At 45.0% G+C, this 288,358-nt stretch overlaps 9 protein-coding genes across 9 annotated transcripts; 2 read left to right on the top strand and 7 right to left on the bottom strand.

The window, feature by feature from the left end:
• Nucleotides 1-5,990: 5,990 nt before the first annotated feature.
• Nucleotides 5,991-10,841, bottom strand: LOC306946415 (cytochrome P450 2C9-like; the record flags this gene model as incomplete). The annotated part of the gene is made up of 9 exons (XM_079535443.1): nucleotides 5,991-6,172; nucleotides 6,786-6,927; nucleotides 7,402-7,589; nucleotides 7,981-8,122; nucleotides 8,310-8,486; nucleotides 8,937-9,097; nucleotides 9,520-9,669; nucleotides 10,168-10,330; nucleotides 10,662-10,841. The coding sequence occupies 9 exons, from the start codon at nucleotides 10,839-10,841 to the stop codon at nucleotides 5,991-5,993; spliced, it is 1,485 nt and encodes a 494-aa protein (XP_079391569.1).
• A 12,140-nt stretch (nucleotides 10,842-22,981) lies between these two features.
• LOC306946351 (cytochrome P450 2C9-like) lies at nucleotides 22,982-29,105 on the bottom strand (the record flags this gene model as incomplete). The annotated part of the gene is made up of 9 exons (XM_079535354.1): nucleotides 22,982-23,163; nucleotides 23,777-23,918; nucleotides 24,393-24,580; nucleotides 25,012-25,153; nucleotides 25,595-25,771; nucleotides 26,165-26,325; nucleotides 27,784-27,933; nucleotides 28,432-28,594; nucleotides 28,926-29,105. 9 exons carry the CDS (start codon nucleotides 29,103-29,105, stop codon nucleotides 22,982-22,984), a joined length of 1,485 nt encoding a protein of 494 aa, XP_079391480.1.
• Nucleotides 29,106-40,263: 11,158 nt separating this feature from the next.
• On the bottom strand, nucleotides 40,264-45,114 carry LOC306946352 (cytochrome P450 2C9-like; the record flags this gene model as incomplete). The annotated part of the gene is made up of 9 exons (XM_079535355.1): nucleotides 40,264-40,445; nucleotides 41,059-41,200; nucleotides 41,675-41,862; nucleotides 42,254-42,395; nucleotides 42,583-42,759; nucleotides 43,210-43,370; nucleotides 43,793-43,942; nucleotides 44,441-44,603; nucleotides 44,935-45,114. The coding sequence occupies 9 exons, from the start codon at nucleotides 45,112-45,114 to the stop codon at nucleotides 40,264-40,266; spliced, it is 1,485 nt and encodes a 494-aa protein (XP_079391481.1).
• Nucleotides 45,115-52,020: 6,906 nt separating this feature from the next.
• On the bottom strand, nucleotides 52,021-56,859 carry LOC306946353 (cytochrome P450 2C9-like; the record flags this gene model as incomplete). The annotated part of the gene is made up of 9 exons (XM_079535356.1): nucleotides 52,021-52,202; nucleotides 52,816-52,957; nucleotides 53,432-53,619; nucleotides 54,004-54,145; nucleotides 54,333-54,509; nucleotides 54,960-55,120; nucleotides 55,538-55,687; nucleotides 56,186-56,348; nucleotides 56,680-56,859. 9 exons carry the CDS (start codon nucleotides 56,857-56,859, stop codon nucleotides 52,021-52,023), a joined length of 1,485 nt encoding a protein of 494 aa, XP_079391482.1.
• A 5,793-nt stretch (nucleotides 56,860-62,652) lies between these two features.
• LOC306947066 (cytochrome P450 2C9-like) lies at nucleotides 62,653-67,493 on the bottom strand (the record flags this gene model as incomplete). Its single annotated transcript, XM_079536261.1, has 9 exons — nucleotides 62,653-62,834; nucleotides 63,448-63,589; nucleotides 64,057-64,244; nucleotides 64,636-64,777; nucleotides 64,965-65,141; nucleotides 65,592-65,752; nucleotides 66,172-66,321; nucleotides 66,820-66,982; nucleotides 67,314-67,493. The coding sequence occupies 9 exons, from the start codon at nucleotides 67,491-67,493 to the stop codon at nucleotides 62,653-62,655; spliced, it is 1,485 nt and encodes a 494-aa protein (XP_079392387.1).
• A 3,453-nt stretch (nucleotides 67,494-70,946) lies between these two features.
• On the top strand, nucleotides 70,947-75,370 carry LOC306946602 (zona pellucida sperm-binding protein 4-like; the record flags this gene model as incomplete). Its single annotated transcript, XM_079535676.1, has 12 exons — nucleotides 70,947-71,145; nucleotides 71,501-71,622; nucleotides 71,701-71,803; nucleotides 72,130-72,285; nucleotides 72,639-72,826; nucleotides 72,982-73,079; nucleotides 73,399-73,529; nucleotides 73,720-73,909; nucleotides 73,982-74,129; nucleotides 74,710-74,788; nucleotides 75,076-75,192; nucleotides 75,270-75,370. The coding sequence occupies 12 exons, from the start codon at nucleotides 70,947-70,949 to the stop codon at nucleotides 75,368-75,370; spliced, it is 1,632 nt and encodes a 543-aa protein (XP_079391802.1).
• A 52,250-nt stretch (nucleotides 75,371-127,620) lies between these two features.
• Nucleotides 127,621-147,708, top strand: HELLS (helicase, lymphoid specific; the record flags this gene model as incomplete). Its single annotated transcript, XM_079535779.1, has 22 exons — nucleotides 127,621-127,651; nucleotides 127,727-127,842; nucleotides 129,722-129,844; nucleotides 131,177-131,236; nucleotides 132,240-132,276; nucleotides 132,367-132,431; nucleotides 132,876-132,917; nucleotides 133,298-133,522; nucleotides 134,755-134,937; nucleotides 135,236-135,379; nucleotides 135,927-136,123; nucleotides 136,806-136,902; nucleotides 137,560-137,721; nucleotides 138,184-138,326; nucleotides 139,438-139,576; nucleotides 140,819-140,902; nucleotides 141,000-141,119; nucleotides 142,466-142,582; nucleotides 143,204-143,363; nucleotides 146,406-146,502; nucleotides 146,706-146,782; nucleotides 147,611-147,708. The coding sequence occupies 22 exons, from the start codon at nucleotides 127,621-127,623 to the stop codon at nucleotides 147,706-147,708; spliced, it is 2,517 nt and encodes an 838-aa protein (XP_079391905.1).
• Nucleotides 147,709-151,891: 4,183 nt separating this feature from the next.
• On the bottom strand, nucleotides 151,892-187,751 carry PDLIM1 (PDZ and LIM domain 1; the record flags this gene model as incomplete). The annotated part of the gene is made up of 7 exons (XM_079536492.1): nucleotides 151,892-152,078; nucleotides 153,545-153,662; nucleotides 156,590-156,744; nucleotides 160,879-161,069; nucleotides 169,769-169,853; nucleotides 178,044-178,195; nucleotides 187,656-187,751. The coding sequence occupies 7 exons, from the start codon at nucleotides 187,749-187,751 to the stop codon at nucleotides 151,892-151,894; spliced, it is 984 nt and encodes a 327-aa protein (XP_079392618.1).
• Nucleotides 187,752-192,080: 4,329 nt separating this feature from the next.
• Nucleotides 192,081-264,219, bottom strand: SORBS1 (sorbin and SH3 domain containing 1; the record flags this gene model as incomplete). The annotated part of the gene is made up of 35 exons (XM_079536349.1): nucleotides 192,081-192,148; nucleotides 192,954-193,066; nucleotides 194,265-194,455; nucleotides 195,077-195,136; nucleotides 199,568-199,684; nucleotides 200,993-201,703; nucleotides 203,545-203,739; nucleotides 204,771-204,896; nucleotides 205,004-205,118; nucleotides 206,198-206,244; nucleotides 207,673-207,840; nucleotides 209,236-209,321; nucleotides 210,035-211,552; nucleotides 213,108-213,283; nucleotides 215,710-215,759; nucleotides 217,148-217,249; nucleotides 217,802-217,867; nucleotides 218,381-218,395; nucleotides 221,301-221,384; nucleotides 224,057-224,171; nucleotides 225,770-225,899; nucleotides 226,015-226,062; nucleotides 229,882-229,944; nucleotides 230,240-230,314; nucleotides 231,388-231,451; nucleotides 231,994-232,166; nucleotides 234,407-234,436; nucleotides 239,015-239,162; nucleotides 241,977-242,345; nucleotides 246,043-246,158; nucleotides 247,913-248,032; nucleotides 251,673-251,768; nucleotides 253,921-253,986; nucleotides 255,650-255,705; nucleotides 264,188-264,219. 35 exons carry the CDS (start codon nucleotides 264,217-264,219, stop codon nucleotides 192,081-192,083), a joined length of 5,709 nt encoding a protein of 1,902 aa, XP_079392475.1.
• Between the last annotated feature and the right edge of the window lie 24,139 nt (nucleotides 264,220-288,358).

Here is a 288,358-nt window from a genome sequence, read left to right as displayed (position 1 = left end):
GACTGAAATCCAAGGTTCAAGAAAGGAGTTTACACGGCGCCCGAATGAAACTCTTGTTTCCTGGTTGGTTCGCTGTTGGGACAGTGGGGCCCATAGCTTATCTCTGGATGGTAATGAAGCTCGCCAACTAGGCGCCATTGCCAGAGATCCAGCTATTGATAGAGGAATTAGTCAATGTTTGGATGAGGCTGCCTCCCTCTGGGAACGAGTGTTAACAGCCGTGAAGGAAAAGTATCCCTTCAAAAATGGCTTGAAGATTGCGATGAAGAAATGGGATACAGTTGAAAAGGGTATCCAGTATTTGAGGGAAATAGGCGTGGTGGAAATGTTGTATGACCCTAACTTTGTTCCTAACCACCCACACCAAAACCGCGACCCTGAAAAAGTGAGGACGACACCTGAGATATGGCAGAAAATCGTGACAACAGCGCCGGACAAATATGCCGCTACACTAACGTCAGCATGTGACAGATACAACGAACAACAGAGAACGCCCTTAGTTTATGAATTAATTGTTACGCTCCAAAACTACGAACAACTGCTGTCCCCAATTCATGCTGCTGTTGCTGCTATATCAAAAATGACGGAGCAAGTGTCTCAACTGATTAACCGTGACAAACCTGTAGCAGTATCAGAGACACTGGATGAAGATCAGGATAATCAAATGAGTCTAGCGAAGGAGGTGGAGGAGATGATGAAATTTTTGCGAGTCCACCTAACTAAAGACGATGAACCTTCCTTCTCACGTGCACCATCAAAAATCTCAGCTGTTAGAGGCAAACGCTCTCCGGCTCAAGTAAGGGATAATACACCGCGAATTGCCTTATGGTATTACCTACGTGACCATGGAGAAGACATGAGGAAGTGGCACGGTCAACCTACTCCTGTACTACGAGCCCGGGTGAAAGAATTACAAGGCAGATCAACCACCAGTGCAGTTGCTCCAGTTACCACAGGTAATGAATAGAGGGGCCCTGCCCTCAGTCAGTGGGGGGGAAGGGATAATAGAGTATATTGGACTGTGTGGATTTGATGGCCTGGCACATCAGAACCACTGAAGTATAAGGCACTGGTGGACACTGGTGCACAGTGCACTCTGATGCCCTCGAGTCATGAAGGGACAGAATCAATCCATATTTCTGGAGTGACCGGGGGCTCTCAAGAATTGACTGTGTTGGAGGCTGAGATAAGCCTCACTGGTAAGGACTGGCAAAAACATCCTATTGTGATGGGCCCAGGGGCTCCATGTATACTAGGTATGGATTATCTCAGAAGGGGGCATTTCAAGGATCCTAAGGGGTATCGATGGGCCTTTGGAATAGCTGCTGTGGACACAGACAACGTTAAGCAGTTGTCTGTTTTGCCTGGCCTGTCAGGAGATCCGTCTGTTGTGGGTCTGCTGCGAGTAAAAGAGCAACAGGTACCGATTGCTACAAAAACGGTGCACAGGCGGCAGTACCGCACCAACAGGGATTCTTTGCTCCCCATTCATAAGTTAATTCGTCAGCTAGAGAGCCAGGGAGTGATCAGCAAAACTCACTCGCCTTTTAACAGCCCCATATGGCCAGCGCGTAAAGCCAGTGGAGAATGGAGGCTGACGGTGGACTACCGTGGCCTGAATGAAGTCACTCCCCCACTGAGTGCTGCTGTGCCGGACATGTTAGAACTCCAGTATGAACTGGAGTCAAAAGCGGCCAAATGGTATGCCACCATTGACATTGCTAATGCCTTCTTTTCCATTCCTTTGGCCAAAGAATGTAAGCCACAGTTTGTTTTCACGTGGAGGGGCGTTCAGTGTACCTGGAACCGTTTGCCCCAGGGGTGGAAACACAGCCCAACCATTTGCCATGGGTTGATCCAAACTGTATTGGAACAGGGCAATGCTCCTGAGCACCTGCAGCACATTGATGACATCACTGTGTGGGGCGATACAGCAGAAGAAGTCTTCGCGAAAGGAGAGTGAATGATCCAAGTTCTTCTGAGTGCTGGTTTTGCTATTAAGCGAAGCAAAGTGAAAGGACCTGCCCAGGAGATTCAGTTCCTAGGTATAAAGTGGCAAGATGGCCGTCGTCACATCCCGACAGATGTGATCGACAAAATCACTGCTATGTCTCCACCCACTAGCAAAAGAGAGACACAATCTTTTCTGGGTGCAGTGGGCTTTTGGAGAATGCACGTTCCAAACTACAGCCTCATTGTAAGCCCCCTTTATTATGTGACGCGAATGAGAAATGAGTTTACATGGGGCCCTGAGCAGCAGCAGGCTTTTGAACAGATTAAACAGGAGATAGCCCGTGCCGTGGCCCTAGGGCCAGTACGGACGGGACAGGGTATAAAGAACATCCTCTATACTGCTGCTGGAGAGAACGGTCCCACTTGGAGTTTGTGGCAAAGAGCCTCAGGAGAGACCCGAGGCCGACCCCTGGGATTCTGGAGTCGAGCCTACAGGGGGTCGGAAGAGGGCTACACTCCAACTGAGAAGGAGATCTTAGCCGCGTATGAGGGGGTTCGGGCTGCTTCTGAAGTAGTTGGTACTGACACACAGCTCCTTCTGGCACCTCGACTGCCAGTGCTGAACTGGATGTTCAAGGGAAAGGTTCCCTCCACCCATCATGCTACTGATGCCACTTGGAGTAAGTGGATTGCACTGATTACACAACGAGCACGGATGGGGAACCTCAGCCGTCCAGGAATCCTAGAGGTCATCATGGACTGGCCTGAAGGTAAAAAGTTTGGAACACCACCAGGAGAAGAGGTAGCTCGTGCTAAAGAGGCCCCACCATACAATGAACTATCAGAGAATGAAAAGAAATATGCCCTGTTCACAGATGGATCGTGTCGTATTGTGGGAAAGCATTGCAGATGGAAATCTGCTGTGTGGAGCCCCACACGACAAGTTGCAGAGGCCACTGAAGGGAAAGGCGAATCAAGCCAATTTGCAGAGGTAAAGGCTGTCCAACTGGCCTTAGATGTCGCTGAATCGGTTAGATGTTCGCTGAATCCAGATGTCGCTGGAGAGGTGGCCAGCGCTCTATCTCTACACTGACTCATGGATGGTAGCAAATGCCTTATGGGGGTGGTTACAGCAGTGGGAGCAAAATAACTGGCAAAGAAGGGGTAAACCTATTTGGGCTGCTGAACTGTGGAAAGACATTGCTGCTCGAACAAAGAATATGGTTGTGAAGGTGCGCCATGTAGATGCTCATGTGCCCAAGAGTCAGGCTACTGAAGAACAGCAAAACAACTATCAGGTAGACCGAGCTGCCAAAATTGAGGTGGCTCAGATAGACCTGGACTGGCAGAACAAGGGTGAATTATTTCTAGCTCGATGGGCCCATGAGACCTCAGGTCATCAAGGGAGAGATGCAACATACAAATGGGCCAGAGACCGAGGGGTGGACTTAACTATGGATGCCATTGCATAGGTTATTCATAACTGTGAAACATGTGCCATCGTCAAACAAGCCAAGAGGATGAAACCTCTCTGGGAGGAAGGGCAATGGCAAAAGTATAAATATGGGGAGGCATGGCAGGTTGATTACATCACCTTGCCACGATCTCGCAATGGTAAGCATTATGAGCTTACTATGGTGGAGGCAACCACTGGGTGGCTCGAAACATATGCAGTACCCCATGCTACCGCCCGAAGCACCATACTGGGTCTCGAGAAACAAGTCCTGTGGCGACACGGCACCCCGGAAAGAATTGAGTCAGATAATGGGACTCATTTCAAAAAATCTCTTGTAAATACTTGGGCCATAGATCATGGCATTGAGTGGATTTACCATATTCCCTATCATGCACCAGCCTCTGGTAAAATAGAACGATACAATGGATTGTTAAAAACGATGCTAAAAGCACTGGGTGGTGGAACATTTAAGCACTGGGAGAAGCATTTGGCAGAAGCTACCGGGTTAGTCAATACCAGAGGATCTATCAATCGTGATGGTCCTAACCAATCCAATTCCCTACATACCGTAGAGGGAGATAAAGTCCCCGTTGTACATGTAAAGAACATGTTAGGAAAGGCAGTTTGGGTTCCTCCAGCTTCTGGAAAGGGCAAACCTCTCCGTGGTACAGTTTTTGCCCAGGGACCAGGATCCACTTGGTGGGTAATGCAGAAGAATGGGGATGTCCAATGTGTACCACAAGGAAACTTGATGCTGGGGGAGTGCAGTTACTAATTCTATGTATACGCATATAACCATGTGTGTGTAATGCATTTTAATCATTTCGTTTGTTTGTTTGTATATATGTATATATATTTTAAGCATGATGTAACGATGTAGAATAAGGGGTGGAATGTCATGGTTCTATGTTTTTTTGTTTTTTTGTTTTTGGGTTTCAGTATTCCACATCAAAACATCATGTAGTGTACGGGGCATTAAAGTGTCACTGCCCCAATTCTAAGTACCTATCCCTGTACATTACAGAAATCACGGGATCTGGCCCTTCGGGGTGGGGGGGGGGCGCTCTCCTGCTGCCTGGCAGTGGGTGCTGGAGGGTGCTTTTCTAGCCGTTCCAAGCTTTTCAGGTTTGACTCGGTCCCGGGAACTCTCTCTCTCTCATCTTGTCTGATTTATTAATCTCAATTTCAATTAAATTGTATTTATTGTGTTATCTTGTATTCCAATATTATAGTAAAATAAGTTTTCCTCCATAGATTGTTGCCGCTGCTCTTTTCCTCCCTTCCTTCCTTCCCATGTTTTGTGGGACTGGGGTGGGGGAGAGGGCAGAGGCCTGTCGCCCCTGTCACGGACATAGATTGATCTGGTCAACTCCGTGACACCTGCCTTCCTTCCAGTGTATTAACCACACTGCTCAGCTTGGTGTCATTTGCTAATTTGCTGAGGGTGCACTCAATGCCATTGTCTCTGTGGTTGATGAAGCTGTTGAAGTGCACCAGTCCCAAGACTGTCCCCTGAGGAACACTGCTTGTGACCACCTTCCACCTTGACACAGAACCATAGATCGCAACCCTAAATTTCCCCTTTTCCTGCGGAGTCATCCCAGGAATGATACTTTGCCCGGGGCTGGCATTTTTCCTCCATGCGATGTAACTCCTTACTCAGAGTGATTTCTCACTCTCTGTTCCTTCCTCGGTGCTCCCAGCAAAGGTATTTCAGCTGACATGTGGAGTGGAAGTGTTTATTCTCCTATGAGTTCAGCAGGAGACACCATGAGGGAAGTGATCACTGCACTCCATCTTTATTCAAGGGAGGTGCTGAGGGGCCCGTTGTCAGTCAGTATTGTACCGTGTAATGCGTCAGGGAGACAGAGGTGCCACAGTAGGAAGGTGCTGCCAGCCCTTCCAGCCTGTGCAGTGGCTGGGCCATAGTGTGCCCAGTAATTCTGAAGGACCCCTAGCAGCAGGCACCTTTCTCTCAACCCCCTGTGAGCAGCATACTGGCAGGGGTCCTTGCAGGCAGCAGCAGCAGTGAGTCCACTGGTGAAGCAGGCAGGGCCTCACCCTGGGAAGGACAGTCTTGCCTGCACAGCGCTGCCCACGTGCACTCTGACCTACTGTGTTGTGTGGAGCAGTGTCTGTGGGCACGGTCCTAACGCAAAGAAAGGAGCAGCTCAAGTCCTCATGAACAGATTGTTCTTTATTGGGTCATTAGCATAAACATACGGCATAGCAACTCGGTCCCTCTGCAAAGTCTGCTGCTGCTGTTGGGACACACAAGGCCAGAGAAGCGGGTGATGGATAGCCACAGAGTCACAGCTGTGAGCAAATCAGCTGTTCAGTGGGTCTGCTGTGCTCATGCAGCCCGTGATGTGACATAGTGTCATTGCAGTGGGGTGCAACATCACCTCCTGCGCTGTGTGAGCAGGTGCAGATCTGTGTTTGGTCTGCCTGGGGCTTTGTCTGTGGGCTGTCCTCGTGGAGGCTTTGAGGTGGTGGGGCAAAGTTCCTGCCACTGGTTTGAGTCGGGGATGTGTAAAGGAGCGGACTGGCTGAGGAGCACAGCAGTGAGGTTTTGTGCCCCTCAGCGGGGGATAGCACAGAGCTGGTAGTAGGGAGGAACATTTCCTGTCCCACTCAGTGTTGGGGTGATGCTGAGTTCCTCAGGGCTGACAACAGGCTTCACGGTGAAGTTCTGCAGGATGGCGGTCAAGAGTAAGAATATCTCCATGCGTGCCAGGCCCTCTCCAGGGCAAATTCGTTTCCCTGGAAGCAAACACAACCAATAGCACTGAGCAGCTGATGTTGAGCGGCTCAGTGTTTGTACTAAGCCCACGTGTTATGTATGCAGCTAAAGCACACGTTGACTAGATGCAGCCGCAGCAGCGAGGTGCGTGGAAGTTTGGCTGGGTGTGTGATGGCAGAACAGGAGCAGGAGAAGTGTTGAACACAGGAGGAGGGGCGGAGGGGATGGGAGTGAGGTGATGCAGAGGGTGGTTGAGAGCGGAGGGTTGGGGCTTTTGGACAGCGGGTGTCTGCCCGTGGCCTACTTAAGAGGAGCGTGGGAAAAGTGGAGCTGCCGTGGAAAGACAGGTTGGTTCAGGCTGGCTTTGATGGTTGCGTATGAAGGTGACAGCTAGTTTAGAAAATGAGAACGGGTCCGCTGCGTGTCATTCCATCAGCATCTCCCAGCGGGGGTTTTGAAAAGCTGTCAGGCCCTAACCAAGGTGTCCAATGTGGCTGGGGAAGAGATCAGCTGAGAGGAATTAAACAGAGAGCAGTGAGCCCTGAGGAAGCGCTGGCAGGACTGGGCTGGGAGCATGTGTGGTCACCTGAGCAGGAGGACCACAGCTCCTGAGGGAGGAAGGCTGTGCCTTACCTGCTGAGAAGGGAATGAAGAACTCGCTCTTCCTAAAGGTGCCGTTCTGGTTCAAGAAATGTCCAGGATTAAACTCAGTTGGGTTTGGAAACTCCTTGCTGTCATACAGTGCGGTACTGAGGAGGGGATAGACGGTGGTACCCTGCAGTGACACGAGAAGAGCAGAACATGAAGGGGAGCGGCGTTGGGCCACTTAATCCTGCTGCCTGCCAAGCAACGGCTGGACTTAGCGGTACGATCGTGTCAGAAGACATGAAGAAATGTGAGCACAGTGGCCCAGGCTCTAGTGGATTGTGGTGAGCTTGGTGCCTGTGTGAGGTGACACAGCTATGTTTTGTTGTGAGCTTTGCATGTTTCCCCTAACTGGGCAGTGTACAGAGCAAGGCAGTAGAGGAGTTGGTCAGAGCTAGTGTTCCAGTCTGGGCCCAGGGAGCAGCAACAAGGCAGTGCACGGAAGCTAGCGAAACCGCTGGGATGTGAGGATAGAACCTTTATGAAGGCCTGAATGTGGACAAGGTCTGGCCCCAGCGTTTCTTGCTCCTGGCCTCTATCTGACAGCCTGACAGCAGTGGTGCTGCCGCGCTGTTGCCAAACCGGAGGGAGCTTGCCTGCTAACCTTGGGAATGACGTAGTCTCTGAAGTGGACATCCTTGGTGACAGCATGAGGGACGCTTGTAGGGATGAGGGTGATGAAGCGCTGGATTTCATGGACCACTGCATCTGTGTAGGGCATCTGGGTCCGGTCAGCCACGCCAGGTCTTCGTGATCGTCCTACTACCCGATCAATCTCTTCTTGAACTTTCTCTGTCGTGAGAAGCACAGCCAATAAGACGAGCGAATAAGGCAAACCCCACCCAAGCAGGTTGTCCTAAGCAGTCCTCAAATCCTGTGGGTTCAGTAGCAACTCAGTGATGTTGGGAACATTTATGTTGATTTAGGTGTTGTCCGGAATGCATCTTCTCTGCAGCCTATTCCAAGAATGCCTTATAACAACTTAGTTACACTGGAGTACCGAGAGATAAAGTTGTGGACACAGCGAAATCCCTGCCCATGGAGGGGGTTGCACAGCACAGGCAGCAACCCTTATGAGGGTGCAAGGACATTGCCCACAGACGTAGAACATGAAACAGAAAAACTGTTAGATGTGTCACAACCTGGGGAACAGTAGAGAGGAAAAAATACTGTAGACCAGTACCTTGTATCTTTGGATATTTGAGGAGAAGCAGAAGTCCGTATCGTACAGTGGTGCTTGTTGTCTCTGTTCCAGCAAGGAACAAGTCAAAGGTTGAGGTTATCAGGTTTGTGATGTGGAAGTGTGATTTGGGATTGTCTTTTTCCTAGAGAAATAAAACTGTGCTGTTTCTTGAGTTGAAAGGAGAACCGTGCCCCTTTCTTGTGTCTCCCCATTTTTCTTTTTTTTCCACCCTGGGCTATTGAATTTCTCTGCTAAGTGCAGCAGCCAACTGGGAGAAGTTATCAGCATAGGTGTATTTGGGGATGAGCTGTGTTTTGGTGTCTCCTTACCTCCTGCATTTTGCTGAGGAAACAGTCAATGAAATCCTGGGGGGCGCTGGGATCCAGGGAGACTTGGTGCAGCTTTATCTCCTCTGCCGCAAAGGCTTTCAAAGCATCCATTTCTTTGAATATCTTGTTGTGTGGGCCGGGCAAATAATCCAGGATGTAGGAGAACATTTGGTAAAACTGGAAGGAAAGAAACAGAAAGGTCCCCAGAGTGACCATTGCCCTAGTCTTTGTGATTAGCCAAAAGCAGGCAGGTTCAACCCCCTCAGCTAAGCGAGGGAGATGGGCTGTTTGGCTGGCCAGTTCTATACAGCAGTGGAGACCTGCTTGGTCACGGTATGAATTCTTAGAGATTTTAAATGCTTTGGGTTGGAAAGGGCATTCAAGGTCATCTAGATCCAGTGACAATGCCGTGGGGTGGTAACAGCATTAAACCTTCTCTGTCTGGAAGGTATTCACTTTTCTGCAATAGAGTGCTGACAGGTCCTACTGTAAAATACCACAGAATCACAAAATTTCTTCCTGAATTGGAAGATACCCACAAGGCTCATTGAGACCAACTTCCCTGTGAGGGAGGCCTCCTGCTCCCCTGGCAAAATGTCCCCACTATGAAATATCTGCTGAACGTACCTGTCCCCAGCGGGAATTCATCAATTCAAATATTTTGTTTGTGGTGTTCATCAGGGACATGAACTTTTTGTCTTTGTAGTCATATCGTTTCCCAAAGACGATGGAACATATGACATTGGAAACAGTGCAGCTCAGCTTGTACGTGGGGTCGAAGGGCATTCCTGTGAGTTCAGAAAAGTTACAATGTATAAATAAGTAATGAAATAATTAAATAAAACCTACGGCTACTGTGGGTAACGTGAGCTGCAGTGGACAGTGGAATTTCACAGTCTCTGAATGAAGCAGAGGGGTTCTCCAAAAGGAACTCTATGTGATCCTGGCAGTGTTAACAGCTTAACAGCTCGGGAATCAAATGTGCAGGAAGGTGCCCTAACAGACTCACAGAATGGTTCAGAGTCTTCTGAGAGGCCACCTTGCCCACTGTTCAAGCAGGGCCACTTAGAGCCGCTGCCGCAGGATCACATACCAACATCTTTTGAGCATCTCCAAGAATGGAGACCCCACAGCTTCTGCTAAGAACATGGGCTCCCTTGGCACATTCCTTTTTTTTACAAACGTAGGCGATATTAAAAGCAGATCGTACTGTTTGTTTTTCTGATCTCTTCAAGCAAGTGCTCAGCTTCCTCCTGGATCCTCTCTTCTATGCTCCTCTTCCCCATCCCAAAGTTGCGCAGAGTGGTGAGAGCAAACCGCCGAACTTGTAACCATCCCTCGTTGTTGCTGAAAATAATGCCTGTGGAGGAAGAAGAAAGGGGAAAGACCTGTCTTGGGTGTGCTGGACCTGTGATGAGTGGAGGCTCACAACGAGAGCGAGTGCTGTCTCTGGGGGAGCACTGACACAGCACTGTGTAGCACTGTGGTTTGGATGCAACCTGCAGAGGTGCTGTAGTCCAGCAGCCTGCTTTTGGCCTTCTCCAAGACATAACCAACCTCCTTGTGAACAGCTGATCCCTTGCATCCACACAGAACTTCCCCTACTGCAATGTGGCTCCGTTGCTTCTTGCCCTTTGCTGTGCACACATGAGCCCAGTCTGGCCCGATGTCTCTCCTACGCACTACACGTGGTGGAAGCCAGAGACTGAGGGCTGCCCTGCCTTCCCTTGTCGCAGTGGGACCCACCCTCCTCTCTCTGGCTGCCCTCATACATGCATCATTTGCTCCAGCCCTCATCTGCCATACTTGTCCTCAGCGCTTCCCTTTTCCTCAGGGGAAGCTCAGTCAGTGAGCATACCTAATCCTTTGTTAGCCCGGTCTCCAATAGGCATGTGTCCTCTGGCAGCAAACTCATCCGCACGATCAATCAAGGCTTCTTTCACCACCTCATATCCAGACAGCACCACTACTGGAGTTGAACCCAGTTGCACTGAGAAGACCGGCCCGTATTTTTCAGAGAGCTGTCAAAATGCAAGAGAGAGCGTGGCTGTGGAGCAGGTAGAGAGGAGGGGTTGAAAAGTGATCAGGCTGCTGCTGCCTCCTGCTGCAAGCTGGGCAGCCTCACAGACCTGCAGTGTTAAGTGAGGCCTGGTCCTCTCAAGACAAACATCAGTGAGCCATCAGCCCCATAACAAGGGCGGAAGCAGCGAGGGGTCAGCTGAGATCCCCAGGGCTTTTCTGCTCCTTGCCCACTGCCACTCAGCAAGCTACAGCCACACATCGTCCCCATGCACACAGCCCACACATTCCTCACCCTCAGCAGAAACTGAGAGGAAAGAAGGGAGTCCTTACCTTCTCAAGAGTTTTGGCTAAATCCTTTGGTTTCACCTGCAGTATGTTCCCTACGATGGGAAGGGGAGCTGGTCCCTCAGGCATCTTCCCCTTTCCAGACCTTTTTCTCCATTGCGCGATGGAGAGCAGGCAAGCCACACAGATCAGGAGGACAATGCTTGCTGCTCCCAGGAGCAACATTTCCAAGGTGGACAGGAGCTTCTGATTGTGCTGTTGTGGCTGCCTGTGCCCCTTTATATACTGAAGGGTTCTGCTTTGTTACGTAAACTACAGGTTTTCAATCACCTGGCTGCGTTACCCAATACTCCTGGTTAAATTTCTGAGACTGCTCTGTATTGCGAAATTAGGGCTTATCGGATTGTTTATTAAAGATGCACCTCGTGTCAAACAACTGCAGAGGCCAACAATGTTTAAGTAACTTAATGTCTCCTCATAGGGCTACTTATTTCCCTCAAAGTTCATTGTTACAGAGTACCTGCTGTGGGTGTGGTGTTCCACTTGAGGTGCTCCCTGAAATGTACAGCATGTTCCCAGTAGCTCAGTGCCATGTGGATATTCTATTCAATACTTTATCTGCTCTCACGGGGAGGAGCCATTTGTACTTGTTCTTGACATCTTCCTAACACCACTGGTTGCGACCACTCTGCGTGCAATATTCTGAAGAACATGGTCACGTATGGTCTTGTGTGCATAACAACCAACCTAAGTCTCTCTCTGTAAGTGAAGTATGGCCTCACTAGAGGGGAAAGAATAACAATCTCACATGATCAGAAATGTCTGCAGAGATGGCAGTGCACTAGAAAGGACCTACTGGATGACATGAGCGGGACATGAAAAAGGTGAACTTGGCCTTTGGACTCTGATATCTTCAAGCACTTTTAGAAGACGGGAAGAGATAGGGAAGCAGGTAAAGAGAGAACAGTAGAAACTGTGACAGTCTCTGGGGAATGGCTCTCCAAGTTGAGAAAGATCTGAACTTGTGAAAGCAAGACTGTATCTTACTGCAACAAAACAGAGGCAAGGGCATGAAAAACTCTTGGAGACAAACCAGCAACTGTGTAGAGCCCCAGCAGGGTACTCTCTGGGCTGGACTATACGATGCTGCCAGTGCTGCATAGAACAACCTTGGCTCTGGTCTTTTCAGTAGTAGGTGGAGAGTCTTTCATTCAGTGTGAAGGTGAGGAGATCATCTATGTGGCATCTCATGCAGAAAGGATAGGGCATATCTGGGTACCTCCTCTTCATCTGGTACAAGAGTTTCCAGAGGCCCACTTTGGTAGAGCATCATGTGCTGAGCACAGTGCTGGAATTTTCTCAGCACTTCATGCTGATTTGATGACAACAACAAAAACAAAAACAAACAAAAAAACAAAAAAACAAGGAACAATCCCGTAGCTGTCCCTACAAACCCTGTATTGCAAACAGTGCAGCAGACCAGAGCCAGGAGTACATAAGGGAAACCACCTCTTTTCATGTGTGCACAGCTGCCTACTTATCCATCAGCTGCAAGCAGGAGACTGCTTCCATGCTTCCATGTTAACACCCTGTGTGTAGGATTTGAAGCAGTGACACCTTTAACAGAGAGCATTGTCACTGAGCTTTTTGCACTTATGCCATGGAATGCGCAATCAATGCATCAAGGGGGGAAAACATGGAGAAAAGGCAGAACTGCGGGACTGGCCAGTGAGGGGAAGAACTCAGGGTGAGAGGAAGAGCTGGAAGGCCCTTCTGGGGCTCCAGAGTGGAGTGCACAAATGAGCTGCTCTCAGCTCTGTGTTATGAACACAGAGCCATCTCGTGACAGAAGCTGAGCTGGTGGCCTGTGGCTGTTTGCTGGGATGGGTGCAAAGCACACAGTGATGGCTTTGGAGGCAGCTGGGAGCAGTAGAAGATGTTAAACTGCTGGGTTGGGTCCACCTGGAAGCGTCAGGACTCGTTCTTCCCAGCTGTCTCCACAGCTTAAAAGCTCCAGGCTAAGGGCAGGTGCTTCATGGTGCTTGGCAGGAGAGCAGGATGGGTGTTGTAGGGCAGGCCATGGCTGTGTTTGGAGCTTTGTCTTTCCTGGGGTTGCTTGGTCCCCTTGCTTTGGTTGTGGGGACTTGGAGTAGGCCTTTTGTTGACCCTGACTTGTTGTTTTGTGGCCAAGGGAGCTTGCAGCTCACGTTTCCCCCAGGCTGGGAAGGGAATGCTTCCTTTGTGCTGACTGCTTGGGGTAAGTGAGGGTGATGTCAAGAGGCGTTCTGAGTGCTCCTTCATCAAATTTGAGCGTGCTTCTGAGCAGAGTGGTGTGGTTGATGCTCTCTAGGGCTAAGATGTTGTCTGGATGGACCTTGATGGGCTTGAGCTGTGAATGCATCAGAGGCTCATGATGCTGGAGAAAGTTTCTCGAAGGTCCTGTACCTGTCTGGGGTGATCCCAAGCACCAGATCAGACTAGGTGGTCTGCTCCAAAAGGGCCCCTGTGTCCTAAAAATCCAATTGTATCCTTCACTGCATTAAAGGAGATGTGGCCCATAGGTCAAGGGAGGTAATTCTCCTGCTCTACTTTGCGGTTCTGAGACCCAACCTACATTCTGCATCTGGGAGCTCAGCAGCTCCCAGGATAAGAGAGTGGTGGACTTGTAGCAGGTCTAGAGGAGGGTCATGAAAGGCCATGGCTGGAGGACTTCTCCTGGGAAGTTAGGCTGAGAGCTGTGTTTGTTCAGCCTGGAGAAAGGAAGGCTCCAAGGAGCTCTTGCAGTAGCCTTCCGATACTTGAAGGGGGTTTGCAGGAAAGAAGTGGAAGGTGTGTATTGACAGGAGAAGGCGTAATGGTTTTAAACTGAAAGGGGGTAGGTTTAGGTTAGTCATAAGGAACAAGATATTCACAGTGAGAGTGGTTCAGTGCAGCAACAGTCTGCCCGCAGGAACTGTGGATGCCCTTTCCTTGGAGGTGTTTAAGGCCTGTCTGGATGGGGCTTAGAACAACCAGGTTTATTGGATGGTGTCCCTTCCCCGGGCAGCGGTATTGGATCTGGATGGTCTTTGAGGGTCCTTCCAACCCAACCATTCTATGATGCTATAGAATGAGGAACTCCTGCTCTGGAAGGCCCTGGACTTTCTACTTTCCTTTTTGCTTCTGAATCACCTTTACTCGGTTCTTTGTTTAATAATTATGTTGCCAGCATGTTCAGGCAGGTTTTGATGTGCTTATCTTAACTGCTGCGTAAGTGCCGACATTACCATAGCAGTTTATGAAAGTTCTTTTGTGCCTATTAACTTGTAGTTGGTGAAAGTGGAGTTCATGGATGTTTGCTTTGTAGAGGACTAACTCATGGGAGTTTGCATTGCTACAGAGTCTCTCTGCCACCGGTTCATATCCCCACCAGTTTTTCTGTAAATTTCGTGGAACCATAGAATGGCCTGGGTTAAAAAGGACCTCAAAGATCACCTAGTTTCAACCACCCTGCTGTGTGCAGAGTTGCCTACCACCAGACCAGACTGCCCAGGACCACATCCAGCCTGGCCTTGAATGCCTTCAGGGATGGGGCATCCACAACCTCCTTGGGCAACCTGTTGCAATGTGTCCTCTGTGCGGAAAAACTTCCTCCTAATATCTAACCTGAACCACCCCTGTCTCAGTTTAAGACCATTTCCCCATTGTCCTATCACAGCCGTTCCCGTTCTTGTTCATTTGCTCCCGTCAGGTACTGGAAGGCCATAATGCAGTCTCCCAAGAGCTTCTCTTCTCCATGCTGAATAATCCCAGTTCCCTCATCCTTTCCTCACAGGACAGGTGCTCCTGCCCTCTGATCATCTTAGTGGCCCTCCTCTGGACCCTCTCCAAGAGCTACAAGTCCGTCCTGTACTGGGGGTTGCGGGCTTGGATGAAGTACTGCAGATGGGGCCTCACAAGAGCCAGGTAAAGGGGGATGTAATCACTTCCCTCTCCCTGCTGGTCACCTCTCTTTTAATGCAGCCCAGAACCCAGTTGGCCTTCTGGGCTGCAAGGGCACACTGCTGGCTCATGTCCAGCTTCTCATCTACCTGGACCCCCAAGTCCTTCTCTGCAGAGCTGTTCTCAAGGAGATCTTCCCCCAGTTGGTATAAGTACCTGGGATTGCCCCTGGCCTAAGTGCAGCACCCTGCCTTTGGCCTTGTTGAACCTCATTAGGTTTTCATGGGCCCACTTCTCCAGCCTGTCCAGGTCCCTCTGGATGGCTTGCTGTCATGGTTCTATGTTTTTTTGTTTTTGTTTTTTGTTTTTGGGTTTCAGTATTCCACATCAAAACATCATGTAGTGTACGGGGCATTAAAGTGTCACTGCCCCAATTCTAAGTACCTATCCCTGTACATTACAGAAATCACGGGATCTGGCCCTTCGGGGTGGGGGGGGGCGCTCTCTTGCTGCCTGGCAGTGGGTGCTGGAGGGTGCTTTTCTAGCCGTTCCAAGCTTTTCAGGTTTGACTCAGTCCCGGGAACTCTCTCTCTCTCTCATCTTGTCTGATTTATTAATCTCAATTTCAATTAAATTGTATTTATTGTGTTATCTTGTATTCCAATATTATAGTAAAATAAGTTTTCCTCCATAGATTGTTGCCGCTGCTCTTTTCCTCCCTTCCTTCCTTCCCATGTTTTGTGGGACTGGGGTGGGGGGGAGGGCAGAGGCCTGTCACCCCTGTCACGGGCATAGATTGATCCGGTCAGCTCTGTGACAGATTTTTGGCGCCCAACATGGGGCTCGCTGCTTTTTAGCTTTTAGAACGAATCTCTTTTTCTCTCTGCTCTTAGAGATCTTCGTTAGGGAGCATTATCAGTAGTTCATGTTTCTGTGCTGGAAATCCTGACCTTGAAAGATTAGGCGTACTGCCAGTGTTCTGGGATATTTGTAAACTTTGAGCACTACTTAGTCTGGGTAGTGCCTTTTTCTCTTTTTTTTCCCCTCCTCTTGTTAGCTTCAATTCGTTAACCCCTTTTTAGCAAGCACCAGTGATGAACCCACTCGTTATTGTGGGGGTGCTAGGTAAAGGATTTAAGGCAATGTTGTTACTCACAACCTACTGGCCAATAATCCATCTCACACTTACGTGTTGTGGAATTGCATTCATATATAACTACCTAAGGGTACTGATGGAGACACCTATGTTTTACCTACTTGCAATGTGGTATGATTTGAATTTTGACATTTACATCCCAGAAGGAATGGCTAATTTCACAAACAACTACATCCCCGAAGGAATGGCTAATTTCACAAACAGCTACATCCCAAATGGAATAGCTAATTTTACAAACAGCACAATCTCCAGGTTTTCTGGAGAAACAGTCTCCAGGTTTTCTTCTCGGTTTATCAAACGTTTTTCGAATCTTGAATTAATACTCATGTTGGTGTGCACGTCGTTAATTTTCCTGAATGTACTCCAACGCATTCGTAATAAGGAGTCTCCTCCAAAACTAGAGAATGATGACTGGCAGGGAATATGGAGAGGTTTAGGAAAGGTCTTAGAAGCCTGGGGACCCGCAGTGTCATGGGATTTTACTCTTGAACACCTGTGGGATCCTGAGAAACTAAGCCAGTATTTGAGTCGGGGACTATGCGGCTTACATAAATCTAAGGAGGTACAACTTACTTGGTGTATGGGAACTGCTGAGTCACGGCCTGAACCTCTGATTAATCACCTGAGGCGAGCCATGAGTCAGCCAGAGGAGCACAGGTGAAGGCAATTCACCTGTGCTACCGGAAGGGGTGGAGCCAGGCTCCACCCCTCCTAGACCTATTTAAGAGCTGGCTACCAGAGGGGAAGGATCTCTTCTGGAGATCACCTCTCTTGGTGTTTTGTGGTGAGCTCAGCCGAAGGGTAAGCTCTTCCACCTATTCTCTTTTTGTGATCGTTGTCTATTTTGCCTAACTCTCTTGATTATGTTGTGATTATAACATCTTGATATCTATTGATTATACAATTATATTGTGATTATAACATCTTGATATCTATTGATTATACACTTGGGGTTTGGCTTGTGCTTACCGTACCCTATATAATACCATTCTGGAGAGAGAGAGTTTCTGAGCTGAGGTTCAAGCCAAAGGGGAAAATCCCCAAGTCAAATCTAATCAATCACAGGAGACACCAGTAACAATACCAGTTGCTCCTGTGGAGGGCAAGAAATGGAAACGAGTGTCTTCGCGTCTTGAACGAAAAAGAGAAGAAGAGGAGGAGGAGGTGGAGGAAGATCCAGGCGAGGGGCCCTCCTCAGAACCACCACCATTGCGAAAGGCAAAAGGGAAAACTAAGAGACGTGCAGAAGAGAGTGATGAAGAGGAAGTCTCTATTACTACTTGCCGGCCTCTAAAGATGACTGAAATCCAAGGTTCAAGAAAGGAGTTTACACGGCGCCCGAATGAAACTCTTGTTTCCTGGTTGGTTCGCTGTTGGGACAGTGGAGCCCATAGCTTATCTCTGGATGGTAATGAAGCTCGCCAACTAGGCGCCATTGCCAGAGATCCAGCTATTGATAGAGGAATTAGTCAATGTTTGGATGAGGCTGCCTCCCTCTGGGAACGAGTGTTAACAGCCGTGAAGGAAAAGTATCCCTTCAAAAATGGCTTGAAGATTGCGATGAAGAAATGGGATACAGTTGAAAAGGGTATCCAGTATTTGAGGGAAATAGGCGTGGTGGAAATGTTGTATGACCCTAACTTTGTTCCTAACCACCCACACCAAAACCGCGACCCTGAAAAAGTGAGGACGACACCTGAGATATGGCAGAAAATCGTGACAACAGCGCCGGACAAATATGCCGCTACACTAACGTCAGCATGTGACAGATACAACGAACAACAGAGAACGCCCTTAGTTTATGAATTAATTGTTACGCTCCAAAACTACGAACAATTGCTGTCCCCAATTCATGCTGCTGTTGCTGCTATATCAAAAATGACGGAGCAAGTGTCTCAACTGATTAACCGTGACAAACCTGTAGCAGTATCAGAGACACTGGATGAAGATCAGGATAATCAAATGAGTCTAGCGAAGGAGGTGGAGGAGATGATGAAATTTTTGCGAGTCCACCTAACTAAAGACGATGAACCTTCCTTCTCACGTGCACCATCAAAAATCTCAGCTGTTAGAGGCAAACGCTCTCCGGCTCAAGTAAGGGATAATACACCGCGAATTGCCTTATGGTATTACCTACGTGACCATGGAGAAGACATGAGGAAGTGGCACGGTCAACCTACTCCTGTACTACGAGCCCGGGTGAAAGAATTACAAGGCAGATCAACCACCAGTGCAGTTGCTCCAGTTACCACAGGTAATGAATAGAGGGGCCCTGCCCTCAGTCAGTGGGGGGGAAGGGATAATAGAGTATATTGGACTGTGTGGATTTGATGGCCTGGCACATCAGAACCACTGAAGTATAAGGCACTGGTGGACACTGGTGCACAGTGCACTCTGATGCCCTCGAGTCATGAAGGGACAGAATCAATCCATATTTCTGGAGTGACCGGGGGCTCTCAAGAATTGACTGTGTTGGAGGCTGAGATAAGCCTCACTGGTAAGGACTGGCAAAAACATCCTATTGTGATGGGCCCAGGGGCTCCATGTATACTAGGTATTGATTATCTCAGAAGGGGGCATTTCAAGGATCCTAAGGGGTATCGATGGGCCTTTGGAATAGCTGCTGTGGACACAGACAACGTTAAGCAGTTGTCTGTTTTGCCTGGCCTGTCAGGAGATCCGTCTGTTGTGGGTCTGCTGCGAGTAAAAGAGCAACAGGTACCGATTGCTACAAAAACGGTGCACAGGCGGCAGTACCGCACCAACAGGGATTCTTTGCTCCCCATTCATAAGTTAATTCGTCAGCTAGAGAGCCAGGGAGTGATCAGCAAAACTCACTCGCCTTTTAACAGCCCCATATGGCCAGTGCGTAAAGCCAGTGGAGAATGGAGGCTGACGGTGGACTACCGTGGCCTGAATGAAGTCACTCCCCCACTGAGTGCTGCTGTGCCGGACATGTTAGAACTCCAGTATGAACTGGAGTCAAAAGCGGCCAAATGGTATGCCACCATTGACATTGCTAATGCCTTCTTTTCCATTCCTTTGGCCAAAGAATGTAAGCCACAGTTTGTTTTCACATGGAGGGGCGTTCAGTGTACCTGGAACCGTTTGCCCCAGGGGTGGAAACACAGCCCAACCATTTGCCATGGGTTGATCCAAACTGTATTGGAACAGGGCAATGCTCCTGAGCACCTGCAGCACATTGATGACATCACTGTGTGGGGCGATACAGCAGAAGAAGTCTTCGCGAAAGGAGAGTGAATGATCCAAGTTCTTCTGAGTGCTGGTTTTGCTATTAAGCGAAGCAAAGTGAAAGGACCTGCCCAGGAGATTCAGTTCCTAGGTATAAAGTGGCAAGATGGCCGTCGTCACATCCCGACAGATGTGATCGACAAAATCACTGCTATGTCTCCACCCACTAGCAAAAGAGAGACACAATCTTTTCTGGGTGCAGTGGGCTTTTGGAGAATGCACGTTCCAAACTACAGCCTCATTGTAAGCCCCCTTTATTATGTGACGCGAATGAGAAATGAGTTTACATGGGGCCCTGAGCAGCAGCAGGCTTTTGAACAGATTAAACAGGAGATAGCCCGTGCCGTGGCCCTAGGGCCAGTACGGACGGGACAGGGTATAAAGAACATCCTCTATACTGCTGCTGGAGAGAACGGTCCCACTTGGAGTTTGTGGCAAAGAGCCTCAGGAGAGACCCGAGGCCGACCCCTGGGATTCTGGAGTCGAGCCTACAGGGGGTCGGAAGAGGGCTACACTCCAACTGAGAAGGAGATCTTAGCCGCGTATGAGGGGGTTCGGGCTGCTTCTGAAGTAGTTGGTACTGACACACAGCTCCTTCTGGCACCTCGACTGCCAGTGCTGAACTGGATGTTCAAGGGAAAGGTTCCCTCCACCCATCATGCTACTGATGCCACTTGGAGTAAGTGGATTGCACTGATTACACAACGAGCACGGATGGGGAACCTCAGCCGTCCAGGAATCCTAGAGGTCATCATGGACTGGCCTGAAGGTAAAAAGTTTGGAACACCACCAGGAGAAGAGGTAGCTCGTGCTAAAGAGGCCCCACCATACAATGAACTATCAGAGAATGAAAAGAAATATGCCCTGTTCACAGATGGATCGTGTCGTATTGTGGGAAAGCATTGCAGATGGAAATCTGCTGTGTGGAGCCCCACACGACAAGTTGCAGAGGCCACTGAAGGGAAAGGCGAATCAAGCCAATTTGCAGAGGTAAAGGCTGTCCAACTGGCCTTAGATGTCGCTGAATCGGTTAGATGTTCGCTGAATCCAGATGTTGCTGGAGAGGTGGCCAGCGCTCTATCTCTACACTGACTCATGGATGGTAGCAAATGCCTTATGGGGGTGGTTACAGCAGTGGGAGCAAAATAACTGGCAAAGAAGGGGTAAACCTATTTGGGCTGCTGAACTGTGGAAAGACATTGCTGCTCGAACAAAGAATATGGTTGTGAAGGTGCGCCATGTAGATGCTCATGTGCCCAAGAGTCAGGCTACTGAAGAACAGCAAAACAACCATCAGGTAGACCGAGCTGCCAAAATTGAGGTGGCTCAGATAGACCTGGACTGGCAGAACAAGGGTGAATTATTTCTAGCTCGATGGGCCCATGAGACCTCAGGTCATCAAGGGAGAGATGCAACATACAAATGGGCCAGAGACCGAGGGGTGGACTTAACTATGGATGCCATTGCATAGGTTATTCATAACTGTGAAACATGTGCCATCGTCAAACAAGCCAAGAGGATGAAACCTCTCTGGGAGGAAGGGCAATGGCAAAAGTATAAATATGGGGAGGCATGGCAGGTTGATTACATCACCTTGCCACGATCTCGCAATGGTAAGCATTATGAGCTTACTATGGTGGAGGCAACCACTGGGTGGCTCGAAACATATGCAGTACCCCATGCTACCGCCCGAAGCACCATACTGGGTCTCGAGAAACAAGTCCTGTGGCGACACGGCACCCCGGAAAGAATTGAGTCAGATAATGGGACTCATTTCAAAAAATCTCTTGTAAATACTTGGGCCATAGATCATGGCATTGAGTGGATTTACCATATTCCCTATCATGCACCAGCCTCTGGTAAAATAGAACGATACAATGGATTGTTAAAAACGATGCTAAAAGCACTGGGTGGTGGAACATTTAAGCACTGGGAGAAGCATTTGGCAGAAGCTACCGGGTTAGTCAATACCAGAGGATCTATCAATCGTGATGGTCCTAACCAATCCAATTCCCTACATACCGTAGAGGGAGATAAAGTCCCCGTTGTACATGTAAAGAACATGTTAGGAAAGGCAGTTTGGGTTCCTCCAGCTTCTGGAAAGGGCAAACCTCTCCGTGGTACAGTTTTTGCCCAGGGACCAGGATCCACTTGGTGGGTAATGCAGAAGAATGGGGATGTCCAATGTGTACCACAAGGAAACTTGATGCTGGGGGAGTGCAGTTACTAATTCTATGTATACGCATATAACCATGTGTGTGTAATGCATTTTAATCATTTCGTTTGTTTGTTTGTATATATGTATATATATTTTAAGCATGATGTAACGATGTAGAATAAGGGGTGGAATGTCATGGTTCTATGTTTTTTTGTTTTTTTGTTTTTGGGTTTCAGTATTCCACATCAAAACATCATGTAGTGTACGGGGCATTAAAGTGTCACTGCCCCAATTCTAAGTACCTATCCCTGTACATTACAGAAATCACGGGATCTGGCCCTTCGGGGTGGGGGGGGGGCGCTCTCCTGCTGCCTGGCAGTGGGTGCTGGAGGGTGCTTTTCTAGCCGTTCCAAGCTTTTCAGGTTTGACTCGGTCCCGGGAACTCTCTCTCTCTCATCTTGTCTGATTTATTAATCTCAATTTCAATTAAATTGTATTTATTGTGTTATCTTGTATTCCAATATTATAGTAAAATAAGTTTTCCTCCATAGATTGTTGCCGCTGCTCTTTTCCTCCCTTCCTTCCTTCCCATGTTTTGTGGGACTGGGGTGGGGGAGAGGGCAGAGGCCTGTCGCCCCTGTCACGGACATAGATTGATCTGGTCAACTCCGTGACACCTGCCTTCCTTCCAGTGTATTAACCACACTGCTCAGCTTGGTGTCATTTGCTAATTTGCTGAGGGTGCACTCAATGCCATTGTCTCTGTGGTTGATGAAGCTGTTGAAGTGCACCAGTCCCAAGACTGTCCCCTGAGGAACACTGCTTGTGACCACCTTCCACCTTGACACAGAACCATAGATCGCAACCCTAAATTTCCCCTTTTCCTGCGGAGTCATCCCAGGAATGATACTTTGCCCGGGGCTGGCATTTTTCCTCCATGCGATGTAACTCCTTACTCAGAGTGATTTCTCACTCTCTGTTCCTTCCTCGGTGCTCCCAGCAAAGGTATTTCAGCTGACATGTGGAGTGGAAGTGTTTATTCTCCTATGAGTTCAGCAGGAGACACCATGAGGGAAGTGATCACTGCACTCCATCTTTATTCAAGGGAGGTGCTGAGGGGCCCGTTGTCAGTCAGTATTGTACCGTGTAATGCGTCAGGGAGACAGAGGTGCCACAGTAGGAAGGTGCTGCCAGCCCTTCCAGCCTGTGCAGTGGCTGGGCCATAGTGTGCCCAGTAATTCTGAAGGACCCCTAGCAGCAGGCACCTTTCTCTCAACCCCCTGTGAGCAGCATACTGGCAGGGGTCCTTGCAGGCAGCAGCAGCAGTGAGTCCACTGGTGAAGCAGGCAGGGCCTCACCCTGGGAAGGACAGTCTTGCCTGCACAGCGCTGCCCACGTGCACTCTGACCTACTGTGTTGTGTGGAGCAGTGTCTGCGGGCACGGTCCTAACGCAAAGAAAGGAGCAGCTCAAGTCCTCATGAACAGATTGTTCTTTATTGGGTCATTAGCATAAACATACGGCATAGCAACTCGGTCCCTCTGCAAAGTCTGCTGCTGCTGTTGGGACACACAAGGCCAGAGAAGCGGGTGATGGATAGCCACAGAGTCACAGCTGTGAGCAAATCAGCTGTTCAGTGGGTCTGCTGTGCTCATGCAGCCCGTGATGTGACATAGTGTCATTGCAGTGGGGTGCAACATCACCTCCTGCGCTGTGTGAGCAGGTGCAGATCTGTGTTTGGTCTGCCTGGGGCTTTGTCTGTGGGCTGTCCTCGTGGAGGCTTTGAGGTGGTGGGGCAAAGTTCCTGCCACTGGTTTGAGTCGGGGATGTGTAAAGGAGCGGACTGGCTGAGGAGCACAGCAGTGAGGTTTTGTGCCCCTCAGCGGGGGATAGCACAGAGCTGGTAGTAGGGAGGAACATTTCCTGTCCCACTCAGTGTTGGGGTGATGCTGAGTTCCTCAGGGCTGACAACAGGCTTCACGGTGAAGTTCTGCAGGATGGCGGTCAAGAATAAGAATATCTCCATGCGTGCCAGGCCCTCTCCAGGGCAAATTCGTTTCCCTGGAAGCAAACACAACCAATAGCACTGAGCAGCTGATGTTGAGCGGCTCAGTGTTTGTACTAAGCCCACGTGTTATGTATGCAGCTAAAGCACACGTTGACTAGATGCAGCCGCAGCAGCGAGGTGCGTGGAAGTTTGGCTGGGTGTGTGATGGCAGAACAGGAGCAGGAGAAGTGTTGAACACAGGAGGAGGGGCGGAGGGGATGGGAGTGAGGTGATGCAGAGGGTGGTTGAGAGCGGAGGGTTGGGGCTTTTGGACAGCGGGTGTCTGCCCGTGGCCTACTTAAGAGGAGCGTGGGAAAAGTGGAGCTGCCGTGGAAAGACAGGTTGGTTCAGGCTGGCTTTGATGGTTGCGTATGAAGGTGACAGCTAGTTTAGAAAATGAGAACGGGTCCGCTGCGTGTCATTCCATCAGCATCTCCCAGCGGGGGTTTTGAAAAGCTGTCAGGCCCTAACCAAGGTGTCCAATGTGGCTGGGGAAGAGATCAGCTGAGAGGAATTAAACAGAGAGCAGTGAGCCCTGAGGAAGCGCTGGCAGGACTGGGCTGGGAGCATGTGTGGTCACCTGAGCAGGAGGACCACAGCTCCTGAGGGAGGAAGGCTGTGCCTTACCTGCTGAGAAGGGAATGAAGAACTCGCTCTTCCTAAAGGTGCCGTTCTGGTTCAAGAAATGTCCAGGATTAAACTCAGTTGGGTTTGGAAACTCCTTGCTGTCATACAGTGCGGTACTGAGGAGGGGAAAGATGGTGGTGCCCTGCAGTGACACGAGAAGGGCAGAACATGAAGGGGAGCGGCGTTGGGCCACTTAATCCTGCTGCCTGCCAAGCAACGGCTGGACTTAGCGGTACGATCGTGTCAGAAGACATGAAGAAATGTGAGCACAGTGGCCCAGGCTCTAGTGGATTGTGGTGAGCTTGGTGCCTGTGCGAGGTGACACAGCTATGTTTTGTTGTGAGCTCTGCGTGTTTCCCCTAACTGGGCAGTGTACAGAGCAAGGCAGTAGAGGAGTTGGTCAGAGCTAGTGTTCCAGTCTGGGCCCAGGGGGCAGCAACAAGGCAGTGCACGGAAGCTAGCGAAACCGCTGGGATGTGAGGATAGAACCTTTATGAAGGCCTGAACGTGGACAAGGTCTGGCCCCAGCATTTCTTGCTCCTGGCCTCTATCTGACAGCCTGACAGCAGTGGTGCTGCCGCGCTGTTGCCAAACCGGAGGGAGCTTGCCTGCTAACCTTGGGAATGACGTAGTCTCTGAAGTGGACATCCTTGGTGACTGCATGAGGGAGGCTCATAGGGATGAGGGTGATGAAGCGCTGGATTTCATGGACCACTGCATCTGTGTAGGGCATCTGGGTCCGGTCAGCCACGCAAGGTCTTCGTGATCGTCCTACTACCCGATCAATCTCTTCTTGAACTTTCTCTGTCGTGAGAAGCACAGCCAATAAGATGAGCGAATAAGGCAAACCCCACCCAAGCAGGTTGTCCTAAGCAGTCCTCAAATCCTGTGGGTTCAGTAGCAACTCAGTGATGTTGGGAACATTTATGTTGATTTAGGTGTTGTCCGGAATGCATCTTCTCTGCAGCCTATTCCAAGAATGCCTTATAACAGCTTAGTTACATTGGAGTACCGAGAGATAAAGATGTGGACACAATCAAGTCCCTGCGGGTGCATTTGCTGCTCTTGCTAGTGAAGCCAGGAGATCTCTACCAGCCACCCTAGGGTATGACAATGCAAGGACTTTGGCCGTGTATGTAGAATATGAGAGAGTAAGTTTGGGAGAGGGAAATACTCTGAGATATCTGTCACAACCTGGGGAACAGTAGAGAGGAAAAAATACTGTAGACCAGTACCTTGTATCTTTGGATATTTGAGAAGAAGCAGAAGCCCATATCGTGTAGTGGTGCTAGTTGTCTCTGTTCCAGCAAGGAACAAGTCGAACGTCGAGGTTATCAGGTTTGTCATGTGGAAGTGTGATTTGGGATTGTCTTTTTCCTAGAGAAAAAACTGTGCTGTTTCTCAGGTTGAACTGAGCAGTGTGGCCCTTCCAGAGCCGTTGCATTTTTCCGCTAAGGTGCAGCAGCCATTTGGGACCTTGCAATGCTATTAAAGAGCTGCAAGCCAGACCCAATAGCAGGCATCTTTCCAGCTGAGTGCTGTACGGTACACAGCTGCCTACTTGCCCTTCTTATGCCACTTGCTTTCCAGTAGAAGAGCTGGAAGATCCGATTGTGAGTGCCCCAGGGTAGCAGCTGGTGAGTTTACAGGCCACCAGCTATGAGCACAGTCAAAACTGATTATTTCCACTGCGCAGACCTGTTGCAGTGGTTGAGAATCGGGAAGGGTAAGTACAATGTCACTGTTGGTTATGAGAAGGAAAGTGATTCAGCACAGGTGTGTTTAAGAATGAGCTGAGGCTGCGTGCTGTCTCCTTACCTCCTGCATTTTGCTGAGGAAGCAGTCAATGAAATCCTGAGGGGCACTGGGATCCAGGGAGGCTTGATGCAGCTTCACCTCCTCTGCAACAAATGCTTTTATGGCATCAGTTTCTATGAATATCTTGTTGTGTGGGCCCGGCAAATAATCCAGGATGTAGGAGAACATCTGGTACAACTGGAAGGAAAGAAACAGGAAGGTCCCTGGTGTGACCATTGCCCTAGTCTTTGTGATTAGCCAAAAGCAGGCAGGCTCAACTCCCTTAGCTGAGACAAGTAGAAGGGCTGTGGGGCTGTGCACAATTTCAACAGAGCAACTGTGACCTGCTTGGTCACAGTATGAATTCTTAGAGTTATTGAATGGTTTGGGATGCAAAGGGCCTTCAAGATCATCTAGTTCCAACCCCACTGTGGTGGGGTGGAAAAGGTGCTTATTGTTTTGAAGGTATTCCCTTTTCTGCAGCAGTGTTGATGGGTCCTACTGTGAAGGATGAGAGGAGACTTTCCTGTGAGGAAGGCCTCCTGCTCCTCTGGCAAAATGTCCCCACTATGAAATATCTGCTGAATGTACCTGTCCCCAGCGAGAGTTGCTCAGTTCAAATATGTGGTTCATGTGGCTCATCAGGGACAGGAACTTTTTGTCTTTGTAGTCATATCGTTTCCCAAAGACGATGGAACATATGACATTGGAGACAGCGCAGCTCAGCTTGAACGTTGGGTCGAAGGGCATTCCTGTGCGTTCAGAAAAGTTACAATCTATAAATAAGTAATGAAATAATTAAATAAAACCTACGGCTACGGTGGGTAACATGAGCTGCAGTGGACAGTGGAATTTCACAGTCTCTGAATGAAGCAGAGGGGTTCTCCAAAAGGAACTCTATGTGATCCTGGCAGTGTTAACAGCTTAACAGCTCGGGAATCAAATGTGCAGGAAGGTGCCCTAACAGACTCACAGAATCACAGAATTGTAGAGGTTGGAAGGGACCTCCAGAGATCATCGAGTCCAACCCCCCTGCCAAAGCAGGTTCCTCATACCAGGTTGCACAAGTATGCATCCAGGCAGGTCTTGAATATCTCCAGAGAAGGAGACTCCACACTCTCCCTTGGCGGCCTGTTCCAGTGCTCCATCACCCTCACCGTAAAGAAGTTCTTGCTCACATTTGTGCAGAACTTCCTATGTTTCGCTTTCAGTCCGTTCCCCCTTGTCCTGTCTCCACACACTGCTGACAACAGTCTGGCCTCGCCACTCTGCCCCCCACACCTTAGATATTTATAGACCTGGATCGGGTCCCCTCTCAGTCTTCTTTTCTCAAGGCTGAACAGACCCAGTTCACTTAGCCTTTCTTCATAGGGTTGATGCTCCATGACTGATGATCTTTGTGGCCCTCTGCTGGACTCTTTCCAAGAGATCCCTGTCTTTTTCGTACTGGGAGCCCAGAACTGGACGCAGTACTCCAGATGAGGCCTTACCAGGGCAGAGCAGGGGGGGAGGATCGCCTCCCTCGACCTGCTGGCCACCCTCTTTTTAATGCACCCCAGAATGCTATTGGCGTTTTTGGCCACAAGGGCACACCGCTGGCTCATGGCCAACCTGTCGTCCACCAGGACACCCAGGTCCCTCTCTGCAGAGCTCCTCTCCAGCAGGTCATCCCCCAACCTGTACTGGTGCATGCAATTATTCCTCCTAGATGCAAGACTCTACACTTAGTTTGTTAAACCTCATCTGGTTTCTTACTGCCCTGCTCTCCGGGTCTCACTGAATGGCAGCACAGCCTTCAGGTGTGTCAGCCAATCCTCCCAGCGTCGTATCATCACCAAACTTGCTGAGGGTGGCCACTATCCCCTCATCAAGGTCATCAATGAAGATGTTGAACAAGAGCGGACCCAGTACCAACCCCTGTGGAACACCGCTAGTTAAAGGCCTCCAAGCGGACTCTGCACCGCCAATGATGACTCTTTTCTCTGCCAGTAAGCCAGTTCTCAACCCACCAGAACGGTTCAGAGTCTTCTGAGAGGCCACCTTGCCCACTGTTCAAGCAGGGCCACTTAGAGCCGCTGCCGCAGGATCACATACCAACATCTTTTGAGCATCTCCAAGAATGGAGACCCCACAGCTTCTGCTAAGAACATGGGCTCCCTTGGCACATTCCTTTTTTTGCAAACGTAGGCGATATTAAAAGCAGATCGTACTGTTTGTTTTTCTGATCTCTTCAAGCAAGTGCTCAGCTTCCTCCTGGATCCTCTCTTCTATGCTCCTCTTCCCCATCCCAAAGTTGCGCAGAGTGGTGAGAGCAAACCGCCGAACTTGTAACCATCCCTCGTTGTTGCTGAAAATAATGCCTGTGGAGGAAGAAGAAAGGGGAAAGACCTGTCTTGGGTGTGCTGGACCTGTGATAAGTGGAGGCTCGCAATGAGAGCGAGTGCTGTCTCTGGGGGAGCACTGACACAGCATTGTATAGCACTGTGGTTTGGAGGCAACCTGCAGAGGTGCTGTAGTCCAGCAGCCTGCTTTTGGCCTTCTCCAAGACATAACCAACCTCCTTGTGAACAGCTGATCCCTTGCATCCACACAGAACTTCCCCTACTGCAACGTGGCTCCGTTGCTTCTTGCCCTTTGCTGTGCACACGTGAGCCCAGTCTGGCTCCATGTCTCTCTTACGCACTTCACGTGGTGGAAGCCAGAGACTGAGAGCTGCCCTGCCTTCCCTTGTCGCAGTGGGACCCACCCTCCTCTCTCTGGCTGCCCTCATACATGCATCATTTGCTCCAGCCCTCATCTGCCATACTTGTCCTCAGCGCTTCCCTTTTCCTCAGGGGAAGCTCAGTCAGTGAGCATACCTAATCCTTTGTTAGCCCGGTCTGCCATTGGCATGTGTCCTCTGGCAGCAAACTCATCCGCACGATCAATCAAGGCTTCTTTCACCACCTCATATCCAGACAGCACCACTACTGGAGTTGAACCCAGTTGCACTGAGAAGACCGGCCCGTATTTTTCAGAGAGCTGTCAAAATGCAAGAGAGAGCGTGGCTGTGGAGCAGGTAGAGAGGAGGGGTTGAAAAGTGATCAGGCTGCTGCTGCCTCCTGCTGCAAGCTGGGCAGCCTCACAGACCTGCAGTGTTAAGTGAGGCCAGGTCCTCTCAAGACAAACATCAGTGAGCCATCAGCCCCATAACAAGGGCGGAAGCAGCGAGGGGTCAGCTGAGATCCCCAGGGCTTTTCTGCTCCTTGCCCACTGCCACTCAGCAAGCTACAGCCACACATCGTCCCCATGCACACAGCCCACACATTCCTCACCCTCAGCAGAAACTGAGAGGAAAGAAGGGAGTCCTTACCTTCTCAAGAGTTTTGGCTAAATCCTTTGGTTTCACCTGCAGCATGTTCCCTACGATGGGAAGGGGAGCTGGTCCCTCAGGCATCTTCCCCTTTCCAGACCTTTTTCTCCATTGCACGATGGAGAGCAGGCAAGCCACACAGATCAGGAGGACAACGCTTGCTGCTCCCAGGAGCAACATTTCCGAGGTGGACACAAGCTGCTGATTGTGCTGTTGTGGCTGCCTGTGCCCCTTTATATACTGAAGGGTTCTGCTTTGTTACGTAAACTACAGGTTTTCAATCACATGGCTGAGTTACTTGATACTACTTATCAATCATTGGATTTTTGCCCTGTGTTGTGAAATCAGGATGTGTCAGATATGCTTTGTTGATTAAAGACACATCTCGTGTTAAAGAACTGCAGAGGCCATCAGGTTTATGAAATTTCATGTCTGCTAATAGGGCTACTTATTTCACTCCCAGTTTATTGTTACAGAGTTCATATTATAAATGTGGTGTTCCACTTGAGGTGCTCCCAGAAGTGTTCTGTTGTATATGCTGTATAGCATCGTTGCTGTAAGTGTTTTCTACTATTCAGCACAGTTTCTACTAGTTCTCATTAGGGGAAACCATCTGTGCTGTTACTGTTACTGTCTTCCTGACACCACTGGTTGTGGTCACACTTCATGCAAACAGTGCAGCAGACCAGAGCCAGGAGTATATAAGGGAAACCACGTCTTTTCATGCATGCACAGCTCCCTACTTATCCATCGATTGCAAGCAGGAGACTGTTTCCATGCTTCCATGTTAACACCCTGTGAACACAGAGCCATCTCGTGACAGAAGCTGAGCTGGTGGCCTGTGACTGTTTGCTGGGATGGGTGCAAAGCACACAGTGATGGCTTTGGAGGCAGCTGGGAGCAGTAGAAGATGTTAAACTGCTGGGTTGGGTCCACCTGGAAGCGTCAGGACTCGTTCTTCCCAGCTGTCTCCACAGCTTAAAAGCTCCAGGCTAAGGGCAGGTGCTTCATGGTGCTTGGCAGGAGAGCAGGATGGGTGTTGTAGGGCAGGCCATGGCTGTGTTTGGAGCTTTGTCTTTCCTGGGGTTGCTTGGTCCCCTTGCTTTGGTTGTGGGGACTTGGAGTAGGCCTTTTGTTGACCCTGACTTGTTGTTTTGTGGCCAAGGGAGCTTGCAGCTCACGTTTCCCCCAGGCTGGGAAGGGAATGCTTCCTTTGTGCTGACTGCTTGGGGTAAGTGAGGGTGATGTCAAGAGGCGTTCTGAGTGCTCCTTCATCAAATTTGAGCGTGCTTCTGAGCAGAGTGGTGTGGTTGATGCTCTCTAGGGCTAAGATGTTGTCTGGATGGACCTTGATGGGCTTGAGCTGTGAATGCATCAGAGGCTCATGATGCTGGAGAAAGTTTCTCGAAGGTCCTGTACCTGTCTGGGGTGATCCCAAACACCAGATCAGACTAGGTGGTCTGCTCCAAAAGGGCCCCTGTGTCCTAAAAATCCAATTGTATCCTTCACTGCATTAAAGGAGATGTGGCCCATAGGTCAAGGGTGGTAATTCTCCTGCTCTACTTTGTGATTCTGAGACCCAAACTGCTGTTCTGTGTCTGGGAGCTCAGCAGCTGCCAGGATAAGAGAGTGGTGGACTTGTAGCAGGTCCAGAGGAGGGTCGTGAAAGGCCATGGCTGGAGCACCTCTCCTGGGAAGTTAGGCTGAGAGCTGTGTTTGTTCAGCCTGGAGAAAGGAAGGCTCCAAGGAGCTCTTGCAGTAGCCTTCCGATACTTGAAGGGGGTTTGCAGGAAAGAAGTGGAAGGTGTGTATTGACAGGAGAAGGTGTAATGGTTTTAAACTGAAAGGGGGTAGGTTTAGGTTAGTCGTAAGGAACAAGATATTCACAGTGAGAGTGGTTCAGTGCAGCAACAGTCTGCCCGCAGGAACTGTGGATGCCCTTTCCTTGGAGGTGTTTAAGGCCTGTCTGGATGGGGCTTAGAACAACCAGGTTTATTGGATGGTGTCCCTTCCCCGGGCAGCGGTATTGGATCTGGATGGTCTTTGAGGGTCCTTCCAACCCAACCATTCTATGATGCTATAGAATGAGGAACTCCTGCTCTGGAAGGCCCTGGACTTTCTACTTTCCTTTTTGCTTCTGAATCACCTTTACTCGGTTCTTTGTTTAATAATTATGTTGCCAGCATGTTCAGGCAGGTTTTGATGTGCTTATCTTAACTGCTGCGTAAGTGCCGACATTACCATAGCAGTTTATGAAAGTTCTTTTGTGCCTATTAACTTGTAGTTGGTGAAAGTGGAGTTCATGGATGTTTGCTTTGTAGAGGACTAACTCATGGGAGTTTGCATTGCTACAGAGTCTCTCTGCCACCGGTTCATATCCCCACCAGTTTTTCTGTAAATTTCGTGGAACCATAGAATGGCCTGGGTTAAAAAGGACCTCAAAGATCACCTAGTTTCAACCACCCTGCTGTGTGCAGAGTTGCCTACCACCAGACCAGACTGCCCAGGACCACATCCAGCCTGGCCTTGAATGCCTTCAGGGATGGGGCATCCACAACCTCCTTGGGCAACCTGTTGCAATGTGTCCTCTGTGCGGAAAAACTTCCTCCTAATATCTAACCTGAACCACCCCTGTCTCAGTTTAAGACCATTTCCCCATTGTCCTATCACAGCCGTTCCCGTTCTTGTTCATTTGCTCCCGTCAGGTACTGGAAGGCCATAATGCAGTCTCCCAAGAGCTTCTCTTCTCCATGCTGAATAATCCCAGTTCCCTCATCCTTTCCTCACAGGACAGGTGCTCCTGCCCTCTGATCATCTTAGTGGCCCTCCTCTGGACCCTCTCCAAGAGCTACAAGTCCGTCCTGTACTGGGGGTTGCGGGCTTGGATGAAGTACTGCAGATGGGGCCTCACAAGAGCCAGGTAAAGGGGGATGTAATCACTTCCCTCTCCCTGCTGGTCACCTCTCTTTTAATGCAGCCCAGAACCCAGTTGGCCTTCTGGGCTGCAAGGGCACACTGCTGGCTCATGTCCAGCTTCTCATCTACCTGGACCCCCAAGTCCTTCTCTGCAGAGCTGTTCTCAAGGAGATCTTCCCCCAGTTGGTATAAGTACCTGGGATTGCCCCTGGCCTAAGTGCAGCACCCTGCCTTTGGCTTATTGAACCTCATTAGGTTTTCATGGGCCCACTTCTCCAGCCTGTCCAGGTCCCTCTGGATGGCTTGCTGTCATGGTTCTATGTTTTTTTGTTTTTGTTTTTTGTTTTTGGGTTTCAGTATTCCACATCAAAACATCATGTAGTGTACGGGGCATTAAAGTGTCACTGCCCCAATTCTAAGTACCTATCCCTGTACATTACAGCAGTCACGGGATCTGGCCCTTCGGGGTGGGGGGGGGCGCTCTCCTGCTGCCTGGCAGTGGGTGCTGGAGGGTGCTTTTCTAGCCGTTCCAAGCTTTTCAGGTTTGACTCGGTCCCGGGAACTCTCTCTCTCTCATCTTGTCTGACTTATTAATCTCAATTTCAATTAAATTGTATTTATTGTGTTATCTTGTATTCCAATATTATAGTAAAATAAGTTTTCCTCTATAGATTGTTGCCGCTGCTCTTTTCCTCCCTTCCTTCCTTCCCATGTTTTGTGGGACTGGGGTGGGGGGGAGGGCAGAGGCCTGTCACCCCTGTCACGGGCATAGATTGATCCGGTCAGCTCTGTGACAGATTTTTGGCGCCCAACATGGGGCTCGCTGCTTTTTAGCTTTTAGAACGAATCTCTTTTTCTCTCTGCTCTTAGAGATCTTCGTTAGGGAGCATTATCAGTAGTTCATGTTTCTGTGCTGGAAATCCTGACCTTGAAAGATTAGGCGTACTGCCAGTGTTCTGGGATATTTGTAAACTTTGAGCACTACTTAGTCTGGGTAGTGCCTTTTTCTCTTTTTTTTTCCCCTCCTCTTGTTAGCTTCAATTCGTTAACCCCTTTTTAGCAAGCACCAGTGATGAACCCACTCGTTATTGTGGGGGTGCTAGGTAAAGGATTTAAGGCAATGTTGTTACTCACAACCTACTGGCCAATAATCCATCTCACACTTACGTGTTGTGGAATTGCATTCATATATAACTACCTAAGGGTACTGATGGAGACACCTATGTTTTACCTACTTGCAATGTGGTATGATTTGAATTTTGACATTTACATCCCAGAAGGAATGGCTAATTTCACAAACAACTACATCCCCGAAGGAATGGCTAATTTCACAAACAGCTACATCCCAAATGGAATAGCTAATTTTACAAACAGCACAATCTCCAGGTTTTCTGGAGAAACAGTCTCCAGGTTTTCTTCTCGGTTTATCAAACGTTTTTCGAATCTTGAATTAATACTCATGTTGGTGTGCACGTCGTTAATTTTCCTGAATGTACTCCAACGCATTCGTAATAAGGAGTCTCCTCCAAAACTAGAGAATGATGACTGGCAGGGAATATGGAGAGGTTTAGGAAAGGTCTTAGAAGCCTGGGGACCCGCAGTGTCATGGGATTTTACTCTTGAACACCTGTGGGATCCTGAGAAACTAAGCCAGTATTTGAGTCGGGGACTATGCGGCTTACATAAATCTAAGGAGGTACAACTTACTTGGTGTATGGGAACTGCTGAGTCACGGCCTGAACCTCTGATTAATCACCTGAGGCGAGCCATGAGTCAGCCAGAGGAGCACAGGTGAAGGCAATTCACCTGTGCTACCGGAAGGGGTGGAGCCAGGCTCCACCCCTCCTAGACCTATTTAAGAGCTGGCTACCAGAGGGGAAGGATCTCTTCTGGAGATCACCTCTCTTGGTGTTTTGTGGTGAGCTCAGCCGAAGGGTAAGCTCTTCCACCTATTCTCTTTTTGTGATCGTTGTCTATTTTGCCTAACTCTCTTGATTATGTTGTGATTATAACATCTTGATATCTATTGATTATACAATTATATTGTGATTATAACATCTTGATATCTATTGATTATACACTTGGGGTTTGGCTTGTGCTTACCGTACCCTATATAATACCATTCTGGAGAGAGAGAGTTTCTGAGCTGAGGTTCAAGCCAAAGGGGAAAATCCCCAAGTCAAATCTAATCAATCACAGGAGACACCAGTAACAATACCAGTTGCTCCTGTGGAGGGCAAGAAATGGAAACGAGTGTCTTCGCGTCTTGAACGAAAAAGAGAAGAAGAGGAGGAGGAGGTGGAGGAAGATCCAGGCGAGGGGCCCTCCTCAGAACCACCACCATTGCGAAAGGCAAAAGGGAAAACTAAGAGACGTGCAGAAGAGAGTGATGAAGAGGAAGTCTCTATTACTACTTGCCGGCCTCTAAAGATGACTGAAATCCAAGGTTCAAGAAAGGAGTTTACACGGCGCCCGAATGAAACTCTTGTTTCCTGGTTGGTTCGCTGTTGGGACAGTGGAGCCCATAGCTTATCTCTGGATGGTAATGAAGCTCGCCAACTAGGCGCCATTGCCAGAGATCCAGCTATTGATAGAGGAATTAGTCAATGTTTGGATGAGGCTGCCTCCCTCTGGGAACGAGTGTTAACAGCCGTGAAGGAAAAGTATCCCTTCAAAAATGGCTTGAAGATTGCGATGAAGAAATGGGATACAGTTGAAAAGGGTATCCAGTATTTGAGGGAAATAGGCGTGGTGGAAATGTTGTATGACCCTAACTTTGTTCCTAACCACCCACACCAAAACCGCGACCCTGAAAAAGTGAGGACGACACCCGAGATATGGCAGAAAATCGTGACAACAGCGCCGGACAAATATGCCGCTACACTAACGTCAGCATGTGACAGATACAACGAACAACAGAGAACGCCCTTAGTTTATGAATTAATTGTTACGCTCCAAAACTACGAACAATTGCTGTCCCCAATTCATGCTGCTGTTGCTGCTATATCAAAAATGACGGAGCAAGTGTCTCAACTGATTAACCGTGACAAACCTGTAGCAGTATCAGAGACACTGGATGAAGATCAGGATAATCAAATGAGTCTAGCGAAGGAGGTGGAGGAGATGATGAAATTTTTGCGAGTCCACCTAACTAAAGACGATGAACCTTCCTTCTCACGTGCACCATCAAAAATCTCAGCTGTTAGAGGCAAACGCTCTCCGGCTCAAGTAAGGGATAATACACCGCGAATTGCCTTATGGTATTACCTACGTGACCATGGAGAAGACATGAGGAAGTGGCACGGTCAACCTACTCCTGTACTACGAGCCCGGGTGAAAGAATTACAAGGCAGATCAACCACCAGTGCAGTTGCTCCAGTTACCACAGGTAATGAATAGAGGGGCCCTGCCCTCAGTCAGTGGGGGGGAAGGGATAATAGAGTATATTGGACTGTGTGGATTCGATGGCCTGGCACATCAGAACCACTGAAGTATAAGGCACTGGTGGACACTGGTGCACAGTGCACTCTGATGCCCTCGAGTCATGAAGGGACAGAATCAATCCATATTTCTGGAGTGACCGGGGGCTCTCAAGAATTGACTGTGTTGGAGGCTGAGATAAGCCTCACTGGTAAGGACTGGCAAAAACATCCTATTGTGATGGGCCCAGGGGCTCCATGTATACTAGGTATGGATTATCTCAGAAGGGGGCATTTCAAGGATCCTAAGGGGTATCGATGGGCCTTTGGAATAGCTGCTGTGGACACAGACAACGTTAAGCAGTTGTCTGTTTTGCCTGGCCTGTCAGGAGATCCGTCTGTTGTGGGTCTGCTGCGAGTAAAAGAGCAACAGGTACCGATTGCTACAAAAACGGTGCACAGGCGGCAGTACCGCACCAACAGGGATTCTTTGCTCCCCATTCATAAGTTAATTCGTCAGCTAGAGAGCCAGGGAGTGATCAGCAAAACTCACTCGCCTTTTAACAGCCCCATATGGCCAGTGCGTAAAGCCAGTGGAGAATGGAGGCTGACGGTGGACTACCGTGGCCTGAATGAAGTCACTCCCCCACTGAGTGCTGCTGTGCCGGACATGTTAGAACTCCAGTATGAACTGGAGTCAAAAGCGGCCAAATGGTATGCCACCATTGACATTGCTAATGCCTTCTTTTCCATTCCTTTGGCCAAAGAATGTAAGCCACAGTTTGTTTTCACATGGAGGGGCGTTCAGTGTACCTGGAACCGTTTGCCCCAGGGGTGGAAACACAGCCCAACCATTTGCCATGGGTTGATCCAAACTGTATTGGAACAGGGCAGTGCTCCTGAGCACCTGCAGCACATTGATGACATCACTGTGTGGGGCGATACAGCAGAAGAAGTCTTCGCGAAAGGAGAGTGAATGATCCAAGTTCTTCTGAGTGCTGGTTTTGCTATTAAGCGAAGCAAAGTGAAAGGACCTGCCCAGGAGATTCAGTTCCTAGGTATAAAGTGGCAAGATGGCCGTCGTCACATCCCGACAGATGTGATCGACAAAATCACTGCTATGTCTCCACCCACTAGCAAAAGAGAGACACAATCTTTTCTGGGTGCAGTGGGCTTTTGGAGAATGCACGTTCCAAACTACAGCCTCATTGTAAGCCCCCTTTATTATGTGACGCGAATGAGAAATGAGTTTACATGGGGCCCTGAGCAGCAGCAGGCTTTTGAACAGATTAAACAGGAGATAGCCCGTGCCGTGGCCCTAGGGCCAGTACGGACGGGACAGGGTATAAAGAACATCCTCTATACTGCTGCTGGAGAGAACGGTCCCACTTGGAGTTTGTGGCAAAGAGCCTCAGGAGAGACCCGAGGCCGACCCCTGGGATTCTGGAGTCGAGCCTACAGGGGGTCGGAAGAGGGCTACACTCCAACTGAGAAGGAGATCTTAGCCGCGTATGAGGGGGTTCGGGCTGCTTCTGAAGTAGTTGGTACTGACACACAGCTCCTTCTGGCACCTCGACTGCCAGTGCTGAACTGGATGTTCAAGGGAAAGGTTCCCTCCACCCATCATGCTACTGATGCCACTTGGAGTAAGTGGATTGCACTGATTACACAACGAGCACGGATGGGGAACCTCAGCCGTCCAGGAATCCTAGAGGTCATCATGGACTGGCCTGAAGGTAAAAAGTTTGGAACACCACCAGGAGAAGAGGTAGCTCGTGCTAAAGAGGCCCCACCATACAATGAACTATCAGAGAATGAAAAGAAATATGCCCTGTTCACAGATGGATCGTGTCGTATTGTGGGAAAGCATTGCAGATGGAAATCTGCTGTGTGGAGCCCCACACGACAAGTTGCAGAGGCCACTGAAGGGAAAGGCGAATCAAGCCAATTTGCAGAGGTAAAGGCTGTCCAACTGGCCTTAGATGTCGCTGAATCGGTTAGATGTTCGCTGAATCCAGATGTCGCTGGAGAGGTGGCCAGCGCTCTATCTCTACACTGACTCATGGATGGTAGCAAATGCCTTATGGGGGTGGTTACAGCAGTGGGAGCAAAATAACTGGCAAAGAAGGGGTAAACCTATTTGGGCTGCTGAACTGTGGAAAGACATTGCTGCTCGAACAAAGAATATGGTTGTGAAGGTGCGCCATGTAGATGCTCATGTGCCCAAGAGTCAGGCTACTGAAGAACAGCAAAACAACCATCAGGTAGACCGAGCTGCCAAAATTGAGGTGGCTCAGATAGACCTGGACTGGCAGAACAAGGGTGAATTATTTCTAGCTCGATGGGCCCATGAGACCTCAGGTCATCAAGGGAGAGATGCAACATACAAATGGGCCAGAGACCGAGGGGTGGACTTAACTATGGATGCCATTGCATAGGTTATTCATAACTGTGAAACATGTGCCATCGTCAAACAAGCCAAGAGGATGAAACCTCTCTGGGAGGAAGGGCAATGGCAAAAGTATAAATATGGGGAGGCATGGCAGGTTGATTACATCACCTTGCCACGATCTCGCAATGGTAAGCATTATGAGCTTACTATGGTGGAGGCAACCACTGGGTGGCTCGAAACATATGCAGTACCCCATGCTACCGCCCGAAGCACCATACTGGGTCTCGAGAAACAAGTCCTGTGGCGACACGGCACCCCGGAAAGAATTGAGTCAGATAATGGGACTCATTTCAAAAAATCTCTTGTAAATACTTGGGCCATAGATCATGGCATTGAGTGGATTTACCATATTCCCTATCATGCACCAGCCTCTGGTAAAATAGAACGATACAATGGATTGTTAAAAACGATGCTAAAAGCACTGGGTGGTGGAACATTTAAGCACTGGGAGAAGCATTTGGCAGAAGCTACCGGGTTAGTCAATACCAGAGGATCTATCAATCGTGATGGTCCTAACCAATCCAATTCCCTACATACCGTAGAGGGAGATAAAGTCCCCGTTGTACATGTAAAGAACATGTTAGGAAAGGCAGTTTGGGTTCCTCCAGCTTCTGGAAAGGGCAAACCTCTCCGTGGTACAGTTTTTGCCCAGGGACCAGGATCCACTTGGTGGGTAATGCAGAAGAATGGGGATGTCCAATGTGTACCACAAGGAAACTTGATGCTGGGGGAGTGCAGTTACTAATTCTATGTATACGCATATAACCATGTGTGTGTAATGCATTTTAATCATTTCGTTTGTTTGTTTGTATATATGTATATATATTTTAAGCATGATGTAACGATGTAGAATAAGGGGTGGAATGTCATGGTTCTATGTTTTTTTGTTTTTTTGTTTTTGGGTTTCAGTATTCCACATCAAAACATCATGTAGTGTACGGGGCATTAAAGTGTCACTGCCCCAATTCTAAGTACCTATCCCTGTACATTACAGAAATCACGGGATCTGGCCCTTCGGGGTGGGGGGGGGGCGCTCTCCTGCTGCCTGGCAGTGGGTGCTGGAGGGTGCTTTTCTAGCCGTTCCAAGCTTTTCAGGTTTGACTCGGTCCCGGGAACTCTCTCTCTCTCATCTTGTCTGATTTATTAATCTCAATTTCAATTAAATTGTATTTATTGTGTTATCTTGTATTCCAATATTATAGTAAAATAAGTTTTCCTCCATAGATTGTTGCCGCTGCTCTTTTCCTCCCTTCCTTCCTTCCCATGTTTTGTGGGACTGGGGTGGGGGAGAGGGCAGAGGCCTGTCGCCCCTGTCACGGACATAGATTGATCTGGTCAACTCCGTGACACCTGCCTTCCTTCCAGTGTATTAACCACACTGCTCAGCTTGGTGTCATTTGCTAATTTGCTGAGGGTGCACTCAATGCCATTGTCTCTGTGGTTGATGAAGCTGTTGAAGTGCACCAGTCCCAAGACTGTCCCCTGAGGAACACTGCTTGTGACCACCTTCCACCTTGACACAGAACCATAGATCGCAACCCTAAATTTCCCCTTTTCCTGCGGAGTCATCCCAGGAATGATACTTTGCCCGGGGCTGGCATTTTTCCTCCATGCGATGTAACTCCTTACTCAGAGTGATTTCTCACTCTCTGTTCCTTCCTCGGTGCTCCCAGCAAAGGTATTTCAGCTGACATGTGGAGTGGAAGTGTTTATTCTCCTATGAGTTCAGCAGGAGACACCATGAGGGAAGTGATCACTGCACTCCATCTTTATTCAAGGGAGGTGCTGAGGGGCCCGTTGTCAGTCAGTATTGTACCGTGTAATGCGTCAGGGAGACAGAGGTGCCACAGTAGGAAGGTGCTGCCAGCCCTTCCAGCCTGTGCAGTGGCTGGGCCATAGTGTGCCCAGTAATTCTGAAGGACCCCTAGCAGCAGGCACCTTTCTCTCAACCCCCTGTGAGCAGCATACTGGCAGGGGTCCTTGCAGGCAGCAGCAGCAGTGAGTCCACCGATGAAGCAGGCAGGGCCTCACCCTGGGAAGGACAGTCTTGCCTGCACAGCGCTGCCCACGTGCACTCTGACCTACTGTGTTGTGTGGAGCAGTGTCTGTGGGCACGGTCCTAACGCAAAGAAAGGAGCAGCTCAAGTCCTCATGAACAGATTGTTCTTTATTGGGTCATTAGCATAAACATACGGCATAGCAACTCGGTCCCTCTGCAAAGTCTGCTGCTGCTGTTGGGACACACAAGGCCAGAGAAGCGGGTGATGGATAGCCACAGAGTCACAGCTGTGAGCAAATCAGCTGTTCAGTGGGTCTGCTGTGCTCATGCAGCCTGTGATGTGACATAGTGTCATTGCAGTGGGGTGCAACATCACCTCCTGCGCTGTGTGAGCAGGTGCAGATCTGTGTTTGGTCTGCCTGGGGCTTTGTCTGTGGGCTGTCCTCGTGGAGGCTTTGAGGTGGTGGGGCAAAGTTCCTGCCACTGGTTTGAGTCGGGGATGTGTAAAGGAGCGGACTGGCTGAGGAGCACAGCAGTGAGGTTTTGTGCCCCTCAGCGGGGGATAGCACAGAGCTGGTAGTAGGGAGGAACATTTCCTGTCCCACTCAGTGTTGGGGTGATGCTGAGTTCCTCAGGGCTGACAACAGGCTTCACGGTGAAGTTCTGCAGGATGGCGGTCAAGAGTAAGAATATCTCCATGCGTGCCAGGCCCTCTCCAGGGCAAATTCGTTTCCCTGGAAGCAAACACAACCAATAGCACTGAGCAGCTGATGTTGAGCGGCTCAGTGTTTGTACTAAGCCCACGTGTTATGTATGCAGCTAAAGCACACGTTGACTAGATGCAGCCGCAGCAGCGAGGTGCGTGGAAGTTTGGCTGGGTGTGTGATGGCAGAACAGGAGCAGGAGAAGTGTTGAACACAGGAGGAGGGGCGGAGGGGATGGGAGTGAGGTGATGCAGAGGGTGGTTGAGAGCGGAGGGTTGGGGCTTTTGGACAGCGGGTGTCTGCCCGTGGCCTACTTAAGAGGAGCGTGGGAAAAGTGGAGCTGCCGTGGAAAGACAGGTTGGTTCAGGCTGGCTTTGATGGTTGCGTATGAAGGTGACAGCTAGTTTAGAAAATGAGAACGGGTCCGCTGCGTGTCATTCCATCAGCATCTCCCAGCGGGGGTTTTGAAAAGCTGTCAGGCCCTAACCAAGGTGTCCAATGTGGCTGGGGAAGAGATCAGCTGAGAGGAATTAAACAGAGAGCAGTGAGCCCTGAGGAAGCGCTGGCAGGACTGGGCTGGGAGCATGTGTGGTCACCTGAGCAGGAGGACCACAGCTCCTGAGGGAGGAAGGCTGTGCCTTACCTGCTGAGAAGGGAATGAAGAACTCGCTCTTCCTAAAGGTGCCGTTCTGGTTCAAGAAATGTCCAGGATTAAACTCAGTTGGGTTTGGAAACTCCTTGCTGTCATACAGTGCGGTACTGAGGAGGGGATAGACGGTGGTACCCTGCAGTGACACGAGAAGAGCAGAACATGAAGGGGAGCGGCGTTGGGCCACTTAATCCTGCTGCCTGCCAAGCAACGGCTGGACTTAGCGGTACGATCGTGTCAGAAGACATGAAGAAATGTGAGCACAGTGGCCCAGGCTCTAGTGGATTGTGGTGAGCTTGGTGCCTGTGTGAGGTGACACAGCTATGTTTTGTTGTGAGCTTTGCATGTTTCCCCTAACTGGGCAGTGTACAGAGCAAGGCAGTAGAGGAGTTGGTCAGAGCTAGTGTTCCAGTCTGGGCCCAGGGAGCAGCAACAAGGCAGTGCACGGAAGCTAGCGAAACCGCTGGGATGTGAGGATAGAACCTTTATGAAGGCCTGAATGTGGACAAGGTCTGGCCCCAGCGTTTCTTGCTCCTGGCCTCTATCTGACAGCCTGACAGCAGTGGTGCTGCCGCGCTGTTGCCAAACCGGAGGGAGCTTGCCTGCTAACCTTGGGAATGACGTAGTCTCTGAAGTGGACATCCTTGGTGACAGCATGAGGGACGCTTGTAGGGATGAGGGTGATGAAGCGCTGGATTTCATGGACCACTGCATCTGTGTAGGGCATCTGGGTCCGGTCAGCCACGCCAGGTCTTCGTGATCGTCCTACTACCCGATCAATCTCTTCTTGAACTTTCTCTGTCGTGAGAAGCACAGCCAATAAGACGAGCGAATAAGGCAAACCCCACCCAAGCAGGTTGTCCTAAGCAGTCCTCAAATCCTGTGGGTTCAGTAGCAACTCAGTGATGTTGGGAACATTTATGTTGATTTAGGTGTTGTCCGGAATGCATCTTCTCTGCAGCCTATTCCAAGAATGCCTTATAACAACTTAGTTACACTGGAGTACCGAGAGATAAAGTTGTGGACACAGCGAAATCCCTGCCCATGGAGGGGGTTGCACAGCACAGGCAGCAACCCTTATGAGGGTGCAAGGACATTGCCCACAGACGTAGAACATGAAACAGAAAAACTGTTAGATGTGTCACAACCTGGGGAACAGTAGAGAGGAAAAAATACTGTAGACCAGTACCTTGTATCTTTGGATATTTGAGGAGAAGCAGAAGTCCGTATCGTACAGTGGTGCTTGTTGTCTCTGTTCCAGCAAGGAACAAGTCAAAGGTTGAGGTTATCAGGTTTGTGATGTGGAAGTGTGATTTGGGATTGTCTTTTTCCTAGAGAAATAAAACTGTGCTGTTTCTTGAGTTGAAAGGAGAACCGTGCCCCTTTCTTGTGTCTCCCCATTTTTCTTTTTTTTCCACCCTGGGCTATTGAATTTCTCTGCTAAGTGCAGCAGCCAACTGGGAGAAGTTATCAGCATAGGTGTATTTGGGGATGAGCTGTGTTTTGGTGTCTCCTTACCTCCTGCATTTTGCTGAGGAAACAGTCAATGAAATCCTGGGGGGCGCTGGGATCCAGGGAGACTTGGTGCAGCTTTATCTCCTCTGCCGCAAAGGCTTTTAAAGCATCCATTTCTTTGAATATCTTGTTGTGTGGGCCGGGCAAATAATCCAGGATGTAGGAGAACATTTGGTAAAACTGGAAGGAAAGAAACAGAAAGGTCCCCAGAGTGACCATTGCCCTAGTCTTTGTGATTAGCCAAAAGCAGGCAGGTTCAACCCCCTCAGCTAAGCGAGGGAGATGGGCTGTTTGGCTGGCCAGTTCTATACAGCAGTGGAGACCTGCTTGGTCACGGTATGAATTCTTAGAGATTTTAAATGCTTTGGGTTGGAAAGGGCATTCAAGGTCATCTAGATCCAGTGACAATGCCGTGGGGTGGTAACAGCATTAAACCTTCTCTGTCTGGAAGGTATTCACTTTTCTGCAATAGAGTGCTGACAGGTCCTACTGTAAAATATCACAGAATCACAAAATTTCTTCCTGAATTGGAAGATACCCACAAGGCTCATTGAGACCAACTTCCCTGTGAGGGAGGCCTCCTGCTCCCCTGGCAAAATGTCCCCACTATGAAATATCTGCTGAACGTACCTGTCCCCAGCGGGAATTCATCAATTCAAATATTTTGTTTGTGGTGTTCATCAGGGACATGAACTTTTTGTCTTTGTAGTCATATCGTTTCCCAAAGACGATGGAACATATGACATTGGAAACAGTGCAGCTCAGCTTGTACGTGGGGTCGAAGGGCATTCCTGTGAGTTCAGAAAAGTTACAATGTATAAATAAGTAATGAAATAATTAAATAAAACCTACGGCTACTGTGGGTAACATGAGCTGCAGTGGACAGTGGAATTTCACAGTCTCTGAATGAAGCAGAGGGGTTCTCCAAAAGGAACTCTATGTGATCCTGGCAGTGTTAACAGCTTAACAGCTCGGGAATCAAATGTGCAGGAAGGTGCCCTAACAGACTCACAGAATGGTTCAGAGTCTTCTGAGAGGCCACCTTGCCCACTGTTCAAGCAGGGCCACTTAGAGCCGCTGCCGCAGGATCACATACCAACATCTTTTGAGCATCTCCAAGAATGGAGACCCCACAGCTTCTGCTAAGAACATGGGCTCCCTTGGCACATTCCTTTTTTTTACAAACGTAGGCGATATTAAAAGCAGATCGTACTGTTTGTTTTTCTGATCTCTTCAAGCAAGTGCTCAGCTTCCTCCTGGATCCTCTCTTCTATGCTCCTCTTCCCCATCCCAAAGTTGCGCAGAGTGGTGAGAGCAAACCGCCGAACTTGTAACCATCCCTCGTTGTTGCTGAAAATAATGCCTGTGGAGGAAGAAGAAAGGGGAAAGACCTGTCTTGGGTGTGCTGGACCTGTGATGAGTGGAGGCTCACAACGAGAGCGAGTGCTGTCTCTGGGGGAGCACTGACACAGCACTGTGTAGCACTGTGGTTTGGATGCAACCTGCAGAGGTGCTGTAGTCCAGCAGCCTGCTTTTGGCCTTCTCCAAGACATAACCAACCTCCTTGTGAACAGCTGATCCCTTGCATCCACACAGAACTTCCCCTACTGCAATGTGGCTCCGTTGCTTCTTGCCCTTTGCTGTGCACACATGAGCCCAGTCTGGCCCGATGTCTCTCCTACGCACTACACGTGGTGGAAGCCAGAGACTGAGGGCTGCCCTGCCTTCCCTTGTCGCAGTGGGACCCACCCTCCTCTCTCTGGCTGCCCTCATACATGCATCATTTGCTCCAGCCCTCATCTGCCATACTTGTCCTCAGCGCTTCCCTTTTCCTCAGGGGAAGCTCAGTCAGTGAGCATACCTAATCCTTTGTTAGCCCGGTCTCCAATAGGCATGTGTCCTCTGGCAGCAAACTCATCCGCACGATCAATCAAGGCTTCTTTCACCACCTCATATCCAGACAGCACCACTACTGGAGTTGAACCCAGTTGCACTGAGAAGACCGGCCCGTATTTTTCAGAGAGCTGTCAAAATGCAAGAGAGAGCGTGGCTGTGGAGCAGGTAGAGAGGAGGGGTTGAAAAGTGATCAGGCTGCTGCTGCCTCCTGCTGCAAGCTGGGCAGCCTCACAGACCTGCAGTGTTAAGTGAGGCCTGGTCCTCTCAAGACAAACATCAGTGAGCCATCAGCCCCATAACAAGGGCGGAAGCAGCGAGGGGTCAGCTGAGATCCCCAGGGCTTTTCTGCTCCTTGCCCACTGCCACTCAGCAAGCTACAGCCACACATCGTCCCCATGCACACAGCCCACACATTCCCCACCCTCAGCAGAAACTGAGAGGAAAGAAGGGAGTCCTTACCTTCTCAAGAGTTTTGGCTAAATCCTTTGGTTTCACCTGCAGTATGTTCCCTACGATGGGAAAGGGAGCTGGTCCCTCAGGCATCTTCCCCTTTCCAGACCTTTTTCTCCATTGCGCGATGGAGAGCAGGCAAGCCACACAGATCAGGAGGACAACGCTTGCTGCTCCCAGGAGCAACATTTCCAAGGTGGACAGGAGCTTCTGATTGTGCTGTTGTGGCTGCCTGTGCCCCTTTATATACTGAAGGGTTCTGCTTTGTTACGTAAGCTACATGTTTTTTTATCACCTGGCTGCGTTACCCAATACTCCTGGTCAAATTTCTGAGACTGCTCTGTATTGCGAAATTAGGGCTTATCGGATTGTTTATTAAAGACACGCCTCGTGTCAAACAACTGCAGAGGCCAACAAAGTTCAAGTAACTTCATGTCTGCTCATAGGGCTACTTATTTCCCTCAAAGTTCATTGTTACAGAGTACCTGCTGTGGGTGTGGTGTTCCACTTGAGGTGCTCCCTGAAATGTACAGCATGTTCCCAGTAGCTCAGTGCCATGTGGATATTCTATTCAATACTTTATCTGCTCTCACGGGGAGGAGCCATTTGTACTTGTTCTTGACATCTTCCTAACACCACTGGTTGCGGCCACTCTGCGTGCAATATTCTGAAGAACATGGTCATGTATGGTCTTGTGTGCATAACAACCAACCTAAGTCTCTCTCTGTAAGTGAAGTATGGCCTCACTAGAGGGGAAAGAATAACAATCTCACATGATCAGAAATGTCTGCAGAGATGGCAGTGCACTAGAAAGGACCTACTGGATGACATGAGCGGGACATGAAAAAGGTGAACTTGGCCTTTGGACTCTGATATCTTCAAGCACTTTTAGAAGACGGGAAGAGATAGGGAAGCAGGTAAAGAGAGAACAGTAGAAACTGTGACAGTCTCTGGGGAATGGCTCTCCAAGTTGAGAAAGATCTGAACTTGTGAAAGCAAGACTGTATCTTACTGCAACAAAACAGAGGCAAGGGCATGAAAAACTCTTGGAGACAAACCAGCAACTGTGTAGAGCCCCAGCAGGGTACTCTCTGGGCTGGACTATACGATGCTGCCAGTGCTGCATAGAACAACCTTGGCTCTGGTCTTTTCAGTAGTAGGTGGAGAGTCTTTCATTCAGTGTGAAGGTGAGGAGATCATCTATGTGGCATCTCATGCAGAAAGGATAGGGCATATCTGGGTACCTCCTCTTCATCTGGTACAAGAGTTTCCAGAGGCCCACTTTGGTAGAGCATCATGTGCTGAGCACAGTGCTGGAATTTTCTCAGCACTTCATGCTGATTTGATGACAACAACAAAAACAAAAACAAACAAAAAAACAAAAAAACAAGGAACAATCCCGTAGCTGTCCCTACAAACCCTGTATTGCAAACAGTGCAGCAGACCAGAGCCAGGAGTACATAAGGGAAACCACCTCTTTTCATGTGTGCACAGCTGCCTACTTATCCATCAGCTGCAAGCAGGAGACTGCTTCCATGCTTCCATGTTAACACCCTGTGTGTAGGATTTGAAGCAGTGACACCTTTAACAGAGAGCATTGTCACTGAGCTTTTTGCACTTATGCCATGGAATGCGCAATCAATGCATCAAGGGGGGAAAACATGGAGAAAAGGCAGAACTGCGGGACTGGCCAGTGAGGGGAAGAACTCAGGGTGAGAGGAAGAGCTGGAAGGCCCTTCTGGGGCTCCAGAGTGGAGTGCACAAATGAGCTGCTCTCAGCTCTGTGTTATGAACACAGAGCCATCTCGTGACAGAAGCTGAGCTGGTGGCCTGTGGCTGTTTGCTGGGATGGGTGCAAAGCACACAGTGATGGCTTTGGAGGCAGCTGGGAGCAGTAGAAGATGTTAAACTGCTGGGTTGGGTCCACCTGGAAGCGTCAGGACTCGTTCTTCCCAGCTGTCTCCACAGCTTAAAAGCTCCAGGCTAAGGGCAGGTGCTTCATGGTGCTTGGCAGGAGAGCAGGATGGGTGTTGTAGGGCAGGCCATGGCTGTGTTTGGAGCTTTGTCTTTCCTGGGGTTGCTTGGTCCCCTTGCTTTGGTTGTGGGGACTTGGAGTAGGCCTTTTGTTGACCCTGACTTGTTGTTTTGAGGCCAAGGGAGCTTGCAGCTCACGTTTCCCCCAGGCTGGGAAGGGAATGCTTCCTTTGTGCTGACTGCTTGGGGTAAGTGAGGGTGATGTCAAGAGGCGTTCTGAGTGCTCCTTCATCAAATTTGAGCGTGCTTCTGAGCAGAGTGGTGTGGTTGATGCTCTCTAGGGCTAAGATGTTGTCTGGATGGACCTTGATGGGCTTGAGCTGTGAATGCATCAGAGGCTCATGATGCTGGAGAAAGTTTCTCGAAGGTCCTGTACCTGTCTGGGGTGATCCCAAACACCAGATCAGACTAGGTGGTCTGCTCCAAAAGGGCCCCTGTGTCCTAAAAATCCAATTGTATCCTTCACTGCATTAAAGGAGATGTGGCCCATAGGTCAAGGGAGGTAATTCTCCTGCTCTACTTTGCGGTTCTGAGACCCAACCTACATTCTGCATCTGGGAGCTCAGCAGCTCCCAGGATAAGAGAGTGGTGGACTTGTAGCAGGTCTAGAGGAGGGTCATGAAAGGCCATGGCTGGAGGACTTCTCCTGGGAAGTTAGGCTGAGAGCTGTGTTTGTTCAGCCTGGAGAAAGGAAGGCTCCAAGGAGCTCTTGCAGTAGCCTTCCGATACTTGAAGGGGGTTTGCAGGAAAGAAGTGGAAGGTGTGTATTGACAGGAGAAGGCGTAATGGTTTTAAACTGAAAGGGGGTAGGTTTAGGTTAGTCGTAAGGAACAAGATATTCACAGTGAGAGTGGTTCAGTGCAGCAACAGTCTGCCCGCAGGAACTGTGGATGCCCTTTCCTTGGAGGTGTTTAAGGCCTGTCTGGATGGGGCTTAGAACAACCAGGTTTATTGGATGGTGTCCCTTCCCCGGGCAGCGGTATTGGATCTGGATGGTCTTTGAGGGTCCTTCCAACCCAACCATTCTATGATGCTATAGAATGAGGAACTCCTGCTCTGGAAGGCCCTGGACTTTCTACTTTCCTTTTTGCTTCTGAATCACCTTTACTCGGTTCTTTGTTTAATAATTATGTTGCCAGCATGTTCAGGCAGGTTTTGATGTGCTTATCTTAACTGCTGCGTAAGTGCCGACATTACCATAGCAGTTTATGAAAGTTCTTTTGTGCCTATTAACTTGTAGTTGGTGAAAGTGGAGTTCATGGATGTTTGCTTTGTAGAGGACTAACTCATGGGAGTTTGCATTGCTACAGAGTCTCTCTGCCACCGGTTCATATCCCCACCAGTTTTTCTGTAAATTTCGTGGAACCATAGAATGGCCTGGGTTAAAAAGGACCTCAAAGATCACCTAGTTTCAACCACCCTGCTGTGTGCAGAGTTGCCTACCACCAGACCAGACTGCCCAGGACCACATCCAGCCTGGCCTTGAATGCCTTCAGGGATGGGGCATCCACAACCTCCTTGGGCAACCTGTTGCAATGTGTCCTCTGTGCGGAAAAACTTCCTCCTAATATCTAACCTGAACCACCCCTGTCTCAGTTTAAGACCATTTCCCCATTGTCCTATCACAGCCGTTCCCGTTCTTGTTCATTTGCTCCCGTCAGGTACTGGAAGGCCATAATGCAGTCTCCCAAGAGCTTCTCTTCTCCATGCTGAATAATCCCAGTTCCCTCATCCTTTCCTCACAGGACAGGTGCTCCTGCCCTCTGATCATCTTAGTGGCCCTCCTCTGGACCCTCTCCAAGAGCTACAAGTCCGTCCTGTACTGGGGGTTGCGGGCTTGGATGAAGTACTGCAGATGGGGCCTCACAAGAGCCAGGTAAAGGGGGATGTAATCACTTCCCTCTCCCTGCTGGTCACCTCTCTTTTAATGCAGCCCAGAACCCAGTTGGCCTTCTGGGCTGCAAGGGCACACTGCTGGCTCATGTCCAGCTTCTCATCTACCTGGACCCCCAAGTCCTTCTCTGCAGAGCTGTTCTCAAGGAGATCTTCCCCCAGTTGGTATAAGTACCTGGGATTGCCCCTGGCCTAAGTGCAGCACCCTGCCTTTGGCCTTGTTGAACCTCATTAGGTTTTCATGGGCCCACTTCTCCAGCCTGTCCAGGTCCCTCTGGGTGGCTTCCCTTCCTTCCAGTGTGTTAACCTCGCTGCTCAGCTTGGTGTCATTTGCTAATTTGCTGATGGTGCACTCAGTGCCATTGTCTGTGTGGCTGATGAAGCTGTTGAAGTGCACCAGTCCCAAGACTGTCCCCTGAGGAACACTGCTTGTGAACACCTTCCACCTTGATGCAGAACCGTAGATCTCAACCCTAAATTTCCCCTGTTCCTGGGGAGTAGGGTTCTCTTCTCAGTACTACCTCACTCTTTGTGCCCTAATTCTAGCAAAAGCCCTGGAACTAGGAGTACTCCCAATGTTTCTCACTTCTACCAGGACGATCTCAGTGTGTTCCAATTATTCCCACCACCCTGGCGGGCACGCAGGAATTTATTTACCAGAGGGGAAAACTCACAAGTGCAGTCACTCTGTCCTTTTCCTGCCAGAAGCCCTTGGCCCTTTCATGTCACAACCCATGGCTTTTCTGAGCATTCACTTCTGCTTGCACAAGCCACGAGCAGACAAGCCTGGTTGTTCCTCTCGGTCCGTGTGAAAGTCTGGGGAAGCAAGGCTCAAAGACCCTCTTTCCACCTTTCCCAGTTCCATTGGAGGAAGACCACTGGAGGCATATGTTTGGGATTTTCAAATAACAGGCCAGCAGTGTTGTAACTTGGTCTCTTTTCTTCTGAAGTAAAACTCAAGCTTGGAGGAAATGTCACCTCTGTGTAGAATCTCCAGTAGGCTTGCTGTCTGCTCCTTCTCTTTTTGGACCTCAGTTCAGCAGGTGTCAGTGGCAAGTGCCACTCCTGCCCTCAGGGCAGCCAGCACCCCCCTTCCATGGGATGCTTGGAGAGTGTATCCCTGCTGTCTGTAAATGCCGTTTGGGCTTGGGGCTGGGCAGTGTGTTAAGTGTTGCATCTCTGTGCACAGTTGTTTTGCACAGCATACCCCATCCCTTGCATGGTATGGGGCAGGCACACGGCATTCTCGCTGGAGGCAGTCCCAGAGTGCATGGGGCCATCTGGTCTGCAGTTCATAGCGGTTACTGATGGTGGTATTTAATTCCTCTTTTCCTGTCAGAGGTCTCCAGAGAACTTCTCTGCGGGTGACCACATCTTTCATGCCCTTTTTCATGAGACCCATAATATCAGGAAGAGCCTGCGTAGGATGAAGGTCAACAGCTGTCTGGGTGCCAGGGTGAACCTGGGAGCTTGTGAAGATGGTTTTGGAAGAGAAGGAGCAGCTCTGATGTGACGGTGGCTGTTCAGAGCCTTCTTTGGTGTGCTCTCCTGCAGCTGCCAGCATAAGACTGTGCTATGTGACAGTCATCCTAGGAATGATACTTTGCCCAGGGCTGGCATTTTTCCTCCATGCGATGTAACTCCTTACTCAGAGCGATTTCTCACTCTCCGTTCCTTCCTCGGTGCTCCCAGCAAAGGTAATTCAGCTGACATGTGGAGTGAAAATGTTTATTCTCCTATGATTTCAGCAGGAGATGCCATGCAAGAAATGATTCAACAGCATCCTGGCCTGCATTAGAAATAGTGTGGCCAGCAGGAGCAGGGAGGTGATCTTCCCCCCGTACTCAGCACTGGTGAGGCCGCACCTTGAGTACTGTGTTCAGTTTTGGGCTCCTCACTACAGGAAAGATGTTGAGGTCCTGGAGCGTGTCCAGAGAAGGGCAACAAAATTGGTGAGGGGTCTGGAGCACAAGTCTTATGACGAACGGGTGAGGGAGCTGGGATTGTTCAGTCTGGAGAAGAGGAGGCTCAGGGAGACCTCATTGCACTCTACAACTTCCTGAAGGGAGATTGTGGTGAAGAGGGATTTGGCCTCTTCTCCCAGGGAACGAGCACAACACGGGGTAATGGCCGCAAGCTGTATCAGAGGAGGTTTAGGTTGGACATAAGGAAGAATTTTTTTCTCTCAGAGTGGTCAGGCACTGGAATGGCCTGCCCAGAGAGGTGGTGGAGTCACCATCCCTGGCAGTGTTCAAGAGGCATCTATGCGTGATATGGTTTAGTGCTTGTGGTGGTAATGGTGATGAGGAGACGGTTGGACTAGATGATCTTATAGGCCGTTTCCAACCTTGTGATTCTATGATTCTATGATCACTGCACTCCATCTTTATTCAAGGGAGGTGCTGAGGGGCCCGTTGTCAGCCAGTGTTGTACCATGTAATGCTTCAGGGAGACAGAGGTGCCACAGTGGGAAGGTGCTGCCAGCCCTTCCAGCCTGTGCAGTGGCTGGGCCATAGTGTGCCCAGTAATTCTGAAGGACCCCCAGCAGCAGGCACCTTTCTCTCAACCCCCTGTGAGCAGCATACTGGCAGGGGTCCTTGCAGGCAGCAGCAGCAGTGAGTCCACTGATGAAGCAGGCAGGGCCTCACCCTGGGAAGGACAGTCTTGCCTGCACAGCGCTGCCCACGTGCACTCTGACCTACTGTGTTGTGTGGAGCAGTGTCTGCGGGCACGGTCCTAACGCAAAGAAAGGAGCAGCTCAAGTCCTCATGAACAGATTGTTCTTTATTGGGTCATTAGCATAAACATACGGCATAGCAACTCGGTCCCTCTGCAAAGTCTGCTGCTGCTGTTGGGACACACAAGGCCAGAGAAGCGGGTGATGGATAGCCACAGAGTCACAGCTGTGAGCAAATCAGCTGTTCAGTGGGTCTGCTGTGCTCATGCAGCCTGTGATGTGACATAGTGTCATTGCAGTGGGGTGCAACATCACCTCCTGCGCTGTGTGAGCAGGTGCAGATCTGTGTTTGGTCTGCCTGGGGCTTTGTCTGTGGGCTGTCCTCGTGGAGGCTTTGAGGTGGTGGGGCAAAGTTCCTGCCACTGGTTTGAGTCAGGGATGTGTAAAGGAGCAGACTGGCTGAGGAGCACAGCAGTGAGGTTTTGTGCCCCTCAGCGGGGGATAGCACAGAGCTGGTAGTAGGGAGGAACATTTCCTGTCCCACTCAGTGTTGGGGTGATGCTGAGTTCCTCAGGGCTGACAACAGGCTTCACGGTGAAGTTCTGCAGGATGGCGGTCAAGAGTAAGAATATCTCCATGCGTGCCAGGCCCTCTCCAGGGCAAATTCGTTTCCCTGGAAGCAAACACAACCAATAGCACTGAGCAGCTGATGTTGAGCGGCTCAGTGTTTGTACTAAGCCCACGTGTTATGTATGCGGTTAAAGCACACGTTGACTAGATGCAGCCGCAGCAGCGAGGTGCGTGGAAGTTTGGCTGGGTGTGTGATGGCAGAACAGGAGCAGGAGAAGTGTTGAACACAGGAGGAGGGGCGGAGGGGATGGGAGTGAGGTGATGCAGAGGGTGGTTGAGAGCGGAGGGTTGGGGCTTTTGGACAGCGGGTGTCTGCCCGTGGCCTACTTAAGAGGAGCGTGGGAAAAGTGGAGCTGCCGTGGAAAGACAGGTTGGTTCAGGCTGGCTTTGATGGTTGCGTATGAAGGTGACAGCTAGTTTAGAAAATGGGAACGGGTCCGCTGCGTGTCATTCCATCAGCATCTCCCAGCGGGGGTTTTGAAAAGCTGTCAGGCCCTAACCAAGGTGTCCAATGTGGCTGGGGAAGAGATCAGCTGAGAGGAATTAAACAGAGAGCAGTGAGCCCTGAGGAAGCGCTGGCAGGACTGGGCTGGGAGCATGTGTGGTCACCTGAGCAGGAGGACCACAGCTCCTGAGGGAGGAAGGCTGTGCCTTACCTGCTGAGAAGGGAATGAAGAACTCGCTCTTCCTAAAGGTGCCGTTCTGGTTCAAGAAATGTCCAGGATTAAACTCAGTTGGGTTTGGAAACTCCTTGCTGTCATACAGTGCGGTACTGAGGAGGGGATAGACGGTGGTACCCTGCAGTGACACGAGAAGAGCAGAACATGAAGGGGAGCGGCGTTGGGCCACTTAATCCTGCTGCCTGCCAAGCAACGGCTGGACTTAGCGGTACGATCGTGTCAGAAGACATGAAGAAATGTGAGCACAGTGGCCCAGGCTCTAGTGGATTGTGGTGAGCTTGGTGCCTGTGCGAGGTGACACAGCTATGTTTTGTTGTGAGCTCTGCATGTTTCCCCTAACTGGGCAGTGTACAGAGCAAGGCAGTAGAGGAGTTGGTCAGAGCTAGTGTTCCAGTCTGGGCCCAGGGAGCAGCAACAAGGCAATGCACGGAAGCTAGCGAAACCGCTGGGATGTGAGGATAGAACCTTTATGAAGGCCTGAATGTGGTCAAGGTCTGGCCCCAGCGTTTCTTGCTCCTGGCCTCTATCTGACAGCCTGACAGCAGCGGTGCTGCCACGCTGTTGCCAAACCGGAGGGAGCTTGCCTGCTAACCTTGGGAATGACGTAGTCTCTGAAGTGGATGTCTTTAGTGACAGCATGAGGGAGGCTCGTAGGAATGAGGGTGATGAAGCGCTGGATTTCATGGACCACTGCATCTGTGTAGGGCATCTGGGTCCGGTCAGCCACGCAAGGTCTTCGTGTTCGTCCTACTACCCGATCAATCTCTTCTTGAACTTTCTCTGTCGTTAGAAGCACAGCCAATAAGATGAGTGAATAAGGCAAACCCCACCCAAGCAGGTTGTCCTAAGCAAATCCTGTGGGTTCAGTAGCAACTCAGTGATGTTGGGAACATTTATGTTGATTTAGGTGTTGTCCGGAATGCATCTTCTCTGCAGCCTATTCCAAGAATGCCTTATAACAACTTAGTTACACTGGAGTACCGAGAGATAAAGTTGTGGACACAGCGAAATCCCTGCCCATGGAGGGGGTTGCACAGCACAGGCAGCAACCCTTATGAGGGTGCAAGGACATTGCCCACAGACGTAGAACATGAAACAGAAAAACTGTTAGATGTGTCACAACCTGGGGAACAGTAGAGAGGAAAAAATACTGTAGACCAGTACCTTGTATCTTTGGATATTTGAGGAGAAGCAGAAGTCCGTATCGTACAGTGGTGCTTGTTGTCTCTGTTCCAGCAATGAACAAGTCAAAGGTTGAGGTTATCAGGTTTGTGATGTGGAAGTGTGATTTGGGATTGTCTTTTTCCTAGAGAAATAAAACTGTGCTGTTTCTTGAGTTGAAAGGAGAACCGTGCCCCTTTCTTGTGTCTCCCCATTTTTCTTTTTTTTCCACCCTGGGCTATTGAATTTCTCTGCTAAGTGCAGCAGCCAACTGGGAGAAGTTATCAGCATAGGTGTATTTGGGGATGAGCTGTGTTTTGGTGTCTCCTTACCTCCTGCATTTTGCTGAGGAAACAGTCAATGAAATCCTGGGGGGCGCTGGGATCCAGGGAGACTTGGTGCAGCTTTATCTCCTCTGCCGCAAAGGCTTTTAAAGCATTAATTTCTTTGAATATCTTGTTGTGTGGGCCGGGCAAATAATCCAGGATGTAGGAGAACATTTGGTAAAACTGGAAGGAAAGAAACAGAAAGGTCCCCAGAGTGACCATTGCCCTAGTCTTTGTGATTAGCCAAAAGCAGGCAGGTTCAACCCCCTCAGCTAAGCGAGGGAGATGGGCTGTTTGGCTGGCCAGTTCTATACAGCAGTGGAGACCTGCTTGGTCACGGTATGAATTCTTAGAGATTTTAAATGCTTTGGGTTGGAAAGGGCATTCAAGGTCATCTAGATCCAGTGACAATGCCGTGGGGTGGTAACAGCATTAAACCTTCTCTGTCTGGAAGGTATTCACTTTTCTGCAATAGAGTGCTGACAGGTCCTACTGTAAAATACCACAGAATCACAAAATTTCTTCCTGAATTGGAAGATACCCACAAGGCTCATTGAGACCAACTTCCCTGTGAGGGAGGCCTCCTGCTCCCCTGGCAAAATGTCCCCACTATGAAATATCTGCTGAACGTACCTGTCCCCAGCGGGAATTCATCAATTCAAATATTTTGTTTGTGTTGTTCATCAGGGACAGGAACTTTTTGTCTTTGTAGTCATATCGTTTCCCAAAGACGATGGAACATATGACATTGGAGACAGCGCAGCTTAGCTTGTACGTGGGGTCGAAGGGCATTCCTGTGAGTTCAGAAAAGTTACAATGTATAAATAAGTAATGAAATATATAAAACCTACGGCTACTGTGGGTAACGTGAGCTGCAGTGGACAGTGGAATTTCACAGTCTCTGAACGAAGCAGGGGGATTCTCCAAAAGGAGCTATATGTGCTCATGGCAGTGTTAACAGCTTAACAGCTCGGGAATCAAATGTGCAGGAAGGTGCCCTAACAGACTCACAGAATGGTTCAGAGTCTTCTGAGAGGCCACCTTGCCCACTGTTCAAGCAGGGCCACTTAGAGCCGCTGCCGCAGGATCACATACCAACATCTTTTGAGCATCTCCAAGAATGGAGACCCCACAGCTTCTGCTAAGAACATGGGCTCCCTTGGCACATTCCTTTTTTTGCAAACGTAGGCGATATTAAAAGCAGATCGTACTGTTTGTTTTTCTGATCTCTTCAAGCAAGTGCTCAGTTTCCTCCTGGATCCTCTCTTCTATGCTCCTCTTCCCCATCCCAAAGTTGCGCAGAGTGGTGAGAGCAAACCGCCGAACTTGTAACCATCCCTCGTTGTTGCTGAAAATAATGCCTGTGGAGGAAGAAGAAAGGGGAAAGACCTGTCTTGGGTGTGCTGGACCTGTGATGAGTGGAGGCTCGCAATGAGAGCAAGTGCTGTCTCTGGGGGAGCACTGACACAGCATTGTATAGCACTGTGGTTTGGAGGCAACCTGCAGAGGTGCTATAGTCCAGCAGCCTGCTTTTGGCCTTCTCCAAGACATAACCAACCTCCTTGTGAACAGCTGATCCCTTGCATCCACACAGAACTTCCCCTACTGCAACGTGGCTCCGTTGCTTCTTGCCCTTTGCTGTGCACACGTGAGCCCAGTCTGGCTCCATGTCTCTCTTACGCACTTCACGTGGTGGAAGCCAGAGACTGAGGGCTGCCCTGCCTTCCCTTGTTGCAGTGGGACCCACCCTCTTCTCTCTGGCTGCCCTCATACATGCATCATTTGCTCCAGCCCTCATCTGCCATACTTGTCCTCAGCGCTTCCCTTTTCCTCAGGGGAAGCTCAGTCAGTGAGCATACCTAATCCTTTGTTAGTCCGGTCTCCAATAGGCATGTGTCCTCTGGCAGCAAACTCATCCGCACGATCAATCAAGGCTTCTTTCACCACCTCATATCCAGACAGCACCACTACTGGAGTTGAACCCAGTTGCACTGAGAAGACCGGCCCGTATTTTTCAGAGAGCTGTCAAAATGCAAGAGAGAGCGTGGCTGTGGAGCAGGTAGAGAGGAGGGGTTGAAAAGTGATCAGGCTGCTGCTGCCTCCTGCTGCAAGCTGGGCAGCCTCACAGACCTGCAGTGTTAAGTGAGGCCTGGTCCTCTCAAGACAAACATCAGTGAGCCATCAGCCCCATAACAAGGGCGGAAGCAGCGAGGGGTCAGCTGAGATCCCCAGGGCTTTTCTGCTCCTTGCCCACTGCCACTCAGCAAGCTACAGCCACACATCGTCCCCATGCACACAGCCCACACATTCCTCACCCTCAGCAGAAACTGAGAGGAAAGAAGGGAGTCCTTACCTTCTCAAGAGTTTTGGCTAAATCCTTTGGTTTCACCTGCAGTATGTTCCCTACGATGGGAAGGGGAGCTGGTCCCTCAGGCATCTTCCCCTTTCCAGACCTTTTTCTCCATTGCGCGATGGAGAGCAGGCAAGCCACACAGATCAGGAGGACAATGCTTGCTGCTCCCAGGAGCAACATTTCCAAGGTGGACAGGAGCTTCTGATTGTGCTGTTGTGGCTGCCTGTGCCCCTTTATATACTGAAGGGTTCTGCTTTGTTACGTAAACTACAGGTTTTCAATCACCTGGCTGCGTTACCCAATACTCCTGGTTAAATTTCTGAGACTGCTCTGTATTGCGAAATTAGGGCTTATCGGATTGTTTATTAAAGATGCACCTCGTGTCAAACAACTGCAGAGGCCAACAATGTTTAAGTAACTTAATGTCTCCTCATAGGGCTACTTATTTCCCTCAAAGTTCATTGTTACAGAGTACCTGCTGTGGGTGTGGTGTTCCACTTGAGGTGCTCCCTGAAATGTACAGCATGTTCCCAGTAGCTCAGTGCCATGTGGATATTCTATTCAATACTTTATCTGCTCTCACGGGGAGGAGCCATTTGTACTTGTTCTTGACATCTTCCTAACACCACTGGTTGCGACCACTCTGCGTGCAATATTCTGAAGAACATGGTCACGTATGGTCTTGTGTGCATAACAACCAACCTAAGTCTCTCTCTGTAAGTGAAGTATGGCCTCACTAGAGGGGAAAGAATAACAATCTCACATGATCAGAAATGTCTGCAGAGATGGCAGTGCACTAGAAAGGACCTACTGGATGACATGAGCGGGACATGAAAAAGGTGAACTTGGCCTTTGGACTCTGATATCTTCAAGCACTTTTAGAAGACGGGAAGAGATAGGGAAGCAGGTAAAGAGAGAACAGTAGAAACTGTGACAGTCTCTGGGGAATGGCTCTCCAAGTTGAGAAAGATCTGAACTTGTGAAAGCAAGACTGTATCTTACTGCAACAAAACAGAGGCAAGGGCATGAAAAACTCTTGGAGACAAACCAGCAACTGTGTAGAGCCCCAGCAGGGTACTCTCTGGGCTGGACTATACGATGCTGCCAGTGCTGCATAGAACAACCTTGGCTCTGGTCTTTTCAGTAGTAGGTGGAGAGTCTTTCATTCAGTGTGAAGGTGAGGAGATCATCTATGTGGCATCTCATGCAGAAAGGATAGGGCATATCTGGGTACCTCCTCTTCATCTGGTACAAGAGTTTCCAGAGGCCCACTTTGGTAGAGCATCATGTGCTGAGCACAGTGCTGGAATTTTCTCAGCACTTCATGCTGATTTGATGACAACAACAAAAACAAAAACAAACAAAAAAACAAAAAAACAAGGAACAATCCCGTAGCTGTCCCTACAAACCCTGTATTGCAAACAGTGCAGCAGACCAGAGCCAGGAGTACATAAGGGAAACCACCTCTTTTCATGTGTGCACAGCTGCCTACTTATCCATCAGCTGCAAGCAGGAGACTGCTTCCATGCTTCCATGTTAACACCCTGTGTGTAGGATTTGAAGCAGTGACACCTTTAACAGAGAGCATTGTCACTGAGCTTTTTGCACTTATGCCATGGAATGCGCAATCAATGCATCAAGGGGGGAAAACATGGAGAAAAGGCAGAACTGCGGGACTGGCCAGTGAGGGGAAGAACTCAGGGTGAGAGGAAGAGCTGGAAGGCCCTTCTGGGGCTCCAGAGTGGAGTGCACAAATGAGCTGCTCTCAGCTCTGTGTTATGAACACAGAGCCATCTCGTGACAGAAGCTGAGCTGGTGGCCTGTGGCTGTTTGCTGGGATGGGTGCAAAGCACACAGTGATGGCTTTGGAGGCAGCTGGGAGCAGTAGAAGATGTTAAACTGCTGGGTTGGGTCCACCTGGAAGCGTCAGGACTCGTTCTTCCCAGCTGTCTCCACAGCTTAAAAGCTCCAGGCTAAGGGCAGGTGCTTCATGGTGCTTGGCAGGAGAGCAGGATGGGTGTTGTAGGGCAGGCCATGGCTGTGTTTGGAGCTTTGTCTTTCCTGGGGTTGCTTGGTCCCCTTGCTTTGGTTGTGGGGACTTGGAGTAGGCCTTTTGTTGACCCTGACTTGTTGTTTTGAGGCCAAGGGAGCTTGCAGCTCACGTTTCCCCCAGGCTGGGAAGGGAATGCTTCCTTTGTGCTGACTGCTTGGGGTAAGTGAGGGTGATGTCAAGAGGCGTTCTGAGTGCTCCTTCATCAAATTTGAGCGTGCTTCTGAGCAGAGTGGTGTGGTTGATGCTCTCTAGGGCTAAGATGTTGTCTGGATGGACCTTGATGGGCTTGAGCTGTGAATGCATCAGAGGCTCATGATGCTGGAGAAAGTTTCTCGAAGGTCCTGTACCTGTCTGGGGTGATCCCAAACACCAGATCAGACTAGGTGGTCTGCTCCAAAAGGGCCCCTGTGTCCTAAAAATCCAATTGTATCCTTCACTGCATTAAAGGAGATGTGGCCCATAGGTCAAGGGAGGTAATTCTCCTGCTCTACTTTGCGGTTCTGAGACCCAACCTACATTCTGCATCTGGGAGCTCAGCAGCTCCCAGGATAAGAGAGTGGTGGACTTGTAGCAGGTCTAGAGGAGGGTCATGAAAGGCCATGGCTGGAGGACTTCTCCTGGGAAGTTAGGCTGAGAGCTGTGTTTGTTCAGCCTGGAGAAAGGAAGGCTCCAAGGAGCTCTTGCAGTAGCCTTCCGATACTTGAAGGGGGTTTGCAGGAAAGAAGTGGAAGGTGTGTATTGACAGGAGAAGGTGTAATGGTTTTAAACTGAAAGGGGGTAGGTTTAGGTTAGTCGTAAGGAACAAGATATTCACAGTGAGAGTGGTTCAGTGCAGCAACAGTCTGCCCGCAGGAACTGTGGATGCCCTTTCCTTGGAGGTGTTTAAGGCCTGTCTGGATGGGGCTTAGAACAACCAGGTTTATTGGATGGTGTCCCTTCCCCGGGCAGCGGTATTGGATCTGGATGGTCTTTGAGGGTTTTTCCAGCCCAACCATTCTATGATGCTATAGAATGAGGAACTCCTGCTCTGGTAGGCCCAGAACTTTCTACGTCCCTTTTGGTTCTGATATTGCCAGAGCAGTTCATGGAAGCTCATGTGTGCCTATTAACTTGTAGTTGGTGAAAGTGGAGTTCATGGATGTTTGCTTTGTACAGGAGTTCATGGGAGTTTGCATTGCTACACGGAATCTCTCTGCCGCGGGTTCAAATCCCTGCCAGCTTCTCTGTAAATTTCCCCTGTTCCTGGGGAGTAGGGTTCTCTTCTCAGTACTACCTCACTCTTTGTGCCCTAATTCTAGCAAAAGCCCTGGAACTAGGAGTACTCCCAATGTTTCTCACTTCTACCAGGACGATCTCAGTGTGTTCCAATTATTCCCACCACCCTGGCGGGCACGCAGGAATTTATTTACCAGAGGGGAAAACTCACAAGTGCAGTCACTCTGTCCTTTTCCTGCCAGAAGCCCTTGGCCCTTTCATGTCACAACCCATGGCTTTTCTGAGCATTCACTTCTGCTTGCACAAGCCACGAGCAGACAAGCCTGGTTGTTCCTCTCGGTCCGTGTGAAAGTCTGGGGAAGCAAGGCTCAAAGACCCTCTTTCCACCTTTCCCAGTTCCATTGGAGGAAGACCACTGGAGGCATATGTTTGGGATTTTCAAATAACAGGCCAGCAGTGTTGTAACTTGGTCTCTTTTCTTCTGAAGTAAAACTCAAGCTTGGAGGAAATGTCACCTCTGTGTAGAATCTCCAGTAGGCTTGCTGTCTGCTCCTTCTCTTTTTGGACCTCAGTTCAGCAGGTGTCAGTGGCAAGTGCCACTCCTGCCCTCAGGGCAGCCAGCACCCCCCTTCCATGGGATGCTTGGAGAGTGTATCCCTGCTGTCTGTAAATGCCGTTTGGGCTTGGGGCTGGGCAGTGTGTTAAGTGTTGCATCTCTGTGCACAGTTGTTTTGCACAGCATACCCCATCCCTTGCATGGTATGGGGCAGGCACACGGCATTCTCGCTGGAGGCAGTCCCAGAGTGCATGGGGCCATCTGGTCTGCAGTTCATAGCGGTTACTGATGGTGGTATTTAATTCCTCTTTTCCTGTCAGAGGTCTCCAGAGAACTTCTCTGCGGGTGACCACATCTTTCATGCCCTTTTTCATGAGACCCATAATATCAGGAAGAGCCTGCGTAGGATGAAGGTCAACAGCTGTCTGGGTGCCAGGGTGAACCTGGGAGCTTGTGAAGATGGTTTTGGAAGAGAAGGAGCAGCTCTGATGTGACGGTGGCTGTTCAGAGCCTTCTTTGGTGTGCTCTCCTGCAGCTGCCAGCATAAGACTGTGCTATGTGACAGTCATCCTAGGAATGATACTTTGCCCAGGGCTGGCATTTTTCCTCCATGCGATGTAACTCCTTACTCAGAGCGATTTCTCACTCTCCGTTCCTTCCTCGGTGCTCCCAGCAAAGGTAATTCAGCTGACATGTGGAGTGAAAATGTTTATTCTCCTATGATTTCAGCAGGAGATGCCATGCAAGAAATGATTCAACAGCATCCTGGCCTGCATTAGAAATAGTGTGGCCAGCAGGAGCAGGGAGGTGATCTTCCCCCCGTACTCAGCACTGGTGAGGCCGCACCTTGAGTACTGTGTTCAGTTTTGGGCTCCTCACTACAGGAAAGATGTTGAGGTCCTGGAGCGTGTCCAGAGAAGGGCAACAAAATTGGTGAGGGGTCTGGAGCACAAGTCTTATGACGAACGGGTGAGGGAGCTGGGATTGTTCAGTCTGGAGAAGAGGAGGCTCAGGGAGACCTCATTGCACTCTACAACTTCCTGAAGGGAGATTGTGGTGAAGAGGGATTTGGCCTCTTCTCCCAGGGAACGAGCACAACACGGGGTAATGGCCGCAAGCTGTATCAGAGGAGGTTTAGGTTGGACATAAGGAAGAATTTTTTTCTCTCAGAGTGGTCAGGCACTGGAATGGCCTGCCCAGAGAGGTGGTGGAGTCACCATCCCTGGCAGTGTTCAAGAGGCATCTATGCGTGATATGGTTTAGTGCTTGTGGTGGTAATGGTGATGAGGAGACGGTTGGACTAGATGATCTTATAGGCCGTTTCCAACCTTGTGATTCTATGATTCTATGATCACTGCACTCCATCTTTATTCAAGGGAGGTGCTGAGGGGCCCGTTGTCAGCCAGTGTTGTACCATGTAATGCTTCAGGGAGACAGAGGTGCCACAGTGGGAAGGTGCTGCCAGCCCTTCCAGCCTGTGCGGTGGCTGGGCCATAGTGTGCCCAGTAATTCTGAAGGACCCCCAGCAGCAGGCACCTTTCTCTCAACCCCCTGTGAGCAGCATACTGGCAGGGGTCCTTGCAGGCAGCAGCAGCAGTGAGTCCACCGATGAAGCAGGCAGGGCCTCACCCTGGGAAGGACAGTCTTGCCTGCACAGCGCTGCCCACGTGCACTCTGACCTACTGTGTTGTGTGGAGCAGTGTCTGCGGGCACGGTCCTAACGCAAAGAAAGGAGCAGCTCAAGTCCTCATGAACAGATTGTTCTTTATTGGGTCATTAGCATAAACATACGGCATAGCAACTCGGTCCCTCTGCAAAGTCTGCTGCTGCTGTTGGGACACACAAGGCCAGAGAAGCGAGTGATGGATAGCCACAGAGTCACAGCTGTGAGCAAATCAGCTGTTCAGTGGGTCTGCTGTGCTCATGCAGCCTGTGATGTGACATAGTGTCATTGCAGTGGGGTGCAACATCACCTCCTGCGCTGTGTGAGCAGGTGCAGATCTGTGTTTGGTCTGCCTGGGGCTTTGTCTGTGGGCTGTCCTCGTGGAGGCTTTGAGGTGGTGGGGCAAAGTTCCTGCCACTGGTTTGAGTCGGGGATGTGTAAAGGAGCGGACTGGCTGAGGAGCACAGCAGTGAGGTTTTGTGCCCCTCAGCGGGGGATAGCACAGAGCTGGTAGTAGGGAGGAATATTTGCTGTCCCACTCAGTGTTGGGGTGATGCTGAGTTCCTCAGGGCTGACAACAGGCTTCACGGTGAAGTTCTGCAGGATGGTGGTCAAAAGTAAGAATATCTCCATGCGTGCCAGGCCCTCTCCAGGGCAAATTCGTTTCCCTGGAAGCAAACACAACCAATAGCACTGAGCAGCTGATGTTGAGCGGCTCAGTGTTTGTACTAAGCCCACGTGTTATGTATGCAGCTAAAGCACACGTTGACTAGATGCAGCCGCAGCAGCGAGGTGCGTGGAAGTTTGGCTGGGTGTGTGATGGCAGAACAGGAGCAGGAGAAGTGTTGAACACAGGAGGAGGGGCGGAGGGGATGGGAGTGAGGTGATGCAGAGGGTGGTTGAGAGCGGAGGGTTGGGGCTTTTGGACAGCGGGTGTCTGCCCGTGGCCTACTTAAGAGGAGCGTGGGAAAAGTGGAGCTGCCGTGGAAAGACAGGTTGGTTCAGGCTGGCTTTGATGGTTGCGTATGAAGGTGACAGCTAGTTTAGAAAATGAGAACGGGTCCGCTGCGTGTCATTCCATCAGCATCTCCCAGCGGGGGTTTTGAAAAGCTGTCAGGCCCTAACCAAGGTGTCCAATGTGGCTGGGGAAGAGATCAGCTGAGAGGAATTAAACAGAGAGCAGTGAGCCCTGAGGAAGCGCTGGCAGGACTGGGCTGGGAGCATGTGTGGTCACCTGAGCAGGAGGACCACAGCTCCTGAGGGAGGAAGGCTGTGCCTTACCTGCTGAGAAGGGAATGAAGAACTCGCTCTTCCTAAAGGTGCCGTTCTGGTTCAAGAAATGTCCAGGATTAAACTCAGTTGGGTTTGGAAACTCCTTGCTGTCATACAGTGCGGTACTGAGGAGGGGATAGACGGTGGTACCCTGCAGTGACACGAGAAGAGCAGAACATGAAGGGGAGCGGCGTTGGGCCACTTAATCCTGCTGCCTGCCAAGCAACGGCTGGACTTAGCGGTACGATCGTGTCAGAAGACATGAAGAAATGTGAGCACAGTGGCCCAGGCTCTAGTGGATTGTGGTGAGCTTGGTGCCTGTGCGAGGTGACACAGCTATGTTTTGTTGTGAGCTCTGCGTGTTTCCCCTAACTGGGCAGTGTACAGAGCAAGGCAGTAGAGGAGTTGGTCAGAGCTAGTGTTCCAGTCTGGGCCCAGGGAGCAGCAACAAGGCAGTGCACGGAAGCTAGCGAAACCGCTGGGATGTGAGGATAGAACCTTTATGAAGGCCTGAACGTGGACAAGGTCTGGCCCCAGCGTTTCTTGCTCCTCTCTGACAGCCTGACAGCAGTGGTGCTGCCGCGCTGTTGCCAAACCGGAGGGAGCTTGCCTGCTAACCTTGGGAATGACGTAGTCTCTGAAGTGGATGTCTTTAGTGACAGCATGAGGGAGGCTCATAGGGAGGAGGGTGATGAAGCGCTGGATTTCATGGACCACTGCATCTGTGTAGGGCATCTGGGTCCGGTCAGCCACGCAAGGTCTTCGTGATCGTCCTACTACCCGATCAATCTCTTCTTGAACTTTCTCTGTCGTGAGAAGCACAGCCAATAAGACGAGCGAATAAGGCAAACCCCACCCAAGCAGGTTGTCCTAAGCAGTCCTCAAATCCTGTGGGTTCAGTAGCAACTCAGTGATGTTGGGAACATTTATGTTGATTTAGGTGTTGTCCGGAATGCATCTTCTCTGCAGCCTATTCCAAGAATGCCTTATAACAACTTAGTTACACTGGAGTACCGAGAGATAAAGTTGTGGACACAGCGAAATCCCTGCCCATGGAGGGGGTTGCACAGCACAGGCAGCAACCCTTATGAGGGTGCAAGGACATTGCCCACAGACGTAGAACATGAAACAGAAAAACTGTTAGATGTGTCACAACCTGGGGAACAGTAGAGAGGAAAAAATACTGTAGACCAGTACCTTGTATCTTTGGATATTTGAGGAGAAGCAGAAGTCCGTATCGTACAGTGGTGCTTGTTGTCTCTGTTCCAGCAATGAACAAGTCAAAGGTTGAGGTTATCAGGTTTGTGATGTGGAAGTGTGATTTGGGATTGTCTTTTTCCTAGAGAAATAAAACTGTGCTGTTTCTTGAGTTGAAAGGAGAACCGTGCCCCTTTCTTGTGTCTCCCCATTTTTCTTTTTTTTCCACCCTGGGCTATTGAATTTCTCTGCTAAGTGCAGCAGCCAACTGGGAGAAGTTATCAGCATAGGTGTATTTGGGGATGAGCTGTGTTTTGGTGTCTCCTTACCTCCTGCATTTTGCTGAGGAAACAGTCAATGAAATCCTGGGGGGCGCTGGGATCCAGGGAGACTTGGTGCAGCTTTATCTCCTCTGCCGCAAAGGCTTTTAAAGCATTAATTTCTTTGAATATCTTGTTGTGTGGGCCGGGCAAATAATCCAGGATGTAGGAGAACATTTGGTAAAACTGGAAGGAAAGAAACAGAAAGGTCCCCAGAGTGACCATTGCCCTAGTCTTTGTGATTAGCCAAAAGCAGGCAGGTTCAACCCCCTCAGCTAAGCGAGGGAGATGGGCTGTTTGGCTGGCCAGTTCTATACAGCAGTGGAGACCTGCTTGGTCACGGTATGAATTCTTAGAGATTTTAAATGCTTTGGGTTGGAAAGGGCATTCAAGGTCATCTAGATCCAGTGACAATGCCGTGGGGTGGTAACAGCATTAAACCTTCTCTGTCTGGAAGGTATTCACTTTTCTGCAATAGAGTGCTGACAGGTCCTACTGTAAAATATCACAGAATCACAAAATTTCTTCCTGAATTGGAAGATACCCACAAGGCTCATTGAGACCAACTTTCCTGTGAGGGAGGCCTCCTGCTCCCCTGGCAAAATGTCCCCACTATGAAATATCTGCTGAACGTACCTGTCCCAAGCGGGAATTCATCAATTCAAATATTTTGTTTGTGTTGTTCATCAGGGACAGGAACTTTTTGTCTTTGTAGTCATATCGTTCCCCAAAGACGATGGAACATATGACATTGGAGACAGCGCAGCTTAGCTTGTACGTGGGGTCGAAGGGCATTCCTGTGAGTTCAGAAAAGTTACAATGTATAAATAAGTAATGAAATATATAAAACCTACGGCTACTGTGGGTAACGTGAGCTGCAGTGGACAGTGGAATTTCACAGTCTCTGAACGAAGCAGGGGGATTCTCCAAAAGGAGCTATATGTGCTCATGGCAGTGTTAACAGCTTAACAGCTCGGGAATCAAATGTGCAGGAAGGTGCCCTAACAGACTCACAGAATGGTTCAGAGTCTTCTGAGAGGCCACCTTGCCCACTGTTCAAGCAGGGCCACTTAGAGCCGCTGCCGCAGGATCACATACCAACATCTTTTGAGCATCTCCAAGAATGGAGACCCCACAGCTTCTGCTAAGAACATGGGCTCCCTTGGCACATTCCTTTTTTTTTGCAAACGTAGGCGATATTAAAAGCAGATCGTACTGTTTGTTTTTCTGATCTCTTCAAGCAAGTGCTCAGCTTCCTCCTGGATCCTCTCTTCTATGCTCCTCTTCCCCATCCCAAAGTTGCGCAGAGTGGTGAGAGCAAACCGCCGAACTTGTATCCATCCCTCGTTGTTGCTGAAAATAATGCCTGTGGAGGAAGAAGAAAGGGGAAAGACCTGTCTTGGGTGTGCTGGACCTGTGATAAGTGGAGGCTCGCAATGAGAGCGAGTGCTGTCTCTGGGGGAGCACTGACACAGCACTGTATAGCACTGTGGTTTGGAGGCAACCTGCAGAGGTGCTGTAGTCCAGCAGCCTGCTTTTGGCCTTCTCCAAGACATAACCAACCTCCTTGTGAACAGCTGATCCCTTGCATCCACACAGAACTTCCCCTACTGCAACGTGGCTCCGTTGCTTCTTGCCCTTTGCTGTGCACACATGAGCCCAGTCTGGCTCCATGTCTCTCTTACGCACTTCACGTGGTGGAAGCCAGAGACTGAGGGCTGCCCTGCCTTCCCTTGTCGCAGTGGGACCCACCCTCTTCTCTCTGGCTGCCCTCATACATGCATCATTTGCTCCAGCCCTCATCTGCCATACTTGTCCTCAGCGCTTCCCTTTTCCTCAGGGGAAGCTCAGTCAGTGAGCATACCTAATCCTTTGTTAGTCCGGTCTCCAATAGGCATGTGTCCTCTGGCAGCAAACTCATCCGCACGATCAATCAAGGCTTCTTTCACCACCTCATATCCAGACAGCACCACTACTGGAGTTGAACCCAGTTGCACTGAGAAGACCGGCCCGTATTTTTCAGAGAGCTGTCAAAATGCAAGAGAGAGCGTGGCTGTGGAGCAGGTAGAGAGGAGGGGTTGAAAAGTGATCAGGCTGCTGCTGCCTCCTGCTGCAAGCTGGGCAGCCTCACAGACCTGCAGTGTTAAGTGAGGCCTGGTCCTCTCAAGACAAACATCAGTGAGCCATCAGCCCCATAACAAGGGCGGAAGCAGCGAGGGGTCAGCTGAGATCCCCAGGGCTTTTCTGCTCCTTGCCCACTGCCACTCAGCAAGCTACAGCCACACATCGTCCCCATGCACACAGCCCACACATTCCTCACCCTCAGCAGAAACTGAGAGGAAAGAAGGGAGTCCTTACCTTCTCAAGAGTTTTGGCTAAATCCTTTGGTTTCACCTGCAGCATGTTCCCTACGATGGGAAGGGGAGCTGGTCCCTCAGGCATCTTCCCCTTTCCAGACCTTTTTCTCCATTGCGCGATGGAGAGCAGGCAAGCCACACAGATCAGGAGGACAACGCTTGCTGCTCCCAGGAGCAACATTTCCAAGGTGGACAGGAGCTTCTGATTGTGCTGTTGTGGCTGCCTGTGCCCCTTTATATACTGAAGGGTTCTGCTTTGTTACATAAACTACGTTTTTTATCACATGGCTGAGTTAATCTCTTCTAACCTGCAGTCATTTGATTTTGCCCTGTGTTTTAAACCCGGTATTTGCAGATATGAAGTGTTAATTAAAGACACACCTCATGTCAAACACGGCAGAGACCTACACGCTTAAAAAAATTGAACTGCACTCATAAGACTACGTATTTCCCTCAAAGTTCATTGTTACAGAGTTCATGCAGTGGGAGTGGTGTTCCACTTGAGCTGCTGAAGTTATAGTTATACCTGCAACATTTCTTTAAGGCTGGCACAGCCAACACACAGCCCAGCCCTGCCAGCCCTGCAGCCACTCCCTGCCCAGTGCCATCGTGGCAGCGACTCTGCCCCACCGTGTGGCCCTGACCCAGCTCTGGGTGCACACCCATTTCTCACAAGAGAACATTGGTGTGATATTTACACTGTCTGGGCTGTAACTAGGGTACAGAGAGGGTGCAGTGCAGTTCTGGTTCTTTTAACGGCATGTATTTTTGTGTGTTGTTATACAGTGGCTAGATACAATCCTTTGAACAGCAATAAACAAGCAGCTGTGCTTTACCTTTCAATAATGGAATTGGATTTATTTCCTTTCAATGAATGAAATAGCCTAAAAAAACATCAGTTCTTTTGGTATATTTGTGACTCTGTTTTCAGTCAACATAAATGCATTATCTGTGAATTTTCATATGGAATGTAGAATTGCAATCAGACACTAAACTCAAAGAAAAATCTGAGCATGTCTCTACCAGGCTTTCATATGCTCTCTTACCTGAGAAAATATCCCTTGCTCCACAATCACACCTTATTTGTGTAATTGATTTTTGGCAGTGCATACATTTGTGAACAAATGTTTTCAAGGGTGAAGCACAGGAAGAGTGAAATTTCACCCCAAATCTCTGATGACTCACCTGAGAACTCCCTAGAAATCCCAATTACTCCCATCAAACCAGACTAACAGAGTAGTTTCACAAAAACAAGTTTCATAAAAGATAGTTTCACATATCCCACTAATGTAAAAGTTTCGTTACTAACATGCATTAACTACATAATGTATTTCACAAGGGCTGCTCCAAAAGTAATGCCTCCTATATTACTATGTTGGCTCATGACATCAGGTGTGGATGTTGGTGGGATGGCAGTAGAGGCTGAACCTTCCTACCAATATCCCGTTACATTTTGTTGCTGTGTGACAGACAGCAGCAGAGGGGAAGTCTGACCAAATGGCATCTGACATGGAAGTGCATATGGAGCAAAGGCACGTCACTGTGCAGAAAAAATGGCACCTACTGATATTCATCAATGCTTGCTGAGCATTTATGGAGACCAGACAGTGGATGTGAGTATAGTGAAGCAGCGGTGGTGCATTTCAGCAGAAGTGATTGTGGATCACCTCCACTGGTATAGATGTTTATGAGTATGGCATGCAGGACTCGTTCATTGCTGGTGAAAATGCACAGCTAATTGTGGTGACTGTCTTGAAAAATATTGTTTTGTAGCTGAGAATTTGCTCAAATAGTATTATTGTGCTCTTTGCATCTGTTGTAGTTTCCAAGGAAATAAATAGGAGGCATTACTTTTGGAGTGTCCTACATAGGTGTGGCCCAAGACAATTCTCTTCAAGCCGAAAGGTTGGACACTCATATTACAAGGTGTGAGAAAACAAGCAAATGCTTAAGGAAGAGTTTTGGGAACAAGACAGATCTACATTTTTCCTCTCACCAAAATTGCTTTCCACTGCTTATAACAACTCCCAAACAAAGTAGTTTGCTTTCACAGATCTCAGGTGCATTTTACTTACCTCCCATTTCCACAGCAACCAACATGGCAGTCATGTGTATGTACAGAGAAATTAGAAAGAGCAACAAGTGAAACCACTCTCAGCACAGGTATTGCTGTGGTGGAACTACAGCACTCCCACTGTTAGTCTGGGTTTGTTTGTTTGTTTGTTTGTTTGTTTCAAATAGAGCTATTCTTTAATTTTTTTCCTGTCAGCATGAACAAACTACTGATAAATTAAAGTGAACTGTTTCTGTAGCTCCAAAGTACTTCATTTATTTACTATTATTTAGCCAATTATCAACAGTAAATGCTACTGGCATCTGAGAGCTGTATGGATGATGTTTGGCAAGGACAAGGCTGTCTGTGTGAGAGGAGGAGAAATCTTGCAGTTACAGTCAGGCAAAGGGTATTGACAGGATAAACTTTCTCTGGGATCATGAAGGAATCAGTGTTACCTATTCTTCAGGCCCACCGATGGCTTCCCAAGAAAACCGGTCAGCTTCTGGGGTGTGGGTCACACAGAACAGATGGTCCTGCTGCCCAGCAACCTGTCCCTGCTATCCCCACACACCCTGCACTGTAAACAGTACTGCAGTCCAGAGCCAGAAGTATATAAGGGAAATCAGCTCTTTTCATGTGTGCACAGCTCCCTACTTATCCATCAATATGGATATGCTTTGTTGAGTAAAGACACACCTCGTGTCAAACAACTGCAGAGGACATCAGGTTTATGAAATTTCATGTCTGCTAATAGGGCTACTTATTTCACTCCCAGTTTATTGTTACAGAGTTCATACTATGAATGTGGTGTTTCACTTGAGGTGCTCCCAGAAGTGTTCTGTTGTATATGCTGTATAGCATCGTTGCTGTGTTTTCTACTATTCAGCACAGTTTCTACTAGTTCTCATTAGGGGAAACCATCTGTGCTGTTACTGTTACTGTTACTGTCTTCCTGACACCACTGGTTGTGGTCACACTTCATGCAAACAGTGCAGCAGACCAGAGCCAGGAGTACATAAGGGAAACCACCTCTTTTCATGTGTGCACAGCTGCCTACTTATCCATCAGCTGCAAGCAGGAGACTGCTTCCATGCTTCCATGTTAACACCCTGTGTGTAGGATTTGAAGCAGTGACACCTTTAACAGAGAGCATTGTCACTGAGCCTTTTGCACTTATGCCATGGAATGCGCAATCAGTGCATCAAGAGGGGAAAACATGGAGAAAAGGCAGAACTGCGGGACTGGCCAGTGAGGGGAAGAACTCAGGGTGAGAGGAAGAGCTGGAAGGCCCTTCTGGGGCTCCAGAGTGGAGTGCACAAATGAGCTGCTCTCAGCTCTGTGTTATGAACACAGAGCCATCTCGTGACAGAAGCTGAGCTGGTGGCCTGTGGCTGTTTGCTGGGATGGGTGCAAAGCACACAGTGATGGCTTTGGAGGCAGCTGGGAGCAGTAGAAGATGTTAAACTGCTGGGTTGGGTCCACCTGGAAGCGTCAGGACTCGTTCTTCCCAGCTGTCTCCACAGCTTAAAAGCTCCAGGCTAAGGGCAGGTGCTTCATGGTGCTTGGCAGGAGAGCAGGATGGGTGTTGTAGGGCAGGCCATGGCTGTGTTTGGAGCTTTGTCTTTCCTGGGGTTGCTTGGTCCCCTTGCTTTGGTTGTGGGGACTTGGAGTAGGCCTTTTGTTGACCCTGACTTGTTGTTTTGTGGCCAAGGGAGCTTGCAGCTCACGTTTCCCCCAGGCTGGGAAGGGAATGCTTCCTTTGTGCTGACTGCTTGGGGTAAGTGAGGGTGATGTCAAGAGGTGTTCTGGCTGCTGCTGTTGTCTCTATGCAGTAGTGAGGTATGGCTGAAATGTGAAGGGTGCTGGCTCTGATGTGATATGCTGTAGTTTTAGTGCTACTTGTGTAATCTGGGAGCTGTTTACCTGACCTGGCCTTCATGGATTTGAGTAGAATGCTGTGCCAGGATCTACATGTCCTTGGCTGCTAGGTTTCCTCACAACTCTCTGCCAGTGCAGGCCCTTTTGTGGGCTGAGATTTTTTTTTTTTTTTTAACTGAGCTATACATTTGTAGTACACTCATGTCTTTAGCATAGGCTGCTGAATACCCTGCTGCTGTCTCATCTCCTCCTAGATACTGAAGGGAGGGCACATGCTCTGCAGAATGATTCTGGCTGTGGTCTCTGGGTATCTGAATCTCCGGATGGCGCCATGGTAGTGTCAGTTTCCTACACCAGCTGCTATATCTTTGGATGGGTGAGTGACTTGGGGACCCTCCTGGGGCTGCGATGACTGCTACTCTGGCTGCACTGATTATGTATGGCTCTCTCCCAGGATGGCAATTACTTTATAATTGTTGGGCTGGAAGGGACAGATGCTGCTGGACAAAAGGTTCTTCATGAAGAGAAGCTGTTTATGTGCCCTGCAGACCTTCCTGGTAAGACTGACCACTCCTGAAGAAGTATGCTGCCTGTTGCCATGAATACCTTTTCTTGCAGGTGCCTGTTGCTAGACCTCCTGTAGGTTTGGAGAGGTAGCTTGTATCTGCACAGGTGATATCTTGGAGAATGTCAGTGCAGAGAGCCCTGGTTTTCTGGGTACTTGCTTGTCGGCAGGCTTCTATGTGTGCTCTGAGGCATGTTTGACCCTCACCTGAGTCCATAAAACTTCCATTGACTTGTATGCAAAATCAAACTAGTGTTCCTTGTGCCCTTGATCCTCTGCTACTGTGCTCTTGCTGCAAGATTCTCCTGTTTCTTGCAGCACTGGATGCTCCTAGCAGTGGTGTCTGTTCTGCTGTCCACAGCCAGGACCGGCTGCCCTGTGCCTCTTTACCCATCAGCCAGGGAGACTGTGAAGTGCGAGGCTGTTGTTACAACCCTAGGGACAAACTCAAGACTTGCTACTATGGTAACACAGGTGAGTGTGAATGGCCATCCTTCCCTCTGATGCAACAGCTGGCTGGAGTACCTGCTTTCCCTGGCAGAGGATTGGTGTACCAGTCATGCAGGTGGCTTAGGGCTGTGGTTCTGGTTGTCAAGGAAACTCATTAATGTATTCAACCAATAATAAGTATTGCAACAGGCTTGGGTTTATGGCTAGAATCAGTATTGCTGAGAGTATCCTGTGCTGGTAGCACTTGTACCAGCTTTTCTACCTTGCTTTACTCAGCATATACTGTGGGAGTTACAAGAAGGTCTTGCTGCTCTTCTCTGTACTGTGTTTGAGGCTGTTTCTCCTTGGACCTACAACTGACTCTTTCTCTCCCCCAGTGACAGCACACTGCACACCAGATGGACAGTTTTCCATTGCTGTCTCTCGAGATGTGACCCTGCCACCTGTTATCCTGGACTCTGTGCATCTAGCCAGTGGGCACAGTGCTGGCTGCATCCCTGTAATGAAAAACAATGCCTTTGTTGTGTACCAGTTCCCACTCTCTGCCTGTGGCACTACTTTTCAGGTGAGAGTTGCAGCTGAACTAACTGAAGCATGCTGATCTGGAACAACCTGATGTGGCTTTGACTATGCATTGGGCACCCTATGGATTTCCAGAAGCTAACCATTGTTCTCTAGCCTGACTTCAGTGCAGCAGAAATGTCTGTCCTGTCATTGCAGGTGACTGGAGACCATGCCATATATGAGAATGAGTTGGTGGCATCCAGGGATGTGAATATGGGGAGCCTTGGTTCTATCACTAGGGACAGCACTTTCAGGTAATACCCTGGGGCAGGCACTGCTGTAACAAGCAGGAACTTGTCCAGAGAACATGCACACAAGTTTGGAATGTACAGCAGTCACCTGAGTAGGCTAGGGACTGGCATGCCTCCAATTAAAGGGAATAAAACTGGTGCTGATCAATGCCACCCTGTGGACTCAAATTTAAACTCTGAAGAGAATTTTGACTAATTATGAAGAAGCACTGGAGGATACTCTGGAGATATAATTAAGGCAGATACCAGTTTGTGATCTTGGGGAAAAGCTAGGCAATGCCAGAGTACCTATCTGCCTGACCCAGTGTTCTTGTCCCTCCAGGTTACATGTCCGCTGTAGTTATGCCATCACTGGGAGTTTTGTCCCCTTGAGTGTTCAGGTCTTCACACTGCCACCACTCCCTGCTGTCTCCCAGCCTGGTCCTCTGTCCTTGGAGCTGCGTATTGCCTCAGGTGTGAGAGGTCTACAGGACTTGGTCTGGCTTCTTGGTGTGGGGCTCTGTTCTCTGCTGGGTAGTAAGGGAGTGAATCCTATTACTGCTTCTCTGCTGCTCTCAAGACTTGATGACACAGCTATGAAGGATGCTCTCAGTTTCTCTACCTGTTTATTCCTGCTCTAAAATAGCCCTTTTTTCTCACCCAGATGAACGATATAGTTCCTACTACACTGACACCGACTATCCCATTGTGAAGGCTCTAAGAGACCCTATTTACATAGAAGTTAGGATCCTTCAGAGGACAGACCCTGACCTGGTTCTATTACTGCACCACTGCTGGGCCACACCAAGTATAAATCTTCATCAACAGACACAGTGGCCTGTCCTGGTGAATGGGTAAGTGGCTTGTAAACAACTTTGGATGTGGGGGAATGACTTGCACTCGTTAACTTCTGGCCTCTTTCTCAGGTGCCCTTATTCAGGAGACAACTATCAGACACAGCTGGTACCTCTTAGTACTGCCTCAGGATTACTGTTCCCATCACATTATCAGCGCTTCACCCTCTACACATTTACTTTTGTGGACTCTGTGTCCCAAGAGCTGCTTTCCGGGCTGGTAAGCAGCCTTCCTTGTTCCCTGGGTTCCTCTTGAATTGGTTGTTATTGCTCACACATTAAGTGGTCTCACGTCTTCCCTGAGATGATTTTGAGTATAGGCAATGTATCAGTGGAGGAACGTGATGGAAAATGAGATTACTGAAATGGCAGATTACGTAAGTGCTAGCTTGCTGCCCAGGATGTGTTGAAATAGTTTAGTGCGTGTGGTCCAACTATACAGATCAAATTTGTAAACTTCATGGCTAAAATGACTTGGAAGTAGCTTTCTGGACTATGAATCTTGTGAATTACTGAGCACTTCAGTGATTAACTTTATTATTTCCCGTGCTGTCTGTTCAGTGCTCCTGAATCAACCAATACTCCAAACTAGTCCCAGCTGTGTACTTAGGCAGTGCTTACTCAACTGAGCTAATTCTAGGAGACTGGGAGATGTGCTGTAATGCCAGATCTGATGTAATTTGAAGTCCATGTGGATAAAGTATCAAAGCTGCTATGTTGGACAGGTTCAATGTACCACAGCAGGATATAATTTGTCTGCAGATAGTGAGCAATTCAGTTCTGTGTTGCCTTCTCTTTAGGTGTACCTGCACTGCAGTGCCTCAGTGTGCCACCGGTCTGTGCAAGAGTCCTGCACCAACACTTGTCCTGCTAGAGCCAGTAAGTGTCTTTGCCTTGCTGCATCTCAAGGGGCAGCAGGGCTCTGGTCTCCCAGCCAGTGGGCAGGTGCACATGCTGTTCCTTAGTACAGACCGGCAGGCATTTCCTGCTCCTTTCCTCTAAGGAAGGGCTCTTGCCTCCCTGACAGAAATGCAAGGGTCACTGTAGGCTCCTCTCTCTGTTCTGATCCATGGCAGGCTTGTCTGAGGGTTGAGAAGGTGGCCAAAGCCTCCTGACCTTGAGGACTAGGCATCTTTGTAACCTACAACTCTCTTGCTGTTCCACAGGAGGTAAAAGAAGTGCTGAGTATACCCTTAAGGACAGTGCCTCCTGTGTTTCCAGCAAAGGCCCTGTTATTTTCCTGCAGGATGAGCTAAGACAAGTAGCTGATGTGGATGACTTCAGTAAGTGTGCAACTCAGTAGGAGTATGGACCAGTCCTTTCCCAGCCTGGTTCTAACTGGGGCTTCTCTCCTCTACAGGAGCAGCTGCAGCCCCTTGGGCTCTGGGTTTTGCTGCTGTGGCTGCTGGGGCAGTGCTGAGCATGGTGTTGGTGGCTGCTGTGCTGTGGTGGAGAAAGTGATCTCATTACAGGCACCTGTTTTGCAATAAAGTGGTTCCCAAACACTTAAGTCTCTGGGATGCCTTCTCCCTCATCCAGAGCAGGAGGAGTGGAACAGGAGTAAGCCTTGACACTGTTTTGTTTTTTTGCTTTTTTTTGCAAGACAAATGATCCTGGTGGCTGTTCTCCAAATGCCATTTATCTAAACTGATCTTGCTGTGTGTCTGTTCTGCCATGGGATTGGTGCAACTATGCTGATGTCAAGAAGGAGCCTCTGCCCTGTCTTGGGAATTTGCAGGCTGAGCTAGGAGTGATGCTGGGTGGGGTCTGCATTTCTTTCAGATATCTTTTTAAAAAAAAAAAAAAAAAAAAAAACAAAAAACCTGATCTTGGCTTCTCTCAAACACTAAGCTCAAGAGCAGCAAAACCAATTAAGGTATTTTTTCATCTGCTGTCTCTTTGGGATATGTAGGGTAGCATGTGGCTATAAAGAGGAGCTGGGAATCTCCCATTGCCCCCGAGGACACCAGCTCAGTTGAGGCTGTGCTGCTCTTTCCTGCTACCTCCAGGACAGGATAAGCAGTACTTAGTCGTCTCGTGTTCAGGACAGGAGCAGGTGATGCCCTCTGCCCTATCGTGCAAAGACTTCTCTGGCTGGAGCCATTATCAGCTGAGAGTAAGTCTAATGCCTCCCTTAAGGGAGTGCCTGTTGCAGCTAAATGGTATTCGTGCAGCTTATCTGGGAATGCAGGGCATGAATTTGTCTGCCTTCTGACCTGTCTTTAGCAGCCTGCGTTATTATAGGGCAACGAGAGGATTAGTGCTGACCACACCTCAGATCAGAAGCTGTCCTCCAGCTCCGCTCTTTATCGTGCGTGCAGGCTGATAGCTGAAGGCTGCGGGAGCGTCCCGTGCGGGCGGGGGTGCGGCCGTCGGGGCCCGGCCAGGGGCTCGATGCTGCCCTACGCGGGTTGGTGCGTGCGTCCTGAAGCCGACAATCAGCTTGATGAGGCTGGGGGCTCTGGGTGAGAAGGTGCTTAGGGGCTGTACGAGACTGGAAGCTCTCTGGAAGCAAGCCCGGGGGCTGGAGGGGCACTGACGCGTGCTATGGCCGTGCTCTGCCGGCGCCCGGCTGTCTGCAAGCAGCTCCAGGGCCAGTGCCGGGCTCGGGGGTATTCTGTGGGGTACCAACACCCCTAAAACGCCAGACTCCGGTCAGTCAAGGAGACAGGGCGATTGAGCAGCACTGCTGCTAAATCTAGATTTCCAGAAACACTGGTCCTGAGCACCTGTGTTCCTTGTCCTGGGTGTCTTTCCTCTTCTCTGTGGCAGTGCTGAGTGCTGCTCTGCTGTGACTGCCTGTAGCTGTGGGTACAAAGCCCAGTGCAGCTCTCTACTATGGAGCTGCTCAAACCAACCTCTCCCAGCTGTGCCTGTGGGGAAAAAGCAACAGACTTTCTAAAGGACCAACTGCTGCTTTGTAGGAGCTGAAGGTGTTGGAAGCTCAGAGGTAACACTTCCTTTCTTGATGAGCTGTGTTTACCTGAAAAATGTGCCACCAGTAACTGTACTCCACCCCTAGTTTTCATTAGTAAGAGATCTGAAACCAGTTATTTCATAAGTGATGATTTTATTATTAAACTTATTAAGTTGTAGTACAAGCATATCTAAAAGTGGCAAACTATACAGTATGTTACAGGTTATAAATATAGTTTTGAAAATACATGAATATATTTCATATAATGCAGTAATAAAAAGAGTGCTAGTTCATCTTAATTTTAAAAACCGTAACACCTATAATGTGAGGAGAGTAGGGGATGGGAAAACACCAGTTCATGACTTTCCTGAAACACTGCAAGTCCAGTTCTACACTGATTCATATTCCTCATAGTGTCTGTATGGGTGGAGGGTGTAAGTTGAGGCAGGATTTTTAGCCCCTGGGATTTATGGAGATATACAGACTATTCACAGAATAATCAAGTCATAAATATCTCTAGCTTTGGATGAAGCTAGCAAAATATACAGTGAATAACCAAGTGTTACAACAGCAGCTGTAATTAATGACAACTGAAATATTAAACACAGCATCTACTTCAGGGTACTAACTGTGAGTCAGCACAAACTTTTTTTTTTAGATGCTAAATAACAGCAGCTACACTGAACTTCACCTGCAAATTATACTTGCACTGAGTAAACATGATCTGTTGTTCTAGTGAGCAACAACTCTTTGCTTTGTGTTGCTGCTAGAACTGGGCTCAGAGAATCTCAGAAGAAGAGATCCTGCTCTGCCTTGGAGGGCTCCAACTGCTGTGCATGAGCAAAAGGGAAGCACCTGCTGCTGAAAGGCTAAACCTGCTGAAGTTGGCATGTTACTGTCATCTTCTGAAATCTCAGTTCCTAAGGGTAGACCATAAAGGATTTTAAATATCAAGTGCCTGATTGACAGTTATATTGTAATTCAGGGGAGTAGCATGCTCCTGTAACAAGAGACGAAGTTGGCTTGCTTGAATTTTTACTCCATAGGCATAAAAGCACCAGCTCCTACCAGCAAAAGAACAGAGATCACTGTGGCAGCTGCAGCACCTTCAGAAGCGGATGCTGTCAATTCTCTGAGCTCTGTGGAGATGTGGCAATAAGGCACCAGCATTTAAAAAAAAAAAAAATAAATAAACCTCAAAACCTAAGAGATCTAAAAGAACAGTCCTAGATGCAGAATACAGAGGATGTGTGTGAGTAACTCATCCTTGCAGCCCTGCTCTTCCAGAAGGTGGACAGCACAGCCTGACAGAGAGCTGGGCTGCTGGATGGCTGAGATGCTGCCATGGATGTACCCTCCCAACTCTCTAATGGTCAATTCTTGCAGTGCCATTCACCATGTTGACTTCTGTGTTAGGATGGCACTGAAATCAAGGAGTGTTTGCAAAAGGTGCAGCTGGTGGTGGGTTTCTGAATGGCCTTGGGGGAGAGTTTGGCTTTATGGACTTTTGTTCCTGTTGCATTTGATTAAAACTGCATAGCTGGTGAGGTGCTGCTGGGGAGGGAGGAGTGTGCTGAGGGCAAGCAGCCTGCAGCCCCTGGCCTGAGGGAGGAGTGCAGGCAATGGCCATCTCTGCATATAGTGCTCCTCTGGCCACTGTGAGGCTGAAGTTCATTTCAGCTGTAAGAGGTCCCCAGGAAGCAGTGATAATTTAAAAGCTTTGGTGATTCAGGTAGTACTGTTCCTAGCACAGGTAAGAGGAAGAATTAATTATCAAGTCTCATTTAAAAGCCTCTCCTGGTTATGGTACCAAGGTGTTAGCTGCAAGTTTCTTCTTCTTTGGCTTGTGAGTATGTGGTAGGTTCAGGAGCAAAGCCATAGGTAGCTGAGTATGCATCTATCCACAGACCATTATCCTCGTCCCCTTTCCTTCTTTCCCTTCCAACATTCAAATCAGAGTTGCTTTGCCAACAGCTGGAGGATGCTGGGTACACAAAGCTGCACAAAGCACCCCTGGGCTCTTCCATTTTGTGTCCGCAATTGTTCCCACTTCTTCCTGAAACAAAAACATGTGGTGAACGTGAGGGACTAGAAAGGGTTGTTCTGCATTTACCCAGTGGGCTGAGTCTGTTTCACTTTTAGCTTTTATCATGAGCAGATTGTTTCCCAATATATGTTTGCTTTGTTATTTGGGAGTATTTGACTAAGACTGCAGATAACTGAACTTGCTGCTGCATTTCTTTCTGCACTGAATGCAGAATGCCTGTGTAATGCAGGCTAAATGGCTATAATTGCCTAAAATTAACTGTTCTTTTTTTTTCTTCTTATAAGAGGAGGGGGCAGAATGTGTCAACTAATTCAAAGGCATATGGGCTGGTCTTCAGTTGGCATAAATCCATACAATTTGAACTTCAAGAATCTGCTCTGTGCCTGTTGGAGCATGTCTGGATGAGGAAACAGAATTGCATAATTTCTGTGCTGAGTGGAAAAGTTTTACTTACTTTACCTTGTCCCCTTTAACTTGAGTTATCAGAAAGGCCATATGTTTTCATTCTTTGTATTTTGCCCCAAAACAATCATGGAGTTCCTCTCAGTTCTCTCAGCTTTCCTCAGCTCTGAAGACATAATATCAGGCCTAAATAAAAAGAAAAATACAATTAAAGTTGACAGCAGTCAGCGTACATGGTGTTTTTTTAGCACTAACGTGCTGTGCGTATGTACCCACCACCCAAACAGCACCCAATGCTCTTCCCCTTGCCAGTCCAGAATTCCAACCCACATGCTGGCAAAATACTTGTGGGAGCATCCAAGAGAAACCCAAAACACTACAAAATGCGTAATTTGGTGTGATGTTGCAAAGAGGGAGAGATTGGCAGCTCACTGTCACAGGCTTAAACGCTTCTGGTCTTCAGTAGGAGGTGAAGAATTGGAAAGAACAGGACTAAGCTCACTGCTTAGGCTGTCTCCAGCTTTGCAGTTGTTCCTTATTGCTTCCCAATGCAGTAAGTGCAGTGCATTCTGTTTGGTTGTAATGGCATAGGCCTCCAGGACTTGGGAAAGAAAAATCTTCTAGAACACTTCGTGAAAATAGTTGCTGTTTGAGAAAGTGAAGATGTATGTTGTGTTTTTTGGTGTTTTTTTTTTTTTTTTATTAAATGCAACATTTCAAAGCAATTCAAATGTATAGCAAATAGCTCATTGCTATATTTGATTTGAAGAACTGTTCAAATCAATCCACAACTGATATGACGCTGATTTCTATTTTCTAGCTACTGATTTTTTTTCTTCCTAAATGTTGTAGGATTTCTGTTTCATTAATTCTTAAGTATTTTGCAGTGAAATGGCTGAATTTAAGCCTTGCTGCTTTAGTTTTTTGGCTGCCTCTGCTCCCATGGGGGTAACTTTCCCTAAGAGTGCAACTCAGACCCAGGCCTGCAAGCTCTGGGTCATGGGATTTCAGTCATTGCACAAGGCTGTTCTGGACAGGGGCTTTGGCATATTGGTGTGGCACTGTACTTCCTAGCTTACTTCACCCTAACCACCAAGTAGCTGTCGTACAGATGTAAGCTTTCAGTGGCTGTCAGATCGAAACTAATGTCCTTGCCCACAAAAGATATCATAACTTGAGGTTAGCTCAGGCCCACATAGCTACCTTAGAGCTGCAACGCCTGTAGATAAATAGGTGGATGTGTCTCAACAGGAGTACCAGGCTGGGATTATCTGAAGTTTCCCATATTAGAGCCTGCCCTAGGAAGGGATTTCAGATAGCATCAGTAAAGCTCCTGAGCTGAATGGCTTTTGTGGAAATGGCTGGGACTACTTCTCAGCTGCAGTCAGGGTGAGAAGCAAGGGATTAAAAGTCTCCCGTGTACAAAAATGGTGCTGGGGAAAATAAGGGAAAAATATCTCAGAGGCACTTATGTGCTCCTACTTGTTCCTGGGTTTCTGGGGACTGGTAGGAATGTCAATCTAGCTAGAGGCAGTTCCACATGTACTTTATAATGTCAGATGGAGTGGCAATAAATTTTTCAAGGTGGGCTTCTGCGGAACTTACAGCCCAGCTGGATTCTCTCCAGTCAGTGTCAGTCTGCAATTATTTGTTCAGGGCAAATATTTGACCTTCTGATGCCAGACTGTCACTTGAGAACAGTCTTCTGTCACTGAAACCAGTTCACAGTGCGAAGACAGAGAGTTCTTGTCTTAGGGATCATTTGAGCTGGAAGGAAGTTCCTTGCTCCTTGTGGAGAGTACTTTCTGCAAGGATTTGAGGGAGAAATCTACTTTTCTGCTATGTGTCAGGCTCAGGTCCATATGCTGTTAAATTCCCAACTCCATGACCAAGTCGTCTATCAGCCTCTTCTGGCCCTCTAAGAAAAACAGACTTTGCAGGAGTGAAAGTGCTACTAGGAAACAGAAAATGAAACGAAAACCTAAGCCTGGCTGGAACAATATATGACAAACCACCAAGTCTTGTGCCAGTGTGTTTACCTTGGCAGGCTCTGTCTCTCCTGCTGGAAGAACCAAGTTCTCTCACTACTGTGAGAATTCTTTTGTGGACTTTAAAAAAAAAAAAGAAAAGAAAAGAAAAAACAGACAAAAGAAAAACAGAGCCACCGCCCTGAAGCAGATCATTCATCATAAACAGTGGGAGCATGAAAGGCGACTTGCTTTGACCTAGTTACAAAAACAAAAACAAACAGACTTTCCCTAATTGCCTGAATGACTCAAATGGGCCTGAGTGTCAAAGGCAACAAATCTGTGCTTCCTTCAGAGCTATATGTTAACTGTGGGACACCAGGCTACAGCCTGCTCCAGTTCAAGACCTTGGGAGATGACTCTGGGCCCAAGGAAGCCTGGGTAAGGAAAAGACAGCCAATTCTGTGTGCCTGCATGCACAAACAGGATCAAGTGCCAGGACAAACATGTTTCATAAATTGTGACAAAGGCAGTGGCTTTAAATGCTGAGACTATCAGGGCTTCAGTGCTAACAAAGCAAAGTACGTAATCATGGTACTGCTGCAGGACGGGCCCGACTTTCTGTCCAGTAGCATTTGCAGAGCTGTCGCTGATTTACTGAGGCTCAGTGCCTTATTTTAAATGAGCCTGAGGGTAGTAGGTACTTAAAATGCCCTAAGAGCACTGTTCACAGCTTTCTAAGCCTCAGCAAAAAACGAACATCAATGCATTGCTATTGCAGGATGTGCACTAGAGAGGGTGAGAGCAAATAGGGATAGGGCAAGTGAACAAAGTTGGAAAGCCGGAAAAGAGGGAATGGAGAGACTTCAGGGGCATGGGACATGTGCGAAGTGTCTATGCCCATATGTTAGAGAAAGCTGTTTATTTACCAGCTACGGGAAGCAGCCTGGGAAAATCAGCATGCCAGGTTTCTGGAGCTGCCAGGTTTCTGGAGCTGCCCATTTTCAGTCAGGTAAAAGTCATCCCTTTGGCATCTCATTCTGCAGCCTTTCTATGTGTTTTAGTTGTCCTATATGCATGCCAAAGTAGCTCTTTTAGGAGCAGTTGGGATGGCCTTTCAGTAGAAGAAAATGAATTTACTTAGGCTGTAATTCTCACCCAGGGAGTGCTGGCAGCATCCTCAGTGCCGCACAGAAAAGGCTGTGGGGGGTGGCAGAGACAGCACTTTTCTGAAGCCCACATGGGGTCTCATTTTTTTCAGTTTTAGAGGGCAGGTTCACAAGAGTTTGTATGTTTTCCCCAGCTGGTTTGCCATCTATTTTAGATGGAACTGTTTGATCCCTTTCTGTTTGTAGTCCTTTCAGTTTCACAAACAATAGGAGGAAGCTTGCCTGTTACCATGTGTTTGGGCCCCAGCTAAGCTTCTCCCAGCTGGAAAAATCAGTTCATGAACTACAGAGGGTTTTCTCCAGCTGTAATTACAAGATTTCCAGTTCCCTTGTGCATCTTGTAAGGTAGGTACAGGCTATCAGAGGGAACAATGGGATGTTCCTGAGTGGTTAAACAACTGCTGTTTCCCTATCCTTGCCCCTCTGAAAACCCAAGGAGGGCTTAAGCACATCCAAGCTGTTCCCCTTGAGGTTACCAAGACCTCAGCTGAAAAAACACAGGGAGGTGCCCAGTTCCATGTAATTCTCCTGCTTTGGTAAGATACCCAGGCTCTTCCTGTTGCCTGCTTATAGATGCAAACATCACAAATCCACCAGACCAGCTGGGAGTACTTGACAGGCATGCAGAGAGGATTTGTGCAATGGATGCTGTTATCACCTTGCATAGAGAGTGCTGCAGCTCAGACAGCAAACTCACCTGAGAGACCAGCACAGATCTCTTAATAGATGTAGTAGTTAGTCACTGGAGTGACCCTTGCTAGTGATGACTAGGTAGGCACCTCCTTAGGGACCCCAATATTTTTGTTATTTTCACATAGGTAACATTGTCCAGTGGGGATCTTAGAGCACCTGGGCAAAGGGCTGTGCTGGCCAGGACGCTCTTATACAAGAAAGAAGGTAAGGAGGGTCTTCACTCAGAAAAATGTTCTTGTCACCACCAGCTGCACCAGCACTAAGTGAAACCCTCCCGCAGCTCTGCCCTACCTGTACAACTGTGGGCAGGACCTCTTCAGAGCAGCAGAGGACAGCCCCAGCTTGCTTTGGTTTCTCAGCCTTGTCTTCCTCATAAGATCTCTCATTCTCCCCCACGCATGGCTCTCACCCTAGGGAGAAAAAGAAGCTGTAACTGGGACCAGAGGTTGATTGCTGGCAGACCTCATCTGGCCAGCATATGATACTTTGGCGTACTCTAAAGGGGTAAAGAACTCATATAGGTCTGTGACTCCACCACAGCTGCGCAGTTCACCAGTGCATACAGTGCTAACTGTTTTGTGCTGCTTTATTTTGGACACATAGGAAAAGCCTTGGTTTTAGTTAAACCTAGCACTTCCCTGGTGAGTGCTGAGTAGCTGCCTAAAGCCGCGTTGCACCTCATTGTTACACTGTACTAAAGGAAAAGAGAAGTGGTTTCTTTTTCTATGACTTACCCGCACCCATTGCAGGGGTGCGGAGGGGGACTTTACACAGCAAACTACCCAAAAAAGCAGCTTGACTCTCTTTGCCTTTTTATTAGGCCAGGTGCATTGGTATCAGCCCTTCTCAAGGTGTCATTTTTTGGGGCCCATGAATTAGAAGGCACCAAGCCTTTGTCTCTCTGTCACATTTGAAATGCTAATGGTGATTATCAGGTCATGGAGTCTCATGAGGTCCTCCCTAATGTTTGCTGTCTTAGGATGGACTTATTAACTTGGAAGAAAAAGGTATAAAAAATGTTCAAGATTTTTTTTTTCCTATGTTGTTTTAAATTTCCTAAAATAAAGGCTGGAAAACCTTGGGAGCAGAGGCAAAAAATCATGTCCAGGGGTAGAAATGTTTCTGATGCCTATTTTGGTGAAATTCTTGGAACCACTGCCATGTTTTGGGCCTTGTCCTGAGCTGCCATCCCACAGTGCTACCAGCGGAGCATGTGCTCCAGCACAGCTCCGTGAGCCCAGGCCATCTTGGCAGCATGACCTGGCAGCTGCCAAAGCAGAACCTATTGCAGTAATTCTTGAAGCTCTGCTAAATTTCCACTTCAAAACTTCAGATGAGGTCATAGGCTCAGCTGAAAACTGCAGCATTTTCTGTGCTATTGAATTAATTGCCTGTAAGAGACTGTTTACTCATGGAAATATCAAACCTTTGTGTTTCTTACTGTGTTTCTTATTAATGTGTGCTGCAGCAGACTTTTGAAGGCCTCGGCAGCTCTGCACTGTGGGAAGGCTGTCCCTGGCTGTGCCCGAGGTGTCCCAGAAGAGCCAGCACTGTTAATGCCACAAAGGCTGAGCAGTTGCCTGTTCCTAGCTAGCTAGCTATTGCCTATTGTGGGAGTGGGAGAACAATGGAACAAATGCAGTAAGTCATAAAAATAGCATATGTGGTCTGTTACTTTGGCAAAAATCCTCGGGGGTCAGCGAATCTCTTTTTCTATGTAAAACGCTGTGTGCTTTGGGAGCTAGGTCCATGGCAGTGCAGATACAAGCAAAATATATTCCACAAAGCAGTACTTACCGAACAGTTCTTGCTGGTCTCCAGACCCTAAAAGCAAAGAAAAATAGACTTGTAAGTACTGTGACAGTGAGACCATCTCAGAGAGGTCAGAACAAACTGGACTCTCTTCTCATCTCTGCCCTGACTTCACTCATACCTCTTAATCTCTTTGTGGTTCTGCCTTTTACATATGGATGGTAATCCCTTCTTTCCTTTTCTTTTTGCCTCTCTTTTTTATTCAGACTGCCAGTTCACATACCTCTTGCATCTGGAATGGTGTGGCAGGATTCCCATACAGCTCCTGCAGCTGTAGAAGGTAAAGGTCCGCAGTACCAAATATAGGAGTGACTATACTAAGATGCGGTGTAGGAAGACTGCGCTAGGATTCAGTTTAAGAAGTGTGGATCTCAGTTCTGCTGTGCTGTGAAATAAGTAATCAGGACTTCCCATGCACTTAAATAATGTTCATAGCCAGAACTTTACTAGACATGAGCTGCAGCACTGAGCATCTTTCAGGATATGTTCTTGACAGTGTTTATGGAGTTCATGCAAATGTTTGCAACCAATTTGCAACTTTACGTGGAAATTTCATGAGAAAGTCTTTCCCATGAGAGACTTACTCCTTCCTCCTTCCTGTGGGGCTGGGAATACTCTGATTAGAGCCTCTGCACTGGTATTTCAGCACTTCTGATCCCCCTTGGAACAGTAAAGTGCTGAGGCAGCCACAAACAATGGGAGAGAGAGAGAGAGGAAAACCATTTGTTGCAGATTCCTTGGAATTCAGTGATAGGGCTTCCCTAAAACAAGCTTTGAGGTCTGATTATTACACTGATATGCTGCCAGTCCGGCAATAAGCTACAGGCTGACCCACTGAAATTGTTATTTGCAGTAATGAACATGTGCTTGCTTTAATCTCGCTGTCAGTATTAGTGAAGGTGCTTAGAACTGACTTCATGCATCAAACTCTTTGGAGTTGGTACACACTGGGTACCCGCTCTGTGCCCTTCTAGCCATGTTGGCATACGATCTTTGTTTGAGGCTGGGACCAGAAACATACAGAGCACACTTTCCTGCATGCCCCAGCTCTGGTAGAAAGCAGGCAATGTGGGCTTGTTCTCCCAGTGCCTGACTTTGCATTTGCCTGAGCAGAACTCCCTACTTCCCACACAGATCTCACCCAGAGCCTGGCACCAGGTTTATCACTCACCTTTCTGGCTGCAGAATCCTTTGGTGGAAAAGCCTGTCTTTCGGCCATGCCACCACCTTCTCTGAACTCATTTTCCTTGTTCCTATTGTTCGACAACTTCCTGAGCCCTGCTGTTGGATGGCTGTTTCCTGATTCTGGGTATCTCTCACTTCCTGCAATGAAATGCAAGGACTTACATTTGTACTCACATTTCTAAGTAATGTCCTGGTGGACAGTGCTGCCAGCAACAGGATGAGTCCTCTTAGGGCTTAATGACTGACAGAAAACTTTTTGTCTTCATGCCACAAATTGGTGCAAGGAAGGTAAATGATCCAAGCTCGTGCATGATCGGGGCAGACTTTCTGTTGGCTTCCTCATGGTCTTATTTTCCTCTCAACCCTGCACTGAAACTGCCAACAAAGAGAGTTTCTGAGTTTTGGCACTAGAGGGCCCAAAGGCCGTTTACACAGTGACCCAGTTCTGCTAGAAGCTGTGTTGAAGTTTTGTGTTTCAGAGGGTACAACAGCAGGCTGAACTTGAAGGTTTGAAATGAACTAATTAGGTTCATTTACTGTGGTAGTTGACATGTAACATTTTATCTAGGCTTTTCAGCTGGCTTTACATGAGTAGGCTGAGCCCAGTCGTTCTCAGCCTTCTGGAAAAGTTGATCTCTGGACCAAGCTTTGCAGCTGGGGTTTATTTCCTCTTGGTCTACTGAGTATGTCATCCTTCAGGAATGTGTTCTGTGCCTGCATGAGAGGGCAGGAGACTAATAGGCATGAGGCTTCCCACCTTAGATAAAACTATATCTTGGCTGGGAGGATTTTAAAGCCACATGGAGGAGCTATACTAATAGATTTGTTCAGGTTTCCAAAAGAGAAAGATATTTTGATAATATATTTGGCCCAACCTCTGTAGCCACAGTTACAGTGGGCGAGAAATCTGACTTCGCACATGTGAAGGAGCAAGTGTTCAAGGTATTTCAGAATGCATCTCTTAATGGGACAAAACCTTAGCTGGGAAGCTGGTACCTTCCTATCTGCCTGTCCTAGGGAAAAGGGAGTTGCCGGTCAGCTTGTCTCACCAAGTGGTGACAAATGAGAGGGCAGTTTTGGGGCAGCCAAACTCACCACAGTAGTCGCTGAGCTTGTTGGTGTTTGCTCCTATTTCTGGGATGATTGAAAGATCAGAAGGGTTTCCAGTCTGAACCAAGAGGCTATGAGGTCTGCTTCTCCCTGCCAAAAATGTCTTCATGTCTTGGTACGAGTTGAGGAACACGCTGGCAGCTCCACAGGAGCAATGCTGCATGAGGTACTCCTACACCAGACAAGAGAAGGTAAGCAGACTGTGAGGCTGCAGCAGCTCAAGGTAGTAGGGCAGTGTGAAGGCACAGACAAATTGCAAGCATTCCAGCCCTGGGATGCTCAGCCTTGTCCTGAGACCTGACAGGACCCAGATAAGGGATTTACCTCTCTGTAAGGCTGAGCAGTCTAGAGTAAGCAATGCAGATTTTTTCATGGATTCATTAGTGCTTGACTTGAACTGCTTGGTGTTCAGCAGCTTTTGGGGTTGTTTGCCAGAAGGAGTTGAATACGGTTTCTAAACACAGAGCTGCTCAGCCGAAGCAGTTGTGTAAATAAACATCCATTATAACAGACTCACATTTTATGATAATATTATTTGTTTTGGACCATGCACAGACAACAATATCTTGTATTTTTATTGATGGGAGGCCATAACTTGCTAATGTGTTACCAAACACTCACCATATGTGGTGCTTTGCTGTAGCTGGTACAGTGAGAGAGGGAGACTTTCAACCTTGTGACTGACAATCTTAATGTAACATCTCATTTGGATATGTTTCACATAGCACTTTGCAGTATCTGGGCTTTTGGGGGGGTGCTTTGAAAAGCTGATAAAATATGTTGCTTTTTACCCAGGGCATTGAGGATCATTTGTAAAGCGAAGGACATGAAGTAACTGTGTTCCCTGTGCTCCTCAGTATCAACTCTGTACACAGCCCCTGCCACAGGTGTGTCTGGGAAGTCTTTTGGTAAGTATGGAGGTCATTAAGCTGGTGAGATCTAATGGGATCGCAGTAAAGGCAGAGAAGGATACCTCCTCTTTATTGTGGTTTGGCAAGTAGCCTTAAGATGCCCCCCCTCCCAGGAAAAAGTCATGTGGACATCAGCTGTTATGTCCTATGGCAAATAGTGGTAGTAATGTTTCTCTTCTATATTCTTCTATATATATATGTATAGAGGGCTTGTGGGACTGAGGAGGAAAATAATGGAGAATTACTTGGATGCAGAAGATGCAGGCACCACAGTAACAACGGGAGAGCATTCAGTTTTGTAGATCATGTTGCAAGTGCTGAGTGTTACAACTGGGAGTGCAGTTCCCCCCAGCATATCACGGGACATATGCAGGCAAGAAGGCTGTGTTGAGAGACCTTGGAAAATACTGTGAAGACCAGTTTTGAATATTTACATAAATGCACGGTGCATTTTAATGGGAGCTGGAGGATGGTGCACATACATCAGATGATGATTTGACCCTGAATTTGCAGCTTATAAGGGTTGCTTTGGGCAATGACTCAGTTGTAGAGCTTCAGGAAACGTGCTAACAATTCTCAGGCTCTATGCAGGAGGTTGCATTCCTCTGAGTGTGAGAGATGAGTACATGGAAATGACGAGCCTCCCTGCTCTGCAACCTGACTCACAACTTGGCTTCAGCTCTGAGAAGGAGCTGGTCACCTACTGCAGATTCAGTCCCAGCAGGTGGGAGAGCAGTACCAGGGGAGGAATGACGGTGTCGGAGGAATGAAAGACTCATCACAGCATGGTGGGAAGAAATAGCTGAGTGTGACAGACCCCTTGTGTTCCTTTGGGGGTGATATAATAAACGAAAGGGGAGAAAGGGAAGGGAGGTGAAAAGGTGGAAAGCTGGTATGGTGGCCAAAGAAAAGGAACTGAGAAAAAGAGGTGGCGCAGAGCTGAACAAAGTGTTCAGGGTCTGAGAACTTGCTGTGTGGGAGGAAGCTGAAATGACTTGAAAATTTAAATCAAATTCCACAGCTAGCTCTGGCTGATTAAAAAAAAAAATAAATTAATGAAAGAAAAGACAGATGGGAGCACTAAGATGTTTCAAGTCATAAATTCTGAGTTCTTTACAGAGAGAGTGGCGAAGTGCTGGAACAGGCTGCCCAGAAAGACTGTAGATGTCCCGTTCCTAGAGGTGTTGAAGGCCAGATTGGATGGGGCCCTGGGCAGCTTAGTCTAGTATTAAATGGGGAGGTTGGTGACCCTGCATGTGGCAGGGAGGTTGGGATTCATGATCCTTGAGGTCCCTTCCAACACTGGCCATTCTGTGATTCTGTGATTCTTCCTTTGGTAGCTCAGCAGAGCAGAAAGGGAAAACACAAAAAAACAAGCATGGATGTTGAGCAGTGGTACCACCAATTCTCTCTTCCACTGTGTCTATTTTGTGGGAAATTCTGGGATTTCGACTGCATGAAAATAGAAGGGAAAGAAAGAACTTGCAATTCAAAACATGTGATTGCTACAGAAGTCCATTAAAGTGTTTTGTTTTGATAACACTGTCAGAGGGAGATGCATTCTTGGGTCATTTTTGACTGCAGAGAAATGAAAGCTACCAACAGAGTTGGCCATGGCATGAGGTGAGGGGGCCCTTTTTAACTCAACAGAAGCAAGTAAATGGCAGTTAGGACATCTGAGAAACAAAACTGGATGAGAAGAGAAATCTAAGACCACCCCAAGAGAAACTGAGCTCACCATGGAGGACAAGGTCTCCCTAAAGAGCAGAGCACCCAGCCCAGGTGGTCAAGTAAAATCAGCATCATCCCTCAGATGGGCTGGAGACTTCCCATATGGGCCTTGAGTATATCATTTTATGGAAGATTCTACGCTGTCTGCTTACCTCTTTTATCTGGCTCATCTTCTGCTCTTTCTGTAAGCTGCAGACTTGCTTTTGGAGCCGCAGGTTGTGCTCCTGCAGCTGCCCAATCTTCTCAATCAGTTGGCAAATGTGTTCCAGGTATCCCAGGCCAGATCCCAGGGCTTTGCTGCTCCCTTGGTTCACCTGCAATGACAAAACAGCCTGAGCCTCAGATGGCAGAGCAACCCTTACTGGCATCTGGGAGCCCAGCCTGCTCTTTGCAGACACATGTACCTGAATCGATCTGCATCTTGTGAACAACATCTTCCCAGTTTAGTAGAACTCAGATGCCATTTTCTCAGCTATTAAGGAAGTCTGCTGGCCCAAGTTTGCAATATAGCTTTGTCAGGATGTTCTGTAAGTGTGGCATCAACTGGTCTTAAAATGCTTTTATCAGAGCACGGGCAAAAATGATCAGTACTGGAGAGAAACATTGCAATGCTGTGAGTTTTACTGTGCTGTACTTCTTTCAGAATGACGAGTCGCCCATTTGGAAATGTGTGCTTTCAGCTTGGTCTCTTCGGAGCTGAGCTCAAGGCACAGCAGCTGCCTGGGACTGGGCGCTAGGAGGTGGTGTGATTTTTGATGAAAAGGATTGCCTGTGTTGCTGTCCGTGAGCAGATTTTCGCAGTGTTTGTGCGTCAGCAGAAAAGCATGAGCCACGAGTAGGCTGTACTGCTGCTCTCTGCCCACCCAGGACCTGCAGCGTCTCCCCATGCCCAGCCTGTAGCCTCTGCCCCAGGGCTTCCCCACACGCGGGCAGGGCACCGCTGGATGCAGTGCTCACAAATGCACGCAGAGGCTCTCTTCCACCTTGGCGCTGCCTGCTGCTGTGCATCTGATGTCAGTAAGTAAAATAAGCCTCAATCTTTACAAAAGCAGTGCTGTAAGTTTACCTTCAAAAAAAAAAAAAAGTTCCCTCTACAAAAGCAGGAAGCCTACTCTGTCTCCTTTCCCACAACAATCTACGTTTTTGGGGAAATGCCAGCCTTAGGACTCTTCCTGTCTTTTCATTATGTCAGAAAGCTCATGGTGTGTTCAAAAATAATCAGCATTAGGATTTACTTCTTTTTAAACAAATGATGATACAATGTTGTTTATAAATAGGCGTTATTATGTCCAGATGTTTTTGTGTCTGAAGCTGGGACAGAGGTCACATGAAATGGTATGAAAATCCACTGTGACTCCAAGTCTCCATTGGCCATTTGCCTTCCTGAGCTCTGTGTCCCTCTCAGCAGTACCCGGAGGAGAAGTGGCAGGACAGAGGTCACCCATCCCAAAAGAAAAGAGGGAAAAGGGGTAGAGTACTTGTTCCAGGGTTGTAGCAAGGGAGATTCACCCTTGTGGAGGAACTAAACCACATTGGGTATAATATACTGGAGGATCCCATTCTACAGCCATCCCTCAGAGTGTCCAGATCAGGAACTTCAGGCTATTGAACAGCAAATTAATTTGTGTTTTGTTGCCATGATCCCAGCAGGTGCAAAGGAGTGAGAAGGCAACCAACCAGGCAGAGCCTGCAGTGTTTGCCCACCCCTGCAGGGCCAACCATCTCAGTAGGTAGCATGCAAGAGTAAGAGCTTTGAAGGGAGAGCTTCAGCTTTTGTGCCCTCCCACGAGGCCCATTTGCGGTAGGATTGCTCAGATGTGGTGGGCATTCAATACAGAAAGTTTGTGTAACTTGGCAGGTTGCCCCCAAAAATGTTTGCCCAGAGAGGGCCTCTCCAGGGCCCCTTCCAGGACTTTTTTTCCATGGACTGGAAACGCCTACACATCCCTCACTATCTTCTGGCTGTGCTGCGTACAGAACCTGCTCTGTCACGTATTGGTATAAATATTTTCCTCTCAGCACCTATCAGAGTTTTATGCTTGAAGTTGTGGGGGAGCAACCACAGGAAAACTGCAAACATTTTCCAGGAGGAGTCCCTTTCTGTCTGTCCTCTCAGATGAAGCTTCCCAAAACATTCATCTCACGGGGCTGAAATGTTTCCCATTCCCCACTGGGGATTGCTAAATAGTACTCGAACAAAAGCCATGTACCTATTTTTGGGTGCATAAAACCTGTGTTTCTTAATATAAAGATGCAGAGGATCAGGTAGAGCTTACAAATCGGAAGGCTAAAGTTAGAATAGGGAAGTAAGTATATAATATATAAATTGTGCCAGCTTTTTCTTTTGGGCACGTCAAACTGAAAGACACTCTCAGAAAGAAGAAAAGGATGGCAAGGTCTCAGCCCCACTGTGCTGAGTTGCTCTCACTAACAATTTGACCATGTGAATTGAAGGGAAACTGGAGTGAGATCTCTGCCCTTGGGAGTGCTCACCTGACTAGGTTTTGGGGATGGGTTTTCAGCAGGTGTAGCCCTCCTCAGCAATAAATCCTCACAGTTCTGCTAGCTCACAAATTCCTTGAGAAGCCTAAAAATACAGGATCAGTGCCTGCACTGGGAGCTGCAGCTCTTATCTGGAGCTCTCTGGTCAATATTTTGGCTGGTGTAAAATCATGCTTTTCCTCCAAAGTCACTGGAGTTGCTCTATCTTATTGCACTACTGAGGTATGAAGGCCAGTGGGAGCTGCAAGACAGACAGTTGTTTACCAGACTCTTTGCTTTCTCCCATGAACAATTTTGAGTAGAACAGTGCTCTGTCCTTCCAGAAATCCCCATCCACTTTCCTCCACCCCATCAGCATGGCGAGCAAGGATGGAGCATGGGGCCTGTACAAAGGCAAAGGAATGTAAACACATGCTGCACATCATGGGCTTGGAGCGACTGATTGGTGACGCCATAGGCAGAGCGGGAAGCATTTGTCAGTGGGAGCTGACAGCACCCTGAGGCTTGTGAATAACAGGAAAGTGAGGGATCATGCTGTATATTTCTGATCACTCCACCCTGATGTCCACGAGTGGTTGCACTGCTGATAGCTTCTGGTTTCCTGCGCGTGGCACGCACAGGCTATGGGCAGAGCATCACAGCTTGCCCTATCCTTCCCCTCAACCCTTCTCCTCTCCACTGACAAGTAGTTTGACTTCTTTGGACAAGGATAATTAGTGCTGTGTGATTAATGGGCTTTTTTTTTCATTTAATGACGACAACGTTCCCTCCCTCTCTCTTCTTGTAGGGGCCTGGGCTGACTTTAAATGTAAACTTTATGGAGTGTGAGGAAGTGTTTGCAAAGCAAAAGCATCAAAAGCTAAGTATCTTCAAACTGACCCAAAACATTTAATTTGGCTTAAAAGGAAATGCTTTTATTTAGCCTTCAAAGTTCTCTTGTTGTTTAACAGCTTCCACACTCTTTCATCTTTTTAAATGTAGGCAAATTTCAAAATAACGCCAGTTCAAAACAGAAGATCAGAACGCTTTGTTTAAGAAATGCCAGACTGAAATGATGTGATGTATATTTTCAACCAAAACCATTCACCAAATGAATCCAAAGCATCAAAATATTTGTCTTTTCCAGTCCCTCTTTTCCAGCACTTTCCCTCATGTTTCTGTGAAGCAGCCTCAGCAGCAAGGTTGGAGGATACCAAGTCCTCATCCAGGGCTGCATCCTTGCTTGATGGTAAGCTCAGAGCCACTGGCAATACCACAGCCAACTGGGCTGGGGAAACTCCAAGTGAATTAATGCATTAGGAATTAATTGGAAGGGGCATGTTTTTTTGCCAAGCAAAGTGGGAATTCCATGTACTGGCCTGTTGTCTTTCAGATGACACTGACTGTGTTTCCAGAGATGTCAAGCCTGGAGTGGTCTTAGGGACACAGACAAGAGTTGGCTTCTAAGTCACATTTCAGACAGGTGACAGGAGCATGTGAAAACTCCAGTGAGCACGGAGCAGGGCCTCAGCTGGGGCAAACCAAGATGCATCCATCAGTTGTACAGATAGATCACTCTGGATCACATAGTGTCCTGCCTGCACTGCATGACAGTGAGGACGGGACAACATTGTGCAGGTTTAGCGAGGGCACAAAGCTCTGTCGTTGCTGTCCTCATGCTCTGAGGCTCAAATACAGCAGCAGCCCTGGTCTGTTGTTGCCCCAGATAGCCTGGGCACTGCTGGCATCCCAGCAGTTAGCAGAGTGCTGCTCCTGAGATAGAGCAGCCCAGAGGTGCTCTGTGACGGGGGGCAGGCTTCCCCAGTGTCCAGGTCACAGCTGTATTTGTACTGCTCCAAAAACAAACACAGAGAAGTGCTCTGGGGCACAGAGCTTTAGCACTCAGCCAGTGAGGATATTAAAAAGGAGAGGAGATAAGCCACGAAGAGCTTCATTTCCTCTTCAGCCTCTTTCTAATTTATTCTCTTGTTTATTTAAATGGTCTGCTTTGGGAAACTGAGGCTTGGCTTCACAAAGGATTTAAAGGAATTTCATGGGCAGCCAAAGCTATCAGACAAGATCAAGCTAGCTGCAAACCCTCCAGAGCGACAGAGAATTTAGGTAACTTTATAAAAAGTTTCCTTGTATTCGAAGTCTGCTGCTCCAATCCTTTCTGAGCTCCCAGCCAAAAGACCAGGCCACTGTCTGGGAACCATCAAAGTCACTCACTTCACAAGAATGTGCGAGGTGGCTCTGGTGAGGAAAAGGACACTCCATTTGATTGTGATCTGCTTATGCTGCCCAGATGTGAATATTAAGGGCAGTGGTCCTGAGCTATGGGGCCATCTCTGACCTTCCTCACTGCTTTGGGAGGTCTGGTCAACTGATGAGTCTGTGCCTGGCCAGGGAGGTCATGGTGAAATATGCTTGTTACATGTACAGCACATGTCTCTTGGCTCCCTCCTGCCTCCCTTTTCCAATTCATCCTGTTACGCAGATGGGAAGCCACGCGTGGACTCACCATGGTAACACAGCCCCACATTCTGATGATATAGGCAGCATCCCCAGACCTGGTGTGTGACATGGGATGACTGACTCTCTGGAGCCTCCAACAGGTACTGCTCTTGGGAATTACTTTTTAGAGGGGTCCAAGCACCTTGTACGTTCTGAAAAGCCCCCACTATGCACTGTTTGGTGACCTTTGGTACTTAGCCTGCCCTTTCCTTTCCTTCTGCCTACTGGGCTCTCTGTTCTGGCTCTCACTCAGGTATTAACTTGTAGTGAGAGTTAACTTTTTGTCACTAGCTCCTGGAAGCCACAATGGCAGGCAGGTTCACAATCTGTCAGCATGTCTGTGAGCGCTCCAGGCAAAGCTCTGGCCTGAGCACTTGCCAGCATTTAGTGTGGAGCAGGTACTCAGGCAGCTTTTTATTCTCCTATTCATTGCACAGTGTACCCAGCAATGGGAAAGGAGTGAGTTTGAAGTAGTACAAGTTACTGAAAAAACTACTTCTTTGCAATTAAGTTGGTCTCTGAACACAAGAATTTCCATCACAACTGTTCCAGTAAAGTAAAATGGAAGCTCCCAGCAAAGATTTGGATTTGTGCATTAATTTGCTGTTCACTCACTACTTGAGAACTGACTCTTGAGCCAGATCCAGGCCTGAGCAGAATGAACTGCCCCTCAGACAAGTTTTCTCCAAACTTTGGAGCCTCAGCAGCCAGCCAGTTGTTCCCAGAAACAGGAATAACCTGACTTTGAAACCGTGTTCTGCTCCCACCCCAGCTAACAGAGCGGTGTGGCTCTGCAGGATTACTTACTTCACAGTTTTCATTTTAAGAACAGACATAAGCACATCCTCTAATCTAAAGCTTTTTGAAATGGACTTTACTGTTAGTTCAAATGTCTCATAATTTGTTATGGACAGCAGAACTGAGGGCCACAAAGATGGTGAGGGGCCTGGAGCATCTCTCCTATGAAGAAAGGCTGAGTGAACTGGGTCTGTTCAGCCTTGAGAAAAGAAGACTGAGAGGGGACCTGATCCAGGTCTATAAATATCTAAGGTGTGGGGGGCAGAATGGCGAGGCTGGACTCTTTTCAGTGATGAATGGAGACAGGACAAGGGGAAATGGCCGGAAACTGCAGCATAGGAAGTTCCACACAAATGTGCGAAGGAGCTTCTTTACAGTGAGGTGACGGAGCACTGGAACAGGCTGCTCAGGGAGGTGGTGGAGTCTCCTTCTCTGGAGATGTTCAAGAGCTGCCTGGACACCTACGTGTGCGACCTGGTGTAGGGAACCTGCTTTGGCAGGGGGGGTTGGACTCGATGATCTCTGGAGGTCCCTTCCAACCCCTACAATTCTGTGATTCTGTGATATTTAGAGAAGCCTAACTATAAGATACAGTTTAGGTGCATTTCTTACCTCACTCAGTCTACAGCATTCATTCATGTATTCATCCAGACTGTCACTTGTGGGGTACTTCTTCAGCTGATGTCCGTGGAGCTGAAGGTCTTGTGTACTGCCAAAGGTCTCTGTGTAATTGTCAGCAATTGTTTTTGACTCCTCTATGGGAATCGGGGTGGGAAGAGTGCTCTCTGTGGGGGAGTTCGTCTCTGGGGATGGTTCTTTTTCCAGAGATTGCCTTTCACTCTGGTTAAAATGCTCATCAGGATTTTCTCCTTCCTGAGGAACACTGAAGTCTTCAAGGGAAGGTGTGGGAACCTCCACAACATCTGACTCCTGGCTATAGAGCTCATCTTTCTTTTCACTCTCCACACCTTGCTGGCCAACCTTCCTGGCACGCTCTTTACATGCTCTCATTATCAGGTGGTCAATTTCTGGAGAAGATGAGGTGCTAAGCACACCTGAGTCACAAAATGAGTCTCTGCTGTGAAGAACAAAGCTCTTCTCTGAGCCCGTTGGCGTTGATGGAGAGTTAGCCCCGCTTGGCAGTTCAACTCCTGAGTCCTCAGATTCAAATTTGGAGAATCTGTGAAGGCGGCACTTGGACTCAAAGCTGCTGAGGTCAGGCAGTGTGGCTACATAATCTGTGCCTGCTGGGGCTTCTGCATAGTCTGTGTCTGCTGTTATGGCTGTGGCATTTGGACATCCCTGGCAGTCCTGTGGGAAATTCGTGCTGGGGAGATGGGGTTGCTCAGTACAGGCTGCATCAGCAGGAGCCTCTGGTACTAGCCCTGGGTTCTGAATTCCTTCATTGCTCAATATCTTCATATGTGTTAGCACTACTTTGTCCTCAGCAGGTGGACTCTTCTTACCTGTGTAAAGGAAAACAAGCAGAAGGTCACAAGAGACTGCAAACTCAATCTAATCCACAGCCCATTTATTGCCTGAGGAATGTGAATGGAAAGCTGTCTGCAGTAATATTGTAGAAGGGGGCAGCCCTGGTCTGGTTTGTTTTTCTTGAGCTATATACAGCTTTCTTGTAGACTTTGCTACAACAAAAGTATTGTGTTTCATAGACCTGAAGTCCTTCATGGGGGTCATAAATGCACACAGAGTTCTGAGTTAGTAGGTAGGTAGAAAACAATGCATGTAGTCAGATGATTTTTTTTTTTTTTTTGGTCATTAATTGCAAACAGACGCAGGGGAACACAAGATAGACAATTTCCTGATTAAATGTATTCTGAAGCAGCAGTAAGAAATAAAAAAAAAAAAAAAGGACAAAACCAAATCTATTTCTGCAGATTTGAGTGAATTCCTGGTTGCGACAAGTAATTTGCAAACTGATTAGCAGTGCTCTGCACACGTACAGATGATGATAAGCAAGTAGTGATAGGAAAAGTAAATGAGGCACTATAGGACTTTCTCACTCTCTGTATGGTGTTAGCTCTGAAGTCATTTCTAAATGAACTCTTTCCTTCCTTATAAAGAGAAAGGATGTGGGAGTAGCTTTGTTCATTAGTTTTTGCACGTGAACAAAGAGGACTTATTTTCACATTGTGATTATCTCACGCAGTGATGCGGATGAAGTGTAGAACAGTCTCTGGGTGAAAGGCTGATCTGCACAAGCTGGAGATTTTCCCCAGGTTTTCTTACTGCTTTTCTGGATCTCACATTTCAGAGTGCAGTTTTGCTTCACTCTGGTGTCTGCTACAAGAGGTAGCACGAACGCTGAAGCACAAAACTTCAGTTTCTTTGATAGTTTCTCATTTATTACTTTGTGACCCAGGGCACCTCGGAGGGCTACCATGCACACACTCATGAGGATGTCTTACTTCCTCCTTCATTTCCTGTAATTCGCCTCTGTTGCTTTCCTTCCTTTTCACCAAGCCCACAGCTGCTTCAGAAACTCATGCCTGGCAGCATGGCAGTCTGTAAGCAGGTAGAAGAGGTGAGGACCCCCAGCTGGAGGCAGTGAGGAGAGCTCTGCTGTGCAGCCTTCCTTCATTGCAACCCAGAAAAATCCCTGTTTCCAAAATAACCCGTTTTCCAGCCTTCCCTCCTCCAGCTTGCTTTCTGCAGACAAGGGAGAATTTTACTCATTAATGCCAGGCTAGCAATTACGTGAGTCAATTTCTACTTTATTTAAATACTCCTTTTATTTGATCTTAAGAATTTCTCAGGACACAATTGAAACATGCCCTTCACTGCTCATATGCAGCCATACATTTAATATTTTACATTGGATTTTCAAAAGGGCTGAGAGTGATGAAGGATCATATCTGATGGGATTTCTTTGGGACTTTCTATGGGTGTGTAGTGCTTTTAAGCCCATACAAAAGACCTTGTTTATCCAATACAGACTTGTACTCGCCTCCCTTGGAAGCATTCTCAGGCATCTCTCCACTGCAAAGAGCTGCATCTGAGACAGCACCAGCCTGCCAGCTACACTACACCAGCACACCGCTGTGATGGGCAGCCAGAAAAAGACATTGCCCATGGAAAAGGCACAGAAAGCTCATCAGGAGCTGCTGCACTGGGCTGGGTAACAGGGCACCTCCTTTTGGGATGAGCATAGTGGACCCTGAGCTGAGGACAAGGAGTGAGCAAAAACAACAGCAGTAAGGAGGACTTTGGTGCCAGGTCCTGGAGGGAGGTGCTGGAGTTGAGCCGTTACTGCTTCAGAGTGAAAAGCAACCGCTTGCTCAGCTGCCAGCATCTCTCTGCAGCCAGAGGCAGGGTGCAGAATTTGCTTGAAAAATAAAAGGCTTGCAGGCCCTTCGGATGCCATCATTGCTCCTTGTGGCACAACATTCACTAAGAGTCAGGAGTAAAGCATTTGCTGTGCAGTGTTTTCTTTTTAAGAAGAAATAATGCAGCTGTCATTCCTGCCAGGAATCACTGTATGCAGTAACAGACCATTCCCAGAGACGCTGACTGCCTTCACTTACTAATCATGCCATGCTTTCATTTGATTGGAGATCCTCTCACTGTCTTTCAATCTGCCTTTTTTTCCTTGCTTAACCGGTTCACTGTGGCCTGCACAAATATTTCTTTGTCTGATATCAGGAAGCAGCATATTAACATGAGGTATTGCTGCTTACAGAAGATGTTAGATGCTATAATCGGTATCATCTATGACTACCATGCGGTACCACAAAGTTTGATGAGGGCATAAAGAAACTAAAAAGAAATTAAACTCCTGATACTCAATGAGAAGGTCCCCTCAGTACCACCAGCTCCAGAGCTGAGAAAGTTCTGCGGACAACACGGTGCCTTGCTTTTCCCATCCTGTAGCCCGTGTAATACGAACCAGTTTCACCACGGTTTCTTGTTTATCTGGTGTAGGTTGCAAACTGTCGGTCCTGGCACTGACAGGTCCCAGTAACCACAGTGTTAGAACATTGCTGAGTTATGCTCCCAGCCCCTTATGATAATGATGCAAAATGTTATCTTGCACCATGTGCTCAGAATGGATGCAAAGGATGGCTGGATTCTGCAAGACATCTAAGCAGCCGATCCTCATTCATTCAGTGATACTTTCCTGTGGTCAGTGAGGTCAGCTGTGCAACAGCAAAGACATCATCCATGATTAAGGCAGCAACCTGAAACTCAAGTTCTTGCTTCACCTCTCTTAAGGAATAGTTTCCTTTATATAAATGGGTTATAGAGTCTACACCATGGGCCTCCCAAAGCGTAGATTTTTTCTGCTACAGATCCTGAAAGAAGCATACAGAAATATTCAGCTCCTTCAAATGCCTTGCCAATAAACACCAGAAGGGTGTAATTAATGTTCACCTGTGCAACTGAAAAAAAAAAAAAACAAGCCTTCAGCTGCTATAAATTAACCCATTAGCAAGGACCTTAGTAGGGTTGTGTCAGCTGCTTTGAGCTGAGGGGGGTCTAGATTGTAAGTGTAAGTATTTATACAATAGCAATCAACAAGCAATACAAAGCTGGGAAGGTGGCCTCCTGTTGGGTGCTGGTGGAGCATGCTGCAGGGCTAGAGTTACAGAGCTGTGCAGTGCTTTGAAAGAAGGTGTGAAGTACTTCAGAGAACAGAAGGGCAGCATTAAGGCTGGTAAGATGAATTTACTTGTGCTGGAGGCCGGCCAGGTTTGATGCTGACTGCTCTCTGGGAAAACAGCCAAGGCTTCTTTTTGTTTTGTTTCCCTTGCCCTGGGTTGGTTTTCCACACCCCAGAAGTGGTGTGTGTAAGGTACCAGACGATGCTGCTTTCAGACACGTGGCTGAGGTGCTGGTGTGGTAACGCTATGGGGAACAGAGCTGCATGTGTGCTTAGAAATGATATGGCTTCCTGCAGCACTTTTGGCAACATTGCCAAAGCAGCACCCAGGTCAAATGTTGTCTTGGGTGAACTTGTGCTGTTTTCTTAGTAGTCCTCTCGAGGGGTTATATGGCTCTGTAATTGCACCAGAGATAAACAGGATTCCCTGGGTTGTAATGTAAGCCAGTAGCTGACAGTGACTGATGAAGTATAACCTTGGGCAAGTTGCTGGGTTTCCTGCAATGGAAGAGCTGGAGGATAAGGCTGCTTCCCACCTAATGAGGAGGTGGTAACAGTGCACTACCCGATATTTGTGGGTAATTGGTATGGAGAAAAAGGAACCGGTGTATCTCAGCTGAATCCCTTGAATGTTATTTTTTTATATTTCCAAACTGCTTTCTAGGATACTCCTCTGGCAGATAGCAAAGCCTGGCAGAGAAGTTTAAATCCTCACATCTGCTGCTGTTCTGAGGTTTTCCTTTCCTTGGAAGTTTAAGTCCAAGTGCATTTTTCCTGTTTCATAATAACCAGCAGCTGCCAGGGCACAGCCTAGTACATTAATACAGACAATTCTGACCTAAGGAAGGAGGATGAGTGTCTAAGCATGGAAGTGCTTTCAAGCATTTTCTTTAACCCAAGTAAGTTTTGTGCAAGAGAAACACTCGCACAATAATCCAAAACAAGGGCAATCCCAGCCCTGCCCAGACTGAACTCCTGCAAAAGCCCCCACCCTTCTACTAAACAGGCTTTATTTAAATCCCCATACTCCAAAGCATTTGAAGTCCAGGTCACGTCTTTTCTCTTATGATCTGTGTATTGGTCTCTGATGTACTGACTCGAGTATTGCATCACAGTGTTATCTGGTTAATAAAAGGACTGGAGGTGGAAGAGACGTTAGAGTGCTGCCAGTGGCAGCATGGAGCTTCCTGAGGAGCTGGTGTCATGCAAATGAACTACTTGATATGGTGTTGCCCTGTGCTGCTCTCCTCCCTTATGATCTGTGCCCATCCATCTTCTCAAAACGTTCGTTCTGATTTGTGGATTGCTTGGCAAGGGGAGAATCGGTTTTAAATGTTCACAGTGACTGATCTAGCCGGAGCCAAGCTTTCTTTATCTCAGTTGGCCATTGTGTTGCAAGTGATAGCAGCGTGAGAGCCACCAGAGCCCTCTGTTTGGTCCCAGAAGTGCTGCAAAGTTCACATACACAGTGAACCTGTCTGCTCCATGTGGTGCTAGCAGGGTTATTGGGGTGGCAATCCCAGGCAGAAGCATGAGGTGAGCAGTCCTGAGATGCTCAGGTGCCTGTTACTACTACGTGACCCTTGGCACTTTCTGGACTTGTGCCCAGAAGGCTGGTAGTCCCCAGCTGTAGTGTGCCACAGGAACAGAGCATAGGAAATAGAGAGCATCATCAGTGGCTTGGGTTATTGGAACATCAAGAATTTTGCACAGCCACCCTTCCAAGGGAGGCTGAAGTCAAATCGCACCACTGTGCCCTGAGCACAGGACAAAGATGTGCCTGTGAAACCCCATAGAAAGTTTTTTGGAACTGTGCAGCTTGCTTGGTGACCCATCTCTGGCTCCAACTGTGCCAAAGGTTCAGTTCTGTGATGGACTTGGGTCTCCAAGTACAGTTAGAAGTGATCACCCTATACAGACTTGTAAAGAGTCACAAGGCAGCAGTGACTAGTGAGCTGGAGTCACTCTCATGACCTAGAAGCAAAAGGCTGCCTCTCCCACTCAGCCCTTGCATTCCCTCATTTTCCTTCCTTCCTTTAAAAAAAAAAAAAAAAAAAAAAACTCCCTCTAGTTCTGTTGCCTCTGTGTTCCCTAACACTGCTGGCTGCACAGCTCAGGTGGCATTTCCCTTTCACTGCAAAGAGATTTTTTTCCTTGCCGATGATGAGGTCTCAATTTCCCAGCATTTAAGAGAAAAGGGTCACTTCCTTTCTGAAACAATAGGCATTTTTTGCTGCTGACTCTTCCACCATGTGTTCTAGGGGTTAGGTTGGGTTGTCACCTACTTCTCAGTGCTGGCCCTGCTGCAGGGTGCACAGGGGCTATTACTTTTGTAGCTGGGCAGTGGTTGTCCTGTACCTTGTACAGTCTCATGGGTATAGAGGGCTGTTGCACAGATGAGCCCCCTGTGGTTTCCTATGCAGTTAAGACAATTCTGAGCATGAGAAATTCTGGGGAAGCTTATGGAGGTCTTCGGGTCTCAGTGTACCAGTTACAGCCTCCACCTGCAAGGGCAGCTTTTTTTGAGGAAGGAGTAGAGGAGTAGAGTGGGGAAGGGAGGGATCGTGAGAGGAAAACTCATATTTGCAGAGGAATGCATTCCCATGTGGTAACTGAATGTTTGCGTGATAGACCTATTTCTTAGAGTTTGCATTTATATTCATTAGAGAACTTAAATGCATGTATGTATATATACAGCTGATTCATTTGAAATGCTGGATGCAAAGGAAAAAGCATAACAAAGCTGAGATCTTGGACAGTCTTTGAACAGAAAGTTCTTGGATTGATCCACAGTGCTCCCTGGTCTCGCTGTCATTTGTGTCTGAAGTCCCTTTGGATTGTAGTTTGCTAATACAATGTGATAATTCCTCTGGATGGTGGTTTGGTAATCTTGTATGACCTAAAAGGTTATGGATAACCCCAGAGCTGCAGCAGGTAATGATAATTCCATATAGAATAAATGCTGAGAGAAAGATAACAGAGTTCAAGGACTCTGAGGAGGCATCAGCACTTCAATATGTATGTTTTAGTAGAAAAGGAGATAATTATAGTTGTTTTCAGGCATTTGAAGTGCAATGAGAGGGAGATGGATTGTTTACTGATGGATATAGATGGAAAACCGTTTCCTCTTTAGTTTACCCAAGTAGAGAGGCCACTTGACACTTCTATTGCTTGCTTCTATTCATTCCGAGTGACCAGTGAAGTTTTTTTGAAACAGAGCGACAGGTCTGATAACTGAGTGACCTTTGGCAGAAAGTCCTGCGGCACGGCAGGTCCCCATAGACCACCTGGTTCATTGAGTGCTTGTAGGGGCTGGCACCTGACCTTACTCATAGCACCAGCTAAAGAGCATCACCCCCTCATCACTGACTTTTGCATCCTTAGAGCTGTGACAACCACCAATATGTCCTGTGTCCCTTCATGTAGGAGTGCAATGGAGGGAGCGCAGGCCAGAATCCTTTACAGCAACATTTTGTGTAATTATTTTTTAACTTCGTATTTCATGAACAGCTGAGTATAACAGCAATCAAACTGGTTATCTAACATGCAGCATGCTAATGTGTCTAAGCAGAAAATGAAAACACCTGGGCAAAACTGCTTGATCTAGAAGCTACTTCCCTTGCTCATCTGGTTTGCAGGCTACCTCATGTCATAAGGTATATTCAGCTAGAAATGTGCAGGGAGACAGGAGGCCCTTTGCAGGGATGGAACTTGCCCCCCAGGGATGACAGGTATGCAGTAATTCAGGTTTTATTGCCTATAATAAGCTTGGATAAACAGTTGTTCAATAGCTCTATGGACTGAAGCCATTAAGACCCCAATGCTTCTGCTAAAGTCAAAAGAACTCATGAATTATGTCAGAAAGGTTGCTGGGGCTATTAACCTGTTCTTCCTGGGCAGTCATTTCTGTCCCCAGACAAAACCTTGGAGAGCTGCTTCAGCTCAAACAACAAAGCAGCAGACAAGCATAAATGTACTGAAGAGTACATCAGAAATCTTACATAGGGACAATGTGGATGGCGAGGACTCCTTATTTTATTGCTCTCCGTGGGGCTAGAGATCATAGACTCATTAAAGTTGGGAAAGACCACTAAGTTCATCTAGTCCAATCATCAACCCACCTTGACCATGCCCACTAACCATGTCCCTCAGTGCAACACCTCCACATTTCTTGAACACCTCCATGGACTGTGACTCCACCACCTCTCTGGGCAGCCTGTGCCAGTACACTGCTACTTCTTCTGAGAAGAAATCTTTCCTAATCTCCATCCTGAACCTCCCCTGAAATGATGATGAGGAGATGTTCAGTCTAATGCAGTTGCAGAAGTCTGCACTTGCTGATATGAGGTCCTTCCACCTGTAGCAACAGTTTTTCAAAAAAGGGAGTCAGATCCAGCCTATACCTCTGTTACTGAGCAGCATCTCTAAAATTATTGTTTAGTTTGTATTCTGCCTTGGGAACTGCATTTGGAATGCAACTTCATAGTCCCTGCTGCAGAGCTTGCAAGGAACAGCAAATTCTTGGCTCTTTCTGCATGGAGCTGGAGCCCAAACCAGGATGCAAGTCATACTTGATGCTTCTTTCCAGATGATGTGACTAGCAAGTGCCCTCACTGTTCCTAGCTGAGCCTCTTTTAATTCTTCTGTGTCCTGTGTGGTAAGTCTGTTGCCACCACCAGGCACTTCACCTATAGACTTGCTCAATACTGAGACTTGCTCTATACTGCTTTGAGGAAACAAGTTTGTGGCCAAATAATGCACAGAGGAGGAAAAAAAGCAGTTTCCACTATTCTGTAAAAATGTACGTTTTCAAGCGTTCTCCTCATCTTGTGATGATGCTGGTGTGCTCCAGCAGCAGCACTGATTAGCTTGCTGCTAAAGCCAGCCCTTTGCATCGAGGTGATGCCTACTGGCCCCATAGCTTAGTGTGCAGGTGGGAGGTGAAGACCCCTGGAAGCAGAATCACTCCAGTGCAGTACCTCACACACCTTTACCATCCTGCTGTTGTGCAGCACAATACGCTTAAATTCTGGAAGAGTGTTTGCAGCCACCTCTGTGCCAAGCAAATGGAACCCGTGCAGTGATGTTAGAGTAGATGAAAGTCACAGACCGTGCTTCCAGCTGAGGGGCACCCTGAGGTGCAAAGGGGATACCACTGCCTGGGCTCGCAGTCTCAAAGCCTGCTGAATTGCTGCAGGGATATAACGTACCCAACCACGCGTGCCTGAAACAAGCAGACTAAGAGCATACCAGCTTACAGCCTCTCTGCCAGCCTCACCTCGTCTATACTGAGCAGAAGGGAACGAGCAAAACCTCTCAGAGCCGCGATAATCCGCGTTGGATGGGGATGCGCCAGCCCCGACAGCGATGAGGTGCCCATCGCCGGCACGGCGGCAGGCACGCTGACCTGCTCTGCCTCACGTCCGTGCAAAGCCACAACAATGCCCGCGGAGATAAAAGCGCGCACAGCCTCTACAGATGCTAATCCCCTCTTTCACCGTGAGCGGTTTGCCCCCGTGGCCCCGCAGCCCGCTCGAGTCAGAGCTCTCCCGTCTCTCCCGCTCCCTCCCGAGCCCATCCGCGCTTACGAGCCGAGCCTCTTTCAGAGGGGCAGCGAAGCGGGTTCCGCAGCCCGGGCCGCTCGCTGCCGCCTTACCTGCGCGGGGACAGAGGCAGCCGGAGAACAGCGAGCGCAGCATCGGGCCGGGAGCGGGGCGGGCCGGGCCGGGCAGCCCTAAGTACCCTCAGGGAAGGAGGAGCGGGGCCAGGGGTGTGCCGCGGGGCGGCCGGGCTCACCTCTCTTCCAGGGCGCTCCCAGGGGAAAGCTCCGGTGCCAGGCGAACATCCCGGCGGCAGCGCGACTCAGCGCCGGGGGGGCATCGCCGCCGGGCTCTCCCAGCGCTGCCGCGCGTCCTTTGGGCCGGGTTAGGGCATGGCAGGGCGCGGAACTGTGCGGGCTGCGGAGCGGCGCGCGGGCGGCCGGCGGCGGCTTATAAAGGGAGCAGCCCTGAGGAATGCATCTCCCTCGACTGATAAGCCGAGATGGCTGGATGGGTTTGAACTACCTTCGCAACCCCCAGAGGAGGGAGGGGGAAGAACTTTTTTTAAAAAAAAAAAAAAAAAAAAAGACGGGAGAGCAGAAAAAGAAAAATATTTCAGCACTTGCATAATGTCAATAAACAACCCCCCTCTCAAGTGGCAGGAAAGGAAAGGCTGGAATGCTTTGGGTGGGGAAGAGAGCAGAGTGGGTCTTTTCCTTTCTTTTCATTTTTTCTTTCTTTTTCATTTTCTGTTCTTTTCTTTTTCCTTCTTTTTATCTTCCATTTTTAAAGCTTTCATTTTTTAAAAATTTCTTTTCCTTTTTATTTATTTTTTCCTTTTACCTTTTTCTCTCTTTTTCTTTCTTCTCCTTTTCCTCCCTCCTTTTCTCTTTTCTTCCTTTTCCCTTTCCCCCACTTAAATCCCAGGTTTTGTATTCACAGTGAATACCTCTGCCTTGGCTACAGTGTGGGCTGAGGGGACGTGGCAGGGCTGTTCCCAGCTCCTTTTCCCACAGACAGGTTGGTGATGCCACCCCACTGCAGCAGTGCACTTCGAGTGCTCAGGCTGAGCACACAGTGCTGTTGCACACCCTGAGCATGGCTGCACGCACCAGATGCTGTTCCTGTACTCTGTGTGCACACATAAGAAGTTACTTCTGGGTGAAATTTGGACAGTGCAATCTCCGCACAGCCAACAGCTGCACAACCTTTTCAGAGTCTCTGTCTGCTTTGAGAGTGCCCATCCCTGCATTATGCTCCCATCCAGGCTTCTGCTGACTCCAGCACTGTCAGGAGGAGATGTGCTGCTCCACCGGTTAAACCAGCCTGATGCTGTGGAAGGGATCAGCAGCCTCAAGGAGCCCACAAAGAGCCAGCGGGTCCCCTCTAGGGCTGGGTCAGCTACGTGCAGGCCCTAGATCAAACCAGCCCTGCTACAAGTGCCTGCTGTAAGGAAGGCAGCAAGAGAGGAGCTGTCAGGGGAGATCCAATCCAGCTGCCCCTTGCTCTTCTCTCCCAGCAGTCCTCCCACTGTGCTTCTGAAACAAACACAACTGGGAAGAAGAGAACTGACTCTTTGCTGTAGCAGTCACTGAAGTTTGCTGATTTGTGCCAGCTGCAATTTAAAGGCAGAGTGTTAACTGGCCCTTTTCCCCCACCACACGGCTCTTGTATTTAGTTATTATTTTATAGCTCCCAAGATCTTGTCATCTGGCAAAGAGCATCCCTCCTCCTAAGTGCCTTTATGGCACTCTGGGCACTCAGTGAGCATTCAGTGCCTGCTTCTGGTTCTGTGACAGTGCCAAAGAGGGTTGTGCTTAGGGCTGGCAAGAAGGAAAAGCTGTCAGACCCCTTTATAGCCTGGACACAGTAGGGTTTTTGCTCTCTGAGCCCCTCTGCTATGGGTGGGTGTGGAATGTTTGGGTGAAATTGACTGGAAGGCCTCAGCCCCAGTGGCTTTCTGGAGAGACTATTAGTGATGGCCTCCCCTCCATCCTGCCATGGGGTGTTCCTAGGTCAGAGACTGTTTTACAGAAACGAGTGAAGGCAGAGTATTGCTACTGAGGAGATGTGAATGAATTTAAACTTTGGCTAAAGATAGCCTTGATAGCTACACAAGCTGGTAATGTGCCTTTTCCTTTATGGTATTTAGAGCAAGTTTCCCACTCTTTGGCCTCATGTTGCAAATGGTGCCAGGTTTCAAACGATTGTAGGTGTTCAGCACCCACTCACATAATATGTTTTCCAGGATGAAAAGATGGTGTCAGTGTGCTGAATTATTACAGCAGTGGTAGGGTAACTCCCAGGTGCCTTAGGACATATGCAGTAGTGCTCTTAGCAGCCAGAAGGATTTGGAAAGCAAAGCATTACCTTGTCCTCCTCACTGCCCGTGTACCGTAGACCTTCCCTGGTCCAGTTTGCACAATCTTTCTGCTTGCCAAAGGGCTTCATTCCCTTATATGCTGCTGAGCATACTTCTATTCTACCTAGGGGCTTTTTGTTTTTTGTTTTTTGTAAACTAGTTTGGAGACAGAAAACAAACCAAAAAAACCCCAAAAAACTACTGTTCTGCTGTCTAAGCAGTCACGACTCAAAGTATTGTGGCAGGATTAAATGCCAAGAATAATTATTGCATAGGACTTTCCCTTTTTCATAGGCATATAGACTACTTTTTCATCTCAGTGAGTCTTCTCCTGCCCAGGCCTTCTTCAGGAGACATCGCTTTAAGTCACTTTCAGTTTAGACCAAACCCAAGAGACACTGAAGATTATATCCAATATTTTCAGAAATATCTCGTGATTTTGAAGCTGCAGTTATGTATTTTATTCACCAGATAATTGTCGCTCATTGGCAGTGAGCAAAAGGTTCTCAGAAAACCACGTTACTAAGGAGAGAGTTTTAAGCTGTCTGTTTCAAAGCTCGGTTTACCCCTTTGTGTTCAGCAAGTGCTTGGGGCCAACAGAAGTGACTCCATTACCAAAATATAATAAATAAATGAATCCAGTGACTGAGCTTTTGAACAGGAATAGAACAACCCCTGGAGTGCACACCAGCCAAGTATTGCAGCCCTAGGCTAGGGTAAATCTTGGATGAAAATTACTGGAAATGAGCACAAGATTTTAATGCTCTAGGTGTTCTTACAAGAGGGTGTGTTTGCATGTGTGCAACTGATAATGAATACTGGAAGTGCCCTGTGTTGACACAACATGTGACAGTGTTCACTGTCTGGAGGGCCCTGACGAGCTGTTGTTGGCTGTTGTGCATGGTTATTTTTGTCTGCATTGGAAAGTTTTAGTAGTATAACTACACATGGTTTTTTGATTATTGGCATCTTTTTTTCTTTTTACCTTTTTTTTTTTTTTTTTTCTCTTATATATATATATTTAAGCTATGTATTTTATGTGTTGAAAAAATACAGGTCATTGGCTCTATTTGAATTAAGATGGAAGCAGCTGCTGGGACATCTGGCTCTGAGATGTGAGGCTGTGCTGCCAGGTGAGGAAGCATGCTGCCAGCATGGGTGCAGGCCTTGTGCCAGGGCTCACTCCTTCCCACTCATCCGTGTTGTGGGATGGGTTCTCCGGATTGCATCCAGGCAGGAAATTCCCTCTCAAGCTGTAGGGGATGTAACAGGAAGAGGAAAAACCTCTTAGTCAGCATCAGCTTCATTTCTGATTGATGCATCAGTTTCCTCAGCCTTAAGAAAACTCTCCACCCAGGCAAGTCCCCATGTGTGGAAAGCTGCTGTGTCTCTGGTTCCCCTGGGCATACAGCTGCATCCTATCTCCCTGGTCAGCTTTGTGAGACTTCAGTCTGGTAGGAAGCACTTCGAGAGCAGAGAGCATAGAGCACTTCTCTTCTGCAGAGAAGCAGTGTACTACGGGATGGAAATCAGCCCCAGTTCTGCCACTATAAGCAAACACTAGCGTCCTTTGAGAGGCTCTGTAGACACAAAGGAGGATGCCTGTCAGGTGTGATCCCTGCTTTGAAAAACTCCCCGAGAGCCAAATTAAGCAGTATCAGGACAGAGCCCCGAGCATGTGCAGCTTTGCAGGGGAGAACCCTCCTGACTGGGACAGGTGTTGTTCTGCTGTTTTGCTTTAGGCGAGTCCCTTGTGCAAATAACTTCATCTCCCGCTGCTGCAGCTTGTCTCGCAGAACAGGATTTTTGTAGGTAGTTTCAGGACTCGTCTTCTGAAAGGTGTGCAACCCCCAAATAAAAGGATTTCTCATGTGTATGAAGGACCTCTCCACCTGGCCTGAGTTGTTTACTGTGAAGACAAACACATTCCAGTAACAGGGTTGCAGCGGTTTTCACACTGAAGGACACAATGTGATAACTGTCTCGCTTTCAGCGTATGTGTATCTCAGAGCTCATTTTCCACCCTTTCCTGACCCTGTTAGTTAAAAGCTGGATGTGGACAAGTTGCTCAATTGTGTGCTGCTTGGGTTTGTGCACTGTGGTGTGGCACGAAGGGACCCTTTGGAATGCCATAAGCTCCTCAATGGAATGCATTGCCTTTCCTTCTGGTGCAACAAAAGTTTGGATGTAGCTGGCAGCAGGACGCTGGATCCTTGTGACAAGCTGAGGAGAAGGAGGAGACACTGAAGAGGGGTTCCCTATCAGCAGAGGAAGGGCGAGGAGGGGGTGACCTGCCTGCGGCTGTTGGGATTTGCTGGGACCTGTCCCACATGGAAGCCATCAGGGGCTGCTCTTGGCCTTAGATTTCAGCTGCCTTTGCCACGCATAGCTTGTTGCAGCCTCTGCTGCCTCAGACAGCAGTCCCTCACACAAAGGCTGGGTTGAGGGCACCGTGAATGATAAAAAAAAAAAAAATAAAAAAAGAAGAGGTGTTTGAGGTGGAAACGCATGACACTTGTGTTCCTGCAGGCAGGAGTTTCCTGAGGACCCCCGCTTCCTGTGAAATGGGTCCCTGCTAACTTGGCAATGGCCTGCACATGTACAGCCTGCCCAGATGAAGGGGTCAGAAGAGAGGAAGTTTTTTTTACTGCAATGCCCTTATGGTGCAAAAAATAGCCTGCTGGGCCAGATTGGCCCTCAGCTCCCTCGACAGTGACATGTTAACCCCTGCCAGCCTGGGTCTTGCTCCAGCCACTTGCTCAGTCTAGATCCATCCACTGCTGCAGAACTCAGGAGCAAAGCCATGGCCTTGTTGTAAATGCTGCATTGTTTAAAATGTTTTCATTTGGAAGTGTTTCTTCTCATTTAGAGCAATCTGTTTCAGTGGGGTGCAAGAGAAGAGTTAGGTGTGACTTGCTAAACACAGCAGTAAAATCCATGAGATCCTGGGCAATTTGCATTGCATTCCCTTGGATACATGTACACACCTCAGTAGAACTAAATATTTTTCTCATGTAGCAATTTAATTAGAACTGATTAAAGTAAACATGTCCTGAAGGCTTGAATATGACAGAGGCATTGCAGTATAAATGCCATTTTGATTAAATAACGACTTTTTTCCCTTGAGCTGGATAACTAACCAAAACACAAGGGTGAAACTTTGGTTAATAATAAAACTCCCACCAACTTCAATAGAGCTATATTTCACCTTAATTGTGCTCATAATTACACTTTCACAGCCTGATTACGGAATGGACTGTTTCCCACTTGGAGGGGGTATACATTGTTGTCCAAAAGAAAACTGGGAGCCAGACACTGCTGATCTGCAGTGTGTGAACCTGGAATGAGGCCTTTGGCTCTGCTCAGGGAAGTGATGGAGCTCCTGACCCATGAGCATGGAGTTGCCCCACAGACTCTTCCACTGAAAAAGGTATGAGAAGAAGACTCTGGAGCAGTGAGTGCTACTTCTGCAGACCTGGCTACTCTGGCTATTCAGACGTAAATGCCGAGAGCAGGCCAACCTTGAGTGGGTTTGAATATGCTACGCAAGCCTTCATCTCTTCTGGTCGAGCTGTGCTTGTCCCCATTCATTGAAGGGGAGTTGGACTAGATGACCTTTAAAGGTCCCTTCCAACTCTTAGGATTCTATGATTCTATGATCTCCACTGGAAAATTTTGCAGGGTTTCCCAGATGGAGAAAGATTGAAAACAACTGTCCTTGAGGGGAGGATGGTGTTTGGTAGCCAAGGACCTGTCTGGATAACCCCAGGACATATTTTGCAAATAGCATCTGTTTCTGCAAACCTGCTATTTAAAAAATCTATTGCTGAAGCCAAATCAGTGCTCTTTCGTTTGTGTACAGCCCTGATATCCAGTTCTTGGGTGTGTATTTCCTCTGGACATCCCGGAGGATATCTCTGGCTCCACTGTTTGTGAAATCAAGTCAGTAACGTGACTGTGGACCTTACGCCATGGTCTGTGTACATGACTGTGTGCAAGCAGCAGGTGTGTGCTGTTATGTGGCCCCACATCTGGCATCTCTTTCATGCTGTGGAAAGAGCACAGGAACTCAAGTTTGGTACCAGTGCTGAGGTGCTCTGCCTCCTGAGCACGGCAGTCCATTGCTCTGCTTTTCATCTACCCTTTCATCTGCTGAGTGACCAGTGCTGTTGAGAGTTACAACAGAAAGTTTGTTTTTTCTTTTTTTTTCAAACAAACCCCAAAGCAGGGCTCTTCTCCAAATGGGGAATGCTGGAGCTATCTTTTCTGTTCAGATCTGAACTAAACCCTGTGAAAGAAATGAAACGTAATCAAGGACTTTCAGGAATCTGGGACCATGGCTTTTGTGATTTTTATCTTAACAGTACTACCTGTGCTTCTGTTTATAAAACTCTGCTTCTCTTTGTATTCCCGTTTAGTATGGGATGAACGGAGACAGCCAGATATTCCACTGCAGACCTCCTTGTGCTACTAATTTAAGATTGCTGTTCAGACTGAAATTTCCAAGTTGGCTCATGATGAATCCCTAGTTTATATGCAGCTCTTGAGAGATATTTCCATATCCTGAAATAACAGGAGACTTGTGATGCATCACTTCATGACCTTGCAGTGCTCCACAACTCAAAGGATGGAGGACTGATGTCACCACATTGTTGTACAACAGAACAGTCACTGCGCAACAATCCTTCATTTAAAGTCAGTACAACTGAACTGAGGAGTTAATAAGACTTGTACGCTTCCATGCCAGGTACAAATAATTGGCATATGTATTTTTGTATTTGCATAAGGACAGCTTGCTTTCTTTGGTGCCTTCCAAAGAGTTGTTGGCAGTTCTCTTAACAGAAGAGAAAAAAAAAAGAGAGTGAATACTGACCTCCAGGTGACCTAGCTTTGAATGTCAGTGAGTTGCAGTCCCAGAGCACAGTTTTCTTCCTCCAGAGTTAGTCTTAGTATAAAGAAACTGGCAAAGATGCAATATAGTATTGCAAACTGCATCAGTCACATTCCGGTCTGCCAAAATCAGAAGTGAGGGACAGACTTGCATTTGTCCTGATATCCCATATTCGTACAGGCTCAGAAGGCAGCAGGAAACAAGGGCGTGCTGCAAAGGGCTGCAGAGCAGACCTCATGTACACTTGGCTGCAGCAGGCACCTGCCTGATTTTTCAACAAAGGCTCCACATCTAAGCGTTTTGGGGATATTTAAAGTTGTGTTTTCAAGCACACAAAGAGCCCTCTAGAAGGAGTTGGCTGCTCATTTTACTGCCCCAAAGTGCAGGCTGAGGCAGTTCTGAAGATCTAGCTCTGCTTGTGGACGTTGAACTGTTGTGAAAGCTGAATCCTTTTTCGTATAAACACCAAACTGTCTGGTGTCAAGTCAGGTTTGCAAGATAAGATAAGGGTGCTTCGGTGAGGGATAAATGAAGGAGAGTTTATGGAAACAAAATTATGGTAAATAGATAGCATCAAGAAGCAGGGAGGGTTTTGTAGTGCTTTGCATAGCAAAGATGGATAGAGAGTGTAGGCAGTCTTCAGAGCTATGGGAGATGAGAGGGAGGGTAGAGCTTCCACACCCTGTTCCCTGTGTGAGAGGTGTGAGCAAGGGGCCTGGAAGCTCTGGGACAGGGCCAGTGTGGGCTGCATGCTTTGGGGTAGGCTGAGAGGAAGGCAGTGTGAGGAACGGGGATGTGATAAGGCTGAGGAAGGGCTGGGTGAAGGAGGGGAAAGGAGCAATGTGGGAAAAGAATGGAGTGCAGGAGGCCAGGAGTGCCCCTTTCTACTACCTCTCAGTGCCCCTGTCCTACAGGCAGCTCCCAGCTGAGTCAACAAGGAACTGCTCTACTGAGAACGTCCCAGTTCCTCTCACGGATGCTGCAAGGCCCCAGCGGCAGGCAGAGGACAGTGTGCTTGCTGCCAGCAGCCACTTGCCCTGGCACCAGCAACCTCAGAAATAATAAGTGGTGTTGCCATTGTCTCTGTGTTTGCAGGTGTTGTGGCCCAAATAATGAAAGCTGGTAGACATACACAAGGTGCTGTGGAAGTTCCTGTGCAGGCAGTACAGGTCTGTGGGACTGTGCCTCAGGCACTTTTTTGTGAAGAGAGAGCGCTTGTTTTTGGAGAGGTCTTCAAGGCTGTTTACTTTTCCTGTGTTGTTCTCACATCTGCAGTAACTCAAGCTAGAGTTGCTGTCATTGTGCTGCTTTGGGCAATGGGTATTTTAAGGAGAGGTTTGGTACCTCTTTCAGTGATGTTACTTGAGTCATACAGGTGGAGCAGCGTGATGCCATGGCACAGGAAAGCTCAGGGCATGGCACGTGGTTACACTGCAGCAGCAGGGAAACAGGCTGAACTGTGCTGAGCATTACAGTGCTGCCGGAGGCCAAGGCCCTGTCAGAGCGGGTGTAACATTTCTGGCACCAGCATTAGCCCGAGCGTCTGCACATTCTTATCAGTAAGACTTACAGGTAGAATTACTTGTTTGTTCACTTGTAATAGAAATATTCCTTAACTCTGCGCCTCCCTGGCCTCTCTTGGTGGTCAGTATACTCTACAGACTAATGTACAGATTATATATGTATACTAATTATATTAATATAATTTTAATTTAATATTATTGTAATATAATATAGATTTTATATTAATTATATATATACTAATTGTAATTTTAATTTAATATTATTGTAATATAATATAGATTTTATGTTAATTATATATATATATACACTAATATATCCTGGCCTTAACCTTTATGGCTGTATAAATTCCTGCCTGCAATAGTTCACAACCTTCAAAATTCAGGAGAAAAAGATAATTAGAGGAAATCTAACGTGATTCAATTGTACAAGTGAGTCTGTAACTCAATTATTATCCCCCATGCATGCAAGCTAACGATCAGATGGTTCCGAGACATGAACATAACCAAAGCTCTCTATCTGAACAACTGGAATTTTACAGTGATTTAAATCAAATTAGGATTTTGAAGCTCAGAAACACTTTGAGAAAGCTCTAGGAGGAAATAGTGATCCTTAAAGCCGTGGGGAGCAAAACAGAGGGATGTATGACAGGCTAGGTAGTTGTAGTTAGGACCTGGCTGTGATTCTCCTGAGTTCTTAGGGGATGCTTTGGTGTACATCCTAAATATTTTGGATCAACTATTTGGTTTTAACTTTCGCTTTCATGCAAGCCAATCACACATGTAGCTGTAAGAACTAGAAGGATTATGGTCTATAAATTTCCTGGCCTCCCTGACCAGTCTTCACTGCTGGCACAGAAAATACTGAGTGGAAAGAATTGTGGTGAGGAAAGATTTCACAATGTCAGCAGTACCCAAAGGGAGAATGAGGTGGAGCTTGATAAGTAATGAGAACTTTGGTACCAGCAGGTCTGGATATCTCAGAAAAAAAGTTGTAATTTCATCCTGATATTTGGATGAAGATCTGCCGTACTAAGTGTGCTGTGGCCACCTTAGTTTCTCCTCACAAAAGGGAGTAACTTCTCCTCCCTTGGGGTGCTGCCAACTGCAAAGCAGAGCATTGCAGAGCTGTTTTTACTGTTTTTACTGTTTTTGGCACCCAACCAGCAAACAGACCTCCTGATCTTTGCAGTATTTCTTCCCAGGTGGAGTTCCAGGTGGTTTGGAAAGCCTCTGGCTCTTCAAAGAGCCTATGGTTCTTCAAAATCCTTCTCCCTTTCCCCAGATCAGTTGTGTTTTCCCACCACCACACACACCAGCGATGCTACAGAATGTACTAATAAGGGTGTAAGTCAATGTAATGCGGGGTCCCCAGATGCCACACTTTTCTGAGGGGCAGTACAAATTGCTGAATTGCTGGTTAGGCACCTGGGTCTGTCCCACAGCTTCAGCAGAAACTCCTGCTCTTCCAGGAGTGCCGACGCTGCCACATCACTCCACAAAAGGCAATGAACTCTGTTTGTAGTGCAGCTGGATTTCACTGAGCTATTTTAATCTTAGGTAATATGATGTGCCAATGAAAGAGATGTGTGTGATTGGAGTGCTGATCTTGTGAGCTGGAGAACATGGCAAGGAGTCTGCATACATTAGTATTAGCCACAGTTGGCAGAGGCGGACTCCTCCGCTGGATACCTGTTGCTAGAGGGCACAAAAATGTGCCTCTTTGGGTGGTTGGGTGAGTTGCAGAGAGCACTGGGAAGATGTATTTACACTGAGATGGTGCAGGAACCCATGTGATGGTCTTGGGTAAAGAATCAACAAAAGCATGAGGTGATGCCCATTTGTTACATCTCCCTTTTCACTTGGAAATTGGCTGATATGAGAGAGAAAATGGCTGGCTTTAGAGCTGGGGGCTGAAAAGAGGAGGGATATCCCAGTGTATGAAAATGGCAAGCCTTGTTTCACCAGTAGTTTTGCAGAGGGTATCTCTGTGGTTATTTCTTTTTTTTTTCTTTTTTTTTTTTCTGTGAAAATACAGAACTCAGGTATTGAAGGCAGAGGGACAGTTTTAGGGGGGAGTCGGGTGTTGTAGGAGTCTCAATTAACTGTTCCTAACACTTTAGGGACATGTGATAATAACAGAAAATGTGCATAGAGCCTCTGGCTGCTATGAAGAACTACTGTAAACTAAAACAGAGATAGCTATGCTTTACTGCCCCAACGTTGTGATTGCTTTTCAAGTGTAAGCAAGTCCCGTACAGGAATGGGGATTTTTTTCCTGTTTCCTTCTTTTCAGTAGTTGAAAAGTAGTGTTTCCAATAAAACTGCATGGTATCAGCATAGCTGGCAACATAAATAACTCCTGCAGACATTCAGGTTGGCGTTCTGCTCCAATCAAATGCTGTGGGCATTTTCAGTCATGTTCTCATGGACTTCAGGGTAAGATGAAGTGTTACTTCAGCTTTCTTTCCCACAAGTGGTTAGTTTTCCCAGCACCACCCTAACAAAACCCTCCAGCACTGAGTACAATGGATTGTTAATCCTAAATTGATGCCTTTAGTAAAGAAATACTGGAATCGAAGTAAAGAAAATTTCAACACATCATTAAAAATATGTCACCTTCACTGTGGCATTGTAGGGCAGTTGACGTGAATTCTTATGTTTTTGTCCATGGAAGGGAACTGTCATTTTCATTGCTAAAATATTTGTTCATTGGATGGAAATGATTACAAATGGAACAAAACAAAATGTTTTGATTAAATACAGGGCTGGTCTTGTTTTTGGTTTTTTTTTGTTGTTTTTCTTTTCGTTTGTTTTTTTCCAGTAAATGTTAGATGTTTTCAGTTCTCTTCCCCATTTTGTAGGGAAAATATAGCAGATATTTACAAATCACCTTCCATCTCAGAGCACCCACACTTGCATAAGAATTGCTCCCTTTGGCACTGAAATATTGCTACCCATGGGGCAAGAACCATATAACCATGTAGCCCCCCAGGGTGCTTCCACAGAGCACAGGAGTTTTCAGGAGACTGCCTCCAGTTCCTACTCTGTGCCAAACCCAAGAGCTGACACTGAAGTGTCAGAACTGGCTATCCCACGGCTGAGGAATGAAAACTGTCCAAATTCCAGGAATGGTGCTGAGAACAGCTGCAATGAAACCATGTCCCACCAACTTTGATCTTGGATCTTCTGTACAGGATTAAAGGGGTAACTGAGCCTGGGGCTGAGGCATAGGCATTTGGGGAAGCAGCAGGGGGAGTTTCTTAAGTTTTCATGGGAGTTACTGAGCATACGATGATAAGGCAAAAATGACTCTCCTTTATTATAATGATCCATTTGTTTCTGAGTGCTTCAAGACCCATACAGGAACACAACAGGGACACTGGCAGACTCTCTGTGTTCTCTGTGTAGTGATTTTTTTGTTTGGGTTGGAGAGGTGATGCTTTGGCCTGGATCAACTTTGTAAATAAGGATGGAACAAGATTTGTTTGCACAGATCCAAAGACTTTACTTGTTCTTTCTGCTTTTCTCCAGAGTTTGATGTGACGAGCTCACATACTTGTCACATCCCTGGGATATGAGCAGCTGCCAGAAACTCCTCTGGCTGCCATCAGTCCAGCTCAAGACACCTTGTCAGGAGTGGCTCAAACAGAAGAGAGCGCTGTTTGTATCCATACAGCATTCAAACACCACTGTTGTCAGAGCAAGGAATCATATTTCCCCAGCGCCTGCCCTCTGGGTAAGAAAAGGCAAACATATCATCCAGGTACTATGATAAGTCTGCTAGAGATGTCTCTGCAACCTCTTTCTCCTCCCCAAACTGGAATGTGCCTAAGCTCCTTCTGGTCTGGTTCTTTCTTTTTTTCTGACAGCCCTTGGGAAGGCACCTAATACCTTTTAGCAAACATTATTTATGGACTCAGAACACTGAGAACATGTCTTTACAAATAGTCTGTACAATATGTCCTGAGCTCTCCTGTCTGGCACCTAAATATTTCGGTCCACAATTCCCAAATTTCTTTGGCTTTTTGCTGCAAACCAGATTTACTGATTCTAGGTTGTTTCTACATGTGCAAAGCACTGAAAAAAAGCTGATCTGTACCTATATGACTTGCAAGGTAGCATCTCCATTGTTTTCAGCTCCTGTTGATTCCTTCTTAGGCCCTAGGTTTAATATTTTTGCTTGAGAAAAAGAGCTATGGGTCAGTGCTAGCCCTGAGTACCCATATTACACGGCACAGCACCTTAGGATGCCACAGAAGAGTAAGTTCATCTGTAGTGGACCATCTCTTACCTAACAAGCATCATGCTCTTCTTCTAGATGCATCTATAAGTCCTTGTGGGTACTCTGCTTATGTAGCCAGCACAGAGGTTAAAGAGAGCGTTCGGTTTATAAAAGAGAGACAGCTGTAGATAAATTTATCAAAACCACCTAAAAAACTTCCCTCAGAGGAAAACCACTATTTTTCCATCTTCTCGGGATCAAGACCATAGCATAAATGCCATAGAGAGAAGCTCAGTGGGTTCTGTCTCTTCTCTTTCCTATAAGAAAGTGTGAAAACATTCACTTTCACATCTGTATAGTGCTTCCCATTTCCTATATGGAACGCTTTGTAGATTATGTATTTCTTGTCTTATCATCATTAAAGAAAATGCCTTACTCTAAGCCAGGAGTTTGAGACAAAATGAAGAGCAATGTATCCAGCTGAAAATATAGGGCAGGAGGTGGTCTGAGGTGGAATTTGATCTGGATGCAAACATTAACATTATTCAGTGAATACTATATGATCCTTATTATTGTAATTGCCTGAAAACTCCAGATTTCCATTCAAACCAAAGGGCGTTATCTCCATCATTGTAGGGCCTGTAGCTTATCCTGTGTTGTTTGCATGTATGGGCTGCGCTGTGCTGCAGTGCACTGTGAGATGTGGGTGTTACAAAAGAGGGGTCTCATTGGGCTGCTGCTTATCATGGCTCGTCCTTTGCTCATCCTCTTATGTTGAGTCAAGCATTCTTGGGCTGTGCAGTCCAACTGGATCAAAGCAGAAGCTTGCACAAAGAGTGGACTCTAGAGGTACAGAAAATCTCCAGGGTGTAATCCTGGGAATTTTGCCAGAAGTTTGGGACCACCATGTTTTGGTGGCCATGTGAGCCCCAGTCTGAATCATAGAATCATAGAATCATAGAATCACCAAGGTTGGAAAAGACCTAAGAGATCATCCAGTCCAACCGTTCACCTATTCCCAATAGCTCCCACTAAACCATGTCCCTCAACACAACATCCAGCCTTTCCTTGAACACCCCCAGGCTCGGTGACTCCACCACCTCCCTGGGCAGTCCATTCCAGTGCCTGACCACCCTTTCTGAAAAGTAATACTTCCTAATGTCCAGCCTGAATCTCCCCTGCCGTAGCTTGAAGCCATTCCCTCTGGTCCTATCACTAATGACACGAGAGAAGAGGCCGACCCCCAGCTCACTACAACCTCCCTTCAGGAAGTTATAGAGAGCAATGAGGTCTCCCCTGAGCCTCCTCTTCTCCAGGCTGAACATTCCCAGCTCCTTCAGCCTCTCCTCATATGGCCTGTGTTCCAGACCCCTCACCAGCTTTGTTGCCCTCCTTTGAACACGTTCCAGGGCCTCAATGTCTTTCTTGCAGTGAGGGGCCCAAAACTGGACACAGTACTCGAGGTGTGGCCTCACGAGTGCTGAATATAGGGGAACAATCACCTCTCTGCTCCTGCTTGCAACACTGTTTCTGATGCAAGCCAGGATGCCATTGGCCTTCTTGGCCACCTAGGCACACTGTTGGCTCATGTTCAGCTGAGCATCAATCAATACCCCCAGGTCCATTTCCTATACGCAGTCCTCCAGCCACACCGCCCCAAGCCTGTAGCGTCGCCTGGGGTTGTTGTAGCCGAAGTGCAGGACCCGGCATTTGGCCTTGTTGAAACTCATCCCATTGGCTTCAGCCCAGCTCTCCAGCCCATCCAGATCCCTCTGTATGGCCTCGCTACCCCCAGGCAGATCCACACTTCCAGCCAATTTGGTGTCATCTGCGAATTTACTGAGGGTAAATCATTTACTGAGTCCTCACCTACAGCTACTCCTGTACCGCCTCATGCCTTGGCTTGTTTTTAAGGAAGATTCTGTCTTCTAGACTGGTTTCTGAATGCTGGCAGAGAGGATGGAACTTACCGACTTCAGACGAGATGCCAAAGCATGCAGAGGGGACTCTACTGTAAATAATCCCTTAAAATTCATTTTGAAATGAGAAATAGATGAAGGGAGGTAAAACAAAATACCCAGAGATGCTGACTTGTCCTCTACAGTCATCCTCCCTCAGTGGTAATTAGTCATCTCCCCCTTTGACCCCAACAGACCAGCTACATCACATTCCTCATTTTCTTCATTGCTGGCAAGAAATTTGATTTTTGGCATGCCTTCTGTAGGATTCAAAATTCCTTTGTGCTCTGGTGAGTGTGAGGGAAGGGAGTTTCACTTCTCTAAAGATATGCTAAAAGTATACATTATAGGTAGGGCTCTGCACCCCACCCAGGTTGCAGGGAGCCATTTGTGGCTCTCTGATCCCACAGCTCTGGCACCTGGTGAACTAAGCGGGCTGGAGGCTCTGGGTCTGCGTGTTTCTCTGCTTGCTCTAGGAGATCTGTGTGCTCTTGCAGGGTACAAGTCCCTTCTGACTCACTGAAAAACTGAGCAGGGAGTAATCAGATGGAATGGGATTTCAATTGAGTAGCAGCTTTCCTTTACCATCTGCATTCTGTGAGCCAACAGAATTTTGGGTCTTGTTTATGGTACTTAATTACATTATAAGTACAATTGCAGGCAAATCATCTACAGTGGAGATTCCCCCAACGACCAGTGTAAAGCTCCCTTCTTTACCAGTGTAACACTGGTAAATAAGGTGTTTTCTATGCCTTAGGAAGAGGATCTCAATAGTGGAAAGATCCCTTTCCACCGTAGTTGTGGCGTTCAAGGGGTGATGTGAAAAGGAATCTGACCCTCCTTACTGCAGTGTTAAACCATGGTCTTGCTAATACAGCATTTCCTGGTATTTCTAATGACAATTAAATGGGTAGAGAACATGTTCCTGATGATAAATCTTGTAAGCTAGCCCACTTCTGAAGGAATTGCAAAAGAATAAGACATCATCTCACGCAAACCAGCTGTCTTGCACTGGGGCTGAATTACAGTGATCAAAAGCCACGAAAGGAGGAACTGATTACTTCCCATGGATGGATGATGCTTGGAACACATTCTCATATGCTTTATGCGCTGGTTTTTGCCTGTACATGGGTGCCTCCTTTCTGTGCTCTCAATCTGTAGTAAGTTCTTGACCTGCACGTTTGATACATTTTGCTTACAGATGTTTGTGTTCCTCCTTTGCCTGACAGCAAACATTTCACAAGAGGTGTACTTTACTGAGAATTAGAGGTCATTGTCTCATATGACAGCTCAAAAATGTAATCATTCCTGATCGGAGTTGACTTGGACTGAAAAGAGAAGCAAAAGACTGGCATGTATGAATGTAGGTGAGGGCGCTCTCCGTAGGTTTCTCTGTGCAAGGGCAAAGTTGTACCCTTTGATCTCTTATCCTAATCCCTTCGAAACAGTAAAATCCCTGTGGATCACAGGCTGCAGTCAGCCATGCAGTGACCCCAAGGCTTCACTAGCAGCACGCTGCAGCACAGCAGCTCTTCTTTGCTCTCCCTCATCTGTAATGTTTTCATTTCTGATAGTTAAAAGCAATGAAGTGGTTTAGGGACCAACTGAGTTGGATGCATTCCAGGATTTGGAGCCAGCCATAAGTTCTGACCTCCATTTATGTTCACATCAAGTCAGAGCAGCCTGGAGTTTTGGAGCAGTAGGTTATCAGGATGAGGTCTGCTTCTCATACCATTGTGAATGAAGTTGGTGCCTGTCTGGATGTACACCCACAAATCATTGCAGAGGCAAGCAGCTATGGTCAGAGAAACCAGAGAGGAATTTGTTAGTTACCTGAAGATAAGTCAGGAAATGCATTGCTGGCAGAGCTTACACTTAAAAGATTTGGACCAGGTGATGGGCTGGATAAAAACACCATTTCTTAGCTGATGTCATATTCTCAGTTACAAATGAAAGTGCTGTAACACCCAAAACTAACCGCAGTGAACACAAGCAATCTTTTAAGCAGTGTATGAATAGGTCTATATCCAAATGCCAGGTTAATTGCTGACTGTGATGATTAGACGAATGTAGTGATTTTTTGTCCAGTTTTGCAGAAAGTTATTGAATACATTTCCTGGCCTCCAAGAAAGCTGCTTACCTGCTGTATTACTCTATCAGTCCTTATCCCTAACAACCTCAATCCTGCTCTCTCTTGTCTGAGCTGTGTGCTGCAGCAGGAGCTAGAAAACTTGGGATGTTGCTGTACAGAATGGTGGGTAGTGTTTTTAGGTGTCTTTGTATACAAACAAATGCAGCTGATTAAAGCTGGCTGCCCAAAGAGGTTTCTGCCTCCGTCTGCACACCCCACTCTTTTATCATCAGTTACAGGGATTTCAATTTCAGGTTACTTGAAAAGCTACACTGGAAATGGGCTCAGGAGCTGCTTCACATGTAGTTCAGCTCCTCCTGATGGAAATGGAGCAAATCTGGAGGAAGGACACTTCATGCCAACATGGTATTTGGTGGGACATTTCAGTTCAACCATCAGCTGCATGCCATACCTTGCAGCCCTGGCTGCCAGCTCAGGAGGATTTGACTGCTTGCTTACACAGAGGGGCTGGCACACAAACATGCTCCTGCTTCACTGATCAACACATTTTGCCTCGTATGCTTCAGGCCCATAAGCTACAGAATTGAGCCTGAAGGAAAGAGTAGCTTTTCAGAGTCTATGCAGCCATCTAGTGTTATTGTATGTATAGTACACCGGTTAACATCTGAGCCCTGGCTCACTGTAGAGCTTTCTTCCTGCACGTCTCCCAGCTGAATGTTTAACTCTAAGTTAAAGGAGATTTAGTTAAACTTCCTAATCCACTAATCCTGATGACCTCTGAAATTTTTGGCCGCCTAAAAGCTGTGCATATGGATGGAAGAGAGACTTCTGCTACAGTATTTCTTTTAGACAGATTGTGCAGGTTGCTTCTGTCAGGAAGAGCAAAAGCAAGATGTTTTGGCTGCTGCTGCATTTTAGCAGCACTAGTTCTCAAGAAAAGAAAAAAAAATATTGAAGATTATTGAGCGAACTTCAGGGAAGCTGCTGTTATCTGCCTCTATGTGAGCTCCACAGTGCTTTGAATTGAAGACTTTCACATGTGTTCAGGAGTAGGAAGCCTTGTACGTATATTGTAAATGAGTGAGACAAATATCCTGACTGTATTTCTCACTTCTCTCCCCTAGAGAAAATCAGCTTATTTAAAGTCCCAGATTCCAACTTCAGCAGTCAGGGCAATTAGTACAAGGCACTGCTCTTACTGCTTGGAATAAACTCATTAGGAAAACTGTGTAGGCACAGAGCATGATGAAACAACACACATTCTTGTGTTGCATACCAGAGCGACAAGTAAATTTCAAAGGTGACAGTCCAGAGTTCCTGTGACTTCACAGCAATCACTTGGCTGACCTGAGAACAGAACCGTCTTTGTTTACAATCTGCATTTTTTCTAACTCTTATCTACTCTCTTGCACTGTAAGTTCCCCCAGCCCCCTTCTGTGCCTCTAGGTTCAGCTTTCTCTGCACCTTGCATTACGCTGTACAAATGTCCAGGTGTTACAAGGGACTTTCATCTTCCAAAACAAAAGGTGATGGACCAGGGACTGTCTGCACTGCAGTAACAAGTCACTGCCTAGTGAGACAAAAGACATTTCTTCTGGATAGAAGTTATGTGTTATAAGCTGTTTGCTCTGGCTGAACAGTGAAACTAAATATATGCCATGAAGTTGCACCATCTTCTGGATCCTGCTGCACTTAGGGAAGATGCTACCAAGTCTGCCCATTTAACATTATTTGCTGACTGAAGTGGCCCTATTCCCACCCCTAAGAATCTGCCCCATGAGTATTTTACATAAGCATTCCCTTATTCACCTTGTGAGGTCAGACCATTAAAATCAAATATTAAAGTCTCAGTCTCAAAAGTGTTTGAAGAGGAGCAGTGATCAGCAGCACTAACTCATTCCATGATGATAGCTGCATGGAGAGGAGTGTTTGTTGGCATCATCCCACTCATGTGTGCTAAGCCAAAATAAGTACCCGCATCTGCAAGCCTGGACATGAATCTTCTGCATACTCCCTGGTAAGTGTCTGTCTCTGGGATGCTAAAAGCAGGCCACGGTGTGTGTCCAGCATGCTCCAGGCCCAATTGTCTGATCTTGTACCATTTGCCTGGGATAGGTTTTTGAAAGATACACTTTACAAAGACTCCTTTATTGCATAAAGTTTTGTGATTATAAGATATTGGAATGTCACCCAAGAGAAGTCTGATTAACTACCATTTTGTCATTTATTCCTGCTGACCAACAGGGAAAACAGTATTGCAGTCCTATGTGATGACTAGTTGAACATAAAAACATCTCACATACAAAGGAAAATACTATTCTAGAAGCTAAGAGAGCATTCTCCTGCTACATCCCAAGGCAGGATTCTTGGGCTAGGGACGGATGCAGACATGGCAATGGTGGGAGGGAGGATGACGATTTGACAGGACAATGCAATCTCTCCCTGCAAAAAGGAATGGCCATGGCACCACTGCGCAGCAGCATATTCACCTGCCCCAAACAGCTTGCAGGCATGATGCTGAGCAGAGCAGAAAATGCTTGAAACAACACTGTCTGATTCAATATGTGCTGACAGAACAGATCTTTATTATTATTGTTATTATTATTATTACTATTATTATTATTATTATTATTTAAAGAAGCAGAGTTATTAACATATATATCCCAACAAAAATTTGTGCAGTTTCATTTTCTCAAGTGCTTCTGAAGCTTAGTGACACCTTCACCTGGAACTGATGCTGGCATCTAGGTCAGCACTAAGTACTTTGGAAACTGCTTAGAGTCTCATACAGTTAAAGGTGCCTTAAAAAATAAAAGTTTTCTCTGATTATTTATTTTGATGTCTTGAGACTGATTGAAAGTGAAAAAGAATTGTAACCGCAAAGCCAAAACCAGTAAACTTTATACGGCAGCCTTTGATAGTGCTGCCTCAGCTGCAGGTAGGACATCCAGGATGTAGATACAGACATGTCATTAAGATACAAGAACGTTGTGGTCAAGAGCTATGAGGCAGAAGTAAGACAAAAACAAGTAATCTCTGCCAACTCTGCAATGCATGTGCCTGAGGGAAGAGGTTACCAAAGGGCAGCTGAGGAGGACTATTGAAAGGAGTCCTTGGGACCACCAAGAGAGACTCAGAACACCCAATACACGTGCACAGAGGGGTGGAGAAGCATGCAAAGAACTTGTCAGAAACAACATGATTGTTCTCAGAAGTATGATGCATATGTACAGCTTAAGCATGTATATATAGCTACAATCTGAAAGCAAGGCATGTGAAGGGCTTGGAGAATATGCCCTATGAGGAGAGACTGAAGGAACTGGGGCTGTTCAGTCTGAGGAAAAGGAGGCTGAGAGGAGACCTTATTGCTCTCTTCCAATATGTGAAAGGTGCTTACAGCAAGTGGGGTTGGTCTCTTCTCACTGGTGACAGGGGAGAAGACGAGGGGAAATGGCTGCAAGTTGTACCAGGGTAAGTTCAGGTTGGATCTCAGGAAACACTTCTTTATAGAAAGAGCACTGGAATAGGCTCCCCAGGGAGGTGGTTGAGTCACCATCCCTGGATGCGTTTAAGAACCATTTGGATGTGGTGCTCAGGGATGTGATTTAGCAGAGGGTTGTTAGAGTTAGGGTAGTATGGTTAGGTTGTGGTTGGACCTGATGATCTTTAAGATCTTTTCCAACCTCAGTGATTCTATGATTCTGCAATTCTATAGGTAGAGCTGCCCCCAGTGCATCTGGCAGTGCAGTGAAGGAGTGCCTGCCTCTTAATGCTACATTGGTGTTAAGAAGCTCCTCAAGGCTGCATTCTGTTACCACAGTGTCAATAAAATAACTTTACTAGGGGTCAGTAACATTCTTCCCTGCTAATGTTCCCTCAAGTGGATGCAGAACCACTCTGTGCCAGCCTCCAAACTAAGTGTTGCAAAACAGAATTGCTTTTCCATAAACCACATTACAACATCCAGAACCAGCCTCTAAGGCTTTGGGAATGAGAGGAATGCCATCCACCCCGGCTGTTACCAGACTTGGTTGTCCTTCTGCTACTCCCCCATCTCTCCCTTGCCCCGACTCTTTTTAAAGCCAGGATTCCGTGTCCTCATGATGTGGAGTTCAAAGCAGTGACCTACTGGACAGGCAGGCGGGAGCAATTACTAGTGTGGCTGTTTGTATGGACCTGAGGAGACAGTATAAGCCCGGGGTTATTTTGACAGCTGGTGCTATTGGGGTCACGCTGAAGTGTTTGTGTTCTCATCTCTAGAAATATTTACTTTAACACAGGCAATGTTTTGGGAAAGGCAGTTTTCCTTCACTCGAGTGATTCCAGCCCTCTTTCATCTTTTAAGCATTCCTCTGCCCTCTGGTGGCACAGAAGCACTCAAAGTTCTTAATCTGATGGCGGTGCCCTCACTATGCAGGTGCAGATCCACAACCCCGGGTGCCAGGGCCGCACCTCTCGGGACAGACGGAAACGGGAAGACGAAGCCCGCTGACCGCAGACCGCGAGGTCCCCGGAACGGGGCGGAGAAACGGGCATCACCTGACAGGACCCAACACGGCTTCCATTCGAGCCCGCCAGAGGTGGGCTGAGCCGTCTCGCGAGACAGACGTCTTTTCTCGCGAGACTCAGGCAGCGCGCGGTTTTTGGTCTCGCGAGGCGGGTGGCGCGTGGCGGCGGGCGGCCCGGGCGGGAGCTCGGCGTTGGCTGCGCGCGGGAAGGCGGTAGGCGTGTGGCGGCTGCGCTGCGTACCGCGGTGCCGCTCGGTGCCATGCCGGCCCAGAACGTGGCGAGCGGCAGCGGTGAGCGTCGGGCCGCGGACGGGAGCGATCGGAGGGCCGAGCCCGGGGGTAACCGCGCGCGCGCGGTCGTTGCAGAGCCGCCGGGAGCCGAGATGGGGGAACAGGAGGTGGTGATCACGCCGGCCATGCTGGCCGAAGAGGAGCAACTGGAGGCGGCGGGGCTGGAGAAGGAGCGGCAGATGCTGGAGAAGGTGAAGGGGGGCTGGGCGGCTGCCGGGCACGGGGGGTTTGTGCTGCTGGCACCGGTGTTGGTCGTGGCGCTGGTCTGAGTGCTCCGCTCGGCTCTTGCCTTCAGGAAACGCGTCCTGAAGAGCTTCGCATCCCCACCTCTCGAGGCATAGCCATTCCTGTGCTTCGTTTCCCCCTTGCTATGTGTGTTTTCAAGTACTGATATTAAGGCTGCTCGGGGCATGTTGGAGCAGAGGAGATGACTCGCGTTGTTAATCCCTGGCATGCGCGCGTCTTGGGGTGGGGGCAGCTGAGGTTCTTCGGCTTCTGGGTTTTTGAAGGTTTCTTTGTCACTTTTGTGGACACCTTGCCAGGTGAGTTGTGCAGCAAAGGAGATACTTGTTCTTTCTATGGGCTGATGGTAAAATACTGCTATGTAAGTATGTGAGAATGTAGCGTGATGAAAAGCGAGCATCGTGCGTTTGGCCTAGTCAGTATAACGGGTATAAAGCCCAGCTTTGTTGTTGGTTTGGATGGAGTCAAAGGACAAAGCGATGCCTATTCTGGAGAAATCATAAGCGTTTATTATTGTTTGTCGTCTTTAGATTTTCTGTTTTTCCCTTGAAGTTGGTCAAGGGAAACATTCGTTAAAAGAAGCAATTAGTGGGAATAAACAATTCAACTCCTGAAAAAAAAAAAGTGTTAGCAATTCACTGAACGAAATAGCTTAATTTTACTTGCGTTATCTCTTGGCCTAGCCATCAAGGGTCGGTCCTCCTGGGCTCAGGTACTTCCATTTGAAGGAGAGCAGAAGCAAATAAAAACTTTATGGAGAATCACAGGAAAGCCATCTAATCTCCAAATGACACGTGGAAATGGATCTTCCTCTCGTTAAAGAGCAGAGTGATAGCTGCTTTGTGATTTGGAGTACCGTTTTTGGAAAATTAAAGGCAACATTTCTACCAGAGCTTTTTTGTCTTGCAGTTTGCCCTATCAGGCAGCTAATATCTGTAAATAGACTACTTGTTAGTCCATTTAGTTCCAGAAAATTCCCTTGTTTTGGCGTCCTAGTGTGCCCTTCCCCCCCCCCTCCCGTGTTCCTTTTGAAGGCTGTGGCATAGATAAGGATCTCCCGAAGCTCTGCTACTTGCCTTCCCTTGGGTTTCTCTTGGAGATGCTAATTGAGACATTTTCGTGTGTTTGACATCTCAATGTAACAAACAGTTTTGGGTGAATGCTTTTTTTACTTTTTGGAGGAGGTCTTGACTTCGGTTTTAAAGATGTCTTGCAGGCTTCTAATTGCAGTATGGAATAAATTCAACAAGTGTCACTTTCAAAAGAGAGTGGCAGTTCAAGCGCATGTATTTTAAAAGCAAAGCAAAATAAGTTACTACTTTCATACTGCAAATTTACTCGGCCACTCTAAATTAAGCATTAATGGTTTAGGCATTAATAATTAGGCTGTTTAAATAGCTTGCTGATGTGCTTTTGTGCCTATGGCTTGGGAAACAGTTTGCTGAATTTTGCGAGGTTATTTTTTTCTGCCAGGTTTTGTGAGCTGTGAATAAACTTAAATGACCTTGCTCTAAATCTGTAAACTGGAAATTAGACACCTTTGAGGCCTTGAATGCTTTGTCCTACTGCTCTGGAAGCAGACAGACTCAGAGCTCTGTTTACATATGGGAGCAAATCCAACCCTCAATTACATTAATCTGTGAGCACTTTGTAGAGAGAGAGAAATGTGGATTGGCACACCCACAAATTGTGGATGTGTTATGACTGAAAGAGAATGCTTGTGTGTTTATGAGACAAATGCAATTAACCGGTAAGAGAATCCTTCATTATCTTAAAAGCATTGCATCTGAAGCACGTATAAATAGGTGATGTCTCTGTGTTGGCCAGGCTCGCAGTACTTGGGACAGGGAGTCAAGTGAAATGCGCTACAAGAGGCTTCAACACCTGCTTGAAAAAAGCAACATTTATTCCAAGTTCTTGCTAACTAAAATGGAGCAGCAGCAACTGGAGGTAGGTGTGTTCTTGTCTACAAATGGGATTCCTAAGATGAGCTGCCATCTGTTTGGTTTTCCTGCCATCTAGCATTTTGAACTAAGGTGAAAATAATGTATAAATCTACAGAAGGTATTGCCCAAGGATGAGGTGGTGCTTTACACTGTATTCTGAGTTTGTCCTTAAAATATAGAAATAAATCGGGCTGAAAAGTGGTCAGACACAATGTAAAGGGTAGCACTGATGTCTTTAAAATCCTTCTGTTAGGAAGAGGAAGTCAGTATTTCAAATAAGAAACAAAGTTTTAAGGAAGCTAGAAAACCTGGAAGGAGGATTTAAAAACAAACAAACAAAACAACAACAACAAAGACTCAACCAGTAGGAATTGTGTGGCCTATTTGTGTTGGTTACTGATGGCTGAGGATGAGGCCTGTTTTCAGGATGCTAATGTGAGACAAATGTATAAATTACAGTGATCTGAGACCAAGCTGTTACCAATCAAACTTCCGTAAAATTATTTGATGCTTTTGTTTTTTTTAATCTATGGGCTGCTAAGTTCACACCTGGCCTTATCTCGACTCTATTACTGACCCTGTATGTACAAACTTGTGGGAGTTTGAGCTTTAGAGAAAGGAGAAATCTCAGGAAAGGATGCAGGTTAATGACTGCTCAGAGAAGTGGCACTGGCAAGCTGCTGAAAGCTCCTTTCTAAAATAATTCTCTAGCTTTTCCTGTCAGTTTGGATTCATGTTTACAGCATTGGTAGAGTGCCTTTTTCAATATTAAATCTTTTGTTACTTCGTTTTATAATTACCAAGGTTCTATTATTTTTTTATTTTTTTTTTTCCCAGGGTCCTTTTGCTTTCAGCAAGTAAAAATAGTAGATGATGTAAAAAAATCTTAGATTCATCAAGATATGAACGCAATTATTCCTTAAAGGCATTTTAGGATACTTAGGTTGCTTTCTGTTCCACAATGAGCACGAGTAGTAACATGTAAAAGTTGAAGAGGAGCTGTGTATATTGAATACTTAATGTAGGAAATGAAATCTCTTGAAGGAGTTTGTAATTGGGAATATCTTTGGAGTCTTGTTAAATTACTGTATTTGAAAGTGTTTAGAGTAGTGACTGAGAGACCATTCAGAGCAGTTGCGCTTTCTCACTTATGTTTTATTTCATGATTTTTTTTAAACAATGTCACTGTCAGAATAGAAGCTTGTAGTGAGACTGCAAAGACAGGTCTGTACGGTACACAGAAATCTGGATTACCAATGGAATTTGCATCTGTTATTTCTACAATGGATAAGTCTCTTGTAGGTGTTATTTAAGAAGTATCTCTGTCTTTTTTTAGGAACAAAAAAGGAAAGAGAAGTTAGAAAAAAAGAGGGAGATGATGTTAAAATCTGCCAAGGTAAGACTAGCTATTTTATGTAACTGTCCTGTATTTAAAGTCTGTCAAACTGCCATATCAATTTTGATCTTGTAGTCAAGGTAAAGAAGTTAGACTTGCCCAGTATTTAACTTGAAGATATGTCTATTTATAGAAACTTTTGAAAAGATTTATTAAATGATTTTGCTGGGCCCTGTCCTGTTCAATGCCTTTATTGATGACCTGGATGAGGGCATTGAATGTACCCTCAGTAAGTTTGCAGATGACACCAAAATGGCAGGAAGTGTCCATCTGCTTGGGGGATGGAAGGCCCTACAGGGGGACCTGGACAGGCTGGATGGCTGGGCTAAGGCCCATGGGTCAGCCTCTTCTCCTGCATCACTTACGACAGGACAAGAAGGAATGGCCTCAAGTTGTGCCAGGGGAGATTCAGGTTGGACATAGGGAAATAATTCTCCACGAGTAGTAAGGCACTGGAATGGGCTGCCCAGGGATGGAATTGCCATTCCTGGAAGTGTTCAAGAAAGATTTAGATGTTGTACTGAGGGACATGGTTTAGTGGAAAATATTGATGATGGATGGACAGTTGGATTACGTCACTTTAGAGGACTTTACCAAACCTGGTGATTCCATGATTCTATTATACCATGGTTTTTAGCTATGTTTTTTTTTAGGTAAAACTGTTCTAAACTGTGCTTAAAAAAAATCACATAGTATAGACTGTCTTACTAAGGAGACTTTTTTGACTAATTTTTATTAAAGGCAGTGGTATGGATTTGCCTTGAAAGCTGGTATTTTTTTAAGCAATGATTCAATGATTACTTTTCTTAGTCAACCGAGAGCCTAAGTGCTGGCACACGAAAGCAAGGATGAAAAAGACTGGTGCTTAACTGCCTTTGCTACTTTTTTTTTTTATAGTAAACGTGCTTCAAAAAGCTTTCAAAAATAATGGTTTGAGTCTGATGACATATTCTTCATTTGTGTTGAGATAGAGTATGAAACTCTTCCTGTGTTTGTTTTCTAGACTCAAAGTCCAGCTGATGGAAAAGAAGAGAAATCAGGTAATGTATTAGACTGTCTTTTGTCAGTACCAGTGTTTTTAGTTCCTTCAACATTTACTCTGTTGTATAAACTCAAATCTTATGTTATAGCTACAAAAAAGAAGAGAGGGAGAGATGACGGAACATACAACATTTCAGAAATTATGTCCAAAGAGGTAGGCCACATCTGTAAATGGACTTGTTTGAACTCTTGTAGCACAAATTTTAAGTAATGTCACAATCACTGTATGACATCAGTATTTTGTTGCAGTGCATCCTTATACATTGTCATCAGACTGACTAACAGACAACAATAGTCTGTAAGATATTTATTTTAGCAAAGATCTACTTAACAAGCAAACCTATAGAATCAAAATACTTTTCTTAACACCTTTAGAGAGGTGAGATGAGAAGGGAATACATCTTCCTATTGAATTTCCAGTTACCTCTTGTAATTGAAATATGTTTGCTGACGCGTGGCCTTGTTTAGAGTCAATTATGATGTATGAAAATTTGTTTCAAGTATGTCCAGATTCTCAAAAGATCTTCGGGAATACAAATTTATGTGCTTTTGAATCTGAAAGGCTACAAAAGTATAAGGTTTTTTTCTTCTTTTCCAGGAAATCTTATCAGTGGCAAAGAAAAGTAAAGTGGAAAATCAGGTATGTTGGCAGATGTTAGAACAGTTTAAACATTTAGAGCCCAAAAGGAAAGAGGGAGGGCTTTCTAAACTTTGCCTGTAAATAAATCTGCTAGCTGTTGAAGACCTGAGCTATCGCTGCTCCAAAGCAGTAAAGAATACTGCCTATAAGGTATTGAGATTTTGCATGAATACATCTGTTTTTATGGCATTAATCCTCAAAATAAATTCTACTCTTCAGTTGACAGTTACTCAAAATAAATCTCTGTGTCAGGCGCTGTTTTGCTTCAGTACGCTGTAACAGACTGGTGTAGATTTACCAGAGTTTTGATAGAAATATGTCTAGCTGGGCTTTATTAACACATTCCATTTGTCACATGTTCCTTGAACATTCCTTTATAGGATGAAAGCTCTGCTGACAACCTGTGTCCAGAAGACCTGCAGAAAAATGGGGACTCAAATAGTGTCATTAAGGATAGGTTGTGTCAAGCTGTCCGACACAGTGCCAAGCAATTCCTTGATCCTGTGCGGAAATTTAATGGACAACCAGTGCCTTTTCAGCAGCCAAAGATTTTTACTGGAGGTGTAATGAGGTGGTATCAAGTGGAAGGCATGGAGTGGCTAAGGGTATGGAGCAACTGTTTACAAAAGTGCATCTCTTGCTGACTGGGGACTGAAACAGAGGGAAGGAGAAACAAGTCTGATTATAGTCAATATGGGGAAGATAAGAAGGAGAATTCCTTGTTTTTTGTTTTGTTTTTGATGATACAAGAATCTGGTATTATTAAGTTGTTAATACTGTTGATATGAATTTAAAGGGTGGGGAGGATATGTGGATTTGTTAAGATTTTATTAGGCTTTATTTTTTGGTGTTCTCCATCTATGTTGTTGTTCAACTGCTTTTTCGGCCTCCCCTTCAAAGTACTTTATGACAGTATATTCATACTTAACTTGAGGGGCAATCTTGCTGGTTTTCCTCTCAAGGACATGAGTAGCCCAGGTCTTTAGACTCAACTGCTTTGCAGGCCTGACATAGGTGACAGTTTTCAATTCTCTCTGCATTCTGAACACTTTACTAGTAGTATGAACATAGTGTTTTAAAAATGTTTTGTCTTTAACATTTGAAATCAAAAGTGGGAGAAACGTGCTATAAGCAAAAAATGCCCCTGTATTTATTTTCTCCCAGGTTTTCGTTGCAAGCCAAATGAGGATAACTTTGCTTTCTCATTATCAGATCAAGATAGAACTTTCTGCTGCTGATCTCATTTTTCTCCTCGGTTTTCTTCAATTCTTCCAACAAACGTGTATCCTGTTCTAGTAGGCTTTGACTCATCTCTCAAGTGATTGCCTCTAGACTAACTTGTCTGGAGGAATAAACAGCTTCCATTGTTGGACCCTCACTTATAACTTTCTTCATGAATAGTAGATAGAACAGTTAAAAGGCACTTCTGTGTCTTCCTTTCTATTCTGTTGTGAGAGGTTCTCTTTCAGTTTTTAAGATAGACAGTGTTTGCATGAAACTTCTGCAAAAGCTGCATTGGTCAGGTACTCTACTATGCTGAAAGTCTTCCTGTAGAAGCTACTTTAAAAGATAAAACTCTTTTGTTGTAGGGTTGTTTTTTTTGTTTGTTTGGGTTTTTTTTGCCTCCTAGTCAGACATTTAATAGACTCAAAGCACATAAATGCCAGACTTTAATATATAGGTTTACAGGATGCTATTCTTACCACGGAGAAATTTTACTCATCTGATGTGCTTAGTAGAGAATTTCCACTAAGAATTTCCAAATTCCTACAAATGTCTGTTGTTCCTAAGACTTGATGGTTATTCTGTGCTTATATGTCTTTCTTTGTGTGTGCAGATGCTTTGGGAAAATGGTATCAATGGTATTTTAGCTGATGAGATGGGGTTGGGAAAGACAATCCAGTGCATTGCAACAATAGCTCTCATGGTGGAGAGAGGAGTCCCTGGTCCCTTCTTAGTATGTGGTCCTTTGTCCACGCTTCCAAATTGGATGTCTGAATTCAAGAGATTTACTCCAGAGGTAAAAGAAATGAAGGTTTCTCTTCCATTTTTTTAGTTTTTTTTTTTTTTTAATTTGGATTTGAAAGAGCAAACTTCTGAATCCTTACTGTAATTCTTAGCCATGAAACTTCATATAGAACATCAGTTGAATTGTGGTTGTTTACATGGTTACTACTATGTAACTGTGTACTATGGTGCGGCTTGCTATGTATTTACAGCCACCTTATAAGCAAGTTAATTATCATTACTATCTCTGTTTGGGCTTACAGCTTTAAATGAGCTTAATTCACCTGATTTCTAAGTCTTTATTTCTTCAGATTCCGCTCATGCTGTATCATGGAGCTCAGCAGGAACGTCGTAAACTGGTTCGTAAAATTCATGGGCGACAAGGATCGCTGAAAATCCATCCTGTGGTCATTACTTCTTTTGAAATTGCAATGCGGGACAGAAATGCCTTGCAGGTACTTCTTTTCTCACAGAAATCTGATGACAGGTGGAATGTCAATAATGGCAGTGCTTTTGAATATACATCTAACAGAACAAAAAAACCTCCTGTGTGCTGCCTGTATAGTGTTGTACTATAGCAGCTATGTTGGCATTCAGTTCTGCCATCATCTGTTTCATTGCTGACTGGATTTTTTTTTATGCTTAAGAAGTACTTCAAATAGAATGCTATCCAAAACATGAAGTAAGCAGATAATTACAGCATTTACAGCTGCAGTTTATGTATTGCAACTTCCCTTTATTACCTCTGTATAGACGACGGAGAGTAGAGACTTGGATGTAGAAATGTTATGATTTTAATATTGGAATGATTAGTTTGGTGATGAGAGCTTGTAATTTCAATGTAATCACCAAAGCTTCCTGTATGTGTTCACTGTAGAGCATTAATTGTTTGGATTCTGCTGTTCAAGTCTGGCAAAATTGAAACAACACCAAATGCTGATCATTGGCACATTTTGATGGAGTAAGCTAAGATTTACTGAAATGTCCTTTCTTCTTGTGTAGAGCTGCTTCTGGAAGTATCTGATAGTAGATGAAGGTCATAGGATTAAAAATATGAACTGTCGTCTTATCAGAGAACTGAAACGGTTTAATGCAGACAACAAACTGCTGTTGACTGGTACCCCCTTACAGAACAACTTGGCAGAGCTTTGGTCATTGCTTAACTTCTTGTTGCCGGATGTTTTTGATGATTTGAAAAGGTAGGTTGCAATTTGGTAGTAAAAACTTCTTCCTTTTGTTCTGTTTGGGCATTAATCTGACTCTTTAATTATTAACCTTGTATCAGTATTTGAAGAGCTCTTTGGTGCTGTGGTTATAATTTGATATAATTATCTGATGGTAGAGGCTTTGAAATGTGTATTACTTTCACGGTTGTAGTTTTGGAAAGGAAAGAAGTAATTGTCAGTTCTGAACTAAATCGTGAGCTTTGGGGGAAACAGGGAGATGGCTTCTAATCATAAGGTTTTGGTACTGCTTGAGATTGTGTGAGCTGTTGGAGATGGCTGTGTGAGACAGGCAGACATGAAACCCACGGGAGACTGATGCTTTTCTGGAGCAGCATGGGGAGGTCAGGAACAATGCCAAAACAGTCTTGAATCTGACTGAACTTGGAAAATACTATAGACTATAGTGAGAATAACAACATAGTGAAATTCTAGCTTAGACAACTTTTTTACTTGTCAGTTTTAAAAACTTTAGCATCCAAACTGACAGGTATGTATCAGAAACATAATTACCTGTTCATCCTCTGTGTGTGATGGGTACTAGTGCCTTGTTTTTCTTAAGTCATCAAAGTTTGGAAAACTTCAAAGTACACAATGAAGAAGAGTAATAGCTATGAAGAAAACTATTCCTTTTTTTTTTTTTGCTTTGTTTTTGTAGCTTTGAATCGTGGTTTGATATCACCAGTATTACAGAAACTGCTGAAGATATTATTGCTAAAGAAAAGGAGCAAAACATCTTGCATATGCTGCATCAGGTTTTCACTTTTATTCTTTATATTGTTTTTTCATGATTTATTTCAGATGTTGGCCAAAATCTTGTTAGTGGAGGCAACTTATGGGTGTAAGATTCTTATTGTGACACCTCTGGACTTTCTTTGACTTTTTTTTTTTCCCCTCCTATATTTACAGCATTTGTAACTGCTGAAAGGAACAACATACTATTAGTAATGCTTAGTTTTAGTTTTTGGAACCAAACTGGATTTAGTTAAACTTAATTGCAGTTGCTTGCTTTGGTTTGCCTAAAGATTTGGTTGGTTTATTGATCTCGTGGAAAGGTAACCTTGAGGCAATTTATGCAACTCCAAGGTACTGAACAGAAAACCTTTTGACAAATTAGTTTTATGATTTGCCTGTCTTCAAAGGCGAAACTAAACTAACACTCAAACTTTCTTTTTAAGAGGAAGAAAACTAAGTGCTTTACAGAACTGTTATTTTCCCCTTGTAAGCTGATGGTGGGAGGACCAGTAGCTGTCACTATGAAAAAATGAAATATAAATCTCTACATATTAAGTCCCTTAGTTTAAATTGTGAAAATAACGTTTTATTACTAGATGTGTTCGTTTTGTTTTTGTTTTTTTTTTAACCAGCCCTGTTAAGAGCTCTAGTAATAGCACAACCTTTCAACATTTCAGATTCTGACACCTTTTCTACTGAGAAGACTGAAATCTGATGTTGCTCTTGAGGTTCCTCCTAAACGAGAAGTTGTGGTGTATGCACCCCTAGCAAAGAAGCAAGAAACGTTCTATACTGCCATTGTAAATCGCACCATTCGGAATCTGCTTGGAAATAATGAGGTATCTGTTGATTTGGGAACGTGCTTACCTGTTTATAGTTGGTGAGCAAAACCACATTGACATTGCTTCATTACTAGCATAACTAAAAACCTTTTTTTGCCTTTTTGGGTCTGATTCTTTTGTTGCTGTTAGCTTCAGAACTGCTAATACGAATGTTAGTATGTTCTTGGTTACTTGTAGCTTAGCAGCAACAAAAAAAGTTTTCCTTGAACTGATAGGTTCTGCTGTCAAGTCAGCGAAGTATAAATGCAGTTTTTAAAAACCCCAGCACAAGTTCTTGAAACCTACAACTTAAATTTGGGCTTCTCTTTCTACTGAGTAAAATTTACAGCCCTGAATTCTAAGTGTGTTTTGATGGGGCATATTGGTGAGAACTGTTCAGGATTGAGAATTCTTGGATGAGCGTGGTTTAAAATTCAGAGGCCCGTCTGCTGCTGTTGATGATGATGTTATTTCCTACAGGAAGAAGTAGTTGAATTGAGTCCAACAGGCCGACCAAAGCGCCGTAGTCGAAAATTGGTGGATTATTGTGAGGAACACAATGGTTCACCTGATGACTTGGAAAAGTTGATCAACAGAACGCAAGAGGAAGTAGTAAAAGAGAGGTGCCTGCCATAAAAGAATATATTTTTGTTACACTGAGTATCTCTCTCTCAATTTGCCTCCAGAGCTTTGCTTATACATTTTTTTTTCTAGGTTTTACAAGCTTTGCAGTGTTACAGTGAACCTTTTGACCACAATGTTCAGTTATGTTTGTAGCTTTCATTGGCTCAAAGGCAGAGGACGTGCAATAGTCTTTGTGTGCTAATTACAATTAACTCCTGTGTTTTTTGCAGAGTTTCTCAGGAATACTTAGAGCAAAGTTCAGACTTAGACTGGAGTAAAAGGGGAAGTGGTTTCCTTGTTTGATTTTTCAAAAATAAATAGGCTTAAGCTGAGATCTGAAACTCGAATGGCTAGCGTGGTTCTTACTCTTATGGTGAGATACATTGTCATGAAAGCTTACTGGTGATTACGATGAGAGTCAAGGGCTGGGATTTGAGATAGACCTTGTCAAACTCAGGACTTGTCAGCTGTTAATAGCTTGAAATTAGTTGAAGACCTTTGAGTACAAGGAAAGCTAGGATTGAACTTAAATTTGGGCATTGAATCATATTTATTTTGCTAGATTTTAGTCCAATGTACGCTAATGTAACTGATTTAAATGTATGCTTTTGTTAGTTTTATCACACTTGGATCCCTTATGTTGGATATAGCTCATAGATGTGGAAGAGCTAAATAGCTGCGTTTGTGGTAGAATCCTGCAATGTGTAGATGGGGGCTGATATGGGATAGGCTGAGAGACGATATCTGGAATAGTTTCTTTTGTTATGCAGGAAATCTAACCGCATGTTCCCAAAAGGGGCTTGTTTCTATTTCCTTTTCTGCTGGATAACTTGCACAAGCTGTTGTTTTCTCATTTCTGATTCCTGCTTATCACCCTTTAATATTTTAAACCAGTAATGACAAAACTCATGCCTTCAGTGCCAAATGTGGTGCTAAAAGAAGCTTTGTCTGATAATACTTTTATTAACTGTGAGAGATCTAACTCAGATTTAGAGGAAGTTTGAAGCAACATGTGAGCCTATTGCTTGATATTTTTTATTTTTTTATTTTTTGCAACATCTGTAACACACAGTGACATTTTCTGTACTAATAAGATGACATCTTTTCAAGGCCAGTGATAGAAGTGAGCATGCCTATGGATTCAGAAGTGAACCTTAAACTACAGAATATTATGATGTTATTGAGGAAATGCTGTAATCACCCCTATCTTATAGAATACCCATTGGACCCTGCTACACAACAATTCAAGGTATGTATTTTAAAAAGATTAAGAAGGAAAATATTGTAGGCATCCAGAAGTGATGGATTCTGTACAGCCAGCAGTGAGAACAACCTTTTCAATGTATTTACGTGTGCCTCCCCACTGAATTTCAGCAGTGTGAGAGAATAATCATTTGCTGCTTCCTGCAGCTGTAATTGCAAAACAACTCTGTCCCCTTTTAGTCTTCTGTAGTGTTTATTCTACATTATGGAGGAATTAGTAACCTGGCTTCCAGAAGACAGAATTGAAATGATACTGCCTTCTGTTTAGTTGAGCTGTTTTAGGATCTCCTTGAAAAGGCTTATTTTCAGAGCTAAACATGCTCGTGCTGATGAACTGTTTATTCATAATGTAAACTGTACATGTTACAAAAGGTGTGGTGGTAAGTTTATAAGCGGGAGGTGCTATAGGACTGGCAATTTCAACTGGATTGTCTGCTTAGAATACGGCATCCTGTCTCCTCTCAAAAGGGAGAAAATTAAAAGGTAAATAGAGGCCATTTGGTAGTTAATCTAGACAAAGCAATTGATAATACAGGAAAGTGTTAAGTAATTCGGGTTGAAAGAATCTTGATCAGCCGGAAGTTGCTTGCATGCTGTCAGTGTAGGTTTGTGCCCATGTGTGATAACAGATTTGGCTGCACCATCTGAAAAAAACCTGCCGAAGTCTATCAATGCAAAGGCAGTGCATAAAAGCAAACAACCTGATGCTAACCTGTAGGAATTAAATAAAATAAAAAATGCAGGTGGCTTTATGCTTGCTTGTGGGACCTTAGCACCTGCAACTTGTTCAGCTGGTGCTTCCAGCAGGTGGAAGCCTTGTGCACTGATTACCAATGATAGAAGCTGGGAAAGAAACAGCAGTGCTTTTCCATGTGAGAAGTACAGGAACGATGAAGGTTTCTCCTTCTGGAAATGGGATGGAAGCAAATTCATTTTTTCCCAAAAATATTTGGACGTATGAAATGCTGGGGTTTGATTTAATTTGATCATGATTTAAATTATTCAACTTTGCAAAAATTAGTGTTGCTTCCAGTTTTACAGTTTTTACTTAAAAAGATGCTCAAGATTTTCAGTTAAAAACTTCCAGTTAGCTTTTGTTGGTGTTTCTGTGTGATAAAAATCTTGATCTCCTTTCTTCTAATATGCAACCCCCTCTTCTGCCTTTTTTTTTTTTTTTTTTTTTTTTTTTTTTTTTTTTTTTTTTTTTTTTTTTTTTTTTTTTTTTAAGGTTGATGAAGATCTAGTGAAAAACTCAGGCAAGTTTCTTCTCTTGGACCGAATGCTTCCAGAATTGAAAAAGAGAGGACATAAGGTAAAACCTATTCTTTTTTTTTTTTTTTTTTTTTTTTTTAATGTAGTTGTCTCCTCGTGACCAAAAATGTTACTAAGGAGTCTTCCTCGTTATGCAGGTCTTGATGTTCTCACAAATGACTATGATGCTTGACATTTTGATGGATTACTGCTATTTGAGAGGCTTTAAGTTTAGCCGATTGGATGGGTCTATGTCCTATGCAGACAGAGAAGAAAATGTAAGTACCTGGACATGTCCCTTAATTTAATACTGTATTCTGCCTGTTAATGTGACATTAGGATAAAACTTGAACCAGAATTTAGTCTCTAATGGGCAAATGACATCTAACATTCTTGCTGCTGCTTAAGCAAGTTGAAGCTTATTTCTCTCTAGTCGAAACTGCCAGTATGTTATGTATAGCTCAGCTAAGAATGAATAACCTCTGGGAATAAGGAGGTGAGTTAGCATGTTGCTGCATTTAGTAACATGTATCCAGAAAGGATGCCTTTAAAGGAAGAAAGCAATGCTCTCTTTGGAGGCGCTCGGAAGTCAGCTTCTGCGTTATTCAAAGTGATTGGAAAGCTAAGAGGAATCTCTGTGTAGAAGGAAACTTGACTGTAGGTTGATTCTTCAGTTGAACAGGCAAACATCTTGGCTTGATTAGTTTCCCAAAGCATTTAAGCTGCATGAACAGCAATGACTGAAGGTGGCGTGGCACTGGAACAGGCTGCCCAGGGGGGCTGTCCCTGAAGATACTCAAGATCCACTGTGATGTTCTCCTGCAAACCTATGCTAGGGAACCTGCTTTTAGGGGGATGGGGGGAGGGGGGCCTGAAATAGGTGATAGAGATCTCTTCCAATTTCTATGATTTTGTGCATATGACTCAAGAGAACTGTGGAAGCAAAGGATAAATGCATCAAACTTTCAAGGGTGTCCAGTTTGCTTCTCTTCCTCACCATTCCTGGTCTCAGTGCCTACCACAGTGTGTTGTGGGTGCAAAATGAGAGAACAAGTTTAACTGCTCGTATAAGACCTGACAGGAGCTGTGCTGACACTTAGGATCATCTTTACTTGAAAGCAGTCTAGATGCCAAGTAGGAGGTGAGAAGGTTATTCTTAGTTTTGAAAGAGGAGGAGGAGGTGAACATAGGAGCTGGAAGTAACAGTCAAGGTGGCATCAGAATTTCAGATTGCTGCTTTTGTCAGGAAGTGGAAATATTTTTAAGCTCTACCAGCTTTTGACTATGCTTGCCTTGGGGAATAAAGTATCTCTGAATGGTAGAATATGCAGAGATAAATTGGGATTGGGATGATGATTGGGACTATGACGCTACAGTCATATCTGTTCTGTGTTGGATAGCTCGCTTGATAGAATCAGCAGGTAAGAAAATAATTGCTTTACTTCTTGGTCTCATCCTGCCCTGGATGCAGTTTTTAGATAAGCTTTATTTTGGACTCTGACACTACATGTTATACTCTTCGTTCATCTTTTTAAATTCCAGACATAGGTTGATCTTAAAGTAAAATATTGGCTATATTGTGTTTGATCCCCCTGCTGTTTTCAGTAGCTGAATTCTCTTCCAGATGCATCAATTTAATAACGACCCTGAAGTATTCCTGTTCTTAGTGAGTACGAGAGCTGGAGGCCTGGGCATTAACTTAACTGCAGCAGATACAGTTATCATATACGATAGCGACTGGGTATGTGGATGGACTGTTTACTTCACAACGTCATAAAATGCTTTCTTTACTGCAGCTTTTGGTAAACGTTTAGTATGCTGTTATGGTGTAGACCACTTCTGTTGTTTTAGTGAAGTGTTTTTACATGATGACAGCATCATCTGTCTATGTAAATATGTTATATATTAAATATACTACCTAATTTGAAAATGTCTTAGTTTTCTGAGCACAATGTTAGAGCAGGTTTGCAAAACCAGCATGTTTGTCCCTTGTTTATACCAAAAGTAGGATTTTTTTTTTTTTTTCTATTTTACTTGTAGATGCACTGGTCTTTCAATTTATTGTTTGCTGGAATGTAGCAACAATCTCAACTAAACTTTGGATACAGAATGTCCGTCTGAAAGGGCATGATGTAAATCACAGGTAGTCAAGCTAATTGAGTTACTCTGGCTGTGCAGCTACAACAGCAGGACTTGACATGGACAAGTTTAAGAACAAGTAGATGTGGAGTTCCATTATATCATAACTGCCCTGCACTGTTTGCTTCTAATATGACTCTGAGCTCACTGGTTAGAAATGCTGCTTGGGGAAGCATTAAAAAAGAAAGTTAATGCATCTAATATTACTTCCTTGTCTACTCAGAATCCCCAGTCAGACTTGCAGGCCCAAGACAGGTGTCACAGAATTGGCCAGACAAAACCAGTGGTTGTTTATCGCCTGGTGACAGCAAATACAATTGACCAGAAGATTGTGGAGAGAGCTGCTGCCAAAAGGAAGCTAGAGAAGCTGATTATCCACAAAAGTTAGTATCTGTCTCTTCTGCCTTCGTGTGATGATATGTTTCTTAAACCTCAACAGATCTCTGCTGTGTTTTGATACTCAACAGTATTTTTTCTTGTGTGAATAGTTTTATCCTTCCAATAAGTGGCCATATAATATCATTCTTTAGAATGTTCTTAGATGCATTGTAGATAACAAGTGAAGGGAAAGCACTTTTGCTTCTGCTGTTTCTGACGTTACTGTCTTACAACTCATAGGTAAGGAAAAAATAGGGGAGATGGGACAGTGAGCCTACCTGGAATAACTGGAAGTAAAAGCAGATAAGGGAGTACAAGTATGGGGCTAATTTGGAGCTTATTGGCAAGATGGTCCTTTGTTCAACCCAAATGTTTTTGACTGTCAAGACAGAAAATGTTTAGGCTGGTGATAAATGACAAGTATGTATTGACTGTTGTATTAAATCAAATGATCCAGATTATACATGGAAAAGTAGACAAAATTATCGTATTGCTTGCAGTTTAGCTTATAATAGTGTTCTTCATTTGAACCTACCTTTCATTGTATGGAGCTTATCAGTAGGTTTTCCAGCTATGCTGGCGAACTTGCTTGAATAGCAAGCCTTCAATTAAATCTGGTAAAATGAGCAGAGTCTATAGAAATGTGGAAATTCCTGCTGAACTTTGTAGAAATTGCAAATCTTAAAGCTGTGAAATGATGGTGGCTGCTGTCTGCATCTGTCGTCCTTAATTTAAGAATAATCTGTCATTATGACAATAGAATAAGTCCTCTTTTTGGAGAAATTAGCCAGTGCTGAATGGAACAGCAGTCCTTGATTTATTTTTAAATTTTTTATTTATTGTGTGTAATCACAGTGGTGATTTTTGTGATGTCCTCATCTAGCTGTTTGTGCTCAAATATTTTTAGAAAATGATTGAGATGAATTTTCTCTTTTGCAATAAATTCCTATTTCTTAGGTGCTATAGGAATCTTTCAGTAGCTTTTTCTGTGTGCCATATTTGGATGCTAGCTCAGTGTAGCATTTTCCAAATGCTAAGCTCATTTGAAAAAAATGTAATTCTTGCAACTTCTGACAATAATTGGCCATATATTAAACAGTTGAATTTAAGAACTTCTCATAGTATACTAAGGACAAAACAAAAGAACAGAATGAACGCACTTCTGAGAAGATGTAAAGGCCCTGAAAAAGCACATCTGTAACTGCACACTGCACAGCACACTGCTTGTCACGCCTAAGCTGTGGATTGCCTTTGGGTTTGGATGACATTGGCTAATCTTCATTTGATAGTTCCATAGCCCTAGCTTTAGTCCTTTTGTCGCTGCGGGTTTGGGGTTATTACCAGAGCTGCCATCTGACATTTTCCAGAGGAGCTCTTTTAGATAAGAGAAAAATGTTTTATAATTATTTGATTGTTATCTAGCCTGAAGACGAGTCCGAAGTGGCAAGGCCAGCCCACAAAACACATTTAGATGACTGCCATGTATTGAATTAGCAGTGGGAACTAGGACTAGGCAGTGTACAGGAAAGAAGCTGACTGGCAAGGGCATGTCTTCAGTTTTGCAGTAAGCTGAATATTTATCTTGTTGATTGTAAGTAAGTGAAGCTTATCTAAATCCTGCAGCTTAAGTTGGGGTATCCCTGGCAGGAGCTGTGGATGTGTTCTGTAATTATAAAGGTGATATATTAAAGTAGCAGAAAAGTTGGTGAGTAGGTAAGGAAGGGATATCATAAAGCAGACATGCTGAAGTCAGGCCCTTAGGTAGTGTCTGTTAAAGAATGTGTACAATACAAATGCAGAACCTTAAGAAGTGTAGTATCTTGCAAAGTCATGCTTTTGGTTGAGCTTAGCACCACACTGCAGTCTTTTCTTTCTGCTTTTTGTTGGAAATTGTACAAGAAACAGCACAACTTTAAATTAAATTATTTGATGTCAGACTAATATGGTGTGCATAAACTCTTATCAAACACATGATGTAAACAAGAGTGCCTTGTTTTTCTCTTCCTATTACAGCCCAAGGTCTCTACAATGCAAATTCAAAGCCAAATAGTTTGTGAAACTCTGAAAACTCCAAATGATTAAAAGGGAGAGAATGTATTGCTAACGATGCATGACCTGACCTGGGTCTTTTGAATCAGAGGGGGTGTTGATGGGGAAGAGAATCCTACAGCCCAGACCTTACTGGCGCTTGCAATCTGATTTGCACTTCAGAGGGAAACAGACAGGAGTATGGGGAGAGAGAGAGAGATGTGGAAATGTGTAGGGAGGAGTTCTGAAACTGAGACACAGGAAAGAACATCAGTGTGGGTGATGAAGGGGTATGATGAGGACTTGCTAATTAAATGGGTACACGCATTAATAAAAACTGAGGAGGCTTAGCACAGAACAGTAGGGGCTGTACGTTTTCTTGCAGTGTACAGACTGAATTTGGCTTCATCCATGCTTGGACTTAGTTAGGTAACAATCTTATATAATTTCAGGATATTTTTGCTGACATCCACTCATTTGGTGTAATCTTAATCTCTTCAAGAATTCAGCTCTTGTCTGGTGCATTATTTTGTTGTCTATCCCTATAACTGAAGGATTTTTCTACAATGAAACCACTTATCTTTCATATATTTCCTGTCTTGTAGTGGTTAATGCTGCTTACTTTGTTTCAACTAGCTTACATTACAAAGGGAACAAACTTCAGCATCCACCACCTAACTTTATTTGCAATCTCTTTACTGTAAGTAGAACTAATGGCTTTTCTGCTCCGTGTGTGCGTGTGTGCATGTTGAATTGGTGTTTCAATCAGTCCTTCTGCATAGTGTAGGTAGAAAGTGGAAGACCTGCATGTAAACTTCGCACGCACCATTAATTTCTTTTGACTGGTTAGCCTATCAGCTTATGGTGTGCTTTACCTGAGGGCTGAAACAACTGAACATACCGTTAACTTTGCAAGAGATTTATTCCATCTATGCATCCAGCATTGGTGTAACAACTCAAAGAATTTATTGTTTCTGTCTCTAGTTAAAGTCTCTGCTTAAAATTTTTCCTTTCTACAGATCAGTTTAAAGGTGGCAAATCTGGTTTAGCACAATCAAAGAGCTGCCTGGACCCTCAGGAATTAATAGAATTGCTGAAATCCAGAGACTATGAGAGGTATGCAGATTTTAATTTTTTTTGTTAACCATAATTTTATAAGTTACAGCTTGTGAGCAGCTGTCAATAGTTCTCTTGTCTTACAAAGCGTTATGTTGATCTTAAGAGTGAAAAGAATGTTGTAGGGATTCTGCTGTGTTGAGCACTGAGTTCTGTGCTACATTTACATGCTTTCTTTTTTTTTTGTATTTATTCCTCAACAGAGAGGTTAAGGGATCTAAAGAAAAAGTAATCAGTGATAAAGATCTTGAGTTACTCTTGGATAGAAGCGATCTTATTGGTAAGTCAAAATTCTCATCTATGTTACACAATGGATTCCTGATTTTTTTATTTATTTTTTTTAATGAACTTTCTATCTAGAAAACTGTTGTAGCTTCACTTCCCTATGACTGTATTGTATATGTGAAGACATGCTTTTAGCCCTTTGCTGACATTGGCAGTAGGATCTGCTGAAGATGATTTAAGCAGAAGTATTCCAGAGAAATTCATTCATGTGTAGTATTCCCTGAGCATGGTGTGAAGGAAAACCAGATGCTCTGCAAAGCAACTTTTCCTGCAAGTTGCTGAAATCGATCAAAACGTAAATCATCCTCAGAAAAGAATTTCAGCAAATCAACTGGAAAATCATAACTGAAAATATAGTCTGACAGTGCTTTTTAAAATTATGTTGCACTTCCAGTGGATACCTGTGAATGCAAACATTAGGAAAGCCTAGACCATTGCATTTTAGAAAAGAATTTAGTGAAGCTCCTGAGAGAAGCTATATAGTTTCTTGAATTCTGTTTTCTTCTACGGAAGATAGGACTTCAGAGAAAGTGGGAAATGAGCAGCTTTAGAATCTCTTTTTAAGACATACAGTGGAGTTTTTTCTTAAAGCACACAAATGGAAAATATTTTCAAGCATGAACTTCAGTTGCTGACTGTTTAGGAAATAGCAGAATGATGTTCCTGATGATAAACTTGTTTTCCAAATCCAGATGAAAGAAATCCAGATGAAAGAAGAGTGCATTGAACTTTTTACTCTGCATTACTGTACTTGTAAAGAAAGGTTGCAAACAATTCACCTATCACTGTTGTGTTGGTTTTTTTTTTTTTTTTTTTATTCTAGATCAAATGAAAACTTCTGAAACAAATAAAAAGGAAAAAATGGGTGTCTTCAAGGTCCTAGAAGAATCACCAGGTTCCAATGCAGAATGTGTCTTTTAAAAGTGCAGGTGGCCTGTAATCTGATAGGACAAACATGTGACATCTGTAAGAGACCAGTTTCAGTCATTACACGGACTGATCCTTCACGTTAACTCTTTATGGCCATTTTTCAAACCCCTCTGTTCTTTCAGTGAAATTTCTGCGTTCTAAGGTGTAACATTTGATAGGTTCATGTTTGTAGTTTTGTTAGCCTATGATAAAGAATTGAAAAGACAAGCATTTCATGTTTTCAGTTAGCTTTTGTGTACAGTGGTAAAAACTGGCCAAGTTGTGTAAAATCTTCCTGTGGAAGTCCTAAAACACTTTTTTATATGGCGTTGAATATGATTTTATTGGGAAGGGAAAGAACATGTTGCAAAGAACAGTTAGCTCTTGGTTCTTGTTGTTTTTTGTAATTTCTGCAAATTATTTTGATAAATAAATGTTTGGATTGTCTTAAGGGTTTCCTGGCTGAGGTTTATAAATAAGCACAGCTCGCATGATGTCCATTATTCTTTCTGCACTCGTGTAACCCAACTTCACGCATATAAAAGAAATCCCAAGCTGCAGCCTTTTCTGGTGTAGAGGTCAGTTCTCTAGTGTCTGGCTTGTCAGCTTGCACAGGCAGCATGCCTCTTCAGAAGCACATAGGGGGAGCTATGGGGACTGGAAAGGGAAAATGGAGATTTCTGTCTAGGGAGTACTTTCTGGGGAGAGTTTGAAACTTCAGTGGGTGCAGGTAAATAGATACATTATGCAAAATCCAAATCACTTGGAAGCTTGGTTTTATTCCACAGGTGACAGGAGTGGAAGTAGATAACAAAGCAGGCAAAGTATTTAATTTAGTCACTTTGTGAACATTTGTAGAAGATGTCTTCTATATAAAAACAGGTTCACTGTCAAAGGAGTGTTACTTTCTTGCAGGTATGAAATTCTTGCTATCCTTAGAGCAAATTTGTTACCTTGAGTTGGAGAAAGTCATTTTATATTAGTGGCAGATCCATATACTCTTATGGAAGTATGGGTAAACAAAACTCTGTTAATGAGTAGACTGACTTTGACCTTTGCCTATTGAAAGCCTTGTCTTGCTTCTAATTCTTCCTAAAAATGCGTAGACTAGCATTAATGCTGAGGGTAGCGTAAGTGAATGAGAGTTGCTGTTCAGTAATGTGTGAGTGAGAGAGATTTGCTTTGTAGAGCTATGGTTCAAAAAAATCAGCCCACTTTCAGAAGGTGAAAACAGTGCAAGTTTTGCACTTAAGCATTACATTCAACTATAGCAGTGTTGGTTAAAGCAAACAGTATCTTCTTAATCCTCCAGTGAAGGATAGTTTTCTTACTTGTTATCCCTCTGAACTATGAAAGGACAATCCTCCCTGAACTTCAGAGAAGGCCAGAGTTTGTGCACTTAATGTCTAAAAGCAAAGTTGGAGGCCTTTTCTGGTGTTTTGGAAAGTGGCCTCATTTTTCACAGGTGCAGAAGTAAATTTGGGACTGAGAATGTAAGGATTCTTAGGCAAGGGTGGGGGCTGATTAAGGCTAACAGTTTTAAATTGTTTTGGAGGAAGTAATGACCCCCTTATTGACCACCAGCAGGAAAACTGCTTCAGCTTGATGGACAAATGCTTGAAACGTAGACTTGGAAGCTGTGCTCCTTGTCACATGCTGCGCCTAAACACACTCAGCTTTTGTTCCTCCACTGAAGTGGTGGGAGAATGCTGGAGTTGTTAAGACCAAATGCAGGGGCTGAGGGTTGGGACCTCAGTACACTTATTAGTATGGTGTGTCCATATGCAGAATTTAGGCCATGTCTATGAGGAGCAGCAGGGCACAAGCACCACCTGCTGCACCAGGAGAAAGGGCAGATGTTGCAGTGGCAGGGAGAGGACATAACCAAAATCCCAAGTAAGTCTGTGTTAAAAGTGAGTCTGCTTTGAGCCAAGCTGCACACCCATGTGAGCCAGGCCCTCTTTGGGAGGATGCTTGCTGAAACCGCCCTCACTCTCTTCACCTGGCTGAGTGAAAGTTTCTTATTTCAAACTTAGTTTTTTTTATCTTTCCTGAGTAGGCAGTTGAGCATTGTTGTGGACTTGACCCCACTTTTCCTCGTTTCTCATTGTTAACAAGCCTCAGATGCCAATTGCTAAACTCAATGGGAATTTGTCAATTACAGTCAAAACTGCAGTTGCCAAATACTTTTTGCTTTGTAAAAAGCTAATGTGTTCCTTTTTTTTCAGTAGGCTGCAACAGCCAGAGCAAAGTCCTCCCTGAGCAATGAATGCAAATTGCCTTGGCGCGCCTGTTCCCATAGTAATAAATTGGATCAACACTGGTATCTGCATTGGAAGCCTCCACTTCCAGCACTGGGCCAAAAACCTTTTGTAGTTCCCGGCTACTGCGTCAAGCCCCCCACAATCAGTGTTTTCCCAGCAGTACTGCCAGCCCCCACTGCAGGAGCTTGACTGGGTGATAAAGGGGCTGAGACAAAGTGAAACTTGTCTGTTTACAGCGAGGAGTTGGGGCTGGGGAAATACCAAGCGTGGCTCAGGCTATTCTGTCCTGGCCCATTGCTGCAAGAGCTGAAGTTGGCTACATTTTGTTGGTGGACGTTCTACAGTGTGGAAAGATTTCGTGATTGCACCAGGCCCCAGTTCTTGGTGTCACTGCAACACAGATAGAGCATTGGGGCCAGCATTTCCTCCCTGCTCTACAAACACAGGTGGTGAGGGGCCAGGAGCCCACTGAGAAAGTAGGGAGTGTGCAGTGTCTGGGGCAACCGCAGCTGGACAGCCCCAGTTACTAGAGGGGATGGGGAATTGCTGCCAGGTAACTAGCAGGGTTAGACAGTGGGTCAGAGGCTCCTCCCTGCACTGGTAGAAGTTAATTGAACACTCAAATGGCCTTGAAAAGTAACATGTATTTCACAGAGAGGTGAGAGGTTTGTGATTGCCTTTTTTCATAACCCCAAAACAACCGTCTGTATGACAAACCCTTCCTGACCCACTGAAACCTGTTGCCCAAAGCCTTCTGTGGGACCTGAGCCAAACTCCTGTGCTCTTACCAAACATGTGACCAGCATATTCTTAGTGAACATGAGGGTGATGCCCTGCTCTTACCTGCCAACAGCATCTAGGAGGGCGATGCTATGACTGACCAGGCTCCAGCCCAGCCTGCAGGTGCTGGATAGTGCTGCAGCAGAGAGATTATCACCCTGGGAAAACATGTTGAGGGGAGAGTAGTAGCATCAGTGAGAAGGGGGGTATCATACAAGCAGGCCAGGAAAAAAAAAAAAAAATTACACTCTCACTTTAAAAATAAAACTACCTGCAGCAGGAGCTGGAAGGTGTATGTATGTGTGCATGTGAGTGGCCTGAGCAAGCTGAGCTGAGCAAGGCTGAGCAAGTAGAGATGAGCTAGACAAGAATGCCAGCTGAGCTACTGTAATAGCACTCTCTTGTTCATAGAAGGAGGTGAGAAGAGGAGCTAAATACAGTTAGGTTTGTGCATTATTCCTGTTCTTATTCCAGCCCACCTAAAAGCTGTACAGTGGGAGACAGACAAGCATTAGCTGAGCCTTACTCCCAGTGAGATTTGGGATGTTTTAAGGGATTGTTTATTCATTTCTGGAAAGGCAGCAGCCACGATGCCTGCACAGGGAAGCAATATAGCTGTGTGGTCCCATGGGATCTGGCCTTCGCCCCATCCCAGCCTGCAATCACTGCTTGTTGCCTGAGACCATTGTGTGCTACTTGGTGATTCCATCCTGCTGCTCTCCAGGGCAGCACCACCACACACAGGGGACCCAGAAGCCCCAGTCAAGGAGAAAGTGGACACTTGCCTGTTGGAGTCACCCTATTTATTGAATGTGAACAGAAAGCAAACAACTGGGATACAGGTGAGCTGTGATCTGACTTTGGCCTCTGCCATGCCTGTGCACTTGGCAGCACAAGGAAGGGAAAAAATAATAATCTGTGTATTAAAAAAAAAAAAAAAAAAAGAGAGAGAAACAACAGTGAAAGACAAAAGAATGGTGAATGATTAGTGACACCTTGTGTGTACAGACGGGACTTTCACGCGTCAAGGAAATTCAAAGCCGTGTCTAGCATTCCTTATTGCGAAGGAGAGTCGGCAAGGGGCAGGGCAACACTTTCCCAGAAGAGCAGCAGAAGAGGAACGATCCACGCTGACCCCACTGCAGCACAGGCTACTTAGGGAAGACAGTGACCACCTCGTAGCCCTCTGGGGGCACCACTCGCTCCCGTGCGTGCTTCTCACAGTAGATTTGATCTTCCACGAAGAAATGTCCTTTCTGCTTGAGGTTGGTGCCGCAGTCACTGCACACGTAGCACTCAGGGTGACGCTGCTTGTCCCGAATCTTCACAAACACCCCTCTGGGGAAGGAACCAGCACTCAGCACCAGCTGTCTGCCAATACAGCCCCCAGTCCAGCATCTCACCATCCCCCCTCCACCTCAGTCTCCCCCTGGTGGACCATTTCCCCTCAACGTAGGTCTCACCTCTGCCCAGGTGCTGACAGCACAGAAGAGCAATGGGAAGCCTCCTCTGGAAAGCATGTTCTAGCAAGGACCTCAATTCCACAGGGACAGTGCTGGCAAGAAGCACTGCAATAGCAGCAATAGGCAAAAGCAGAAGGCAGGTAACAGCCTTCAAACACCCAGGGAGAAAAAACAGGATCAGCTTGACCATCAGGTGGGGTGCAAGCTCCAGGTATGTCCCAAACAACCAGGTTTTAGACCACATGTGGAAGTGACTGCCACCACCACCAGAGAGGCATAGCCAGCCACTGCCCTCTGCTAAGGGCTGCCTGCTCAGAGCAGGGGCACAAGCCAACCAGATCCTGACTGGTCTCAGACTCGCTGTCCCACTCAGCATGGACAAGCTCTGGCTTCCCAGACTGATCCAACAAATCTAAGAAGAACTACACAGCAGCTTGCAAGCTACCAGCAACAGCAGCACAAGTTGCCAGCAGCATTTGTTCCATCAGCCATCTATATTTTTCATCATTCTTTACTTTTTAAAGCTAGTCATAGTCCTGTGCTTTCACTCCAGCTGTACGTGGCTGGCAGAGTAATTGTATGATTTGTCTCTGATTCACATTTATAGCCTATGGATTGCTTCTGCAACAACTCTGATAGTCCTTGGAGATGGAGGCATGCCAGGCCCATGCAACTGCAGTGTGCTCGGTCTCACAGCAGCACAACACTGCACCTGACAAAGCTGAACTCCTCCAAAACAATGCAGGTGGGCATCCAGCATTCACCCCTGGAGCTAAGTAGGTTGCAGTAAGTGAAGGCTAAGTAGGAAATGAGAGCAGAGGAAAATGTGGCTGAAAACCTAGAGAGTATATCAGAGACAGAGGTTGGTTGTGCTGTTACAGCAGCTCTGTATCTAGCTCTTGCTGTGCTAGAAGTCAGACATACCCTACAAAACCAACAAAAATTAACTGCATAGATCCACTGGGAGATGTGTGGTACTGCATTGGCACAGGAGCAGAAGGCAGCTCTCCAAGCTCACTGCACCCAGCTTGCCAAGGCAGGACACCACTGCATGGCTGGGACCAATAGGACATGAAAATCATTAAACACATTAGCCTCAAATGGAAAGTTCACTTTACCTGTAAGTGCTATTAACAGATTTCTGGTAGGAAGCAAAACAACAGCACTGAGGCTGTCTCAAAGGGATTTGCTTTGACATGGAACAGTAGAGGGATACCCAATTCCTGCCTCGCTGCCGAATTTACAGGGTGAGCACTACCAAAGCTGGTGAGAACACACATGCTGGGCTGGACCCTGGGTGCACAAGCACAGGTTGCTTGCCCTGGGGACAGGCTTACTTACACAATGCCAGATCCACACTTGTCACACATGGGCAGCTTCTGAGCATTCCCAATCGATGAGGCCACCTTTGTGGTGGGAGCCTTGACGCTCCTAAATCCAGATGGTTTGCTGGGATCTCCTGGGGGTGGAAGGAGAGTGCTTCAGAGCATGTGAGATGCGTGACTCCAAGCTTCTCCCAAGCAGATGCTCTGCTAGGGAGGGGTGATGTCCTTCAACATCAGCTTTGAGGCAAAAATTCATGCATGGGAAGGAGGAAGGGACTTAGGGTGTGCAGGGAGGAGTGTGAGAAGGGACATAGCTGATCCTGGCTCTGGAAACCCAGGGCCTGAGACAGTGGGCCCTAAGATGAGATACTGCCCTTTCTCATCTTAAAAGCCCATCAGATATTGGCTAACACATCTCACATGCACAGAGATTCGAAGCAAAAGCAAAGTCTCAGCCTCAGAAGCATCAGAGCCTGCTTGCCGTGTTCTGAGCACACACTCAAGCCGATGGCTAGATTTGGGTTCAGAAAGAGGAAGTGGGTGTCCCAGCAGTCAATAAGGCCTTCAAAGCCTTTTCCTCTCCGCTGTCTAGTGTAGAGTGTTGTGCTCCCCTCACAGCTCCTTGGTTAACTCCTTGTTGCAGGGATATGGAGCACGTGGCATACTCCAGGGGTGAAAGTACCTCCCAATTGCAGGACTTTCAAAGGAGACATCTGGATGCCTACAAAAGTAGCAGATCCTAGATGCTGGATAGGAGGCAAGCCTTTAAATATCTGCAGTCAAAAGGAAGCCTCTAACAAAATGATACCATTGATACAACTAGCATTATCTATGTGACTTTCACCTGTACCAGGCAAGAGCGGAAGAAGGGATGCAGATTCCCACGATGTCACAAAAGGACAGAGGAGGCTGTTGAGCAGACATGTCAGCCTCCCCCAGTGAAGTGGCACAAAACCCTTCTGACTATTTCCAAGCCAAAGTACACCCACTGATCCTTTTGGAGTGGAAGAAGAATCCTGGAGAGGCTCACCCCAGTGAACAGCAAGGTCTGAGACATTTCACAACCCAGGGCAGCACCACTGGCAGAGAATCAAGGGAAAAAGCTGGGGCACTGCCCACCCCACCTCACTGTCACCCAGCCTAAGTGCCACCGCACTGCCTTAACAGCCACAAACAGTGCACCCCAGGTTGAGCTTACAGCTGTTTCTCCTACACAGCAGCATTTGGCTCAGGGGATTGCACTAGCTCAGTGCTAAGTGTGAGGTGCCCTAATGGGGACAGAAGCCCGTGGACCCTACAGTCACACCAGGAGGCACCTGGCTGCTACCCCCATCACTGGCAGTGATCCTTGTTGAAAAGGAAGAAGCAACCACATTTTCAGGTTCTACCCTATCCCCCTGCTTGCTTCTTCTGCTTTGAACAGCACTTTGTCCACATTAGTAACACTGACAGCACATTTTTCAATCTCTAAAGGAACTGGCTTAACAAAATGCCCGAGGAAACATAACTTGTTCCACTCTCTGAAACACCCTAAGCCTCAGCATGCAGGCTCAAGTCTAAACAGAGAGCAGCCACGATGCTTCCCCACACCAGCAGCCACACACAGACCCCATCCTTTCAGCTGGTGTGGATCAGCATAGTCCATGCCTCTGGCAACGCCGCAAGGACTGGTCCTAGCTGGGAGATGACAGCTCTCTGCTGCTGCTCACAAGCCAATGCCTGAAGACAAGCTCAGAGGAGCATCCCACAGAAGGTGTCACTTATTGCCAAGGATGCTATCTCAGCCAGGAACAGTAGTGTGTGAGCCAGGGCACCATTTCCTCTGGGGCTGCATAACCTTGCTCTGCATGGGTGATTACAGCTCACAGCAGAGCAATACCCAAGCCTATCCTGGCCTGTGATCAAGCAGGCAAACCTCATGCCAGAGAATCCCAGCAATGCTGCAAATCTTCAAAGACTGATAAACTAGAGAGGCTTTTGCTTATCTTCTTCAGCACTACTAAGCACAGAGGGGGACCTTGGATGCGTGAGAAGTCCTGGCTCCTCCAGTCCTTTCCACGCAGGAGTTGAACCCTGGGAGGGAGGTAAGCTGCAAACACTCATTATTAAGATCCTTTCAGATAGAAATTTTAACTGTAAAGACTCAAAAATCCTATTTTCTCTTTTCCTATTGTTTCCTTACTTCCTTAATTTTACTGTTCCCTTACAGATCACTTAGGTCTAACAGCATTTGGCTGAGCTGTTTTCCTTTCTGATATCTCAGCACCACGCTTTTGTTGGATGAAATTGAATACTCTACTGCAAGCCAATAACACAACAGATGAAGTCTCAACTGGTTTAAGAGGGGGGAAAAAATCCTCATTCCTGGAATTCTTTCCCTACTTATTTGTTTATTTTACTCTATTTAAAGGGAGAAGGGAGTATGATTTGGCTCCCACCTAAGTTAATCAGAGTTTTTATCTAGAAGCCTATAGCCTTGAACTGCATGCTGTCCAGATGTCAGATTAAGAGTGCCAAGCAGCACAAGATTTTCACAGGTCTAAAACTGCAAACTGATTGCTGTAACCTTGCTTCCAAATTTTTTATATTCAGTTGTAGAAGATCCTTTTTTCTCCTGTCAAAGGATGGCACCCAGAAACATTACGATTCACTAAAGAATACTATCTTGTATTACCTGTTGTCATAAATCTAAGATGGTCCTTAAATTGGTGAATATTTTCCAATAGGGGCAAAACTTGGGACAGTCTGGAAGGCTTTTGCAACTTCTAGAATTCCTTAAGAACTAAATGCAGTAGGGTTTTATTTCTTGAGCATTCAGTCAATGAATGAGTAACAATATGTGCCCATAGACATCGAAACTAGCTGCAGAGAAGAAATTTAAGAGTAACGTCAGTGAAAGGGACAACAGTTTTTGTGGAAGTCACCTGTACGTACTACTTTGAAGAAACAACAGTTAAGGAAGGAGAAGAAAGTTTGAGACATTACTCTGAGCCACCATACACAGCCCAAGGAATGGCTGAAAGAAAGGGTGCACCCAGGCTGGGTGCTCAGGAGGGCTTACCTTTCTCCTCTGACTCCAAAATCTCCTGCAGCACTAGGAAGGAAGCAGACTGCCTGGGTGGCTCATGCGATTCTTGGTTCTCCTGGAGCATCTTGTAAACCTCAGAATCTCTGTCTATGGCAATGCTGCCTGAGGGATGGCTGTGCTGATCTAAACTGAGGAAGGAAGAGAAAACACACTTGTTCAATGGCTAAACACTACAGCCAGTCCCTCTAGCAAAACCATCGCAATGCATCACGCGACTGAGAGACGAACGTGCAAAGGCAGAACAGGATGCCATGAGACACAGAGGTGCCGGATGTGCTCTCAGAAGACAGCTGCAGCCCCCAGGACTGAGGTGCTGGGCCACCCATGCACTCTGCTGTCATCAGGTTCTCACTCACCAGCCCTGGCCAGCCCCAGCGCATTCCCTCTGCTTCCCAGTTGCTGCTTACTCCAGAAACTGTCTTACTGTCCAGGAACCAGGAAATAACACGTACTGGGACAGGAGTCCCACATAGTAGCTTTGCCACCACTGTGCAGTCCCCACACACCTAAACCACCTGAGACTGCTACCTTACACTGCCGTGACTCTCAAATTCAATAAATTTTATTTCTTAGAAAAATATGCATCTTTGCAAGCACGTTATGAAGTGGTAGTGAAAGCCACCTTCACTCAGTAACAGCTGCAGGATCCAGATAAAGGATCCTCTGGAAATAGTCGGAAATAGTGTTTCAAGTGGGCATTATGTCCACTCCCGACCCGAGGACTTTGCTAATTCTCACTGGAGCAGGAAGCACACTAGACTTGCAAGCATCTGAATCCTGGAAGCCTAAATCCCACTTACAGATTTTCACCCTGAATAAAACAAGATCCCTTCAATTACATAGACAATGTTCTAGATTATCCCAAATGAATCAGTGCTCCACATTACATTCACCTTATATAAACTGACGTACTCCCTTCACTGTCCACCTCCAAAATCATTGGAGAGGAAGGCAGTCCTTGGAGTGTGCACACTAACAATGTCTCACAAACATGCATTCAAAAGCAAAGGCTCTATCATCTGAACGAGCAGGAGAGTCAAACAAAGCCATTGCATTTCAACCATGCATTTTGATGGTATGCAAAACATACAGATCAGCTCTTCCAGAGATGTACCAAATAGATACGCTTGCATATACAAAATTTCAGAAAAAATATTAAAAAAAAAACCCCAATTGCTCAAATTTATATTCTGAAGAGTGAGATACCTCCAATTGTCAGAGCAGGGAAAAACTACAGTACTCACACAAGAACAAAACAGAACCCAACAAACAGCACGTGCATCTTTTGAAGGGCCAAGGACACAGCGCTGTAATGCCTGCAGTAACAGGTCTCCACACCAGCAGATTTATGCTATCTGCTGTCACAAAGGCACTTCATCTGCTGCAAACACACCAAATGGTGCCCTTGCCCAAAACAGCTTTGTAACACACAGCTCCAGCACCCCTCTCTACTGGTACCTCCAACCCCAACAATTATGACTAGATTTCAATGCTTCTAGTGCAGGAAACTCGCAATACTGATGGAATAACACTGCTTTAAAACAGAGCTTTAAAACTGGCAAGATGATGGTATTAAGAAGACATAAAGGCTGTCTCGCACAGCATCTTCAGAAAAGCAGTCTTTTCATTACTAATGTGATTCCATTATTACACGTGAACACATTTTGTCAAGCTTATAAAAGTCTTAAAGCTGGGCTACAGGGAGATCTTGTACTTGCTTTTGTTGTCTCCTTTGTTAGCAGCATCAGCCACCCAGCAAAGCTGCCCAGCCAATGTGCCTGCTCCTGGGGAACACAGGATCACCTACAGCCCAACTGGTGACTCATAGCAAGTAACTTCTCTGAGCAATAATACAGCTGTGAATCCATTGCATCCTGCCATCACTTGGCAGCTGTCACACAGCAAAGCCTGCCCATGGGAGCCTGTGGACCAGGACACCAACCTGCTTGTTTCTAAGCATGTGGTGCTCAGCCAAGGAGGGGAACATAAAGGCTAAGGAACCATGAGATCCATGGGGCCAGCTCCTAAGCACCTCTGAAAAGCTCTACCTCAGTTGGAGGTGTTCTCTGCACACCTGCCACCCGCCTGGGCTACTCCAAACCCATAAGCTTTGCCAGACAAAGAGGGAAACATGCAGGACCTGTTTCACCTGGAAATTAAGCTCCTCACACACAGCCATGGCCCAGCCAGGCAAACTAAACTACAGCTGACCACATACAGACACATGTAGCAGCACCCAGCTGCAAATAACAGTCATTTTGGTTTGGGAGAAAAAAAAAAAGCAGCTGTTGGGATAAACACCCTCCCATAGAAAATCCATCCATTGCAAGTGGATCCTCCAGGAATATCCCTTAACTCCTTGCTGTATGCAGTACCAGACACACGGGCAGGCTGAAACGATGTTTTGGTGCTTGACACAAACACAATGCAGAGAAAGCTCCTGTGAAGTCATGCACTGCCCTTGGGAAGGTGAAATGTAAGTGCTCCCTCATGACCAACCAGCACTGGGAGCCACAGACAGAGACAAGGCACTTGTGGACACTGAGACGCAGATGAGTGGATGCTCTGTGCTGGCTATGGAAGTGGCAGGCAGGTTACCTGGGGAAATCAGGGCTGATGGAGGAGATCTGCCCCTGCAGGGAATCCATGATGTTGCTCTGCGAATAGAGCTGCAGGGGAGAATTGAACTGCACATGCAGCACCTTCAGTCCTGGCACCTCCACCTCCACAGGGCTTTTAGGGCAGGCCTGGGCCGCGTGCTTCAGCTGCTCCGGCCCCACACGAACCTGGCTGGACAGGGCACCAGGGCTGTGCCTGCCCCGTGCCTCCACACTGGGTGACTGCAGCGGGTTATAGACAGAGGCAAAGGGAGCCTGCTGTGCACCCATCGGCGAGCGGCGGCTGTAGGCACATACCCATGTGCAATGAGCAGCACGAGTTGTGTTTGTTTGGGATGCGTTTGTATTTTATGTGGTGGAATTGAAGGAAAGATGCAGAGGAGGAAGAAAGGAAAGAATTCAGAAGTTAATGGAGAGCTAAACCAATACTCCAAGTGAAATAAACAGAATACTGCCTGTTGCTTCTGCCAGAGGGACACACCACTGCATACATCACTTTACATTAAAGGCTTTCAGCTGATGCTTTAGCTCCAGCCTCCTCGCTCCAGGTGTGTCCACACACTAAGCAAACCACAGCCACTCCACTCACAACAGCAATGAAGACATGGCAGCAGGACTGAGCATTCAGCCACAGCCCTGCTGTCCACCCTCACTGCTGCCCCTCCCAATTTGGTCTGGGCACCCTGCTGAGCAGCCACTGCACCTCCAATTCCAAAAGAGCCACGTTCAGTGGCACGGCTTCTCCCTGTCCTTCTTGCTTCCTTTGCAAGACCGAACTCTGCAATACAATTTATTTGCCTCATATACAAATTGCATCAAACAGCCCAGGCTTCCAGGGAGCGCTATCTCCTGGGGGGGACTTCAGAGTACACTAGATGGAATTTGACTGCCAAATGGTCCCAACATGTTAACATAAAGCCAGATTTCTTTTCTCCCTGCCATCCCTAACTCAATCACTGAATGTGGGGTGAGAAGGAAACACCCAGCACCTTGCCCAACAGCTGCAACATATGCAGCTTTCAGAAAGCTCCTGTTTTATGGCTTCCAATTAAAACAACAACAAAAAAAAAAACCTTGGACTTTCAGGAACAAAAAGTTCCCATGGTGAAGTTATGGTTGTTACTCAAGTAGAACTACAAAGCTTTCAAGATTGAGATCATTTTAAGTCTCATTCATAAAATTATTCACACCACTACGAAAAGTTTCATCTAGATATTAAAGCTCGTGAGAAAAACTGAGTTGGATAATAAAAATAGGAAGGTCAAAGCCTGTCTGTGAGCACCAGGCCAGTTGGGAGCCAGGATGGACGTTCCTCCTGCTCTAGCTGCACCCTTCCTGCTCAGCACTGTCACAATGAGATACCCGCTGTACAAAGAGCTCACAGTGAGCTGTCAGGCACCTGTTCAGACCAGCAGGCTTGCACGTCATGCTGAATGCACATGGAAACTGCGTCGGTCTCTGCTAAACAAAGAAACACAAGAGTGTTAATTTCATCTCTGCGTCGTATAAGACGTTCCCCACTCCCAGGAGATCTGTCCCTGGGTGCTGCATCCACTCTTGCCCGTCTGCTCCGTCCCCTGTCCTGAAAGAGAGCTGTTACATTTCCCCAGCTGGGCAGAGCTCAGAGGCATGGACGATACTTACAGCTTGCTGGGCTCAGGGGGCCCAGGTGATGTCTTTGACTCCACAGCATTGTTGAAGGTCTGGAGATTTTCTGAGGAGTAGAGGCCCGCCGGGCTGTTGTACTGAGCAGTGATCACCTTGGGGGCAGAAGCCGTGGCAGCAGTGAAGGGGACCGCGCTCCGGTTGTGTGCGCTTCCTATGTGCCTTATTTCCTGCATGCAAAGGAGCAAAGGCACAAGTCAGTGGTGCTCAGGCGTGCAGGGGGATGTGGCAGGCAGCCCAGAGCATGCAGCTGCTGCAAGGGTCACGCTGAAATGTGGTGGCACCTGGGAGCTCGCTGCCCCAAAGAAGATGAGTGTCCTCAACATGTTGGCAGAGCCCGTCTCCATCCTGGATGGCCAACATGGCCCCTTCAGGCTGGCACTCAGGAGGTCATGCAGGTGATGCGCCAGGAATGCAAGATCTCCGAAGCACAGTGACAGTATGAGATCAGCTGCTGCACACCTGGAAGCTCTGCAAAGCTAGGGTGAGGCACAGGGCCCACCTTTTCATGTAAGTCTACATATTTTAAGTATTCGCTGCAAATCCTGAAAGTAGGGTTAATTTCAATGGAAAGTGAAGACTGACGGGCAGACAGAAGAGCACTCTTCAATAGCAGCTGAAAGACTGATTTTCCCAAGACAAGGGCACACCAAAAAGAAGGAATCTGACATAACTATAAATGTACTAGACTACATCTGCTCCTTCAGCAGAGATTGGTCTAACATCATTCTTTCATGAACAACTTAGAACTATCTGAACAAAAAACACTGCCCCAGAAGAGGTGGGAAGATGACCGTTGTTAACACAAAGGACTGCCCACAGGCAGTGGTGGCTAAATGCCTCGACAAGATCAGAGACTTCCTTAACATCAGAAGAATCACCCAGACATTCTGGGCTTGCTGCAAATTGGAGCTTTCAGAGGCATTAGCGGATAACTTCGGAGAAAATTCCAGACAAATATGATGTAAAAAAAAAAAAAAAAAAAAAAAATTCTGAATCACATGCAGCTCTAACAAAAATGGGGAAATTGGTAGCCCCATCTTCTGCTCAGCAGGCTGGGAACCACAGCCCTAGGGCAAAGCTAACAGCACTCAAGGCTTGTTCCTCCTGGAGAAAGTGCTTAGCGAAAGCAAGAAGGGAATACAATGAGGCCTCAACAGAGAAGGCAGAAGAAAGTCCACAGAGGTGACTGAAATATTCAGTGCTGAAAGATGGCACTAAAATGTGCATTTTGAGAAGTCTGGGCCAGAGGCTGGGAACGGCTTCATTACAGGGCTTGCGCCCACTGGCACAGGATCAAACAGGGCCCTTCTCAAATATGCTGGGCCCACACTTCGTTGTCATAATTGGCACCACCAGTTTGCTTCCCACTCCATACACATGCTGACTTCTACACCAAGGAAGTGAGCTTTCACTGTCCTTTCAGTGTCTCATGGCTCTCGTTCGATAGAGCTATAGTTACAGAATAAACACTCATTAGAAACAAGCATGACTAAATTCCCCTATAGAGCTTTCTTAAAATTGCTTTTATGCCTCAAGATTTCCTTCTTCTCATTAGCAGCTGGCTAATGTCCCTGAACTGACAAATGGGAGTCACCTTGTTCAATGGCACACACAAGGCACACACAGGAACCCTTACAGAAGAGGAGTACAGGTCCAAACACACTCATGAGATACAAGTCATACGCAATCAGTGGGGTAGCTCAAGAAGTTCAGGTGTGGGATGATGCGATTGCTCTCCCACAGCTTTCTGGCCAACACAAATGGAAATCAGCCATGAAACTTTCCCACACACCAAAGGAAGACAGACCCTGGAGTAATTAGCTAATCTCCTTTGTTACAATCTCATTCAAAGTGCTCATAAAAATAGTCTTTCCCATGGCAGAAACTGTGGATATTAGCAAAAAATAATAATTACTTCAGCCTGTAAATCACACCATGGGGAAAAGTATCAGCGCTCTTTTTATCAGCATTAAATGCATATGTTAGAACACCATTCTGAGGCAGCAAGTGGAAGAGAGTATATGCAGACATGTAAGTAGTCAGTTTAATGAAAGACAGAGGCAGAAGTTTTAGGCTAAAGGAATTATACTCTTAGGTCACATAGGCTCAAAGATTAAATCATGTCACAATCTGTATTGTGCAAACACTTCAGTATTAACCAAGAATTAGAGAAAAGGAAGTAATTTAGTTTTTTGTTTGTTTGTTTTTAATTTCTAGCTTCCTAAGGAAGGTTTCCTTAGGAAAGTCAAGCAGTTTCTTAAGACATCTCAATTACATGCTCTACACGCATGTGGACACGTTCACATCCCGACCAAGGACTTCGAATCTGTCAACCAAGCTCCAATCAGTCTGACAGCATGACAGAAGCCTGAAGGACCATTAAGCATCCACAAACATTGAGAAAACAGGGAGCTGGATGGAGGAAAAAGATGGAAATCACATTAGTGCCTGGACTCAACTGCAAATTGTGCTCAGGCACTGAAGCCACGTTGGAAGTTTCTGACTACTTGCCACCAGGTAAGTTTTCTGCTGTTTAATAACGTTCAAGTCTAAGCTTCCAGAAGCACCAGGACATCTGTAGCAGTGCTCACAAAGCTAAAATCCACGAGAGACTGTAAGGGAGTTTATAACAGACCAAATAGAGCATAGAGAATCCTGAAGAGAATGTCTGAAGATTAGGTCAGAAAAAATCCCATCTCAAGAAGAGCACAGAAGATCTGTAACCTAAAAGTCAGACAATATAGCAAAAGCAATAAAATTATAAAGAGCATTTGGATAACCCGAATTCTCCATCACTTTGTCACACCATGATGCTTTTTCTGCTCAAGCAGTGGAAGGAATTTGTGAAGAACAAGTACTTTCACGTAGCAAAACCAAGATCAAAAGATAACCTGTTTTCCCTGTTAAATGCATTTACCTAGGGATTTGCCAGACCTGCCCACCAGGCTCTGGGTTGGGCATTTGCTTTGTGAAAGCCCCAGCTCCAGGAATTGTGTGTTTATGTCAGAGTCTGTGATTTAGCACTGGAAAAATATCAGAAATGAGGCAGTCCCACACCTGGTCACCATCAAGCAAAAAAGGTATCACAGTGCTGCAGCTTCTTCCAGGCAGGGAGCAGCCACAGCACTAGCTGTGGTACAGGGAAAACATCCCCGCACCAGAGCAGGAAGCAGCTCAGCGTTTCCGACCACGCCAGCATGACGGGGAATTCTCTGAGAGAACAATGGCCCCTTCTTCCTGCTCACATCAGGCCATGCTTGGGGATGCCAGGTCTGTGAAATCGCCATGGCTGTGCCATCCCCTGCAGCATGGCTGGCTGCCTACCCCACAGCTGAATTGCAAGCAAAGTCCACCTCAGATACAGCCCAAGGCTCCACGTTATGGAGTCCAGGGAGCTAAAGGAACTCCTACTTGATGCTGCAAATTTAAACTATTAGCACCCAGGCACTGCAGCTGCAGGGAGATGTTCTCCAGCACCCCCGCAACCCTGCAGGCCCCAGAGCCAGCCTCACAACCCAGCCAAACCGCATCTTACCAGCCTGCAGAGATGGAGACTTGGATGCTGGAGCACACGCCTCAAGAGCCATGCCAAGAGGAAACACGATTAAAATTTTCTCGGCACAAATGTTTACTCAGCTCGAAGAAAATGGGCCCCTGACCAAACCTCAGCAAAGGAGAGCGCCATGCATGCAGAGGAGAGCACAAACCCACAGCCAGCGTGCCTGGCCCCATCCCCATCCCCGTGAGGCCACATGCGAAGTGAAGGCCATGCTCATGCCTAGGAGCACCAGTACCTCTGCAGAGCCTGTCCTCACAGCCAGCTCCAGCTGAGGGAATGCTTCACCAGCTGCAGGCACAAGGAGCGGTGCCTCCGCTTTCACCTCTCCCTCTGTTATTGTTTGGGGTTTTTCAGCTATGGAAAAATCTTTTGCAATGCTTTGAAATCTGATTAGAAATTAGAAAGGGTTTGGGGCTTTGTTATTGTAGGGGGGTAAAACAACACGGCTGGCTTCCCACATCCTCTCCCTCCAAGTCCTTAAAGCATTCCACATCCATGCAGTAACGCCTTTTAACCAAAACCAGCAGGTCACCATATAATATTATTTTATATACCTATTGCTTCATGCATTGCCCACGCACGCTTGGCCTTATCAAAGACCAGGCCTACCACACACCCAGTTTCTATAGCCCTGGCCTTCCTGGTATCCAAGGAGATAAAGTACACAAGATAGAAACAATGACATCACCCAGCGAGGACGAGGATGGGGATAGGGCAAGCACTCTCACAAGGAGCCTTGGGAGGACAGAAGCAGCTGTCTGCTCTTGCCATCCCACAAGTACCATGATTCACCTCCAGAACTCCCTCGCTCCCTCATCTGCAAGTCTGGACCTTGTTTCTTTTTCTATTTTTTTTTTTTTTTTTTTTTTTTTCCTCTTGTAAAGAGCATTCTTGAGTTTGAAAGCCCTTATCTTCTATGGTTAAGAAAGATGTGATGTCAAAGTGAGGGTTTTCAGCTTTGCTTGGAGACAGTCCTGGCACTGACCACCCTCAAAGCCAGTCTCTCCCGGTCACTTCCTACATGATCTCACTAAGCACAGAGACCTTGGCCCACTGACCTCACTGTCACACAAACACAGGAAAAAGCCAAACCTTCTCCCAGAAAGCCCGGGTTTAGCAAGGCAAGGCACAGACACAGAGATAACAAGATTTTCAGTTCATTTTACTGACAAGCAACACAACAGCACAGCACACATGGCTCTGGAGCTTACTGCCTGGCCCAGGCTACCAGAGAGCATGGTAGTTTGAAATTATCCTGTCCTCCGGTCATACCACAAGCATCAATATTAGCTCAGTTACCAAAATAAGTTGTTCTCTTGCTTGCGATCCCTTTTCCTAAAAAAGTTAAGCAGAAGGGACAGGCGGACGTGTTATTTTAATCTTTCCCACTGCAGTGCGGAAAAGCTCTTGATGGGAAAATGACATTGAGTGAATGCCCTCATGATCCGGGTGAGAAGTGCAAGTGAAATAATTGAGTAAATATACGAAGAAGTCTCCGTCATTTCCTTCCCATCACGTTACCATGGTCACACCCAAAACAAAGCCAGCACAGCAGCAGAGCCATCACCACTGAGATAGGCTGCTACACCTTTTGATAAAATGCGATTTTGTCATCACTCTTGCCTTGGCTTGAATGAATTTAAGAGGATAAAGATAAGAATAATGAAATAATAAGGCCATGGCTTTCTTGTTTGAAAAGACTAGCACAGACAATGAAGTCAGTCTTGGTATTTAGGACTTTGGGGAATGCATGGGAGGTTGTGGAATGCCTTTTTTTTTTTTTCTCCCCTCCAAAGGCACTCAAAAGCATCTTGAGCTTGCATTCCAAGTAAGGGAAAATACTCACACAGACAGATGCAGCATTTCACCAAGTGTCAGCCTCCAAAAAGACTACAGACATAAACAAAAAGCTTATTGCAAATGGTAAAAAGAGTACAAGCAGTGATCTTAGTGTCTAATTAGCCACTTATGACATAAACCAAAAACTATTTTGCAAGATCACTCTCAAAGATTTAACTGTAGAAATGAAATGGGAACAGGCAAAGAAGGTGGCCAGATGCTGAGAAGTTTCAATGTAGATAGTGAAGTTGGGGATCAATGTCAAATAGTACCTCATTTTAAGAAAGGGAGAAATTATTTGAATAATTGCTCTCCAATCTCTACTGCAAAGGCTTTAAAGCTTTTCTTTTGAGTCTGAATTAACTCTATTCACGTATATTATGGTATTGCTGCATTCCAAAGGCTGTGATCAAATACAGCGAGAAACATCTTCAGAAAACAGTGGATCTGGCCCTAATGAACTACTTGGACTCAGCATGCCTTATTTTCTTTGGTAAGGGACTTAAGTGCTCTGCGTAAGCCGGCAGCCAAGGGCAGCATGTGTACTGCTTTCACTGGTAAGGCAGTTAGATAAACCTAAACAATTCAGACAGCACTGCCTTCAGAGAGTCAGCTCTGCTTATGGCTTCTACCAGTGCTGTCTGAAAATGAGGCTCAGCATCTTTGCAAGAAAATTCCTACCAGTTTGCCACACTGGTACATGCACAGCATCTTCTGCATGCTGCTGCTGGCTCTGGTGATACTGTAAATACACAGCCCCAGATAAACTTGCTGAGTTCTCACCGCAGATCTGGCAGAAGTCAACGTGCTACGCTGACATCATACTGCAAGCAGACAGCCCTCACCACAGATCTCTACTAGCTGCAGTCAGCTACTGAAAAAGGAAATGGGTATTTAAAAAGGATTAAAATATAAAGAAAAGAACACAGCTCAAAACCTGATGGTGTTCATGACACTAGTCTTTGGCACTGTGAAATAGAAAGGGTAAATAGGAGCGTGTGGTTTGGAGACATGAGCCACACATCTCACACTGCTAAATTTCCCTGCTCCAGCCCATGGCTGGACTAACCCATGTGAAGAAAAGCCCTGTGTTCAGAACACCAGCAAGCACCATCAATTGCTAAGCCACTGAAAACGATTTAATTGGCTCCGTTTTAAAAACAGAAAGAAGAAAGGCAAGACTTCTGTGGGAGCTTGAATGTCACTCCTTACACCAGGAAAAAACTCCTTTGGAGCCAGTCACAGGAGCATGTAGCCCAGTGTTGGCTTCTAGTGCTAAATTAAAACAAGAGTTACTGACCAGAAATAGGGTTTGTAACAGGAATCTTGCTGTAGTCATTTTTTTTGTTTGCTTTTTTTTGTTGTTTTGGTGGGGGGGGGGGTTGTTTTTTTGTTTTGGTTTGGTTTTTTTTGACAAATTCTCCTGCTGAAGTCAGTTAAGGACTGGTATCATAAATCTCAAACTTTGAGATGGCAGCATCAGAGTACTTGCAGAGGGGCCAGAGCTAGAACCAGAAACAGGGCTAAGATTAGGCTATTAGGTGCACTCCACAGCCCTGATGAATTCCACCTGGTCTCTGTGATGCCCTTTATCTGAATTTCAGGAAGGAAAGCAGAGACTTCCATTGCCTCACCCATTACTCATGTCCCTTCTAGTTCCGCACTGCAGTAGGGACCCATGCATAACTGCAGAACATGCTTTTTCCTCACTCATTTCTGCTGGCACACTGAAATTAATGGAAAGCTTATCAGATTGGTTACATAAGGTTTAGTTTTTGAGCTACAACTCATATCTCTGTCCAGACACAGATACCAGAAGATTACTACAGCTGGTACTTCCTGATTTTCTTTTGCCAGCGTTGACCTAAGGATCACCTAGGAGAAGCAGGGCTACAGGTATGTATATATTTAAAGCCAGTGAAGTCTCTCACTTCAGTTTCAACTGGACAAGGTGAATTTTATGCTTCAGCTCACACATTAGGTACAGATGTTGTGGCTGGACCAGCTCTCTCTTTACCATGCAGTGCTGCCAGCTTGCACTTCAGAAGCACTAATTTAACCTGCATGTTGGAGTTCACAGCCTTTCAACACTCACTGCAGAAGAAACCCCACAACTGACTATTAAAAATAAAATGTTTCAGTGAGAATTACTGAGCAGTGAAATCATGCCGTAAAACAACTGCACAGACAGACTGACCAGCCACCACTAGGTTTTACAAAGCACCACAAAGTCTATTTTGTTCTGAGATGCAGTGCTAGGAAGGAACAAAGTTACCTTTGTGAGAGCATAAGATGAGGTTTATTTCAAAGACTGTGCATTATCCACCTTTCCAGAAACACGCTTTTTAGATACCAGCCCCCTGAAGCCTTGCAGGGGAGTCTCAGAGCGGATTCTGCACTTCTCATTTCCCCAGTCCCAAGGTTTGCAGCAGAACACCTCCAGGGCAGAAGACACAGAGCAGATCCCAGCTCAGTGGTGTCATAGGCAGCGTCACTGCATGGCTCCAGCCTAAGTCCAAATGGCTTCACATTATGCTTTGGCTAAGCTATGAAATACCTGGAGAACACAGCACCATGCTCCGAGCCAAGCAACACACGGCCACTTGGCATAAAAGGGAGCATGGAATGATCCCAAATTGAGTCTAGGCAGGGCATTGCTGCACACACTACTTCAGGTTCAGGCCCTTTCCATCCCAAAAAGTCATATCAGCACTTATTTAATTGCCAAGTCAAGCTATTTTTCTCTCCTCTCATTTTGCTAGACAGATTCATACGGGAGATGTACTAGGACAAAAATCCACTATCCTGGTGAAAACCCAGAAAACCCTTTTAATTTTAGCATAGCTGTAGATTTGCGCAGAATAGTCCTCTGAACCTAGCCTAGCCAACATCCTTGCACAGCTCACTGATATTGCTACGTTTACTCGATAGAAGCAGCAGACTGATAAGGGAAGGCTACCAACAAGTTATAAAATCAACCTCCTCGACAAAACTTGCAAGATCTGCCACACAGATAAAAATACAAAAGGCTGATATGTTTCTCTTCTGCTTTCTCCACAGCTAGACTGCTAATAACAGCCTGTTGGGAAGAGGGGAAAAAACAACTGCATAACAAAAAGCAAAAAAACAGAAGACACTAAATCATTTTCCTTCCTTAAGATCTTTCTTATCTATGAAAATCATCAGCCTTAGCAAGAGTAGCGATGATTTAATCAAGCCACACTTCCACAGTGCCTTCATGTGCGCTTTATGACAGGTTTAAGCAAGTTTTCCAACCAGCTCTCCATGGCAGCAGGCATCTGAGCACGAGGAAGAATGACCATCTCTGAAGGCAAACATGGGGCGCACACACACTACCCAGTGTGACAGAGTGACACATGCTCAGCATCTTCGGGTACCAGGCCAGAAACCACTCCAAAGTTAGACAGGACTAAGTGGGCACAAGCATGCAGATAGTCTGTTCCTTACCTGGGGCTGGGAGGCTAGATTCATCTTGTAAGGATGCGCCTTTCCCTCTTCATTTACAAGCGGTGACCAGACTTTTGACTCCGTTCTGAAACACATGAATTCCCAACAGTTAATCTACTTCCACTGCTGCACATCACTGTTGCTATTAGAGGACTTGTTTTCAGCTCATGAGCTTCATTTCCACCAAACTTCTGTATAGTTTGAGTATGGTTAAAGTAGGAATCCACACAACTCATCCTTTGGGACTCCACTGATGACACAAGAGATGTGGGCTCCAACCCAGGCAATATATTTAGGGGTCACCCAACAGCAGAAGATGGAAACGTCCCTGAGATGCATACCCTTTAACTGAGACAATTCAAATTACTGTTTTCCAGCTCCTATGAGTCGCATGGAAATGAAATGAGTCGTATCTGTATTAAATATACATAGAACACTGTGTTCTTGAACTTGGGCTGCTGGAAATATTTCTCGCTTTGGGTCTCCAGAATTTTCTTATTCATACAGTAGAATCCATGTAGAACAGAGGCTTTTGGGAATCATGAAAAAAAAAGAAATGGGTCAAAGTCAGCAATGGGACTAAAAACTGAGATGATAGTGCGTCCAAGAGAAAGTCTGCTAACCTTTGCTAGTCTGACCCAATTGCAGCAGCCTGAAACACAAATCTGCAACTAAAACCAGCTGCTTCTAGCAACATCATTCTGGAGTTTTGTTGTGCCCCAAAGAACAACAGAAAAAGTAGCGAGGGAGAAACAGGAATTAAACTTATATTTGCTTGAGATTCTTTGTGGGAAACACATGCCATCTAAGATTCTCACATGTACAGAGAACAGTTAGCTTTAAGGAGGGACCAAAAACTGCTGCTTCTGCCAAAATTTGTAATAGTAGGGAATAAAGTGGCGGCAGTACCACTGAATGAAAACCATCATTCAGTGTTAAATATTACACAATGCAACGACTAGACAGCTGATAAACTCTTTGGATGAGTTTTGAAATCCATGTCCTGTTTTGACAGGAGATCCTGAAACTCTCTAAATTCTGCAATTACAGGCAGATGTTCTTCCCAGATATCTGCGGGGTCAGGGCCAGCTACAGTTTAAGTTCTTAGTTAGCAAAACAAGATTGTTTCCACTGAGAATTAACTGGATAGCTGGAAAGAGACTTTAAACAGAAAAGGCTTATAAAGCTGACAAGGGTAGAGAAACAGGTTATAGAGCTACCCACAATAAAAATTCAATCTGGTCTACTCTATTATTCCAAAGGCCCACCAGTTTCAGTACATCTTTAAACAAAAATAATGAAAAAACCCTACCTGTGCTGCACAGACACTTACTGCATAAATAATACTTACACACAGATAGCAGCTCAGTGGGAGGAAGTGACAGGCAACCCACTCACTCTGGGAAGAGAAGAGTTTCTATAGGGAATTCATTCACCTGCTACTTCATCTACTGTGCTCTGGACTTCACACAAAAGAAATCCTGCCTGAAGCCTGCTTTCTGAAGTACATCCTTTTGCAAGAAAGTATACAGGCATGGGTCACAGACAGCATCCTCTGCACACTTTGAGTCAGGTACAGCAGATCTTTGGCTTGGGGTTATTTCATTCTGTGGCAGCAGCTGCAGTGCCAAGAGCCAACAGCCTGCCCATCTGACCCCTGGCATATGATGCACTAGGGCACACACAGACTGAGGAGCACAAATATAACAGCTGCTTGGGATCAGCTCTACAACAATCTAATAATCATCTTGCCCCAACAGCTGTTGTTACTGTGGATGTGCAACGTACCCCAGGTGAGTGTAAAACAATTATTCCCTCCTCGCTTCTCGTCTAGTGTTTTAGGAGTGCCTGAGGAACCAGTGATTTTTACCCACATCACAGCCATGGAGCATAACAAAGTCACAGCCACCTCTAGGGTGGCTGCATTTTGCACATGAAAATCATATTTGCACAGAGGGGAACAGCCCACTGACCAGCACAAAGCCTTCCTCTTTGGAAGATCACGTGTGACCTCTGGAAAACATGGGGGCACAGCAGAGCTCATGGAAACAAACACCTGCCAGCCAGGCTATAAGCAAGTAGACACTGGATGGAGATGAAAGAGCAGTTCAGAAAGCATTAAACACTTCAGTGGATTTCTAGCATGAGGCATCCCTGGTGCCAATTCTCACTGGTCCTGATTGAAGCACTTTCCAAGTAGTATTTTCTTTTGCAGCAGTTTAATAATGCCAAATTTCAGAATCAGCAGAAGGCCTTTCACAACCTGCAGATTTAAGCTTGGAACAAGCCAACGTACGTACACAAAGCAGAAACCTCTTCCCAGGGCCCCAAGGGGTTACCTCCATCCTACTGCCCCTGGCTTGGTACATGAGGTGGCACAGCACATTGGTCTCCAGTGTCTGGGAGATACCTATGGTCAGCTACTGTAGCCAACATGTTTCTGTACAGATTTTGCTCCCTTTTTTGATAGCAACGCAAAAAATGCCAGTTTGTTGCCCAGCCTGCTGCCATTCCAATCTGTCACTGCTTATAAATGGAAGCAGCAAGGTCACTCCAGGCTTTACTTCCAATCCAGTTTAGATGCTATCCAAACAGAAAGGTTAAACAGCCCGCACAGTTGTCCCTCTAAGGCCAGGAGAACAAAGCTTCCCTTGTCTTCACAACAGCTGCCACAGAGCCCTTCACTTGCTCTCACAACGGCCCATTTATGGCCCCAGCGAAGCTGAAGATGAGACAGCTTTGCTTGGGATGCATTGCTAGTGGGTCCAGCACAGCACATGTCCCATTGCATCCCACTACTGCCACAGAAGCTGCAATCTGTGGGTAATCAGTAGGACTGCAGCAACACCTGCTCTCAGTAAAGGGTTCCTGCCACCAGCACTTGCTCTGAATTGAGAGAGAGAGAAATAGCATCAAAATGTTCACGTCTGTCCAACTGCTGGCCCAGGACTTATCTTCTAGAAGGCTGGGAAGTAGGGATACGAGGCACAGGTCAGCTGGATTGGTTAGACTGATCACATCTTCACCATATCTGCATATGTTCATATCACTTATGGGAAGCAGGGAACGGGCAGCTAGCTCAAATTCAAATTTAAGTTAGAATATATTCTTTCTCCTATATACTCCAGCAAAGGGAGTGACACACAGTACAGAAAGAGAGGACAGAAACATGACTGTCAGACAAACACAGGAACACCTGCCAGGAAAACTAATAGCAGGCATGCAAACATACAAACTTCATCACATTTGTAGTTTACATTTCCATGCCGTTTCCTTGCCACTGGAGAGAGGGCAACTAAGACTAGGCCAGGGAATGAGCCGTGCATTTGCTTTTCCATCCAGGCAGAAACCAAGACCTGAGATAAGAACAGATACTAGCTTGGATGCAGAGGTCTGGTAGGAAGGATAAGAAGGAAACTGCATGCAAGTCAAGGCAAGAATCTGGAGAAGTATTTGTGAAATTCATCATTCTTCATGAAGCTTGGCTTGAATACAGTATAATATAAGCAATCACAAGAGGCTAGATTTTGTTATCAACGCTCTGTGTGCAGAGCTAGGCCATAGCTTCAAGGGAAAATTCAGTGCTGGAAAATGAGGATCTAATTCTGTTGCCAAGAATTGCGTAAATAAGTTCAGTAAAAAAGGCACATTTACATTCTTATTTCAAACACTGAGAGAGGCAAGTCTAATTTACCAGAGTAGCAATTGAACTCCTAAAAGCAGAAAAGTTTCTTCTAAGGTAGAAGGTTCGTGAGGTGAAAAATGAGAAAAGACCTAAACAAGTCCTCTCTCAGAAGCTCCCAGGGTTTTAGATAAGTGGCAAAGGATAAGGCACACCTACTGTTTTCTGAACTAGTCACCTACAGAGTTCACAGCTTCTGCCTTGCCAAAGAGGGTGTAACAGTATAGCAAACACCAGGTTTGACTTGCCAAAATGCCTTTGAAAGCACTTATCACTGGTAAAAAGTGCTGAGAGAGCTGGGGAGCACAAAGGCAGCCAGGAGAGCCTTGAGCTGCTGGAGATGGTCGCTCCACATCTCCTTATATAGCTGTGCACAGCTCCAGGCTTCCCAGGCCACAGGCATTATTAGCACAATGACAGACCTGGAAAACTCTTGCTGGCAGGGAAGCAAAAAGCAAGCTTAAATGAGTCAACAAACTCTGCAGACTTCCTAGAACACAAACCCAAGCCTATTGTGGCTTTATGCAGCCACAGCTGAACACTGGGAACACGTGGAACAAGGATGGGGAGCTTCCCACAGAGAGGGTGCAGCTGAACCTACCGAGTATGGCACAAAGGACATTGTCTGTCTCTCCTCGCTCCTTCTCCATAAGCATTACACATGATCCTTTTTGACAATGCATTTAACATCTGCTGGTAGCAGATCTGACTTTCCTGATCTTAGCAGTTTAAAAAAAAAAAAAAAAAAAAAAAAAAAAAACACATAGCTTCATTCCTTGGCATCATTTTAGCAGAGTAACAGACTGTTTTGCAAACAAAAAAATGTATTAATATATCATACACTGGCAGCAGGGCTGCTGAGTAGGAGATTGGAATTTGAAGAAAAGGACAGTAGGAGCAGAAAACAAGATTATATGCTTGCACTCTTTTCCACAAATCTTCTTTTCCTGTTACCACCCCAATCTGTCTCCAAACACAAAGGAATGGCTTTAGGAATATTTCTTCTTTTGTTAAAAAAACATAAATACCCATAGTTCACCTTGGAGTTGCTCATGGCTGCACATGAGCACAGCTTTGCTACCCACTAGGTGACTACAACCACTTCTTTCAGAGATAACTTTCACCTGTACTGCAACTGGAATGAGTATTTGTCCACTTCTGCCCATCTGTAGCTACTACTACACAAAGCTGCGTACCAAATTCACTACAAGTATTACCACTGACATCAGTGATGCCCTGGACTTTGTGGCCATTGTGCGAGTTTTTGTTTCTTGAGCCTTCCTATCTTTGAATGCTTTCTCATCCAAGTGTGTTTCTTTCCCAAAACACACCAATTTTCCAGAGCAAGGTGACAGTGCTTTCTAGACTGGACACATCTAGCTGCTCACCTCCATTAAAAGGCAAATTGGAGGTGCACTTAGTAGAGGGGCAGCCAGGGACAAGGCTTTGCTTGACCCTCAAAAGTCAGTGCTAAGAGGTACAGACATCCACTGAAAAAAAAGAAGAAAAAAAAAAAAAGAAAAAAAAAAAGCTCTTCTCAAAGAATCAAGATCCCAAACTTCCTCCCTCTGATGAATGCAAGAGGCTTAAAACTCCACCTGTGAAATTTCTCAGTTTGGCAACCAGGTGGCTTTGAGTTGACTGAAGTGCAGACTCCACTGTAAGTTGGTCTTTCTATGCATATCAAAGAAAACCGTGGTGCAGAGCTTGAGAGTACACCACTGAAGACAACATCAGAAGCTTTTCCTTCATTTATTGGGAGCTATGTTTCTAAGAAGACTCTCTACTCTGGAAAAAAAAGCAAAACCAATGAGAAGAGAGGGGGGACCTGCTAGGCTTGCTAAGTCCAGCAGGAATTTGGTGTGTGCGCCAACTCTGCAGAAGAACCACTTTCAAGGCTGAAGGCAGACCTCTCCAGCTCTGCTCACACATCATACAGTGCCAACTAGAAAAGCACATTCAGAGAAAACAGTTTGTGACTGACTTTACACCCGAGCAAAATCTGCCCCTTTAGGTGAAAGAAGCAGTCGAGGCACAGTCTCTCCTGTTAGTACTTGATCCTTTTTTAAACAGCGACGTGTTAGACAAGATTTCCTGCCTACAATCTGATCTGAAATATTTCTGGACTGTTACCATCATTTAGGAAAAATATCGAAACAGGAAACATTGGAATGCTGTTGATATTCACAATCAAGTACACAGTACAAACAGCATTTCCTTTACCAGAAGTGTTTAAGTCTCTCTGGTTCTCTATATTTACACTTCTCTTAAATAATCACTAATGCAGCCAAAGATAGGGACATTTTAACCACTCAGCTACCACTAAAAGAGAAGAGGGTTACATAGATGCAGATGAACACACATAATATTTGTTTAGGTGTGAGGAAGAAGGACAAGACGAGCATAGCACTATGCTTCCCCTAGAACACACCAGCATCCAGCTTTTTGCAGCCCAGGGGCTTCCTGCAACAGAGACACTATGATGGTCCATACCACCCTTTACAGATTTTACTTCCATAAATACATCCATTCTCCTCTTGAACTCATGTGTATTTACAGCATTCACAGTATAGTCACAAATCACAAATGATGTCCCCACTGTCACAACAGCAGTGTCCCCTCATGGAACTGAAACCTTTGGCATGAGCTCTAACAAATGTTTGTAAAAATCCCTCCTGGCATAACCCTGATGCTACCCTGAACACAGATCTGATAGCATTTTGCATACATAGCTCCATGAGCAATCATTTAAAATTAATCAGGTATTAACTTAAAAAACACTAAAGACCCACAGCAACAGCTCCGGTTACAGAGCTGCTGCCCTGTCAGCTCAGGAGCCTTTGCCAGCAGCCCTTGCCAGCACAGCTGCTTTGTATGTGGATCCAGCTCATGAGTTATGACTGTGGAGCACAGAGAGCCAACCCAGGAGCTGGTGGTGGTGAAGCACAGGCGATATCCTTCCCTCTTTGTATCCAGGCAGCTGCTTAGAGAGCCACGTTCACAAAAGATGTAGTTACAGAGGCCCAAGAGAAGACAGCTGAGGGCTAGGGATAAAATATCCTGATGAAAGAATGGCCAGGAATGATGTCGTGTGATGCACGACTGCCTTCTGGCATTAAAACAGTGCTTTTTTCTCTGAGAAACCATCCTGTGGCATCATACCCCCAAATATAAACACATCTCCAGCAGCTATCAAACCTCTAAACAAGCAAGCAGTTCTTCCCTAAGCAGAATCTTAATCCCAAAGAATAAAGAGGACCAAAGACTTGAAGGCCCTTAGAGCCATCTAAAATGGGTTTTATACAGAGCAATGGGCTACACTATTAAACCCTGGGGTGGAAGAGTAGTTAGATCATTACTTTTCACTTCCTTGCACTATTGACACTCTCTTTGGCCATTTATTTGTCAGTCAGTACAGCAGCAGCAGTGCCTGTCACACACTTCATGGTGTCTCATTTAAAGATGGCTCTGAAAAAGAGGGCAGTTTCAGCTCAAAGCCCTCCACGATTCCACTCAGCTGCACACACAGCTAGAAACCTGCCTCCAGGCAGCTTCAGCTTCCGCACCCAAGGCTGATAAGGGCATGGGGTAGCCATAAAGTTAACAGCTTTGTAATTAACATTAGCAAACACGTTTTACAGACTCAATGACCTGTAAGACTAAGCCTGCTCAGCAGCTAAAAGAACCCTGGCCTCCTCTCCTCTCTCCCAGCCACAACCACACAGCACTGGCTTGCAAACCAAGAAGTCAGACATTTCGGGGCAGCCAAGGAGCACTCCTCTGCAGGAAAGCTTCCACGTTAAGGGTCAGCACGAAAAACATCAGGGCTAGCAGTCTGCCATGCCATTCACACCACCTTTGCTTTGCTCCTCTCTTCTCTCTGTGAATTCCCCTCAATGAATTACCAGGCTTTTTTTGGCCAAGGCCCATCATTTTTTCCTAACCTGGGAAATAATGTTGAATTGCTAGCATTATGCAAGTTACAGTAAAAGACTTCCCATTATCATGGAAAGGTCCCAAACAACTGAACTACTATGTTACTTGAGACATGCTTTTGCACCTCTCCTGAATCCACTGTGAAGTTGGTACCCACAGCCGCAGTTTAAACAAGGGTAAATCCCCAGCACCCCACCAGGCTCTGGTACTTTTAAACTTCAAAATGAACAATTTTTGAGTCTGCATGTGGGAGAAACTAGATAATAGTTTGGACAGCACATAACCACACGTGTTAACTGCTAAATTACTGCAACAGGAAGAAAAGTAATCTCTGGTCATACCTCCTCTGCTACGAGTAAAGTTTTCATGAGACCTGTCTTGGATTTCTTGCTGTCAGAGGCCACAGAATAGGCTGACAGACTTTGACAACTTATCAGCCAATTTCTCACTGAGAATATTGTTTTCATAAGGTCAAAGTGCAGCAAATGCAAGCAGCGTTAGGATTAAAGGCTGAAAGGCAACACCCTCTTGCAACCCAGCGCCTGGCCTTACAAAGCAGTAAGAGGTCAGCTTAAACAAACCAATGCTGCCAAACCAAAACACAGCTACTGCTCACTCCACATCCCCCCGTCTCCCCACCCACCACTGGTGACATACCTGCTAACCGTCAGGGTGAGTTCATCCGCACAGCCCTTGATTTTGTTCTGTGCCTCAAGGTGCGTCATGTTATCTGTGTTCACTCCATCAATGGCTATGATCTGGTCTCCTATACACAGGTTGGCTATTGCAGCTTTGCTACCTGGAGTCACCTACAAGAAAACAAAACAAGTGAGTGTGCCTCCCAGGGAGCAGCTTTTCAAGTAACATTTGAAAGACAGCTGGAGCAAACCGGGCTTCTCTTGCTGGTGCCTGAAAGCAAGGAAATAAAAACTAATCAAAGCAAACTGTTAGCAGGAATCTATCTGGATAGACATCTCTTAGAGCTCCTCTGTGAACATTAGGATCAGGATTCTGTTCTGGCACCCACAGGAAAAGATTTTATGGGGGGAGATGAGTAAGTGACAAAATAAGACAAGGGGGAATAGTTTTAAACTAAGACAGAAAGGTTTAGATTAGATATTAGGAGGAAGTTTTTTAAGTCAGCCCTTAAATGGGGTCTAAGGGAGGTTCTGCCAGGCTCCACCCCTTTCGGTCACACAGATGAATTGCCTTCACCTGTGCTCCCAGGGCTGAGCTGTTGAGCTATTCCTTTCCCCAGGTGCTCAATCAGTTGTTCAGGCTGTGACTCAGCAGTTGCCATACAGTAGTAGAGAGCAAAACCATGAGAACACAGTTCCACACTTTACTGGATAGAGAGGTTCTCTCCAGAGCAGAAGGTGCTGAGAACAGACAGGAAGTTCTGGAACAGATATACCAGAAAAGGGAGAGAGAATCAGAGTTAATTGCAATCATGAACACATTTGTCTGCATCATGATCTCATTTGCTTCCTCCTTTGTGAGAAAGATTTGGGCACAAGATTTTGAATTGCGCCTTTAACAAGCTGGCACCCAGGAACAGGTGCAACAGCCTCACTGATTTCAGTATGATTAATCCTAAAGTGCTTGACCTAACAAGTGGATAGGGAGGCAGAAAGGCATCAGAAAGCTCATTTTTAAAATGCAATTTGGCTATACTTTCCAAAAAATCATTAGCAGCATCCCCAGCCTCCTATCCTGACCTCACATTGATATATCCTGATATATTAAATCTCCCTTTTCTCTTCATGCATAATGCTTTGTTTCCCAGATACACTCTAGCACTGCTAAAGTGCTGTTTGAGAAGTGATGGATGAGAAGGAGCTCAGGGTGATCTCACTGTGACCCCCAGGTAGGAGACACTATGCAGTAATGCCCCCGGTATGGTGCTCCTTGTGAAAAAAGAGCTCCCAGCTAAAACTTGGCATTTTCAAGCTAACAAACTGAAAAGCTTGCTCATTTTTCCCCTACTTCTGCTAAAAAGATGTCCTTTTAACAACACAACCTCTCTGGACCAAAACTATTGCCTGGACAGAGGGAGAAGAGTGGCAAATCTACTTGCAGCTTTGCAATCAGTATGTAAGATTTTGTGCAGCTTTAATGACTTCTGCGGGAGTTGTATCATGACCTTTCCTCAATTATTTAACAGGCAGAGGAAATGAGAAGGGTGGACTGCTCCCAAGCAGGAGTACAGATTAAAACATGCCTTGCAGCTGGGACACACCTCATTTATGAGTTTGTTGCAACTGGTATTCATTCTACACATTCATGCTAGGTTTCAGCATGCCGGAAAGCAGCTGAGCAAACCCTGCAGAGCTGTCAGACATAAACAAACATTGTTCACAAGATTTAGAGTGCTCCTAATGCAGGACTGGATGGCAAATCATTCCCCCTAGGGAAATATTCTCCTCCCAGAGGTGTCACGCATTAGCTGCAATCACTGCTTTCCCTGGGCTAAAAATGCTCAGCCAACAGGAAAGCACTGATGAAAAGACCAGACGAGGCACCAGGTGGACACAGAAAATCTGCTTTAAACATGAAGATTACTGTCTGCCAAGCTGCGGCCCTCAGCTCATCAGTGGCCCATAGGATCAGCCAAGCCTGCTGCCACTCCTCCATAGCCATTGCCTCTACAATATTTTCATGTAAAACTTGTGACAGGGATAGCCAGCAGACAGGAAGAGATCTTGAGCACCAGAAGGGGCTCACAGTTCTACAGTTCTCCCAGGATTTGGGAGCTGCTGTTTGACAAACCATAAGACAGACCCCTGGGGACAGCATTACACCTGAGGGAATGTGCAGGAGACATACTGTGGGTACCACCCTGGGTGCTGGGCCTTAACCCTAAGCCCGGGTTTCTCAATGCCTTTTATCTCCTCTAGAGATGGGATGAGGGCACATTACTCAGCCCTGTGAGGAGCACTGAGCACAGAACACAATCAGCGATTAATTTTTGATCAGACAGAATTGCCAAGTGGTCAAGAATTACAGTGGACTAACACCACCACTGGAACTCTGCCGGAGGTCAGCTGTATGGTTTGCATTTAAAGGCTGACAGCCTATGCAGCTTTTGGCAGGCTGCTAGAAATGATCCTGTACCACAGGCAGCAGCTGAGCCCAAGCAGCCAGACACTAAGATGCACAAAATCTCCCAGAGAAACCCCAGGAGCCACTGAGATGAGAGTGTGGTGTCCACAGGGACATCTCAGCACTTTGCCCACTGTGCTTGTGGAGTCACATTCCCCTCCTGTGTCCACTCTGGAGGAATTTGAAATATGAGTGCTGTTCTTGACCAGATAAGAGCCACCAGCAGCACAAGGGCAATTACGCCCAGCAGGTACTGTGCAGACCTCTCCCTTAAGGGAAAGCCTAAAGGATGCACAGTAATGAAGAAGATAAGCAAATCTGCCATAAGAAAACTTGCTTTAAAAGCCAGCTCCTTTAGTTCTTGACATAACTTGCCCTGAATTGTAACCTTCCAGAAAGCATTCTCCTGCAACATCCATCTCCCACTCTGCCAGCATCACTCATAGCAAACATGTTTGCACAGAGCCCAGCACTGCACAGAACCCATCCCCCAGCCCTTTAGGATGATTAATGCTACTAATGATGCTGTCTTCCCTCTCACTGTACAGTCTGGGCTCATCTCAGTGCCATCAGTGTTGCTTCTGAGATACATTCACCTACCAGTTAAGTCAGGAAAACAGAAAGCATTCCTGTTTTCTGCTTCTGTTTGTGTGGCATCCCTCCCCACTCTATGACAGCAGGGAGGGGTGCTCAGAGCACTGGAAGATATTGGCTAGCTTACATGATCCAATGAGAAGGACTCCAAAAACAAATAGCCTACAGGTTCACAAGCAGCCCACAGATTGCAGACCACCTGGGGAACCTAGGGGCTGGGAGGCAGCAGCTGGCACACAGCTGGATACAGCTGCACTGGTTCATGGGAGGGTGAAGAGGGCTGGAAGGGGCTGTGAGGAGCACAACCTGCAAGCACAAGTTTTATCTTGTGCAGAGGCAGAGCCTCCTGCTTCATTCAAGGCAGCTCCCAACCAGCTTGTGCTTCCCACACTGCATCAAGCAGCCTCTGGCAGAGGGACTGCACGGCATCAGGACACTATAGCCAAACAAATAGCACTGCACATCCTCTAACATCACACCCTTAGGCTCCCTCAGGAAACAAGCCGTGCCCTACCTCCTGGCATTTGCTCCAAGGCAATTGTGTGAGACTTTGCCATTAGGTCATCTCACTGCTGAACAGACAATGCTGAGGCATGTTGAGCAGAACTGTTTGATACTGTATCCAAAACAGCTCCCAGAGCTGTTGTAGGTGTTGCCCACAGAGTCAACAAGGATGCTCTGTCTGGCTAGTGCAGGCATGGTATTCATCTGCACTGACAGCGAAGCTGTCTGTGTTGAGCAGCTGCCACTAGGAAACACAAGCTCAGATTCATGGATGTGCCCTGTGTGCAGGAGCAGAGCCTTAGCAGCTGGGCCAGGAGGCATCTGCAGCTTCCACATAGCCACCTGAACAGGTGAGAAAGGTGGGAGATTGCAAAGGATCTGCCTGCCCCATGTTGTCTGTGGTGGCACAGATATCTAGACACAGCCAGAGCACCAACCCAAGTCCCTGCCACGAGCTCAATAAAAGTAAGAATGAGCTCAGATACATTTGTCAGCTTAGGGAAGAAGTAAATGAACTCCACAATCTACAATTATACTAATGCAAAGCTCAGTGTGGTAGACAACATCTAAGGTTATGTGATGGATGTTCACGTGGACCTCTTTTTTTTGCAAAGATCCTGCAGACTCAGGATTGGTGTGGCTAGAAGAAAAACCTACATAATTTGGTCATACCACAAGGTAAAGATTAATGGTTGTGTGCACCACCTGGCCCCGCTCTGCCTTCCCTGCACACACACTTTGGACTCTGCCTTGCCAGTACAATCAGGAGTTTGCCAAGTTCCAGGTTTCTCACCACAGGTGGTTTGCCTGCTGTCATTCCCCTGCACTGGAGCCCAACAGCAGACTTGTTTGTGACACATTAAGCTCCAAGCTCGTGTATTTGGGCAAGTGCATTTACACACTAGGAAAAGCTTTCATTTAGCAGAGAATGAGATGTATCTGGCTGCTTACCCAGCTCCAAGCCTTCTTTATAAAACCTCTATCTGCCCCCGTGCTAGCCAAACAGAACTACACTTTACATCTGCTGCAATTAATTCCACACATGCTCTCAAGCAAGCTTTGTTATTCCTCTGCAGGGACATATGGCATCTCCTCTGCAGATGAGGATCCAAGAAGCACCAATGGGAACAATAAGGAAAGCTGCTACCCACAGCAAACAAGGGAGGGAAAAGGTGGGAAGCATTTAAATGAAGAGCAGCATAATAGAGCTCCTTATGAGTCAAGACACAGGCAGGTAAAGGTGCAGGGCCCTCTCTCTGCCCCACTCTCTATCCATTCAGGAGCTCCCTCAGCTCTCTGCAGTTCCTCACAGACCCCACAGCCTCTGACACCACCTGGCATTCTACACCTAGACACACATCTCGAGAAGCGATGAAGAGATAAGAAAACAAGAAAATTAAGAAGAACAGTGTGGGAAGAGATCTGGATAAACAGCACCTATACCTATCTGAGCTAGAGAGGAAAACCCTGCTGGGCCTCTGCCGGACCTTACAGGCATGCAGCAACATACTTATAAGGCCACCAGCGACAACGAAACATCCCTGACGATCGGTTTAATCCTCCCCACCCACACACTGCTGTCTTACCATGAGTAATGCACTCAGCACAGAGTACTATGCTAAGCAGCCACGGCTTCTCCCAGCAAAAGCATGTAGCTGGGTCAGCAGACATCAGAGGCTATGAGAAAATGCAAACAGGCACGTTCCCCACCGCTGCTCACTGGGGAGTGGAAGCAAGTTCTTTACAAGCGGATCTGGGAGAATCCCCCTCCAGGCTGCAACTGCTGCATGCACTGCTGCAGTCGGATGCTGCCCAGCCTGGAGCTCACCCAGAGGATGAAAAGCAGGAAAACTCAGACACTGTGTGGAGAGAGCTGACCTCAGCAAGGCAACGCAAGATGCTGGTCAGACTCCCAACAGTGGATAGGAATAATGCTGGAGGCCGCATTCTCATAGTTCACTTTGTAACCTGCCTCACATCAAAATACAAATGCACAGAAGTAGAACGTTCTCTTACAAGGCCTCAAAAACATTACATAAATTGCTCATCAGCTGAGCGTCCCCTGATGGTTTATTTCATCCTCTAAATAAAACAACATGTGGTGAAATCAGCAACCATCTCAGATACTGTGTCACGGTCCAGAACAGCATCAATTGTTTATGCAGTTAAGGCCCCTCTTCATTTCCCTGTTTATATTGCAAGAAAAAAAAAACTTCCCTGTTTATACTAAGAGAAAAATAAATCCATTTGCTACAGTGCTTTTGACGTAGCACCCTTCAAACCCAAAGCATTTTACAAACTCTGCCCAGGGTACCCACATCGCCCGAGGGACATCCCTGCCTTGGTCCCACAGGGCAGGAAAACAGTTCAGGAACCAACAGATCTCCGTTTCTGTGCTATATATGAATTAAAATAGAAGCAGCTCCCAGCACTGAGAGGTGTGCAGACAGTTCTGTAGGGCTAAGCTTGATATAGTTGCTCCAGCCCAGGCTGGTGGGTAAAAGCTGCATCCACAGCAGCTGTGCCTGAAGTCACCTGGGCCACCTCCACTCAGGCAGGCCAGCAGACACAGGGCAGATTGGTGAACAGACAGGGAGACAGCTCTTTCTGCAATGCATAGCATCAGGCTCTAGGCATTCCTGCCAGATGCTCTGTGTCCTCGCAACTTCTGGCTGGTGACTGTTGGGCCCTGAGTAGCAAAAAAGGGGAAGGCAACATTTCCATTACTGTCTCTGCCTCCCAGCAGCAGTGCAAAAGGCAGCTCAGGGAACACACCAAGGTGTGCGCTAGGCAGATCACACACACTTACCACAGCAGCCCAGCTTTTGCTGTAGTTTTGCTTCAAAAGCCCTTAACATTCCTGAAAATCCTACTCAGTCAGTCACGCATCTGCTGTAGCAAGGTGCTCCAGGCACCACCCAGGCCAACACTTGGCATCATGAATTAGGCCTACCTGCATCTCTTCACCAAGGTTTTGGGCCAGCACTGCTCCCTCAGTGTGACAGCTGAGCTGTACTGTCTCCATGCCTGTCTCACCCCAGCTTGCCCCACAGGTGGCTCAGTAGGTGGGCACCCCCAGGGCTGCTCCATCACACCTCAGCCAGGCCAGGTCCTCTTGGAGGAAGAATGTTAGCCAGCATCAAACTAACCCGGCAGCTCCTCACTGCAGGACATTCAGCCCTCCGTTTGGATCACCCAGACTAGTTTTGGCACTGTCTTTAGAAGTAAAACTGTCTTCAAACCACTTTTAAGTGGGAAAATGATGGGTTTCATATGAAAACGTAGACATAGAAGTGACCTGGCTTTGGCCAGTATCAGAGGTTATGACAGACACCTCTCTATAATGGAGCTGGGGGCTTCCTGGCCTAACAGAAATCCTAACACAACTCCCTTTCAGCTTTATTTTGGGTCAGGCATTTCAGATCTACACAACACTAGTACAAAACATAAATTCAGCTCAAGAGCAGGATTTATGGGACAGTGCCATGTATATATTCAACTGGAAACAGAAATCCACTGTGTTTATCAAAATAAAATGCAAATAAACAGGAAAAAGCTTGTATTACCTGAAGGACAGAGGGGGATGGGCTCTGTTAACCATGTTGCTTTATTGCACGTCTCCCCATACAGCACATTCCTTGCTTCCTCCACCAGCCTTGCTGGTCTCACAGGAATTTAACTGGGAACCACCCTGTACAGCTCTACCATCACCCTGCAGTGTGTCCATCCATGGCTCAGATGGGATTTGGGAAAAGCTCTGCACCACTGACTCACTGCATGTTATCGAAAGGCACATATAGACAGAGGTCTTCCCTGCTCCTGTAAGGGCATTACAGCAAGCACTGTCCTAGGGGTCAGAAAAGCACACTGTGTTTTTTCTGAACAAAGGCAGTAACAAAATATCCACCAAAAGCATACAGTGCTTAAAAGGAAAAGAGACATCTGTAAGGCATCTCTTTGGAAAGGATGGGAGCTCTATGAGCAAGTCTCATGCAGAATACTTGTGAAATTCTCACGCTTGCCCTCACAGGTCCAGCACAACCCCAGAATCAGGAGCATGCACACAAGAAGATGCTGCAATGCATCTGAGCCTGAAGCAGTTCTGAACATGGGGCTCAAGTTGAAGGGGAGTTAGAGCAGCAAGAGACAAGAAAAGAGCAGCTGTAGAAATAGTGTTGTGTTTCATCTGCTACTGTCATCATACATAATCAGACATCAGTACCACATGGCCACTGCTGGCCAGGAGCTGAGGGGCAGAGCAGGTTGCTCCGTTGGCTCTGTGCCCACCACACCACTGCTTCTCATCCTCCTTGGCCCTAGAAATGAGTCATCGAACTTGCTTTTACACCCCAAACAGTCCCACCTCTCTCCCACCAGCAGGACTAAGAGAAGTCCTGCTGATGGCAGCCAGTGGTGGGGAAGACAAGACAGCAGGAGGCACTGAGCTATTATGGAGATGGGGGCCATAAAAACCAAGACAAGCAGAGTAGCTCACCCTGGGCATGACACTGTCCAAGGCAAAATCTGAACTCCTGACAGGCAACACAGTCTGAACATAGACACTTTGCTTCAAAGAGAGGTGCAGGGCACCCAACCCAGGTCTGTGACCGAAGGACCAGTAGAAAGATTGATAGCTTGAAAGTCTGGAGGATGAATTAAAAGCACCAGAGGAACTGCCAATTGCCAAAAGCAGAGAGGCTTGTTCTATTACATTTCAGCCTCCAGGGTCGCAACTGGTTTCTCACAAGACAGTTATTTCGGCCACTTCGCTGATCTACATCCCTTGGTATGCAACCACAAGCACTGACAAAGACAGCCAAGGAGAAGAGGTGGGAGCAGCGAGGTAGGGCTGCAGGCATACTTCTGCCTGACAGTCTCACTGGAAGGAAACAGCAACAATTACCAAAACAATGCAGTAAATATCACTTCCCTTACGCTAAAGCTACTTTCATGTCCAGAAAAAAAAGCTTTACAAGAATGTGGCATTATTACTGCAACTGAAAGAGATTAGAGACAAAATTAACAACAGCCCCCCTCCTGTGAATCTGACAGCACTGCTGTCCCTGGAGCCTTGTGGCATGCAGGGACCACCAGCCAGCAAAGAGCCCAGGATGGGGGGCATTTAGAAAAAAATAATACATTTTGCCACCTCGTTTTTCCAGGAAGGACTCACAGAACACAGCAGCCTGGTCCCACTGTCTTCAAGGTTGGATGGGCCCTGGGCAACCTGAGCTAGTGCTTGATCTAATGGTTGGCAACACCACCCTGGTAGGCGTTTGGAAGTGGGTGGTCTTTGAGGTCCCTTCCAACCCAAAACATTCTGTGATTCTACGAAATCTCATGGGCCCCAGCTGAGGAAGGGCCATGGGATATCAGATGTACTTGAGATGAATACAGCATTGGATGGAGACCAGCGGGCAGCCCAGATGGATGCTGAGCAGCACACCTCTCACCAAGTGATAGGCGGCCAGGAGCTCCTCATCCCCTGCTTCTTGGAGGTGCCTGACGGCAGTGCGGGGCAGGGCACGGTGACGTCTGTATGCAGGTGGGTACCGGGACAGAGAGAGCGAGGCCACAGCCCAGCCCTGGTGCTTAGCAGGCAAACGCTCGAGTAGAGATAGGCAAATTAAGTTACACCAATGTAATCGCTTTGATGCGAGGCTTTAGCCGTCATTTCCTAACTCATTTTTCCTTAAGTAGGGGGTAAGGAGCTTAAAACAGAAACAGGGAGAGGCACTTAACAGAGGTTAATATGGCTTCGGTAAACAAAGGATTTTCTATCTATACATGGCAAGTAGAAGCAGACGCTCGTCCCGCAGCAGCACGTTCGGTCCCGCGACGTGGGCTGCGGCGCCCCGACCCCTCGGAGAGAACGTAGCACCAGGCGAACACACCTGGCCGCAGAAACAACTCCGCCCTGTGCCAGCAGCCACCTGCCGACCCCAGCTCGGCTCCCACGGACACACCCGCCCCTTTGCTCCGCGCCGAGCCGTGCCTGCCGGCAGAGCGCACGGCCCCCGGGCACCCCCGGCGCCCAGCACCGCCCGCCCCGGCCCCGCGCAGCCCTACCCGTGAGATGGTGAGGGGCTGCTCGAAGTCCCGGCCGCCCACCAGGCGGAAGCCCCATGGCCCGGGGCCCGTCAGCACGATGCGGTGGGTTCCCATGTGCACAGCTACACCTCGCGGCACGCCCGACAGCACCGGCTCCGTTCGCCACGGCTCTTCTCCGCTCGGCACAGCCCGCCTCCGGCCCCTCCCCTGGCTGCTCGCCCCACGGGGCTGCCTGCGCGGCTCCAGGAGGAGGACTGAGCCCTGCTCTGCCCTGAAGGCGGGGCAGCATCGCTGGCTGGGCTTCACCGGCGGTAAAAGTTTGGGAAGAAAAAAAAAAAAAAAAAAAAAAAAAAAAAAACAACCGTCCCGCCACAATTTAAAGTGAGATTCTTCCTACCGCAGTTTGCAAGGCTGAGCACGTCGCGGGGCAGTCTCGGGCTGTAGAAGCGCTGCCTGCCGGCCCGAGCACAACACAGACGATTCCATGCGGGAGCGGCACCGCCGTGGTACAACTTTGGGCAGCGCGGCTCTTAACGCAGAACCCCACGGTAGAACTAAGAGGAGGCTCCAAGGGGACCTTGGGGAGAAGAACACCTTCTCTTTCATTTATCTCTGATTCGTTGTCGCTGTAGGCAAAATTTTCCTTTTTTTTTTTTTTTTTTTTTTTTTTTGTTTCTCTTTTTTTTTCCTGATGCCCTTAGGGGCACAACCAAAAGGCAAAGAAAGCATTCTTCCTACCAGCCAGCAGCAGCTGAGGTAGATCACACAAGTGTTGCTTATCTCGCTGCTGGGCACAGGTGAGAAGGATCTGCCCCCTTTCTGCACACATCCACCCTTCAGCAACGTTAATCACTTACACCCTCTCAGCCTCTCCTCACAAGATGTGCACCAGGCCCTGATCACCTCTGTAGTCTCTGCTGAGCTCTTTCCAGTGATTTTATGCCTCTTTTGTACTGGGTAAGTAGACTGGTATGGAGAGGGACACAACAGAAGTCTTCAGTGGAGGTAGATGTCTCCTTGTGCCCAGGAACACACATGTACTTCCCCGTATGTCTTTTGGCTCTTGCTGAAGACAGCTGCTGCAGACAAACCAGGGTACCACATCCCTCTCAGCAAATGATTTCTGCCTTCTCTCCTCGCTGGGGCCTGCTTAATACCACAGAGCATGGTGGAGTGCTCTAAGGAATAAGCCCCTTGCACAGGTCACAACGGGAGCTGGCGACTTGGTGCCCTTTCTCTCACCCTGGGGCAGTGGTTTCCCCACACAGAGCCCCAGTCATGCCCTCAGGGAAGTCCACTGAGGAGGGTAAGATGCTACAGCCAGGTTCCTCACCCACTCCAGGCACAACAAAGCAAGGGTTGGGATAGTGGGTGCTGTAGCACAGTGATGGCAGCTGCTCTTCTGCTTTTTCTGCATGGTAGCCTGCAAAACTGAAAAATGTTCCCAGCCCTGCTTGGAACAGCCTTCCTTCACTCTGCTCTGCAGGGATGAGTTGTTTCTGTGAGACACAATCCAGAAGTCCCAGCCAGCTGTTCTGCCAGAGGGCTGGGAGCTGTGGTATGCACACCACAGACTTTGCCTTCAGTCAGCGCTGTGACAAGAGCTGCCTGGGTAGAGTGCAACTATTTGGCAACCTGAGGGGCTGCAATGCGACACCATCTCTTGGTGGGGTCTGTGTGGACCTGAGTCTCCCAGCCCTGCTTCCCTGAGAGTGACCAAGTACAGCACACATCAGGTTTAGGCTGCACACAAAACCAGGGCAGTAGGATGAGGCTGGAGGAGAGGCATTAGCAGGGAGTTAATATTCTGGAGAGCAATCACCCCACTGAAGGTGCCACTTATTGACTCCTGGGCTTCATGTCCTCTTCACACTACAGAACTACCACAAAAGCAGCAATGGGCACCAGAGGTCAATAACTGAATGCAGAGGACACAGCTGCCGCCTGCCACCCTAAGAGAGGGCCAGGGGGTAAAACTACTGGCAAAGGCACCTCTGACTTCCATAGGCACAAGGGCTGAGAAGAATCTGAACACTGTGAAGTTTCTGCCTTTGCAAAAGGCAGTTTTCTTTTCACCTTTGCAAAACACTGGGATCAGGTGTGCTCCTGAGCTGCCAGCTCTGCACCCTGACCTCTGTTACTGAGGGATCAGGTGTAAAATGTGTTTTTTCTCTGCTTTCGCACCTTGTTTTCTTCAAGAATGAGCCACAGCCTGCCTGGCTCATAAGAGAGCCCTGGTGAGGTAAAGCCAAGGTGAGAGCAGGATCTGGAAGCACGGGATGGCAGATGTCTACAGCTCAGAATGGCCACAGCCACTGAGAGCCACAGACAGCACTGGTACAAATGTGCATTGCTAGAGGAATAGCGGGAACAGGCTTTATTTAATAATTTGTACAACAAACACAATAGTAATTCAATACTTCCATTTATTAATTGCCAAATAGTAATCCACTGCAATAAGGAACAAAAATCAACACAAAAATAAGTTGTGATGTGTGTGTGTGTGTGTGTGTGTGTGTGTAACTTAAAATGGCAAGAGCGAGAACAGAAAATAAACCTTTAAATGAGTAGGTTATATACAGTCAGTATTATTGTGTTACTTTGCTGGATAGATTAATTTGGTGCTATCCAATCTTAGCAACAGCCTATGTCTTGCTATGAATAACTGGAAGAAAAAACCAAAGCAGAAAAAAAACATAAATAAGATACAGAATTAATGATATCTCCTATTGAAAGAGACAGTGGTGCAGTCAGTGGTCAGTGTCATATCTGAAACTCTTTCATAGTGGATATTTTGTGCTAAAACTCTTTATATGAACACACACAGAATTCCATCATTTAAATAAAAGCGGAATAAAATCCCAACCTCTGACAACTGCCTTTCTTTTTCTCCCTTCGCTCAATGCGTTTAAATTATTTTTCTATACAAGGTAAGTACATTGTCTGTACAAAGTTAAATATACATATTTACAGTCAAACTTCTGAGACACTGAGTCTTCTCCTCCGCAGACTGAGACGGAAGACAAGCCTACTTGATTTCAAACCCAGGAGCATGGCTAGTTTATCAAAACATATTGCAAGTCGTGCTAACAGTTAGTTGTAGTTACTCTTAATAAATCTGTATAAAAGCATCAGCATAAAAATAGGCATTTTATATTATTAAATACGGCTTATGACAAAATAGCAATCTAACCTTTTGCTATTTGTATGGTAACTGTAGGAAGCAGAGTCTGATAGAACCGGTTTTGTTTATACTTCTTAATAACAAAGTGTCTATCAAAAGAGTATTCGTAGTGGATTTACAGGCAAGCCACGTTTTTTTCCTCAAAGAAATACAAATCTCTATGACTGGTAACAACCGCTGTAAACACGGCTGTCCAAACTGAGCAGACTTTTTTGTTGGACTAAGGGCCAGTCAAAATGCAGGTGTTTATTGGATCTACCATCTACACTGCAAGAACAACAGAAAAAGGCACCTTCAAAGGCATGTTTCTCAGACTTATCAGAACCTCTGACATTTAATGCTAGAGAAGCAAAGCCTTCTTCCCAAAGAGCATGCTTCAACTCTTTTTGGGCCAACAAGGGGGAGCAGAGAAAGCAAACAGCCGTAGGACTCATAAACAGGATTTGCTCTCATGGATGTTCTGTTTATTGGTTTTATTCTTTGTGCAGATAAATGTCAAAGCCAGGTTGTTTTCTCTTTAAAAAAAACATTACTCCGTTCGTTTTGCTGCACACAGTACACTCACACACACACACACACACCCTGCACAAAAGAAAAAAACCTTGCAGAAGTGGGTAATGTGTTAGGAAAGGGTTTGGGCTTTTTGTGTGTCTGCAGTACACTTTGGCGATACCTCTGGATTAAACTTCCAGTCCCAAACTCCTTCTCAACAGAGTTCTGCAGTTTAACCACACTGGCTGTCCTCTGCCCCTACGGGGTCTTAAGGTGCATGGCATGAAGGAAGGGAGTTCTATGGGAGTGGAAGGCAGAGCACAGTAAGCCTTCAGCAACGCAGGAAGCCTGGCCTCCCTGACCTCACCAGTGAACGGAGAAGCTGCAAGGTCACGTACTTTCTGAAAGTACTGTCATATCTTAACACACAAACAAAACCTATACCTTTTGCTTCCCTGAAGCCTTCTCAGAAGTAAAGTACTCCATACGAATTAAGGTTATCACCAGAACTCTTGTTGGGGAGGGGAGAGGAATACACAAAGGCAGCACTGTAAACTAGAAACTGTCTCTCCTTCAGCAAACAAATCATACCCTGAATTAGTAGAAGCAGGGCTACACATTCAACTCAATACTGTACCACATAACCACATCCTCCTAACACTTTTCATCTCTTGTCTATTACATTCATAAATTGTCTCTTTCTTCATTGTTTAAAAACACCATCCGAAAAACAGCTCCATCTCTGTCACTGTGGGATTACTGTTACTTTACAGGTACAGAAGCTTCACATAGTTGCCCGGGAAGGTGCCAAATTGCCTTGTTCTCCTGGATGTACCTATAGCAAAATAAAAGACAAGGAAGCCAGAGTGAGATGGAGCCATCCAAGGAAGGCTTAGGGGTTTAAAAGGTCAAGATGGCAGCCCCTGCTGCTTGCATTCATTGTTTTATAAAAATATATAAGAGTCCTGGTCAGATAGCCTTTTGGTATAGAAGAGATCTAGTCTGCTAATAACCATCTTTGGTCTTTGGTTCTAACAATGAAGAAGGTGGTGGTGATAGCTCCTGGGCATGTACGCTAGGAGCCAAACTTTGATCTATTCAAATGATCTCAGCTTCCTTAAGAACTGAGGACAAGCCTAGATTTGCACTGTTGAGATGGAGAGCGCTGTCCAGACTTACGTTACTTGAAGCTGCATTTAGTTTAGACTACCATGTTTAGTTGAGGCTGGATTTCTAGAGACTGCAACTCCAATACAAGTGCTCCTTCTGCCCCCTACTTGCCACCTTCTGTAACTTGTCATGACTCCTTTGAAAAGGCACAGAAACCCACTTTTCCTTGATTCTCTCTGCTGCTCTGCAAACTGTGTGAGCAAGGAGGATCAGGAGGAAGAAGGGAATATGGAAATTAAAAGAAAAAAAAAATTGAAAACCTGGACATATAGAAAGAAAAACAAAGTTCCACTTCCCTGCACCCTAATTTTAATGTTCTCAGTAGGAGAAGATGAGAAATCATCAAAAAGTTAAGTTGATTTTTTTCCATTCTGTTTCAATCCTGCAAATGAAAGCAGCTTCTAGATGCTCTGCAAAAATACTCATCTGCATCTCAAAGGCTCCTGCTGCCTGGCAAGCATCACACTTACCCACAAACCAGCCATCATCACATTTCTCCATAACATCAACAATATCACCATCCCTCAGTTCCAGCTCATCATCGTTCTGAGGAGTGTAGCTGTATAGAGCTTGGTAGCTAACTCTAGAATAGAAAAATACCACACGTTAGTCACTGGATTTTGTTCAATACAATCTGGACCTGTATTCCCCATTTAAAAGGTGAAAGCCACTCACATTAGATTGGCTGTTACCCCAAAGCTATAGCAGGAATCAGTGTCACACCTGCACTGCATAGGATGCACAGAGCACTTTTGTTTCCCTTGTAGACCATAGACTATAATGACTGCAGCCTTCCTAACATGCTACACCTAGAGACCAGACACCCTACAAATACAAGCCAAAACCTGAATACACTCATTACTTGTCTAAATGAGACTTTAGTTCCCTTGTCAGGCACACAGGCAGGGCCATGAACTGCTAAATGGCAGAGTGAGGGTCTTGAGAAAAATATACTGCCTTGTTTACTGCACTAAGGTTGGATAAATCCTGGTTAAGGAGGCACAAAGTTTAAGATTGAATCCTGCTCTGAGGTAATTATTGCTCCAGAGGCACTCTGTAATTATCTGAAAGGAATCTTATGAAGTGGAAGAAATCTCTGGGCAAGTCCAGATCCCCTGGCTGTGGGGAGTGAAAATAGAGTGGATGCAAGAGTTTCCATTCTGCATAAAGATAGGGAAAAGCAAAGGCTCCTTTTAGGAGCCAACTGTCACTGAAACCCAGTACAGTGCAGGCTCCTATTCTCAAAACCAACAGTGAAATGCCCTAGCGAGGTTAATGGCAGCTCCAGGTTTAAACTCAACACAGAGCTTCGAAGATCTTAGCCTGGCTCTCTCATATCATTCAGCCACTAATTCTTTCCTGGACCTGGCATAAAGTGACCAACCTTGGGACTTCTCACTATGCCATGAGAAGCTAAGAACAGGGGTGAACATGCTGACCCATGGCATATGAGCCAGATTAGTGCATGTTAATTCACCTCCAGCTTCAGATACAAAGACACTGAAACAGTCTCCATGAACAGCATAACTGAAATGCCCAAAGGAGACCCAGTCTTGGAGCATAAGGCCAGTGCTCCACATGCTATACAGACACAAAGGTCCCACTTAGATAGACTTCTCACTATTATGAGGCTATTTTTGTTCTGCAAAGAAAAGCACTAAGCAGTCGCTCTTCCATAATCTGAATTTAACACCTGAGAAGCTGAAGCTTTCACACATCCCCATCCTCACTGTAAGTATAAGTCAAGGCCCCTGGAAGAGAGGGGAGCCAAAAGGACTTACATGTCTCGTGGTGTTTGACTTCTGTCAGGGCTGGCTCCTTGCTGCTGTGCTTGAGGTTGCTGAGAAATGATGAGAGATGGTTTATGGTCATTAGAGGTCACCTTGTTGCGAGAGTCAAGAGGCTGAGAAATAGTACTGCAGTAATGCACAGACTTTTCTGCAATGTTTATGATCTCATTGCAAACAGCTTCCTGCTTGGTAGGCAGCATTGACATCCAAAAACACCCAAAGAACAGTCAACAAGGGGGGAGGGAAGGGAAAATATAGACAGGAAGAGATGGGACATTCCAGATGCAGTACATAAGTCCAGTAAAAAAAAAAAAAAAAGAGTTGTAGATCCAGGTAAACATCCAGGTAGTGGAGTGCAGAAGGGATCCAGGTGTAAGCATGGAAAAACAGGTGAGATATAGAAGAATTTGGCATTTAGTTTGAAGATTTGTAACAAATACATAGACATATATTTTAAAAAGCAGCAGCATAAGAGGTTGCAATTAGATCTGCAGTGGTACTATTACAAATGCAATGAAGTCAGTTCAATAATGCAAGGTGGGCTGCTCCATTCATGCATTTGGCTTCATTTAGCTTATACCCAGGGACCAGCAGCACAATTAGCCCAACTTCTCATTGATTATGGCAGTTTTTCTAAGTGCTACATTCCCTTCTTCTATTGCAAACAAAACAATGTATTAATAGGTAAATATATACCTATTTCACAGCTAGAAATGGTGCTGGTATTTTATAATCTATTGAGAGGTCCCTGTCTTGGTGAAGAAAGGCTAGGACTACACATCTGATTGAAGCAGTAGCCTTACCACATAGCTCTTTTCAGACTCTGTGAGATCTGGTCCAGCTCTCAATGAATGGAGGGAAGGCTGTGTGATCACCAAGCAGATGATAAGGAAGACATTTTAGCAGATGTGATACTGGTCAGAATTTAAAAAAATAAATGGTGTGCAGACAACAAAAGAAAATGAACAACTCTTCCCCTCCCCATCCCAATACCACTCTCTTTGGACAACAAGATCTTTCATTTAAACAAGACATTAGGGCTACAGTAATGCAATTACACTGCAGCGCACAGAACACTGCAAAGAGAAGGACAGCAAAACAGAAGCTTAGAGCACAGAGCCAAAGGATGAGCTAGAAGATCATGGACAGGGCTACAACCAGAACTGATACATAGTGTCACATTGCATTCCTGTGGTTGGGGGGGGGGGGGGGTGGCGGGGCAGACAAGGACAGAAATACATACTTGAGGGCACATAACCCACTGAGAAGAATCTGCTGCTGTTTTTAGCTAAGTCCTCGGTGACTCTGACACAGGAAAGAACAGTAATTTGCTTGCTTCTTAAATAAAGACCAGCTCAGGTCCTCAGGAGGCACGATGCAGTGTAGCCCCATCAAAATCACTCTAGTTTGTACCCCACAAGGATCTGAGCTGCAACATTAATTCCCAAAACAAAGCAGAGTTTCAGGTCAGAGGAGTCTGACTGAAAGCCTAGCTCCAAACACCATCCAAGAAGCTTCTGGACTCCTTTTCTCCCCAGTCAATCCTCTTCACAGGAACTCCCATATCCCAGGTCACAGATATCCAGAACCTGTTTTTTTTTAGCATGTTTCTGCATATTCAAACACAAGAAGAATGCTGTGTGCATGCTCTAGCAAATGAGATGCCTGAATGAGTGCAGTTCTGGTAATTCAAGCAGTACTGATTAGAACAGGTAAGATACAGAGCAATACCATCCTCTGTGATAATCCAATACAATATTCATCCCAAACTCCACATGCCTCCATTTTTATGCTTTCCCATACTCTTCATTTATTTCATCAGTGCCATTCATTCTGCTCAAAGATGTGGCTGCACCACTGGCTTAGGAAAAGGCTTGTGAGCTCGTAGCATCCTGAGGCAGCACAGAAGCTGAGGAGAAAGACGACTGACACCTTCAGCCCAAGCATGCACAAGGAGTCTGGAGAAGCATAGGGTGATGAGCGGTATTTCCCATTCTCAAAGCTCCTATGAACCACCTCTTGGATCTCTAGGACTGTGTTCATCACTGTACTAAAGATAATTGACTCTCTTCTCAAAGACTGTGATCCACTCTACGCCAATCCAACCCCACAACTCCTTCTCCTTCATAAGCCTTGCTGTCTTGGGCTGGAATCTGGGTTTGGTGCCTTAAAACACAACGCTCCATAACCATGTGCATAGTGTGAAAAATAAAATAAGAGAGAAAATAAAATGTAATTTGGATAGGCTAAATGGGGAGGAATTTGCCTTCAAAGCATTTACTGTGAAGCCTGAAATCACAGCAGAATATACAGAAGTCATTCCTGTCTCCCTATCATCAGTTCTGAAGGGCTAATAGCATAATTAGAAGTTTAAAATTAATATTTTACAGAGCAACAGGATATAGTGCATCAAATCTGATAAGATCAGAGTTAACCCAGGTGGTGAAGTATCTGGAAAAAACAATTTCCATCATGAGGTGAAAGGTAGCTGTAAGAACGACTTCTTTTTAATTCAAGAAAGTGCTTCTTTGTTCCTCACTAATAAATTGACTGCTGCAATTGCTCCATGAGCTTAAGACCATGCGGTCCATTTCTCACTGATTATTTGCGACCTCTTAGACGAGCTTTTCTCTAAAAAGCACTAACAATTCTGAATTAAATTACTTATTTGAGAGCTAAAGAAATTAGCACTACCTCAGAATGCTCCACAATCCATCAGGGCCCTCAGCTCCCACCCTCTGGGTCACACTAAGTACTTTGCTAATACTTAAGTGTTTCTGCCTCCATCCTACACAAACGTGGTATAGCCAGTTCCAAAGCACAGCTGGCCACTGTTTCCACCTTGTACAGAGTTTGAGGATGGATCTAAAGAGCATCACAGGTTTGTAGAAATACCAGAAAGATGTTCTATGTAAAGAGCCTAGAAAGGTCCTGAGATAGGTTTTGTACTCTTCGGAAGAAAGATCCTGGGACGACTCAGCAGCACTTCCCCTGTTCCTAGCAGAGTCATCAGACGTGTCCAACCACAGCAGCACTTGTTTGTATGTCTTCTTCCAATATGTTTCTGGTGTGAGTCAAAAGGACTACATGAGCAAAGAGAAAGCTAAGCAGAACAGGCTGACATGACACACAGAAAGAGGCAGAGACACAGGCATCCCTTCAGAGATGGGCATGCAGTAGGGCTGCTCCTGCACATGGATGGAGAGCCATGAGCAGGAAAGACTGCCAGTCCTCCAGAGTGAAGGAAAACCACTGCATATATCAGATCCCAGCTCTGGTGGGAGTGAGGGAAAAGCTGGCCCAAGAGCTCTCACAAAGGGCACTGAAAAGCTTGCTGTGCACTGCAGCCAGCTATAAAGGCTGGCAGAAAAACCACGGAGAGACTCCTTGGCCACTGGATTGGGAGCTGAAGGCTCACACACGTGCTAGCACCACTGAAAATTCATTTGACATTTAATATCAAGTTTTACTGGAATACTGAAAAAACATCTGTTAATTACACTTGCCATATTTTTCACATGCTATGGGCTTGCTCTTTTATCTTTTTTTCTGATCAGTTTGAACTGTGAAACTAAGAAAAGGGAATAATTTTATAATATTTAGAAGAGCCCATGCTCTTTACATTACTGCTTAGTGGAACAGGCAAGAACACAGCCTTTAACCCAGCTCTGCATCTAAGCGGTCTTAAAACGACAAGAAACCTGGGTTTGAATTTCATAACCTGAGAGATTATCTTTTACAAGCAAAATATGACATTTAAAACAGTACAATACCTCAAACCTCAGGGACAGACAGTATTGAAAACGAAGCCAAATGCAACGGCTCACTTCCATGTCTACTAAATGCTCTTCTCATTTAATTAAATTCAATGGAAAGAAGATAGATTTTGAAAATGCCCCCGGGTCTGCTGAAGCAATTGGCCCCTGTATGGGTCATGCAGGTAATGGGAAGTCATTATATATGTATATATGTATATACACACACTACTACTGCTCCCCAAATAACTGCAGGCCCAGAGCTGGAAAGGAGGTCAAGGCTGGCAGCTGTCAAACACAGCGTTAACTTGACACTGACAATGGGCTGATTGTCAACGCACACAACGTATAAAATGTGCCTTGACTTTAACTCCAAAGAAGTGCTACAGTGTCCCATTGCGACCAGGTGCAGCACCTGAAATAGAAGCGCATGAGAGACAGCATGGGACATGAGGAGAGTAAAGGTAACAAAAATTTCAGAGTTAAAGCCAGATCTCAGACTCACAAAACGTCCATGAAAGTAAGAACACTGGCATCTACTTCTCACACTCACTCAGCATGAATACGGTTCACTGATGAAGCCAAGACTGCTACCCCAAAACCATCACTAGAACTCTGCCTGGCTTTTGCTAACTGTGAACTTTCTGCTTCACACACTGCCATCGTGTGGGGCTGCGGGGAAGGACTGACAGCCTCCAGCAGCGAGCGCTGCTCCCTCCTGAGCCGGCAATGCTGCACAGACACAACTCTGTCCCTCTCTAAAGATGACTGCAGGTGTCACAGAATCACAGAGTCATTACAGTTGGAAAAGATCTCTAGAATCACCTTGTCCAAATGACAACCCATCCCCACCATGCCCACTAACCATGTGCCTCAGTGCCGGATCCACCCTTTGCTTGAACACTGATTCCAGCACCTCCCTGGGCAGCCTGTTCCAATGTGCCACTCTTTCTGAGAACTCCAAACTGAACCACCTGTGAAGGCTGAGACAGGTCCCCAACATTGTGGACATCAACCTGAGTTGTCTTATCGCAGTTCTGAGACACTCTGGCCCTGAATCCCGATCTCAGGAAATTAAACAATGCCTGAATGAAAGTACCACAGGTGATATTGTTCCTGCTAACAAGGAAGGCACTGATATTGCCTTAGAATGAAATTAAGCTGTAGAAACACAACGTCAGAAATAATCAGAAGTACTAAAAGTTCTGAGCTAATCCTTCAGAGGAACAGAAAATCAGATCTCCAGCTGGTACAAACTGGCAGAAGCTCACTGACCTGCAGTTAGGTGGATTTGCACCAGAAGATTTTGTCCATACCTGCCCTTCTGCACAGCCTGGAAACTGTTTAAATTGCACAACCTGGAAACTGTTTAAATTGCTTGCCTTTTTCTTTTTTTAAAAAAATAAAAATGCTTAATTAAATGACAGGAGAAATATCGTGTGTAGAATCATTGAATGGATAGACAAGCATATGATAAAACAATGGCATGGCATGGAAACAACTGTAAGCAATGGAAGAGTAATCAGCAAAGATGATTACCTGTGGCTTATTGACTCTACGTGTAAGTCTGGGAGGTGGCTGTGTTGTGACAGTAGAGGAAGAGAGGGCAGAGGAAGAGAGAGGAGCAGGTGAAGAGAAAGCTTTTGAGTCTGCAGTCTTTTGAAGAAAAGAAAAGTTCATCAGCTTGACATACACACTCTTATCACAGTCATTGGTAGTGATAAGAACACCTGCTATGCTGTAAGATTTGATGCACACACAGCAAACGTAACTCCATGCAAGGGCAGATGCAGTTTCCTAGTTGGTTCGTTAGACCTTACCACTTCATTCTGCTTAAAACATGCAGGTTATGCCCGTAGAAAGCACTGCTAAAAATATATGCAGTCGGTAAACAGCACAGTCTTAATACAGCTTTCAATATGCTTCTGGTTATGATTCGAGCAGAAATCAAACAAGTTGTTTGAAATCAAACAAGATTTCCCAGTGTGAAATGTGTCATCGTAGAAATCACAGTCCCTCACTATTTAACACTGGCTACATGGGATACGTCATGGAGGCAATCATATTCCATCAAGAAGCTGTTTGTAGCACTATGATTTTGAGCTCCCCAAATTCCCACTCCTGCACAAGTTAGCATGGAAGTGTTGTAATGTAGTTTGGATGGCTGTAGCCCATAATGGACATTAAGACAAGCGAGAGCTTCAAAGTAAGGCAGATCTCCATAAACCAAGACTGAGGACAGAAAATGTTGCAGAAGCTACTAGAAGGTTCCCTTATCTTCCTTCCTGTAACATATGCCTACATATACCTAAATACTCTTGGGAGTATTACACATGGAACCTTTTCATGCAATTTTCAAAATGCAAATTTAATAAATTCCACTCAAAGCACAGATAGCAAACAAGCCTCCCTGACTTAGCCATGCACATCCCAGACTGGGAATCACTAATCCACAGTCTCCAGGATCATCCATTCTGTATTTCCTCAACAAGGCATAGCTTTTGAGGTTCCAGAAGCCAGGCTGACTATTGTAAGATATTTCAGTGCTTGGCTTTAAGGGGAAGGAATAAATCCCACCACCAAAGATGGTCCATTGCACACTGGAAAATCTTGAAATAGCAAATAATTGCTTGTATTCTAGATGGTGAAGTACATGAGCAAGAGGCCTGTATGACCCTTTTATCTGACTCTTTTATCTAGTAATAGCTGTTGTCTGGCATGGTCACCTTGTTAGATATGGCCAATTGAGTCAGTTCTGTGCTACACTACTCCTGAGCACTCTTCTGAAGGTTTCTTATCTACTGCCCAGGGAATACCACTGGTGAACCTTGGAAGAAGGTCTTAGGATCATTAAAAGGACAAGTGGCAGCCACTGGCTCTGCCTGAATGGCAGAGTAGCACAAACCTCAACACACCGGTAAAGTCAGGCATTCAGAGTAGTGCACACACATGCAGGAGAAGTACCTTCTTTTCCCCGCCTTGAAACTTTCCCAGATCACCTCTCCTCGTGCCTCTTTTCTCTGCTTTACCTCCCTGCACAATAGCCATTAGCTCCTGACACAACTGGTTGTCCTCAGAGGAACTCACAGGTCTCCTTTCTGGGCTTGCACGCATATCTAGCTGGGATGGTTTCAGACAGCGCTCCACAGAGATGTTGGGAGCAGCATGGGAACCCTGCTCAGGGTTGCTGCTGCCCTCTCTAGTCTTCTGGAGCCAGGCCTGGCTGCCAGGGGTGCTGTGCTGCTCTGTGAGGATGCTCTCAGGGCTCCCGCCTGCCCAGCGAGGGCAGGGAGAAGAGGAGCCACCAACCTTCTCTTTGCTTTGCGGAGCAGCCTGGTAGTAACTGCGAGCGGAGGGCTGAGGCCCAGATGAGTAAAAGGGCAAGGGGGATTTAATGGACCTTGGAGTTGAGGAGCCAGAGAGATGAGAATGGGGGAGGCTGAATGAGGGGGAAGGGCTGGCTACAGTAGGAGGTGAGAGAGAGTCAGTGTGGGAGAGGGAGGCTTCAGGCAGAGAAGGCAATGGAGCAGTTAAGGCAGGAGTGGTGCTAGGAGACACTCCCACAGTCAGAGCAATCCACTCGGATGTGACTGCCTGCACCTCTGGAGACAAGGCACGGCGTGAGAAAGGCAAAGGCGGAGGAGTTGGTGTATGGAGCAGCTCAGAGCTGGGAGACTTGAAGGAGACAAAAGCAGAAGAGAAAAAGAAAGAAATGAACAAAAATAAGAAAGGAAAATAAAAAAAACTATTGAACAAAAGCAAAAGAAAGTGAGCAAGCATGGAGAGGAGCAGATCTACAACCAAGCACATGCCTAAGTTTTCCATGGACAAGTGTACCCTGGAGACAGCTGGAGAATCTGCTGTCCACAGCTGCTCCAACCATGGAGTCCTGTCCATATCTGTATTGGTAATACCTTTCTCCAGCCTTTGCCAGGATTCCAGATGTCTTGTGGAAGACCTTATACTTCTTACTGTTAATCCTAAGTACCTTAAGGAGTAGCTAAAATCACCATCCATGATGGCAGCATGCAGCATCTGACTGGCCTGGCAGTAACACAGGGGACTTTGGCAGCTCACATCATGGAATCAGTCAGAATTCATAGCTGCAATTAATTTTGAGTTTATCCAACTTTACACTGAATAACACCTACCCCTCAAGAAATTTACATTGCTGAAGCTGTGGAGGAGAAACAAATTAAAAGCAAACAAACAAAACAACCAAACAAAAAAAACAGCTATAGCTATTTGGTCTTTGGCTGATTAAAGTCCTGTGTTTATAAAGGCAGAACACAGGTCCAAAGTCTGCCCTTGGCAGTTGCCATCAGTGAGACCAGCTACGTGTACAGAACTGATCACTGTTTCTCAGTCCTCTGCCATGTCAGACAAAAAAAGTAAGGAAGAGAACTGCTCTACTCCGAGGGAATCAAAAGGATAGTTAAGGAAACCAAAAGAGGTTGGATATAATCCCTTCCATCAAAGAGAGAAGCTTGCAGAGAGCTAGTGGCAGACAGACCACAGCTACACAGTGACAGCCAAGCTCAAACAGAAAAACATGGCTGTAGACCACTTCAACAGCAAACCCCAAACAAGCAGCAAGCCTCTCCTCTTCACACAGTGGCTAATAACAAAAGCACTCCTTAAGGGAAGATCCAGATAGACACCATGCAAAAGCCATGGCATCCTGTACTGTATATCCTCTCCTCCTGATCTCAATTCTCCACTTTAATTCCTTGCAGTCTTGACCTCAGAATGGCCTTCCATGGTCCTGTGACACATCAGAACCTCATGGCCCCACTCCAGACACATATGCTGACATTTAAGCATGAGTATTTGCAGAATGAGAGCAAAACATACAGATTTAGAGACTCACTGCCTCCTCAATACATATTCCACGGCAAACGTTCTGGGACTCTTAGATTCCCATGCATTTATCTGTTGCCATTTTGATTTCTGGTTTGAACTGTAGCAGAGCTTGCAGTTAATCCAGTAGTCGTGAAAAATCCCAGGTTAGCTTGCTCTCTGAACTTGAGTTCATTTAGTACCAGTCACAAATAATACAGAACACTCTTGTGACTCTGTCTCCTAAAACCTCGGTTCTGACCTGGAACATTTTGGAGTAAGGGTCCAGCTTGATTCAAGCTGTTTGCAATCAACCATAGTGACTGGACCATAACAGTCCATGATGCCCTGGAGGTCTGTAAACACCCCAGAGGAGAAGCTGGATCACCTATATACTCATTCCGTTTCTGGCAGTGAAATCATAGCCATTTCACCCGGGCCTGAATTAAAACTACAGATAAGTGAGGAAAAGCTCAATCTCTAAATCTCTAACTGACCCATTAATTAACCTTTCTGGTAAATGAAACATCACCTTTTCTTGCAGGGAGCACTTAGGCTTTACTGCAGAGAATACTAGTGTTAGCTAGAGCTTTTTCCAGCTACTATTTCTAGCATAGTAATGGCAACATGCCCCTGTTGTGCAAGGTGCATTTACTGGCTGCGTCTAGTCCAAATACCTGTGGTGAAGCTGTCACGCTGCGGTTAGGGGAGAGTGACACAGGTGGGTCTGGATATTCAATGGCATTCTTGACCACTGGCCGTTTGAGCACTTCCACATAAGTTACAGGGAAGATGCCTTGGCGACTGGTGCCAGAGATTCTTCCTTCATACCAGTTCTCATCCACTCGTCGAATCAACGTGATCCTTTCACCCTGTTGAAAGAGCGGCAATGAAGTCAAAACAGATTACATTTTTAATCTTGCTGCAATCGACTTAAAACAATCTGTGGCTCTCAGCCTTCCTTATTTCCCGGTTATGTAGTCCTTACCCTAACCTCTGGGTGGGAATGATACTCTTCAGTTCAGAGAATAAAGAAACATAGACCCTTTGGTGCACTTTTTGGACTGCCTACAGGTTATGTTCATCTCACATTTTCAAGACTATGCATACTAAAGTTAGTTTAAAAATGGAAAACAGAGGCTGTAGTCTGACTGTGAGATCCTTTAGGGGTATGAGAGGTACATAGAAAATGCACAGGTCTGCAGTTTAAACCAGATCTCTCTATGCCCTCTCTGTTCTTTTGCTGACAAATGAAGTGACTTTCAGATCCTTAATACGAACTATAAGCCCCGCCTTCACACATAATTAAAAGACAGCTGACAAGATCTAATTTGAGCATCATGAAAACAGGATGCTGGTTGAAAAAGAGAAATTCTGCTGTTTAAATGTGTTTGACTGCACCGAACAGTCATTACAGAACTAATTCCTATTCTCTGACTGCAATCAGATCTAGGAAGTCACTTCAGCATGACAGAATGTTGCCTGCCTTGCCTCGTTTAATGACTTGGTTTGTAGTGCGAGGGAAGGGGAATCTCGCTTTCCTCTTATTGAATCACCATTCTCACAAGACTATGTGCACCTCCACTGGAGAGGATCATACTGCAGACATGTCATCAAATATTTAATTTTCTTTGCACAGCCCAGCTTACAGCATTTGCACTCCAAGTATCTTCTCAGCTAAACCTAAGAAAGCAATTGGCACTTCTTGATTCAGCTGATCTGCAACACTCTCATCACAATACACAACAGTAGGGTAAAAACATGGGTGATGAGGGTGAATCCTTGACAAAAAGGTTGATCTTACTGTCATTTGGACAGTATTCCATCCATTTGGAAACAGAAAGTTACTGGCATTACAAAACTTTTGTCTGGACTCAATTCGTCAGTGCAACTTAGGTCTTACCTTTCTGAAAGACATTTCTACTTGAGTATCACCATTGAAGTTGAACTTAGCAATAGCATCTCCATATTCCAATACTTGCAATGGTAATGGCTTTTTGGGCTGAGCTTTCTCAGCTGGTGGGAGAAGCTAGAATGAACAAACAAAATCAAGAGAGTTGCATGAAAAAAGTTCATGAAATCATCACTAGCAAAAAGGGAATGGGCAAAGAGAACACCTCCAGGGTAAGCAGCTACCTCTATATAGGATCGTGGGAAGATGCCAACTCTGCCATGGTGTTCACCTTCATACCAATTCTGGTCAATCTGCTTGTAAATGTAAACAATATCTCCTTTTTGCAGAGGAAGTTCCCTGTTAACAACACAAGTACTCCATCAGAATTCCACTGGAGATCAGATGGGTTCTTTTTCTGTTCAGCAACTCCTAAGTAACAAGATCTGCAACATCCCTATAGATACACATCATGCTTCAATCAAAGTGAAGGCTATATGTTGAGAATTACCCTGTTCACACCATCATGTGCAAAGAACTCTCTTGCTCTTTGTGTATTCTGTTAAAAAAAAAAAAGAAACAACCAGACTTATGAGGGCCCTACTGACTACACATCCTTCCAGCAGCAGTGGGGTCAAACTCAAGCAAAAGGTGCCACTGGCTGCTCTCCATGTTGGATATGGTGGGAAGACTGGAAGCTGTGCTCAGTTCCTGCTTCAAAACTGGTCATGACACAAGAGCTTCCAAAATGACACATGATCTTAATGGAAGGTTGTTTAGTGATTAGATGAACCCTCAAACACACAAAAGTTGATTCTGTGAATATTACATCTGGGTCAGCCAGTGGCTGTGCAACCACTGACCTCATGTGGGATAACAGTTGGGATTTGAATCCAGAGTCTTCAGTGCTAGAATTGCGAAGAAGGTACTCATATTGTAGTCAGCTTGTACTAGGCTCATAAGCCTACTGTGTGGTTCCCGATGGAAAAACAAGCAACCCAGACTTTCCTATCACAATTTTCACAAGCTCTGCTTTACTTTTGTCTGATACCTCGCATGTTCTCCTCAAGGGACATAATAGTTAGCCCTTGCATTTGCTTCAGTTTTTCTGCAGGTCCTGGGGTCCAATGCTTTGTAAATCATTATAAATCATCACCTCTAGACATATAACAAAACCATCCCAGGGCAGCATCTGAGCAGAAAATCAGTCACTCACTCACTGAATTCTGTTCTTTCTTCCTTTCCTAGCAATGTTAAAATGAGACCCTCTCAAGGCTTGTGCAAGATTCATATTATTTTTCCCTGCCCTGCTGCAGACACCTTGCTTGGGCTGAGTACTGAAATGTGAATTCTAATTCTATGAAACTTCATAAATGCAGCATCCTTGAGGAAAAGACAGAAGAAGAACAGTAAAAGCAATAGGAACAAGTTATACTCACTTCAGAGTCTGTGCTTTGAAGTCAAACTTGGCTCTAGCAGGTCTCATCTAGAGATCAGGAAAAAAAAAAATCAACACAAAGATAATAATCAGGTTTTCCATCCTCTTCTGAGGAACAACACGCCAAACTCTTCTACAGCTAGCATTAGTCTAGGGATGGAAATGAACACAGGTGTTCTGCTACAAGCTTATGTGCAACTGGTGCTACACTGTAAATATGTTGGATGGGTCACTGGGGCCTCTTACCAGGGCAAAAAGTGCCAACTTGTGGTATAACAGCACTTAAATAGGACTTAACAGCAGCAAATCTTAAAACGTGACCAATGCTGGTGAATAAAAGCTGCTTCAGTAACTACAGTTACAGAGGCTCTGGGACTAAATTCCCCTCATGGAGAGGATCGGTGTGCAAAATTCACCAGCTGGCAAAAGAAGAAGGCAGGATTTTATTTGATGTGGCTCCTTACTGATTATTATCTGGCCCTGCTGAATCCTGCAATGTGGTCCAAGTAGAATTGGTAGGAAAGAGACAAAGGTGAGAAGGAAGTATAAATAAATAAAATGTGTTCATTAAAAATGTCTTCAGTAGCTATAAAGCCAATGAGGACATGCTGAGAGCAGGCCTAGGCTTTAAAATTTCATTTATCTGGCTCATTTTCTAATTGCCACAGAACATTTGGACAATTTTCAAGTCATTCTGGTAATGAAGCATAAAATAAGTACTAGTTGCATTTATGGAGTGTTTGAAATGACATAAGCAAAGGGCAGAAATATATAACCTATCCAAATGGTGATCTCCTCGCCCACCGCCACACTGCACCTCTGGGGAAACAAAGCAGCTGTAAGAGCCACAGGAGCATCCCCTAAGGCAGGAGGTAGCACCTGGCCAGCACACCTGGCCCAGCACCCAGCCCCAGGGAGAAGTGGCTCAGCCTCACAGAAAAACCATCCATCTCCTCCTTTGTCTCTTTCAAAAGACCGACCAGATCGCACTCAGAGAAACATGCTGAGCCTTTTTTCCAGTTGTTTCCCAAGGACATGAAGCAACTTTTGATAGGAGATGAGGCAATCTATTTCTAACAAAAACTATGAGAGACAGTCACATGGCCAAGGTCAACAAGGCATGAAGTTTCTAAGCATAAGGCACAGACAGAAGGCAATGTAGCAATATGATGCAAAGGATGTAGAATGCCTTTGATTCACTAAAAGTAGCTGATATTTAAAGGCATGCATCACATGTGTGCACCAGCAATTCTCAGCAGGCATGCTTTAACATATGCAGCTTGGTATAGAGATACCTATTAATTTACCAGGCACGAGAGTCAAAGCAGTTCTAAATGAAGCCAGAATGGGAAAAGGGAAGGGGTAAAAAAAAACAAACAACATTCTCTGAAGAGCTAATGTCGGCCTAAAGCACAACGTCGTGAGAGGCAAATATTGCTTTGGGTCAAGCAGCAGACTGAGGTAACTAAAACAGACCTCTGACCCAGATTTCCTCTTTGCTGTATCGTCTACATTTAGGAGGTCCCCAAATCGCTCATTAGTGATAAACTGATGGTGCGTTGGAATGACCCCTGTGTGCCTTCTAGCTGCAATATCAGCTTCTTCTTGCTCACGTTTAAGCCGTCTCTGGTCCTCTAAAAGTTTCTGCCATAAAATTGCATAAAATGGGCAGTAAATCATCTAGTTAAGGCCATTTGAAAGCTGCCACAAATGTGACTTTAATAAAATAGCTGGGACTTTACAGTTTAACATAGAATACTGATTCAATGAACACAATACCATTAGATTTAGCAGGCACAAAAGTACATCGCAGTAATGGCATAATGGAAATCCAGCTCATAGAGTGGATCTGATCCAAAGCTGATGGAAGTCAATAGGAGTTTGTCTAAGCTTGGGCCAGGCTCTGAGAGCTTATTAGATAAGGGGAAGCTGCAGATAATGCAGATGGCTAACAAGGAGTTTCTCCCATTGACATCCAAGAGACCTGGATCAGCTGCACACATAAGCTGAGGCACCAAACTCCTCTGAGCTCTGAAAGGAGCTTGGGAGAGTATCTACCCACACCCAGGTGCCAGATTCCCCCATTCTTCCTCTGGGATCAATTAATATATTTCTGTACTGCTCTATAATTTGAAATCAGCAGGTGGAACTCAGAGCCCTGCTCTTAGGTGAGTTTTCTTGCTGGATTTTGACACTGGGAGCATTACTAATGGGAGAAGACAGCAAAAAAATATTGTTTACATCGGAATTAAGAACCTTTTACCCATATTTCAAAACATACACAAACACTTGAGCTCAGAACGGTAATACGATTCTTCATTAAAAATACTCCTTGGTTTTATTTCATTTTACAATTATTAATTACTTTTGCAAACAGCTTTCTGGAAATCAAACACTTTTTAACTTCTTTAGCTCTGTTTGAATACTCCCTGTGCTGAAAATTCTGTATTGCTTTCTTATTATTCAGTTTGCCCATACATTATCTAACCATTTTGAAAAGGACTGACACATTCTGTTGACAATATGACACATCAAAGAATTCTAGTTTGCACCAGGGAAAAGCTTCCCACTTACTGATGGCTTGGGATGTCTTACATTTTCTACTCAAAACCTGAGGGCTCCCACAGGAAATGAACATTCTGACCAGTCTGAATAATACTGACTCAGGTGGCTTGCTTGGAGAACAGTAAAAAATTAACTCACTTGTAGAATAAACATTTCATCTTTATCTGCAAGTCCTGAGGTGCTGCACTATATCTCACATACTTATCCAACCTTTTTACATTCTTTATAACCCCTCTACACCATTCTGTGCAACTGACACAAACTGTAAGGTTCATTTTAAACAAAAGGTAAAGGGAACTATGCATCACACAATAAATCAGCACTAGAAGCAGTATTAAAACTAAAACTTTCTTGTTCTAACTTCCAATATACATATCAGTCACCATATAATTTGTCCTTTAAAAAGGGTTACAGCTGTATTTCTTGTGTGTGGAGCTGCAGTACCTGTTATTAGGCCATAGAAGAAGGCATTACCTCTTTATCATCATAACGTCTGCGGATAATTTCTTCTGGAGTTTCCATGTAATCAACTGGTGCAAAATGCCTTGGTGATTCTGAATCTACTTCGAAACAACATAAGGAAGTTAAAATACAAACGGATTTACCTAGCATAACCAGAAAGGAAAAAAATAAATATTTTTAAACAATTTGCTTCCATTAAAATAGTAAAGATTCTCAATTGCCACTAACTAAATTGCCAATCAGATGTCGATAATTTATCTATTTTCATTTTTTTCCCTTTTGGGCTGTACTTGTTAACAAAGATCTAAAAACAGGGAGAAAATAAAGGCACGGGAAAGAGTAAAAACATAGAAGGACTTTGTGAAGAAAAGATTTGCTGCCATCAAAATATGATTTGGCATTTAACTGCAGAGGAAAGTTTAACACACACACACACAACCAGACCTTGAGAAACTGCTCCTTAAAGCAAATCATATGGGTTTGTTTTATACTCCCATGTGTGCAAATGATACAGGACTAGAAATATCTCATGTTGAGATTCTTGTATCCCAGGAGTTGCTTGAGAGACCAGCTGAACCCGGTGTGATTAGAAAGGCAGCGGTAACCGTTTCTCAGAAGTGCAGCTGTTTACATGTCCTGAACAAAAATGCTCAGCAAGACACGCAAAGGACGTAAGACACACCATTAAAAAAAAAAAATAGGGAGACTCAGGAGATGCAAGGGTGGGGAGTAAAAATGCAAGGGTTGTGAAAGGAAGGAGAGGGAAAGCAATACAGATGAAGGGACAGTGGTAAAGAACACAAAAAGCCACCTCCTAGGTACGTCCCAAGTTCACTTTGCGGGTTGTTGTTTGTGTCCAAGCTGTGATAGAGGGCATATGGAATTGGGTTCCCATTGTGTAAGGAGTCAGGAGTGTCAGAGCGGCCCATGGAGCTATCTCGGCTAGATCCCATGCTGGGGAAGTAGCTAAGCCTCTCCACAACATCAAAGGAAGACAGGCGCCTGGGGGCTAGAGGCCTGCTTCTGGAGCACAGCTCATGCTGGAAGTGATGACTCTTGTCTCCTACACTCCCCTGCAGCTGTATGGGGTCATCCGGGTTCTGGGGGCTGGGCACTGCCAGGGCTCCAGGGCAGTCTGGGGGTGGAGTCCTGCTGGACTTGTGCTGGAAGGGCTTTTTCACTCGGAAGGGAAGTGGGCTCATTAGGTAGACATTTCTGGGGAGCGTGTGTCTGTCCCCATAGATTCCTTTGGAATCAGTGTTCCTGATGGCTTGCTGCTGCTCATGCCTTCGTATGGTAGTGAACCTGGTGTAGGAAGCTGGGCATGTGCCTTTGCATCTGTTGACTTTATGCTTCTGAGGCCCATTGATGTTGCTGTTGCTGCTGCCACTGTCATTGGATGCATTTGAGAGGAAATCTATCTCATCTGTGCAAGCTGAAAGTGTGTCCATAGGGATAGCATCACTGACATCTGAAGCTGTGTCCTCCACATTGCTGCAGGAATGGGAGGATTTGTCTGCCAAGCTGGCAGCATCCTTCTCTTCTTGGTTTATTTTTGGCAAATCCAGAAGAATCTCTGCGGAGTAGGCAGAACCTAGACAAGCTTTAGACTGGAGAGAAGTAGTGAATTTGCTTTGTCCAGTGGAAAAGTCAAGTGCAGGCATCGATCGGGATCTCTGGATCAGCTGTTCAAAGGCACTGATACGGGAGGAAACAGTGTCTTTGGGGATCTGCTCTGAATCCTCTCGACTAAGGCTGTGTTCCATCCTGTCCTTTGCTTCGTTCTCAAATTGAGATGCAATGTCCCTCACACTGCAGGAGGAGACTGTGCCCAACTGGATCCTGGACCGGTTGATCTGGTGCATGTCTTTATACAGCATTGTAAACTCCATTCCGCTCTTCCTGGAGGCAGGGAATAGGTAGCCTTTTCTAGAGTTGGTGCCATACTCCTGTAGGCTCATGGTACTGCCAGACTTGATGACATATTCCTGCTTTGACTTCATCAACATGTTTTCTATGCTTTCCCCTACGTCTACCATAAAAGACTTTTTATTATCAAACAACGCAACGGAGCTACGAAGGTTTTCACAGCTTTGAGCTTTCTCATGAGACAGCAAGATACCCTTCTTGTCCTGCCCAAGAGCAGCTGGAGCTGCTAGCTTGGGTTTGAATTTAGAAGGGAGGATTTCAGTAATGCAGGCTTTTGCAGCTGATAAGGGCTTCTTATGTTTACATGCGTGACCTAACATACCGGTATGACTAGCGTTAAAGGTTCGGCTATTAACTGAAGAGGGTGCAGTCATATGAGCATTCCCACCTTTACGATCCACTGGTAAGCATGCAGAATAAAATAAATACAACCTGTTAGCTTAAGTGCTAGAAAGCTATTGAGAAAGGAGAGAAAACATGCTTGGATTTCATAAAATGCACTTTAAAGAAACAATGTTCCAAAACATAAAGAAAAGCAGGAAGACAGTGCACAACAAGCCGCGCTCACAGAAGTAGGTGAAATGCTGCTAATAGTTCTAAGATGAGAGGCTCAGCCAGAAGTGCCTGCTGCACTTCGAAGGTATTGTCCTAAAAAGTTCTGAACATCATCAGCTTCCAGGGAAGCGGTGGCATCACGGAAAAGGGCAGCTGAACTCTGGGCGGGATTAAGGTGTCAGCACGAATGCACAGGCACTAACATTGCAAAAGTGGCTTAATATTAAGCCTGTAATCACACCTACTATGTTCTCACCATAGTGCTTTCCAAAAAGTTAACTACTGAGGGAGAAGAAAAGTCAAGGGCTGACTGTGCAAGCACAAGCAGGCTGCATCAGCTGGCCTTACCCAAGAGCCAGATTAGAGATTCCCCGTGCTAGGAGCAAACTGAGTATGCTTCAGAATGGTGTGAGCCACGTTTCCTTTAAAAATCAAGGAGTCAAATGAGGACATGTTCTAACATCAGATCCAGTCTGGGTTCAGCTGTGACTGCAGTTTCTTAGATCTGTTTCTGATTTGAGTACATATTAAGATGTCAAAATAGCCATTCAGGCTCAATTGCCGTTTGGAGAACAATAAATTGAACAGATTTTTTCTGTTCAGCTCCAGTTTAACTCCCTGCCCCAAAGGCTGGACATAGTGCTGAAAAAAAAGCTGGAAAATGGAGACAGAGACCTTTCTGGTGTGAACGCACTATTTTTAGGAAGAGCAGTTCAGAAACCCAATGCATTCTTTCCCCAGTCCTCTCCTCATCTGAAGCCATTTTTAGGTTGAAGTTGGCTCAGAGATACATTCCCTAACACAACTCCCTGATGGGAGCCAGCTCTTCCTTGACTTAAGAGACTTCTAGAGAGCCCACAATGGGGGGAGGAATGGGGAGATGAACACAACAGTCTCTGCTCCCTTGCTGCCTCACAGATTGCAGGGCACTGCTGTCTCAATGTCCTGTGCATTCTCTGCACACCTCTCAGGCAGGAGGCTATGGAGCACGTGGTGCCAGCTACCCCAGGGCATCTGGGCCAGCAGACATGCTGTGGCCTGCTGAGAGATCCAATAGAAGGAGCAGAAAAGGCAGGGAAGGGCTGTAGCATGACAATGCATGGTGCAGATGGACAGCAAGGCCAGATCAAGCAGCCTGGAGGACCGTGAAGGTGTGGGACAGAGGGAGCTGGTCCCTGCTGTGATGAGGAACCTGGATCAGGTAAAGGCATCATGAAAAACACTGGTTGGTGTGGGCTGAGGGAGAAAAGAAAGAAAACTAGAGATGGCAAAGAGGAAGGACAGAGGAACCCTCAATTGGCTTGAGCAGGACTGCAAACCCTGCAGTGCTTTGCTCCATATTACCATACTTTTGATACATTGTACAGAATGGAGGTCAGGTCCACACCCTGACAACCCACCTTTTGTGGAAGCAGAGCTAGAAGGACGCTTGAGACCACTCAGCCCCTGGAACGGGATATCTCCACCTTCCAGCACACTCTTGTAAATCTGTCTCTCATTCTCCAAGGCAGCAAGGTCCCCTAGTGCTGGTTCTGAATCCCTCTTCGCTGCGTGGTAGTTGGGTGAATATGTGGAGCTGAAAAACAGTTTGGAAAAAAAAAGGGGGGAGTAGATGCTAGTGGGTCACTTGCATTTGTTGAAAGCTTCATGCAGTGAAAGAGAAAACCCCACCTGTAAGCCCCAGAATAGACTGTACATAAAGAACTGACGCTGAATGAAGAGGTTATGAATATACTGCAAAAATACTGCAAGTTTTGTGCTCCCACAGTATGCTCAGCCTGAGGGAGCTCTCCTAGCTCAGACTCCCAGAAAGCAGGTGGCAGGAAAGCACTCCTCCTTTATTTTACAGATGAGACAACAGGCTCACAGAGGAGATGCATGGTTCCCTTGCAGATGAACAGAAATTCAGTGGCTAGCTGGAAGCGGCATGTTTATCTTCCAGCTCCAGTCCTCTCTCCTCAAACACTAGCACTTTCTCTTCCCTGCTGCAAAGAACAGCTGCTCAGGAATCCATCAGAACTACGTCAGCCTCCCAGCCAGCATTACAGGCCAAGATTCACAGATTTTTCAAGTCATTCAATGAGGGACTTTGCAGAGAAGGAACAGCTTTGGGCTACAGACACTACTGTTTTAAGAGAAATTTCCCAGATGTGCACAGTTCTGTTCAGCTTTCCCTCAGACTTGCACTACAGGAAACATCATGTCCCAGACTCTCACTGACACAAAAACAAAATGCCGAATTCTGAGACAGATGTAAAAAACAAGCACAATCGTAATTTCTTAGGCCCTTAAGTATTGACAGTTTATTACAAATTCCTTTCCTTGGTCATGAATCTGACAGCCAGTACACCCCCACATCTGATATCTAGATTTCACTGTTCTCTCTTTGAAGAAGACAAGCCAAAAAAAACCCAAACAACAAAAAACATTTCATGATATAAAAGGCCATTCAAGGTGCAAAACATTTGCTAAGCAATCTGGCAGATTTTTTTCCTAAAAGCTGAGCTGAGTTCATCTGATACCAGTCTTTGCATTCTCAACCAAGCTCTTCAGAATAAGATGCAGTCTCACACATAAAGCTATTCCTAGCCCAAAGCTTGGTTGCCAGAAAGTTAAAATAATAATAATAATAATAGCCTTTTGCCAATTCACAGAAATGTTCTGATGGCTGGTTTGCATCATGATATCCAGGAGTGATTCAAATGTATGCAAGTGTGGAAATGCTTGTAGTTATGCCTGCTTGTGGGTAAATCTGTACACACATTTGGTTATTTTGGATGGATGCTGTAGTTACAGGGCAAAGAGAAAGCTTTCATAAGCATCAGAGGACTGCCTGTGAGAGTGGAATTACACAATGTCTAGAACAAAAAGAAGTTTTTTGTTTCTGGACAAGGAAAACTAGGTCACATGCATTCCCATAAATTACTTTTCAAGTTTTCAAGGCCTAGAACAACTCCTACAACCACCAGCACAGCTTGTGCTACCAGACTTCAGGGGGAACTGAGACAGGCTCCAGCAGATGACATGATTGCAGGAGAGCAAACCTGTCCTGCCTACCAAAAACAGATGTTTCACAGCTTTGGTAACATTTCTGGGACAGTCAGGAACTCAAGATTCTTATCAGCATCTGTCAAAAGTAAGCTATTCATTCATGCTAATCTTGGAGATTTCCATTTGCTTTACTTCTCTCTCTCTACCAAAAGAAAACTAAAAAGTCATGGGAACAACGAACGACATAACGTCAGTTGGATGCCTGAAGGAGAGTATGCCTTTCCCAACAACCCACGCACACCAAGGAGATCCTTGGACCTTTGGGAAATGCCAAGCAGCAGACTGGTAACAGGAAGCAGCAGCTTCGCAGGAGGAGGAACTCAGCACAGCTCAGCATTTCACCCGGGGATTTTTTTTCTTTCTCTTTCGAAGCAAACCAGCTCCACGTACCAGTCGATTAGCCAGAGTTAATATTAAGTATTCTTCCAGAAAACCAGTGCCACATTCAATCTCTGAGAAATATCGCTACCACTACTAGTTTTCCCTTCCTAGAAGCTAAAAATCACTGCCTTTGAAAAACATCATCCTTTTCCTCTGGCATGCCTACCTGGGAACATGTAACGGGAGACAATCTCACAAGAATAAAGGAAATAAATTTCTTTTTTGTTACCAGGCAACAAAATTGTTGGCAAATACTTTATATCTTAGTGTAAGTTGCATCAAGATGGAGTTACAATTCTGCTTGTTTTTTAAAAAGTTTTTGCCTAGCACAATAGCAATTCATATCTAAGCAGTGCCACCGCTCCTGTAATCACTACAAAATTCATTCAAGACCAAAGAGCAGGCATCATATCCGAACTCATCTAAAGTACATGTAGAATTTTCCTGGGACATGCATCTGCCTATATCCATCACCAAAAAACAGAGCCAGCCCATTTCCAGTACCCTATATCATGTCCTACATGCTACCAGACTATAAAAGAGACATCAAAAAACAACTTGAAAACTTACTAGGAAGAATGGTCTGTGGAAGTTTCCAGAGGAGTAACACCTGCTGTATTCTGCAAAAGTCCAAACAAAGGAGTAATTGATACACACTTACATGCCAGGAATAAGAAAAAGGCTTGCTTAAGTCATTTTCCATCGCCCAAATATTAGCATTTATGAGACATGGAAGTTTAAGGCAAAATGCAATTTAAGCTGCCGATATCTTTGCAGAAAAGCAACGATTTTCCTGAGCTCCTTTAGGGCAGTGACAGGTTTTTAGCACAGCCAATGCCTTTTTGCAGCGCCTATTCTTTTGTCTGCCAATGAGTCATTGTGCATAAAGCCAAAAGCAAGAAGAGATAATCAGCTGGGCCAGGACCAGGAGACACATGCTCATCATTATTTCCCCAAGCTTTCCCCCCAACCAGTCACTGCCCAATGCTGCTTTAAAGGTACATTACGTTTCTGCAGCACAATACGTTCTTAAGCATTCAAAAAAAAAACAACAAAGCGCTAACAAGAAAAGCAACATTTCAGTTCCATTTCCTTACTTAAGAGAAGCAATGCGAGCTGCACAAGTTCAAGAGCAAAAGCCAGATCTTATCCACTTGCTTTAAATCCATCTAATGCTACCTAGGCACATTATTGAAAAAATGGAAGGCAATTTTAAAAGAAATGCTGCATTTGTTCTCCCCTCATCTACCTGAGGATTCGTACAATGGAAGAAAAAGCAAATCTTGGGTTTGAAAAAGCAGCTTGTTCACGTCCTGTTGAAATGCCGCAGTTTCAAAGAGAGAGAAAAAAAAAAAAAAAAAAAACCAACAAAAGAAAAAAATAGCGTGTTACCAATTTAATCTATCATTTCATGGTTCGAGTCCTGCGGAGCCTCGGAGTGGCAGCAGCTGACCTGCCCTGGAAGGCCACGGCAAGGTGCAGGGTAGGGAAAATGGTGTAAAATCTCTGGGGAATATCCAAATGTTGGGCAGCACACGCTGCTAGCAGGGAGCAGCAAGGCTTGTGCAAAGGGAGGGTTGATGGCAACACGCTTGAAAGGCACGAGATGATGACGTGAGGCTAAGCAAGAATTTTAAGCTGATTGCTGCTGCCTATTCATCTGAAAAATAGAGAGGGTGTTTTTTTTTTTTTTTTTTTTTTTTTTTTTTTTTTTTTTTTTTTTTTTTTGCAGACACCGAACTTAAAACCCTAAAGGGGGACAGAGGTGGGGGACGGGTAGCTGAAAAGGAATGGGGGGAGAGGAAATTGCTGTTTCTGAAAATGGATTTCAAGCCGGATTCTCAGCATCACATTCTATTATTTCTGACAGCGACACAGCAAGCCATGCAGTCAGAATGGTCAGAACCATTATTTATCCCAACCTCATTTAATAATCATCCAGCAGCGAATAGATTAGAGCAGAGAGTTTGGAAACAGGGATTGGCAGCATGAAAAGAATAGGAAATACCTTCTGTGGCTTTTTATGTGGCGCTTTATAAAGCTTCTCCATTTTTTCTAAATCTGCCTCTAACTCAGTCTGGTAGAGGTAGAGGTCTTTTTCTAGATCAGTCTGGTTAAAGAAGGAGAAGAAGAATGGGAAAATGATGCTTAGGGTTAGGGGATATCAAAGGAATGTTAATTCTGAAAAATAAATAAGCGAGCCTTTTTAATTGAAAAAGTCAAAGATGGTATGGACAATAAACAGAAATCCACTAGTAATTAATTGCGTTTCAATGGTTACAGAGGAAATTGATTTAGGCATTTAACATTCAAAATTAAAAGACACGCAGGCCTGCTAGGATCTAATTCTACCAACAATAAAATTATAAAACCCACCTGTAAAAAAAAAAAAAAAAGATACTGTGACAATAGGCTGTTAGTATAATTATCATTGCAAGTCAAGATAGCAAAACCACCATTCTAAACTACTGCTGATTATGGTTTAAGAATTGCTTATTAAATCAAATTACTAACTACTTGTTAGGCAAATGAGCTCAAGCCCATTTAAAAAATAAAATCACTCACAGGCACACAAAACCCAAGCAATGTTACAAAAGAAATCCACATACACACACACACACGCAGCAGATGCTGTAGTACAACATACGTGAGACACAATTACCTTTCTATCCTCTCTAGTAAGGATAGAGCAATCTCCAGGAGTATAATCCCAAATCTTTTTTGGAGGCTGATGGAAAGCAGAGGAAGGAAATGAGGAAATGAAGATAAGGAAGACATCACAGAGAATATGGAAACTGGATTAGAACAGAGCGGGAATACAATAGGGGATTTGCATCAACACTGAAAAGAAATTAAAAACAAACAAACAACAAAACAGAGAGAGATAGAAAGAGGGATAAATCCGTTCTAGCACGAACATCGAGAGATCACAGGAGGTAAAAGGAAGCATACATGCAGTCTGGGAGGGGCTGCTTTCAGTAGTATTTGGGGACAGCTTTATTACTGTGAGGCGCTCAAAGGGATTTAGGGCTCTCTAGGAGGAGCCTGCAGCTGTGGTTAAAGCATTTTTAATACAGACACAAAAAAAAAGTCAGAAAACAAAATGGGGAAAAAAAATCACACAGTCATAAAAAGCATTTTTTTGCTCATTCTTCTTTTCAAAAGGAAAGGGTAAAATAAGGGCCTTTGGTAAAGAAAAGGGAGATATCTTTCCCACCCACACCAGACTCTGAATACATACCATGTGAACAAATGGCTGAATTTCCAGTGTTGGCATTGTGGGGCAATGAGAATGCAGAGTTGTTATTTGCTATTATTCTCTTCTGGGGAGATGGTTTTTGGTGGTTTTTTTTTTGTTTTTTTTTTGTTTTTTTTTTGTTTTGTGGAGAGAGTGGGGCACAGGCAAGTTTGGGAAATACTTACTTATAATTGATCCTACAAATAAAGGCTATTTCAAAATACAATTTTTCCTATTTTATGTATGTGTAAATATCAGGGAAGATTATTCAGAGTGAAAGACCTTTATCCTACCCGAATAATGCCGTACCAATATCCTTCTCTTACCAGACGTGCACCTCACTGACATGTTCAAACACTTCGTTCTTACTTTGTAAAATCAAAATACTTCTGCTCGTCTGCAAACAAAGTAATCTCTGTTGGTTGACAAGCTTAGCATCATCCTAGGAGTCTGTACTGACTGACAGAACTATATTATCAAAGTATCTGACAGGGAATCATGAAAGCATGATTGAGCTACAACATTTGAGCCTTAGTCCAAATTCCATCAGGTTTCCAGACAGTCTGGGTCTGTAGTTTGAATCAGGCTCACTTCTAAACTTGGACTGCGACACTAGGGGATGAGGTCAGCAGCCAGTAGACAAGATGGTGCTGTAAAGATTCAGGTTTGAGACGTGGAGAGAGGAAGCGGAGGAAAGCAGGTAAGAAGGCAGGATATGCATGAACCCTTTTTCCAGTCCTCTGTTCATAGCAAAGAGCAGATTCAGGGGCTGGGAGAAGTGTCCAGTGTCCACATGTGTGACCCCACAAACCCAAAAGAAGACAGTGAAGCTCTAGACTGGCTGGCCATCAAATTTGGCTGGTGGGGGGAGAGGGGAGGTGTACCATGGAGTGCAAGGTCAGAGGTTGGGAAGAAAGAAGGAGAATGTGGGGATTCAGTCTCCGCAACACCCTGGAAAAGCATCCATGCTGCACAGAGCAATCTGGGACATATCTGGGATATTCAACCAGCAGAGCACTGCTTCAGCTGTCCTTAGGAAGTGCATAGGCTTTCCTCAATGCAAACACCTATCCTGGTCATTCTGGTATGTTTGGAGACACCACAGCCTTGCAAGAATCCTGTGCTTCCTTCTACCAAGGGTGTTTACTGTCCATGTTCCATAGCCGCCATATTAAAGCCATAAAAATGGGAAAATATGCTTTTACAAGTATACATTATCTGCAGCACTAGGCAGGGAAAGCCTGACCAATGTACATGGGGCTTAGCCACAACTAGTCACAAAAATCAGATCTTATCGTGGCTAAAGTGAGCAATGATACATGAAGACTACTATTTGGCTGTGGTTGCAGGGCTCAGTGAGAGCTTTGTTGAATTTGTCTTGTTCAAGAGCAGCTATCAGTAAAAGTCTGAAATAGCATCCTCAATTAAAATGCCCAATGTAATGCTGAAGCACTATGCATATAGCACCACATTCACTGTCTGGTATAATGTACCAGGATGAACACATATGGTTTTGGAGACAGAGGAAGTTGACATGGGCAGTCACTTAAAGGCAAACTGTAAGAAACCAGGCCTTAACAAAAGTCATGGACATCTCAAACACCTTTGAGGTCTACGTAGCATATGTCGGAAGGCTCTTTGCTACAAAACACAGTTGCCAATGACAGAATGGACAGCCCAGCCACTGATCGTGCCTGTTTTCCAGCAGAAATTATACTATTTCTATATGCAATCAGAATAGGCACCAACCCAAATTCAGACATCTATAAACTGCAGAGGGATTTAATCATATCCTTGAGAACTGTGAGCAATGCTTAGGTTTAAAGAAAACCTGCCCTCTGGCGTCCATATGCAATAGGCTTTGAAACCAGTGCTGAACTGTAAAACACATTTGTTTTATTATATGTGCATGGAAATCTCAGCAGTGTTCAAAAGTGGCGTGTGTGCATTCGACAGTTTCAAAGAAAAAGAGGAAACAGCCACTGTACTTGGATAAATGTGAGAGGCTGATGCTGACCCTCTGGTGCAGTAAGAGTAGCTTATTAAACAGCATTTAATGATGAGGTTCATTGTGTTTAATCAGTAAGAATCAGTTTAGTTGGTGAGAAAATTATACAGACCCTGTTTTTGTGTGGTTCTTTTTTTTTTTGCTGGCAGCCCTAATGACTGATGTGCTCTTCCATCAAAATGTCCTTTGTCCTATCTAATAATTAAGCTTTGCTTCATCCTTTTCCAGACTGAGAGATCAAGGCTTTTTCTTTCTTTCTTTTTTTTTCCCCATACAGAAAACAACACAGCTCTGCTTGAAAAGAAAGCACTCTGTTCTCAGATTCCTTCACTTTCAGGGAATGGCCAGGGCTATTCAATGCAGCCTGATGCACATCATTTGGGCAACAGGCAGGTACATGAATAAGGAAAGAATCAGGAAACAGGGTCATAATCAGTCATGGATAACTGCAAATTACTGATCCATAGTTTACAAGGTGAGGCCAGAAATAAGTAACTGATTTACCTAGATTTAAAGCTACCTATCAGCAATCCTAAATCTTTTTAGAAGATGGGAAATTGAAAGAGGACTCTCAGTGAGAACAGGGCATTACTTCTACCATTAAGAGTAATAATGCAGTTTGAATTGTGGTATGCAAAAACAAAAATATTGTCTTGTTGGTAAATACAGCTGGAAGGTGGGGAGTGTTTGTAAATGGCCTCAAAATACTCTAAGCAATCATAAAAGGACTATTTTGCATCAACACCAGGGTGGTATTATGAACAGTCATTTTTAAATGAGTAAGGCAGCTGCTCCAGGTTTAGAGCCTAGCAAAGAGATGTGACAATAATTAAAAAAAAGAAAAAAAAAAAAAAAAAAGGGGGGAAAAAAAAAAGGCAGGTTGATTTTATTGGTCACTGCAACTATCAAACTTACCGGTTTCCCAAACTCCAATTCCGAAAAGAATTTATACCAAGGTTCATTCTTTAAATCTATCTCTTCTGGGCTTATATCCCGAGTCTGAAGGAATTGGTGATAGGGGAATGGAAGAAAGAGAAGGATAACATTATGCAAAGAATACACAGAAAAAGACTGTTAAAGATGCAGATTCCATAGTTTCCATTCTAAAATGTCGATATTTAGCCTCATAATTTGGAATTTCTATAGCATCTCTCATGAAAGCTATGAACTCCTTTGCGAACATCAGTTAAGCATCATTGTGAGATGCATGAATATGAATGAATTGCATTTTACAGATCAGGAGACTCGCACAGAAAGAGATTATGCAGCTTGCCCAGATTCACTGGAGGCTCACTGGAAGGGCTGGGAGTCACTCAGTCCCCCAGTTCTACTGTCAGGCATTTCCACTGAGACCAAAGCACAGGTACTGGTTGAATCTCTTTAAACCATCATTTGGTTAAAACAAACAAAACAAGTGAGATTCAGTGAGACTTGAATCAAACATAGCAAAATACTGCATCTTTAACAGCACATGAAAATGTGAGAAACCCTGTTCTATACATTGCAAACAGGGTGAAAGGTGGTTTTCTAAAACAAAGCGGACACAGGTCAGAGAAAGCACATTTCTGAATATTCTCTGATAAGATGGATACAGAGAGACAGTATTACTTGTTTCTTCACAAATAAATGTTAAGAGAATCAGGCTGAACTAAAATGAAGGAAAATCAGACAGGACAGAAAATACTACAGTTGAAAAGAAAATTTCCTTTTATTCATACAACACGAAGTGTGTCCTGATGCAAATCTTCGTGTGATGGGGTTACTGAGGTGGGGGCAGTTCCCAGCATTGCTTGGCACTGCTGGACGTTTCAGATGGCCACAGCCATCAGGCATCACAACAAAAAAAAACAAACCAAAAACAACAACAACAAAAAAGGCTCTATGGAAAGAGCATACAACTGATTCTGAAAGAGGGGCAACACTTCTATCTGAAAGATAAATGGTTATGTTGTGTCTGATCTCTTGTCACCTGGACAATGCCTCCATTTTTTTCCTTTATTGCACTCTAGCTCAAGTACTCATCTCATTATGTAACTGCAGTTACTGAAGATAATAGAAAAACCACTGACATCAGTGGAAGGCTCTTCATTGCCCTGCAATGGTCTTGGATTGGGATTCTGATAGCCACAGCTCCTGGTGTGATCACCAGGAGATATTCACAAATCTGCTGCTTCCTCAGAAACACAAAGATAGACCTAGTTACTAAACAGTGACTAGTTACTGTTGTACTTAATGAGACAGATGTAGATTATGAAGTTACTATTTCAAGATGTTCTTTTTCCTCAATTGCACTGAATGATGGTCCTGCTTTTGGCTTTTAGATTCTGATTAAACAGCTCCATTAAGTAACTCAAGAAGTCTGAATGCATAAATAGTACCACTGGTTACGTCAGACCTTTCTTAAGGCTTAAGTATACAGATGATGCAGGACTTTTGCCACAAGGTTTAATCTTCGCTATTTATCAAGAGACAAAATTGCCGCTGAGCTCAGCAGAAATCTTAATCCACGATGGACTGAAGAAATGGCACTGTCATACCAAGCTCAAACTACTCCTCCCTGGCGCTTTCTCTATTGGCTTGAGCCAACTCCCAGTACAATTCAGAGCCACCCATTGCCTAGTAGTCCAAAAGGCTCCAGATCATACGCTGGTCAGGGGTGACTGTCCTGAAGTCAGTGAGGGACTGTTTGGATCAACTTTTGAACTGTTAATGCACAGAGTGCAGTTTACATTTGGAATCTCACCTGGAATTAGCAATTCCAACCAAATCCTTCAGATTAATGCCTATACAGAACAATTACATGTTTACGTACCAAAACTGGTTATTCACTAATAACCTCACTCAGTGTCTCCTAGCGCTTTCAGAGTTGTGCTTGTAAACTAAAGGACCTTAAGTAGGTAGAGCTGATTTATGCAGGCCTGACAGAGATTAACATCACCTTTCCTCCCTGTTGCTTCCCATGAAGTCTTCTCATCCAAGCCTGAAGAGTGAGATTTTTGTATTTGCCCTATTTGTCACAACTCACAGCTTACTAATTCAAACTAAAATTGGTAACAGTTCACTTAATATTCCAGGTCACACACTAGTGTAGCTGGGGGGTCAGCTCACATTCAGTTCTGCCACCTCTGCCATGGAAGGAGTGAGATCCAGCTGAGGAAGAAAGTAGCCAAGGGGCTGTGTCCTAAAGCATCTCAGAAGCATCCGCTGAAGCACATTACTAGCACTCTAAGAAGTTGTTCAGTGTTTAAAGCTAATGGCATCAAAAGAACACAGAAACTGAACCAGGCAGCTTTGTTTCATAATGCTTTCAACCCTACTTCTGTGCCCTAGAAAAAGTACAGCTGGCGACACAGCTGCTGCAGAGGTCAGTGTCAAACACGGATTAAAAACTAGGGTTAGTGATCCATACTTAACACAGAAAACAACATATCCCGAAGTAAAGCAGCCTCTCAGTCCTCATGGATTTTGCTTTATAAAGAGAGACAATGTTATGCAAAACAATTTTCAAAACAAAATACAACAGAATACATCACATGATCACTGCAATGTAAACATAAGGAATCCTATTGGAATGGAACTGGACAAGTACTCAGTATCATGTATATCACGTATATCATGTATATATCACATTCACAGGATTAAGGCACACTCTAGGAAAAGATAAACATTACCATTTTTTCACTGTTCAGAACTGAGGACTTTCCTGGCTGATAGTCATAAATGCTCCTGGGCTCTGCACGGTATTTTCTAGTGTCCACCTTCTTGTCTGGAGGCTCCCAGTCCGTCCTGGGGAAAGAAAGATCAGTTAATGCAAATCACTGTGGTTTCCATGGAAGCAAGTACTTCTTTTGACAGGCACCTTCTCCTGCTAATCCTGGTTTCATTAGAGTACTTCCTTCATTCTGGAAAGAAATGTGCTGCGAGAGAAGCAGGTCAGATAGGACTCATGATTGTATATTTGTTTTTCTACAACAAGAAGAATTTGACACAGCTCAGATGCTGAAACCACTGGAATACGATGGGTTGGGTGTCTTTTTCATACTTTCAATGAAATGTCAGAGTTTCATGTCTTTCCTGGTTGAAAATAATGTAATGATGGAGTACAAATTAAGCTCACAAATACCAGTGTGTCCAAACGTGGAGGAAAATTCAGACTAACTCTCTCCTGCTAAACCACTCCATTTTTGCCATGCCACTGAGTTCTCACCTCTTCACACAGAAGTGCAGCAGCCTAACCAGAACTACTGCTGCTCCAGGTTTGCTCCCACTTACCCTATTGATCCGGTTGACAATAGGAACCACCCACTGAAATACCCTTCTCTCTTCACTGATTTTGGAAGACACAGGCAAGTAAGTTCTCTTTTAAAGTAAGGCAAGATGATAATCAAAATGACTAGACCATCAACACTCTGCAGACTTCCACAGTGTTAATCATTACTGCTTGCAATTAACTTGATGGCTTAAGATTCCAGTCCCAGAGAAACTTTGCCCTGGTGAAACATTGTTTCGTTACTAGATAACAGGAAGCACTACTTATCATAACTCTTTCATTTGCAAGAATTTTTGCAAAGGGCCAATGTACTCTGCCTTCAACTTCTGTGTAAGGAAGAGATGTTCCATCAGTTCTATGGCCTGAGATGTTTACCGAAATAGCACTCTCAAATCACAGCATTACATATTTGAGGCATTAAGTGAAAAACATTAAAAGCATGCGGAAATTAGTGAAGGAAGGAAGAACAATTCAAAAGCTGGGAGAATTCCACAGGACATACAATATTCATTGCCCTTTCTGCTTTCCCTTCATTTGGTAAATGCATTCATTATTCTTATAAAGAGTTTTTAAATGCTTGGTAACAAACAAAGCAAAAGATCAGGACGGAAATCATCTTGAAAGCTTACTAGTAATCATGAAAGCTAACTCGAATCTACTTCCAGTGAAGTCCATTATCAGGGAGACGACTCAGAGAAGGGCAGTGTAAAAAACTTTTACCAAGGTTCAGCATAAATTCACTTCTTGCCCCTCTGCAATTACTGCTGTTCACTTGTATTCTGAGGCATCTTTACAGTGTCACACTAAACAGAGAGCTTCCACTGTGCTTATGTGGATAGACAGTACTCTAGGAAACACTGCTCACGCCAGCAGAACACTACCTATGTAACAGTGAGTGTGATGCCTGCTCAGTAAATGATGCAATGGCAGAGGAAGCCGTGGCAACAAAGGAGTTAATTAGTGTCCTGCAGACAAGTCAGAGTCAAAAGTACACCTCCACCTCCCCAAAAACAACTGGAGTCGTGAACCTAAACTTCCATATTTGTTCTCTTCCTATTCACAACTTTCAGACACTCTTCCACTATTGATCCAAACATATCTTAGTTCGGGTCACCTTTCAGGGCTGGATTTCAGCAATGAAGTACGGTTTGGTAGGGGCAAAGTGGCAGACCTCTTAAACACCTTCTCTGAGTCAATATGGTCCATCTCACTCTTGGAGCGAGGAACTGAAGGCTGGCTTCTGGCTGTGGAATAAATCAAATACAGAGATGTTGGTGAAATGGATAAGAGGCCAACAAATACATACTTTATATATCCCCTTATGTTTGAAATATCATACAAGAAAAGGGAATTACTTACTGTCCTCACAATAGGAATAACGAGGAGAGTATGAATCAGAATCTTCATCTGAAAGACAAAAGCATTTTGCAAGTGAGCTGAAAAAGCCCTCCAAATGAAGCATCAGAAATCCTTTTCATTTCCATTCTTACATTGGCCATAACTAGAGAGTAATACACTCAATACCTACCACAGAGAGGATCCTAAAAAAGAAAATGCCAATGAGATTTAAATTGCATTTAAAAAATGCTTCCTAGATTAGATATAAATATTAATGTAGTACTTATACCTTTCTCCAGCCTCTCAAAGCACTTTAAAAAACAATCACTTTTTGTCACAAAACGCCTCCAGAGCAAGTGTTATTAGATCCACTTTATCAAAAGCTGAAAGATAAATCGAGAATCTAAATGCTGAACTGTATGCCTAAAATAACTCATTAGGTGCTAGACACAGTAATAGAGCTGAGGAGTCCTGTTCTCAATCACACACAGTAATCACTGGGCCATCTTGCTAGTATTAAGTAGCACACCAAATTGAAGTATGTTTACTGACTCAGATTATCTTTAAACATTGATAACATTCCTGGCACAATACATGCATGTATAATTGCACTAAGAGACTGTCCTTGCTCTGAAGAGCTTACCTTTTGAATAGAAAAGATATGTCTATAGAATGCAATAGAGGGGGGTTCAAGCAGCTCTACAAGAGCTAGCAATGACAGTCATGACTGTAGTGCCCAGGGCACGTGCACACCTAAAAGAGGCGGGGAGGATGGTAGCATTACTGCCCACACTCTACAGGTGATGTCCAGAGACTAGCTTTGATTATCAAAAACCTACAGGTATCTTTTTCACCATATTCATCATGCTTTGGAATAAATCCTCAATGAACTGTATCTAATAGCATGAGGAGCTAGGATCAGAACTGGAAAGTGGATCCACAGACCCATCATCTTTCTCTACCAATGAGGGTTCCAACTATCAGGGAAGTGTACTTCGGATACCTATAAGACTTCAAGGCAAAACACAAGAAGATAAAATGCAACACCTGCAAAGAAAATCATGAGTAAAGATATTGCTAACAGCTGTGTGAATAAACCACTGAAATAGCCACATAAAAATAGAGAAAAGCAGAAATAGATGAAGTAAAGAACATACTGTACGTTTGTCGCATTAACTTAGTGATGTCAATCAACAGACTAAAACAATTTGTAGCTTCTCTCTCTCAAAGAGTAGCTGCTATATCCAGCCTCATCTGCTGGAAAAACAATTTGGCTAATACAGCTGACCTGAACTTGCACTCATCGCTTAACTGAGCTTTTCAGAAAGGCTCAAAGAGGTCTTAACTCTTAGCCCTGCTGCTGAATTTCTCTTGGTGAATGAATTAGAAGGTTTAAGTTCTAAATACAGTTACTGATTTCTGGTATGCTTACTATAGCCTTCAGGAAATAAATAAATAAATAAAAATAAAAATAAAAAAATTAAGGTCAATTTTCAGGCCAATTTTCATGTTTCAGACTAAAATGACAGAGAACAACTGTTGATCTATTTAATATCATTACAGGGAATTGTTGAAAAAGTTGACTGCTATTGCTATACAAAAAGTGGGTGTATACAAATACCAAAATACTTGGTAAATCACCATCTGCACATACAAACAGATACATCTAATACCATCTTCACATCCATTCAAGCTCTCAGTATTATTTAATGCTAGTGAGCAATTAAAAAATTGATCTATTCACTCAAAAATAATTGTCAATACTCATTAAGTATTGTTGTTCAGGCAGGAAAAAATAATTTCAGATAAATGCTAAGTTTCCAATTGCAAAGATTTTAATAGCTAAAGTAATGAGGAAAAAATGATACTGTTCTAAGAGAACATTTCTGAGGGAGAAAACACAGGCATTCTTCTATTTTATAGCAACGAACAGTAAAACACAGAAATCTGGAATGACCCCTTAAAGTTTAAACCAGAGATGAGCAATTTCACCTGGATCTCCTGAGCAACATCCTATCTATGCAACACTTAGTGGAGCTGGGCACGGCCAAATCATTCCTTTAAAATCTGATTCTTTTTGCAAAAAGTGGCAGTCCCCTGGCAGCTCTTAGAGAATCTACAGAGTGTTTTGTTGTTGCTGTTATCTGTTTTTAAGGCTGGCTAGAATCTCTAGATTTCAATATTCTTAGACTTCGAAAGAATTTTAGAGAAGAACCCAATCTTAATGTTTTTAGGAGATCTTACACAACAACCCAGAGCAAACAGACTAACACTCAGAGTGTATGCAATCTAAAGCTTGAGGTTTCAACCCATCTCTGTATAAGCCCTTTGCAGGAGAACAGCACATTTTGAAATATATTCTGAATATGAAGCATGGACTCTAACACAGCTACACCATCATATATTCTGGATTCCCCATCAACAAAAGAATCCAAGCAGGTATTTGAGAAACATTTCTCAATATACTGTAAATAATGAGCAAATATCAACCACCTAAACCAGCGAATTACTCTCATCTGCACATCTGAAGTGCACAGGGGAAATTTATGGGAAAACAGACTCTTACTGCAGTAAGTTCATTAGCTTTACAAACTGTTTTTGTTAAGATAAAGAGTAAGATGGATTTTCAAACTTCATTACATACCAGAAAATTAATTGCAAAATTTCTTTAGTGACCAGTTACTGAGGTTCTGTTTCTCTCTCATTTGTATCAATATACCATCCTGCCAACGTAAAATAATTTATACTACTTTGTAATATGTAAGACAAGACTTTTCTCCTGCGGGTTTCACCAAACATTAAGTATCTGAGATATCTGTTTGACACTAATCCATATTCGTTTTCACAGTGAAATGCACTTCACATCTCATCTTCTTTGATCATTTCAGCTGGAACCCAGATCATACACTTTTCTTTTTATAAAATACCTACCAAATCCTTAATAAAAACACTGAATGAAATGGTTAATTAATAATCTCACCAGGGCTGCCTTGAGGCACAGGCTATGTAGGCAAGTTCCTAAATGGCAGGATCTTAAGCAGTACCAAAACATGAAGCAAACAAGGCTGTCATCACCACCGCCTCCCTGATTACTAAACATCTGCATATGCCCAATGTCTGCAGTGGATTCCAATGTTTCTAATGTATAAGTGTTTTCATATATATATGCAGACGGTTGTAGGAATATTACTGCTATAAATACAATTTAGCCATCCCTGAAACATGACAGACAAATCTAGTTTATACCTGAAATTTAAAGGAATCTCCTGAGCACATGAAGAGGCTAATATAAAGACAGTGATGTAAGTTACAACATGTGCTGATGACCATCACATTCTGCCCTTGCCCAGATAAGCGAGTGCACCTAAGGCCAGCCCTGAACCCACGTTACCAGGTTATATTTATTTTAAAGGACTGCATTGAGGGACTGATCCAAAACCCACTGAAGCGAGCAGCCATTTCACCAATAGACTTCAGTGACATTTTGGTCTGGTCCTAATATTGCGTTAATATTAAAAATAAGAAATAAACAAATAAATGTGTTGATCCAAAAGAAAGGCAAGAGAAATCACAGTTAGATCACATCTTTACATGTATATCAGCATTTTAGGCATGTTAAGTAATCACTGCACGCATATGGCTAAGTATAATTGGTAAGCGCACAAAACCAAGCAAACCTCAGGTCTGTAGCATTAGTCAACTACTAGTTAGAAAGCCAGAGGAGCACTGCAAAGCCAAAAAGGCATCATACAGTCAAGGCAATGCTTACAGTGCAGCAAATAATTACGAGGCAGCATAATGTTCAGCAACTAGAAAAAACTCCAGGAAGAAAATAAATGGACAAGGCAGCATTTGTGCAGAAAAATATAGATGGTCCTTCATTATTACCTTCAGAGATAGGGCTAGGAGTAGACGCAGGAAACTGGTATGTAGGAGAATAAGGATTGTCTTCTGCAGCAGAGAAAAGCAGTGGATTTTGAGGCTATCCACAGTGAAGTGGAGGTTCTGCTTCATCCCCCAGCTTCCTACCACCATTTGGCTTTATTGCTTATTTTAATAACACTTGAGTAAACATCATCACTCTTTAAAAACTTAAAAATGGATTAGCAAAGTTTTAATTACTTTATACATTACACAAGAAGGTATACTGGGCATGACTAGACCTGAATCTAGTTACTACTATGGTGCTACAGTACAGTTAACTCAAAGCACGAGACAACACATACTCTGACTATGCTTCTGGTACCTTCAGGTTTTTGCTGGATTTCAGGAAGTTCAGGAAATATGTAGGTAGGGCAATAAGGATTTTCTTCAGGAGTGTCTAAGGAGAGGAACATGATTTGAAAAAAGAATAGAGAGTAAAGATTTAAAGGGGAAGAATGGCAAGACAAGAATCCACACAGGCTGCAGAACAGCTCCTCATGTGCTGATGACACAGCATGACACTACCCAGATGCCTTCTTGGGCCCTAAGGGAGATCCTGGAAGCAGAAAGGACTAAATTTATTCTTCATATTCAGAAGTACTGACTCTGACTGAGCTGTAGAACCTCTGTTAGGAGCACTGGGGTGAAGAAATGGTTCAACTCTTTCTCACTCTATCCAATACAACACGGTGCCTAAATATGCATAAAGCTCATCATGACAGCACCTGCAGTGGCATGCAAAACTGGAGCAGTGTTATGTGAGCGCAGTTCTGGATTGCATTTGCCTGCACATGAGCCTGTTCAGACACTGCAAACACTGCTGCAGCCATTTCTCACACAGAAGAAAGAACACGGATGTATCAGCAGCCAGGCACTGAAGTGCCTCGAAGTAGTAGAGTCCCTCACCACGATGAAACTTCAATAGAAACATGAAATGCCATATTTGCAAGAGCTTATTACAGTTTTGAATTATGAATGATGAAAAATTTGAAGTTTTGAAGAGCAGAATTCAGATTCTGAACTGCTCAGAATCAGTGGAAATCGTTCCCATGATATCTGTGAGCCTCAAACCATGCTCTATTAAGCAGGTACTAAAGCAAAGTTGTTTCAGTAATAACTTAATATAATTCAAAAATGTTGTGTGGGACAGCTGCTAATACTGGAGTTCAGGGATCTGTTTCTTAAGTATAGACTTAGTGGCAGCCTTCTGTACACTCAATAGTACGTTTGGTTGCATGAAGGCACTGAGGTAAACCTCTCAGAACAATCAGACTTTGCTTTGGACTTCACTGCTTTCTTACCTTTGTTTTTAGAGATTTTAAATACATTGGTTGAATTCTTTGGTGCAGAGTAAAAACTAGTTAATATAAAACAGTTCTACTGAATATCCATAGTACGATTTTTCATATGTATTAAAAATGTTGTAAAGGTGGTCTTGTAAAGTTAGTAAAATGACCCATCGTACAGTACCTCTGTTTAGCTTGTGTATCTGTTTGAACATTGTCTTGTACCAGTCCTTCGATCTGTCTGTGTTCTATTGGAAGAAACAGCACACAAATAATCACAAACATGAATTCTATCAGCCTTTCAAAGTCTTTCTTTCTTTTATCATATTCACCAAAAAGTAGACACCATGTGTAATTTAGTCATTCATGCTCTGTGTCCAATGGACACATGCAGTGTTCAAGTCACTCCAGACACTAGTCGTAATGGGTGCGTTATTCTTTTCACTGTAATTTCACTTGATAGCTGAATGAAATTAAACACAATGTTTAGAAGAGATAACTGCCATTAAGATCGCTAAAATAATGCAAAATTAATATCCTCCTTCACCGCTAGCAGTGAATGAACAATGTTCTCCAATATGATGAAAAGAGAGACTCATATTTACTTTTTTTTTCACCTGATGCTGAAATTGGGTAATTGATAGAAAAGTTCATAACAATATGCACTGGAAGTAAAATTCTATTTTCTCTTATATCTCTGCAGCCTCTGTATCTTCAGCAAATTCCCCAAGTTTCAAGACAGGCAGAACCAGGTTTTTGCAAAATGGTCACTTTTCCATTGTTGCCTTACCCTCAGTGGAATGCCAATGTCATCAACAGAAGTATCAGCCATATGCTGAGGGCTCTTGACAGTTCTCTTCTCCTCCAAAACCCTCCTCTCACTCAGCACTGGCTCCTGGACTGGCTTGACTTGTGTGAGTGCCAAATCTACTTTATCTGAAATTATTCTGTCTGGCACAGAATCTAGAAACAAAAACAAGCCATTCTTACTTCATCGCAGTATTCCATCACTTCACCATATCCCACTCTTTTAAGGCAAGAACCCTGGCAAATAGTTGATGAGACAGACTGTGACCCTGCCAGCTGTGGCTAGCACATAGGCTGAAGGAATCTAGCAAGAATACGTTTGATACCAGCAAAAGCAGGCTAGTATTTCTTCACACATCTCGTGACAGGCTCAGCTGTTACGTAAGACAAGATTTTTGGTTTTGGAGATTTTTTGGGGTCTAATCAGTGACTCTGCAATTTCATTCTTAATCTCCTTTGTTACAGTCAACAGGATCATTTCTGTGTCCTAACTAGAATTTGTAAACGACAAATCCCACTACAGTTGTTAGCATTATGTATCATTCCTCTCTAAGTAGGGAAAACAACTACTTGCTCCAGACTGCCTTCATTCTACCTGGCATTCCTTGGTGCTGCCTGGCTGACATCCATATGCAGCACCACTGAGCAAGGAACCTGGGAGCTTGAACTGCTCTGAAGAGCTCTGAAGATCTACTATGCTGTGGAGAGCTGCAACACGACAACATTTAGGCTCTGCTAAGAACTCCTACATGGATTTTCTGGAGAGAAAATATCAGTGATTTTACAGTCTGTCTCATCAAGGATCTGCTGAAGCCTGTTCACTTTATATCACTGCATGCATTGAAGATAGAGAGAGGTTTATTCACATGCACATCAACATGCTGCCCAAAGCCATTAAATGTGAAGAAATCTGAGAGGGACAGTTAGCAGAGGAGGGGCTCATGCACAACGAAGCACTGGTACCCTGAGCAAACACAGTCTGGCCTGCAAAAATTAGTACACGAAGAATTTGTGTTTGAGTGGTTTCTCCTCTAAAAAAAAAAAAAACGAAATAATGTTTATAAAAACAGTCATCATGTAGCAAAGCATCAATTAATTTGTTATCTACCTTATCCCACTTTGTTTTTTCTCCATGGCAATGCAAGTACACTGTCTTCCGGTCTTTTTTGTGTTTCTGGTGCAAAGGGTTGGTTCATTCTCCTACATCTGGGAGAATTAACAGCCAAATTCCATAGTGGAATATTTGCCACACAGCTCCAAAGATTTCTAAAGTCTTAAAGACTTTAAAGACTTTAGAAAGACTGCTGGAGGTACAAACCAGGCCAAGGTACTCAAAAACATCAAACAGCCAAAGCCGGTGCCTGGCCACACAGATAACCATACTGCATCCCCCATGGCACCTTCGATGTCAGCAGCAACATGGAGCTGCACAGCAAGAGTTCCACTGTTGTGAGGAAGAGGATGCAAGAGACAAGGGATGAGGTGGCCACCTGCATCTCTGTGGTTGTTCTGACTCAATAAGAACAGGTGCAGGCACAGCTGTGCAAAATGGGATTCACTGGCAGGCCGTGGGCCATTTGGGTCCAAACAAGCCACACTGTGTGCTGTCTCTAGTTTGGAAAACAAAAGGGTTCCTGATCGTGAAGGGAAACACCTTGTGGAAGGGAAAACCAATAGGAAGGAAGTTTCTGTCTGCAGGACACAGCTGAGCTGAGTGCGCTGAGGCACCACCAAGGGAAAGAGCAGGGAGAAACGTGCAGCCTGCCACCTGAGCAGGGCACAGCAGAGAGCAGCAACTGGTGTGGCACCAGAGGAGCTGGCTGGAGGCAGTTGGACCCTGGGAGTGGGAACAGGAAAATAACTTCTCTTCCCTGTCAAGGAGATGCTCACAGACCTGTTGCAGGGGCAGATACAGCTGCAAGGGGAAAGAAGGCTGGCAGCACACCTGCACACTTGTCTGCTACAATTTTATCATATACTTCTTAGGAATTGGCACAAATATTTCTGCTCTATAAGTCAACGCTGATTTTTCTCTCCCCATCCTATGTGAGATGGACTCTAACGGCTATGCAGGGAAACTTGAGAATACATCCCATGTCAGTAAACCTAACGGCTCAAAAGGCAACCAAACCAATCAACAAGCTACAATTTAGGAGGAATAGACTACCAGTTCTAGGAGCTAGGTAGGTATATTAACACAGCCACACCGGCAGCACATGGAGGAGAGACTGAAATCAAACATTTGGTGACCTGGACTAAGCCAGGACAAACATTTAAAGTCTTTTTTTTGCGGTTCCTGGGAAGTGTGTTTGCTCAAGGCACTTCACAGCTAACAAAGCAGTACTTTGTTCCAGCAGAGGCAGTGGGTGCGAGGGAGCAGATCTTTCACATCATACCTGCCAGGCTACTAAGCCTTTTTTGCTGTTCTGTGGTAAAGAAAGAAACAAAATAAAGAGAAATACAGAACAAATGGGTGAGACAAACAGCAAGTGCTCTAGTGCTGCATTTCTGACAGGCAAGAAATACGCTGCAGACAGAATGGCAGCAGCTGCTGGAGAGAGTCTGTTTTCAGATCACTGCTAAAGTGACAATCCACAGCCCCTTCTCCACACAGCACCCATGTGGATTACACACATCTCGTGATGCAGTGCTCAATACATTTGTAAGGAGTATTTTTTATTTTTTAAATACCAGAGAGAATGAAAAAAGCTGGACAGCAGACACTTTTAAAAACACTGAGGACAGAGTCAACCAACTTGATCAATAACTGCTATCATTACCACAAAGTGCGTTTTAAAACAATAATACAATAATTTCATAGCAATATAAGAAAGTATTGAGCTTACGCCGTGCTGAGTCTCAGCACATACTACTGAGTCACAGATTGAGTGATCAGCCCACAGGCACAGGTTGGGTAAGGCAATGAGTTTCAGAGACGTCATTTTGTTTTAGAGCCTTTCATTACTGAGTTACATTACACAGACTGGGACATCTGTGGTATCTTCTAGGATGTTTCACTGTCCTTATAAGTTGATAGAGCTGCTTTCTAAAGAGATGTCCAAACAACGTGCCTGAGTTGCGGCTGGGAATAAACCAAGTATTCTTAGCTGTGTTCTTTGCTCTATCCACTGCTTTGCAGTTAATCTGGTTATTTAATGCATGAAAGCAATCTGAATAAACATTTTACTGACATACAAAACGCAGACACTCTTGAAAGCTCATGTGGTTAATGCAAAGACTACAAAACTTTATATATATTAATTACACCTGTTAAATATTCATAATAAATCATGTCATGCACTGCCTGCCCGGGAAATAACCGTGCTTTGTGGTGGCATGGGACACTTGCCAAGCAACACTGCAGTAGGTAAAAATTCTCCATCTGCATGTTTGTTAGCAGAATCTGTCTTCAATGAATGTTTGTACTAAATGTATTAACTTTGCAAGGGAGACCAGTTTTCTTTGCTAAAAAAAGCTCCCTCACTAGCAGAGCAGAAGTGCTGTTTGTTTTTCTTTTTGTTGTTGTTGTTTTGGTTTGTTTTTTACATGAAGGCGATGTTTTCTTTCTACTTGTGTCTCAGACTAGGAAAGAGCTGCTGATGGACAGAAGCTGGGGACATAACTGCTATCTCACTCTCCCACCTGACCAGAATCAGCTTGCAGCCCCAGGCACACACTAGGCAAACGAGGATTTGATCTTTGATCTTGCGTTCTGGGACTGTAAGCAAAGGCCAAAGACTTGTCAGAGTCTCAGAGAAAGGGCTGAGCAGGGGAACACAACTGCTGGCAAAAGGGAAGGAATGATTAAAGATGCCTTCAGAATTCCCAGAGGAGCGACAGAATAAATGAAGGCTTGAAACCAATAACAGAAGGGGAAGAGGAAACAAATATTTCAGTATGTTTACTGCAAAATTAAGATGTCCAAAATAAAACGTATCAATCTGGACACCAACAAATGTGAAGGGAATTAGTTCTTACTCTAATACTAGGAATGAACTAGAGGATCTGAAATGATCTATGCTTATAGGCATAAATGTTATTCAGTTGGTGATACTGAAATCTGGTTAAAAAAAAAAAAAAAATCTCTCCTCATGACTGAGCAATTGTATTTACTATATTTCAAATGTCATGACCTGTTTCTAAGTTTAGCAGCTACACAGCAAAAGATCTTAAATGTTTGCAGATTAATGAACCAGCAAGTAAAGTATAAAATAGGACAGTAGGTGATGTCTGCTACAACAGTCACTCCAGAGAATAAGATAACTAGCTCCTTAAAGAGCAATCAATAAACCACTGAAGAGAAAAAAAGCCACATTATCCATCTGGAAGACTAACTGAACTACAGGAGATTTCAGATTGCCAGCATTAAAACAACCTTGAAATTTCTTCCTCAAAGGATATTCACAGCACACAAGAGGAATTTATATTAAACTTCATCTTGACATGAAGGAATTGATTTCAGAACAAAATATAATTAACTATTTTAAGGGAAGGTGGGCCATAATCCAATAACAATGTTATCTGCCATGAGACTAAACTGGCTTTGAATGTATATGGTCCAGAAAGATGAAATCAAATATGAATCGTATCAGCCAGGACAGAAACACAGAATATTGCTAAGATGTGAGAATCATTTAAAAATACCATCTCAGCTACATTACAGAAATATTACAAAACACTACCAAAAATCCCTAATACTATGCTGGGAGTCTAGATGTGGGCAAAAACATAAGGAACTGTAAGAAATCCCCAACATACAAAGCAGATAGAAAAGAAAGAAAACATACCTACGAGCAGATAATATATGCCAGGAAGTAGAAGAAAACTATGATGGAAGAAAAAGAATTTACAGAATGTCCCAGAGATTCAAAGAGAGGTTCAGAATAAACAGACCTAACAGAGGACTTCATATTTTACCAAATAGGCACATTGAAACTATTATTAAGAGGGCAAAAAATATGACACATCTAATCACTATTTCCATTCTTTTTTTTTTTTTCACCCCTCATTAAATAAAAAAGCCTGACGTCCTACTGTCTGATGGAGAAATACTTTCCACTTCAACAGTAACAAAGGACCATGCTGAATGACAGAAACTGAAGTCAGAGACTTGATAATCACTGTGCTCATATGAAATGCACTGAAGAATTTTAGACCAGTTTTTTTGCTCTAAAGAAAGAAGTTTCAGGAAGAGCAGCTTGCTGGTCTGTTGACAGTCATCCTCAGTATGCCTTGCAATACAAAGGAAACGCTACAGGATAGGAAGAAAGATGCTGTGACAACATTTGAAAAGCATAAATGTGATGGCTGGAACATCTGCCCGTCAAGTTGACAGTAACCCCAGAAAAAATATTGTAATGACTGATATGAGATTTTATTATAAAAAACAGTGCAGCAAGTAGCATCAGTTGGTACAGACTGATGATGATGATGATGATGTGTTCTCAAACTAGTTCAATATGATCCTTACAAATTATAGGTTTGATTTCTAAGGACTGGAAAACATGTTTGAATGGGATATTGTACAGACTCAATTATGCTGCTTAACAAGTTGCAATCTATAACACAGTCAACAAAGATGTGATTATAAAGCTCTTCAATACATCAGCCTACAGTATTATGAGGCCTGATAGGCAGAGGCAAGAGATCTTCAAGACTGAATAAAATTGTTGTCTGCAAAGGTGATTAATCAAGTGAACAATCTGACATCCCTTGTCTGAAAGCCAGAGTGTGCGGACCATCGTATTATACAAATTTGTCATGCTCTTAAAATCTACATAGAGAAAATATCCTTGGGAGGTACACACTCTAAAATGCTCCAGATTTATAATAAGGCAACAAAAAGCTTTGAGATAAAAAGGTTGTCTCAGATAAAACATTTGGGAATCCAGACATCCTCATTCAGGAGGACAAAAAGTTTCTTCAGATGCTGGAAAAAAGGAAGAGATACAACCCGCTCACATGAGAGATATCATCAGCTGGGCTACAGCAGAGTAACTAACTCTGGAGCTAAAGACAGTAGTCTGTTTAACAGAGGCACTGAAGAAAAGAATGTACATGTTGTCTGCAAAGGAACAGAACAACAAATGCTGGTAAGCAAGACTGATTTAAATGAGTGCAAGTCTTGCTGCCATTTCCTGATTTTCTTTCTTCACAAAACACAGGTTTCAGCAATGCAGATGAAACTTCTCCTGTCTTGGAGTTTCCCAAGTTCACTAGAAACCAAAGCAAATTGGGACTGCAACTGTGTGAACCTTTACAAACTGGTCTTTGGTGATGTAAAACCAACTGTCAGGCTGAGGTAATGTCAATCATCACAAGAACTAAAAAGGAGAAGGAAAAGTTTTCCTCTAACACAGAGATAAGGAGATATTACTATCCATTCAGAAGAAGCTGTGGTGAGGTAGAGAAAGATTTGTATGAGCTGTCTTATGTTTATTAAGTTGTTTTGTTCATACACAAACCTAGGGTATACTGCAGTGAGGGTCTGAGTTTAATAAGTTGTGGAGGGAGGAACAGACTGCCAAATTCAAACATACTGGCAATCGGCTGATTTACTACTGGGTAAATATGGCTGCTTCCACACTGAAGTAGCCGAAAAGTAGCTCATCCTTTTTCCAGTACAGGAGGACCTAGCTCAGTTTGTCTCGATTGTACTGACAAAAAGACAACAGTACATAGCCTTTCCACCACGACAGATCACCTAATGAGGGATAAGCTGTTATCTGCAATAAGTTAATATGTCCCCTCAGAAACATCTTCCCCAACATCTAAGTAGCTACTGATCCACAGGTACTAATTAGAAAAAGTAGGCATTGTGCCACACTTCTAACCTGTAACCTGTCACCTGGAGTATGCTGCAGTCCCAACACTTCCTGGAAACATCTTTATTATCCCTTAGTAGTATGGACTTCATTGTCCATGGCACAGACATTTTTAAGTTCCTTGCAATTTTAACAGGTTACTCAGTTCGAACCTAAATACCTATCTGGAAGTCTCCTTACCTCGATTGTGCTGCAAGAGGACAATAGTGGGATTGACGATTGTGGTAGAGGGATAGGCAGAAGATGACTTGTTGATTGATGTGAAGGAAGTTGGATAGTCAGTGCCACTGCTAGGCTGGGTCACGTCATTTAGTGCAGGACCTGGGTCCTGAAAAGGAGAGCAATACATTATCATCAGCATGCAGGAAAGCTGCAGCACTGGGAAAATCTGGGAATAAAAAACACCATTTGAGACTGAATGAGAAGCATAATCATAGCAATTTTTAGTAAAAAGGCATAAGCATGAGCATGACCTTGCTCCATGTATGTACTCTGCTTCTTGTTAATGCAATTAGTTTGCTAAGGCAGTTGTATAATTCTTTGGTGTTGGGTTTCATGACTCCAACCCCAAAAGGAGGCACTAAATTAACCCGGCAGACTCTCTAGAGCAAACACAGGGTGCCAGAAACAAGCAGCTCTAGTTGTAAGAAAAGAGGCAGACATCCTTCCCTGATACGTACACACACAATTTTTTTTTTTTTTTTTTTTTTGGGGGGGGGAGGAGGGGGGCAGGTTGTTGTTTTAAAATAATTCCTTTCACAGCAAGAATCAGGCATGCAAAACTCATGCAGTTCTAGAATGAAACATTACTGTAGCTGGTTTGGTAAGGAAGGTCCAAGAAATAAGGTTAGCACCATCACTCAGGAGACCGTGTGACGTCTACATGGTAAAAAATCATGAAAAACAGAGAAATGACAAACAGTAGGACTCTACTAAGGCAGATACTCAACATAACTTTGTTGCTGGAACACAAATAGCAGGCTACTCTTGCCTTCCTAAAGTAGCAAGCTCCATTGTTTATGAATTTCAAACCCACCTTTTGTATCACCACAACTGTGCTTGTTCTGTAGAAACACAGGCTGGGCCCACAGGGAAACTTAAAAATTAGTTCATCTTTGAAAATCCTCAGTCTAAGGATATCAGGCTCTCTCTTTATCTTACTGCCAACAAAAACAAAGGGGTGATGGCCTAAGAATGTGTGCAGCAGTTTAGGCTGAGATTTTTCAAAACTTCTCATGGAATTTAGATGCACAATTAAAGTTAATGGGGAATAAGCATCTAAACAAAGTGAACGTGGAATTTCTGCATTCTTGCTGCTCCACTGTCAGACTGGAATGCTGCAGACACTGATCTGTGAAACAGAGCTGAGCATTCAAACAAGAGAGTTTAAGTCAGTACTGAAAATAAATAAATACACAGACTATTACACCTCACACCCACCAGTGTCAATGGAAAGACCTTACAGGATAAGGTAAGGGGCTGAGGAAGGGCCAGAGCTCAAAGAAGTTATAGTGAGAACTGGCCATCAACAGAAGCAGCATCTACAGTTAATCTAACCTGGAGGGGAGGTAGGGCAAAACAATCCAGTTCTGCTGGATGAAGGTGTTCTTCCTCCAAGAATCATTCTGACCAGGCCATGGACAACTCATAAGGACAGAACAGAAGGTTCTTCAGACCAAAGGTCTCTAAGACAGAGACCTAACCTCATTTTGCTGGCTTGGGATAGTATTCCAAGCAATGCAATTTGGGAGAAGGGCGGAGGGAGTTGGAGAGAAGTAGGAGAGATGCATTTAAGCTTAATTTTGATAACTAATGTATGAAGAACCCCTAAAAGAAGGAGGGTGTCAGGTCAAGTCAGGCTTAGGAGTCCCAGATAAGTCATCAAACTGGGTGAGCAAAGAGCACTAAAATTACTGAAGAAAACTGCTCTGCAATCACGTGAACAGAGTATACACAAAAATAAAGTTTCAAAACTCTCATCTCATAAAAATCGTGTAGATCAAAATTTCTACTACTACCTCAGTATTTGGATGCCTGCTGAATTTTCCTAGTGCCTGTAGATAGGCTCCATAAAAATACTTTCACTTTTCACACACTGTTCTCAGCAGTAAAATCCCACTAATTCCAGTAGAAACAGAAAGGCCAATGCCGAGAACTTTTTGAAGTATCATCCTCAGTTGTTTTTTTCCTTTCCCCCCAAGCCCCATATGCCTGTTTGGGGCACCTGTTTGACCTCTATAGAGTTGAAGGACAAAGAAAGTGCCATCATAAGAGATGGTTCTGCTGAGCTTCTTGCTTACCCCCATGAGCAAGCATATAAAAAAGCTGGTGGTTTCAAGACTTCTAGTATCTGACCCTCCTTGTACTTTTTGCTTTTTCTGAAACTTCAACTGAGATCTATTTCTCCTCCTTGTTTGGAAGGACTCTTTAATAGAAGGTCATGAGTTTAAAAAGAAAATATCTAAGCCAGGAAGAACACAGTAAAGTTCAAGTTACAATTATTGCAGTACTTTTTTTAAAAATTTGAAGAATTCAAAGACAGGCAACTTGGTACTGAAGAGACGCTCTGATCCTAACCTATCCCGTAGTGCCTACGAAGTTGGAAAAGTCTCAGCTCAGTAACTGATAGTATTGCTTGTAGGTCATTGGATATCAGCAGCAATCTTACATTGGCTTCAATAGGAATTTCTGTAGATATCATACAGTCTTACTCCAAGTGGAACAGAAAGCCATCCCTAACCTTTAACTGGTCTGCTATTATACTTCCAGTGTTGTTCAAACACAATTAATGATGTTATTAAAAGAGCCTGAAGAGATCAGTTAGTTGCAGCTATTCTGTTTACACAGAATTAATTATTAGCAAAGCCTGGTGAAGGCTCCTAAAATGTGTAGCACCTAGCAGAATGGATACAGAAGTAGACAGTCAAATGTTGCACAAGAGAACTCAATAAAAAGTCCAAAGCTGCACAGGGCAAGCAATATGCATGCACTAGCATAGGATGTAAACAAGGTTTCAGTTGTCATGCTGCTAGCAGGGAGTGAGTCATCACTCCTCTCAAGTTTAGTATGCCAAGAAGAAAGTAATTTTAATCTGGGAATACAAATTTAGGACAAGAGTGAGAAGGGTACTTGGCAAGCTTACTGTACGTGAGATGACTCCAGTGATTTCAGGCTTCAAGCTCCTGTGCAAAGCCCCCGTAACCGGAGGTACAAGTGAAGGTGGTGTTGAGAAGAATGGAAGTTTCGGGTAAACAGAGGGTGATGTGCCAGACGCAGAGGGTGCTTGGTTATGGTGGGAACCCCTCTGGAGATGTGGGGGAATGAAATCATCTAGAGTCGGAAAAGTCAAGGGTGTGCCAGGAGGAAGAGTCTCAGGGAATACGGAGCCTTGCCCAAAAGGAACCAGAGGCGGTGGAGGAGTGCTGGAGCTGCCTTCTTGTTGTCTGTCTGGATTAATCTGGACAAGGGGGACTACTATAACCCCAGGCTGAGTTGTGGTGGCAGTGACATCCTGTAGGAAACAAGGTGTTGTTATGCAAAGGGGAAGATCGGAACTTTAGTCTAACGCAGCCACATAGTGTCATGCAAGGATGCACCCCAAATAGTACAAAGCCCCAAAAGACTTTCCTTCGCTAGAGAAATATTTTTCTTCAGTCTTTCAGCAATGGCCTCTGTAAGCACACACAACTTTTTACCAAAAAAAAAAAAAAAAAAAAAAAAAAGAATAAAATAGCATCTTCCATCCCCTCACCACCCCTCTCTCCTGTCATTTGCAGAGAGGCTTAATCAAACCACAAAACAGTGCTGCACTCACCCATTACTTGAGAAGCACTAACCAGCACGTAACAGAGTTTGCTTCTTTTATACCTCCCTAAAATAGCAAGATCTTAGCCGGTCCAACCCAGCCCCCTACAAACAACATGCACACACAAACACACAGATCAACGTTGGGGAGACATGAGGTGTTAAACATCATGGAGTAGAAGACCACAAAGGCTCAGGTGGTGTAGAAATTAGGAAGGATGGAGACAAAGCATTAAGGAAATATTATAATGAATTAAAGAACCATTCAAATGGCTGAAAGAAAACAAGGTTACGTAGAAAACATGTACCATGCTGCGTCCCACTGCCTTGTACGGCGGCTGCCGCTGCTGGGTAAGATAAGGCTCTTTTCTCATTCTGTCCTCTGTGGCAGCTGTGCTCTGGGGCTCTAGCACTCTGTCCCTCAAAGCTTGCGGAGGTGATGACTGTGTCCAAGAGGGCTGGCCCGCATCAGAACTAACTGCGTCTTTATTGAGGACAATGTAAAAGTACGGCCTGGGAGGAATAGGAGGAGGAGGAGGAGCAGGAAGAGCTTTTCCCGTTGCAGAGAAAACAATATCGGTGGCTGGTGCCTGAGTGACCTCAGCTCCCAAACTGGTGCTGGCTGATGGGTCATGTGTGATGCCAGTGGAATTTTCAGACGTGGCTGAGCAAGTGTTGTTAGATAAACAAGCTACATATAGTTTGCTGACCTTTTTATCCGCCTTCGTCTCATGACTGGAATTCATTCCAGCCTTACTACTGGGATCTGCCCTGTCAGGGTTGCGTTGTAAGGATGATGCATTTGATGAGGAGCTACTTTCCAAGAGTGGCTGCCCAACATGCACCATATCTCTGGGACCTGAAGAAGGAAAATGCCCTGCTGGCAAGCCTTGCTTCCCGCTGGGGACTGCCCCATAGGGGGTGGGTGATGAGAAGTAAGACCGTGCGCTGGCATTTAGTGATGCACGCTGAGCAGAAGGCTTGGGTGCATTCAGGTACACACAATCCATGATGGGCACTGGCAGCAGGTTGGTTGCTTTAGTGTCAGTGCGAGGACGCCATGCAAAGCTTTCCTCCTTGGGGAGAGGAGGACGGGGAGGAGGAAGGGCCTGCCCAGGCAGAGTCAAGAAGCAAGAGAGGGAGAGAGGAAGCATTACAAAATGAAAGGAAAAAGGAGGGAAAAATAAATTGGAAGAATGAATTTGGTCATTAGATTTGGGTTAAGCAGGTTTTAATACAGCAAGAACAAAAAGTAAATACAGTATCTGGAAGGCCAGTATAGAACTCACTCACATTGTCTCACAGAGTCTCTCCCAGCACTCCTCACTGCAGCACACAAACATTACCCAGCTCTAAGTCCCTGCCTACACATTTCCATATTAAGATTTAATATCCTGCCTAACTAAACCCAGGCATATGTCAGTGTAACCAAATACTTCCCAGCACAGGGTTCATCTGAATTGCAAAGCCAAATTCAGAGCTCTAGGCCACCTCCACTGCACATAAAGTGCACTGCCAAAAGATGAACATGAAGAAGTTTTGCCAGTGCTAATGAAAACAGATGTGACTACAATAGGTTGCAGTTGACCAAGTAAGAAGTCAGCATTTATTGCTACTGAAAAGCTGGTCCTTGAATTTTTTTCATGATTTTTTCAGTCCTAAAAATGCTTTTGACAAAATCAGAATAATTGAAGTTTCCTGAGGAATTGAGTTAATAAGATTTTGCCTTCAAAATTAAGATCGCTACAGACAAGTTTTCTTTCCAGTGAATTTTAAAGGAGTGGGAGAGCTGGAAACAAAAATAAGCCGCAGACAGCATTACTGGTTTTGGTACTTTGCAACTAATTGCAGCTCCAATTCCAATCACAGTCAATTTCTGCTGAAAGTCAGATTGTTTTGAAGAAAAATAACTGCAGTGGAGAGATTTTGCTTTTTACTTGGTTGCCAGTTGCCAAAAATGATAAGCTGCTGAAAAGAATAAAACACCAGCCTACCGAACAGCAGCTCCCTGCATTCTTGCTAATTAACCCTCTGGAAACTATAGCAGTATGTTTCATACATATATACCACTGATGTATCTTTATGGGCAAAGAGTGGCTAAATCACTTCTGAAATAGTCAAAATCAGAATGAATATTCCCTAACAGCTCACAACAATCAAACATGAAAAAGTACCACCCGTAAAATACATCCACACATGACAGGTTGGAGTCAGCACCTATTCTTGTTAGATGGATACATATCTAAACTATTTTCATAAAATTACAGCTACTCCTGTCCTTGTGCTGCTCCTCTTTCACCTTCATCCCCAATGAGGGAAGATTGCAGAAGTGCATTGGAAAGTGCTTCTTCTGAAGGGCTTCTGGTTTTGGAACAGGATCATCCTCTTTTGGTTCCTTATAGAAAGTAGTTTTAATGCAAAGAAGTCAGCTCCACAGAACTTTCCTGTATTAGGCTCACTTTATCACTGTATTGCTATACGGTGAAAAATGAGAAAATTATGAGAAAATACAAATTATCTACTCACAATTGCCTTTTCTCATTTTGTTCATTTCACCTTAGTTTGGACAGTAGCCCTGGCTACTTCTATAAGGAGTACTACATGCCTAAGTCTTCTCTCTGTTCATCAATAAGATCAGCAAGTGACTACAGGACCAACTGGAAATGTCAGGCAGAAAATAGGTCTCTCCTTTAGGATGCTGCTCCTTCCCAAGTCTTCATCTGAGCTGTGCCATCTTCCACTTAAAAATTTTAGGAACAGCGTCTGCTCTGTGGCATTACTACAGGTTGCTGATGATAGGAGCAGTCACCCCGACAGGGGACAGGGTTTTCAGGGGCTCTCCATTTCACATAAGAACACATTATCTAACAAAGGGCTTACTTATGAGCATTCAGACCACCTCTGTGCAGACCAGTCACTCAAAAGGATGAAGTTACACCTTCTTTTAATTGATTCATTTCACAATTTATCCCAATGTACAAATATAATCTTTCCCTTGACAGCCTTAAAAGGCTTGTATCAGTTACAGTATTAAAACTAATAGGCATTTCCCCAGTAAAGTCAGGCCCATCCTAAACAACTTATTTCAGCCTGCTCAACCTCTAGAAAATACACCAACACAGAAGACAAACTAACAGATGGCTACTTCACCTTTTTGTTGCAAGCAAATAGCATTGTTGTCCTTCTTCGTCCACCAAGGAAACACTGTGGTCCCTCTGAACCCAAAAGCTCCACAGCATTCTGCTGACATCAGTGTTGTTCCCATTTCACAGGAAGGAAAAGCTGATGCACAGTAACTTACCCAAGTCTGCAGCAAAATCTGGAGTTCAACCCGGGACTTCTGCCCATGAATCCAGTGCTTGAACCCAGAAGATCACCCTGAGAGTCGCAGAAGAAAGGCTTACCTGTGGCTTGCTGTCCGAGGAAAGGTTCGGACGCACACTCCTATAACCCTTGGCAGCCAGAGAAGATGGTTGGGCATCCCCGTTGGCATCAGTGTTGGGTGATGATCTCCAATCATCTAGAAGGGAAAGAAGAAAGGTAATTCAGATGACAGAGGATTCCCTCCAGCTACAGAATTAGTGAAGGGAAGGGATTTTTCTTCCTCCAGACAAAAAGAAATACTTCCAAGAAAGCCGTAGAAGTAACAACGTAAGTAGTCAATGTTTGTACCTGTTTCTGTGTTTTCTGGCTCCAGACCTAAGCATTTCACAGAAAAGAGGGACAGAAGGGATGGGAGTAGAGGGCAGGCATAAAGGAAAAGGAAGGGAAAAAATAAAAATAAACTATTACATTTACAGACAACATGTACCTATTGGAGTAAAGAGTTGAGTTACTTCACTTCAAACATAAAATGCTCTCTGACTGGGCTGCCTAATTACCATAGAGACCAGCCCCAAACACGATGCCCTCCTCCTTTCTGACCTTTGTAAACACAAGGCAATTCATTCAGAGCAACGAAGAAACAATTGTTCATTGACATTCTTATTTCAGAGGCAAAAAGGCAGCCCAGCTAGCTACTTTCTAAAGCTGCAGCTTCATGTCCGAACACCATACACTACTGGGAACACAGGGACTCCATATTCAGCTCTGATAAAGCTGATGAAGACATTTCTACCCTTGTCACTGCTACTACATATGATTAACTGGGACAGAGGACTGTCAACAAACAGATCAGGTTTGGCACACTAAGTTCATGCACGTGAAAGGAATTTAAAAACAAAACAATGTCACTTTACAATCAAGTCCCTGCATATAGATACATTGGTTTCATCATCTCTTTACCCACCTTCCACTGGGCTCCTCCCCACTACCTCTCCCCTGCTAGTCATTTTGCTTTTAGATGCAAAAAGCTCTTCCAGCTCCAAAGTACATTTCATACAGTGATTGAGAGAATAAGCAAAGGAAGTATTAACAACCTCATTTCCATAGTAATGGGCTCACTGCCATTCAGGCTGCTGGAAATTTATGAAGCCATCAGCAGTGAGAGGCAATGATGGGGGGCAGGTACATGAAAAGAGGGAAGGTCAAGGGTAAAGCAGAAAGGGAGGAGAAGATGGAGCAGAAAGTGACACATTGGGGCTGGAATTAATGGAATCATCCTTCTTATAACAATACATCCAGAAATGATGTGTACTTTGCTTTCAGGAGCAAGTTTGACCCCCCATTCCCCTTAACAGCATCTTGCCTGTGGGAGTTCATCCTCTCTGCCAGACCCATTACACTGGCCAGGTTTATTATGCTTTGCCTGTCTCCTACAATTAAGTAATTACACTTCTGCTATTGAATGATGGCAAAGCTCTGTGGCGACAGTGTATGTCTGGGATGCCACTCCTGCTCCCTTGACAACCCAAGTGAATGCTGTGGTAGCAAGCAGCACTGTCGAGCCTTTTTCTGGTTCATCTTGGCTGGGATAAAAGTCTGCCAGAAAAGACAAAACAAAACAACCAACCAATCACCACAATAACAACTAGATGAGAATTCTTGGTGCTGCTGGTAGCAAAAGGGAGCTGTAAACAAATTTAAGTCGATGAGAGAGCTGTCATGCACTGGAAGAGAATAGGAGTCCATTTCTCCCCTTGGAGATGTAGAACTGGTCTGGCTTTTAAAAAGAGATTTCCAGCAGCTATAGGACCTCAGGCTTTAAATTTTAGTTTAAAAATCAAATAACAACAAAAAACACAGCCCAAGATCCTGAACTGACCTCACAGTGTAGTAACACAATGTTACTACAAGGCAACATTTTCCAGATAACTTTGCAGCCACTTCACTTACTTTCAGGTTTCTCAGCATCCTGAGGACATGGCGAAGAGATTTTCTGATTCTCTTCAGAGGTTGAAGATACCCAGAGGGTCACAGCTCCTTTTCCACTGCAGACTTTAGTGGGATCTGTTTCTACAGGAAATGTACATGCACAGAAAAGACACATTGAATGAGATGATACAAAGCTATTAGGAACCATCAGAGCTCTGTGGAGTAACTTTAGCATGGCTGTCTCTGAGTGAATCGATCTAGTAATGTTTATGTTGATGAAGATTAGCTCTGGATTTAAAGCATTGAGAATTCAAAGCAGTTTTGTATTCAAGTAACTGATGAATGTAGAAACAAGTTCCGTGCCAATGTAATAGAGCTAAGAAAGCAGGAAAAAAGGATGATTGGTTGAACCAAATTTCATGGGTCCATTTGCTTCATTTGGCCTGCTCTGCGTGTAAATATTGTATCAGCAGGACAGCATTACACCTGTGTCTCTTCTGTTGGATATCCCAGTGGTATACAGCAGCATGATTTGTGTGCTTAAAAATGCCTTTTGTGCAGGCAAAAAAAAGGTCTTATGTTTACTGGAGCACAAAACCTTGTAACTGTGAATATGATCTGCCTCCTTGCCAGGTTCCCCCATTCCATGATGGTGTTGTATCTTTTCAATGTAGGAACCCAAATGTCATAAAGTATAAAGAAATTTAACAGATGACTCTGCGAGCCAAACACCAGGTCACATCAGCTTCCTTGCTAAGGCTCATTCAGGACAACTTCTGTCCAGGTTTACCCTTGTGCACTTCAGTCTGTGGATTTGGGTTCTTTCCTCCTGTCCCCTTATTCAGCAATTACAAAACAGAACTTCAAGGCCATCTTCCTGCCCTTATTTAAAATCTTTCCGGAGAGTTGTTTCCTCTAAGATATACGTAGAAACAATATGCCTAAAGAGACTCTTACTTATCCAACCTACTTCCACAGGAAAACATATCACCTCCCTTTCTTACGCACTACCTATTACTGCCCTGCAGCTGCTATCAGCCTTTTCACTTTGACCTACCTCAGGAGAAGTGCTAGTCCTTCCACGACAATGCACAGGGAGCCTGAAGGGGATCTGAGGATGTGCAATGTTGCACAAGCGACAACATGATTATTTTTTATATTTACAGATAAGGATCAAGTTCCCTCTGTACCAAAGGGATGGAGCTCCTCTTTGAGACCTGTTATCATAGTGACAGTTACGCCTCCAGACTGAAAGGAAGGGGTAGAAGCTGCTGCTCACTGCCCAGATAACAGCTTGTGTTTGTGCAGATCAGCATCCACTGCCTAATTCCAGTAAGACACCATTCATTACATCCACACCCAGACAGTGCCTACAGAACACGAAAATGCCTCAGCCAAGGTTGCAAAACACTGCCACAACATAACGAAGCATCAAGAGTGGCAGATGGATAAGAGCAGTAAGCAGAAAGACTCACTGCATGTCAAGCATTTGGTTCATACTGGAAACCCTCAATGCTGAATCTCCATGGTTCACACTTTCACTTGGGCTTACAAAACTTTAAGACATTCCCAAAAAAGATTGTTTCAGGTAGCACATCCACACGTATCAAATGCTGCTTAAACTTAAATGTACTAACTTCACAATCACATCACACAACAGATCATGCCTTAGAGTCACCCATGCGGCTGCTGAAATAGAAGCTGATTTCTCTGACTGAGAAGCATTTGGTATGTCTGTATGATAGTCCTTCCTGTCCTAGAGGTTGCTTCAATGCCGCTGATTAAGTAAAGACAGAATTGATGGAAAAAAACATCTGACTCCCTATGTATTCCAATTCCAACTCTTCTCCAATACTAAGGGTGGATCTGCTACCTGAAGCTACTCTTTGTGAGAAAGCCCTAAAGCACTTGATGCAGAGTAGGGTTAGATTATCTTGTCCAGGGCTATTACTGGCTGCCACTTACATCCACACAACACAACACGCAGCCTCAGGACTCTACAGATTCATGTGCAAACCAACAAAGTTTACATTTTGAGACTCCAGTTTCAAGAGTACTGTAACTATGAAGCATAGACATCTTGTTGGGAGTTATCAGGACCGAGTGAAGGGTTGCCATTCTTCTACACTCACAAAAACATCTAGAGCTCACAGCAGAAATGCTTCTATTATACAAGAGGAGGAAGGTCCTGGAACTGTTCATCGCTCTCCATGGACTGTTGGAGTCCAACATCCAGATTAAAAGTAGTTTTTCGAGACAAATCTTATGCTAAGTCTTAGGCTAAGGTTCAAGAGACATTAAAGTCCTTCACAGAGGCCAGATCTTAGTAACATTTTTGAAGCTTAGGAAAAGCATATCAGCATCTTCATGAATGAAGGCTCTAGAGATTGCAATACGGCTGGTTCCTTTTTACTCCACAACCTTTTCTTGCTCCCAGGCTATCGCAAAGTGGGCAAGTGGAGAAAACTTCAGCACTTTCTGCTAACGTTCTCCTTACTAAACACTTCTGTTCATTCTTTTCCCTCCTCTCCCTTCCAGTTAACATTTCAATTCTTGGTCATTAAGCAGATGAGCAAGTGAAAAAGTCTTTCCTAATCATTTTGGCAAAAATAAACAGTGCACCTGGAATAGAGTGAGAGCATGCAGCCTGGAAGTATAAGGCCCAGAATTAACAGAGATGGCTCTAAATGCTGCAATACAGCAAAGCAGACACCTTGCATTGCACACTGACATAACTCACTTCTGAATTAGGGATACATGAAATAATAAGAGGAAAAAAACTGTAAGTGCTCTGTGCCTGACTGCTCGTGTGCTCCATTTTAGACGCGCAGGTTTGGGTGGCAGAACCCTTAATGATACAGGAAAGTCTTGGGACTGACACCTCTGCAGAGATGTACGCCAAGAAACAGAGAACTTTCCTTACCAAAGCAGTTTATTTTCATACAACTTATTCCAAACATAAGCCAAATCAAAACAGTAGAACTCACTGAAAAAATGTTTTGAACTCAATAAAATCAGAACACTTAGAAAAGGGTTGAAAATAAAACTGACAATGACAAATGCCCTCACAAATTTAGTCAAAAGAGAGAAAACAAAGATCCAAATTTCTCATTAGAGGGATCCAGCAGATTGGTACCAAACACAATGTCATAAGTTCCTTACTTAGTGCCCGTGTGTGACAGATTAGAAGAGACGAGCAGTATCAGCTAGCCTGGTACGACTGCCCAAATCCAGCAAAGAACAAAAATAATCTTGTAATTCTAGCAGGAAAACATGTTAGTGGGAGAGGGTAACAGAGAGCCTGACATCCTTATTTATCTACATAAAGTTTCTCTAGTGTCAGCATATGTACTGAATAACAAAACCATCCCATGGATGCTGAACTATGCTTGAACCTGTAAAATAGCACCTCTGATGTCTATTTACTTTCATAAAGACTAAAGATACGCAGGAAGCATTCTCTGGTTCATCAGGAGTTTGGTTCAAAATGAGGCTGTAATAACAGCAACATTCATAACCAAGCACTAGAAGAGCTTGCAATGATTCCAGATTCAAGCAGACACAATTATGTCTGCAGAGAAACAGCATAATTGAGAACAGTGCACTGTGCCATCAGGACCTAACTTTATTACTTACTGATGAAATCTACGGCTCTGGAAACAGTGAGAATGATGAAGCTGAAAGCCAGCCAAAGCACGTGGGTGAAGCAGAGAGAAAAAAAGAGAGAAAGAGGGAGAATGATGGCAACTAATGCACAGCAGGGGGAGTAAGAAAAAGATACCTGTAGGCAGCACTAGGTGAGGAGAACTTTTCACTTTCTTCACAGGGATTATTGTAACGGCAGAAATAGAGCGTGTGTATAAAGGGACGTCAACAGCTGCAAACACAAAAGTGTAAATGGCACATCCAAAAGGGAAGAACAGAGTTTGGAATCATGCCACTAAATTTTCTAATGTACTCAGAGACACAATAGCAGGAAATTTCAAACACAAAAGCAGTCCAGAGAGCAGTGATGCAACCACTAAAAATATCCCTGCGCTTGTCCTAATCCAGGATACGTCTGCTTTACAGCACGCACAGAACTGCTTACTGAGTCAACTAACTGCTGACCACCACTATGCTGCAGGGATAACAAACCTGGAAGCATTAGTTTTTACAAGCCATAATTTTTTTTTTAGTGTGACCATTCAGATGCGATACACTACATGCAAAAATAAAAATGTTAAGTCAATTTTACAGTGGCTCAGTTAAAGTGAAAAAACAGGCAGAGGTTCAGAGAGAAACACCAAAAACTACCCATACTACAGGAATTCTGGATTTCAGGGCACATTTTATAAGTTCAGCAACAAGACAGTACAGAAATATTAAACACTCCTGAAAAGCAGTTCCACACTGAAGTGTAGCATCAAATATCTGGTCCAGAAAAATAAGACACCTATCAAAGCAGTAAATTAAAGATTTCTCCTGCACACCATTACTTAGCATAGTACTTACAGTATACATATAAAATGTAATGTTTCGTATAATTATATGTATATACATACATATACATATATATACATATACATACATATACATATAAATGTAATAAAATTACATATTAAAATAATGTAGGGAAATCATAGGTAGCACAGTGCAAAATTCTACCAGTGGTTACAAAACTCTCCAAAACTGTTGCTACTTCCTTTCCATTTCTTTATTGCTGCTAATGGGGAACTCTATTACAGATGAAAATAAAAAAGGTGAAACTACATATAGGTGATACTCAATAGGATCTGCCAAGATTAACACCACGCAGTCAAAGTTCCACTAGAGTAATGACACAGTAATAACACAACATAGTGAGTTGTGCTGTTGATTTCTGCAGAGCCAAGATTTTTTCCTTTAGAATCTATTAGATTTCTGCATGGAAATATTAGCCAGAAAGTGGCAGGTGTCCTCTACACTCCACCTCCTTCAGGCCTGAAAAATCAGGAGTAAGAGGAACCACATCCCTAACACTTCTCACACCACCTCTGAGCACTGGGTGAGAGTGAGAGAGGTACTGACCTCAGAGCACCGTGCACATCACGTGGTGGCAGATCCTTTTGGCCCCTGGCAGAACCGGGAAGCAAAGACTTCCATCTGGCAAAGGGCTCTCAAGCAAGAGGCTAGAGGAAGAGCTCAACAAATTTTTTCAAACCACAGATAGCTGTTGATTTTTTGGATTTCATTGAATGGATTGAAAGCCATTTGCCTTAGAGCAAACCAAATCAAACTCTGTTCTCCACGCATCTCCCTGAGCATCCTGAATTCAACAGATCTCTCAACTCCAAAGAGTCTGCGGTTTAGGAAACAACTCTAAGGCTGTTCTGCTTTGCAACCGACTGAATTCAGCCACCCACAATGCAGTCAAAATACTAACCACTATAAAAAGGCATCAAAAGAAAAGAAAGGAAATGAACCCTGCAGACAACCAACCCATACAAGCACATACTTTCACCCTGCCAAAATACACACATCACTATATAATACTGAATGCTATTTAATGCTTCAAATCTGTTGATGTTAACACGAAGGCTGGTTTGTTCAGATAAATTGGGGCTTAAAACCCTGGTTGCTAATGACACATTTCTTTATTACATAATCAGTTCCAGCTCTTTAATTCTGGCTCAGAACTTCACCTCTCACTGAAGTTAACAGGGTTCACACACAGGCATCCAAAAGTCCATGCTGCTTAAACACATCAAGATACTGATACACAGGTGCTCGCAAGTACTAGAAGTAGTGTACTGCTTTCTTCAAAACAGCACAAAAAATATGCAAAAATGCAAATCCAGCCTGCCACCTTTTGTTGCTTAAAAGACAAAGAGCGCTTGTTCAGCTAAAAAATGCTGCTGCTGGCATGCCGCAGCACAAGGCCTTTCTTGTATCAGTCGCCAGGCAAACTAAATTTGGAAACACTGCTGTGGTGCCCAGGGAAACCAACCACATTACTCAGCTGACACACAGAGGGAGCTGCAGAGATGGCTCTGAAGCTCTCAACCCACCTTTTTCTTGTCCATTGCTGCTCAGCCCATTGACAACAGTTTTTGCAACATCAACTTCTTCACGTTCTGCAAGAAAACCAAGAAGCAGATTACTTTACAAGTATTTGCAACTGAATTTCACATCTGAATATGAGGGCGTGCTATGGGTCTGAGCTACTTGATTCTGGAGAACAGAAGTATTCCTACCATCTCTAGAAATGTTGCTTGGAGACATAAATCTCCCTTGGATGACACCTAGGTCTCTCTTTGTCCTTTGTGGATTGCAGCCACTTTAAAAGCAGGGACTGTATAGATGGCACTCAGCTCAATGCTGTTTTCATTTTTGGAGGAACATGAATACCCTAGTTTGGGAAAAATAAATGCTCTTTGCTACCATGTTAGCCAGATGTGAGTACAAACTCAAAGATAAGAGAGCTGGCCCACACTCCCTGATTTTTCAGCTATGTGCTGTGTTGGCATGAATCAAATTGAGTTTTGTGAGTTTAAAGAAACAAGACAGCACTGGAAAGGATCTCCAATGGTCATCTGAAGCCATGTTCCTGACCCACAATGGGGACATACGTATCTATCTTTGTAATTACTGACATATGCTTGCCTAACTGGTTCTTACAGTATCACCCTAGAGCAGTTTATCACAGTGCTTTAAAACATTGAAGTTTTTGCAACTTTTAAGTCAAATTCCCAGCTCATGCTTCTGGTTATTCTTCTGGTATTTCTCTGTACGATCTCCAAATGGTTCTGTTTTTTCTCAACATGCGGTGCTAAAAACTGGACACAATACTCCAGCTGAGACATGATAAAGTGCTAAAATCAAGTGGGGATGTTATTCCATGGGTCGTACATATGGTACTTTAGCATGGTATCTACTTTAATTTTTTCAGTCTTGCCTTATTACCCAGACAAACCCAACACTTGTTCTTTCCCCAACTATCTCCATTTCCTTTACCCTCACTTTTCTTTGAAGAGCTAATTTTTCCTATCCAGATGTCAAACTTTGCACTCACCTCCGTTAAAACAGATCTAAGTCTTTCAGAACTCATTCCAGACTACAACAAGCTAAAGTTACCAACTTTGGCTGAAGATGTCAGAGCTTTATAGACCAATTTGAAAGAACAGAAGTCTAGCCAGGACACTACTACAAAGTCATTCCACTCTTTCTCCAAAAGTTAGCATCCCTGAGCCTTTTCTCAGAGGGCTGGAGCAACTGTGAAGAGGAGATAAGGGAGTTGGGGTCATTCAGTCTGGAGAAGAGATGGCTCCAGAGAGATCTTATAACACTTAAGGGGAGCCAAGAGGAAATCTATGGAAGGACACCTTATCAGGAAGTATAGCGATAGGACAGGGAATAATGATTTTAAACTGGAAGGGGGTAGGTTTAGACTAGGTATTATAAAGAAATTCTTCCCTATGAGGGTGGTGAGGTGCTGGACCAGGTTGCCCAGAGAAACTGTGATGTTCAGTCTCTGGAGGTGTTCAAGGCCAGGTTGGATAGGGCTTTGAGCAACCTAGTGTAGTGGGAGGTACCCCTGCCAATGGCAGGGGTATTCGAGGGATTTTTAGGTCCCTTCCAACCCAAACCATTCTGCAATGCCAGGGCTTTGCCTGAGAATCAGGATGTAAAAGAGTCAGGAAAAAAAAAAAAAAAAGTAATTGGATCAAAAACTATTAGGAATAAGTCCAGCAATAGAAAGGTAGGTTAATGAGGACAAGCAGAAAATAACAGACTTACCAGAGCTCATTGTGGCAGAAGGAATTGCCTTTTTCACTTCTGGATTTTGTTTATCTCTGTTTAAAATGAAAGGTAGAGTGGTTATTTTGTTTAAAATCTGCTTAGACAGCAGCGTATCTAATGCTGAACAATCATCACAAAAATCAAGGTAAGAACTGCAAGAATTTTCTCAAGAAACTGAGTTTCAAAATCAAGATGTATTTATGTCAGCAGTTACCATTTTTGTTGGTAATTATCAGAAATTAAATTTTCACATAATATACATACAACTTTCCAACCTAAGGATCATACCAAATAAAGCATGAGAGTTTCTATACAGCACACTACAAATCTGGATAAGCTTCTAATATATGAAAAGCCCATCATCTTTGATTAAAAAAAAGAAAAAAATCTTAGTGAGACCATCCATTTTTAAGCTAAAACTCTCAAGCTTAGATCACTGCCATATTTCAAGGTTATCTGCTACTCCTACTAACACCAGCCTCCCTGGTGGAAGATGTTAGAATGAAGAATAAGTATTTGTAGAAATGTTTATTAACTTCTGCACCAACCATTTCCAGTCCTGTTCCTGGTATCATCAGGAACAGGCTGCAACAGGTGAAACTTCAAATTAGAAGCTTTAATGCTCCTGGGATCAAAGGCAATGAAGTTACCAATCCGCGATAAAAAAATCTCCAATTGTGAACAGAGATGAAAAAAATAAATTTTCACAGTCATGAGAAACTATGTAGGACAACTGCAGTGCCTATTCCTGGTCAAGACTTGGTACTACAAACAGTTTTCGATGTCACTGCAGATGTTGGTCTGAAAAGAAAAAGAGCAGCATTTCTACAAAACAGTCTATGTTTGCCAGGACTTCTTAACTCTCCCGAGGTCTAGGTTGATAAAACTCCTTAATTTCACGTCTCATTCTCCCTCCCACTTCCCCCCCAAAAATTAGCATAGAGCATGAGTGATTCCAGCTAATTAAATGCTTTTCAGGGCACAAATAGGAGTAAGTATCACAAATTGTGCAATTGTGCATAAACAAACACCTTAATCTGAAGGAATACAACCCCTTCCCTTACTTCCAGGCTGCTTGGAGAAACAAGGTGGCAGAGGAGACATTTTTTGTTTTCTTGTTTTCCTGTTATAAGAAGCAGAGGCAGTAGTGGGACCATCTAAGAGGTGGAAATTGTCTTCAGGGAATTCAGTTTGCCTCCTTGCCTGAAGCATCCCCATTCTCAAGCAGCATTCATTCCATACCGATCAGAATATAATGAGCACATTTGATAGACAGTCAAAAGGAAAGTAAAGAAAATTAAGCTGGCAAATAAAATAATGGATTCACCTGTAAAACTAGCTGATATCTGGGCTTTCAGGCATGTCACACCAGCAACAGCTGCCAACACTTAGTTATTTTATTCATTAAAATGCCCACAAAAGGTACTTCATTATGGGCCGGAGAAGGCTCGGCAGGGCACAGCCTAACTCCAAACTGATCCCAGAAAAGGAGCAGCAGGCACAAAATAAAGCAACTCAACAAAAGCCGAACACAACCAAAAGGCCTGTCAACACAGCACCCGCTTTTTGTTCCTACTATTTCGTATTAGAAGCAAGGGCCCTGAAATAGTAATGGTTGACACAGCCTGAGAATTTGGCCAAATGTATTTATTAATGATGATCTTTCTGATCTCTGTAAGCTTCAATTACAGAAAGTAATTACCTTAGTTGAGGTAAAGGATAAATAAATGAGCTAAAATTACAGATTATCAAGGCAAAGGAAGAAGCAATATCACATTCGTCTAGCTATGGAAAACTATTATCAGTTAAACTTACTGGAAAAATACAAGTTCCTTCATAGAGCTGGGAGAAAACCACTGCAATTAAGTCTCAATTCAGCTTTAGAAATAAAAACATTGTGAAACTGAGGGAGGCTGCTAGTACCCAGAAGTACTAGCACAACACTGGCCCTCTCCTTGGGATATGTACAGGTCAATAGGACGTTTCCTCTACACTGAGTATCCCCAAAAGATTGCACGTCTTCCTCTGCTATTTAAGATTTTTAAAAGGCCCAACAAACTCCAGCATGCTATCCTTCTGTCAGGATACACTAAGCTCACACACCTGGCAAAGGCCAGGTTCTCAGCAATATGGTGGTAGAGCACATTTCTCAGTAGCAGTATCTGAGCAAGTACTTCTCTGACCCCGTGCCTTACTCATTTTGAAGCGTCTCCTCTCCACTTAGAATGTGACATCACAACTGCCAGGAAACTGATTTCAATGGTTTCTTTTGTATTTGAGAGTCATGACACTGCTTACAGAATAAAGCACTTGCTTCACCGTGCTAAGAAAGGCATTCAGCAAAGAACTCACACACAAAAAAAGCTCAATTATTTGGCCTTAAAAGAACAAATTACTTTTCCACAAGAAGCGATTTGAGATCAGAAACTCAGTTGTAATTAAAGGAATAAGTTTCCTAAATTAAATGAAGGTGGTGTACAAACTCATTAGAACTAGATCTAGAAAAACGACTACACCCATATACTCACACTTAGTTGCAATTACAGAATCCAATTAAAACAACAGCCATTCAGCGTTCATTAACCATGAAACTAACCAGTATTATTCAAGCACTCATGAACACACACTTAATATAGGTTCCCATAAAAAGAATGGGTTTGGAGTGCTGAGGGTTAACATATGCAATCTAGAGCACTTCAACTACTGTAACTCTGGAGGTTCCATTTTGAAGTTGATTTAGGTCATTTGAGGGTCTGTGTGCAGACTCACTGCAGCCTGGTACAAAAACAATCTGCTGCTTAGATTGAGAAAATTACAGAGTATGTTTGAAGTTGAGAATGTGCCTCGGTGCCTTTTGCATCCTGTTTCCCATAGGCTTCACCTAAACCATTCACTGAAGTCCTGTTACGCTTGTATTTTGTGTAGTCTAAGGCTGTTCTCAGGGCCAGATTCTGTTTAGTCCAACAGCACACCTGGCCTGGTGCCCCCTACATTGCCCTCTGTAACATTTGGGAAGATATGTGCTATAACGCAGCACACTGTCTGTGTTTGGGAGAGCATCCTCAGGCAGAGCAGCCCTGCCAGATTGGTTGGACAGGCTGCACATGGGCAGCAGAGACAGGTGGATCTGGGAACATCTGCTGCTCTCAGTTCCTCCTTCCTGTAGAAATGATCACACAGACCCCACAGACATGTGCAGAACGCACAGTCATACTTCAGGACTGAATCTTTTGAAGGAAATCAAAGGTTGGATCCCTTGTGCCAGTCTTAGAAACTGAAAAACAGTACCACCAAATCAGGCAAAACAAAAACCGATCTCCCACACAAAACCACCACAGTGTCTCCTAGGTCCCTGCTGTAAGGAGTAGACCACTGTCTCCTTGCCAGGACTGAATTTATGCCTTTCCTGAAATATGACAGACATAGCAACAAAGCTGCAGACATTCAAAACACAATGAAAGGTGATGAATTCCTAAGGGCATAAGCCAGCAGTTGTAATGCTGAAGATGCCAACGTCTGTACGTAACGTCCAGCAGCTCCTTGCCAGCTCTGTACCTCTAGACGGGTGTTCAGCACTCCTTCCTCCCTCTCACCCCCAGCACATCTCTCCCAGGGCCGCAGCTCCTTCCCTACTTGGTGTGGAAACGGAGCACAGTGGATTTAGAGCCCTATTTAGGAGGAATGCAGATAAGTAGTGACTACTGCTGCACAGCATGTCTCTGGATTATCTCACATGCTCTAAACATTCAAGTGCTCCCCCTGCAACGGTCGGGGTAACAAACAGCTCATTAATTGTCCCGAGTAAGGACGCACGCTCTGCAGTCACCGGTATCTCTGCCGGGAGTCGTGGGTGGTGGTTATTTTTGGTGATCTAATGTACGTGTGGGGAAAAGTCATTTCCTCTGGTTTCTTCTCTTGCTGTTACTGATAGCCCCGATGACTTACTTAGAATTTAAGAGCTGTTGCTAATGATAAGCATTCAAAACTCATCAGGCAGGCCTTAAATTCATTACTCAGATTCCCCGCTTTAGCTCCTCAGTTCTGAGCTTTCACATTTGCAAAAGTGTTTGTTCACACACAAGAGCGTTGAGTGTTTTGTAGCATGCAAATGAAAAATCAAAGTCTTGTTTATATAATAGTCTAGCTATTAAGGCTTTTAGAAGAAAATTGGAGATTTTTAGATTTAAGAGATGATGAGCATTCACAAATGCTGTTTTTCACTTGATCAGCCCTTGAACATTACTCTGGCACCCACTTGTTTAGCCCTTGGCTCAGCCCCTCTCTCAATGCCACCAGTGTTCCTGCCCCAGATGCTCCACTCAGCCAGCAGGGCCACCACCATGTGATCCCAGTGATCCCAGAGCTGGACAGGGGGCAAAGGGCTGCACTGCCGCCAACGTCTGCTACTAAGAGGTTCCTCTGCTTAAAGCAAGCCACTGGAGAACACAGCTGTACTTCTCATGCTGTACCACATAAAAGGGAGCAAGAGAAAGTAACTTGGGAATATAAGAGGCACAGCTCTGGGTTAATCCAGTCAATCAGCTCTCTTTTCCAAGTATCATTACTCTCTTATCCTGAAATACTGACGGAAATATGTTGCCTGTCAGTTTTATTTTAAGGGTTAAAGAATGTCCTGTTATTCCATCAGAAGACATGATGCTCCTAAGAATAAATGTCAGGAAAGGACTGTGAACCATCATAGAATGGCCTGGATTGAAAAGGACCATAATGATCATCTAGTTTCAGACCTCCTGCCATGGGCAGGGTTGCCAACCACCAGACCAGGCTGCCCAGAGCCACATCCAGCCTGGAGTCCTACCAGCTCCAAGCAGCCTCCTCCCCGCACACACTTCAGCAAAGGTTCAGACAGCACTGAGCAATGAGGGCTCAGCTAAATTCAACAAATGACAGCGCTGCACACAAGCTGGAATAGCATGTCCTTTTAAATAATTGAGCTTACAGCTGTTGGAACAAACAAACATAGTACACTGCATATACAGTACTGTTGTCTTTTTTATTTTTTAAATATGGTGCATGTTTGCTTCCTTTCTAATGAGCTTACCTGGGGTATGTGTGCCAGTCTGGGTATAATTTAACAGTAACATGCCAGCCCATCAAACAAGAAATGTAAACCAGGAGATGTGACTTTAAGAGCTCAGAGATGCCTTCAGAATGAAGTTATCCTTCAGTCACCAACTTCAGAGCAAACAACTCTTACCAGCAACCTGAGTTAACTCAGTTCAAGGTCACCACTTTCGAACACGGCCAAGAAGGATCTGTGGGGTCATCAAGCTTACTCCCATGCTATTGCAGGCAGCTGTGTCATACAATCCTGGGCAGGAACTCTTCAAGTCCCAGCTTGAAACCCCTAAGGTTTCTTGCCTCTACAGCTCCTCCTTGAAGCCAACTCCTTCCTTCTTATGAGTAGAACATTGTTTCTGACTTGCAACTTGCATTGTTTCTAACCTAAATTTAACTGGTGAACAGCTAGCACCAAACTGTTTTGTACCACCAACATCATTTTTCTGTTTACATAGGCACCATTCATTTTCAGAAAGCAATCACAACTCTGAGTGTGGAAAGGACCTGTTTGCAAACCTGTAAACAAACGTTTCCAAAGCCATTGGTCTACGTGCTGTCATCCATCTCTGAAATCCAGCAAGCAAACAGCATATCTTTAAGGCTGGACATACAAAGCTTTAACTCTGGTCAGCGTCACAGAACCAGAGAGCAAAGCCTGAAGGTGAGATGCCCAAGAGCTGAAAAGCAAGGTTCAAAAGGCAAAGCAGCTTCTCTGGCCTGTTCTAACACTGGCCTGTCTTTGAGAAACAATTCCATGGTCAGTGGAACTTCAGAAAATGATTTGATGTCCACAGGGATCTCCCATGCAAAGAAATAGACTGGAATACTGTCATCAGCCACTGAGCTCTCGTGATGATGACTCAGACATGTAGGGTTGCTGGAGGTGTCTCCTGCTCAAGCCATCAGCACCCTGCTCTGCCACAGGCACAGGGCTGGGAAAGCTGTTGCTTGGCACAGGGCAGGAAGGAAAGTGACTACACATGTGGTGGCTCCCTGCTTCCCACGGGATGAGTTAACTACTCTTATCAGTAACTTTCCAGTCAAAAAATAGATAATAGATTTTAAATGCACTGTAACTGGGCTTTGACTTCCTCCTGAGTCCGCTGTGACTGCCTTCTGTTTTTGTATTTGATGGCTGAGATCATGGTGACATTGGCTGTGCCCCATGTATCAAGTGTCTGCTAGAGAAACAATTGCCTTTGTGCGACACCTATACACCCAAGCAGCTCACGTTGTAAAGGTTCAGAAACTTCTAGAGTTTTTGAATAAAATCCTATATTCAGTCGCAGCACCTGAGAGCATTACAGGGGGGAGGTGACAATTTATTCTCAGCTTTATCTGCAATACGTATGCTAACACCTCACAGACAGAAGCACTCTACAGACAAGTGGCAGTGCAGCCCATGCAAGGCAATTCCCAGAGCACAGCTCTCAGATTGTAGCTCTAAAGGAAAGCAGTAAACAATTTAGCAGTCCACCACCACCTGGGACAATTCAGGATGCTTAACTGAGACTTACATAAGAATTCAAGCAGGACTCACACAACTCCTGAAATTGCCATTTACTTACAGTGAATAAGGGGCAATGAATTCAACACTGTCAAATTTACCTTTCTGCAGGTTTACCTTTTTGGGGCCAAACAGTAGCAATCTCACCTAGCCTAGAGCATGCTGGTTTTATACTTCAACTGGAACAAGCAGAAGATTCATTTAGTTCAAGCTGTTTTGGGACTATCTGTACCATCCGCGCAGCTGGGGTGCTCCATGTGTTGCACTCAGCTGCATATACCTCTGACACTTGTGTCTGCAGAAGAATTGATGTAAATTAACAGACCCAAATTCCAGAAGCCCTAATTACATATAACAATGGATCCGTTCAGCTGACAGGACAGAGGGACACGCACAAACACTACAATGCATTTAATACAGTGAATGGCATTCTGTAAATACAATCAATTAGATCATCTAAACAACATCCAGCAGCTTCTCTTGCATGATTTTGTAAAGCACAGACTATAAAGGCTGCCTTCACTGCTGTCATACGCTCTCAAATAGCAAAGCAGTAAATAAGTGGAAGTTTTATTAAGTAGAAATACCAATTAGCAATTGACTAGTGTCACAAAGTTCAGATTCCAAATAACCTAATTTTTGTGAAATATTTGTAGAGGAAAGATTCTTGTGCACCTCTAACACTATAAATAAATACCTTTATACTACAGATCACCTTCTACCATCTCAGACACATCCTGAAACTCCTAGCTTTGCAAGGCAGAGGAGTTGCTCTGGTATTGAATCATCACTCTGGCAACTGTATCAGACAGCTGTTAATCATGACCTCTGTTAGCACCGTTTCAACCTCCTCACAAACACTCAGTAAGCAACATTTGGCATTAGAGATGGAAGATTCAAGCCTCTGCTCTATGTATTGTCTGAAATTAACTAAGCCAGAACAGGGTAAACAAGGCGTGTATGTCAGTCTTTGAGTGTTTTATGATGCCTTCAGAATAATCTAAGCCATTTCGAAAGTTGTTCTCATTATAAACACAACTGCAATGATCTCCAGGAGATCACAGAACAAGGTAAATCTAGCCCGTGTATGAAGGAAGTAAGCCATACCCCTTCTTCCAACACACCTCTGACAAGGCTGAGGATGTATGGGGAAGTTGGACAGGATTGTTCTCCTTAGCCTTTGGCATTACTCTAAAGAAACTTCCCTGGAACCAATTCATCTGCCTGAATACAGGCACAAAAAGGCCCCTGCAAAACCCAGAAGGCTGGCTCCCGTAATACGTCCTGGCCAGACAGCAAAGCCACACCTGCCAGGAATTCAGGCTAAAGTCCTGGCCGCTCACCTTGCTGCCTCTAAAGCTACTTACATGCTGGAATGAAGAACACAGCAATTGCTCCTCTGCTTGGTACTGAAAACATTCTAAGAAAACTGAACTTCTGGGTTAACAATGGTTTGACATTTGAAACATCTCCAGAAATTGCAGAATGCCAAATTTCAGAAACCAAATCTCATCTTCGCTTCCCTCTGACTCCTCAAGAATCAAGTGACATATTGCTGAGAACTCCACGTCCACTCTCCTCACTTTCATTTTAGCAATAGATTTGGACTCAGCTCTCAGGAATAAGTCTCAACCACTCCTTCACATAAAGTTAGTCAGAAGAATGATGCAGTAATTTGGGTACAGATGCTAGGACCTGCTCAGTTCCCTTATCCAGGACACAAGCTCACAAAATGACTATTTCCTCTCTTTTCAAGCAGCAACTGGAAATACCCACCGATGTGAATCAAACAGTTTCAAAGTCAGTGAGTGTAGCCCAGCAGACCTACCCACTCACTGCACATTAGCAGGTGCCAGTGCCATGTGAACTGATCTCCCAGGGCTTTATAACAGCTCCAGGAAGGCTAGCTTTGACTAAGTAGGAAAAAAACACAGCAGTGTTCTTACCTTGATTCAGACTTTTCAGTTAATGGTGCCATTTTCTTAGCCCCTTAATTTCATCCCATATGAGCGTAAGAGTTAAGGAAGCCTTTCACTGTGTTGCCCAGTCACTTGGCTGCTGAAGTGTACCAAAAAAATTGTGGAAACCTTTCTCTCTCTCCCTGGCACCCTTAAATACTTTGCTCCTCCTCCTCCTGTGCTTTTATTAGCCAGCGGGTTCTTAGTCACACCATGCTGTCACTAGGCTTGCTCATCATCAACCACCCCCACCCAGCCTGCTTGTCACTCGCCTGCCACTGTCATCAGGCCAGATGCTGGCTCTTCCTGCAGCTCAGGAGCTGAAGAGAGGGAAAGTTGGGAGATGACTCTGTGGTAGCAGGGAGATGAGACGCACTACAGAAGGGAAGCAACAAGCAAGCCTTGTAGAAATACTTGATTAAAGCATACGGGAAGTACTTGAAAAAGAGCTTTTTCCTCTTTCTTTTTCATAACCGGAGAGTATCTGCCTATCAAGGGAGGAATGTTTTCATTAGCAGTAGACATGGTAGATCCTATTTCAATGGGTAGGAGCTGAAGGGTCACAGCTAAAGTTTCTGCACTTGGCAGCTGAGATTCCTCACATAAATCCTCATGTGTCACACAGGGAAACAAACCACTTTAATGATTACTAGATGTTATATGATGCGCACGCCATGGGTTTCGTAGCTCGCGTGAAGGGATGTTTTAAGTCACAAGACATACTACAGTGTCCCACACCTTAGCACTTCCACCACTCCACAGGCTTGCACTGGGGTGGAAGTGGTGCATTCAGGATGGCAAGGGGTGTTGTTTGCCCGCAGCCTGATTCTGGATTGTGATGCCTCAAATACGCACATATGGGCACTGATCTGCTGTCAAACCAGGGGACTGAAAAAATGTACTGATAATTATTGCAAGGCAAGCATCTCCTAGCAAGTGAGGCCCAGAAAGCAACACAGGTGTCCTGAGCTGCTGATTGCAGAGGGCACAGAGCGAAGGTTACTAAGTGGGTCAACACTTATGCTAACGTCATACTCTCCATAAAACATTAGCAAAGGACAGAACAAACAACTCCAAATGCTACACATGGAAATACACACCAATGCACTGTGAAATTCCGATTTACAGCATGCCCCCGTTTTATTTCCTGCCAAATATACATTCAGCACCCCGATATTTATCTCTTATCAAGTGTTTAACTCTTGGCCAATAAAGGCACAATTCTGACTTGGCATACTGACTAAAGGGGCCAGAAGTGGCTGGAAAATTCTGCTTCAAAAAGACCAATCCCCATTCCTAAACACGTACTTTGCAGTATCTGATTACACTAAACAAAGGGTTCCCATGCCCACAATTAAAGACTATTCCGCAGAGGGCTCAGATTTGGAGTTTTGCATTCTTCTACCCCAGTAAGTATCAGAGGCACTCACAACATTCAGGTTGGGATTCAGGTTCTAGCCCCTGAAAAGTCAGGTGTACAAAACTCCTAATAAAACAGCAAACCAGGAAAGATAAGGAAAAATAAAGAAACCAAAAAAAAATCCCACACAACACTGTCCAATGTAAACTGTGCAATCATCACCTTCAATTACTTGAAACACACTAGTTTAGACAACAGTACAAAACAGGAGACTTCTCTCACCACCCAAAGAAAACCTCCTTTATCTCCTTCTCAAGTGTGCTCTGGAGCCTGATCACAGAGTTTTTTGGGCAGAAACCATACTACAAAAATATCAGCTAATGAATGAGAGAATAGCACCTATGCAGAGACAAAGTAGGGAAGGATCCAAAATAATCTGCACAGCAAAGGAAGCATTTGGGATAACTGTGACAGATCCAGCTCTAGGACATTCCAGACCACTGCCCTAGCCCTTGGAAAATCTACCCTCATCATATCTGTTTTGCTGTCAAATCCATACACAGACTCTCTCACGGGAGAGAGCAGGCTACTTTCACTATAAGCTACTCCACAAATCATGCTGCACAATCAACAGGGGTGTTTGTTTGTTTTAATAAATATCACACTGCCACACAAGTTCTTTTATGCCTCTCCAATATGCCATAGGACAGTGAAATGCAGCCTAAAAAAAATAAGGTTCTTCTGGAAGATCTGGGAGATTCTAAGTAAAAGCTATGAAGTTTCTGCAGAATGAGGAAGATGGCAAGCGTACTTGCATCATGCTTGTGTTTTTACCTCAGTTTCCTCTGAGTACTGGGGTTTGACTCATAAAACAAAACTCAGACAAAATAACATGCTGCTGTTAGAGTTACACCCAACACCATGATTGAGAAAACTCACTCACCCAGGATCCTGGTCCTGCTGGGCTGGAGCGTCTGCTTTGTTACAAAACAGCCACCCCAGTTCTGGTTGGGATACTTCTACAGCACACTTCTGCTCAGAGATGAGCCCTAGCTTGCCACAAACCTCCAACTCCCTGATTCTCTGGGATGTTTGAGACTTGAGCACAAACCCCACAGCACAGTTCTCCACAGCTGAGAGCTACAGGAACCAGTGTCACTGCAGAGTGCAGCACTGCAGGTAGCCCCTGCTGCTTGCCAGGCAGTGCAGTGCAACTGCACAAGGACTCAAGAAGCACTCACACTGATCCCTGTGGTGTGAAAGGGCTCAAACTGTCACTAGAGACTGAGGAAGACTCAATTTAAAGATGCATACAAGCCTTTTAACAACTCTGGATAAGCACATAATCTCATAGTAGGAGCAAATCCATAGGACTAATTAAGGGCTAGCAGGAGACCCTTGTAACAAGCAGACAGCCTGTTAAGTGGGGAGAGAGAAAGAGAGAAGTGTAGGCTATAAGACAAACAGCTAGAAATCTTTCTTAAACTGCTGAGAAAAGCAAATGCATGATTTGGCTTCCTTATTGAATTGAGGAACTCTCCCAGTGTCCCTTCTGGAAATAAGAGATACTCTGTAGGCTGTTGATCTATCATTTAAAACAACCAAAATTACTACCTGGTAGGGTTATAATTGATCAGGATCTGAGGTCAACATCTTCAGAGACTTCAGCCAGAGACATAGGTTTCCATTGAACTAACAAGTGAGCAGGAGCTGGGAAGCAATGCCTCATGCTGACAGAGGCTGGGAGCGATCAGCTGTTCAGCAGCCTCCTGAGCAGCAGTTCCCCCCAGCTGCTAACTCGTCTAAACTCTCAGACTTGAGCTGTTAGCCCATTTACACTCTCACACATAACAAAAAGTATAGCCTTGCCCTACCTTGAACAGTTGCTGTCTATGGTCTAGGAAATTTGTAAAATCAAGGGCCTGCTAAATAATACTGCAGGAGGAAAAACTTAGGACTGTCATGCTTATCCAAGTCCTAACGAAACTAGTTACACCATGCAGTCAAGGAAACATACATCCTCACCTGCACACCAGCAACTCTACCCCTTTGCACCCAGCATTGCCACTTATACTCAGGTACAACAGAAGTAAAACCTGCACAGTGTGGATTCCTGGATTAGATTCATCAATCTCCTGGTGCACACTGTTTAGCAACTGCATGATCTGCTCCACTAATACAGAAAACAACAGATGACAATTCTTAAAACAAGCTTAGCTTACCAATATCTATCCTTAGTGATCCAATCAGTCTGTAATTCAGTGAAAGGCACTCCTGGCAGTGAAAGTAACTGAATACAACCTAATCAATATTAAAAGCTTTGTAATGGCATTAGCTGTTTACCAGCATTTTACCAACTATTATCAACAGTTACCAACTTTTGTGCTGTAGAGGCTTGAATTAACCTTAAGGTACAATCAGGAGAAAATCATGCAAATAAGCTGGTTTTTGGTAAAATTCACTCACTTTTTTTAAATGCTCAAAATACTAAATATTTGTCAGTCTCCGGGCAAGCAGTTGAGCTTACTAGCTATTCCAATAACAGTGGCTTAAGAAGAGATAAGAGATAAGATAAGAGAGCAGTAAACAAGGGAATTAGGAGAAGCAGCCACAAAGAAAATTCGGACTGTGCTGTCTATTCATCTCAGTATTTTCCTGCAATGCACCTCTCTGCACCCTTGCTAAAGACAAGCCAATATAGAATCACAGAATCCTTAGAGTTAGAAGGGACCTTTAATGGCCATCTAGCCCAAATCCCCTGCAGTGAAGAGGGACACCTGCAGCTTGATCAGGTTACTCACAGTGTGGTCCAGCCTGGTCTTCAATGACTACAGGTACGAAGCTTCCACCACATCTCTGGGCAACCTGTTCCAGTGTCTCACCACTCTCACTATAAAAGACTTTTTCCTTACATCCAACCTAAATCTACCCCCTTTCAGCCTGAAACCATTTCCCCTTATTCTATCACCACAGATCCTCCTAAAGAGTCTGTTCCCCTCTTTCCTGTATCTCCCTTTTAAATACTAAAAGGATCTAATATAAAATCAGACTGCTCTCTGGTCCTCTGTCCTCCAGGAATAAGCTATAAGCCAAGAGGTAACATGTTTTCCAGCAGAGAAGTTTGTGCATTCACAGAAATAAAGTCCCAGCAGTCCTGCTTGCAGCACTTACTGTATATGCAATTAATAAATATCCAGACTCGAAACATCAGGCAGAGGAGAAATGTGGATTTGACTAACTCAGCCAGCTGTCTGGGATTATCAACCAGATACATTTGTAACTATGAAAGCTAATGAAAAGGTAATCAGATCTCACAGCAAGTCATTGCATTTGGGAGTGAAGAAAGGTTTAACAATCCCATCTCACCCATTCCTCCCCTACCAGCTCTGGTTTCCACAATGATTTGAAGGCATTACTGAAGTTACATATGTCCTCTATGGGCAACACCCGAATATATGTTCAATGCAAGGAAATTTACTTAAACATCTCCAAGGAGACTAGAAGAAAAGCCAATCTTTCCTCACATCCTCTCCACCACACCAATATCTCTTGTCAGAGAGAGAAACAGTAACTGGATGACTAAGGAATGATAATGACTGCTGGAAGGTGCACTGCTCGGCTCTGATTCCTCTTGGCTTCTGAATAAATTAAGAAACAAAAAACAAAAAACAAAAAAACAACAACCATTGATTATTTAGAGAGGCAGGACTGGCCTGTTAGTGTCAGTACAGGACTCTGTCAAGACACTCTAGAGTTGTCATCTTTCTCCAGGAAGTTTAGACCCTTCACTGTAATAACTTGGAACGAAGTAAGAAAAGATCTTGCCCATCAGGCCATGAGCTGCTCCCACAATCCTGTATGTCAGAAGTCTCTTAGGTGAAAAACAACAACTCAACAGCCTCTAGTGAGCACCTACCTCTGGAGACCTGGGGGCACTGAAGTTTTCGTGTCTTACACTAACTCCCCTGTAGCAAATAAGCAAGAGCTATGAATCTACAAACAGATTGGGAAGAAATTAAGGAAAAATTTGAAACACACTGTCCCTTCCAGCATCTCTGCCTCATCAACTCTCCATCTGTTTCCAAAAGTTCAACAGAAAAAAAATAAAACTGTTTTCCTGCTTTCTACAAACTCATTCTCACTGTTCTGGTTTATGGTGCAGTACTACACAGTTTCAACCTATTTTATAGTCCACAATGGGCAGGTGGTGTGACCAGCTGGAGCCAAAACAATGTTTTGTGCAACACCTTCCTCTAGGAGTCACCCTGCTCTGTCTCCAGGCAAAGGAGTGAAAGGACTAGATGCACCTTACAGCAGCCCATCTGGGTAACCTTCACCTTTCACTTGAAGCAGTGAATTAGAGAACTGGGAGGACAGCAACTACTGACCCACAAGCCCTGGGAAACACAGCCGCTAGTGAGCACAGGAATCTTTAGCAATCTCTACAGCACTTCTCTGCATGCAGTATGGGTAATTTCTCTCCTTTTAGAGAGAAACGAATGGATCAGCTAGACAGCCTTGGACTCAGTAGCATTTTCCATACCTAGGTCCTCCACTAAGAAAGCAAAAGATATAGTCAGGATTTCCTCACTGTTCCCTTAGACTTACTTTGCTTCCTGTTGGCCTGGCTAGATAAATATTTTCATACAGCTGTGCTGAGGTAGAGATCTCTCACCCAGTAGCATCCAACACCCTCATAAACTATTCACATCATTTATATATGTACTTTTTCCTCTTTCTGCCTTTGGTCCAACTCGTCAGGGCTGCAATTGTGTCTCAGCCAGATGTCTAAGCTAAAGGTCTCAACTGAACAGTTGATCTGCATAGTACATAGCAGTTAAAAAATAACATGGTGTCCTAATTAGATCCTAAAAAACAAACGCAACATAGCATGGTGTACAAGTACTTCTCTTCATTCCCATAAGCTTCTGGCAAAAGGAAGACTCAGACTACAAAAAAGCAAGTATTTGCTCTCACATAAAAGGATAAGAAAAAAACCTATTAAAAGCTCCATGTAACCAGGAACTGAGGTTAGATTAAACCATCCTCCTCCAAATCTCTATGTGGATTAACCAAGTATAAGTACTGAATGCTGTGGTGCTCATTGAAGCACAGGTGTGCTATGCCTTAAATATCACTTAATGGCCATAGGACTGAGCATAGAGGGAAGTTCCGTGGCTCCCCGGGATATCTGTGACGATCCAGGCTTCTTAGAGATGCTTTTTTTCCAGACAAATGCCTGACAGCATAGTGCATATTTCCACCTGGAGGAAAACTCAGTACGGAGTTCCCTTCTCTTAAAGCAAAAACATAAAGGGGAGACAGCCCTTTGGCAGCCAAAGGACAGGATCAAATTCAGATTTGGTGTAAAATGGCTCAGCTCTACAAGAATAACATATATTCTTGTTGCAAGTAATTGTGTCAGTTCAACAGCAGGGTGCTGCAATTTTGCTTTGAGGCAGTAGGAGGAAAATTACAGAAAACTCAGTTTGATACATTCTAAAAGGTTCTCTAGCTTTCTTTTCAATAGCACAGGCTTTCATCCCTCAGAGAGCACTAGGTCTTAAAAGAAATAGCACAGTCAGGCTGACAACAGCCTCTGCATGTTCAGTAGAGGCTTATGCAAACTCCTTTCCTCCCCTGTAACTGGAGGGGCTCTGTATCACTGAAGGAAAGAGACAGTACAGTGTTATGTGGGAAGGAATTGAGATGTCATACAGAGCTGAAATTTGAGATGCCTGCAGCACCCATACAGACAAAAAGAGAAGGAGAGAGACAGAAGAGACTGCCCTCCGATGCTCTTAGTCTTTTTAGAAAAGAAAAAAAAAAAAAGAAAAAGAAAACAGCCTCAAAGAACTGTATTTGCCACTTCTTGGATACCAGAGATTCAGTCTTCTAAAACTGCTGCTTTGGCCTTTGCCTTTCTGACCACAAATAGGATCCATATTAGAATAACTAAGGGGAAATAACTAAGTGGAATGAGACCAATGGTCTTATGCTTGACATGCGAGCCTCAGCCTTAACTGCATCTGGAACTTCTACTTCAATACAGAGCTTTCAAAGACTGAGTTGCTTTAGCCTTGAGCAAATAAAAAATTCAAAACCGTATCTCAGCACTGTCAAGTCTCAACCAATCCTGCACATTATCTTAGAGAAAATAGTAATCAAACTATCTCTTCTAAGAAAAGCAAGATCATCTTCACCGGTATCTGTAGCTGTCCTGTCGGTAATAACCCCAAATCTAGCCCAGTAGCCCCTGGGGGACCTCATCTTATGTCACCAACACAATAATTTGTCCTGACCCCTGATCCCATCACAAATGCAGACAGGAAATGAGAAAGATATCCAAAGATTAAAAAAAAAAATTAAAATATTTTTGCCCCAGCAAGGATCAAATGCATCCATGAGTTACCACAAAGTAGCACTCGGAGCTCGATGCTTTTCCAAGCACTAGATATTTTGACTGTGACATGATCCTTCCCCTCCTGCAGGTTGCTCACCGCAGTCAGCTGAACTCTTCAGGCACAGCTGAAAAGTGCAAGATCCTCTGCCAGTGACTTCCACTCCAGCTTTTCTTCACATACAACTGTTCTGTCACAGCACATACCTACAAAAGGCAAATGGGGAGAAAACACTTTTAGTGCGACTGGTCCTGCTGTCCAATACATCTACAGAGAGATCTGTCCCAAAGCCATCAGCTGTTCACAAAAGTACTGTTACATATAGAAGAACTAATTCCCTTTGCTTACCATGCGGGAAACAGAGTTAGTACAAACATCAGGCTGTGCAGATCCACATCAAAGCATCCCCTGTGTAAGAGCCAATCCTTAGGGTTGTCTCCAGTGAAGGCTGAAGCACATCCGTTTTCATGCCTTTCTGCTAGAGATCCCCCAAAGCAGCAAGGACAGCTGAATAGCACAAATACTCACGCCTCCTCCCAACCTACAGCCTGTTTGCTAATGTAAATCGCTGCTGATTTCAGCTTAATTTAAAGTACTGGTTTGCAAAATGCAGAGAAATAAGTGAACACGCATCTTATTCAGCTATCCCTAATGCATGAATAGACTTGTCTGACACAAAGCCTAGTCTGGGAGCTAAGAGTAGTAACCATCACATGATGGGAACTCCCCACTGCCAGGAGTTCCCCTAAGAAATATATCAGTTTCTCTTTGGACAAATTATTTGGTTAGAATACGCAGCTAGACAGCCACAGAGGCTGAATTTGCAAAGTGTTGCAAATTCTGTGCAAACTCTGAGTGTTGATGGTTACTAAGTGTGACTATTTAACTCCAGTCCAGTATTAAATCTAATTAGTTATATTTGACATTGATTCAATAAACGGCTTTACTGTTTTACCCAATAACACAGCATCCTGGCTTTAGCAAGCCATCTTTTCATGTCAAAGAATAAGGTAAGTATTGATACCACTCAAATTTAATCATGTCGTTTGTCAGGCTTAACTAGATGTCATTTGATGGGCTGAATTAGTCAGATAGCTTTCCTAGGCTTCTTCTGCACTGAGTGGAAGTGTGGATTCTCTAGAGGGCAATCTGCCCTCCTGGCATTTGCCTGTATGTAGTAACATCAGAAAGACCCTGAGGAGATCAGCGGTTCAAGTTACACACCTACACTGGATGACTAACAAACCCCAACTGTGCTTTATTCGGGCTCTGAGAGGAATGAGGTTACCTCTTCTGACAAGCAGTGTCAGTCCAGAACCTCCAAGGGTGCAGTACAACACCAGTGGGGCAGCCAATGTGTCTCAGAGGTTGGATGTGCTGAGGAAGTACTGGTTGTAAACATGGCATGGCGGAAAGGTGATGATCAGGGGTAAAACTCTCAGACAACATCAGAGACCTTGCCTGTGAGCCATCTCAGAACATGCCCACAGACCACCTGTAATAGCAGGTTCCTTTCTGTTTTTTAAAGCCTCAAGTTTTCTTTCAGGACTCATTGATGTCATGAACAATGAGCTTAAATGAACCAGTACGGATTTTTAATAGAAGTGAAATAGTCCTTGGAAGACACAAGATGAAAAAAATCAGTTTTCTGTCTAGTATAGTCTACTAGTTTCCTCATCTCCAACAGGTAGAAATGAATAGATGGAAGCACACAAATAGCCTTGTATGTTAGACAGTACACTTGAAAGGATCATTTGCCAGTTATGGGAAGACAAATCTTATAGCAGGTTGTCTGCAGCATGTGTCAAGATGATGTTAAGATTCCAGTTGCAGGCCAAGCCCTGGTTTTGCAGCTGGACAAGAAGCTGACATGTTGGCATTATCCATGGTTTGTTTGCTCTCCCAACCTTCAAGCAAAAGGCTGAAGCTCGCCACAGCCACAGCTACCAAAAGCACCTCAAAGTAGAAAACATGTTGCTCATCGCAAGGACTAACAGCTAGGCTGAAAGGGGAAGGATAGAACAAATGGATGCAAGGAGCCCTGGTGGTGACCTTGCTCTGGAGAAGGTTCTCATCTGGGCCCTGCCCAGGGAGCACAGAAGGATGTGGGAAAACATGCAGACCATGGCTGGCTGTGTTCCTATCCACAAGAGACAGCTAATCATTCAGCCTTTCCTCTTAGAAATACATCCCTGAAGAACCATAGGAAATTACTTTTGGTAAAAAGCAATGCAGGAGTAACAAAAGGATTCAGCTTTAACAAACTTTACACCCACTACTGTTAGTGACGGAACTTCCCTTCCTGCCAGTGGCAGCAAAACTAAGGAATCTGATAATGCCAGAGATGAAGAATATTGCTGAAAAGGTTTTCAACATTTAAATTCTTATTTTATTAGCCTTCAGCTGTGTTCTTGTTTTATCTGCTGTTACAGCTTGATTTCCATTGTAACAGAAAAGTCCACTTGAAGGAGTTAGTAGGATGACAATTGGACTAGATGATTCTAGCAGTCTTTTTCAACCTTAATGCTTCTATGATTATAAGATGCTCTTCAGGAAGACATTCCACCAAGTAGTGCAGAAAGAACCTGGGCTTATCCTGCACAACTGGGCAGCTTGCCAGGCCTCTGCTCAGCTGGCCACAATTAGCAGCATATAGGAGCAGATAACCTGTGCTCCTGCTCCAGCACTTATTTCTTAACAGCATCTGTTCAGAGTGAGTGTTGAAATTGAGCAAACTGAGGAAAAACTATAAATAAAAAATAAAAATAAATAAAATTCCAACACCAATGGTAAGGTGTAAACAATCCTTGAGCTTCCCAAAATTCAGATTCTCTGTCCAATAAGGCATTGTTGCACATGACAAGCTGTGGTTTGCATTGCTCTGATGCGTCAAGTCTCAACCTCAGTCTGTCCAGGCACCTAGATCTGATTAAGGAGCATTTTAGACTGCCAGGGGAAGGGAATATTAGGAACAAGGTGGGAATTACAAAAATCACAAGGTCCACATTTTTCCTGGTGTTTATTAAGGCTGAGTGTTTCCTGGTGTTTCTCTTTATTCTGAATGCTGATACAATGCCTGACAACATCACAGCTACCCAGCTCCTTTTCCCTTTCTCATATCAACAACCAGTAACCTGGCACTTCTTTAAAAGACTGGACACAGGCCATGTTCACTCAAACCACATCCCAGTGGAGAAAGCAACACTGCCAAAAGCAAAAAGGAGAGGCAGAAAACAGGAAAAAACTTTTTCTCACAGACAGTGGCCAAGCATGATCAAGCAAGACAAGTCTATGTGTACACCTGAGAGCACAGGCAATGCCTATTGCAGGCATAGACACCTGCTCAGTACACTGCAGTTTGTACATTGATTTTTGACACTTCACAGTGCAATTCCACCCAACGATCCAGCAGACAGCACAGCTCCTGTGCCCCCATTGGCAGTAGTGGAAAACTGTGTGAGTCCCACCTGAAGATGGTGGGACAACAGCAGAGCCACACAGCCTCCAGCTCTAGAATTGGAGATGCCACGCAAAAGAAACACAGGAGTTTCACATTTTTTTCGAGATAAAAAGAGAAAGGAGCTGACCTGCTTGACTTCATCACGTTGTTTGTACAGGACCCTGTGCTTTGTGCACTGAGCTGCAAAATTAAAGCAAGTGCAATGACAATGAAATCATAATCAAATACATCAGTGTGGGGCCAGCTTTGGTGTGGAAAAGCAAAAGGTTGGGAAGAAAAAACGAAAACTCTAAACAATACTCAGATCTGAAGGTCAGTTCTGCAGCCATGTAGAAAAAGAGCCACTTTAAATTGTTAAGATTAGCAGGATAACAATATTATTATTTTGCTGCTGTCCACATAAGAACGGGCAGTCCATTTTTCAAGGAATCTAAACGGAAAAGATGAATGAAGGAGGAACACGTAGAGATGAGGAGTGACTTGACCCTGGATCACATAACACCAGGATCAGGGCCAGGAAGAAACCATGGTTCCACTCCTGGCACAATGCTCTTTTCACTAGTCCGTACTTCTTCTAAGTCTGGAAGCAGACACTTATATTTATCTAGAGGGACTGAGGGTGTTGCCATTGCAAACTGTCGGTCACCGTCCCATCAGCTGGAGGCTATCAGAGTATTTCAGCACACTGTGCAAATGGGAAAGCTGTGAGCAAATCCAGCAAGAAGCATGAGCAGGTAGGGAACATGAGAGCAATGTCTTCAACAACAGCAACTGCTTCTTATCCTTGGTCTGAGATATGGCAATATTCCTGAATCCTGGAAGTCATAAGACTAGTTGTTCAGATAAGAAAAGCTATCAATGAATCTTATAAAAATGTCTTATCTGAACCATTCCATCCTGACCATTCTATTTCAGTATCACACACAACACCACCATCCTCAGCCAGAGCAGCAAAGATGAGATTCTGGAAACCCTTTAGCTCATTACAATTAATAACAATATTGTGAATCAGTCTGTTATTGATAATAGTAACATTGCAGATGGCTTAACTTTTTGATTGTTTACTAGATTTTAACAGACTATTCATATGTGATGTATATGGACTGCTTATGGACATCTGTCCAGTGTTCAGTTTGTGTCTATGGAGTGAACAACTCATAAAAACTGCTTTGGGACAGTGAGAAGAGGGATCAGTGATACTACTAAGAGCCTGCATGCAAGTCCAAACCCTGTAAAAGTATACCAATGAATTCAATAAGAGAGGAACAAATGCATTCTCAACTTGATCTCATTCTATAAAAGCTGTCTTAGCTCTTCTCCATTATAAGACTGAATTCCTCTAACGGATGACTCTTTTATCTTAGTGAGTTTACTTAAACCACTGGCTTTGCTCACCCACTGCTCTACAAACATGACCTATATGGTATGTGATCTCCAAACAGAAATTCCTTACACGGGCTACTCAGGATTCAACTGTATTGAAAAAACATAGCACATAACACATGAGCTCAAGTCTTCTGAGAAGAAGCTCCTCTTGGCTACTGCTGTAATTCCTCTTCCAGGTTTGTTGAGTCCAATGTCTGACAGCTTGCTTTTGCCTGCCTAAAGAAGCCAGCAACATCTACCTCCAGCTCTTCCCCAACAGTGTGGTCAGCACAGTTTCTGGTCAGCAGTGTCAGCCCAGCACAAAAGGACCCTCCCTGTTCAGGTGTGACAGTCTTTTTGGTTGGGTAAACCAGTAGGTGAGCCTCACAGACAGAAATTGCTCAGAGGCAGCTAATATGTACCAGTAAGGCATCCCATAATGCAGCTTTCCCAACAAGAGCATAGGCACACAGGTCGCAGATGGTCAGTGACAGCTTTCAGTCCAATGCAGAGTTTAAGAACACGTCTGCACACAAAGGAAGAAGAGAAGGGGATATCAATGGAGCAGACTTAACACTGCTTTTCAAGGAAGTTTTCATTGATCAGGAAACCATATTAGAATAAGAGAATAAACTCCTGTGCCTGCATCCAAGACACTATCAGTAATGATTCAAGTTTAGTCCTCAGCGATGCACAACTGCCTATTTCCATAATCCAGTGGTTCTCCTTTGAAAAGGAAGAAGTGTCAGCATCATGAAGAGGGGAAACAAAGAACAACACTGCAGTGATGCCAGAGCTTAGGGCACATTCTCATTTTGTCTCCATTTTCCATTAACTAACGTTGTCAGGTCCACAGAGGCGACATATGACTTACTGCAGGGTAATACCATTTAGATACAGACATTGCTCTTTCCTGACCCCAACCTACGTGAGATTAGAATCATCCCCTCCTACCCTCACCTCTTTCAGCACTTCTATATTTAACTGCAGATTAACTCATTTCCTCTTCGCACGTGAGATTAGAGTGTCCCAAGCGCAGTCAGCTCAAGCAGAGCCTCAGTGCATCCCCGTGTAAATCGCCACTCATTACACATACTAAAGCATGTCAAGGAGGAGAATGAGTCACTCTCTTCATACTCAAACTAAACACTTGCTTCTCAAGAAGTAAAACTGGCAGGCAGCCCAGGCCCCAAAATAGTAGGAGATACCTCCAGTACTAATCTTCCCCCATCTGTTATATAAATATCTCAAAAACACAAGAAGTGCCACTATTTACCAAAGTGTTTGAACGAAATGTAGGTCGGTGACCAAGGCAAAGGGTTGAACACACTGTGACTTGGCCTCTGGACATGGCATTGATTGCATTTCTCTAGGAGGAAATAATTGCCCCTCATACCAGGGAGGGGAGGGGAAAAAAAAAAAAAAAAAAAAAAAAAAATCTCACTAAGGTCATGCTCACCACTCTTGGTTCAAAAAAGCTGTGAGCCATAAAATTGCTGGGAGGGAGTAGCAGGGAACAGGGAAGAGAACTTCTGCTTGCACACAACCCTCCTTTCCATCTTGACAGGACTGTGCAAGACAGACTGTGTTTATGTATCTAGCTGACTGCCCCACAAAACACTTGCAGCCCTAGGGCATAAGAACTTTCGTTGCTGCTTGAGACAGACACTGAGAGGCTGTACATTAAGCTGGGACTTTAACTCCAGCCACATGAGTTAACTTCACAGTCAATATAATTCTTCATAGCTAACAAAGATGGCAGTGAATTTCACCTCAACAAGCACAGAAAGGATGAAGCATACAAAACTCAAAACGGGAATAAGATTTTTGGCCTTTGCTTTTATATCAAAAGTCCTTTAAAGTACAAGCACTTATTTTCCTCATCCCTATAATGGTAAAACCTCTCTTGTTCTAACACTTCAAGAGAAGAGGCCCCCTTAATTTTAAGTGGCTGTAATAATAGGCCTCAGTATTTCTGCCAAGAATAACAGAAAATCAATGCGAACCGAGAGCAGGGAGACACGCAGGAGAGCTACTGGCATTTGCTTCAGCACAACAGCTGGAATAAGTTGTCAGTTCTTCTTACTGTATCTTCCAACTACATTGCCTGGCTAAGGGAGCTATTAAAGGAAAGAAAACGGTCACGACAAGCTTATGACACAGCTCAGAAGCAACAGCAGTCTCTTCGTGATTCAAAAAACTATGGAATGACAAACAGATGGAAATAAGAAATAGAGCTGTGGAATGACACAGGAGGGCTCTGTTGTGGATTGCTGGAGCAATGGGGCATGGCAGGCAGATGTACAGTTGCCAGTGCAGAATCTGTCGGATCTAATTCAGTGACTGCATTGCCTACAAATGAAATCACAACATGCTAGACAGACAACTGTTATAATTTGGTGCTCTTGCGCATATACTAAGAAATGGATGAACATATCCTTTACTCTCTGTATTTCAGTGTGAAGTGGCTGAATTATCCCAGGAAGGCAAGGATCTGCTCTGCAGAGATCAATACCCACTATGGCAGTGGTGAATCTCTTTCAGCTCCAGTATTCCCAGAGGATTATAAATAAATTGCAATGGTTTGCAGACATCCTTCTTTTCTTTAAAGGTAGATTGAAGGTCCTGAAATAGTTGTTTGGTTTTTTTTTTTCCTGGCAGTATGAGGTCACCTCATGAAATACACAGCAATCGGAGAACACATCTCAAAATCAACAGCATGCTTCCAGTGATTTGAGAGTCTGAAATGACGAACAGATGGAGACGGGAAAAGAAACAGTGCACTCCATGAGGTGACTCAGAAAAGCTAGCACAAATACACTATGCACGAGCTGTGTACTTATAGGAAATGCTCCTCTGCTCCCTCTGTACATGAGTTACATGTTGCGATGAAATTGCAAGCATATCTTACGGCAATAAGACTCACTCCTTGCTTCCATTCCACCTGGGCATGTGCTCACACACTCTTATTTACCTTTGTTTGTACACTTTTTTTTTTTTTTTTTTTTTTTTTCACCAAGACTTAATAAATAGGGTTATTTTTCAGTTTGTTCTCCTAATTGAGAAATTAGACCCTGAGAAACATGATCTACTCCTGGCAAAACGAAGGGTAAATGCTAAGAGACTACATCAGGACTACAAGAAATAAGAAAGTGCTTCCTGCTCTAAGGAAAAGGTTCACATTTCATATTTCTTTAAGCCCCATGTTGTTTAGATGTTTTTATACAGAACAGGGGAAAATTGATTGTAATCATTATGAGAAAAAATTCTCAGGAGATTCCTTGTCAACTCTGCACCTTCTGCTTGTACACTGCAAGTGACAAAGTGGATGGCAAGGTTACACCAGGTGTGAGTGCAGTTACACTGACAGTAAGGCATCCTCAGAATGGGTGATAACAACTCACTAAGAAACACTTCCTGCTGAGAATGCCTCTCAAGAAGCCTAAAAGGAGACTGCAGAGCAGCTCTCATAGGATCACTTTTTGGCCAGAGCATGCTGAGCTGCAGATCCAACATACTGCAGGGGATAATGAAGAAGTCTCAGTGACACTGTGATTGCTGCTGCACTATGAAGCTCCCTGCTGCCCCACAAACATGCTTTAAGATAATTTCTGCTTGACACAAGCACAAACAGTGAGAAATGGAAGATCAGGTTCACTACAGCAAAGGCTGGAGCAGCTACAAGGAACATGTTGAAGAGCTGGGATCATATCCCTACCTGGGCTGGGATTCGCAGTGCTTCAGAATAGAGCAGCAGGAGGACCAGGCAGACTTTTGGAGCAGCCAGCCAAAAAATCTGACTCGCTAACAAATGTATAACAAAATAATACTGAGGGACCTCAAAAAAATTAGACAGCTGAGTCAAATTAACACTCAAGAGGCAAACATGCATTGAAGTTACAGGAAAAGACTAGAGGAATATTTAGCTGGAAAAAGATGGAAGCAAAGAAGAAGAGATGATTGATTGCAGACTACAAGTGAAGCAATGAATTAATAATTGTGAAGCAAGATTGGGATGTGCCGATTTATTCTGTTTCATGCTATAAAAAGGCAGTAAAAAGTAACAGATATTCTTTTACAATAATAATAAAAAACGCAGCATATCACTCTGAGAAATTTATGACCACAGGCAAGGAGGGAGTACTATAACTGTACTGGCTTTCAAAAAAGATTAGACAACTGCATTAACATAATATCTACAGCTGGGAAAGCCACACATAAAGTCACACAGATCATCAGCCCAATAGCATTGTTCTCAATTTCATTTGCAGTTTTTCACTTGCATCTCCAGGCAGGGTCTGCATTTTCCAAGTCTTAACTGGATTCAAAAGGACTGTAAAATTCCTGATGGCCCTTAAAGGGTTTAGTGTGAGATGGACGCTCAGGCCCTGTGGGAGCACTGATTTAAGTTCTCAAAGATTCTGGATTTTGCCACTGCCAAGGAGAAAGCCTACAGTTCTCTCTGGTACAGCAACTGCTATTTCTACTCCTGCAATCTGGAAAGCTAACAAGCAGTGTAGCAAATTGCATAAAATCAACAATCTTTTCCCTCCTAGAGCCTACCCTAGCTATGACTCAATCTGCTGCTACAAATGAAGATGAGGACCAAGAAATTCCATCTTTGGTCTCTATGCTCAGACCACCATAAAGTGCAAAGCCTTTGATGGAGATTCATGTCTCAAAACGACTTTAAAAGCTAGCTTGTCTTCAGCAAAGCCCTGGTGCTAAAATACGAGCCCAGATTAACTTCCCCTGTTTTAATAACAGAAGTAATTCCAAAGAGTCACTCCAAAAACAGTGAAGTCTTCTCACATAGCTCTGACATTCAGTCTTTAGCCAAAGAATCTCCTTGGGAATCTCTTAAGCTTGAACGTTTCCAGAAATACCCAAAAGTAGTTATGGAGCTGCTCTAAAACTTTTCAAATCTCCTGGTCAAGAAAGGGCACAGTATGAAGTGTCATCTCCCAGTATAATACACCCTTGAGCACTGCACATCTAGAATGACATTGTCAGATTCATGATGCTTTCATAAAGCCTCACCTGCTGGAAACAGAAGACAGACAAGAATCTCAGCTTTCAACTAAAATAAACAGAAAAAACAACTTTCCAGAACAAAAACAGTGAGTTACTGATATGGTGAAGGTAAAGACTTGAATATCCAGAACGTATTAGAAACCAAGTGGCAAATAAAAGTCATTCTAACATGTATTCACACGTGACAAACAAAACACAGTAAGTGAAATCCCTTAACCTGAGGCAGGGTTAAGCCACATGATGATTCAAGAACATCTGAAGGGGCAGCACCAGAGACAGCAGATAACTTCACACCATCCTGCAGGCATTATCTCTCGAGAAACACAGTTCCTATGTTAACATAAAGACCTCTGATATCAAAGGACAAGGCAGGGGAGTGTCAAAACAAGAAGCTGAAATGCTGCCAATGAGAATAATTGTCAGAATACTTGGTGACATTTGTCAGAAGCCACTGGTTCCCTTTGATCGCTGCTCCAGTGTGCTGCCATGGCTGAGCTGGGCTAGGAACCTCTGCTGAGCTCCATCATTCCCCATGAGCAGAAAGCGCCTCAGACTGCTTCTGCGTCCTGCCAGGTGTCAGGCACTGCTTTAAGAAAGGCAAACTTGAATGAAATCAAAAGTTTTCTTCAGTCTCTTAGCATGGAAGCCTAACATGCCCAGTAACTGCACAAGCTCAAGAAAAGAGAGAGTTAACGTTCACAGAGGAGGTTGTTTTCTCATCTGTCTTCCATGAGTGTTTAACATGTAGTTCTGTCCTTTTCTTCTGATGCCAGGAAAACGTGCCTTGCTTTGGTGTGACCTGAGAAACATGAGAAGAGTGTAACGAGCTCCACGAAAAAGCAGTATGAGAGTCTGAGCAGTAGCTTCCCTTGGGTCCAACTCCTTTCACAGTTTACACTGCAGTGGGCACAACACAGAATTTAATCCCATCTCCTGGGGATGGGTGCTTTTCCCTGTGAAGTCAGAGGACTTCACTAACAAAGTTACAAGTCAGATGTTAATACAGAAGGTCCAATCATGACAACTCTTGTGCTTTGACTGTAATTCTTATGACAGCTGGGTTTTTCTGTAAAATCCGAGCTGCTGTATCTTGTGCAGTAACCAGGAATTTTAGATTTCAGCTTAATATATTTCTAGGAACATCACTCAGCACAACACAGGGCAAAATGTGAGCATGCCCTGAGATAGCTGCCACAGAGCTATGTTTGCCCTGTGCCCCAGAGTGAAAAACAGAATGCTCTAGGTTCCAAGGTGAGATCAATTAAGTGTCCATGTAGGTATGTCTAATGTAAATATACATGAGGCCTAGTCAATGCTTACTTCTCACATTCCTAAAGATCTGCTTTCCTTTAGAGATACTATTTCTCACCTTTGAAGGTTTAGGCTGCCAGCATCACCCCCCAGAGCTGACAACCAACTACATTTTGCTTAGAGAACACTGACACTGCAGAGAAGCACAGTAATGCTACCACATCACCCAGCAGAGTAGATGCAGCCATTGCAGACATTCATGAGCTTTTTTTTTTTCCCCTTTTCTTTGCCTTTTTGGTTTCTAATTTGCAAAACAACAACATGAATATGCAACAGCCTCTGTTTTCTTTGTGATACAGAAAATAAACTGGGGAAAGAAAACAAAATGTTGTAGAAAGATCCTGATATACTTTTTAAAAATTCGTAGCGGATTAATCATGACAACACTGTTAATCCACTGAAGGTGTTCCTATTAACTGGGATTCTACAAAAATGCAAGGGCAGATACATTTCACAGCTAAATATCTCACAGAAAGGGAGATGCAGTGATAATCCAGCTAAGAATAGAGCACACCTGTTCAGGTTGTGCCACACATGTCATAGAATTTCTCTATATACAGGTAGAATGCTATAATTACAATAATTCTTCCTCATCCACTACACTACTACCTGACATTTCAGGGGTGTCAATTGGAACAGTGAAAAAATAGTAAAACAATATGATCTTTACACATCTGGATACCTTCTCCTAGCAGTCACTCATCAGAATAGATGATATCCATGAGCCTAAATAAATGTACATTCCCTGTATTACCCATGAGATTATATTAAAGTACTCACGTGAATAAGCCAAGATCTGACCACTCTCATCTTGTTTATAGCTTTGCATAAGATACAAGCCATCAAGTGAAGTTGTTTTACAAACTCACTAAGCATGCTAAACTTTCAGAACAAATCCCATAAACTATATTCTCTGGGTCTTCAGACCTTCCCTTATATGGTCTCTAAATATCTGAGACATGAGGACACCTCGCAAATTACTCAGATGAACTATAAACTTTTCAGACTTATCATTAAAAAAAAAAAAAAAAAATCGGAGACAAAAAGATATGCCAGATTACAAATTGGAGCCAAGAGACAACTAAACCATGTGCTTGACAAGAGTGTTAGAAATGCCTAGTATAGCTCAGACAAAACAGTCAAATAGGGTTGCAGAATTTTAAAAAAAGGAGGAAGGATATCATTGTAGAGCTAAGAGACAACTATCCAGTACTCTTGTGATTTGTAAAATTGAGATGTTTTTCCACTTTAAAAACTAGAAAATCACTAAAGATCTGAGAAGTAAATGTGAGTCTAACTTTTCTGGCATCAAACATTAAGATCAAACTCAGCTTATTCAGTTCCGTGAAAAATTTTACTACTCTTACTGATGTCTTTACAAATGTCTATACATTTAATCCAAGCCAATATTTTGAGTCTCAGACAGTGCTGCCATTTATGAGAGCACATCTTGGTTGGATGAATTCACTATTAATTCTATTACAGAGTTTGTCCAGACCATTTCCCCCTTCTTCACAACTAAGGAAGTTTATACCTAGCAATTACTTTGACTTCATGGACATTCACCAGCTAGACCACATCAGCTCTGTGCAGAAACACTAGCAGAAATACTGAAAGAGAAAGGACAAATTCTTCTCACTCCTTTCATCCATCCCTCTTCAATCCTACCTACACTGCTTTTTGCAAAGGGAATTAATTAAGCAGACACTCTCCATATAAGCAGCTCACCCCAGCCTAGAGGTTGATAAGCAGAACCTAGCCATGCATTCAAGAGCAGAGAATGCTTTGGCCCAAGCAGACAATTTTCTCTGAATAGTAGGGGCTGACAGACCTTTTGAATGTGACTTATTAAAAACAGCCTATGATCCAGAAGACTTGTAACTCAACTGCTTTAAATCTGGCTTATAATGTGATGAGAAATATCTTTTGCCTTCCATCCATTCAGATAATAGAGAGCTTGGCTTTACTATAGTACAGCTGGGCTAGTTACAATTACACCGGGCCAAAACATTTTCAACAAGTTGTTCAAACGCTATTAGTTTTGTCCTAAAAAGAGCAAGGTACTCATTTGCTTGGGGCTTACTAACTGAACAGATGTTCAAACACTAAAGGCACGCAGTGTCCGTTAGCTGAACTACCAGGGTCTTGGGAACTTGCACTGCATTGTACTTCTGTTCTCAGCAGGTGTTCTCCAGCACTGCTCCACCGCATTTCCCTGTATTCAGAGCAAACAGAGCTGCTCCAGCATAACAAGATTGGAATGAGTTAGGATATTCCCATTCCAAAGATCAGTATCATCAGACAAACAGCATTAGAGAGGAAGTTCTTTGTTACTCAGGTGCTAGAATCTTCAGGGCCTGTAAGCATCAAAGGTGACTGTGCTTAACTGCTACACATTCATTTTTAACATGGGCTGATGGTTAACATATTATATCTGAAACACTTTCAGACCTTAGAAGAACTATTTCATTCTAAACTCTCCAAAGCTCACGGTACAGAAACTCCAAGCTATGTCATGCACCAAGAGAAGCTGAATACACTTTCACAACAGTTGCTAATTTTTTCTCCCTCTTTCCCACATTTTACCGAGTCAGACATATCTTATTCTTTGTTGTTGTGTCTTGTTCCCACCTCCCCTACCCACCACCCTTTTCCAAATCAGGGCTCAATAAAACAGGTCAAAGGAGGCTCTTTAACAGTTTGAAACAACATGTACTACTTTGACCACCAAGGCACATTCATCTCATGGAAGTAATTGTATGAACAGCCTCTGCCTATTTAAGGCATCTCTCACCCTACTCACTTCTTACTGGAAGAATTAACGAGCCAGGTCCACCATTTCTCACAGTCCCCTTGAGGCAGTGCTTACCACGCTTCTTTAACGTAACTGTAGCATCAGCAAGCTTTCTATGTTCAAAATTCAAACCTACACACTCTAAGGCAAAGCATCCTTTGATTTCCAGATAAGTACAGCTGCAGATCCCTAAGACTTCATTGTAACAAAACATTCAGGCACATGTATATAAATTATTTCAGGCCTCATGTCAAAGGCAATAACGAATAAGCTCTTTCTTTTAACAGGAATGAGACTCGGACTCTTGAAAAGCAAGGGAGTTAATGAAAGGAAAATATATTGCCAGCAACGCTGATATGACCAACTACATCAATCTTGTGTCAGTGCAGTTACGTCCATGCACTGGGATCCTGCTGTTTCTTTTTAGAGTGAGAACTGGAGCACCTAGAAGACGCAACTCTTCCCATAACTTATATTCACAGTGTACACATCTCTGTCACTGTAACAGTTATAGGTTATTCGTGCGAACCTGGCTTTTTGTACAAGCTAATCCCCTCTTGCTTTGCTATCAGAAAGTTGTCGTGTAGGAACAAGGAAAGAGGAATGCTACATGCGCTCAGTGAAGAGGTCGGTGACTGAACATGTTTTAATGCAGTTTAGACTACATATCTGAGAGTGAATTATCTCAGTGTTACAGGATGAGATCTTCCAGAGAAGACAGACTGATTTGCTGAGGTCACTGGAATGAGCATTTCCTGGAAGGAAACTCTGAAATTCACTCCAGTAATTTCTGTGAACCAAATTTGGAAGTATACTGGCTTGTTTTATTTGCCTTGTCATTTGTATAAGGCATGAGAACGTATTCAGCAAGCCTAGGCCCAGATAAGTAAAAGGACAAATTCTAACTTACAGCTTTCAGAAGATAAAAGTCCATATATAGATAATGATACAACAGATTTAATAGTGGTAACTAAATAGTGTCTGCAGTTAATTAACTTGCAATGTTTGAGATGTTTCCTGTAATAGCTTTAAGGAAACGAGCCCAGAACAGTTGACATTTTATCCTTACGCATAACTATCACAAATATCACAAGTATCACAAATTAGAGCTCTCCCTACCAGGGGAAAAGCAGCAACAAGCCCTAGCTGCGTCAGAAGGTTCCAATGGCCTCTGCCTTTGAACAAAACACTAAAGGGACTATTCTGTGACTGGAGTCTGAACTCTCATCTTCACATGAACTTCATCTTTCCACTGCATGACCTACACAGCTGTTCTAGGGGTTCAGTTCAGAGGCAGTGCTCTCATGGTCACAGGCTGGCCTCCAGCAGGCAAGAGACAAGGCTTCTCCTTGGGGTGCTGCAGCTTTTCCAATCTCTACTTGCCATCCAGTCTCTGCAATTCGCTAGCCCCAGGGTTGCTCCCGAGCCCAGACTGAGTGGGATGTATTTCACATCTTAGCTGAAGTAAATCACACAAACACGTTGCATATTTGGCAAGCAACAGCCTTCCCCAGTCTTTTCTACAACTAGATGCCAAGTCATGCTGTTTTACTGACTCAACTGCTACAAATCAGAACGGCACTTTCTTTTGCTCCAAGACCACAGTTACAGGGGCTAGAGATTGTGGCTTTTATTCTGAAAACACAACAAAGTCAAGACATTTTTGGGTATCAGTGCCCCTAAAGCACATTGTCACACATCCTCCCCTGGAGCGTAAGTCATCCCTTGCTTCTGCTCCCATATGGAGGAAACAAAGGATGACTTCTGCAGGCCAGAGGTAGCCATGTCTTGCAGAAAGTTGCCTTCCATCAACACTCTTCAGGCAAAAGTCAGAACAAGACTGTTGTTTACTGAATGTGGTATGTAACAGCATATCTTATAGCACACATAGTAATTGCCCAGAGTTGCAGAGAGGCAATATTTGATTACTAATTGTTAGTGACAGGTGACAATGCTGTTAGCAATTAGTCCAAACTGCTATACAAATTGCTAGCAGCCACTTATTACCAGATATAGACCTATTAGGGGAATCACTGTGAGAACAGACTGAGTGCGCTTTTACCTCCAGGGCTGGCTGCCAGCTCCAAATGTCAGGGCTGTACTACTGCAAGCCTCACAGTCCTGTCCACCATACAAGCTACCTGACATCTTAATAGGTTTGCCAAAATAAGAGGGGTTAGCAATTCAAGTCCCTGTGTCTCTCGCATCAAGAAGTCATTTGTATTTTAAACATTGCTAACGGCACTTACTGACTACGCAGCAGGGCGATCAACACTCAGGAAAGCAGCCTTGCTTCTGTCAATGCCAGCATGATAAGTAAGGTGAAGAGGAAACAGAACGAAAATATTTAAGCCTTATTTAGTCTCAGCAAAACCTTGGGTAGTTCAACCTGATCAACTGCCAACCCACTGCATCTGGATTTGGTTTCTGATGA

Source organism: Tetrao urogallus (genome assembly GCF_951394365.1).
Source record: "Tetrao urogallus genome assembly, chromosome: 5".
NCBI lineage: Eukaryota > Metazoa > Chordata > Aves > Galliformes > Phasianidae > Tetrao > Tetrao urogallus.
The sequence above is the reverse complement of the archived record's forward strand: the minus strand, read 5'-3'. Positions and strand labels throughout refer to the sequence as shown.